The sequence below is a fragment of the Bemisia tabaci genome, chromosome 3 (genome assembly GCF_918797505.1).
Source record: "Bemisia tabaci chromosome 3, PGI_BMITA_v3".
NCBI classification, from domain to species: Eukaryota; Metazoa; Arthropoda; class Insecta; order Hemiptera; family Aleyrodidae; genus Bemisia; species Bemisia tabaci.
In genome coordinates, this window is record NC_092795.1 from 21,468,102 (window position 1) to 21,711,894 (window position 243,793).

The 243,793-nt window shown below is 39.7% G+C and overlaps 3 protein-coding genes across 7 annotated transcripts; 2 read left to right on the forward strand and 1 right to left on the reverse strand.

The window, feature by feature from the left end:
• Window positions 1–35,038: 35,038 nt before the first annotated feature.
• Window positions 35,039–203,933, forward strand: spri (Src homology 2 domain-containing protein sprint). The gene is made up of 21 exons (XM_019040616.2): window positions 35,039–35,625; window positions 67,727–68,000; window positions 123,472–123,672; window positions 138,073–138,260; window positions 139,409–139,671; window positions 140,220–140,372; window positions 140,868–140,993; window positions 141,531–141,724; window positions 143,058–143,247; window positions 144,070–144,413; window positions 145,277–145,495; window positions 146,022–146,208; window positions 146,621–146,756; window positions 147,684–147,888; window positions 148,657–148,780; window positions 196,314–196,591; window positions 198,246–198,437; window positions 198,918–199,049; window positions 199,523–199,780; window positions 200,570–200,768; window positions 201,252–203,933. The coding sequence occupies exons 1-21, from the start codon at window positions 35,054–35,056 to the stop codon at window positions 201,383–201,385; spliced, it is 4,569 nt and encodes a 1,522-aa protein (XP_018896161.2). The 5' UTR covers window positions 35,039–35,053; the 3' UTR covers window positions 201,386–203,933.
• On the forward strand, window positions 68,828–100,386 carry LOC140224137 (uncharacterized). Its single transcript, XM_072297539.1, has 3 exons — window positions 68,828–68,915; window positions 97,759–98,256; window positions 98,964–100,386. Exons 1-3 carry the CDS (start codon window positions 68,828–68,830, stop codon window positions 99,239–99,241), a joined length of 864 nt encoding a protein of 287 aa, XP_072153640.1. The 3' UTR covers window positions 99,242–100,386.
• Window positions 203,934–204,808: 875 nt separating the features above from the next.
• On the reverse strand, window positions 204,809–243,389 carry Mf (myofilin). 5 transcript variants are annotated; one of them, XM_072298011.1, is made up of 7 exons: window positions 243,231–243,389; window positions 242,206–242,292; window positions 228,513–228,636; window positions 222,381–222,641; window positions 209,297–209,659; window positions 206,140–206,382; window positions 204,809–205,157 (listed from the first exon to the last, which is right to left on the reverse strand). In XM_072298011.1, exons 3-7 carry the CDS (start codon window positions 228,604–228,606, stop codon window positions 205,135–205,137), a joined length of 984 nt encoding a protein of 327 aa, XP_072154112.1. In that variant the 5' UTR covers window positions 228,607–228,636; window positions 242,206–242,292; window positions 243,231–243,389; the 3' UTR covers window positions 204,809–205,134. The 5 variants fall into 5 exon arrangements, with proteins under 5 accessions (XP_072154112.1, XP_018896164.2, XP_072154113.1 ...); XM_019040619.2 differs by lacking the exons at window positions 242,206–242,292; window positions 243,231–243,389 and adding an exon at window positions 239,244–239,403; XM_072298012.1 differs by lacking the exons at window positions 209,297–209,659; window positions 242,206–242,292; window positions 243,231–243,389 and adding exons at window positions 212,859–213,071; window positions 239,244–239,403.
• Window positions 243,390–243,793: the final 404 nt, after the last annotated feature.

Genomic DNA, 243,793 nt, shown 5'->3' on the forward strand with positions numbered 1-243,793 from the left:
CATCAGCTCCGACTATTTTGCGTGCAAAGCATTGGCTGCTAGTGTATAGGGATCGATTCAAACAGTAAAAAAAACTCTTGTTTAATTTTTGCTAACTTCAACAGTATATTGACTACATAAGAATAATTTAAAGTTAACGCAACTTCCAACAACATAGACTGCACGGGATCACATGCAAACGTCCTCGAGTAGTCGATGCGGTGAGCTAGTTCACACCGCGACGGGCGACGCATACGCTGCCTCGGTTCATGCGCCTCGCTCAGAAATCGCCTTCAACTTTTTGCCCGCAACACGCACTACTCTCGTGCTGGTTTAGTTATCGCTTGAGGATTTGCACTCTCACGATGTCTTACCAAACCTGCTGAGCGATTTATTTCAATCGCCGTTTTCGACAGCAATACTGGCAGGCAAATACCGCGTCCTCATTTCATCCACAATGTTTACTTAGTCTTTTTTTTCCCTGTAACTATGCATTATTTCATCTATAAATTAATCGACTATGAAACATTCATTTTTGTTTTATAGACAACAATTATCTTCACCCCTCATTACTTTCTTTCACATTCATTTATTCTAATGTTTAGTAAAGCCTTGAATAATCAGCGGTAGGTAAATATTCCGAAAGAATCCTGAGCTTTTTTAGCTAAACATGCATTTTTTTCAGTGTAATAGTCAACGTTTGGCAAAAAGAATTTAATATATTCAGGACAGCAGTACTTAATGATTTTTGCGGGGAAATGTTCTCTATCCGTCTTGAAAATTTTCATGTATTTATTAGTTCCTCACATGTTCACGTTCCTTCGCAAGAAAATAAGTACGCTAGCATATAGTATAGTATAGTGCTATAGTTCGCTGCATTTTTGGGTTAAGAGGTGTTTTCCTCAGGAAATGTCCTTGTTTCAACTAAAGTGTTTATCAGGGATTCGAGGATCCACACGAGGCCCGAAGAGTGTAGTGTACAAGGTTGCACTTTGTGCCGGGTATGAAAAATCAATTTCGCCGCATGCTTTGGTAGTTCTCGTGTTCTGGTAAACGATTGAAGGCATCTCCTATTTTCCCTTCTTTGAAGTGTCACAATGGATACGTTCCCTTCAATAATACGCAAGTATTTCCATTTAATTTTTTTCTTCATTTTTCTTATAATAACCGCAGTTTTGAGCACCTCCGATCTTCAACGTCCAAAAGAAAGTAAGCGGGAGTCTCTACATTTATTGGCATTTCATGTGTGTCAAAACATAGCTAATAGAACCGATCTAAAGCTGTTTTACACGGTAGATTTGGATTCAGACCCATCATTTCAGCATCTCATTCAAGACTTGCATGGAACTTCCATTCAGACTATTTCAATAACTCACCACGGAGGAATGACTGATTCAATGGTCACTGATCAACGGAAAAATATTATCTTCAATTTTAACGACATCGATGAGCTGTTCAACTTTATTTTTCACACAATATCACCACCCGAATCTCTAAAAATGAATCGAGAAATGGAAACGGGTTTCGAAGGGAGCACAGAGAACACTGTAAATCAAACAAAGAAAACTCTTCCTCGTTATTGCATTAAAGTCGATGAATTTCACTACTTCTCGCAACGAGAAGGATGCAGTAAAGAAGTAAGGATAACGTCCTCCGAACTAGAAAATGGTTCTATTCTGAGTGATTCAGTTTATAATGCAACTAGCGGTTTCTACCTCAATAAAATTTGGAATTTCAGAAACCATCTAATATTCCTATTGAAAAATGTAGGACATTGTGCCAGAGAGTTTCCCTCAAAAATATTCCGCAATGTAACTTTTCCCACTTTTGAAACGAACAAGCGTTTTAATTTAATATTATGTTTCAAATTTTTTTGGCGTTTCTTCAAAGGCCAGAAAACTATTATATGCCACCCGGACGGTTGTGAGAAGTACGACCCTTTCACAGAAAGCCTTATCTTCTACCAGGGCTGGGCCCAGATTCATGAGGATTTCTTGGACTTCTCTTGGACAAACATGCATGAAAAATCAATCTTGGTAATAGAGGACTATTCCGAACCTGCAGGTTTGCGATCTTTTCGCATAGAAACTTGGATGAGCGGGAGTTTCTTTTTTGACGTCGTTCTTGAAAATCTGGTGGACGCGGTGAACTGCACGCTGAGGACCTTGGGGCCATATGAAATACATAAAGCTGAAGTGAGAAAAAACGCCCTTAAATACGATGTCAGTTTGCTTTTTTTCAATAATGAAATCATTTCAGAAGGAACTGATTATTCCGAACTCGATATTTCTGCTAGTGTTGACACGAGTGCTCTGTGTATCGCCACCCCTCACAGCGGTTACATGTCACAAGGTCTGGTAATTTTCAAGAGTTTTTCACCACTTGTTTGGATTTTCATTTCGGCAACTTTTGCCTCTCTTACCATAATGCAATATTTTTACCAGTATTCGCAGTACGCATTGTTTCCTCGACTCTACACAGAAACAGAAGTGGATTATTACAGAGACACATCCTCCCTGTTGATTGTGTACGCTTACTTCATTTGTGGGAGCTCCCCATCTCTACATCTCGGTCGCTTGTTTACAGGGAAAGTCCTATTTTTAATTTTTAGCTTCTCTACGATCATAATTTCCACTATATTCTTGAGCGGGATGACAACTTTACTCAGTGACAGAGTTTTGTATCCAGAGATCGACTCTATAAGAAGTTTAGAGGAGTCTAATATGCTCATTCAAACTCATAAAAAAGAAAATACTGAAACGAGTATTTTTGACCATTTGAACCTATCTGAATCACTAAGAGCAAGCCTGGCGGACAATTTTTATTATTATACCGATGTAGTAATCTTAGAGCTAATGGAAATACTTAGCACTTACGATCCCGTTCTTGTTAACTTTGCTGCTATTCATGACTTTTTTCTCAATCTCACCGACATCGGGAATTCAGTCGAAAAGATTGATCAGAATGTGCGTTCAATAACAGAAACTGACGCCTTGTTGTTGGGTGTCCCATCCTCATCAACGCCTCAAAAAAATCTTCGCATGAGAAGTTTCCTGAATGATCAATGGTATGATTATCATTTAATGGTTGAATGCCTCATGACGTATCCGGTGATTTTCACATTTGCAAAAAATTCGTTCCTCTTTGATAGAATGGACCGGATGATGGCTCAATACTTCGAAACTGGCCATGCCAGAAGAATTTTGGGCAATATTTCTGTAATGAGACAGGTGGAATTGGGCGTGTCCTACGCTGAGAACGATCCGGAGCCTCGCGCGTTTAATTTGGATGATTTACAATCGGGATTCATTGGTCTTGTCGTTGGCTTGTTCATGAGTTTCCTTGCTTTTGTAGGTGAACTTTTGTTCGATTACTTTCAATTCTCGGCGACTGTTAAAGTTTTCGTGAGATTTAAAGACTCTCTATTCAAGAAAATCCGAGGCAGCGTAAAAAATGCGTAATTTAAATGTGAGAACGAAACATCGAATCATCGATTGCCTGGCTGCCCATCCACTGAAGATTTTCGATGATTTAATAAGTAGATTGTATAGGAGGAAGTTAAAGCTTTACCAACAGTATTAGGTAGATGAAAAGTTTTTTCATCGTTGAGGAACATATTACAACTAACCTATATTGCTGTTTACGACTCACATTTTTTTTGGACCGGTGTATTTTTTTAATACTTTTTTTCATTATTTTAGCGGGAGCAAGTAACAGTAAGCAGGGTGTCTAGCATCAGGATTTTTACGATTTTCCCGATTCTATCAGGATTTAATCCCGATTTCATCAGGATTTAAGGAAAAATTGATCGTAAAATCAGGATTTAAGAAAAGTCGGCCGTCCGCTTATTTTCCGTTAATTATCCGCTATCCGTACGTTAATTTTTCTTTGCAAAACGTCAGGATTTGGAAAATATATGAAATCAGGATTTGAAAAATATATGAAATCAGGATTTAGCGTTCAAATATCAGGAAAAGTCAGGATTTCCCAATATGAAAAAAAAAAAAAAAAAAAAAAAAAAAAAAAAAAAAAAAAAACCAAACACCCTGGTAAGTCATTAGACTTACATTACTCAAATTTCGAAGGGGAAAGAATGGAACAATTAATCTACAGGGGAATTACATTGCTTTTTTGAAAGCTCGGCAGCACATTGCAATGTAACGTCTCTGTTTCCTTGATAGTATAATTATTTAGATGAAAATACTCAGTATGCTGACGCTTTTTAAAAAGTGCGTCATCATTGCGTCGACACCTCTAGCCTCCCCCAACCCACTTGGGGTGGGCGGGTGGGGGTTGATCACGGCAGTAAATTCCCTGCATACCCGTCAACAAGCAACCGCTTCATCGAGGGTATTTTCTACCCCCGGCTCGCAACCCTCATGTCCCCTATCAAACGTCAACCCTTTCTCTTCCCTCCCCCCTCGCGCCCATCTAACATGCGTGTGTTGTCGTAATGCACTGCTCGCCGTAAAATATACTCATAGTCTCTCCACAATTTCCCCAAATTCGGCATTTCAGGATTGGGCCAGGCTTGCCACTTTCTACGATAAAATTTGCGTAAGTTATATTAAAGTTCGTGGAGAAAAGTGCTGATTTTCAGCAAACTCTGGCAACAGACGGTCGGACCCTTCTGTTTTTGCTCCCTTGGCCTTCATCAAAGCTGCACTTTGCAAATGACACCTCTCGAGGCTGTATTTCATCTCAACACTAACCCCTTCTATTTCAAGCGTGCAGATGCTAGGTCAGGGTTAGGATTCCGAGGTGCGGATCAGACAGGGACGACTGGATGGATCATTATACATGGAAAACTTACTTTTTTGCGCATGACTTATTTCAAAGGATATCATCGACGGATAAGTTAATTAAAATTGTTTCAATTTCGGAAAAGCATGTTTAAAATTGAAAAATTACTTGGAAACAAATTAACTTTTAGTGTAAACAGTGAAGCCAAAAAATGAGGTCTACATGGAAGAAAATAATTGAGTGCCACTATAGACTTTCTAATTATACATACGCCATTTATTAGAAAATCTATTTATCAGTATACATTCCTGGTAGTGTTGAATAGGTGTCCAAGACGTTGCTTAACGTTGACGTTTGTTTAATTTGGAAATATTACATGGTAATTCTTCTGGCGCAAATGAATTTTAAAATCAAATATTGAAGCCAAACAATGATTTCTGTATGAAAAAAAAAGTTTGGTTGTATGGATTTTAGACTGCCTAGTTATTAACCGATCCGTAGGAAATTAATAGCTGCATCAATAGATTTCTAATAGTGTTACAATGTTTGTGCAACAATGCCAGGACTCCAACACTGGTGATTAGATTTTCTAGGAATGAGCATCAATAGAAGTTTTGTCAAGTCGGCAATACTATATTATATTCGTTTTTAAAATGTGTAATGTATAATATTCTTTAGAAGCTCACCATAAGGAGAGGTTTGATGGAAACAATTAATGTCTCATTTTGTAAAAAAAAAAAAAATTATAAAATGTTTAAATAATGTTTTAATAATGTTAAATGTTTATAATAAATCCTTTTATTTATGGTGTATAAAACCAAGTAATTACTCTTCCTTCTCGTCTATAAAATTAACAGCAAAAAACCTAAAGGAGGAGAAGAGGGACGTTGGATAGCCACCGATGCGACACGGCAAAAATGCACCGAAAGACATTATGAGCAAGAAAATCAGTGGCGTGGCGTGCTTTGCGATTTATCGACATTGATACGCCACTCAAACCTATGAAAAAAGATCGATTATCAGGGTGTTCGCAGCGAACACCTCAGTAATCGATTCTTTACCATAGCTTCAAATGGCGAATATCGATATATCGATCATTCACGCCACGCCACTGAAGGAAATTAGTTGAAAGTGAAAGGAGAATGAGAGCGAAGAACGCTTAGGAAGCAATAATAATTTTAATTACCTGTTACCGGCCGGCAAGTAGAAACTCACCCAGTATGGTATTGTCAATTACAGCAACCATTAAAGGTAATTACACGTTCAACCTCATGTCCCCGAAAATAGCGCTGAGGATAGGAGTTCGAATTTGGTTATTTCATCGCCCGGTCCACCCGCGGACGCGCGGACAAAGTAAAACTCTGGTGCCTCATTGGAGATACTATTAAATTAATTAATTAATTAATTCCTCTCTCTGCCGTCCGCAAAGTGCGTTATCTTTTCATGCAACCACTCTTTCAGCTATACGATTTTTTATCAACCAACCACATTTAAGTTCGGCCGAAAGTTTGCAGGATTGCGGATTCTCTCACATTTTAGTTGAATTTATTGTAATTTCTCGGCGCTCGCCATGAATCATGACTAAAAATTTTCGATCTAGAATCACGATTGCAGGATTATGAAGGTGTTTTTTTTTTTTTTTTTTTTTTTTTTTTTTTCATTAAAGTCAAATTCTCGGGGAGTACACTGTAATTGTTTTTTCTATGTACGTCTTTTTAAGTCAGAATGTTTCGAGATATTTTCCTTAATTCAGTAAGGGCAAAATATTTGCGAGCGCTTCTTACAAATCAATATCGATGGCTAAGGAACAACAACATCGCCTATCTGTAAACTGACGATTTTGCAGGACGAAGGAAAAACTTTGCCATTTTTGCAATTTTTAGATTTAACTTGTAACTTTTTTATACTCTACTACAACGTCATTACAGGGCTTTATTTGGAAATTGGAAAAAAACTAGAAACATCAGCTTGCGTGTTTCATACTGCAAAGTGCGACAGAATTGCTACACCAATTTCGTTAAAATTGTCAGATAAGTGGTATTGCTCCTCAGCCATCGATATTGGCTTTAACCTGGATTGATGGTGATATTTTAGGGTGAGGAAGAATCTGCATCTCTACAGGCGCTCACATACAACGTATTTACTGACACTCTCCTCGAGGGGGGGGGGGGGGGGTTTAATGTTTTGGGTATACCTTAATTTTTGACAAACTGGACCGGAGAATATGTTCGTACTTTTATAGACGCCCTGTTTTCATTTCGACAAAGTGCACTTGGAAATGCAAACTTTATCGGAAGGACTAAAGTCAGAAGCTTTTGAATTTTCTGCCGAGTATCTGTAGACAATGTGGTGTGCCTGGAGGGGGGGGGGGGGGGTGTTGGGGCACCATTCGCGGGGAATCGCTCATGGCAGAATTAGCCGCGACAGTCACAAAGTGATTACTAATAACGGAAGCCGTTAAGGGGACTTTTGCTGGCCCATTAAACATAATCTGGGCACCGCTAAAACGACACCCCGGTCTCGCACCCCTCATTAAATGATGATTTAACTGCCCCGCGCCGCCGCCGCCGACCGTCCGCCTTGATTTTTAACACCGCGCACAGTGGATCAAGGTGAAATTGTTGCAAATTGCAAGCACGCATGGTTTTTACCGACCACACGAGAAGAGACCATTAAAGTTACTGCCGAAACTTGCCGATAAATATCAACAAAACTAGAGATGACTTCTGAAGCTTGTTGGTCTAAGAACTATAGTTTCTCGGAACGAAAATTTGAAGTTTTAAGGCGGCACATTTTTGGGAGTGAAAGATTCAGATTAATTTACAAAATGTCACCACTTGTGAAGAGCGCGACGGAGACGTCCTATGAAGGGATGGCGAAGGGCGTCATTGAAGAGATGTTTTACGCTGTCAATCGCGAGATAACCGTTGGGAAGATATACATGAGGCGTTTGGGTGTCGCAGAGCGTCAAAGTGCGCTGTAGGAGCGATGTATGTGCGTATGCCTGAGTTTGTACGCCATTTTTTGGCCAAATGTGAACTTATTTGTACGGAACTTATTCATTCCATCACAAAAATAAATTAATGTTTAAGAACTGCATACCATGTGAGGGGGAATGACAAATAAACAAACATAATGTGTGCGCGATACGTTTCAGAGTCCTCGAAACATATTCCTCAACTTAGCTTTAAATTTCCGCTAGGTCTCTGGATCTTTTTCTAGCCACTCATTCTTATTTTTCCCAGTGTCGAATGTTATTAGTAAAATAAAGCTCAGTGCTTCAAGATCTTCATTTTTCCTGTCGCATTATGGATCCCTATATTCTCTGCAATGTAACGGCGCTGGTATTTAACTGACATGACGAGTTTTCTCCCTGGTTTAATTTAATAATATAACTCATCATCATCAATTACATTGTCCATCATCATTCATTAAAATTTCACAGAATGGAGTACTTGCGTGCAAATTTTTTATTACTTCTTCTGAAAGAGTTTAAAGAGCTGATTTCACAGTATTTTTTTAATTTTTTTCTGATAGGGGAAATAGTATTAAACTAGATTTAAAAAGTGAGAAAGTGCACCGCCTACTGACGTCATCTGGCAGAATTTCCCATTTAAACAAACGTATTTTAGCAGATTAGATAATTTCTTCATATCTTCTGCAATAATTGTTCAATTCATGAACCAAGGGTATCCTCGTGTTTAATTCACTCAGTAGTTTCCACTTAAACACGAAATCCATCAAATTTCAGACACCTGCAAATTCTCTACCGATGTGATATTTAAGTCTCAAACCAAATACAGTCATTAAACGTTATTTTTAGGACTAACTTTTTTTTCAGACTGACAAATTCTGTCGATACATTGTCAAGCTTGACCGACGTTTATGTCATTCGAGGAATATTTCCACATTTCCTCAGCAGGAATGCCTACCCTACTCCAAATTTGCAAAAAACACAATTTTAGGCCGAAAATCTAAAGTAAATTACTTGGCCACTTTTCTTACCTTTGTGCGAAAGCTGTGGTATCCCACCCTCGCAAGCCTCTACACGGGAGCAGGGTAGGAAAAGTGGAATTCTTTTGCATTGGTCCTGAAAGGGTTTTGGTTTTATGACCACCCTCAATGCATATTTTCACGGTTTACCGCTACCGCGGTATGACGTGCGTTTGTTTGCCCTTCGTTTTGATCCCCTTGATTTGTGGGAAATTTTTATCTAAAGGGTCATTTTTTTCAGAGTCGTATGTAGCTTTCTCCATTTTTATCTACTTATTTTTTTTTATTTCCCTGTATTTCACCCCGCAGATAAAAAGCCATTTCAGAATTACTTAATGCGTTTTTCCTGAATTTTAACTTGGCCTCCCTCTCATTTTAACGCAACGCCCTATCATTCCGCCCGCCCATGGGTCGACCGAGAGCAAAGGAGAGATCCCTCTCTCTCTCCCTTCTGCAGTTTGCCTGGAAAACAAGGAATACGGGATGACGCACCAAAATAGGGCCTCTTATTGATGGTGAGATCTGCATCCGGACCAGCGTCACCCAAAATTTTTAAAAAAAATATTAATCGGCAGATTTGATAGCAACAAAATGGTATTTTTCTAGCTCTTCCGAAATAGCAATGAATTGGATTTCCCCTTTGATTATTTTCGAATAGTCGCAGTAAGATGTGAAAATGAAGCAAAGGATAGCAAATAATGATGAATCATGCAATTTATAAGAATATTGGATTTTATCAAGTTTACTTCATGTGAAACAATCGACGTTTATTGAGTTTGATTTTTTTCTGCCTCACCGAGAATCGATAATTTACAGCAGATGTAGGTATAGAAGGAAAACAGTGTTACTAACTCGCGAGGATTGTTTCCGAAAAAAAGCAGCCAGTCGTTTCTTTTCTGTTACAATTATCCCCAAGGAAAGGGTGGAAAATCGATAAGGGGATTGAAATCCCGAGTAATCAGTTTAAAAATTTAAAAGGGATATTGCGGCAGACATCCTCGTCTAGTCTGACCAATTAGTATTCTGCAATGATGACAGGCGGCGAAATTAAATCCAACATTGCCAAATTGTGCACGAGTCATTTAATTTATGCGTCATCTCCAACCCATGTCGCATTGTGACCTTCTCTCATCAGTGACGAGTTTCATTAACCGCAGATGAGGAGTTTTAAATCGATGGCTAAAGTGGGAAAATGCAAATCTCCATTCCAACGTTTCAAAATTTCCGATCGTTCGTCTTACGTTCTTGTTGAAAGACTATCCGGAATATCTCCTTAAAATGTTCTGTTATCATTAAATATTGTGTGAATAATCTCAAAACAATTTTCAACACAAGAAGAACTGCAAGTCAGTTTTATTTAAAATGCATGAATAATGGTAAAATATACGTGGCGATTTGCAACTTCACACTTCACAGTCATACCAGCCATCGTAACATTGATTGCTTTAATTTTAGATGATAGGCCAGTCAACTACGTTTATCATAGAATTATGCACCAAAGTCAATAACCCACAGATTTGCAACATAAAATTATCAGATCCTTCCAAGGATCAAGTTTCCAAGTCCAATATCAATGGAGAAATTACCTTGCGAAAAAACGATGGTTAACGGCATCCATCCTGTCGTAGAGAACGCTACAGAGAAGAGCGAGCACAAGACAAAGATAATTACGTAATCTGTGGTTTTTCACCTCTGTCGTTCGGTGCAATATGGATGTCGCTAAATTCGACAACCAAGCAGTGACGCGTATGTACGGTATATGAGCAGTCATGATGGGTGCTTTGAATTGTTAAATTAAAGGGGTTCTTTGGGGGTAGAATGTTGATTACTTGATTGGTGAATGGTTAATGTGGAATCAGAAATGCTTTGAAAGAGGAGATAGACTTCGCTGATAAATGTCCATGGTAAAATGACGTAACGTATAATTCACCCCGAAAATATTAAATGGACACCATCATTGCAGATTAATTAAAAGTTTAATATCTGAATGACCTTAAATCGAATAGAAGAAGAAAGGAAGGAAACTCATTGAAGGCAATATTATTTCGACCTCAACTAAGGTAAAAAATGCAGTTGTTGCCCGAAAAATTTCAGAAGGTAATGTCTAAGAGATTTTAGAGTATTACCATAAATTCACTTTTTGATGACTCAGTTCAGGCTTAATCAGTCGTCTCGAAGTCCTGTGTAATGCTTTCACTTCAGTTACAAGAGTATAATGGGATTTGAAGAGAGGAGTTACATTAATCCTAAAGAAGTTCAAAATGTCTTACAAATTCCCAACTAGTTTGTTAACAACACTACAGAAAGCCCTAGAAAATATACTCATAATATGGGCGCAAAAAATATGAATCGACCACGAAAATCGCCAGTAAATCAAGTAGATTTCCTTGCTTTCAATCTTTGATATGATTATGTCATTTTGTCGGACTCGGATAAAAGTTTTTTTTTTTTTAACTGTCTAGTATAGCGATAGAAATCATAGATATTTGCGACCATCTAAATCTCAAGTCTTTGCCACCGTGCGCTGTGCAAGATTTAACGTTTGTTTACGTTCTTGAAATACCACCATGTGTTTGACAGAGCGTCATATTCGGTGAATAACCGTCAGACAGCCGAAGATCTACTTCAGGCCCATCAAATTCATCATCGGTTTTTAACGGGTTTCTAAAAAGTTTTTATCTGTGTTTAGATAACTTGTCTCTAATGAGGGCATGTTATGTAATGCGATTCATCAACAGTTTACAAAAACGTCATTTTGGGGCTCGTCAGGAGAGAAGTTGCTTATTGCTGCTCATTTTCCAGCATTAATTTGATCGGGTTTCGGACTTACGCGGCGAAGAGCATTGCGCACCACTTTTATACTTATTGCAGCAGCATTACATTGATAAAAATAAGATGATAGTGGATACTAACTAAATTTTCTAGTCGTATTATATCGACGGCTAAAGTGCAAAACTACGTATCTCCGTTTTCGACGTTGGTGATTTCCTGTCATACTTTATTCGTTCTTTGAAAAACCAGGCGATGCAATTTCTTGAAAACTACTTCGAGTTTTCTTCTCTGTAAGCAGAATATTTCGTATAAAGTCCAAGCTATTTAAATTAGGCTTTTTAATAAAACAATCGAAATTTTTGAAAAACAGTTAAAAAGCAGTATTACAACTTTTAATTTTTTTTTTTGTTGAAAAACTCACGCTTTCACTAATTTATGAAAGCGTTAGTTTTTCCAAAAAAGATTTGAAAGTTTCAAATTAGGCTTGTTCCTTTTCGAAAAATTAACATAGGAGCAGACATTTTGAAACACCGTAATGGCGATACGTGGTTTCGCTTTTTAGCCATCGATGTACTCCTCAGGACATCTGCAGTGCAGTAGACAGTACTGCCGTGCTGAGGAAGAACGCCGTATGAGCCTTCAGGCGTTGCCAAATTTCCTTCGACAAACCACGCGTTTTCAGGAAAATTTGTGAATGATTTTTCTCCAATTTTTAAGAGGATTTTGTTTGAGATTTTTTCTAAAAAGTCTGAAAATTTCAAGGAGAAATATGCATAACTTTCTTCAAAAATAAATGTTTTATCCGGGAAAATTTGGCAACACTCGAATGTTCATACGGCGTTCTTCCTTAGCACGGCAGAGTAGTACGTACCTATTGCTCTCTCACAGCATTTGCCCTTACGCCGTTTGAATTGGAAAGGACTCGAGCAATTTTGACGTCATTTTCAATGTCCGCTCATATAAACCTCTCGTAAAAATAAAAACAATTGAAAAGAAAAATTCTGATCTCCTAGGATATGTTGCCTTTAAAAGAAACTGAGTTTTAAAAATAGTGTGTTACGGATGGTCACGAAAAAGAAAGTAGTGCGTTAGTTACTACTTGACACCCCATGATATTAATCGCATGCACCGCGCGCCGTTAATAAGTACGGTGCAAGCTGATGTTTGATATCTCCTCCTCTTCATACTCGGTGTGAGCTGTGAAGTTAAGTATTCCTCCCCCACTTCTCTAAGAGGTGAGACTTTAAACCCCAAGGTATACCTTCAAGCACCTTGAGGGGAGAAAATGTGTGGGTGCTTCCGAAACTGCTGGTGAATACTTTCCGGCATGTCAAGTGCACGCAAGATTATCGAGGGTTTTGTCTGAAGAGGGCGGGCCCCTACGTTCGAAGTCTGCATTTAGTTTAGAATATCCAAATTTCCGGGTGTACGCAAAAAGAGGCCATTCTTCTGTTGATCCAACAATCTTTAAACGCGCACCTTCAAAGTCGAATTTACTGACGGTGTATCTGCGCGGCAGGTGTTAAATTATGGAATATTCTCTTCCTACGGAGAAAAGAGAAGCTCCCGAAAAGATTCCGGGAAAAAGTTTTATGACCTTATCGAGGATTTGGACGAAAATATTTTATTGCTTCACCCGAGAGTGCTCAATGAGCTGAGTTCGCAGTATTGTTCATAATTTTTTCTCTGATCTGGGAGATTGTAGAAAAATAGGTTTAAAAGTGAGAAAATGTAACACATTGTGACGTCATCTGGCGGCATTTCCTATTCAATCACATGTATTTTAGCAGGATCGGTTATTTTGTCATAATTCCTCCAACAATTGTTCAATTTAGAAACCAAGGATATTCTCGAGCTCATTTCTTTTAAACGTGAAATTCACCATTTATAAATTTCACACAAAATTTCAAATTTCCAAAGATGTAGTGAAGTACCAAATTTTGACAACCGCTTTGCTTTATCTCAAACTTTCCTATTAGGAAAAGGCAAGGTAGAATATGCGTCTCTGTTAGAAATTTGGGAGCGAAATAAATTCTGCGTCAGAGTTTACATAGCGCCCAAAAACCCCAAGTGATATGAATGCGAAGCGGAATCCATTCTCGTTACGGAGTGACTTACACAATTACAAAGCGGAATCTATTCCCTTTTTGTGTCGTACCATACGTTTTTATGGTGCGCTAATTTCACTTCGCGTTCATATCACCCGGGGTTTTTGGGTGCTATTCACACTCCGGCTTCGAATTCCACACCTCGATTTTTTGCAGTCAGGGTGTCCACAAGTCCGGACTTTCCGGAAAGTCCGGAAATAGCACTGATTTTTTTAGGGGGGGGGGGTAGTACTGAAAAAGTGCGAAAATTCCGCTGAAAGGTCCGGAATTTTCTTTTATTTTTTCATTTTTGTCGCAATTTCAAATTGTTGAAATTTTTCTAATTTCGTCAAATGGAGGCACTGAAAAAGTACAGAATTTTTCTCTTGGAGGAGGTACTGAATTTCTCGAGAATGCACTGAAAAAGTACTGTAAAAGTACTTATTTTCGACCAGCCTGTTTTAGTGGACACCCGGGCAGTTGTACACATCAGTAGTATAGTACTATCAGTAGTATACATGATTGATCGGTGGGACATTGTTTCGATGTGCCAGCAAACCTGGCAGATCGTTGTCTACGTCTAGGAGAATTTCGCAGTATGACTCTATCTTTCTGAATACATAATGCCATTTCGCATTTCGCAAACAAACGAGTCGTGAAAGAGGAAGACTCAGCGGGAAACCAAACGAGCGTGCGACGTCGACACCTCGGAGGAGGTAATGTTCTGCTCCGGCCTCCGCCTAGGCCCCAGGGTCGGCACTCCCCGGCTTCGTGACAGGATACGGATGAGCAGAATTGTGTGGGAGCCGCCAGCATTTGCCGAGATTTGTCGATTTAGTTCAGTCGGACGATTTCTAACTGCGAACCGTATGGCGAGCGCCGAGGATCCAGGGATATCTGAAAGCAGTTCAGACTCAAATTGAAGGACCGAGCACGTAAAAAAAGTACCACAATCCCAACATACTCCCAGCTGACTTTGGCGCCAGATATTAGAGTAGTTGCACAAGCCAGAGGTTTGCTTAAGTAAGCTGAAAGTGTGGTTGGATCAACCATACCGCAAGCTGGTGCCTTTACACTTCTAGCTGGTGCAACTACTCTTATGGCTGGCGCCAAAAGCAGCTGGAAGTATTGTTGAGATAGTGATACTTTTTTCAGTGAGTCCATGACCATGTCATATGACATTTTTTTAATTTTTGACCGTCCAGGTGCGAAAAATATAGAAGTTAGTGCCAAAAAACTTAGAAATGAGTTCATCCAGTGTGCGCAGGAGCATTCACGAGGATTTGAGTTTTGACTTAAAACGCCAAAAAATTGTCTCACCAATTCTTCGTTACGAATAATTTATTACAAGAAGAAATCTCGACAGGTGGATCTGTAACGCCCACTTCACTCACCCTCTCGAAAAAAGAAGAAAAACAATTAAAATAAATGTAGCGCTAAGGTGAAAAACAACGGTGAAATTCCCAAACCACGTTTCTCGTTTGCGATGTTTACAATCATCGCTCATGATTTTTCTTTTAAAGTAGAACAAACCAACATCTCTTTTTGAAGTTTTCTCAGGATATGTCTCGCACAAAGAAAAAAAAAATCACAGAAATTTCTAAGAATTGAAGTTGAGTAGTTCTTCATTCAGAAAATCAAGTATGACAGGAAGTCTGTGACGTCGCAAACCGAGATAAGTGGTTTGGTAGTTTCACCATCGATGAGCAAGATGTGATCCGCTGTAGGAAGAACGACAATTCCCGAAGAAAACTTTTCGGGAGCGGTTAAGTTGATCAGAGGGATTAGTGTTGAGTTTTCAGCGGTAAACGTTTGCAAGCGATTTGTTCATTTTGGCGTCACCAGAGAGTGAACAATTCATTTTCTTCCACCCTGTCTGACTTTGAAGCTTCAAAGCTCTAAAATGGCTTTTTCACAGGATCACATCTTTGAATTGAGCTTACAAACTTTCAACCAGTATAATTCCAAATTGTTTTACCACCTGCGGACGTTTTATTGCCAAGATTTTTTTCGGTATATCTTCCTGCAGCAGTACCAATAACTTAGATTTAAGCCAATTGTCACTTTTTTAAGCCTTTTCATCGTGAATGGTCACAAGTTAGCAGAGCTGAATCGTCGATAAAGTGGATTACATTTTGCAATCAAGAGCCACTATTTCTGGCCCATTTTAGAAGCAACATACATAACATTGGTTTCCCCATGTAGATATGTGCTTTTATGAGAGAACCAGTGGTAGTGGCTCCTTATTGCAAAATGTAATCCAAATATCTTCCTCCTCACAATTTTCTAATATTTTCAGGATACACGAGTCGGATTTTAGACTTTAATAAATCCGAAAGTCTCTAAGTATCGCTTGCTTGCCAAATAAAGTAAAAGCCCTTGTGGAGGGTCGTGGAAATGCTGGGGTGTAAGCTGTGGTCTTGTTTGCTTGTACTCGTCTTCTTGATCGAAGATTCGGAGGGGATGATCCCACACTTCGCCGCAAAATAATCAACTGGAGAGGATGCACTCAAGGCATCATTATCATCTACCAATGGCGAAACTCCCATAGTCTCCATGCCGGAAATAATTTCGACTTGAAAGTGTTCATCCAAGTTCCTCGGAGATGCTTCAGAGAGGACATATTTCGCTCGTCACGTTTCGCAGTAACGTGGAACTTCTCATAGATGTAACAGGAGCAAAATTGGATTGCCAGAAGGAACTTGCTTTCATGAAAATTTCTGCCACAAAAAGTGCTGTTTGTTTAAAGAATATTTGAGCTGTTTTCTTAAGTGAATGAACGAATGTCCAGTTGTTTCAAAAAGTTCTGTTGATTCGGAAGAAATTTCACGTCGGATAATTTTCATTATAGGTTCTTTATGACTCACATACTGCTGAAATGTTTCCGTCGTTCTTCTTGGCCTGGTGCAAACACAGCAACATGTTCGTTCAGGCAGAAATGTGTGTCGTGTTCATGATTTGATTTTTTTTCTGGAACATGCAGAAAACGAAATATTCAGCACGGATCAAACAACACTTAGCGCTGAGCCCCAATACTTTAGATTTAAATAGCGCCAACTGAAGGCAGTAAAGCTGACTTGCTGAGCCCTACAGCTTTAGGGTCCAGCCCTTAGTTAGTAAGCTTTATTTGGCGCTATTGTACCTAAAATGTCAAAGCTCAGCGCTAAGTTGTTTTTTCCGTGAGTGGAGATAATTCGGAGTATTTTTTTGCTGGTTTTTAGGCTTATATTACGTTAGGAAGCTGTACGCCATGTAGCTGCAACTACAGCCACAGCTATTTATTGTCCGTAGACAGCGCATCTACACTATATGCTTCTAAAATTCTTACGGATGAAGGCCGAGTAGAATCTGTTCCTGCAGAATAATCAATTCGAATTTTTTACTTGTTACCCCTATTTCATCCGCCTGGGAGTTATCAGAAAAGGTCAAATACTCCTCCACGACATCTGCCGCATTTTGGGTGTGTTCAATCCAAAAGTTTCACGTACTTTTTGTAAAAAGCATACCCCGCCTCCGCAGCGCAAATACTTTCAAATTTGTCGGCAGTTGGCAGCAGTTGCGATGTTTGCTGTTTGTTCCCCTCTCCCCCCTCCACGGGTGCGGTCGTCGGACAGGAGAGGGCCGGGGGCGGTTCTTCCGTTGGTTGTGACACGGGTGACCGAATCGTGGAAATTGAAGATCTTACGCTCGGCAGCACTCGAATGAGACCCGGCCGACAAATTAGTTTGCACGCAGCAGGCCGTGCCCACCGTGACGTCATTTTAACTTCAGCTGGATTTTTAGGCTGAGACCCATTTGGTAGAGTGACGGTTTCTGATATTCGTGAAATGTGAACCAGAGGATTACACAACAGTGACGAAAACATACCGAAAAATGTCAGACCAAACTAGAGCCGTGGGATTTGGGGTTGCAGTTTGAAAAACTTGTAGTTCGAGAAAAAGCTATGAAAATTTCTGAACTTCCATGTCCAGCAGCCGGATTGTTGAACCTTTAACTGGCTATGTCGGCACGATAAGACAAGACATAGCCCTATCTGCGCCGTGTAATATATCGATTTTCGATTCTTGTCGTGCCGACATAAATTTCAACAATCAGGCTGCAGGGTACGAAATTGCCGGATTATATAATGCACCTTTACCCTTTATTTTTAGCTGCTCGCAACTTGTTACAAAAATCAGTGTAAGACTGAAGGAGGACAATTGTCAGTTCAGGCAGATGAATTGGAACACCAGCAAAAAGTTGGTATTCTGATGCAATTGCCTGGTATCTCCTCAGTCTTGCACTGATGTTCGTTTGAGTTCAATTTTTTTATCTACTGAAATTTTTGGAAGTTTTAGCCTTTATTTCCTCGCAGAATAGTGTGGACCCGGCATTATGGCACCAGCCTGATATTTCGTAGTTTCCTTTGACGGAGGAACGCAACTCCATTCCACGGTTGCAAAATTGAATCAAACTTTTCTATATTTTACAAGAATGCACCTGTGCAGTTTTTGTCAAAAAAATTTCTGATTTTTTATCGAGATGAGAAGGAAAATCAGTGACATTTTCAGTTAGAAATGCCCAAGTTTCTTCCGGTAAAAATGCAGTCTGAGAGTAGAAATTTGGCAACATTGAAATGTAGTTACGTTCTTTCGAGAGTAGAGCACCGATTTGTCAAGATGTCTACAAGTCCGGAATTTCCGGAAAAACCGGAAATAGTACTGATTTTTTAAGGGCGGTCCGGAAGTACTGAAAAAGTGCGGAAATTTCGCAAGAAGGTCCGGAATTTTCTCATTTTTTTGTCATTTCAGTCGCAATTTGAGCGAGAAATTAAAATTTGCGAAATTTTTCAAAGTTTGTCAATTGAAGGCACTGAAAAAGTACTGAATTTTTCTGTTGAGGAGGTACCGAATTTCTCGGGAATGCGCTGAAAAAGTACTGTAAAAGTACCGATTTTCGGCCAGCCTGTTTTAGTAGACACCCTGTTTGTGCAAGTTTGATGTCAAAATGCGCCAATAAGCGCAAAATCTACAAAGTGGCCAGTGAGGAAGATCCTTGAACTCTAATTTTTGCATCCTCTAAGATGCCAAACGCCCAAGTTTCTCCTGATAAAAATGCAGTTTGCGAGTAGAAATTTGGCAACATTGAAATCTAGTTACGTTTTGTATGTCGGAAACGACGATTTGTGCAAGTTTGATGTCAAAATGCGCCAATAAGCGCGCGAAACCTGCGAAGTGACCAGCGAGCAAGATCCTTGAACTCTAATTTTTACATCCTCTGAGATGCTAAATGCCCAAGTTTCTCCTGATAAAAATGCAGTTTGCGAGTAGACGTTTGGCAACATTGAAATGTAGTTGCGTTCTTTTGCGACGGAAACGACGATTTGTGCAAGTTTGATGTTAAAATGCGCCAATAAGCACTCAAAACCTGCGAATTGGCCACCGAGAAAGATCCTTGAACTCTAATTTTTACATCCTCTGAGATGCCTAATGCCCAAGTTTCTCCTGATAACAATGCAGTTTTCGAGTAGAATTTTGGCAACATTGAAATCTAGTTACGTTTTTTTGTGACGGAAACGACGATTTGTGCAAGTTTGATGTCCAAATGCGCCAATAAGCGCGCTAAACCTGCGAAGTGGCCAGTGAGCAAGATCCTTGAACTCTAATTTTTACATCCTCCGGAGATGCCCCGCGTCTGGATCCATCGTTTGCACCGAAGATAATTGGGCCGTATTTTCACGCGGGGGTCATTCCCTCACGTGCAGTAATCCGCCGCATCGTGGCCCTCGGAGGTGTTTGCTTCACTTGCGCGTGCAACGGTTCGCAGTCACGCCACGTTATGATTCATCGGTGTTGCTTTTGATAACCGGTGATAACTCACCCCCGCCCCTTCGACGAATCCCGGGCGTAGCGTGCAAGTGCAAGGCGATATTTATGAAATCGCCAGGAAGTGATCGATTCAAGCGCGAGGCTCATCGAAATTTGCTTCGTGGATATGCCGTGGTGAAGGAAATACGCTTTTCCGCCATCGTAATTTCTTCGCGTCAGAATTTCTCTGATATGCACTTTATGAAAAAGAGCAAAGGGAAGGTGAAAATAAATTGTGTACACTCATTGAATAATAGAAATAATGTGGAAGGAAACATGGTATGTACTACCGCTGTGGTTGACGTCAAGTTTTTTGAAGTGCGCTGCCCCCCATTCATATCATATTGAATGCTGGAAAAAAACTTGGCTCCTCGGCCTTTGGGCAGTTCTTTCTTTTATATTTGCCCATGAGATTCAGTCACCAAAGCACGACTCTCTGGTCAGTGGTTCTGCTAGTTACAACACAAATCGTAGGATGGGAAACACAAATAGTGTCGTAAAATAGTATCAAGTCAAGTTCATGAGCAAAAATTATTTTACGAAAACTTACACGACGCTTATCATTTAATTGTTTGTTTTGCTTTAAATCTGTCTGTTTCTTGCCCTTGTGTTACTTTCTTTTTCTAAACTTGTGTTTCAATGTATGTTTCAGGTAAGTTGGACGAATGTCATGCCACACAATATTAATCAGCTGTACACACCCATCACATAATTGTAATACGAGGTGAGTGAAAATCAAATCGGCTTTGTAACCGGTTCTGCAAAGTTTTGTCAAGTATTTGACTGCGATTTATCTTACGATTCGGTAGTATTCGCGAACAAACGTTCGCTAAATCCTAAACGGTTCCACAAAATCTTGATAAATATGATCGATCAAGTCAATGAAAGAAGTGATGTTCCCCAAATCGTTTGAATTGTATGAGAAATTCGTAAAAACCCACGTACAACAGCTTTTTATAAAAGTTGTAAATCTCTTGAAAAATGTCGCAGAAATGCCGCGACTGCAACGTAACGGCGAGTTTCCACAACGTAGCGTGGGTGCTGTCCTGCAGGCTCGACGTGAAGGTGCCAGACGGCTCGCGGACATAACCGTAAACAACCCGGCCAGACGTCGTCCCTCAGCATCCCTGCCCGGCGTCCCTGGGAGGGTGGGCGGGGGCGGGGAACGGAGCATGCGTCCCGGCGCCCCCCATCCGCATGGCCGCCGCGCCGGGTACCGCGTCACCACACCGCGAGCGGATGCTGATTCAGTACCTCCAAGAAGCGCCTTCCGAGAAGTCGCATCGCGCGCGCATCGCGTCTTGAATTGCCGGCTCTCGCGTGTTTCCCGTCGGAGCGGAGTTGCGTCAACGCGGAGCTTTTTCGCGTGTTGTACGTTGTTTCCGTGGTAGATTTTCTGATTCAGTGGTACTGGGTACCCGCAATTGTGTACTGTGTTTTTCGAAGTGTTTACGTTACGGGAGTGGTGGTTCCGGTGTTTAATGGATTAACCGGATTCCGTCTCAACAGTGGTAATTTTTGCGCAGTTTGGATTTTGTATGGAGAAGAGAACTGCTGCTGATAGTGTTTGAACCGATTGTTTTTCAAATGGCGTAAGCGCTGTAAACAAGGCGTGGAAAAAAATGAGAAAAAACTGTATTTTTAGACTTTAACCCGGTCAGTAAAAATCGGATGTTCGAAAGTTTTTTTGAGGCCTTAGATTTTAATTTCCTTAACGTCGGTATGTTTTAAGTTAAATTTTAGTCTAGGTAATAATCATACATTCAAATACTGTTTTTTTTCGAAAAATTTGGCCTTTTACGTCATTTAGAAAATAATCGGTTCATTTTTTGCAGCCATAGATGAGAGTTCAAGAAGTTTAATTATTAATTTTATCACAATTGCATTTTTTTCATCCGTAATATGACCTAGACAGGTTCTGTACGCACTCCAAGAAACTCACTTTCATGTGGACGTTTTCATGTTAGAAGGAACTATGCTTAAATGAATGAACTTCATAGAGAATATGTCAAACGTTCTCATGCCAGCAAGTTGACCCATAACCATTGAACATTCAATTAAACCCTCCACTTGCTCACTGCAATGTTGTGCAGTTTGAATTCTGTTTTTTCAAGATCAACCAGATATTGTTCCAAAGCCGTACTATTTTTGCCGTAATTCGAAGTAACTGACGCTGTTTTCCCAAAAATTAGAGAGTAAAATTTAGAAAACAACAGAAATTATTCATGAGATCCAATTTCTTAAGTGCACGTTTATTATGCCGTTTATTCAATGCACTGTTCCATTAGGTGCAATGTGTATATTAATATCGAGACACCCCCATAACTGACGCACCGACGCCCTTATTCAGAATAAGGAGGATTTGCTAGGGAAAAAAGGAAGGAAAAAAAAGAAAATAGAAAGTAATAAAGTGGGCGGAATAATGTAGAATTTAGAAGTTGCTCCGGGGGCCATAAAGGTTGTCAAAAACAATAATCATTGCGACGAGCTAATTGTATTTGCAGTATACCAGGATTAAAACTTCGATTTATTAGTTTAATCTTAGTAATTTTTTGGTCCGGGCGCACCAATTATCCAAAAAAAAATAATCGCTAACAATAGAAATAAATAAACGAAAAAAAGAAGTTGGTATAATATCGAGAAATTCTTCCGTAAAAAAAGACAATGATAAGAATCTGACAAATGCTGGGAAATTGGAGTGGAAAAAAGAGGAATCCATAATTTATTCTAACACGAGAGTCGAGAGCTAGATAAATGGTTCTCGCCGTCCGAATGTGGTAATTAATTCTTTCGAAAACAGAAGCATTCGGCTTCTTCTTCTTCTTTCCTCTCAGGTTTTCTCCCCGGTCCTTTTTACCACGCGCAGCAACCGCAGACCTCTCTTCAGCGATCGGGGTGCCAGTAGCACTCTGGCTGTTCGTGTTTTGTCGATAAAAGCCCGATAAAAAATTGAAACTTTTTATTTTTTCTTGTATCACCGCCGCGCCGCACCATGTCGCCGAGGGAAGGAAGGATCTCCAAGACAAATTCTTTGCCGAAGATGCCAGATCTCTCCGATTAAAATGTTGTGATTTCTTTCCCCATTCGTATTTCCCTACCCCGAGAATAACACTTGAGAGAAAAAAGTATTTAGGGTCAGATGTCATTTCTTAGACGAAGGAATGTATCTATTTTCAAAAATTTTATTTATACACCTATTTTTTGCACAAAAATGGTAGTGTTATTTCTGTCCCAAAATTTGCTGATTTTTACAAATATCTGGAAATGTCTGAGAAATCCCCCCTATGAAAATCCTCACACACCCCCCCCCCCCCGCCCCCAAAAAGAAAAAAATAGTAAATAGTTCTCGAGTGAAAATACACAAAAAATTTGCAATGCTGATACGTCCTTACTTTCTTTTATCTTGAAACGACGAAGAGAAAATATATTCTGTGATCTTAATCAGACTTGTAGTGCACTACTATCCTAAGAAAAAGAGCAGTAAGCGCAAATGAACCGCACATGCTTAATATTCTGAAGCTGTAAGGTAACAGCACCAGTACCCGGAATGGTACCAGTATCCGGAACGTCGCTCAGTTTTTCGTAAAAAATAAGCTGTAGGTACATCAGTGCAAAAAGAGCATCAGGTTTTCACAAATTACACTCAGAGGGCGCCACCTTGCAATAAGTGTGATGGTCGTGCGCTCCTTTTATTATCTGTACCATGCTTCTATAGTGACGTATTCACACCCCTGTGAATACGTCACTATAGAAGCATGGTACAGATAATAAAAGGAGCGCACGACCATCACACTTATTGCAAGGTGGCGCCCTCTGAGTGTAATTTGTGAAACCCTGATGCCCTTTTTGCACTGATGTACCTACCGCTTATTTTTTACGAAAAACTGAGCGACGTTCCGGATACTGGTACCATTCCGGGTACTGGTGCAGTTACCTTAAATGTATTATTTTGAATATTCGAAGAACCGGATGCATGCAGTATAAAAGTTGGATTTGGGATAACGTGGATATCAAAAATTAAAATACAACCCACCCTCAGGAACACACCAATCGCTCGAACTACGTCAATAATCCTGGAACTTGGCAATATTCCTCACCTAAATTTCCTCTGCCGGCGCCACTGGATCCATCGTCTCCCATATCTTATCGTTTGTTGTCTAATCCTAAAGGATCAAGTGGAGAAAAAGGTGGAGGGCTCGATGATAAGTTGCCTTTAGGTTAATAATACTTTTAATTTTTCCATAAGAACGTAGTAAAAGCCGGGAAATTTTCACTTGAAAAGTGGCAACACGTTTAATGATCCCCTCCGATTTTTAAGATTTTATGTCCCCGTGTTTTCTTCTCCATCACTCGGATATTTTTATAGATTTTTCGAATCTTGCGGTTTTTCTCGTCGAACCGAAACCTGTTTTGGACTAGCAGCAAGCATATTAAGTTGGATTGATGGTTCAAGCTTCAGCGTCGTTGTATATATGCAACGAGCTGCATTTTACTGGAGAGAAGAGAGAATATGACGTTCACGTGGTGTAGGCTTTGTAATTTGGACTGATTTGGGTGGAAAAGAACAAAGCACATAGACATTTTAACGTAAAATGCGCGATACAAATATTTCAACCTCCGGGTAGCACAAATTGCATAGCTGACGATATGAAGGCGTATTCACTTTTCCTTGCGTATTTGCACTTATGCAGAGTGAGCGGTGGGTTTGCAATGGATGATGGATGCAAAAGAAGATCGATACAATTATTTCGACCTCCGATTATACCTGAGAATCGTGCTCCTATTGCGCGACAGGAATTCTCGTTGAATTAAAGGAAATTTTTTAAAGCAATTGTAAGTCTCTTTGAAATAATATGAATACTGTTTTAGACGAGGGATTTCCTGTTCCTTTTCATGAGAAATTCCTATTGCCGCATATTTAATTGGAGTTCATATGGATCCAACAGAAAATTCTCCTCCGTGAAGCTTTAAATATATTATTTCTGAGCGAGCTGCTGATGCGTATGAGAGTTCTAGAAGGCCCTCCTTTAACGCTTGCAGATTTCCTTGTTTTGTCTTTCCAAGTTCCGCGAGAATATGCAAATCCCTCCAAAGTTACTCCCGTATCCTCTCAACTCAATTTAAGGGCGCGACCTGGAGGTAGTCGTAGGCAGTGTTAGGAAACCGAACATCTGAAAGTTCCGAGTTCAAAACTGGGTGCGACTGTTAATTAGAGTATGGGGTAACACGCGCAGTGGAACTGAAGCAGTCTGGGGGCTTCAATGATGCTCTTGAAACGGAGGGAGTAGAGAGAGCTTACGAATGCACAGTGGAAGAGATATCGCTCGTTTTAGAAGTTCGTTTCAACGCCTTTGGAAATAGTGGTTCTTTTAATCAAAGTTATTTAAAATCATTCAGGTCCATCTTAGAAACAACATATCGACGGTGTAAGTCAGCAACCACATATCTTGGTTTGCGACGTTGCAGACTTCCTTTCATTCTTTATGTTTTCAATGGAAAACTATTCAACAGCAATTGTTGAAGATCGCCGTAATTTTTCTTTTCTGTGCGAAGAAAATTCTGCGAAAACTTTAAGAAATGATGCCGATTTGTTCTCTTTTAAGTAAACAAATAAAGTGGAAGCGGTAATTTTCAAACACCACAAACGAGATACGTGATTGCGAACTTACACCTTCGATATGCGCGAGTATATAATTTGATAGAGATGTGCAATTATTTAAAACTAATAGGCGTGCCATAGATGTTAATAGGCGTTTTGATTGATTGACCAGAAATAGCACTTCCTTATTGCGCAATGCAGTCTAATTTCCGATAGTTAAACGTAGCATTACGGACAGTTTGCTCCAGAACAATCAAAATAATTGTCACTGTAACTACTCGAACGCTCGCAAAAATGCTCGATGATGTCATCTCCTGACGGCTTGCTACGAGTTCATGAATTCATGAATGATTGTCTAGACAGGTCTGTTCTGTTGATCCAGAATTTAATGAGTCTTGGGGCTCTTGACAAGCCCGGAAGCCACGCCTGAAGAAAAATCGCCTTCAATTAAAGAGGTATGCAACGCGCGCTCCCAGAAGTTAAAATAGTGGTATTCTCATCACGCGCTAGGAATCGTGGCTCATAGGGCGTTTTACTTCGACTGTTGTCAGGTTGCTTGGGCCGAGACGGATCTGTTCTTTTTTTTGCTTTAGCCTGAACAAAAAGTAGAGTAGTTTTCCATAAAAAGATGCTCAAAAATCACACAGGGCACTTTGGAAAAGTCTATAATTCACTTCCAACTTCACAATCTCTCTCCGAGATGCGCACATTTATGATCTTTCCGATCTCTCGGATGCTATCACCATGCTTATGAAGCCTTTTTCCTTAAAAAAACAAGCACACAGAGATTTTATTCCGCCCTTGTAAATTTTTTTAACAGACACATCACCCTCGTGCAAACCAGATCTGGTTTGAGACAGGACCAGAATTTCTGTTTCTCCTACCGAAAAAAAAGTGAAGTTGATTTAACATTCTAGACGTGCAAAAAGTGTGCAAAAACTTATAAAAGGCTGAATTACGCGCTACAGCAGTTACTTTAGCAATGACAAGATGTAAAACTAACTGCTGTGGCAGGTAATTCAGCATTTCATGAGCTTTTGCACACTTTTTTTTACATCCGGAATGTTAAATCAACTTCACTCTTTTTTTTTGTACAGAGCATATCGTCTTTTCAACAGATCCAAAATTCGAATTAAAAATCGGTGATTAATTAAAATATGACATTTAAGTACGTTTTCTCAGTGCTCACGGTTCACATTTTGAAGTGAACCTGAACATGAGACGTGAGGTGAACTGTGCGGCAGCAAGGTTTACAGGAGGTTTGAATCAAATTAAAATCACTTAAGGGGGCTTCTCCGGGACCGTGCGCTGTGCCTCTAGACGCGGCTTTGAAAGTTGAAATTATTTATGTTTCCTCGCGCTGTTTCGCTGTTTGTGCCCTTCCCCGTCCCTCTCCGCCATTTCTGCCCCCCGGGGAGGGGAGGGGGCCATGGGCGTCGCGGCTCCCGCGGACCTCCCGCTAAGACGGTTTCTACAATTCGCCACTTGGTGGATTGACCTGTTTATTCTCTGCCTCCGTGTAGGCACCCCTTCTCATTGTGAGGAAATCTGAGATAAAGCAGATCAAATCCTAAAGCTGTCGATTGTCTAACGTTCATCCTAAATTAATCACGAACATTGGATATAACCTTATACTGCCGCGCTAAGGAAGAACGCCGTTTGAGAGTTGCCAAATCTCTCCTGAAAAAACAAGTATTCTTGACGGACGATATGCATATTTCTCCTTGAAATTCTAAATTTTTTCAGGTTCTGACACGTTCCAAGAAAAATATTCACAAGATTCCCTATAGATTCCTTTTTTATCGAAGAAAGTATGATAATTTCTGAAGGCGCCTATGGTGCTCTTTCTTAGAACGGCAGAAAAGCACAATGGCGCTAAAGAGATGTTTTCAAAACATCTGTAAGTAAAATGTTTTTTAGATGTTTCTCTAAAACGGATAAAAAGCAGAATATTTCAAAAACTATATAGGAAAGTGTAAGAACATAAGTTACGGTGACACACTTGTAATTTTAATATGTTTTAAAGCCATTTAAAATTATATTCAAATTATATTAAAGTCATAAAATGACTTGCAAAGTGGCTTCAAAATCTTCACTGCTTCCTATTCTTCTCAGTGAAAAATAATTGGGGTGGGGATCTCAAGAGGCTTTTAATGTCTGACATTAAAGTGCTAAATCCCAAGGAGGACTTTGAAATAATTAATTTGGCTTACCTTTAACTGTTCATATGGTTTGTGGCAGGCTGAAATCTATGTGAGGTTTTTCGTGAGCTTTCTGCAGATCGGCCGATTCAGCAGATTTCAAAGTTTAGTTTACATTATTTGTTGTCTTTTCCCGTTAACGGAAATTGAGCTCAAAGGCACTGATTTTCAAGCATGTGTGTAAGGCTCAGCGGTATGGGAAATCGAAGAAACAGACGTGAAATAAGTGTAAAAAGGCGTACACGCCTAATTGAATTCCTTGGTAGTGGATTGTTGTTGAGATTAATCCTAGATTGTGTCACTGGACGCCGCTCCTCTGACGTAATGACGTATCTCCACAACCGCATGAGCCCTGAAAAGCAAGGGTTGTACGTAGAACAGGGTTCACATGGAAATTGAGGTACGTTCTTACGTAGACGTGGAGAAGCAGACATGGCTTCTCGGCGAGGTGCGAGTGGAGAGGATTCGATAAAGCAGGCGTGACTAGCATCCGAATTAATCAAAACGGTTTTAGCGATAGTATGGGTGATAAAAATCTCCTTTTCCCTTGCCGCAGCGGGCACCGGGCATCGCTCTCCTCCAGGTCCAGGGCGCGGAGGCTGGGACACAAATAACGAGGCTAGTCAACCGCCCTGAGATGAGCCTTCCCTCCGCCTGGCTCGTGGGTCCAGGAGTCGCCGTGACCTTCCAGATAGCCTTGTTGTCGGAACGAAAATAGGACATTTATTTTATTTCCCTTAGTGTGATCGTTTGCGGGAGGAGGGCCCTTATTCGATCAGGGCTTGTTTTCAGTTGGAGTCAAAGGGGAAGGCCAAGTTTTTGGGGATGAGATTTTCCTGGTGGTATGGGGAGGTAAACTAAAAAACAATATAAAAAACTCTCTAATATGACCAATAGTTCTTTTTTGGTCAAATTTATATGAAGGGAGGAGGGGCCTTAAATTGCTTCCTCTACTCTTCCCCTTATAGGTCCTGACCTTAATACCGAAAGACTCAAAAGTAAGGAACTTAGACCATTACATAGAAAATTGTTTCACTCATTTCAAACGAATTTTTTGGCTTAAAATGACTCAAAAATAACATGCTAGACTGAAATGTTCCCAGTCCAGTGGGGTTTACAGTTCAAAAAAAAATTTATCGAAAAAGCTATCCATAATGTAATCTGCTTTGAGTTAATTTTACGCGCTCTTTTGACGGAAGGAGGAACTAGGAAGATCGCGACTTATTTCTTGAGATTGGGATTTTGAGAGTATTTGTCAATTTAAATATACAAAACGTTTACCCGACTTGACAAAATTTTCTTACATGGAAGGTTTGCTCAGGAGTTAGAAGAATCATTGAGAAGTCATCAAAAATTACTTAGAATCAATGTCAGGGAAATTTCAGAGAAGTCAAAGAATTTGAGTCCTTGAAGTAATGTATTAATTGCAGCAAGTTGGCAACATTATGCCTTGAACTTGTGTGGGAAGCTCGTGCCACCGGGGAGACTTCGGGTGACAGTAACGAACTTTCAGGTGAATGGGCCCCAGGATTTTCGGCCAACGCGTTCCCATGCTAATGTGGTAACCGGCAGGAATCCTGATCAAGCACTGATTATAATCCCAATCTGATGTTCGTCAGCATAGCTCACCGAGAAGCCATTTCATTGCTGTCGATGAGCGTAGCAGAACAAACTCCTATGTGTTGCAGATAGAGCCCTCAAGACGACTTGTCAGTGGCAGAAAGGTTGACGCACTGAATTTTATGTAATTCGAAGGGAATTTTCGATTTTCTATTCCCGGAAGAATTTTGAGATTCTTGTTGTCATTTTAACGGCATTACTTTGTACCAAAGTGATTGACCGTCGCTCAGCCGAGCATTTCCGAATTTCATAATGGACATAAACTGGGGTGAAGTTATAAATAAGGAACCCCAAAGCATTTTTACAAGAAAAGAAAAGAAAATAGATCAATGCTCTATTGATTTATCGCTCTAAATTTGTAAATCAGCAAAATTAGTGGGTTTTGAGTGTTTTAACAATGCGAAATAATAAAGGTTATAATTCTTAGTAAGAAATGATCATGCTCGTGAATGTTTGGCGAATTATTTTTTAGTTTGAGTTGCGGGGTAAGGAATAAAGCGCGGATCCGTATGCGCACAAGGGATAGTACACATCACACAGCCGTAGAGGTCCTGATAGCATCGAATAAATAAATTCCGTTTCATTAAACAAGCTTGCCACTTACAGTGTCTGGATCAAAATGTCAAGATCGTTCGTCGTTATGTCGCAGTTCAATCCGAGTGTTCGTTTAGAACTAACCCACAGTATAATTGTTGATTTGTTTTATCAACTGGACATGTGACACTTTTCATCTGATCGGAAACGGTGCACGTTGCAGACTTCAGTATTTGCTGAGGGAGGGTAGGGGGAACTCTTTAAGAATGCCTTAAGTGAGCAGTAAAACAATCACTATTTCTAAAAGCATTACATTAAAAAGGAAGGAAAAAGAGAATAAGGTACGGACCAACATAACGCCCATGCCTCTCCTGGAAAAACAGGCTCAAAAATTAAAATCAGTTCGAAACATCTAGGGCCCAATAAAAACATTAATATACGAGTCTGTAATTGACAGACCAAGAGTGGGAAGACACGGGACCAGTCTTGTTGTCAAATCGCCCCGGACAAGTACTAATTTTTGGGTTTCGCTTCGGTTAATTTACGTTTTTTGTGCGATGATCGACAGCGATGGACCGGGCTGCATTGTTCTTGAATCAGGGCAACAATCGCTTCTAAATTCCTGTCCGTTTTTTACTCCGCGCTTTTAGATTTTTTATTTAATTTATTGTTTTATTAACGTGCTTTTTTTCGATTTGACGAGGCAGACATCGGGTCTTGCACACAAATCATTCAAACCGTGGACCCATCTGTACTTCTTCAGAAGGTTCGTATGACAGCGAGTGGCCTCCGGCAAAATTATCGAGACAGCTCAGCGCTCAGCGTTGTCAGAATTAATTTCAATAATTGATAATCGAAATAATTCCTCCTCAAAAAAGTGGTCAATAGATTCATTATGCTGTATCAGCTCAGTAGCAGGGGGCTGATGGTTTTACAGCATGTTCCTTACATAGGCAATTGAAAATCGATGTAACACGTGGTACCTTCATGACCATACCTCGTCCAATATGTTGGATTCCAAGTAATAATTATTTACGTAGACTCCTTGCGTTTTTTATTTATTTTTTTTCTAATTAAAAATGTCAACGAAAATCCGCGCATTTTGTAAAATTCTTGATTTTTTTTTCCTTTACATCTCGTTTGTGTTAAATTTTTTATCTATTACCAAAACAGTGAAAATTGGAAATGTCTACACCATAAAACAACCTCGTGCTCTTTTTTTCTCTTCGGTCGTCAACTTGCAATTTTCAAATTTTGAATAAGTGCTTTAAAGGAGGAAGTAAAGAATTCTTGATTAAATTCGCTGGCGTTGCAACGGCGCCTCAAATCCATTTCTCTCACCTGTTATTATGAAATCTCAGGAGTGCAGGCTGCGTTTAATTCCCACCTTTCACGGGTCATTATTTATCCCGCGCTTTTTTAAATATTGTGCCAATTTAACATCCAGCTCACACTTGATTAATTGGTTCGGACCTCCACAATCCGACGCCATATCAGTGCGTAAAATCACTGAATTTTGCATATTTTTTATCAAGATTTACGGATGCTGTAAATCTGTCAGCCCTGCTTCAGCTACGCGCACAAAAATGTAAACCTGCAGCTCGAGATCGGTTCGAGTTGGGGTCAGCCTCTGCTGAAATTAGATTAGAAAAATTACGTCAGAGTTGATTGGTCGTTATTACTAAAACACCTAGGCATTTAAAATAGTTGATCACGCTAATTTACCGTCTTCCTTGCGTGACGCGTAAATTCTGCCTCCGCAACCTTGTGACGCAACGGTTCTTAAGAAATGTGACGTTTTAAAGTGCCTGGATTTACGTGTATCCTTACCTAAATTTTCTATTTTTGAAGACCTATGAGCTTCAACCCTCGTATATCACATAGTTACTAGTTCAATTCATTAATTTTTTCGGCTGTCTCAGACGGATGCCACCATTCAGTGGCGTGCCGTACTTTGCGGTAAATCGATTGATTTGTCATTTAAACCTATGGAATAGGATTGATAAACAGGGTGTTCGCAACGAACATCTGAATAATCGATTCTTTACGATAGCTTTAAATGGGGAAATATCGATAATCGATCATTCATGTCTCGTCACCGCCACCATCGTGCGTCTCTTGCTTTTGGATCATAACCTTTATATACTGATTTAGTGATTACGTCATTCGATACAATATCGAAATTTTTTTTCAAAACAAACTATCATAACCTCATGTACGAATTCTTCATGAGTTAATTGTGTAAAGTTATTAAAATTTAGTCATTGACCGGTCATAAATCAATTATAGACTCATTAAACACGAGAACTTTCGATTGTGAGGAACTTTTGGACGCATTTGAACACCATGCCGCGAATGGGCGCGAATCGAAACAAGGGTCTGTGTTTGTTTACATTTCGATATTATATCGAATGACGTAGCCACTAAATCAGTCTATTCATGAGCCCCTAGGCCCTAGGTATTAAATCTTTACATATTTTTATCGTCCACAAGGACCGTACTACCGGGATACTTAAGCTCACATTATTAAAGTTGTTACACACCATCTCCGCACATTTTGAGGCACTGCCTTATCCTCAGCACCGCGAGCTTAGCATACAAAAACCCTGTTTCCAGAGCTCCGAGCGATACTTCACCGGAATTAATCGCGGTCATTTGTTCCGGAGCTTTGTCCCTGAAACCCTGCCAAATTCGCACGATTACACCATGTTCCAGCTCGGAAAGTTTGCGCTCCCAAACCTAACTGCGACCGTTCATAAAACCCGATCCGTCATTTTTTTTCCCAGAGCCCCTCCGTCCGCGATTCCCGCGGGAGGCAGCTCGAAGCTGCACTTGACTTCGTATTCTGTCGTGCTAAGGAAAAACGCCGTATGAACATTTGAGCGTTGCCAAATTTCCTTCAATGAAATATTTATTTCGAACGAAAGATATTAATATTTTTCCTTGAAATTTTCAGGGACTTAAGGTGAAATTGCGAACACAATTATCTGAAAACCTGGAAGGGAAGTATTCATAAGTTTACCAGGAAATTCGTGTTTTATTAAAGGACATTTGGCAACGCCTGAAGGTTCATACGGCGTTTTGCCTTAGCACGGCAGTATTTGTTGCCGCACGCATGACTTGGCAAGTTGCGCGATAAATTCATAGCAAAAGCTCCCCGTTTACCCCGCCCCCTTCCCTTCCCTTCCCGCCGAAGAAATTCTAAATCCGTCACCAAGTGCAATTCGTCTTCTCCAGATGGATTTATGGGCTCGAATATATATCCGCGGCTTATTTCTTTGTTTTTCCTCGAATTTTGCCAAAAAGAGTTCCGATACTCGAAAGAAATTGCATTTGTTCGTGGTTGTGGTACTTATTTTTTCTTCAAGGTTCCCGGTCGCGGACAGGCGGTGGTTTCCGAGAAACTCGGTGGAAAAAATGTGATTTGATTTGATGGAGCGTAGATGAAAATGCAGCTTTGTTTTCCGACGAAATTTGGTTGGGCCTCGTTTTCTCCGTTTGTTGGTTTGGAATGATGCCACCTACAATTAGTTTAATGTGGCAAAGAAGGAAGAAAGAAGGAATACTTAATCACTAGAAACAGCAGCGATTTTTCGTCCATCATTAGAAATTGAGCGAAACATCAGAAAAATGGAGACAAAGGGAGAAAAATGTTTTTCTTTCTTTTTTTTTTAAAGAAAATTGTAACGGTGAGAGTTCTCATCCAAGTAATGTTTTCATGCTAATTTTAATACCAGCGTCCTTCAATCGTGAAAACTATGAATTGTATGTAATATTTAAAGAACTAAACAGAGTTAGAATTGCAAAACTTAAGCCCCCTCCCCCCCACCTCACTGAGGCATGTAAGAAATATGTAAACCGCGATCGTACGCCAACTGGACCAAGTTTAGCAGCAGACCGATTGCTCGCTGAAAATACATATTAACCCTCGAACAATTTAAAATCATTCACTTCTTTAAATGTTCGCGGTCGGTGAGCTAACCGACACATCAGTTTCCTCGAAAAAAAAAATGTCTCCTGTAAATCGTCTCATTATTTCTTAACTCGTATTTATTTCAAACATGAACGGACCCGTTCGGAACCGTTTATTAGTCGCCCTACACCCCACTCTTATTCGTGTTTGCATCCCGAGTGGCGACTCGCACAATCACACCGCACCAAATAAAGTGGACACGATCCGAATGGACTCGACGATTTCGTTCGGAAACCGGGCCTAAATTGTCCGATTTACGGGCTTGTCGACAAGGACGGTGCGGCGGCAATTAGGACCCCGATTTTGTATTCACGCGGCGGTGCGCTATCTGGCGGCTCATCAGAAAAACGGTGCGTCCAATTATATGAGTCACCGCTTGTTTCATCTGGTCGGTGACCGAGCTGGCCGGCCAGGGTCCCTTCGTCACTTTCAGTGATAAAGTTTGTACTTTGAATTGTGACTCACCATTTATGGGAGCATTTATCATAACGATATAAGGTACGTGGTCAGGAGGGCTTGGGGGCTCAAGTACCCCTGAAAACTATAAAAGAGGTATTTTTCAAATAAATTTGAGGGAGGACCCCTGGAGCCCTCTTATTCTGTGGGGGCAGCCCCCCTTTCGAAACAAAATCCTGGTTACGAGCCTGAACGATTGTCATAGCAAATGAACACGTATCTAAATTCTGGTAGTTGAACATTTTACTTTATCTTTATTTATTCACTACTTCTTACTTTGGTGAGGGCATAATTAGGTACTCTATTACTAACTGTTTAGACAATATTTTAAGCAGAAAAAACATAATATGCACCTGAAAAGTAACGATGATCGGCAATCTTTCGCAATGGTAAAATGTGACAAGAATCTGCAACTTTGCACATCGAGGTACATGATCTCGTAGTTTTATCATTGACATATCTTCTTCTTCAACACTTAGAAGTGAGAACTTGCAGTTAAATAAGAGAGAGGAGTTGCTAAACGCTTCTAAACTTCCCTCACAATCAGCCTGGAAGCACTTTCAAACTCTCTTGACTTGTAACTGCTTTGTCTTGGCGAACCTCATGAGATAATTTTAAGATTTGTCTTGAAACCAGTGGCGTGGCGTGAATGGTTGACTATCGATATTCCTCCATTTGAGCGTATGGTAAATAATCGATTATTAAGGTGTTTGCTACGAACACTCTGTTTATCGATACTTTTCCATAGGTTTAAATGGCAGATCATTCGATATATCGCAAAGCACGCCACGCCACTGCAAACCTCTTCGACGAAAGGAGGAGCTCTCCGACGACCAGCTAGTCAGGGGAGTTTGAAAGCATATACCTAACTGATAATCTCATGTGAATCTTAGTGACTACAGAATCCAAATTGACCTTGCAATCTGTTTTTCCTTCATATTTTAAGCCAAACTGCGCAAAAAATATCTTCCTAACCGTCTTCTTACTCTCCCCAATTCGTAGGTAACCAAAACCTTCTTCTAAAGGTGGAAAGGAAACCGAAATGTTTATGAAGTGTGTAAAGTTCCTCAGGAAATTAAGATTCCAGCGCTACAAAATATTTCCCCGCATCGTCGTGCAACAAATCGATTCATGACTGAAAATCCGAGGATTTCGGGGCAACGCCCATTGAGGATGCTGATCCAAAATCTAGTGCACGTTCAAGTCGAACCTTAGTTTCGATATCGCGAAGTTCCCCGTGTGACGTCATCATGTTCCCACCGAGTGACGAAGTCCGGGCGCCGAAGCTGTACTCGCCGAGCGACAGCTTCAAGTCGCCGACCTCCTTCATCAACGGCTTCCAGCCGTGCGTCAACCACTTCAACTTCCACAACGAGAGCGACGCCAACAACATCGACCGCAACGGAACGTACGTCGTCAAACATGTGAACGGCGACGCCAACGACGTTACCAACAAGAACGTGTTCTTCAGGAACGGACATGACGTCAATAAAAACGGTGATAAGAAGAATAAATCGGGGGAGACGACCCCTGATGTCTGCAACCGGAACGGGTTCTTCGGGAACCGGAACTGTGTTTTCGGGAGGAGCCCGGAGGTTAACAACAAGAACATCAAGTCACCGACGTCTAACTTCTCGTTGCGCTCGCCGATCTCCAACACGCTGTTTCTGAACCTCCTCAACCGGAACAATTCGGCCGGGATGAAGAACAAGGTGGTGGAAAAGAAGAACTGCAACAATATTAACAGGAGCGCCACTGTTGGCAGGCCTGTTAACTATAACTGCAGCAGGCGGTACGCTGAGGTCGGGCGCTGGAAAAACAGGTTAGTTTTCTTTTATTTCGTATTTTTTATTGGTTATTTCAGGGTACTGTACACAATATCGTGACCAAGCAATTGGTATGGTATGGGCATGCGCAGAGAATGGCTGAAACCAGGTTGCCGAAGAAGGTGTTGAAGTGGATCCCTCGCATGTAGGTGTATAGGGAGAGGGCGTCCCGCTGAACGGTGGGTAGAGTGCATCCGTCAAGAAATGGAGAGAGAGATGCCAGCTTCCGGAGGACCCCTACCATGACAGATTCCTGTGGCGGGTAGGCGTCGCAGAGCGCCCTAGCTCTCCATTAAAGCGACTTATTCATACATAGTTCAGGATGTCTGCTTGTCCAGAATTTCCGGAAAGTCCAGAAATAGTACCGAATTTTCAAGGGTGGCCCGGAATTATTGAAAAAGCACGGATTCAATCAGATTTTTGCCTAAATCAAAAGGAAATCCGCTCAAATTAAGAGGCTTGGTTCTTGATTTAAGCAAAAATCCGATTGAATCAAGAGTATTTTTTCTTGTCGATGTTTTTAAGAGTCTGGACTCTAGATCCAATGTGTTTTTTTTCCCAGTGAATCCCCTGTGCGTTGATTCTTAAAGTAGTACTTGACCGCAAGATCGCGATATTGTAGGTAGTCGGTTAGTCATCCAACCACCAATAAAATTTTGCATCTACCTATTCGTCATTTTTGTTACAATTTGAGCGAGAATTTCAAATTTTCGACATTATTCGACTTTTATCAAATTGAATGTAGGTAATGAAATTGTACTGAATTTTTCAGTCTGGCGCCGCATGTTAGTTGGAAAAAAGGCTGTCAAAAAAGATGCTTGATTCGGTCCCTCCTGGGGAAAAACGAAGGGGTCAGGTCACTTATTAATATCAGTAAAATCGAGGTGTATCTTCGATAATATAGCCGTTGAGAAACATCTCGTCATTTTTTCTGAAACGATTTTCCTCCTTACAACGTGGCAACCGCGTATGCTTTGCGAAGCTGGACGTGTTTTTCTCGAGCGTAAGGGGCTGAATAATGAATGAACCCATGTTTCAACCAGTAGTGTAAGGAGCTCAGCTGAAATTTCAGGCTGGTTAGTTCAGTTAACGGTCGCTCGAACCCCTTCATCGATGGCTCCGCCGAGGCGACTTGCGGAAGATTGTTGTATGATAAAACTCCTCTACACGTATTTTTACATGTTATACCATACACAGCACATGAATAATTCCGCAAAATATGACAACCTTGTTTCGTAGCAGTATTCCTCCCCCTCCTACCCGTTTCTTTTTACTCTGTCCGCGTCTGTGTACGCCTAGTTCCCTGGTAAGTCAACGTATTTTTAGTCTGTGCCGTAGCACTGTGAACTCTCATCTGTAACCAATTTCTGAGTGAAATTACGAGTATCGTGATTGATTTAGCGTAACAGGAAAAGCCTAAGTCTGTCAAATAATATGTAATACATGTTTACTACTAAATGGAAGGTTTTTCTGGCAGCACAGCACATTACGATAAAATTTTAGAAAAATGGAAAGTATCGTACCACAATAAGGCTCATCACTGATCGCTGATGTCCACTGATTAGCATCAACTTGCCGAAATGATTTGAAATTTTTTTGCAGAACGAAACTACTGATGCAATAGTTTTGAACTAGCCCCAGTAATTGATATAGGTTACAAAGATGAGTATTCTATGATGCTTCATATTTCTTTTTTTTTTGGTAAAATGTATTTCTCCTGGTTGGAACGTACTTGAAAATGATTCCAAATAAATGAGGAATAATTTTGTTTAAATTAAGCCGCGCTTTGCCCAGTTTTTTAGATCAGTTTTTGTTCATGCACACAATGAATTCACTTAAAAATTTAATTGAATATTCTTGCCTAAGTCTGGCAGTTCTTCAAGTGAGAAATGTTTTTTGCCCAGACCACCCATTTGATTTTCCCCAAATTCATCTCCTCCCACAACCTGTCTCAAGGTTCGCAACAAGCCCAGCCTCGCAAGCCTCTAAAACTTCGCCCCACGAAAATATCTCCGTGGAGTTTTGATGTTTAAAAGATTTGTGGTTGACCAATTGTATATTCGTTAAATTATGTGTGAAATGTAGGATGACTCCTTTACTTGAGTCAAAAATCAACTCCTGAACTCGAATAAAGCTCTTTGAGTTGTGGCCGCTCAATGGTAAGCTGAATCGTATTGAGCTTAATGGTACCTGCAATGTAAAAAAGTCCTTCTATTTCAGTCGAATACCATGCATGCAGAGGAAGGATTAAATACATTAGAAAGATTGCTACCCTAAATTATTCGAGTTAAGGTAGAAACCAAACACGCAATTTGGCTTGGAGTAGAGAGCAATGTTAACGAGGACTTTTGATGAATAGAAGCCCTCGGCGCGGCGCGCGGCGCGGCGGTCGGCATGAAACCTATGAAACGCTTATTAGCCCCTACAAGACTGCGTGAATACCTCTCGCATTGCATCGAACACTGCGTGGTCGGCGATCGGTGTGACACGCGTATTAGCGCCTACAGGACTGCATGAATACTTCACGCATTGCGCCAAACACAGTGAGGTCCGCGTGGCAGCGGCGGAAGCTATTCAAATTATTAAACCACACTTATGTTTGTTCTTTGTACTTTCACAATTGTTTCGTTTGTTTCTTATCAATGGAAGGCCTTGTCCACACAGAGGTAGGTTTACGGAACTTGACTTTTGCGCAAAGTTCCGTGAACTTATGCTAGTGTTGATAGGGATTTCACAAAAAATGTTCTGAACACTAGTAAACGCGTCGTATGTCCCTCCCCCCCTCCGGCACGTCCATTTGATGGTTCTAAGCAATTTTTCCAGACGAATGACAAAAGGGGCGGTAAAATACAGGCGGTTCATGGGCGGCAAGTATATGCGAATCTGTCCCTGGTAAGGCTATCGATTTAAGTGGCAAAAACTTTTGTCGCGAGTTTTTCATTGTCACTAAATAGTCGCATCCAGACATAGCTATTGAAAAGCCATCGATTAATACTGAGCGCTTTCAATTTTTTCCGCCTGTGATAACAAAATAAGTCACTCATGCATTTGTTAGTCGTCGTTGCACAGAAACAGGGTGCTTTGTGCAATTAATGAATTAATTGAGATTCCAAGTATCAAGGATGCAATTTTCAACCTACTTTCATGGTAACCCCACCAGTGTATTTAGCTCCTGCTCAGAGAATCTGACCAGATTCTCAGGTGGACCCGCTTTTGAAATGGACTTATCTCTGCCCGACGGAACTATGTGCATTATGATGTGAGCCCCGTTATGCACGTATATTCAAGGATTTCAGGATTCATGTCTTAATGCACATAGTTCCGTTTGGCAGAAATACGTCCAAATATAGTGGCACTCCATGACGATCGCGGTCGTAACTTGCATGGAGTTCATATAGAATTAGAACATTCAAGCTCGCAAAATTGTACGCAGAAACGCATTTTAAGTTCAACGGAAAATCCGCAACACATCTGGGAGCCCTTTTTTGTATTAGCCATGAGATCGTCCCATGCGAAATTGGCAATGCACGGTTTATTAAGCCTGAATTTGCTGATTGTCAGCGGTATCGACACATGGTCCTCGACCCCGCCGTCAATGTTTGCCTTCCGTCGTGCACTTGTGCGATGTTGTCAAGTTGAACCTTTTTCACGCCATTTAAACTCGCGATTGAGGGGAAATTCAACAAAATTGAACAGGCAACACGCCCACATCTACAGTGCTCGCTCAGTAGCTTGCTCGAGCTTTGGAGCTGTGCTGGAGCTCAACGAGACGAACACTGAGCTGTTTAAATATTGGTTAATATCGGACTCAGTACTCTGCTTGTCAAATTTATTGATTGTGATTGAAGTTTAAAGTTGATCTGGAGGTAAATTGACAGCTTTGCGGTGTTTCCAGCAACTGCGATTGCCCTCTCTCACCGACGAATGACGGACTGAGAAAAAGTGATCGAGCTTTGATTAGGACCCGTATACGGAATGTTTGCAGGTTAATGTTGAGTTTTGGCGGGAAAAACCAGTAAAGCATTGGATTTGAACCAGGGATCAAAGTCTCCCGAAAAATAGGTTGTTACCCCCGGGGAACAGGAATTTCTACGAATATGACCAAGGAATGCAAGTAGAGGAAGTGCACGTTTCATGATCAAAAGTCTTGCATTCTTTGCTTGCTTGCTTGGTTGCATGTAAAAAAAGTGGTAATCAATCATGATTTTTTGAAATCGGCAGTAAAACACTCCGATCAAAAAGAAGTGCCAGTAGACTCTCCACTCACTGAGAATTTGTTCACTTGCCGCTGTCTTGTCCAGACACTCAACGGGAAGGGATAGGGGGTCGGACTTGGGGCACAATAGTAAGAATGAAAAAGAATGCTCTCAGACCCTTTGTCCTCCTACTAGTCTTGAGGAACGGCTACGCTTACGTCCCGCTCTTTTCCCTTGTTTTTCGCGATATTTAATGGAAATTAATCAGGTTGAATTTCGGAACAATTCAAAGTCAAACGTTTGTTTATTTTTGCTTTTTTCGATTTCACGGTGGCGCTGCTTCCTTTTCATGAAATTGTATGGAAACTAGGCTTTAATAAACATGTAAAGTGTAAAGGTAATATAGTGCGACTGAAAGTTATTTTTTAGAAATGGGAGGTTTCATTCGAAGTTTAGATTGCAAATATTGGCACTGGAGTCGCTGTGAGATGACCAACGAATTCGTCGATCGATAATCTGGCCTCAAAAGCTAAAAACGCAGGACGAGACAATACTAATCGTGCTATTTGCTCTTGCGACTAAGGCCAGGGACGCAATAAATATCCTCTTACCAGCGTCCAATTAGACACGTCGTTAGGGATTAGAAACAAGGGTTCCTCCTGCCAAGACGCCAAACTTTCTGAAAAATCAAACTTTTTATGCGAACAGATTCAAGGCAGGTGATAACTGGACCACATTTTGCAATTAGAAACTGCTATTTCTGGCTCATTTCAGAAACGACTTACGTGCCATTAGTTTCCCTATGTAGATAGGTGTTTTTATCTGTGAGCCACTTATTGTAGGTGCTAATTGCAAAATGCAGTCCAACTATAAGCTATGATCTCAAACTAAGCTATTTGTTTTACATGAGCATTCATTTCATTCGACCTTGATTGTGAGATATTTTGTCACCCAGAGACGTTGATATTAAGGGCCTCTTATTTAAAAAAAAAGAACAAGGTAAATGTCCGATTATGCACGTCTTTTTGTCCAATTATAAAGGAGGTATTACCAACTACCCGATGAATCTACATCAATGACGCATTCTAAGATACCATTTTATTTCGCCGTTTTATCAGAGTTTGTCTGGTATTTTTCAGAAATAGAATTATCTGCTACACTGGAAAAAAACATATTGGATCTAGAATACAGACTCTTAAAAACATCGACAAGAAAAAATACTCTTGATTCAATCAGATTTAAGCTTAAATCAAGAACCAAGCCTCTTAATTTGAGCCGATTTCCTTTTGATTTAACCTTAAATCTGATTGAATCAAGAGTACTTTTTCTTGTTAATGTTTTCAAGAGTCTGGACTCTAGATCCAATGTGTTTTTTTTTCAGTGTATTTGTCATTTTAAGATTCCCTGACATCATCGGAAAGTAGCAAAACAAATATAGTATTTTTTGCGACCTGGAGTGCTTTGGCCACGATTTCTTTTCATGGTTTGTGTAATTTGTGTCAATGGCCTAAGTCGCTTAGAAATTCAACTAGAGGCTCTATGATTGGCCAATCCTGTCGATTCTTGAGTTATGCGCACTAGAATTTCCGTCAACTGCAATATCAAAGAAAAAAACAAAAATCGATCCCGAAACGTCACGCAGACATATTGAATCCTGTCCTAGACAAAATTCCGAGCATTTGGCAACTTGAGAATCTCACGATGGAGCTTTTGAGTTTGACCAAGACTAATCCACTCGTCTTGGTTCAACAAACGCGTCTCCCTGTTTTCCTTTTTCCTTCTTCTTCTTTTCTCTCATCCGCGGCGTCTCTCATTCGGCGAAAGGGAATGTTCCCTCCTCCTCGTCTAACGGCTTTTCCGGCTAGCACATGGTCAGTCTCCTCCAAGTAAGTAATTCGCGACGGTCATTTTATCGATCCCGTACCCTTTTGATGCACTCGCCGGGTGAAAAGGCGGCACAGTCTTTACTGTGCTGCCGTACTAAGGAAACACGCCGTATGAACATTCGTGAATTGCAAAATTTCCTCTGATGAAATGTTTATTTTTGGGAAGGGATATGAATATTTTCTCTTGAAATTTTTCTATTCGATAATTTAGATCTGTCAGCGAATAAAATGTTTTGAAAAATTAGAGAAAAAATATTCGTAGACTTCCCTGAAAATTCGCGTTTTAACAGAGGACATTTGGCTAAATCTGATGGCTCATACGGCGTTTTTCCTCAACCCATCAGTGTAGATCCGCCGTGTTACGGAAAAACGCCGTATAAACATTCCAGAGTTGCCAAATTTTCCTTGATAAAACATGCATTTTTGACAACATTCATGCATCTTTTTCATTGAAATTTTCGGATATTATAGATTAAATTGCCTACGAAATTGTCTGAAAATTTTGGAAGATATTATTCTCTATTTTCCCAGTAAATTTGGTTTTTATCGGAAGAGATTTGGCAACGTATAAAGGCTCATACGGCTTTTTCCTCAGCACGTCAATGTAGATATTCCGCCGTCCACGAGAAAGGGAACCTCAAAGCATGAAGGCAAATGTGCGTAAAGGCAAAACTGTTCCGATCCGTAATAATATCAGTGCTTGAAAATTATGTCGAAATATGCCCCACTCGCAATTATGTATGCGTATGCGAGTCAGTTCCGAGTGAACTATTTGACAAATGCATGCGCGACAGAAATCCCCAAATACGGCTTGCTGCGCAGAATTGGCAGAATGACAATCGACTGACTATTCCGAATTGTTTGTTGATTTTGAAATCGGAACCAATTTATGACAATGTCGATTGTTCTTCCGATCGATGATGCAACTGCACCACGATGTAAACAATCGTGACATGAAACAGGGAAAGCGTCGAATTTCTTCCTAGCTGGAACGGAACGATTCCAAGACTCACACCTACGAAGGGAAAACTTCAGTTCGACTGTTAACAGGAGAACTCGGAAAATTTTACGTCGAGAGCTTCGAGTTTTCCTCCTAAAATTATAATCTATCATAAATTCCTAATTATTCGTAGATTTACAATTTGTCCTCCTATCAGGGGAAGGTAGGACAGTGCCTCTACTTGTATCAATTTTTTCTTATAGGGGTGCGTGCCCTATACAACAAAAACATTAATTTTTTTTTACATCTTGTGAAGATAAATAAAGTAACAAACTAGGTTTGTAAATAAAACTGAACCAAAAATCAATTGTAGATCTTAGAATAATTAAATTAAGTAATCAAAATTAAAGTCACTGACTAATTTGACTACTTTTGGCAATCATCGGGAACTACAATTTCTGGCTCGTCCATAAAAGTACTTACGTGCATAGGAAAGTGAATGGTACATACGTTGTTTTAAAACTGAGCTCGCATTTATATGGTTCTTCATCGCAAAATGTAGTCCAATTGAAATTAATTTCGAACTTGAGTTGGAAACTTCATAACATGCAAGTTTGTGCACATGCTCACGAGGCAAAGTGGACTACCGCGGCGGGATGAGTCACCCCTGAAGAGTGAATAATACGTTGATCCGGTGAGGTAGTTGTGAGGTGTCAGGTGAAAGGGATGGCGAAGAGGAAGGGGTTGTTTTCTTTCCAAATCTTCCGCCTCAGTGAGCCGGGCAACCTTATGGCGAGCTAAATGACTATTTTATAGCTTCATCGAGTAAGCTCATTCCAAGCCCGCATCCCTTCCCCCGCTAGCTCATAAATGCCGCAATCTGAACCACTCCCTCCTTTCATCTGTTCGCACCGTCCATCAAACAAGCTATAATTAAATTCTCGATTGATATACATTCCTAGGTGAAACTATAGCGGGTGTATACACTGAAAAAAAAGAATCTTAAATTTGCCGCCAAGAAGTATTTATTCTTGCATCAAGAATTTTTCTGCTTAATATACGCTACTTTTTTGCTTAACCCGAACAATAATTTTCTTGTATCAAGAAAAAGTCAGCTTAAAGCGAGATAAAAATAATTCTTGGCGGCAAATTCAAGAATCATCATGCTTGACCCAAGCTACTTCATTTTTCAGTGCAACGTAAATGTTGAGCTATGAAATCAGTTTAGCGGAAATACGGGTTTCATCATGAGTTCCTAGCAAGAAATGGATCTATCACGCTTAGGAGCACATTTCAGCTTTTATTACTTATCAAAAAATGTCTGTTAGGTGTTATACTGTTGGCTTGTTTTGGGATTTTCAAAATAAATGTTTGGGGGAAAACAGCTGAAATGTTCCTCTATACAGGCAAGGTGGATCCGTTTTTTTGTCAAACATTTTACGCAAAACCCGTGTTAGCAGAACTTGTTCGATATCTTGATGTTTGTTTACCTCCTGCTTACTTTCACCTAAATAATTGGAAGTGGTTTTAACTATAATTAATTAATTAAAAGTCGAAGCTCTGCTTCACGATACACTGGGAAAAAACACATTGGATCTAGAGTCCAGACTCTTGAAAACATTGACAAGAAAAAGGACTCTTGATTCAAGCAGATTTAAGCTTAAATCAAAAGGAAATCCGCTTAAATTAAGAGGCTTGGTTCTTGATTTAAGCTTAAATCTGATTGAATCAAGAGTGTTTTTTCTTGTCGATGTTTTTAAGAGTCTGGACTCTAGATCCAATGTGTTTTCTTTTTCCAATGTATGATCAGAGAAAAAGGTACAATCCTGAAGAGGCTTTCTATCTAGAACTTTCGTTTTCCGGGATCAATGGCGAGCCAAATCTCGTCACAATTATTTTCTTTGAAGATTTTTACCTTTTTTTTCTTATTTCCTGGTCTTGGAGACGATGAAAAACTTTTACCTGGATCCTCACGTAATAGAATTCTGAGACGTTGGATTTCCGCAACGCTCAACGGATGTGCGAAGTCATCAGTTTTCGGGACCACATTCCGAGGGATTTCATGAGAGAATGTAATTGAAGCCCTGGGAATTGCGTTAAAATGCGCATTTAAAAGGAGTAAATATGATCCCATGATAGACGTTATGATCCTCATTTTTCTCGGCAAAATTTGCCCAGGAATTTGCATGTTTGCAATCGAAAAACAGCTTGAAACAAATTTAAGCTCATTTGCATCTTTACAGGGCTATTTTCCTCTATGTATGCTTAATTTAATCTGAATCGGATGGCATAGTAATTTACTGTGAACGTTCAAAAACGCTTGGAATGGGCTGTATTTTCTTTTTTAAAAGTCAGCTGCTGAGTTATTATATTAACTTTATAGGATAGGCAAACCTTTTTATCTTACGCATTTATTTTCTAACTTGGATCCGAAATAACCGAAGACGTTTTCTCTCGAACCTAATGATCGCACCACAATTATGTATGTTTACAAACTCCGTTCCTCTGGCCATTAGTGAAAATCGAAGACCTTTTTTTTATTTTTTTTTTAAAAAAAAAAAAACAACACTCCGCTTTACTGTCATGCAAAGGAAAAACACCATTTCAACGTTCGAGAGCTCCCAAATTTCCGCCAGTAAAATGCTTATTTTTAAGGAGAGGTATGAATATTTCCTCCTGAAATTTTCAGATAATTTAGATCTGTTCGCGTGAAAATTCTCTGAAAAGTTGAAGGAAAAACATTCACAGCTTGACTTGAAAATTCTTTATTTTATCAAAGGAAATTCGGCAACGTCTGAAAGTTCATACGGTGTTTTTCCTTAGCACGGCATAGCAGGACTCCGAGGCCTCGCTGGAATAAAAACACATCGGATCTAGAGTCCAGACTCTTAAAAACATCGACAAGAAAAATTACTCTTGATTCAATCGGATTTCTGCTTAAATCAAGAACCAAGCCCCTTAATTTGAGCGGATTCCCTTTTGCTTTAAGGAAAAATCTGATTGAATCAAGAGTATTTTCTCTTGTCAATGTTTTCAAGAGTCTGGACTCTAGATCCAATGTGTTTTTTTTTCCGCAGTGCTGTAGACGTTACTTTAGTAGCTTGCAGTTAATTAAAATGGCATCAGCAAACACGGGCCGATCCAAATATCGAGTCAGGGCTGAGGAAGTCAGAATCGGGGTACGAGACCGCGAAAGGCGCGGGGGTGGAGAGGGGGCTCTGAAAAGCCCGCGAGGGGCGCCAAAGGGGGAGGACGATATCCCTTTGAAGAATCAATCCCTACGAATAGCTCGCGGAATTGAATGCGCTTCTTTCCGTCCCGGGAGCAAATCTTAATCCTCCCCAGGAACCTGTCAACGGCCGTAGTGCCCATCTTCCCGCCGGGAGCCGGATACGGAAACGCCCCCCTCTCCTCGCGAAAAAGAGGGGGGCCGAAATCTGGAGCGTGGGAGATTTCGCGAACTGGGGAGTCCTCTCGGGTGAGTTTTGTTTTCTGGGTCTGTTTGGAGTGAGCCTGTCGAGGATCCTTTTCATCCCGTTGTTGTCGAGGCACCAACTCACAAAGGTGTGCGGGGTTGTAATACTACTTACGTAAGTGTTTAGGAAAAAAAAGGAGTACTTTGCCTCAACAGCGGCTGTCAAAACAACGACGAGTGTCATTGTCCGTTCAGCAACGCATTCTGTAAAATTGTTGTCAGTTCTTCGGTATAAGACAGAAGATTGGTGATTTTTTTTGGCAATAGGGGATAATGCTCTGAAAGAAGTTAGTATGATTCGTAAGGACGTCATTCTCCGTCCGGTTACCAATCCTCAGGATAAGTGAGGAGACCAATGATACTTTCACCATTTATTGGTACAATTGTCACAAATTTTTCGCTCTGCTTACAGAAAGGAACATCTAGAAAGGTGCCGCGCTGACAGGAATTTCCGGTAGTTTCAAAACCCGCAAAGTTTAGGAAATTTGTGGGAAAAGTCGCCAAATTTCGCAAGCAGTGCGTTGACACCTATTTATCGTCGGTAGCTTTTGATAAAATTGAGAGTTTTCTCATAATTTGAATCTTCAGAAGATGCATATTACGTCTTTAAGTCACACATTTAGAAAAAATCCAGTGGAATTGTTCAAGGGTCAGGAAAAGTGGGAAAACGTCACAGAAAATTTGGGAATTCGAAAATTTCTGAGTCAAGGAAAAGTCCTGAATGGAAGAAAATCAGGGTACATCAGAGAACTTGCAAATGAAAAACACTTTGAAATCCTGGCTGTGTAATCACAAGTGCATACATCAAAATCCCGACGTAATTGCGCATGTTACAGAATCTAGACTGTCTACAAATGGTCGTGAAGGGATCCTTAGTGTGAGGAGGGTTGATGCCCCTCAAATCAATCAACTTTTGAAAGGCTTTATTAAAAAGCAGGAGCCTTTGTTAAAAGCTTATAGTCGCAACCGAGAGGAATTGGCCTTCCAAAAGCTCCTGCACTGAGGCCTTCGTGAGGGCTGGAAAATGTCAGAAATTAATTTTTTGCCTCTTAAAGTCCCCTTTATGACTCTTGAATAATGGGGTAGTTATTTTCCGTCCTTTCATGTGCTTCAAACGGAGGTGGACCAGTGGCGTGGCGTGCTTTGCGATGTATCGATTGATCGGCCATTTAAACCTATGGAAAAATGATCGATAGACAGAGTGTTTGCAGCGAACACCTTAGTAATCGATTATTTACCACAGCTTCAAATGGGGACATATCGATAGATCGCAAAGCACGCCACGCCACTGAGGTGGTCGGCTGATTCAAACGTCACGTTTGCCGGATGGTAAGTAAAGTTCGAATAAAGTTCGGGCTTTGTGTAGCGTTTTGAATGTTCCAAAATTTTGTTAACTTTTAACAAAGCTTATCTTAGTTTTTTTTCCAGTGAATTTTTACCTGTTCAATGCTCCTGTGATACTCTTCGCCAAAAAATCGTATTTTGCTTGGACTCAAAATAGCCTAATTTCGCCAGCACAGCAGGAATTCTACACGCTAGTCTAAATTTCAGTATACTTTTTTCGGTAGCTAGTAGTAAATGGCAACTGTGCTCTGAAGGTGCACCCAAAGAGGGTTGCGGGGGAAGGGGTTTAAATATGATATTTCGGAGCGCTGGAGGTAAATTCTCACATCGGAATCATTTTCTTGGGGACGTCGTCGGCGCAAATTGATTTTAGCGCCCTTGTCTCGCCCCCCCCCCCCCCCCCCCCCCATCCATAGGATCCTGTAACAGGATCAGGAGCCCGGCAGAGGGGTGTCTTTTTCTCGGCGCAATTTGTATTTTGCTTTTAATTAATTCTAAGTGCCTTTCTGCCAGCATGTGATTAGACGCTGCAGAATTATTAATTGTGTTCCAATTAAATTGACGCGCAACCGATGACTCCCCCACGGTCCCACCCGCCCCCGCACGGCAGTTGCAAGACGCCGCGGCGTCGTCGCTTTTGAGGTTTCTGCCGCTTAGGTTGCCTCGATTTTTTTAACGATCTCAAAGGGAGCGTTCTGACATGGTGTTCACCCACAGTGCTCCCATTTCCCGGAACTGTAGTACCGAATTTCGGAACTTTCGAGATTTTCCTGAATTTTTCCCGGAGCTTTTGAAATTCCCGAACTGTTATTTCTTGATATTTTGCATTTTCCGGAACATTCTTGGAATTTTCGAAAAAATCTAAGAAGAATCCCGGAACTTTTGACGGACATGAATGGAATCACTAAAGGTGTATTATGGGCAGAGGGAGAGGAAGGGGTCGATTTGACGTCACGATATGCGTCATAAGGGCACAAAAAAGATCGAAACCTGGTGTTACTTTAAGATCTGCACTTTATGAAATTTCATATTTTTCGCCCTCATAATTTATTTGGTTTTTTTTCTTTCTGTTTCAGGTGAGAATTTTACATTTTACCGGTATCTTTGAGGTAACATTTGCTTCACTTTTCACGTATGTATATTTTGATTATACCGTCATGTATCATAATAAAAAAATGTCTGCACCATAAATCGAATGCTGCTCGGTAGCCTTTTGCTAAAGGATCAAAGGAAGGACTGGTAAAACTGGAGTATCTCCAGAACGACTCTTTTTTTTGCAGATTGTATATAAATGGTGAATATTATTCACAGAGTATACCTCTTGGAACATAGCCAATAGCCATGCAAGTGGCAACTTTGATCTTAAAGAATTTTAGAGTAACGTAGATGTAGAGATATGTGGCATTTCTAGAAACACCAAGATTTCTGCCGCTTTAAATGCGTATACAACTTCATTCAGATTACCTTCGTGAGAAAATTGAACATCGAAGCTTGTTTTTTCGTCTCTTTATTCGAATTTTAAGTTTTTAATGTGTCGTGAGTTTCCAATCATTTTTTCTCGAATCTTAAAAAGTTCAATAAATTCTTCCATCTCAATCCTCAATTCTCGCATTTCTCAAATAGCTCTTAAAACTAGCAAAAACTATTTATGTAATTAAAGCAAAACGTTCATGCTTTCTTTCAATGATGATTAGAAACTTTCAGAATTATACGGAGTCATTTAGCCTCAAAATATAACCTCTTTATTTTACAACCAGACATGAGAATTAAACAAGGGTATTTCATCATGGCGAGGGAATAGCGCCGAATATTCCTCGCTTCTTTCGAGCCAATCTTAATAAAATGTGAATTTACGGAGGGTTAACAGGGTTTATTTTCGTGCCTCCATGGCATGCGTCTTTTCCTCTCCCCCGGTTTCAAAAATTTCTCGTGGGCTATCGAAGTCTACTCATGATGTCGAAAGACGTACAACTTAAATTATTTCATATTTATGAGGCCGTAAATAAAGTTTCATGATAGAATATAATCAATCTGAAATTTTGTGTCTTTTCGAGCTTGTATAAATTTTGCGGAGGTTTTTAGGGTTTTCCTGGTTTCCATTCCGTTGGTCATCAATTAAACGAAACAGCGCACTTTAGGTCCTTTGCTAATTCCACTTCTAGTAGATCTCCCTAAAACTGTGGAAACATTTTCCCCAATCAAAAATTGATTGACCCACAAATGAGATGGAACCTCGCAGTTTACAGGACGCTCACACTGTAATCTTATAGCCTCAGTAAATGATAACGCAATTTTCCTCCTTTTCTTTGTAACCCTCTTCCAACGATGGTCTCATTGATGATGCTGTTTCTTACTTCGCGCAAAATCGCTCAGTTCAACCGCTACACGCGGGAAGATGCGTTCATAATCCACGACTTTGTCGTCATGAATTTTGACGCGTTTATTCAAAATAAGTATATTTTAATCAATAAGTTTTTATCACATTTTTCCTTTCCGCTCCCTCGTTATAAAAAAAGGACGCATAGTCAATAGTGTCGACATGATATGTTCGATGAGATGCTTGAAGTTTTTGTACATTACGGTCGTTAGAGTTTCATGAAAGCCCACTTTTTCTACGACCAGTCGAATAGAGCCTTATCATGTAGAGCGCCATACTCTTGCTATGTAGGTACTCTAATTGGACCGAGTTCATCAGAAAGGAACAAGCTCACATTTTCGACAAAAAATTGAGTTAAGAATGTTTTTGAGTTCCATTAGTCGTATATATTCCCCTGCCAAAAACTCAAAGTTGAGATAAAGAAGATTCGTCTGTTTTAAGAGGAGTTAAAGTTTATTTTCTACATTGAGCCTTATGGAGAGGTAAAACTTCAAACCTCTTTTTCTCAGTTTCAACTTAATGTGGGTGGTTCCTTTCTTTTGAACTCGGTCCAATTTTACCCTTTCTTGCCTCCAAACTCCGATCCTGAGACACAGTCTTCCCCTCACTAGGGGCGGTTCTTCTAAAAGTAAAACACTCAACGTCGATAGACTTTTTTCGCTTGCATTCATTTATGCTATTTCTTCAATATCATCTCCATACAGAAATCTCCCGTTCTCTCTTTGTTTATATCCATTTCATACGACTTAGGAGTGGCCGCACAGCACGATTCTCATTCCCATAGAGCTCTGAATCAGACGTGGATTAATTCTATCATAATTTCATCTATGCATCATACTAGTGTTGCATCATCGCGGACTTTCGGATCGAGCTGCGCCCTGCGACTGTGAGCACAACTCAATGGCGTGACGTTTCCAATTAGGTCCCACGTAGCTCAATGGGATTATCATTTTACGGCCAGGCTGAGCTTTCAAGCCCGCTCATTCTCGTGCCTCGGAGCTCGAGCCCTGCCTGGTTTCCACCCTTCCGTATTAAATTAGCCAGTGAAATTTGACCCCCTCTCCTCCTTCACCCAACCGACGAGCCGTGAAAATAAGCAGGGTGCCTTGTGTTTTCCAAGAAGTACAGTTCTTATAGGGCGATCAAAGTTGTTCCCCTAAAGTGCTTCGATATGTACCGGAATACTTCAGATGTGTGACCTGAACCCATACCAAAGTACCTCGGAATTTCGGAGATCCACATTACCTCAACTTCGGGTCCCACACACGAAGTTTTTTTCTCCGTGTTATTTCCCAACTGTTGGATGATATGAACATTTCCACTCATTTGTGGTAGTACCCCAAAAAATTAAGTTACTAACCCAAATGTTGCGGTACTCCCCAACTTAGACAGTTCTAAATAGTTTTTGCAAATGTATAAGCTTAAGCTACCGACACAACAATGACTACTGCAACTGACCAATTTTTCCAACACGATTGCGCTCGCAACAATTACTCAAATACCCTCGTAATATCTAAAACAATCGACCGGAAAGGCAGCACTGTTCAAGGCCCAATACGTTTTTTTCTCCGATCCAATCCATTTGCACGTCGATGATCGCGTTTGATTTCAGGGCTTGGAAACATTTCGACTAGGATCCGTTATTAATGTCGTGTAAGCAACAAATGTGATCAGAAGAACAAGCTCCGGCGTCATTACGGGGAAAACAAGGCGATAAAAAAGCGGAACTCGTCGGCCGTTCTCTCCTAACTGCGGTCCACACGGGTATCGCGATGAGTAAATAACTCGCGGCCTCGCTCGACTCCGATGCACTTCTCCCTGTTCGTTATCACTCGACCTGACGTCCACTAGTTTATTTCCACCCCCACTGCCATGCTGAGTAAAAACGTCCTATGAACCTTCAGGCGTTGCAAAATTTCTCTAGGCAAATCACTAATTTTCAGGGAAATTTGTGAATATTTTCCCTCCAATTTCATGGATAATTTTGGTTGTATCTTAAGTGTCTGAAAATTTCAAGGAAAAATATTCAAGACTTTTCTCAAAAATACGCATTTTATCGGAGGAAGTTTGGCAACTCTCGAATGTTCATACGGCGTTTTTCCTTAGCACGGCAGTATGCTGCTATGCTGAGTATAAACGCCCTATGACCATCGAAACGTTGCCAAAATTTCACTCAGAAAATATTTATTTTTGAAGGAAGTTATGCACAGTTCCTGTTAAAATGTTGATCAAATTACAAAAAAAATTCTCTGAAAAATCGATAGAGAAATATTCATAATTTTTCTTGAAAACTCATGTTCTTTCAAAGGAAATTTGGCAATATCTGAAGGCTCATGCGGCGTTCTTCCATAGCACGGCTAGAGTCCCTTTATACTGAGAGTAAAGACAATACGAATCCATTTCTGATTGGTTCTCGTATTTCAGGCCTCCGCAGTGTCACAAACGGGAATAAAGATTGCATTTTTACCGATTGCCAAGATTATAAACTGGTATGGACCGGGGAATTGGGGGCACGGCAAGGAACAAACGGAAGCACGGCAGTATAGCCTGCCGGGCGAAGGAAAAACAGCGCATGAGCATTCCAATGCTTCCAAATGTATTCCGTGAAAATATTTAAGGCCGAAGTCGGAAAATGTGAATTCACATTTTCCTGAAGATTTTGAAGTCGTGTATCTCCGCAGCTGTTGTATTTTTAAAAAGAAAACTAACCAATAGCTAGTTTTTCTCGAATTTTTCTGAGAACTTTCCGTGCCGGCTCAAATTTTTTCACAAATTTCCAAGAGATGTGTTTTTTGTTTCCTTCCAAGAAATAATATTGATTCGGATATTTTAAAATATTGCAATGAAGATACGCATTTTTCGTCTTCAGTCACGGTATCTGTATCTGGAAAGAACTATGAACTTTTTTCCCTGAAATTTTTAGGAACACCAGATGAGATCACTAATAGAATTCTCTTCTAAATTGATTTTAAGTAATTCATACGTCTTCCAGAAGATTTGTTCCTTGTCAGAAACAATTCGGCGTTTTCGCATATTTTTGTCCATATATAGCAGTTAAATTGTGTCCATTCGAAAGAAGATCTGTTCATTCATTCCAAATCCACCCTGAATATCAACGAATATATTTTCCTTTGAAAAGGCATTTTTAAAATATGAGAATATGCATAATTTTTATGGTGTTCAGGTTATTCTTTAATTCCTCAATCTCTCTGTCAGCTTCAATGCTTCATAAATATTGCAACGCTGTAAAGTGCGGAGGTTTTTTCGTTTCACTTGGAAATCTCTGTTTCATTCGATTACCATTTGTCGTCAATCGGCTAATTTCCAACACCGCACATTATGTTGGTTTTCACATACGGAGCACCCAGTTTTTTTATTCGTTGGCTTTCCATCTATCAATCCACTGGGGTTTATAATTTTTTGCTGGTTTAATTATAATCCCGCAGTTTTCCTTCATTATTTGTATAGTTTAAATATCTCGTTTGCGAATCTGTGTAAATGTTGCGTGCGTATTGTCCTCTGACGTGCAGTTTGTTTCGTTTCCATGTTTGAAAGTATAGCTTAATTTATTTTTTATTGGCGCTCAAAAGTGTTGACACTTTGAAATCCTTTTTCTGTCGCTATAGAAGGTATTAGTTGCGCGTCATGATAGGAACTCTCCATAATATCGAATTGGATCCAAACAATAACATTGGCATAACCTCTTTCAATGCTACAAATGCGAAAAAGTCGATATATATGTATCGCTTTTCTGTGACGTGACACTAATAGCGTCTATTAACACTGGGGGCAAAACCGATCCTAGAGAAAAATGCTACCCAGGGGTATACACAGGGGTAGACACAGTGTATCCAAGGGATCCCCCTCTATTTTCTCCCCAATGCATTCACTTCCCAGTATCACATATTCTAATTAAACTTGAAGACTGGCTGTTATAATCTAGATGCTCGGAAGACAAGGCGCATAAGTGCAGTTTTTGAAGAAATTGAGATATTAATGATTTTAAGTATAATTAGTCTTGATACATTTGCCGTAAAATATTCACTCCCAAATTCCAAAAGTCAGTTTGAGCTTTCTTTCCGCCTTAAGGATCTATGTAATCTCAAAACTTCAAACACGTATATCTCGAAATAGCAAAAACTGCACCTATACGTCTTGTTCTCCAAGCCCTCAAATTCAACTTTCTTCAAAAATAATTTTACCCGCATGATACATAAAAAATCTCTCTCGTTGCCTTCAACTCATGAGTTCCTTTGGAAACAATTCAGTCGCTCTGCGTCTACACGCTCCAATTTTTTTGTATAGGTATAAGCGTAAACAAAGATGCAGGCGCCACGCTTGGGCCTCGGGTAGGAGGAACCGGAGAAGCAGTTGGATGCAGTCGTAAATAAAACTGCTCGCATCGCACAATCCAAGTGGAAAATAGCCCGAGAAGGAGAAGGGCTACTGCGGAGTGCAGTTACGTCCGTATGTTGCCGCATCTCATTATTCCTTCAACGACGACCGCCTTAAAGAAAAACACCGTATGAACATCCGAACGTCCCGCAATTTCTGCCGATGAAATCAAATTTTTTGGAATCTTTTTGAATATTTTGTTCCAATTTTTAACATTTTATTCAAAAGTTAATGTAGTGGTTTTGGGAATTTTTAATAAAATTGTTCCGAACTTTCGTTGAAAGAAAATATGTCGTCAGAAAACATTTGAGATTTGACAACCTTCGACAACCTCTTAACCTATGTCGCTTTACGTTTAGAGTTTATCATGGCCTTCAGTCAGCTAAACTAAATACTTTGAAGGGAATTTTTTTACAATTCACCACCGTAATAATTTCATGTTTAGGCAAGTTCGATCCCCATATCATCCCACAACCCCTGCCGACCCCTCCCTCTTTTTTTCCTGCGTGCCTGTGTGTATCCGGTCAAGCCAAGAATTTTTACATTTTTATATAGAGAGGTTATTTCTTAATAGGCAGGGACACACGAAATTTTGCTGAAGTTTCTATCTTAATAGGCACCCTGATCTTGTATTTATAATAATATAATCGAACATCTAAAGCTAATGTTAAACTTAATGTCAGAATTCTCTGGTTGTCTTGCGCACGTATAATCATCAACCATCGATCAGTATTGCCAATGGCTTTGGAAAAAGAAAATCTGAAAAATTCAGGTTTCATATAATAATTACAAAAATAAAAGCTCGTCCATTCCAATTGCTGAAGCAATTGTAAAATCAGGGTCTAAAATCATCCTTTTTCTCATTCACGTTGGCAGGTTGCAGGTCAGACAAGTTAGTAGCTTCTTTTAAGACCATCAAGGAAATCCCAAAAAAGTTACGGATCTTTTTCATTCTCATAATGTCCGTAAGCACTAGACGGAGGGCTTTAAAATCACTAAAACTACGATTGCGGCGCCATAAGCTCCGCTTGGCAGCGGCCGCGGCCCGAAGCGAAAGCTCTCGAGTTGTCAAAGGCAGAAGCGTCGCGGGTTGCCAGGCAACGGGGAGGCCGCATCCGAGAATTGGCGGCGGGCCAAAGGGATGACTCACAGCCACCCCCGAGCCCCGGTCCCATCCGCGGGCGAGATCCGAGTTCAGGTTCACAGCCCGGCCGGCGCGGCGCGGCGGGGGAACTGAAGGGTGTATTTGAATGATAAACCCCTATGATGTAAGTTCGAGGGGTAATGAACAGATATGATGTTAAAACAAATCTTTACCCCCATTCCGGCGCCCCTGCCCCTGGCCTTCCCAGGAGCCCTTTTTTGTCCGCGTGGATTCCGCAACACTGTTGTCGGTTACCCTGCCGAAATATTCTTATTTTTACTGTTCCTCTTTTTGGGAATTGTTTGTTGTTCACTTGCAGAGTAAGAAATTCCTGTAGAGTCTCTGATAACTTTTACAGTTTCAACCCTTGAGAGTCGGGGAACAGTCAGTAGACTGATCTGCCCAGCCTTAAGGCCCTGTCCACACGAGCGCAGTTCGCGGAGCTTATTCCTCGAACTGCTGAGTTCTCGGAACTTATTCCTTGAAACGAGGCATGCTGTCCACACGAGTTCGCCCGAACTGGAACCGGAACTTCAAAAAAACTATACAATTACTGCTAAATAATAGATTATTACGGCCGTCAAAGTAACAAAAATAAATGTCAAGACATGTAAAGGACGTAAAAAACAAAAGCAAACAAATTCATTTCAAAAGAAACAATTGTAGAAGCTCGAAGTTCGGGGGAAATTCTGGGCTTTGGAGGAATAAGTTTCAGCTCAGCTAAAAACTTGTTCCGGGAACAAGTTCCTCGAAATAAGTTCCGCGAACCGCGCTCGTGCGGACAAGGCCTAAAGTTTGCCGAAGTAGCGGTTTCCAGCGGTTCCGGCGTGTCGCACCACAATTCAAGTTGAAAGTTAAATTATTTTTAGCCGTTGGGCTCCTATTATTTCTTTTTTTGTAAATTTCCATCAGCAAGAGCCAAACTGGCACTATGTAGTTGTGATTTGTTTCATGGCAGATCAGCAGAACATTCAAGGAAATGTGTCATTCACTAGTTTATTTCAGCTTTACTGATCTCTTCCAAATTAATTTTTGAATGATTTTTCATCCCCTCGTGTGTTTGATCGACATCGTTCAATTCTACATCTACACTTAGATTGTGAGGAAAATCGTCTTTCTCTCAGAAATTTTGAAAATTTGGAAACTGATGGTCCAAAATACTTGAAAAGTTGGATGAAAGTGGAAATTCGAAAATTAAAGGAAACTTGTCATCATGGGTAACGCACTCGGTTCCGCACTCCAACCCCCGCTGAGCTTTTGAGCCGCGTTATTTTGTGATTACTCTTCGGTATTAGTTATGCGCTCATGTGCTTATGTGAATGAGGATTATTCGATTTTGAATGGGGGCGCGAGGCCGGTGAAGTTATGCCCGGTGATAATTAACAGCAACGCAATTTTAATTAAAATAAGCCCATTTTTTCCGCGAATTTCCACCTTGCTCAAACCATCTCGTTTGTTTGTTAATGAAACTATAACCCGCACTCGTGCAAAATAATTTTGCAACAGCATGTGGCATTGGCATCTTTAAAACAGGGCTTATTTTATTCAGCTATGGTGCCTGCCTAGTCTAATGTCAAGCAACTATTCTAACTCCGCGGAGATCATATTGCATACCCAACTGAGTGAAGGAGTTTTGAGATCGTTAACTGATTTGTTGCTTAACCCTCTAGTCTACAAATGAAGATTTTAAGTCACACATGTCACATTAATGTGACATGTCGGGTGAGAATGTTTTAAAAACCAGAAGAGGAGAAAGACGAAGAGTAAGAAGGGGGAGGAGAAAGAAAAGAGAAAAGAGAAGAAGAAGACGACGAAGGAGAAGAATTTCTTCCTCTTCTCTTTCTTTATCTTTCTCTTCTTCCTTTCCCATTCTCTCGTTTTCCTTTCCCTCTTTCTCTTCCATCAGTTTACCCTTCCTGTTGCTTTTCCTCTTCTACCTTGAGTTCCAATTTTTAATGTGTTCCCTTCCAACATATGCCAAGAGTTCTAAGGTATTGCATATAGGTGTTTTTTTCTCGAACGCACCATTTTTTTAAGTGAAATCATATCGAAATTTTCGTAAGCCTATTCTAAAAGATCCAAGTTATTTAGATTAGAGAATTATCAATCTGATAATAAGGGCATCACTAGGTGTATTTAAGAACTCTATTTTGAAACCGTAACTCCTCTGGCAAAAAATTTTAAACCCCGAGATCAAAGCTCATTCTCATGCAATATCATAAGTTTTCAGATTTCCCTTATGAAACTGCACCTAACAAACACCCGCGAAATTTTACGCATGCACAGATGACTAATTCGAAAATCTTCGACACAAATCGAAATTCTACTTCGAGGATCCCCGTGACGAATTGACCGGGGAGCCGGGCGGAAAGCACGTCGCCGCCGAAAGTCGCGTCATCGTCGGTTGACGTCGCGTCGCGTCGCGTCCGTCGGGACGAGCTTTTGTCGCGGTCGAGCGGGTCTAATGAGTCAGCGACACGGCATGAGACTTGTGCGGCTTCCTTCGGTGCATCCGCGCTCCCATTTTCAGCAACAACCGCGTATATCCCCGGGGTTTCTATCCGGAGTTACGGTGTTTTTGCATTGGGGCCCCGATCCCCGATGCTGGAATTAATTCCGAGTGGGATTTCGGATTGGGACTGGCTGCCCACGTCGGTCGTCGGCGCTAACGGCGAATCGTTATCTGTTTACTCTGCGGCACCCGCACAACTCCATGCGCCGCCCCTTCCGTATTTTGCACCGAGCGGTCATCCTAGGTGCTCTGCTGCCATCGCATCCGCAAAAAATTGATTTTTAATCGGCTTGAACGCCGAAGTTCATCACATAATATGTAGGGTCATTGGGAGCAGTGTTCGAAACTCACCTTTGAGTTTTAGGTGCCATGTGGCGCATCAAGCCCGATTTTTAAGCGCCATTGAAGATTTTTTAGGGGCCAAATTGACTTTTTGCCTATACATTACAGCGCATTTAGTGAAAAGATGTTTCCGTAACAGAACTAGTAAGAAGCTGTGACTTGGGGAAGACAAAAGCACTAAGAATGAAATCGTGAAGAATAGGAAAAACTTTCACTTGTTGTGCTGAAATTCTGAGTTTTTTCAATTCAATAGATTTGTTTTTCTTTCTTTGTGTGACTTTCTATGAAAATTCAGGTTTTTAGGGGGCAATTTTTAGGGGCCACGTTGGCGCAGAGCCTTCATTTTTTAGGCGCCATGGCCTATTTTTTAGGCGCATTTGGCGCGTTGGCGCCTATGAGTTTCGAACACTGGTCGGGAGTTAGCGCGGGGGTGCTATTTTAGCTTGAGCTCAGGGGGAGGGACTTCAAAAACTCACCTGCGACGCCCTAAACTGATCGAATTTAAACGAATTACCCCCCCCCCCCCTCCCCGAAAAAGGTCAGCCTTATAATACGGAGGGAGGCACTGGCTTCCGACGTCCGCGGACTTGCTTTAGTGGAGCTAGAGATCTGAGCTCGTGACGGTTGTGGGCGAAAGAGGGTTGTCTGAAACATTGTGTGACGTCACGCAAAATTTTTTGTATGCTTGTGGGAACAAGTAGACATATTTATGCTGAAAGGAAGTATGTTGTTAGGGTTTGCATGCATCATAGATTTTTTTAACATAAAGATGTCCACGTATCGACAAAAAGCGCTGCTTTTTACGGGAAGTGGGAGGGGGTCAACAGCAAAGCGTGACGATATCATGTCTCCAGAAAGGCTATAGACTCGTGTGACGAGCAGGGTACAGGAAGATCTAAAATTTCAAATTTTAGGCCGAGGGAAGTGAAAATCGGAGGCTCCTTAAGCTGTTTTTTTTGGCAGCTTTTTTATGGCAAGTTTTTAAAATCCAATATTTTTAAGGTGATCATCCTCAAAATCAATGGGAGCCACATGAACAAGACTTGGCAACTCATTAGTTAATGTATTTACTCAGCAGTCACGTGGCTAAGTTACGTGATTCGTCGTCCATTAAAGTTCCGTGTCCTGTAAGTACATTGGTGCCAGTCATCTGTTTTTACTGCCACCATGCACAAGTCGTAAAATTACACATCTTTATTACGTTTACAAGGTTGAAAAATAACAGGGAACCCGGAAGTCCGTCGAAAATACTCGGCCAAAAATAACATACTGAATTTTCTTCCTCTTTTTTCATCTATCACAAGTTTTTTATCTATCACAAGTTTTTCATCCTTTGGAATGAACATTTCGAAAACACATAAATGTTGGAACGAGAAAACGGTAATAAATTACTTCTGGAAAACGTCGATTACGAAAACTGAAAATATCGAAAAATCACGGAATTTCGAGTTTTGGGCTTTTAGCTGTTTTCGAGCTAACCTTCGTACCCCTTCCTATCTTCTTTTGTAAATTGTTTTGGTGATTTATCGGAAGTTTTAAGAAATTTGCACTACCCAAACATGAGGCGCGCATGAGGGTGCAGAAAGGACATTTCTTGCTTGCAGTGTCTCAGAATTTTCGCTAACGTTTCATCCATTATGTTGTCGGAAGCAAATGTATGGAAATCGTTGAAACGTTTACTGAATTTTCATTATCATTTTACAATGCTGAAAATGAATGTTTATAGGAAATTCGCTCAATAATTTCCTCTCTACTATATAATTTAGCAGTGGAAATTCTGAAACAGTGCAACCAAGAAATGCCCTTTCTGTACCCAACGCCTCAAATGTAAAAATTGCTGTCCGGTAAAACTTTGAAAAGTTGCAATGCAATTAATCCCTTTCAGTTCTCACCCCTTCAGTATGCAACGACTATTGAATCAAAAGCAAGCGTCCTTGATTTAAGTGCTCGCGTCAACAAAACTCAAAAAGAAGAGAGAAAACTAAATGAAGAGCGGGCACTGAAGCGGAGCCGTGCGAATTTTCAGGGGCACTTTCCAATGCCAGGCGGCGGCCCGTTGACCCCGGCGCCAAGCGCCCGGAACCTTTCGCCGTCCGCGAAGCCTTTCGCGAAATTTTTAATTCCGTCCAATTAGTCACCCTTTTGATCACCGGGGGCCCGGATCACCGCGTAAAAACATCAGCGACCTCTCCACCTCTCGCTTCATTACCGAGACCTTGTAACTGTCCGTGCGCTTCTTTATAAATACGTCAGCGCTACAAAATCGCCCGCACCCCGCCCACCCCGCGGAGTACACGCGTAATGTGTTTTTTGTGTATTTCGAGCCGAGAGGAAATAAGGAGGAAAAATCTACCGAGGATTTTTGGGCATCGTCCAACACGGCGTCGGCGTCGGTCGGAGTGACGAGCCGGGCGGAGGGGGATGGGGTGGGAATGGAGGGATGAGGGAGACTTTGTCGGGTTTTGGAGTACTTATTTTCGGCATTTACCTACGCCGTAAGCCCACTAACCTCCTTCGCCGATTGACGCCACTCATTCATAGATAGAGCGTGTCTTGTAGGTTGTCAGATAGGACTTGGGCCCGATGTAGTACCAACAGAGCAACAGCCCCAATAGATGAAAGAACAGCGCTGCCTTTTTTAGTACGTTTGCATGAACATGAATCGAATCGTTCAAAACTGAAAATATTGGCGTAATGAAGAATTTGCAGGTGTCTGAAATTTGCTGAATTCCCTATTCAAGCGGAACCTACTCAACCTTTGGTTCATCAACTATTGCCCCTTTTTGCCCTGAAAATGAAAATCTTCACCCTACATTGGTTCGGAAATAAACTTAACTGCTCATAACTCAATCTTACAGATATCGGAGCTTAAAAACTACTTTTTTTCTCACAAAAACCCAAATCTCATTTTTTATCTAGCCTGGATACATTTTTTTCCTCTAATAGCTTTGTTCCGGGGAACTGAGGTCCCTTTTCCTGTGGTCGATCACAAATGAATTCATTTTGATTTCATGCGATCAGAATTTTCTAATCTTCAATCGACAATTGAACCAGTGAGAACAAAAACACACCAATTCGGAAAAATGAAAATAATCAAGACACACGCAAAACTGCACAGTAGGTGCGAAGAAGTTAGTTTCAGAAAAAGATTTTTGCTACCGAAAGACAAGTACTTTTGGACACTTCAAAGGTCCAAGTTGGAACAGACGCACTAACTTCAATGACCTTCGCGTAAATTAACTGTCTTAGATGGAAATTGAGCATTTTCGAGTAATCGAGTTGGTGCGTTTTCGTTCTCACTGATTCAATCGCAATTACGCATCAAATCACTCCAGAAGCCTTTTTTGAAGAGACCAGCTGTCTTTTTCCTCACACGCAAACAATATCTAAGAGCGCAAATGAACATATAGCATCACGACCATGACCAGCAATTGATCTCCCTCATTTCAATTAACGACTCTCAGCGTCTCAGCGCCGTCAAAGATATTGCAATTTTCCCGGATGTCTTAATTAATGCACCCCAATAAAGACTGCAAAGCGACAACTTCTAGGCTACGTCTTTCGCAAAAAACCGGCAACCCGTCTCGTGGCGGCTAAAACCGGTAGCGATGTCCGAGCTCTGTAGTATTAGTATCGACGTTTTGTTTTTTTTGCGGCGATTTGCACTCGACCAAAGCCGCTATTTATTCCTCCGCTGCTACTGTTGACCCTAATTTGTGCGCCACGATACATTCTGGTCGTTGTATAAGTCCATGTCCGGTCATCATTCACAAACGCGGAGAAATAAAAGTTCTGCTGCGCTGCGATTAGAGCGCCGTAAGAGCTTTTGCGCATTGCCAAATGATCACCGATAATTTTTTTATTTCTGCGAGGAAAGTTCTTTGTACACCTTATTGACAGTTTTTGGTGCTTGAGATTGAGGCACGCATGGAATTCTCCGAATAATTCCGGGAAATAAATTCTGAAATTTCCCAGAAAATCTGTGATTTGTCGGAGTGAATTTCGCAACGTTTGAGTGTTCATGCGACTTCTGTACTCTGCACTGAGGAGTGGTTTTGCCATTTTGTAGATTATCTGGAAAAAATTCTGGCGGCAGCATTCCACGCAGAATTTAGGATTTACGGATTTTGACATATATGGACTTCAACGCTCGTCTATCTTGTAAGTCCTATAGTTTTGAGATTTGTCCCTTTTTGGAATTTAAAGTCACCTCAAATGTGGATTTAAAAAAAAGCTACCTCAAAAATATTTGATAAAATTAACTGTTCATAATATGATGTGATATGATTGATGTTCATAATATGATTTTTCCGGGAAAATTTGATAGGGCAATCGACACACGCACACGCACATCTGTTTCAAGTAGTTTTCCTCACGCTGAAAATCCGAGCAAATGCGTGAGAATTTCCCGGGGATTCTCCTCTCCTTTCCTCGCACTTAAGTTTTACTCTCTATGACGACTGACCAGATTTTTCTTGAAACGTTCATGGGAATTTTCTCGGTAATTTTCTTGATTGTTTTTTGCTTTTAAGTTTGATCCCTGAAGGGGACCGACCAGATTTTCTTCGAAAGTTTCCTGAAAAAATCTGGGGAACTTTTCCCCGCACTGGAAAAAAAACACATTGGATCTAGAGTCCAGACTCTTAAAAGGTCCATTTCACCAGCCCCCCCACTTCCACAAAATAATATGAAAAATATGACATCGTTTTGTAAGTGTTTTGTAACGTTTTGTAAGTCTAAAAAAAAATTTTGTAAGTCACTCCGAATGGTTCAAATGGATAACTTCATTTTGGGGGGGGGGGGGGGGGGGCTGGAGAAATGGTATCCCCCCCACTTCGCGATCGATAAATTCTGACAACGCCAACGTTTTGTAAGTGTTTTGTAACGTTTTGTAAGTCCAAAAGAAAATTTTGTAACTCAATTTTTAGGGGGGATACGGCTACCCAAAATTTTGGGGCCAGCCCCCCCACTTCGCGATCGATAAATTCTGACAACGCCAACGATTTGTAAGTGTTTTGTAACGTTTTGTAAGTCCAAAAGAAAATTTTGTAACTCAATTTTTAGGGGGGATACGGCTACCCAAAATTTTGGGGCCAGCACCCCTACTTCGCGATCGATAAATTCTGACAACGCCAACGTTTTGCAAGTGTTTTGTAACGTTTTGTAAGTCCAAAAGAAAATTTTGTAACTCAATTTTTAGGGGGGATACGGCTACCCAAAATTTTGGGGCCAGCCCCCCCACTTCGCGATCGATAAAGTCTGACAACGCCAACGTTTTGTAAGTGTTTTGTAACGTTTTGTAAGTCCAAAAGAAAATTTTGTAACTCAATTTTTAGGGGGGATACGGCTACCCAAAATTTTGGGGCCAGCCCCCCCACTTCGCGATCGATAAATTCTGACAACGCTAACGTTTTGTAAGTGTTTTGTAACGTTTTGTAAGTCCAAAAGAAAATTTTGTAACTCAATTTTTAGGGGGGATACGGCTACCCAAAATTATCAGGGTCAATCGCACCGTTCAAATATCCCGCGCAAAGACCACCGGATCTCGCCCGGATCTTTCCCGCCTCCGTGCCATGTTGCCGCAGCCTTTCAACCTTTCCGACCGTTTCAGTGGGACAGAAATAAATCGTGTTCCTACGCTGCTTAGGGTTACATTAGGTCAGGTTATAGATTTTCTTCCCCGATTTTTGTTCTCGCTGTTTTAAGAGAAGCGTATATTATTCAGCTAAAATTAAGAGGGGTCAGGTTGTTTACATTTCATGGGCACTTGAAAATCCGGTTGTTTCGCTTTAGACAGGAGATGGACCAATGAACATGGTCTGCATTAAATAATTAACGGCACTTATTTTCTCATCAAAATTTATTGTAAAAAATGATGCACACAACGAGAGGTTCGGAAAGCAACCGCTGAACGGGATACTCTTTAGTTTTTTAAGTCAAATCGGATCGGTGCTCGTTCAACGGCACAAATGATGTCCTTTATATTTTTTCCCTGAAAATAATGTTAACTGTGAGCACTTATTTCTTCTTCAGTTGCTCATTTCTGGACTCCAAGTCGTGCGATTCGTTTTATACTTGAAATTTTGAAGTTGGAACGCGTTGCGTGGTGTTTCAATTTATACCGTGTATAGTGGTCTATTGTTTGACGGATCCGGGTCAGGGTTAGGTTTCCTTAACATTTTTTGAGGGTAGGTCGGTAGCTTCCTCCCAAGAGAAGAAAACCAATATTTAAAAAATCACTTTCGTCTAGAACCTTATTTTGTTACATTTTTAGTTTTATGAACTAAAACCACTCAGAGAAAACAATCACTGCCATTCGTAGGCGGAACCGGACACTTCAAATCGGGGATGGAAGCGGGAGGCCAGCGGAGCTTCCTTCAGAAAATTGTCGAAATTTAAAAGAATCTAATATACAGGGTGATCCAAATGGCCCTTCCACCCCCTGTAACTTTTTACCTTATAGAAGTAATGATTTGAAACTTAAAGGATGTGCCTAGGTAAAAATGAGCTACTTATCGGTCCCTTTCACCCTAGGGTTTTCAGGGGGACCCCTTTGGAAGGTGGGAGGGAGAGGGAGGGAACGGACCCCAACTTTTCGTTCAAGAGAGAAGACCATTTTCGCGATACCTCGTTCGAAAGAACATAATTAAAGAAAACTTTTTACACAAATCCGAAGTCATTTCCTCAGAATGTTTCAAAATGGCGGCCTGTTAAAGTTCAAAATGGCCGAAAATTGGCACCGGTTCTTCGTGCATGAATTTTCGCGAAAATCAGCGACAAAGAGTATTTTGCCACGAGAATAACGAATTTGACGTCAGATTTTTTTTTTTTTTTTTTTTTTTTTTTTTTTTTTTTTTTTTTTTTTTTTTTTTTTTTTAAAAACCAAAATTTTCGAAATGGCAGCTGCATTAATTTCAAAACGGCCGTAAATTGCCAACTCGGTTTTTTGCTGATGGATTTGCTTGAAACTTGTAGCCCAGAGGTATATTGGCACGAGATTAACAAATTTGGAATTTGATTTCTAAGGGAAAACGATCAAAAAAACCATACAATATTTTCTCACGGTTAAAAGGTAACGCCTTTACATATTTATTGTATCACAAGAAGCATCTAAAAAGCACCCAATGCTTCTTATGATACGGTGAGGATGTAAAGGGGTTACCTTATAGTTGTGAGAAATTATACCACGGTACTTTGACAGTATTCTCAGGCGGTATAATACCTCCATGACCGCTTCTCAGGTCAAACAACTACAGCCAAACCTCAGAGAAACCATTAAAAACTCGACAAGAAATTTTTTCCCACGTTTATCTTATAATTCACTTTAACAACCAAAATTTGCCTCAATACGGGCCTCGTAGGCCTCAATTAGTCATTCTAGGGGTAGACGCGAAACACAAATTGCAGTCTAAAAAAAAAATTTCGAATATTTTTTTTTTCGAGAATTATGTTTTTAAGCGTTTCTGTAGAGCTATTTGTGAAGGACAGACTTTTCGGTCAATTACAGCCAATGTGGTTCGAAAAATAAAAGGCCGTCGGGCCCCGTAGACCCGGTTAGTCATCTAAGGGTTAAAGAACCGGAGTTCTCCATTCTGCGGTTTGCGAGTTTTCCAGAAATATTACTCAAGAATAAGACGACCTTCGTTCCTACATGCCTAATTTTATTTTTCACCAATGATAAACTTAAATTGGACTACATTTTGCAATTTGAAACTATAAATTCCAGCCCGGTTCAAAAACAACGTATGTGCCATTAGTTTCCCTATGCATATGAGTGTTTTTTCAGATGAGACACAATTTATAATTCCAAATTGCAAAATGCAGTCTAATTACTCCTTGAAACAGTTCGTGGCTTCCCACCGCTTTTTCTCGTGAGCTACACATAGAAGAATATTGCTCGTCAATATTTATCAGTTTTAAAGTTGAGGAGAGGGTAGGTGTCCAAACTTTTGGGGGTCATATACCCAGCAATTTCTACCTTTCAATATTTGAGCGAATCGGGATCCGTCAAACAATAGACCTCTACACACGGTATAAATTGGTTATAATTAAATATTGGTTTTCTTCTCTTGGGAGGAAGCTACCGACCTACCCTCAAAAAATGTTAAGGAAACCTAACCCTGACCCGGATCCGTCAAACAATAGACCACTATACACGGTATAAATTGAAACACCACGCAACGCGTTCCAACTTCAAAATTTCAAGTATAAAACGAATCGCACGACTTGGAGTCCAGAAATGAGCAACTGAAGAAGAAATAAGTGCTCACAGTTAACATTATTTTCAGGGAAAAAATATAAAGGACATCATTTGTGCCGTTGAACGAGCACCGATCCGATTTGACTTAAAAAACTAAAGAGTATCCCGTTCAGCGGTTGCTTTCCGAACCTCTCGTTGTGTGCATCATTTTTTACAATAAATTTTGATGAGAAAATAAGTGCCGTTAATTATTTAATGCAGACCATGTTCATTGGTCCATCTCCTGTCTAAAGCGAAACAACCGGATTTTCAAGTGCCCATGAAATGTAAACAACCTGACCCCTCTTAATTTTAGCTGAATAATATACGCTTCTCTTAAAACAGCGAGAACAAAAATCGGGGAAGAAAATCTATAACCTGACCTAATGTAACCCTAAGCAGCGTAGGAACACGATTTATTTCTGTCCCACTGAAACGGTCGGAAAGGTTGAAAGGCTGCGGCAACATGGCACGGAGGCGGGAAAGATCCGGGCGAGATCCGGTGGTCTTTGCGCGGGATATTTGAACGGTGCGATTGACCCTGATAATTTTGGGTAGCCGTATCCCCCCTAAAAATTGAGTTACAAAATTTTCTTTTGGACTTACAAAACGTTACAAAACACTTACAAAACGTTGGCGTTGTCAGAATTTATCGATCGCGAAGTGGGGGGGCTGGCCCCAAAATTTTGGGTAGCCGTATCCCCCCTAAAAATTGAGTTACAAAATTTTCTTTTGGACTTACAAAACGTTACAAAACACTTACAAAACGTTGGCGTTGTCAGACTTTATCGATCGCGAAGTGGGGGGGATACCATTTCTCCAGCCCCCCCCCCCCAAAATGAAGTTATCCATTTGAACCATTCGGAGTGACTTACAAAATTTTTTTTTAGACTTACAAAACGTTACAAAACACTTACAAAACGATGTCATATTTTTCATATTATTTTGTGGAAGTGGGGGGCTGGTGAAATGGACCTACTCTTAAAAACATTGACAAGAAAAAATACTCTTGATTCAATCAGATTTTTGTTTAAATCAAAAGGAAATCCGCTCAAATTAAGATGCTTAGTTCTTGATTTAAGCAAAAATCCGATTGCATCAAGAGTATTGTTTCTTGTCGAATTTTTTAAGAGTCTGGACTCTAGATCCAATGTGGTTTTTTTTCCAGTGCGGAATTTTCTTCCTCGTTCCTGGCTCTCGAGTTTGATCCCTTACAGCGACTAACGATATTTTTCCGTGTGTTTCAGAGGCGATGCCTTTCTGGAGCCGTACATGCAGGGGCTGGGCATCAACGACATGCACGTCCCGGCGCCACTCCCGGGGCCGACGGCCATGGTGAAGCGCCGCTCCCTGGACAGGGACCCGGAGACCTCGTGCTCCGACGTGGAGCCCCCGCGGAGTCGCACCTCCTCCCTCGGGGCCGACCCCCTCGACTCCTCCGCCTCCGCCTCCGCCCGCACCCCGCCCGAGTTCCGCCTCATCCGCCTCCACAACAGCTCCAGCCAGAACACGCTCAATGAGGTCAGTTTACTTTCAGCTACTCTTTTTTTTCTACCCTTTCGATTCGGACCCAGTTTAACGGAAACGCAACAACTCGCATCGAGTTCGCAGAATCAAACGGAGAATCTAATGTCACAAATGTCGTGCCTCAAAAGAGTTAGAAATGGACGTATTTCTACCAAACAGACCTAGTGTAAGGTGAGAAATATGGGGTGTGCTCTAGAAAGCTGCATTAGAAGCAATGTAAAAGTGGGCGTGATTCCTTTTGAAGAATTGGAAAAGCGGGATTTTACATTCCATCAAACAGACTTATGTGCCAACTGAATGCGGAACTCATGAGCCGCGGGCATGGCAAGAGAGCGTTTTGGACAGGGCTCATGAGTTAAAGACACGGATCCGCAGCTCGGAGTCTCCGTCGTCTTTATTATTCTCATTCACTCTTACGGCCAGAGAACTAACGAGCACACCCTATATTTCTCACCTCCACACAGGTCTGTTTGGTAGAAATACGTCCAACTAATAGTTCTTTATTGTAAAATGTGGTCAAAATGTTGGCACGAGTAAACCTACAACTAATTGAATTTAAAGCTACCCCCAACTCACTTTCTTCAAAAATGCGACTTCGCGCGTTTCCCATGAACTCGATCCATTTTGCAAGTATCTATCCACTCCTTTCTCGTGGGTTTTGCCTACGTTCGTTTATATTTTACAAGTGTCTCAATGACTTTACAACATGAATCGCCGAGAAAACGGGAGAAAAAGTGTATAAATCAAGGAGAAATTAGGGAAAAAGTTCTCTGACCCGTGTCTTCAATTTTAAAATTTAAAAATACCGCAACTCCTAGATAATGTATGTATTATGCTCCCTCGTGGTCGGTCATTCAACATCCACCATCGATCTGTACACTCAGTTTCTCAGTCTTGCAGCCGATGGATGTATTCGTGTTCCATGGATGAGCGTGTTGTATCATAAAACTTGAAGGCGCCCTTACTTTTCTTGCCTGCACCGAAATGCGCGCAGTGCACTGTAAGCTACTTTTTTGCTTAACCCAAGCATTATTTTTCTTGAATCAAGAAAAAGTCAGCTTAAAGCAAGATAAAGAAAATTCTTGGCGGCAAATTCAAGAATTATCATGCTTGATCCAAGCTCCTTTTTTTTTCAGTGTGCGCTCCGCTCCGTGCCGCACCGATCATCAGATCGCAGGAATTCGATCGTGAATTTTTTTCTTGTGCACAAAAATGAACATTATAGACAGAGGCAGCATCATCTCAAATATGGTAAAATTCTTAACAGATTTATTGAGTCATCGACCAAAATTACGACATCACTGGAGCCTTACCCGTGCAGCGCCACCACATGATTTTAAGTATAACGTTCATTTTAACGTAAATAACAAGATATTTTGTTCCCCTGAATTTTTAATTTTGTGTAATGCCTCCTATAATCTCCTCCGAGCGCAAAAAGCCTGTGCAAGTTTCAAAAATACGAGCGTATATCCCATCGCGCCGTTCCTATGACTGCGGGTTAGGGCGTCAACGCGCCTCTCGTGGAAAGAGTATAATGCGCCGATTTGTCACATTCAGTCTAGCCCCTTGATTTATCCTCGTGTGCAAAACGCATGGCGCGCTGCCACTCGCCAAGCAGGAATCATAGCGCATCGCTGCCACATAGCGCCATCGTAGAGTATTATCAATGAAAGTTAGATTCCATTCATGCCTGCCTCTCACAAACTTACCATCTCAAATAATTTTTAAGCTGTGATTTCATAACGGACCAACACCATCATTCGGGTGGCAGGTTAAAACTTTCCATACCAACTTACCCATGGATCTCTTTCAATCAACTTTGAAAACCACTCTCTCGTTTACTGACGAGCTATTGTTTGACAAATAAGTTGCAGTTTGGTAAACATTTCGCTGAGTTCACTGTTCATCGTGTTCCGAAACGGTGAAAAACAGGAACCCCTGGTAAAAATTGGCAGTAGAATCTGTGTTCCAAAATACCATAGACCTACAGCCGGCTGTAAGATTTCCAATAGTTTCTATAGCCGGCTACACAATTTCTTATAACCTTTTATAACCTATGGCGATTAAGCAACAGCCAGGCGATAAAGTGTATGCTGAACGTTACTAATTACGGATGCTAGGACTTAGTGAGTTTTTGGAATACTGCTCTCTTTTTAGGCCGGAGTATCTTGATTTATTTTGCGAGGAAAGCTACGTACTTTGGATGGATGCCTTCCATTACTAATATATTAGAGCGCCTTCAGTTTCGTATGATACTGTGCAATACCTCTGGTGTGAAATAGTTGCTTCAAGCGCCGTGGCACGCTGCGGCGCGGCAGGCGGGCAGCCAGCGCGAAACGCGCATTGGCGCCTACAAACCTAACAAGGATACTTCACGCGTTGCGCAATGCGCGAAGTATCCCTGTTAGGTTTGTAGGCGCCAGTGCGTCGCCACTCCGCTTCGTGTTAGGCTCTAATATTTAATGTGGCGGAGTCAGCGTCATTCAACTCATGATTTTGAAATGTTTGCACATCCTGTACGGATTATTCTCATTTTAATTGATGAAAAAAATATGTATTAAAGGAAAATATACTGTGTGTTTTTTAAATATTAAGGTGGTTCCGTATCAAACTTAATGATTTCGTTCGCACAGCCCGGCCGTATGATTTTCTCCGCATTCTACAGCCAGCCATATGATTTTCTGTAGCTTTCTTTAGCCGGCTATAAGAATTCCTATGGTATTTTGAAACGCAGTTCTTACCGCCAATTTTTACCAGGGAAGGTATAAGGAGTGAAAGATTAGCAGCTTGAGGTACACTATGAAAAAGTATCGAGGCCCCCGTCCCCTCAAAGTTTAAGGGTCTCCGTTGGTCCCAAATGTTTATTCTTTCTCACCATATCCTCGATGGTGAAATCACCAAACCACGTATCTCAGTTTGCAAATCTCCTGCCACTTTTTACGTTCTTAAAGAAGGCCTGGTCATCGTTTTGTACAAAAATTTCATAGGAGTTGTTTTGTTTTTTTTTTTCTGTCACCAACACCTATTTTCTGAAAATTTCTCACAGAAATTTTAAGCAGTATACTCTCTGAAAAAATAAAGTATGGATCTAAATGATCAAACGCCGCGCCGCAATGGAGATCCATGGTTTGGTTAATTCACCATCGACATGAATCGAAATTTTGTCGTTCTGACCATTCTTACCTACCCATTATCTATTAATAATGTTCGAAGGGAAGGAAGTGAAATATTCGGTGAAATATTAACCTAGATTGAAGGCAATTATAGGCAACCCTGCAAACAGGAATGCGAGGTAGCAGGTAGCCTGCCTAACCGTTTTATTGCATTGTGCGTCTGCTGTTGGTAAATGAAAGCGCTCGCCGGTTGCCATGGATACAGGGTGCGATATCAAGAGGCACGCGGTCGCGTTTTTTTGGATTCTCTATTGTGAAAAGTGACAAGCGATATTTGATACGCACTCGTCTGTAAGGAGAACCACCGCTCCGCGCTGTCTTGGAGAGCGAGAGCGCGAGGTGGGTGGATGTGAAAGCAGTTTAACAAACGCACGCCGGAGTTACCAGTCCGACTCAGTATTGAGGCAATTGTGTTACACCCCCTCATCCCTTCCGCCTTGCCCCGCGAGTCGACGGAAAATCTTTTTTAACACAGGCTTGAGAAAAAAGAGGGAGCCGTTGAAGAGACTTTGTTACCGCTCCTCTCGTGATACGAGATCGGAAGAAAAGGTCAAAAATCGTCAACCTCCGGCCGAAGTATCACAAGTGCCATGCGACGTTTAAAAATTACAGCCGCCATTTTATTTTTTACAGAGTAATTGTTCAACGAAGCTGTCCGAAAATTTCACTAAATTTTCTTTGTGCTGCTGATATAATCCAGTGAAATTTTCAAACAGATTCAATCAACAATTTCTCCGTAGAAAAAGTAAGTAGCGACGGAAATTTTGAAATGTTGTATGGCGCTTGTGATACTTTGGCCGAAAGGTGACGAAATATCGAACAATTGGACTTTAATTTGCAATGAGGAACTACAATTTCTGACTTATTTGTAAAATCATTTATCTGTATATTGACAATGAGACTAATGAAACTTACGTTGTCTCTCAAATGAGCTGGAAAATGTAGTGTCTAATTGCAAAATGAAGTCCAATTTAAGCACGAATACACTGGGTCGGGCGAAGGTGTGAGTAAATCGTGGGAGATTCTCTTGCCGACCCCTATTCTGCCGTGCTAAGGAAAAACGCCGTGTGAACATTCGAGAGTTGCCAAATTTTCTGCGATAAAATGTTTATTTTTGAGGAAAGTTATGAATTTTTTTCCTCGAAGTTTTCAGGAACCATAGGTGAAACTGCGAACAAAATTATTTAAAAAATTCGATATAAAATATCAATCAATTTATCGGGAAATTCGTGTTTCATCAAAGGAAATTTGGCAACACTTGATGGTTCATACGGCGTTTTTCTCTAGCATGGCAGTATTACACAGACTATTTTCGGTGTAACTAACTGGAACAGCACGATCGCGAGATAAGTGCAGATCTGCATGTACTTTGACTTCGAGGAGCTCATCACTTAGCGTGGATCAGTGCGGATCACCCCCGTCAGTCATCACGGACATCGCGGGTGAGACTTCCGGAGCCATCCATAACTCAACGCTCCATCGGTCGAGCCATCGCTGACGTCATCGAGGACTCGGCGCTCTGGCGGTGCGGCGCCCGATTATCCGGCACCCGGGGGTTTTGGCTCCATTCCATTCAGCTCCCCAAACCTCCCCCCGCCCCCAGCTTTCTCTCGCCTCACTCGTTGCACTACTCCGAGGTTATTTTTTAATTCAGGTTCAAGGCGATGACACTGCCCCTGCCCCCGGCGCGGACGCTGCACTCATTATCCTGAAAAAGCGTCGAGTCAACGCGGAAAGTCGCGTTTGTGGTCCGCGATATGAACCGCCATGAAGATACGGACACTACATTACAGAAGCTTCGCATAATTACTGGAGGGTTGTAGATAATATATCCTGCGATGGAGACCACTTTTCGCTTAATTTGACCGCGTTTAGCAGATAGGAACCAAGCCGCATCAGCTTTTGCCAACTTTCACTGAGCATTTTAATTTTTTGCAAGAGAACTTTTATAGCTGATGTGGCTTGATTCCTTCCTGCTTAACGCGGTCCAATTATAAGTGAGCCACATGTCGAAGGATTTTCCTTGCAAGTTTTCCAATTCATAAGTCTGGTTCACCCGCTGAAAATGACAGCTGAAGATACATCGAGAGAAATTCGGATGTCGAATTAAATAACTATTGCTCGATAGAAAAATGTGCGCCCCTGCAGTTGAATTAACATCTTCAGGACGTGAAATTTACTGCAGGAGCAAATGTTTTTAGGTCGTACATCTTTAGGACGTGAAATTTACAGCAGGAGCAAATGTTTTTAGGTCGTTACGCACATTTTTAACAACCAGAATGTTATTCAATATCCTAATTTGTATCGTCGTGTACAGGTAGATCAGTGCGTTTTTGCATAGCTTTCTAAGATTTTCAGTTCCCATTTTCAGCGAATAAATTATTTTCTAGGCACTAGCCGTTCCTCCTGTCGCAAATCAGGGTTTGAAATAGGTTTATCAACCTTGCACTGCCGGTCAATCAAGGCATGCATTACATCAGTAGGATGATCAGAGATCTAAAGAACCTGCTGGGCGATCAAAGCGCTAGAAAAGGCATCGATTGCTCCAATAGGGCTATTATCGTTGGTTTGAACTTGTACTAACTACTGGTCAATCATGGCGCTGGAAGAGGCATTCATTGATCTTATTTGTAAAGCAATTAGCCGCTTGTAGCGAACGACGAGATTCGTTTGACAAACTTGTTTTACAAACCGCTGTCCAGAATACTCATCAGTCATCATTAGGCGAAGAAAGTGCTCAACACTTGCCTCTCGCATAATTTGCTCCACTGCGTGACTCCTCGTGACTCACATCCCCTTTTATCCCGCTTGCAACTCGGAGCCGTAATTCCTTATTATTATGTCAAAGAACCCCAACTTGATGGTTCTGAGAACTCGAGCGATGATGTGTTTATGATCTGGAATCTGCAATATTTACGCTTCATTATTACGTTCGTGTCACTGTCGTCTCATTTTCTCCCTCACCTCGTATTTTTTACTTTTTTCCTTTTCATCCGAAGAGTCATCGTAATTTTGTATGTTGGTGTCACACACTAATTGGCCTTAGTGATTCCATCTGATTCAGTGCCGTTCACCCAACGCAGCCACGGCGAAAATCCTATTGGCCATGGTTTAGAACATAGCTCGAAATTGGGATTGGAGTTCACAAAATCCCCATATATCCCGAAATTTAAATGTGACCACACTCAGGACATACTAAAAAAAAAAATCAGAAAAAGAGGAAAATAATCACAAAGACAGTGACAATACTTCCATAAGTTTTTTTTAATAATTTACGTTTCAGGGTCAATCAAGATAAAAAAGAGAAAGAAGTAAAACTTAGAAACAGCTGTGGAAGTGGCAACTTTTAGGGCAAAATTGTTTTTGAACACTCACACTGAGCTCGTTCCTCTTTTAATGCAATTTATCCTGTTTTTCAATCACAAGTGTTCCTTTTTCAACCTCTTCGCTACATCACGGGTACAACATTTCCAGTCCGCAAACTTAACTCGCACCTTGGACCGCGAATTTGTTTTCTTACAAATAAACAAATTGTATGAATGAGAAACATGCTCTTAAGTGGAGAAAATTCAGTTCCGATCACGAGGCAGTTTTCAGATCCAGAGATTTTCGGTCCCGTAAATGCTATCAGGCGAGGAAATTCAATACCGTTCAAGCTCAGTGGGATATTTTTTCCCCCCGGCGCACGATCTCGGAGCAAAGGGTGGGAGCGATAAATTCCGGGCAAGTCATCAAAAGCAATCGAAAACGCGTGTCGCGGTGACATTTCAAGTTACAAGTTATGACATTTGCACAAAGGACCGGGGGTGGCTCGGAAAAGGGCTCCCGAACGTGAAAGAAACAGGAGTGGAGGGGTGGAAGAAAAGAAAATGTATGCGGAGGGAAAGGGAAAGAAACGGCCGAGACTGGAGGAGAGTTGAACTTTCCCTGCGTGCGGCGCTTTGTGTTTTGTCGAAAGTTTGGATAGGTAGACTCTTGTCTAGCGTTTTGTGTGGGGGATTCTATGCTTTTTCTGCCGGAGAGAGAGCGAGGAAACGTGCGCTGAGGGTGGGGAATTATGGAGGTAGGGAACTTTTCTCCGAAAGTTGATCGTGTGAAGCTTTCACTAAAAGATCGGGCAAGCGAAAAACTTGAGACCAATTGAATTACCGGTCCTTTAACCGCGATAGCAGCGGCAACTCCCATCTTTGCCTCGGATCGGTGTTGTCAACGACAGCAAGATTTTGACTTATTGCTCTTGCCCTCTGACGAAGGGAAGCAGTTTGACGTATTCATAGTTGATCAATGAAGACCCCTGATGACTCCATCGATAGCAATCATAGTGTCGTGCGTCCCAGTAATTTTCGAGTCCATTCGAGGGTAGTTTACTTGGACGTGTTAATGCTAAAAGAAACTATGTGCATAGGGTTTGCATACAACATAGTTTGTTTTAGCAAAATACATCCACTTCTCTTACTCCCGTTTTGAACCCCGACAAAGCATTTATCTAGAATGACTGACTCGAGCTAGGATTCCGTAGCTCGTAAATGCATGTGGGTCAGGTTTACTTTGGTTAACCTTGCAGCTTGCTGTCCAGTCCATTTACCAAACTGGCGTTGGTATACTGGTAATTTGCGTTTTTGGAAATGAAAAAATGACTTCGAAAGCTTATTTTGCTAGGTTTCTCCATTGGACTAATGAGAGATTCTAAGACATTCTCGCAAATAATTTACAAAATAGTAATGTAAGATGTTAATATTTTACAAACATGACTTCCAGCGAGAAACCACAAAAACTGAGACTAAATTTTGGTTTCTTAAAGCAATTTTCAGCGTCAAAATGAGTTTGTTAGCATTATTTCATCGATCGTGGCTCAAAAATGCACGAGAAGTTCACTCCTATTGACGGACAGTCTGAGGAAAAAAAACCACCTACTTTCGGATTTTCAGCATTTAAGTAAGAAGTTAATTGAGCGTAAACAAGATAATCCCTCGATTGACTTGATCCTAGAAAGCAATGCTGGCATGACGTAACGTCTTTAAGGGTCCGTATGGTCCCTCTGGAAATCCAAGGCATGAAAGCTCTCAACGCGGCAATCCATCGGCAACAGGGTTTCTGGTTAGCAGCGACTGAAAATCAATCAACGTCAAGTGATCTTAAGAGCGGGAGACGGATTTAAAAGCCCATTTTTCAGATCGGGAATATCCGACAGAGGTAAACGGGGGTAATTACCGCGACGCCGGCGTCGCCGTCGCATCGGTCTTGCCGGATACGGAAGCCGTCCTCATGGGCGGATCTGATAGGGATAAGCGAGACACCGGCGCGGCGCAGGGTTATTCCGAGGTGTCGCCACGCCAGAGACTGCATATGATATGCTTCGATAGCTCATAAAGGCACGTATCACGTCAAGTGTCGAGAGGCCGGATCGATTCATCGCGGGCACTGGCTTCAAATCTGAATGGGATTCCCTTTCTTTTGTTCTGCGATCAGAATTCAGGTAGTCGGATGGGACGGGCCGGCAATGCGGTTGAAATCTTGACATTTGAGGGATCGATCCGGGGGTGATCATTAGATCCTGAGTTAAATACCATTGCCCGGCAATGATATACGAAATCCAGTCTTTGGAGTTAACTAGCCGGCCCCGGCAAGTTCGCTCAACCTATCCGATATTTGAATTTCCCGCGTAAATCAGACTACCGCTACCTCGCTGCGCGGCGCTTCCATTCCTACTGCGTTATCTATTCTAACTATTATTACAATCCTACTATTTTTCTCCTTCTTCTCCTTCTTCTTCTTCTTCCTCCTCCTTCTCTTCTTCTCAAATGATCTTCGCATCGAGAAACTCGTAAATTTTAAACAGACAATTACAAGAAAAATTGTTTAAAAGTAGTTCTAATAAAGCCCTTTTTAGTGTGCAATTTTGAACCATTATATCAATAATTGAAATTACATCAGTAAAGAAATTGAAACATGTGACTTTACTGTAACTTTTTACTTAATCTGGTTTTAACCAGAATTGAAAGAATTGAAAGAAAAAAATCATAATAATGCTTCAAACACGGGAGGCTTCTTTTTCAGAGATCTATTATGTAAAAGTCCTGAAGCATTTTTCCTTTAAAAATATACCAAAAGTGTTATTCTAATTAATACTTCTTGACAAATTTTTTAAGAGTTTGTGAAAAAAGCTTCACGTATTCGCTTTTACTAGGTCAAATCATCTTCATAGTGTTGTTTATACTTTTGATTGTAGAAGTGTAGAACCCTCCTCTCTACCCTGACCGCATTTCGGAATTATTGGTTTTAATTTATTGGGAAGAAAAGTCTCATCGATATTTCCTGCGAAAAATTTGACAGAGCCTAGGGGAAAAAAAATTCTTGTTTTAGAAAAGATACCGGTAGGTTTGCGTTTCTTCTTTCTCCCGACTTGTAGATTCACATACATGTGAAACAAAACTTTCGTTGCGAACACAGAAATTAAAAGTTTTCTTTTACAATGAAGTGCGCGGAGGAATAAAACCTTACACCTCCATCACTTAATCACCTTTCTCAATACGCTCCTTGTCACTGTTACCTCGCGTCATTTTCGGGTTATTTCCCCGGCCTAATTATACCCACAATAATAGTACTACTCCCTTTAATATATTAAGTACCATCCCCGAGATTTCAGCCACTTCCGAAAATGATGATTCATTGGAGCCTTTGAGTTAATAGATCACGATATTGCTTTTCAGTACCCACAGGTGCGGTGATTAATGTGTGTCAACGTGATGGGCCGTTGACAGCAAAGAGGGCAGTAAGTGCCAAAATGAAGTTTTGGTAAAACGGGCTCGGAGGCATGTTACCGGAAAATTTTATTACAGAAGCCTCCGTTTTTTCTCAAATTATCACGAATCGTCCGAAAGATTCCTAGAGATCGTTTGGATGATTAAAAATCGACTGATTTAATTTCCATTACATAAAAAGGGTATTTTTCATTTTCATGCTAGGTTATTGTTAGGCAAGACAGCCGTAAGTGCTATCTTCTGCATGCTTTCGTGGTTGCGTTTTGGACGCACAACAAACACATTTTCAGGTTAGAAATTGGCAGAAGAGGGCGGCACTTTACTGGAAAGCACTGTTCTCATTGGCTCTCATGCATCTACGGCTGTCTTGAAAAAAAACTGTGTCATTTTTTGTGCACTTACGGCTTTTACATACGTCTCGTTTTCATTAAATTAGGATGAATTTTGCTGTTTTAGCTGTCTCAGTAATTTCATCTAAAAGAATTTAGACGAATTTTGAAGAAAACTCGATTTCGAAAATGTTGCACTTACGGCTCTCTTCGCTATCACGGCAGAACTGCTACCTTGCCTGAAACTACGTCATTTTTTGCGCACTTGCGGCTTTCTCATATGTCTCGTTTCCATGAAAGTAAGATGAATTTTGCTATTTTAGCTATTTCTGTGATTTCATCTAAAATGGATTAGACGAATTTTTAAGGAGCCTTGATTTCGAAAATTTGACCCTTACTGCTCTCTACGCTATGACAGCAGTGAGGAGAGCGTTAGACAATTTTGTTTTTACATCTTAAAGGATTGGGGCCCACGTCACTAAAGCTAGGTAAGCGGGGAGGGGGAGGTTCGGAAACTCCGAGTTCAGCGTTACGTATTTTCTGAACAATCCCTAATCGCACAGTGATCAAATACACACAATTTTGGCGTTAATAGTACCACTGAGACTATTTCATGGCCCAAGAAATGTGCAAGAGAAACTGTAGACGCACTTCCCTCTCGACGGCGATACCATATTAAATAAATCAGCAAAAGCGTATTAAATCGTAGATTATGACATTTTCTCTTTATTTTCTCATGGTGTAGTATTTTGATCGAATTTTTCGCTTCACAAAAAATCTATCAGACGGGTCCTCCATCAGATCAGCCCTCCGCCCCCATTACCGGACGTGATGCACTTATCTCTGAAATATCGAGGCATATCATATCGACGGCTAAAGTGTGACAGCACGTATCTCCATCGCGGTGTCTTCGCTTATAATTTATTTTTTTAAGGAGGAACAAGTCAGCTTCATAGCTTGATATCCATACAGAATATCCAAACAACAGAGAAAAAAATTAAAGAAGTTTTGTTAAAATTACGTTGACTATAAGTTTACAAGAAAAAAATAATGTATGACTGAGAGTCTAGAATCTCGCAAACAGATATATGCGGTCTCGCACTTTAGGCATCGATATGTAGTCTCTGAGCAGGTGAACACAGAACAATAACAAATCTTAACTTAATTTATGTCTGGCAAACGACTAAAATATACAAAATTTGTGGTTGATCGCACAGCCAGTCCTTGGTTGATTTTTCTTAAACCATCGAGTTCAACGTGAGCTGCCTATTAGAAATTAGAATACACGTCAGCACATGACACAAATTCATGGATTTTCCTCTTTTTCGACAGTTTTTTTAAACAATAATTTGAGGCAACTCTTTTTTTCGAGAGCTTTTTCTGTTCATATTTTCTTCTTGCGCTTAATTTGAAGTTTTTGCCGGTACTGGATCACACAATTATTCAAATATTTTTTTCTTGTTATTTTACTCTATATTATAGCTTAAGAGCTTGAGGAGGCAGCATATTTTCTGCGACAGAAAGATTTTTAGGTATATTCCCCGACAGCTAAAACTAGGGGGCTACGCCCCCTGGCCGCTACGCGGCCCAACCCCCTGAAGGCGCTCCGCGCCATCAATGGGCCGCTTCGCGGCCCTATTTTTACCCTCCTATCAATGTTAGTTTTATTTTTCCCCTAAAAAATTACGATATGAGGTATACTTTAATTTTAAACTTTACTTAAAATTACTTTAAAATTAAAAGGACGCGTTTTGGAATGACTGATTGATGAAATATTGCAGTAAAACAATGAACAATGATAGTCAGGTAATAATTAAGATTTCATGAGTCGGGGATCGATCCCACATTGAGTTCATTGTGGACGCACTCGACGTCTTAGACGACTCGGCCACCGCTCTACGATGAGGATCACGGTGCGATTCTTGTGGAGATAAGTGTAGAGCTGATGCGCAGGCTACACAGCTACTGCGCAACCTCCTCGACCACTGCGCATCCTCCCGCGCATAGCGGTAGCAGCACCGGAGCATTCAGTAAACTCACTCACTTTTATAACGTGATTTTAAAAAAAACCTGGGTCCTTTTTCCAAAATCTGATTAGAGCGGGCTCATCTAGGGCCTATTACCTGTCGATTTACGCAAAAATCATGGAAATCGGCCCGGTAGAACGCTCAAACGAACTATGACAAAAAGTATAAATTTACATTGTTTAAATGGGAGAATTCGCAACTTTACCACGTAATATAAAAAAACCTGGTCCATATTTTGAAAATCTGAAAAGAGTTGGCTAATCTAGAGACAATTGCCCGTCGATAGCCGCAAAAATCATGAAAATCGGCCCGGTAGAACGGCTGGAACTAAGCGTCACCAGTTACGCAAAATTAGGAGGTCTCGGAGCTTATAGTATAGATAGATGGCAGTTCAAATTTGGATTAAAATGCACGATTTGGCTATGCAAGGACGATGCATCGCTTGGCTAACATAGGTGCGTAACTGCACATTGAAATGAGCCCGAAAAAGCTTTGAAATGTATGGAAGACAGGGTTCATTGTAGAGTGCAATTACGCCCATATGTCAGGTAGGTGACGATATGCATCCCTTCAACAAATGACAGTGGCCGGCTGCTCATGTGTCAGTTTGTGCATTTAATTCCGCATTCAACCGGCCAGTTTGGCCTTTTAATTCCAGGCGAACAGCCACCAGCCCTCGATTGCTGAACGAGAGCTAGACTTGGCCGAAATCTGGTCAGACGCCACCCTGGAAAACCCGTACGCGCGGTGGGCAATTGAGTCAAATGATCTTTGTCGCGACCCTTTCTCCGTGGCCCGTGGCACCGATCCCGCATACATTCCTCTTTCACTTTTAACTTTTCCTTTCCGTGTTTCCGTCGATCTTGATGAAATGACGGCCGCGAAGCAGTATGAAGTCCTGCCTCTCCTCTAATTGACGACGCGCTCGTGGACCATCCTCGATTTTATAGTATGTTCAATCTTTGGGCTCAATTTGGCGACTTGGTTGGTCAAGTCAAGGGGCCTGCGACAGAGCGACGGATTTTGCATCGCATGATCGAGAGATCAGGAATTCAGTTATCTAAGTTTAAAGAAATATTTTACTGATAATCATTTGCGACAGATCTTGGTTATTATAAAGATAGTTTATTTCATTTTAATAATTTTGACAACTTCTCAGGGAATGGAGGGGGCGCGGTGCGTGACTCATTTTATTAAATTACATCACGTGGAAGTATTAGTGACTCTCATTCACATGTTGTGTAAAATCTCATGGTATTACCCGCTGAATCGATGACTGATGATAAGTAATTTTCGGGAAGATGGTTTCATGGAGAAAAATGATTATTAGCGGTGTCTGAGGAGTATCTTACAAGCAATTTTTGTATTTTTCGTTTCCGCAAAGTATGTTTCTTGAGAATTTGCCATAGTCTGTTATATGAATCGAAGATTTGTTTTGGCTGTCGATTAATATGCAGATATGTTTTGGCTATTGTTTGGCTGTTAATTTTTGCTTAAAAAATCACTGGCTGATTCCTCAAAAATATACCGCAGTATTTTGTATGTATATGACAAGTATGCTAAATTGACAGGCAAGACTGCAACAAATTCTAAAAATTTTGAAAAGCCCGGCATCCGGCGGCGGGCAAAATGGGCCAAAGCCAAAACCCCTATGCGCCCAACTTGATTCGCGAAGAAAGCAGTTTTTCACTTTGATGCTTGCTGTAAGTGATGATCATTAATGCCTAAGGACAGGGATACGTAAGTTTCGGTACAGGTTTTGTGGACCCTAGCGCGATAACAGAAGGCAAATTCACAGATTATTGAGAAGCCCAATTTATGGCTCTTAAGCTGGCCAACTGATGAAGTATAACAAAACTCAAATCGATATGGAATCTGGCCCGAATATGGATCCCTCGGCGTGACCTTTGCTTTGTATTCCAATGTATCAGCCAGAGCTGAATATTCACCGTCTCAGTCGTACACTGATACTCATATTAAAGGTTCTCTTTAATGAAAATGTTGTCGAATATTTGGACTGCATTTTGCAATTTGGAACTATAAATTCTGCCTCTTCTGGAAAAACACGTATGTGCTTAGGGAAACTACTGGCACATACGTTATTTTTAAACCGGGCTAGAATTTATAGTTCCAAATTGCAAAATGTAGTCCATTTGACTTTGATATATATCCATGCAGAATAGTATGGGCCCAGTGCTAATCTACAATGCACTATTCTAGATTCCCGATACTAACAGATCAGGGCACTTTTTTAAGTGCTTTCTTTCCCATTTGAAAAAACCCAATGACGTTGCAAAACGAGGTGTTAAGGTCATTGAAGACTAAAAGTGAATTTCAAGTGAGGATGGTGGGTATTTTCAATGCAACCTGTTAAAGATTATGGAGAGAAGTTCCCCCACTACAAAAGTCAAAGTTGCTCTTGGTTCTCGAAAAAAAAGGGATTTTCAAAAATCATGAAGATATTTTGTAGCTTCCGTGTGCGTCAATGTACGTGAGAAAATGCTGAAAAAATTCCTCTCTTGAGGTGATGTTTATCATTACTGAAAGTAGGCACCGAATGACGGAAAATCATGAATGCTACCTAGCTTGTTGGGCTTACCTATTTTGTTGTGAGCCCAATTGAGAGATTATACACTAGGCTCGTTAAAAATCTGAGAAATTTTTCGTTGCCGTCACGTAAAAGTTCGTAAAGAAGTGCACCGGAACACAATTCTCTGTTTTCGTGGGAATTTTGAATCATCACTCAGAGTGAGCACCAAAAGCGAAAAATTGCTTAATTTTGCGAATCACGTTGAACGCATAGAATTTTCAGCCTACTTCATTGGTCGAGGTTTTGTCAACAATTTGAGAATTTTTTGGTCGCCTTCCAGTAAGATTAATCAAAAAAAGTTTTGCCCGAACACGCAATTGTGTCTGTCTAATCAGCGTCGTAGGCACATAACAGACGATAGCAAATCGTAAAGAAATCATAATTTGCGGAATCGCAATGAGCCAACATTCCCCCCCCCAAAAAAAAACCCTGAGACTCTCAAAAATGATGTTAAAACCATTCTTTTTCTGTGAGGTCCTCCGGAAAAGACATCAATTCAAGGGGAAAATTAGAAAATTTGAGTAAGTGGAAGATATTGCCGCTCCTCGGGCGGAAGGGCGTAACTCAATTTCCTCGTGAGCTGCGGTTCACATATAAGTTCATGCTTTCTGGGGCTCATATAGAAACCGAGGTACACCCTAACGTCAAAGAAGCGACGCTATAAACAACCCAAAAGTTGGTCAATACAACAGTGGTGAGACATTGTAAATGGAACTCATGCCTCTAAAGGACTTATCAATTGTCACTAGCCCAATATCAAAAAACAGCAACGGCAACGGTCTAGCCAGAGATTTGGAATTGGATGAAGATGGAGTTTCCAATCGACATCCTCTCATCAGTCATTAGGGGATGAAAGTAATGTGCGAACAATGTGAATGGCAACACGGCAGGCTCCTCGCCGATACCCTTCGCATTCGCACCGCGGCAAGGCTCCATTCAGCCTGCGTCGCTTCCCGTTCCCAGAACTGCTCCTTGCACCGGGGTAACTAAAGTATAAGCTCAAGGAAAATTTTTTGTTTCTCATTTTCTGGGATTAACTTTTCTCAATGTATTCGGATTCTGCATAAAATTTCAATCAAAGTGATATAAAAAAAAATCCAAAAAGTCAATTATTCACCCAGGAGAAAAATGTTTGGTATTCTGAATATTTATGAGGAGAGCAAATCAATTAATTATCAGAACTAAAGCTGCCATTTTTTTTTGTCCTGCCACCACAACGCCTAAAATGGATCCAAGTCTGGGAGATGATATGGCTTGAGGAAGTGAGTGTATTGTTGGGTTGGGAAAGGTACCAGCAAGGAGCTATTTTGGATCACCGGAGAGAGCAGTTAGTCCAAATGTTGAATGTTATCAAGGAAATGGGCCTAGTGCTGTTTAAACGGAACATTTCATTAATGAGCCCACCATTTTCGTAAAATTCGCAATGATGATCAGAAAGTCTATTATGTCTATGTATAGAAAAAATGAACCACGGTGAATAGCAATGGTTTACTAAAGGGTTTGTCATGTCGCAGTTTTTCAATTTTTCTCAGTTTTAAATGCAACTTTGACAGCTGGTCGAGTGTATTTCGTGATTATACTACGGTTTTAGGGGTGCACGTGTACCAGGAAATTGTTGAGCTATTTAATGTTTTTACCTCGGTGTTCCGCGGTTATCAACATCCATAATGTAGGGAGGAACCCGACTGGTTACCCAGTAGATGTTCAACGCTCCCGTGCGTGGGGAAAACACGGTTATTAATTCCGCATAGCACTTACGGCTTTCTTGCCTAAAACTAGCCGAACATGAAAATAAATAAAACCCTATTATTATGAATTTGAAATAAAATCGGTCAATTTTTAATCATCCAAACAATTTCTGGGAGTCTTTCGGACGATTAGTGATATTTGAGAAAGAACGGAGGCCTCTTTCAGTACAGTTTTCTGGTCAGACGCCTCTGAGCCCGTTCTATCAAAATTTCATGTTTGCAGTCACTATCTCTTCGCTATTAAGTACAGTAGAATACCAGAGGGTCCGCCTTTCGCCTGCTCTGCGGTCAAACGTACGGGGATTAGTGTCTAATGTGAAGTATCGAGAAATCATGAAGAAACGTAATGCAACAAACAAATCGAAAGCACAATGGTATGCGGTTAAGCGAAGAAGATTGAACAATTGGACTATATTTTCCGATTTTTACTTTCTCGCTCCCATAGGGTAGAGAGGAAGTATTGTCATCCTCCAAGAAAAAAAAAAAAAAAAGTTGAAATTTCATCATTTCTAGACGTTTTAAGGTCCCAGGAGTAAAAATAACCATACTTGAAAAAATGTGTGTCCGTCCGTGTGGCGTCCCCCAAATCTGTGTACAGCGATATCTCAGAATCTATCTGTTCGATTTCATTCAAAATTGGCACAGGACACCATATCTGTGGTCTCCTTATGCACGTCTAACGATTTTGAGGTACGATAAAATTTGGGGGGGCTACGCGCAATTGTCCATTTTTTTTTATTTCTTTTTTCTCTTTTGGAACTAACATTTTAGGCTCTCGTCATATCCAAGTGAAGTGGTCTAAGTATAATTCCAATCCCTCTCCACGTCAAAAAATTAATTAAAGTAACTCGATTTTCAGGGTTTTTTTTTTTTTTTTTTTTTTTCAAATTCATTTCCTTTACTCTCTTTGGATTGGAAATATCCGAGAACATCCCGTGTTCTAACTTCCTGACGGCTTTTCAGTTAATAAAGAAAACTCATCACAAATAAAATGACGGTACATAAACTAACTGAGATCCCTTTCCGAAATATACCCTCGTTATTTGAATATTGCGGGAGCATATCATAATCGATGAATATACTTATGTACAAAGTTGGGTTCAAACCAAATATGCAACTACTTTAACTCTGCGGAGTGCCGGGTTGCATACGCTTGATTTTGCGGGCGAAATCTAAGATCTGCCCAGGCTTTCGCGATAAAATTGCGAATGGGGGAAGTTGCATTTAATCTTTACACCCTCCTCTTTTAACTAAATTAGGGAAAATTTAAATTTTTAGTTCTTTTACGTGTAAAAAAATCAGGTTATCTGGTATGGTCATATTTAACAAATGGCGGATGAAAGACTGCCTGAGGAGGTACTGAAATGGTTTCCTCTTGGAAGGAAACGTATTGGAGACGCCCAGCAAAATCTTGGATTGGTGGCATTCAAAATGAAATTTCGAGGATCTATTTACCAGATGACCTATATTCCGATAGACAAGGATGGCGATTAGGTGTAGCAAAGCGCCCGCCGGGAGCACTGTAAAAGCGACGGGTAAATAACATAAAAAAATACGCCATGATCATTGATCATTGATATTATGGTCAAATCAATTGAAAGCAATTTTTTGTAGATTGACTAATTAGGAATCAAAACATTTGTTTAAAATAAAACAATGTAATGTTGTCTAATAATATTTAAGCATTTTTTTTTTTTTTTTTTTTTTTTTAAATTGAATAAGCCTCAAGATATTCAATATCCGTTCCCTGCGGTAAACCCGTTTCACGATCGTGAATTTTTATGACACATAATAATTGTAAGGAGCCTATTGTGTTAAATATATAAAGGAATGAGCGAGCATAAACAGTTAAGGAAATTTGAGAAGGAATGATGTAATGCCGTAGAAAAAGTAGATTTCATTGCACTCATGCATCATTTTGTCAGTCGGACGGACGAAAATGAAACACAAGAAGACGCGGCCGAATTAGAGCCACCATTCAAAGCCTGGACAAGACTTTGAAATCGAGGAGGTTGAGCGAATTGTCGCCGTCCGTTGAATCAACTCGAAATCGCTGATTCTGAGCGAACTATCCGGCCGTTGATAGTTAACTCAAGATTTCACTTTCATCGGAGAAGAGACCGATCCGAGGTCCTGATTTTAACCGCATGCGTTCCACATCCCCTCGCGCCTCCGAAGGGGTTGACAGCGCGGTACGCGTTCCGATCCCCGTCCAGATTTCAATACCGAGGGAATTCCCGGTACAGTTGCCTCTTGATACCTGAGGCCGAGGCAACTCGGATATGAGCTATTGCGGTCTCTGCGCCACGCGCCGTGTCGAAGGGGTAGCGCCTATCGGTTTATAAATACAGGCAGTGCGCGTGGTCTAATCAGGGCGCAGGAATAGTCGTCAAAAGGTGTGCAGAGAATCGTGTGAGTGAAAAGTCAACTATGATCTCTCTGGGGTAGGATAACCTGGAATTCAAGCGGGTTCTCGTCTTGCCACTATCCGCCCATCCTTATTTTTCAAGGTTTTCCTGTCAATCTGCTTTCCCATGAATTTTAGTCGGCTCTATTGATTTTATTAGCATTTTGTCGCTCTGATCTTCGGATTGTCAAAGATTCTACAACATCACATTGGTAGGTTTTCGAGAAATTTACCATGGACGTGTTTTCGCCGATCCGATCCCTGGACGTACTTCGTAGATAGTCGATTTTTTGAATGGTGGATCGCTGCTCCGCGTAATACGGGAATGCAGTTTTACGCTGCTTTATTTTCTGTAGTTTTATGTCATAAAATATGACAGCATACTACCTTGCCACTCCTCGCGAGTTCCCCAAGCATTGTGAAAAAACACATGGACAGTAAACCCTAAAGCAGGGCATTGCTTGGTTGCCCCTTAAGATGGTATAACATGGAAATACATCAGACGAAGTGTGATGTAGTAAGGCTGATTTTAGTCAAAGCCATCCAACTGGAAGCAGAGGAGCTGAGCTTAACTCTGAGCCTAACTGAGAGCTCAGTCACCCGGTCTTGGATTCCGACCGAATGTGTCTTACAATGAGCTGTCGAGTCATGAGCCGACCTCACGAAACAAGATCGCCAGTTTAGGCCGTAGCTGCAAATTCGATAATTAGAGCACTATTTTTTAATCTGACCCTGCATAGTTGCCACGCTGTCGATATTCATCCGAAAATCGAGCATCCAATTTTCATCAGTAGGTGAGAAGCAGATAGACCGAATTCGTTGGATAAAATATCAGGTTTACTTCTTTTTGCGGAAAAATCCATTTGAAACATTATTTTTCGACTTAAATCTTCGTTCAAAAGAACGAAAAAACCTCCAAAATACATGGTAAAAACAAAAAAAAAAAAAAAATCTTCAGTTTTGGGTAACGAGTCTCAGGAATTTTAGAAGAAAATAGCTTTTCCTTCGGGTAATAAGCTGTTGTAAAAAATGTCATGTAGCCTTGCTTTAACATTATCAATCTTAATTGCAAAGTTTCAAAAGTTTTTCGCAAACTTTATGTTTTAAGAGAATAACCTATTAGCATCATGACTTGAAATTTTCTCTGATTATTCATCATTATTCCATGTTAATCTTGTATACATTGCAAGCTATAATGTAATTATGTCTACTAACAATTAAGTATAGTAATGACATTTTTTGAAACGATTTGCAAGTAAAGCTTATGGCCTTAGACTTGAGCAGAGATATAGTTCCTTTCATTTCTATAACGTGTAAGATCTGTTGAATTATCGTATGATGACACATGCCCAAGCCTCTCGACTATTTTTACTTAAATTTTAAAAACAAAAATTGAAACATGGCATCCTTGGGCGCCTGCTTACGCAAGTCACGGTGGGAGGCGGACAGGACACCCAAAGACGGTGGGCAAATCCTGCTAAAGCCTCGCGTTGTTGTAGGCCCGAAGAGAAGTTTCCCTGTATTTTACGCCGTTGTATATAAAATGAACGCATTCCTACAAAAATTGGCACCACCTTCTAAACTGCTCCACAAACCTCGAAATGATGGACTGGTCAGGCCGCACGCCGGTTAATTGAAACGGAAAAAACAGTAAACTTTTTTAGCTCCTTGCATCCGCGCTGGATCAGAGCGGTGGAGCGATTACTTTTTGCTAGTTTAATGTTCTTTTTATAGAGCGAATCCACCGTTCTAGGCCTCCCTGTCGATCATGGTACCTGGTATCCTGCTGGTTTGAAAGAGAAAAGAAAAAAGTGAGGGAGTGATCATCGACTTTCCAGTGTTACATACGAATCACTGTAACTTTCCAGTTGATATTTTTTTTTTTTTTTTTTTTTTTTTTTTTTTTTGGGTAGACTTAGTTGACCTTCTGACGAATTCGCATCATATCCCGTCAGGTAACTGATTTACCGTAATTAGTATTTCCCGCCTACCGTAGGAAATCCGGAATCTTTTAACAACGACTCATTACAAATGGACTACTTTTTGCAATTAGGAATCATCATATCTGGCACATTTTAGAAACAACGTATGTACCGCGGTTAGTTTCCCTATGCTCATAAGCGTCTTTACGGATGATCCAGAAATTGCAGTTCCTAATTGCAAAATATAGTCCAAAGAGCAGATTTTGAGAATCAAAGCAGAAAAAAACCTGCGCACCCTGTTCCGACCATTTTCCGCTCATATGTCGAAAAACTGTTTCCATTTTGGAGGAAGATGGCAATTGATTCGCACCTCAAACTTTTCGGTTTTCAGTTTTCTTTTTCGGGAAAACTTTCATCGGTTTCATTCATTTTTGTCGCCGTTAGAAAGCAAAGAGTCCTCTTGCCGTTGGTAAGGAACCATAGTAGTATGCTTTCATGCAATTGTTATCCTACGAGAGTGAGCGGTAATTGGTCTCAACTTTCATTTTTTAAACGGCGAGGAAGGAACAATAAAAGCTCTGTTCATTTCTTTCAAATCTGGCCCCAAGTGCCCACGATGTTATTGTTAACCTGTTATTGACGGCGCCTTCAGCACCAGGGTTGCCTGATTGTAACAATACTGTATAGTTTGAGCCGACTTCAAACAGAGGTACTTCGTTGCACCAGCTTGACTACGCGGTCTTCCGCGGCTATCTTTTCGAAAGTGAAATTGCAAACGACCTAAACGCTGCCACCTCTTCATTTGCATAATAGACGATTCTGTGTGGTCTCTGCGAACTGTGAATTATAGTCTCGAGGCACTTGAACTCACAAATCAAAACGCAATCAAACAAATCAATGCGAGGATATGGACCGATTTCAAGAGACCGGCAAGCGATCGATATCGCGATGTTTTGGCGCCGCATTCGCAATCGTTCATTAAACTTAAAGGCTTTATCCAATGTATTTCTTATGATCTCACAAAGCCTCTTGGTGACAGGCGGAAGCTTTTACTTTCGGAGATTAAACAGATGCTTATGGACAACAGTCATCCCTCTTCTCTCGGCTGTTGACCTTCCTACGAATGGTGGATGATGAGCTTCGGATGCCGTCATGAGCCAAACAAGTTTCCCAAACTTCGGCCATTTTCGGCTTGTTTGCAAAACGAAACTGCCAACACGTAGTTTAAACATCAACCATGTAGGTGAGTCAACAGTAGAATGCTGAAGTCCCGAAAGTAAAAGCTTCCACCATTGCCAAGATACTAGTGGAAGGTCTCTTGTCTCTGACCCTCGTAGAAGTGTAGTTTCCGAAAGTAGGGTTTTTAGGAGATCTTCGGCAGCAAGTGACTTCTAAGTTGAGGGTACTTGAGCACAACTCAAAGAGGTCAGCTGAAACATACAAACTGATGATTAAAGGTTATTTCATAAAAAGTCGACCTTCATAACGGACCTCTCCCCTCCTGCTATACTATTTGTTGTTCGTAAAGTCTTACCTTTAAATCCTTTTCCTCATTATTCATTCGCCACACCGAAACCGAAGTCGTTATAAAACTTTGTATACACCCACTTGCGTTATGCTCAAAGTTATACGCACAATTTATACTTTCATTCGCCCATTAATTAAGAGGTCATAAATTTCTGACGACACTTCAACTTTCAACTTTTAAAAGAGATCCCGGCAAAGCTTCCTTTTTTCTAAAAAAAAAGAAAAAAACCGGAGTTTTTAAACAACCTGAGAGGCCATTTTAATGAGGGAAACATCAGTATAAAAAACCTGCAACCCTCGCGGAGCGTTTAGCTCAACCCTCTTTAAACTTGTTTACCTTTATTGGCTTTGATATATGCTCACATCGCATAAAGTCTTGAAATAAAGGGACCCCCGGGCAAAGTAGGGTACTCACATGTTATGATCTTTGATTTAATATGTAAGCGTGTTGCGGGCTCTTACCGCGCGCTTTTAATATAAATATTTTCAAGGAATTCTTCCACCCGGCCACATTTTTAATTTATTTCGCGGAGCTCCCCGTTTCATGAGCTGTGGTCGAATTTCGAGGGTCGGGCGAGGAGGTTTGAAAAAAGAAAAAAAAGAGAGTACTTCCGTTATTTTCTCTTGTTCGTGGGGATGAATCAAAGGAAGACTTCGGAAGAGCACCCTTCCATTCCTTTTTTTCAATTACTTTAATTTTAATCTCGCGATTCATTCGCCAAAAGCATCGCGCGAACAGTTTTCACGCTCTTCGGAGCCTGACCAATCCTCTGATGCCAAATTTGTCGGTTTATAGTCAATTTTTCCTCTCCACGAATGTTAAGATGGAACATTACGATTTTAAGGCGGTGAATTTTCAGGAAAACTCGTTATGCCTAGTCTGGTTATTTTCTCATTGTTTTTCGTTTTTGAGGGAGCTCCAGTTGAGGGTGGATCGGAATGGGCCAAAAAACTGCTTTTTTTCGAAAATAAAACGTTATTAACACCAAAAAATGCGCACGAACACTAGCACGAAGTGCATCGAAGTTGTCTTTCCTACCCCGCGCTTAGGAGTTTCTGCGACAAAACAACAAATGTAATGAAAAAACGAAAAATTGGAAACAATTTTCTTAAAAGTTTATTTCAAGGCGCAGTCATACCCAGGAGTAGAACAGAACAATGCGTTTACGTGCGATTAAGTATTTATGTTCCATAACGAAACTTGCATTGCGCTTCTCTTAGAAGATAGTCTTCTACAAACTTTCCACGTCATAGCGATCTTACCCAAATTACATTGCGGCTTCTCCCAGCTAAAACATCACAATCACCACGCGAAGTTTCAAAATTTCTGTCGTCACTTCATTTTTATACTGAGAAATTGTTCAACGAAGCTGTCTGAAAATTTCACTGTATTTTAGTGTCATTTCGATAAAATTCAGTTGAATTCCCAAACAGATTCACTCAACAATTCCTCTGTAAATTTTATTTTTTCATTTTGTTTTTTTGCAGAGAAATTTTTCAACGAAGCTGTCCGAAAATTTCACCGAATTTTTGTGTCATCGATAAAATTTAGTGAAATTTTCAAACTGATTCAACCAACGATTTCTCTGTAAAAAAATAAAATGGCGGCGGAACTTTTGAAACGTCGTATGAAGCTTGTGATGCTTTGGCCGGAAGCTCAAAGCGATGGTGCCCAGATCACATTTGGATTGCATTTTGCAAAAAGGAACCACTAGCATTGCAATGATGCTAAGATTGTGCAACTTCATCTTTTGCAATAAAATCGCGGAAATCGTGAAAAACTATGAAATTTAGATGGTAATTTTTGTCTTAAATTTACAGTTTTTAGCGAGTAAAATAGAAACTATTAATGGATAATGGGGTTTTTCCTCCAAGACAAAAGAAATTGCACAATCTTAGCAACATTGCAATGCTAGTGGTTCCTTTTCTCAAAATGCAATCCATTTATGCGCCAAATCTATGAGGATCTACCTCACGGGTTGAATTGGCATCAAGGGATTGGCGCGGCCTTTTTCAAGGCCTTTGTTCCTTTCCCCGCGATTTGAGCGAAACTTTTATCTTTGGGCGCTTTTGTTTCGTCCTCCCCTGGACCCGCGCCCGCGCGTCGTTCCGGAAAGCTTTCACATCTCAATAGTTCTCTCCCCTTTGCTCCTGCTCGGAATCGTCGTTCCCCGTTCGGGATTCCATCGGAAAACTTGCCCAACTCGCCCACCAAGTTCTCAAATAATAATTCACCCACATTGACAACCGACTATAGAGCCCAGCGTAAATATTTTCCCCAAGTTATGCCATCAATCTGCCATAAAAAGGGGGAACTCATTTCGGATCCCGCGCGCTGCCCGTCCATGGAATTGGAATAATGGGGTTTTGTTTTCTGCCCTTAAAACCCGGAAATAAATTTAGAAAGAAAAAAAGTAGTTGAGAGCTCGTCAAAAATGATCGGAGTCGGTCGTTTTTTTCTTCTTTGCTCCCCGAAAACATATGTTACCTGTTCATAATTGATTTTTCTCCAACTCATTATCAGCGCTTTAAAACAGCCGTCTCAACGATGATTTCAAAACAAAGGTGATTCTCGAAAGTTGGCAACATTGTTTTTCCTACATTTAAATGTATGTAAAAAAATCGATTCTTGCGGAGGCAGCTTGCCTCGCCTAATATCGATATTTTTAATGGATGTAAATGGAGGGAAAACAGTGTTGCCAACCTGCAAAATTGCCACTGCTTCAGAAGTAATTTTATTAAGAGTTTTTACAGGATTACATTGAAGGTTCTGAGCCTATAAAAGTTACTGAACAAGCCTTTTCAGGTTATCAAGTTTAACATCCATATTATTTTCTTGTTGAGGCTCGTGATAAGTTAAACATTTAAACTTCTCTAATCTCAGCTTCAAAACAACATAACTAATAAATTAAGAATTGAACTTAACAGTGTGACACCTTTGAAATATGCAATGAGGTCAATGTATGATCATGTGAACGGGACTCACGCTCACTTGCGTGTCATTTTAAGCTACTCCTGAGGATGAGAAACCAAGAATTCTATTCTTAAATCGTAAAAAAAATTACCCTGACAGCAAGATAGAGAAAGGTTAAATTTTTTTACTTTTTTTTCAGAGCGCGAACAGCACGCACACTTTTCTGTCACACGGCTTTCGCCGATGCCTGTCTCCAAGTCGATCACTGTCATGAAAAATCTACACGAGAAAAAGCGCATCGCGATGTGTTTTTTGAAAATGTTTAAAAGATTTGACATTTACGATTCAGAATAAGTGACTTTTTTCTCAACCTTGCCTATAGTTTGAATTTAAATGTCAGCATGGATGATTCCCTCTGTTTGTTTTTTCATAAGGCACGAATTAAAGGGCCGTCTCTAGATTGGATCTTACCACTATAAGAAGCAACTGAGATCTCTTAATGAAGTGTATGTCAAAAATCAACATACCCGAGTGCTCCAACAAGTGTGCTGTTTCTCTCAAGTTTCTGCACGTAGATTTCCTCAACATAATGACTTTCCGGAATAAAAACACGTGGAAGGGAGCAGGTGTACAAAAAATGCCCGATGATGTGGAAGGAGGGGAAATTTTGATATCCCGTTATTAGTCGAAAGTCAAAGAAAAACAGGGAAAAGGGCCATCTTTTTTTAAATGCGTGGGAAATTTTGTGGAAAACCGATGGAAAAAACGTTTAAAGCCCGCGGGCCGGCGCGTGAAAATGTGGAAACTATGGAAAATTCTGCACCCCTGGAAGGGCGGAAAGATTTGTTGTCTAAAAGAGAGAGATAGCTAAGCTCTGAAGCACTTTCCACAAAAATTGACGCAAATTTTCAGTAATCATGGAGGAAAAATTGGGAATTTCAAAAAACGAACTTCATTGAATACCTTGTACTTCTCTTTAGAATGGGCGGCGGGAGGGTTTATAACAAAGGAATGACATTTTTAAGGATTTTGAGACCGAATTGTACAGGAAAAGGAGGTCAAACATTACCTTTCATAATTTTGCTCACAGTGATTGCGCTTCTCTGTGTATGTAGCCTAAATGCAATTCTGAGATGAGCAGAGAAAGGGGGTACACTGAAAAAAAAATCTCGATGTATTTACTAAGAAAAGAGTAAAATTACCAAGAATTCAGGGTTCTATTTGATCTCAGTTTTTTCTTGGTAAAATTACCATTTATGGCATTGGTAATTTTACCGAGAAATCTCGGTAAAATTATTGACTCTCTCGGTAATGGGCCTGTTGCATGCAAGAGATACAGCCGCGCGAATAGACTTTTTAGAGGTTAATTGACACGAAAATTACGATGATCACATTAAAAAAGTCTGAAATACACTCCTTATTGCGCAATTTGCGTTGTTAGGAACGCGCTTCTTCAAATTTCCCGCGTCTGGGGGCAGTTTTCTAATCACCGGAAACGAGCAAACGGCTGACTCGGTGATTTCCGGAAGATGCCGAGTCGTTGTTGTTGTTGTTATTTTTTCCTTCAGTTTGTTTACAAACCTAACGTGATCTCTTATAGTGGTCCATATACGCTTTATGCGGTAACCAAATCGATCAACTTTTAAATATCGAATGCAATCTTTCTATATTTCATTTCACGATATCACGAGCTCCGATTTTTAGGTTATGTTGTCAGTTTTAGTTGACCGGAAATAGCCGCGAGTTGCCGTTAATTGTTTCCGTCAGAAAACTGCCCCCAGACGCGGGAAATTTGAAAAAGCGCGTTCCTAACAACGCAAATTGCGCAGTAAGGAATGTGTTTCAGACTTTTTTAATGTGACCATCGTAATTTTCGTGTCATTTAACCTGTTAAAAGTCTATTCGCACGGCTGTATCTCTTGCATGCTACAGGCCCATTGTACTGGACCCCGGTAAAAACGCCAATATTTTTTATCGACTGTGGTAGAATTACCGAGATAAAATGGAAAAGTTACCGGGGATTGATTACTAATAAAAGTGGTATTCTTACCTGAAAAAACAGTAAAAATACCAGTTTTTAGGTAAGCTTGCCAGTCTGTCTTGGTAAAATTACCAATAATTGGTAAAAAAAGTGAGATGGTAAAGGTACCAACGGACCTTGGTAAAAACGCCGAGAATTTTTTTTCAGTGTAAAAGGAGGAAAAGAACGAAATTCATACTTTTTGCACGCGATCATCGATCCTAAAAAAAAAACCCTTTTTCGGGAAAAATGCTAAGTGCTCAAAAAAAATGTCTACTCAAAATGGTTTCTCGAAAGTGCAGCTGATTGGACGGCAGGAAAGGTTCTCCGTATCTCTCTGGTTTTCTACCAAAAAAACACGAATATTTTTTCATTTGATTTTTTTCTCTTACGTTGTTCTCATGCGTGATGGTGGAAACATGTGCACTACTCCCTCTCTTGAAGCTGACGGCACTGAGATTGATTCTCGTTTTTTAACCTGCTGAACCCGCGGCAAAGTCAGTCAGTTTCATTCTTGTTTTCCATCGTCACGTCGCTTCACACCACTCTAAGTCCGAGTTTTAGAAATTTCGAAATGTCTCTCTCAGATTAAAGTATAGTTATTGACCTATATTGTTCTTTACCAAATTGTTCCCGTCAATCTTGAGAAAAGCATGTATTTCCAACGGTTGATCCTTACCTTCGTAATTCTGAGTTGTTCTCATACGATGAGGGTAAGTCTAATCTACTGTAATCAGAAAATATAGCAATTGCAAGTTTGTTCAGCTTTTTAGTGTACTGATGGATTTATTTTGGCTTTACAAGTTGGTTATATATACGTAAATCAGATCGCTCGCATGTAACTCCTATCAAATGTTTTACTCACATCGTATTTTTGAAGAAAAGAGTGAGTTATTCGGAAAAACGTAATCATGGATTGTTATAATCAATTATTTTTGTCTAATTTGTTTCTTGCCGTTCACCCAACTTCACAAACGAATATTTATGAGTATTAAATATCGATCATGAATGTAGGAAAAAATGTTCCCCTATTAAAGTTTCAAAATTTATGTTAAAGCTTATTTTTTATTTCCTGATATATGAGTGTAAATGTTTGAGGATTTTCCAAAATATTATTTTCATGATGGAAATAAATAATTTAATAATCCGAGGAATAATATTAAGTGTCATCCTATGATACCCAAAAAATGTGAAAAGAAATCTACATCCTAGCAAATCGATGTACAAGTTTTTGGACCTTACAACCACCAATCACCATTCACCTGCTGATTTAGACGTAAAATCATTTAATTCTGGGGAAGAATATCACTTCACTCTGATACTGAGCCTTCACTCTCACAATTAGAGATTAATCTGCGTTTTGAGGGTGGATGTAAAAACGCGTTTACTGTTAATATCAATCCAAAGCACCAGCTATCTCATGGCGTCGCATTTCCGAACATCTATTCACCTTATCTAAAACTCAAACTGGTTTTTTTTTTACCGTGCCTATAATCTACGACGACACCGGTAAATGAAGTTGAGACGCCCCGAACATACTTTAATAGTAAGAGTGATCATATTTTATTTTTGGGTACCAAGGTTCAGGTCAATCAGTGTACCAAGCCAACAGCAAAGCGTTCGAATTCTGAACGGATTGCTGAACAGTTTACGAAGGTTTTGATTTAAGGGTTGCCGGCCAGGTTGGCCTATAGCTGTCAGCGCGTCTGTCTCTAGACTAATAGGTCTGGGGTTCGAATCCCGGTGGAGGCGTCAAATTTTCACGGCACTGACGAGTGAATCTGCAGGAACAGAAACTACTCGCCCTTAATCCCTGAAAATTTGAAAGCCGGAGCACGGATGTCCCTAGCCCCCTGTTGTTCAAGGACATTAAATCTCTGTTTATAGTTGGCTGTAGTAGACCTCTGAGAAGAGGTATAAGCCATTAAACCTGCAAAAAAAAAGAAAGAAAGAAAAAAAAAATAAGAGTTAAGTGGTAGAGAGGTTGAGCTCCGAAAGTAAAAGTTCCTACCGTGTGTCAACGTCGTACGAGTCCTCGGACTTTGCCGTATTTCTCTCGATAAAACACAAAACTCGGAAAATTGTGTCTACGTGTCTAAACTTGTCGGAGAATTCTGTCAAACAAAACAAGGAAAACTATGCATAACTTTTCTCAAGAATACATGTTCTATCCGGGTGAATGTGGCAACTCTCAAATGTTCATACGGCGTTCTTCCTTAGCGCGGCAGTATAATGAGCTCAATCCTTCACACTGCACAACGTCCGGATGCAACTATTCTCGCCACCCGGATATCTGTGTAGCATACGTGAAAGAATGAAGGCTTTTCGCTCTAGTTTTGGTATTCTCTTTTCTTCAGCCACCTAGACCAGCTCCTCTACGTTCTGGGACTGCAGGCTATCGGGACTGGCAGCCCTCTGGTAACAGCGGCAGACGCCAACAGCCACAGGGCACTCTCCCGGCCCAACTTCCTAGTGACAGACGCCTACAGCCATCGGCGACTTTCCCGGCGCGCCCTCCTGTCAACGACAACAGACGCTTCCAGCAATCGGCGTCTTTCCCGGTCGGATCCAGAGCTTACACCGCATTGACATCAAGCAGTAGAATCGAATCGACAGCTGACTCTGCGAGGGCCTCGCCGACTTTTCTCGACGTGAATCGCGACGCCCATTTGGCCTTCCTCATCCAAAACAAAGACGCTGACCCTTGCAAAGTGCTTCTTGATCCTTCCCGCCGTGAAGATCCCAATTCTCGAGGATTTCAGGAAGCTACACGTGCATGCGCCGGCGCCTATACAGCGTACTATGACCTCGTTCAGGAAAAAAGGCTTGGAGGTACGTCATGCTGAGTTCCTAATGGCTTAAGTTGAAAAGAGACCCAGAACCCAAAAAACGCAGAGTTTTGTTGCCACCATCGTACACTCATTTCGTCTAATTTTTGTATCTATGTTCAAAGAACGAAAGGCGAAAGGGTTGTATTTTGACAACCCAAGAAACGCCCCTTAAAATTTTTAAAATTCAGCCCTGGGCCACTCTGTGCTGGACGTGCTAAAAGAAACTAAGTGCATAGGGTCCGTATGCAACATAGTCCCTCTTAGCATAAATACGACCTATTAAGCTGTTCTTACAAGAACCGTTTATAACGCCGTACTTTCACAAATGAAAATATTCACCTAATTTAATCTAACCTAATCGTAACTTATCTTACCGGAAATTCCCCTGGTTGGACCTGGGGCATTCTGTACACACCTCATCAGTGCTTCCATTTCCCGGAACTAGTTCCGAATTCCGGATCTTTTGAGATTTCCCTGAATTTTTCCCGGAACTTGTGATATTTCCAAAATGTTCCGGATCTTTTGAATTTTCCGGAACTTTCTCGGAACTTCTGAAAAAATCCAAAAGGAATCCCGGAACTTTCGACAGTCATAGAGTGGGAGAAATGGGAACAAAAAAATTCCGTATTCCGGAATTTTAGACGGGCATGGAATGGGAGCACTGCACCTCACCGCCACTGACTCACACTGCGTCTGTTTTGAGAGCAGGTCCTTGCCGAGAGCTGACGGACCCTGAATGCCGGCTGATCAAGAGACGAAGCACAAACCGAAAGGAATGGACCTGCACTGTTAAGGTGCGGAATCCGGTGTTTTTGGCCGTTATCATTTGCAAACCGTTCCGCGTCGAACACTTGGAGTGGTGCGTTCTCAATCTGAGACCTGCGATCACGTTGAAATCTTTACGCTACGACCGTACCACTAGCCTCGGCCGGACCGTTTCCAGCTCGGAGGGTGATTCAATCCCCAAACCGATTTACACACCCTAAAGTAAGATGGCCATCAAATAGGGTTGCAAGGGCAAGAAAAACCAAGGGACTTCCACTGTTTCGTGGCTGGAATCGCTGAACCAGACTCATCATAGAGGATTTGCACAAGAACATTTCTCTTACAGAATGTCTGGCCCCAGGATTTTCCAGATATTCCCGATTCTATCAGGATTTAATCCCGATTTTGTCAGGATTTTAGGAAAAATCGGTCGTAAAATCAGGATTTGAGAAAAGTCGGCCGTCCGATCGGATTTTCTTATCTAACTATTTTTGTGAAGTCACATTCGCCTCCGCAAAAAATAAGGATTTGGAAAAAATATGAAATCAGGATTTAGCGGTCAAAAATCAGGAAAAATCAAGATTTCAACAGGTTTTTCTAAAATGAAAAAAAAAAAAAAAAAAAAAAAAAACTAGACACCCTGCTTACTGAAAGTTGAACTAATCTGAGTTCACAGAGTTTTTCATAATTTGTATCTAAAGCGGGGAGTAAGAGAAAAGTAGACTTAAAAGAGGACCAGTTTTACACCATGTGATGTAAGGAAGCGGTTTCTCACATCTATCGAACACATGTATTTTAGTAGATCAGATTATTCTGTTGTAACTCTTACATTAATCGTTCAATTTCGAAACAGAGGATATTCTTGCGTGCTCAGTCCGTGCAGTAGTATAAATGAGATTCGGAGAATTTCAGACGCCTGTAATTTTTCCTTTTTTTTCTCTCTGGAAAGTCTTGGAAACTTAGCATACACCGCGCAGTTTTTTTGCAAGATTAGAGAACCGTAAAGGCTTTTTAACTCTTTCAGTCAAGTGCGATCTGCGTAAATTGAGAGAAGTAGATATGAGTCAGAAAATCATGGCAAACGTAATCACGAACTTTTTTCTAGGATTCTAGGATTCAGGACTTTCAAGGACTGGTCAAGAAAAACACAGTGCAGTGTAGACACATGGGCACTGCGCAGTGAGGCATCATTTGGTGATGTTGAAGAACTGCCGGTCAATTCAGCATACATATAACCAGGGAAGTGACAGGAATTTTGGGAATATTGCTGAATTTCAGGAGGCATCGACGGATCCAAGAGAGTTCGCAACGGCGAGTATTCCCATCTCCTCTCCTTTCCGTGTAAGAAGTGTGAAAATTCTTTACTTTTGTTATTGAGAGTGGTACTTCGAGATTAAAATTTGTGTTTTATAATGAGAATAAAAACTAATTGCTGGTTGTCAAATTTTTACTTGGTTAAGATCTTAATTTTTTCTTGTTGCCTTTTTAACGAATTCCCTATATTTTACAAATTGTCTCGTTCCACGCAGTCTGCTGAAAGCATGACCGAGCTCGTATCTACTCTAATCCACTCCGCAGAGCGTTGAGATTGTATATTAGGCCTGAGACTTGCCGTATTTTTTTCGCAGATGCGCAGGTGTGCGAAAAACGTAGGGTCGTAAAAAAAGCCGACCGTATGAATTGGTGATATTTTATGGGCAGTTCTGGACAATGCAAACCATTCCGAAAGCGAAATGAAACTCCGCGTCCTGAAAGTTGCGAGTATCCGCTGCTTTCAATGTTGCCTTTTTCATGGAATAAACAAACATTTCACCGAATGATTCGTCTTGAAACTTCCCTTTTCCCCAATTAAATGACAACAGATTTTCTCGACCGAACAACATGCTCGTAAAGTCTGAGCCGCACTGCGACCGGAACTAAAACAAGAAGGCGGAAGAGAGCGGAAAAAATGAACGATACTAAAGAGAGGAACAAATTTGTAACATCTGCGGATTTTTAAGGTTCATGAATGTACCGCAATGTCGTTGTAACTTTAGAGGTTAAGGTAAAGTGCTTAAAAGTTCCATTGATTTTCGTTTTTATTCAGTTTTATACACAGTGTCACTTAATCACTGTTTTACACCCTCTATTAAAAATATCTCCTCGCGGGGAGATAGAAAGGTGATGAAAGGGAAGAGGGGAAGGAGAGAGTTATCGACGGTGTAAGTCGGAAACCACGTATCTCGTTTGCGGAATTTGGAAATTGGACGTATTTTTGCTAAAAGGAACTATGTGCATAGGATTTACATGCAACTTAGTTCCTTTTAGCATAAATAAGTTCAATTGATGTACACACTGCTCTCTATAATGGTACGGCAGTCTATGACATCATAGAGAAAAAAAAGGAGCTGGGCGCATCTCGAGGATTTTTTACCCAATGGAGTAAGTCTCTACAATATGACGTCGATATTCCAGCAAAATCCGAAATTCTAAATACGAAAAACGGACCATGAAGTCCATTTTTTCATAGAAGAGCTCGAAATACAATTTCAAAGAACTCTCTATAGTATGAATTTTTCCATGAGCGACACCACTTCCAAGAAAGCCAATGATAAAAACCGTTCGCATACCGACCCACGTTATCGAAAAAATCTAAGATTCGCAGAATGCGCACACCTCCATTTTTTCCTATGCTATGACGCCTTGTCTGAATCGAGAAATAAAGTGTCACTGATTTCCATCGAATTTGCTGCTGCAGAGTCTAGCAGCACTAGAAGCGAATTTTATTTAGAGGTTCGGTACTACTTTTGTGTCCGAGCCTCCGAGCTGCCATTCTATTTGAGTTCGGAGCTTCCGATTCGGTGGCTAACAAATCGCCACGTTGGTGCGTGATTTTGGTACCATCTCACGAGGTGGTTCTAAAAAAGGTACTTAGGTATCAAAAACCAACGGATCTGATTGGTCGAATCTGGTCCCAACGGTGTCCACTAGTGTTGGTGATTGATGAGACAAACCGGGATAGAGCCTCCCAAAGAGGTTAGGAACTTTAAGGTAACTCGATAGACGCTTTATTTAGTGTCAGAGCGAAATGCGATATATCATAATTTGATTCCATTTTTTCAGTTACTCGTCATTTTTGTTGAATTTTGAGATCGCAATTCTGTTGTGAGGATACTAAAGAATTCACTTACCAATTTTGACAATCAAATTTCACGTAATAAAGGCGTGGTTTTTTGGGGGGAAAAATATCGCATTCGAGTGCAGTTTCGATGTCAGTATCGAAATTTCGTTGTTTGTCAAAATTGGTACGTGAAGTCTTTAGTCTCCTGACAACCGAATTGCGGTCTCAAAATTCGAGAAAAATGACAAGTAACTGAAAAAATGGAATCAAGCGATGCGATATATCGCATGTGGTTCTGACTTAATATATGGCGACCATCGAATCACCTTAAATAAAATTCGCTTTAGCAGTGCTGTGCAGTACTAACGCCCCTAGCGGAGAAAAGAACAATTTGAACTTGCTCCATTCCATCATCGCCCATTAAGCCCTCTGCTCTCTCCCTCATGCAATCCCGGTATTAGCCGCTTTCCGAGCGGCTCCAGGGTTTTCCTCTCCCAAGCTCATTCCAATCCAGGAAAGTGAGAGCTCGCAACGAAAGTCGATAAAAATTGAAATAGAAGGGGGAACGAGTGCTTACTGCACGTAATCACCCACCCCTCCTATCGCGCTTCCTTCTTGAAATCTTTTTACTGTCAATTATTGTCATTGTGTTTATCAGACGCTCGTGCTCGTTACGCGATGCGAAAGTAAGTGCTCTTACTCCTCACAACTTCGCCTCCTAAAATGCCGGTAGAGCATGCCTCTCTATTCACTTCTGTAATTTAGCTCTCCTCACATTTTTTCTCTTTTCTTAAGAAAGGACCTTTGTCTGAATTCTCTGTTCAAGAGGCAGTTGCGCACTCTGCCATGCTGCACTGAGAAAAAGCCATGGTTTTATGGATAATTACCATATAAGTGGTGTGCAGTATGCACTCTTAATCAGTAGTGGCCATAACCAATAATAGTGATATTTTTACTGGAGCAATCGTAATTTTACAAGTGTGCAGTAGTAAAATTACCATTTAATGGTAAAAATATCTGTATTATTGGTTATGGCAACTACTAATTAAGAGTCCATATTGAACACCACTAATATGGTAATTGTAACCATAATTTTTTCTCAGTGTGGGCAATAATGCCGTATGAGCCTTCAGGCCTCGACAATTTCCTTCGATTAAATACGAATTTTCAGGAGAATTTGCATATGTTTCTCTCCCTATTTTTCATTCGCAATTCAATCTACAGTATTTGAACATTTTAAGGAAAAATATTAATGAATTCCCTCCAAAATGAATGTCTCATACAGGGAAATTTGGCAAGGGGATCAAATCAACTCTTATTTTGGTAACCATAATTTTGCTTAGCGTAATGAGTTCTTTGAAGTAATGAGGATTTTCTTTTGCGCAATGGAAAGTGCTATAGGCACGGATCTCTTTGTCGCAAAGAATCCGATTTTGCCCAGTGTCTTTAAATTAATCATAGTATATAGTAACCATATATTTTGTAAATAGCTAGGGTAGGTCCTCCGACCCACCTTCTAATATATTGTAAATATTCTAAGTTAAGATGATTAGGATTAATACTTATCTGTAGTCACCTATTTTACTAGTAAACAAAAAAAAATGTATTCCAAAATTGTCGTTGAAGAAATACTGATTAACTTTTGTAATCCATCAATCTAGTTCACTAGCCTCGGGTGAAGTTTTTCTATAAACATGTCGATGCCTCTTATCCCGTCCAAGTCCAAAATCCATTTTCCAAAAATTCCCGCGTAATCACGTTAAATAATCAAAGCCTTGCATCACTTGGCAGTTGGTAAATGGATTTTCACCAATCAAGATAGACGCATTCAAAATTCAAGATCTTCCCAACCGAATTTTTTAAGTATCCCGTTTTATGTTTCCAATTGCTCGTTCAGTTTAAAACGCGTCAAGAGAACAGCTCTATCGATTGAGCCGTGAAATAACCCCACAATTTCTAATTATATACACGGCTTTGCTTGAATCTTTCGGAGGTATTTCTAAGTTCCCTTTCCGGTGTTAATAAGTGCCAATTAAGAGGGTGTGAGATAGTGGGAAGTTCGTGTTTCATTTCCTGCCCATCCGTCAGTGTTATAACCTCCTACCTACCTCCTCAGAATCCGCAGAAAACTTTACTGTAACTCTCTGCGGAATCTTTTAATTTTGAATTCGGCAGAGTTCCATGCATGTGTCACGAAATCGGCCTTGCCCAAACCTACTCGTCCCATTTTAAGGCGAAGAAGGAGATCGATTGCGAGCACATTTCAGTATAGTCTATTTTCAAAAAATTTTGGTCAAAGACTATTCATTTAAGTCAGAATTTTATTCAAAGTGTGGCATTTACCGTTCAATTTAATCGGTTCGTCGCAGAAATCCGCGCCGTACAATTTTGAATGTAGTAAAGGTTTTTTCTCTTTTTTTCTTGAATTAGTAAGCTAAAACAAAAACTTTAGTATCGAATTCTGCCAAAACGCTTTTTTGTTCTCAATCTACGGCGAAAAGTAGATTGATTGCGTATAGAATATTCATTCCATAAAAATCTCTTTCGATGGCTCACAATGAGGGACAAAAGTATAGGAGGTAATACTTTCGCATCGCGGTGGATTCTGCATTCTAAATAGAATTTTCGTCCATCGACACTTTTGATCTTTTGCGTTTGTTATTTTATTGTTATTTGTAGCAAACAAGGAGAAATTTTTCCGACCAAAATTAACCGCTCTGAATTTTTTTCTGTTACAGGTGAGAAAACTATATGCAGTTTGAACCAAGTAAATTTCTCTATTTTGGCAAGTACACTTTCCCATTTTATCCGAGAATGATTCACTTGAACGGGGGGGGGAACCACCATGCAATCACACTTCTCCCCCCCCCCCCATTAATTTACCGCAGACCACGGTAGAACATTTAACGGTTGTTTTTTTGAAACCCACATTAGAGATGACCTATTTTGATACTTTTCCTCTTATTTGCTATCGCGTGTAAAACAAGAGCTTTTAGTCACACGTCATTTTGTTCTCACGTATCAGAACACTTTGTAAGCTTTCCTACTCCCTTTTCATGTCCTGTTTTTATCAGTAAAAAATGTTGTCAGAAGATCCCCAGAGCAACTTCGAGCAACAAAAACCTTTGTCATCCGTAAAGTTTGGTCACAAACACCGTTTTGTTCCTTTTTTCTCCTCTCAGGTCGACCCAATAAAGGCGTCTCGAGAATGTGGTACGTGGTCTGCGGGGATATCGGACTTCGGCTAAATTAAGTGAAACCTCCCTCCATTCGAGCCACATCGTCTGAAAAAATAACGGTTTATTTGTTTTGCTATCTGATCAGTGGGGAAACATGTTTTGGACCGCCAATCAGAAGGCTCTAAAGTCATGTGACCAAAAAAGTAGGCTGCGACTCAATATAATTTTTTCTCCTGTAAAATAATGAAAAACAGGAGATGAATTCAAGAAAAAAGAGAAAGAAACAAATACAACAGCCTATTGGTAGGTATCGTCTCCTCATAGTACTCCGCCGTGCTAAGGAAAAATGCCGTATGACGGTATGAACATTCGAGAGTTGCCAAATTTCCTTCGATAAAATGTTCATTTGTGAGGAAAGTTATGAATGTTTTCCCTTAAAATTTTCAGACACTTTAGATTGAATTACAAACATTATTATCTGAGAAATCGGCGGAAAACTATTCAAAAATTTTCCTGAAAATTAGTGATTTGCCAAAAGAAATTTGGCAACGCCTGAAGGCTCATACGGCGTTCTTCCTTAGCACGGCAGTACTGACCATTTACTTGTGTTTTCACGAGTTTTCTGCGTGTCGGCAGAGCCTTAAAGAGGAGCTTTGTACTTGGAGAAAAAAACTTCGTGCGTGGGACCCGAAGTTTAGGTCATATGGATCTCTGAAGTTTTCGGATTGAGCATCTGAACACTTTAGGTCCAGCTGCTGAGGTTTGGATCACACATCTGCAACTTCAGTTCTTACATCTGAAGTACTTCGGTTCTCACATCTGAAGTACTTCAGATGTAAGAGCTGGAGTTTCAGATGTGTGATCCGAACCTCGACAGCTAGACCTAAAGTGCTCAGATGCTCAATCCGAAAACTTCAGAGATCCATATGACCTAAACTTCGGGTCCCACGCACGAGGTTTTTTTCTCCGTGAAAATGAAACTCGGAAGCTCACGTTTCTCTTCCGTGGGCGTATTTACCAGCTGCGAGGCGTAAATGATCGACAATCGATATCTCCCGATTGATTCTGTGTAAAGGATCGATTATTAAGATGTTCGTTGCGAACGGCCCGTTTATCGAACCTGCTCCATTATGATCCAAATGGCAGATCAATCAATATATCGCAAAGTATGCAACGCCACGGGTATTCACGAACACAGCCAGTTTCATTTTTTAAGAATCCTGAGTTCGTCTTAAGTTTTTTCACTATCGTGTTGTAAGTTTTCGGAATTTCTCAGTTTTTCAAATGAAGGACTAACCAACGTAGGGCCCTCGTAGCAGCTCAAGTGTCGCCGTTTTGTCATTTCCTTTGAACAATTTGGCGACATGTCGGTGTCGGACCCGGTCAACGAAAAAATAACAAATTGAGAGGCGTGAAGCGAGAGGAAGGAGAAAGGAGGGAGCTCCACTCTATCTTAAAGTTGAAGCTGTCTTCCCCTCGTAGGACCTTTGTCCGTGCATTTTCGACCATCGACCTTTGCCAAATGGAACTTCCGGCCGGCCGATAACTTATGGACGCCGTGGATCACAGGAACGTAGTCGGATTGTGCAAGATCCCAATGGTCGAAAAGCATTTGAGAAAATATATATTTGTAGGTTTGCACTGTACTGAGATGAGCAAAAGAAAACACACGCTACGCCATAATTTGATGTGTCACAATCAAGGAGCGGGGGTGTTCGGGTTATCCCCATTTAAAAAACGTGATAATTTTTCCATTCACTCATAAGGTTGCGAAGCTCTGAAAATAGTGTTGAATTTTTTTCGTGATTTAACGAAATTCTCTGGACTTTCTAACAAAACGTATTTGTGTGCATTTAATGGGCGAAAAAATGATTTATCTTGGAAACTTTGCAAGGTTGCAATGCAATTAAGCCCCTATATCTTTAATTTCGTCATCACTTTCCTCAAAAGCATGGCAGCATATCTTCCATGACTTTCTAGTTGGCCATTCTTCATTACGGAACGTACTGTAGCTGTTCGAGAGAATTACATTAAACTTTTTTCACATCGTGATTTTTTTACCCTTCGATTATTTTTCTGCTCGTCCATTTTCTAGGCCTTATTTTTTTGTTTCTTCGGTAATTTTTGGATTCTCTTTAACAGTTTCATTTTAGAGGGCACTCTTTTTCCGTAACAATAAATTGAAATGGCACCCATCCAATTTCCCGCAACAATCCCAGAAGATGACTCTTTGGCCTGATCTATCAATGCCAGGTTCAGGAGGAGGTGAATGGGTGGAGGAAGATCAACCGAGGGGCTGGAGGATGAAGGGGTGATTAGTTCATTACCACGTGGCTCGGGTCCAAACTCTAGCCTGTGGTTTCTGGTGCGCTAATAGAATTACTTCGTCGCGTATTCCATCATCCCCCGCACGTATTTTATCGCGCAGCGTCCAAGCCTGACCTCCAACAGGCTGGATAATACGACTAACATCCCTCCAACCCCCCCCCCCCCCTCTAGGACTGTTGCAAACTTCAGTTACTGCAAAAAGAATAATTATTTTTTATCGATAAGATTCAAAAATCACGGTGAGTGGGTCGGGAATGTCTGAAATGCTTGCATCCCTAACTTTACAATCTGCGCAAGGATTATGCGTTTTTCTAAGGGTCTCGCTTCAATAACGATACTACGGCACAGGTGAACGTTTCGTAAGAGGGGTCGTTCCATCCAACCTTTGTGTACTAGGATGCTACGCAATATTCAACATGTGAGACGCAATCTCACCAAAACACACGTGACTAGACCGGATTTTTATATTTACAAAAAAAAAAAGAAAAAGGAAAAAAAATGGTCCGAACTGTTGCATGTAACATTGTAACAAGGTAGAGGAACGGTGATGGGCCCACACCATTTCGCGAGGAAAACGGAACCAAGAAATTCCAAAAGTTTTTGACTCCAAATTGACAAATTTTTGGAATTTCTTGGCTTCGTTTTCCCCGCGAAATGGCGTGGACCCACCACCATTTCTCCATCTTGTTTATATTTACGTTTTCCTTGCGTTGATGAAGACCATCTTGGTGCCTCCTCAAGATTTGTGGAAGCGTCAGCCATGTTGAATGTTCTGTAGCCTCGTGTGCAAGGGTTGGATGGAACGACTCCTCTAACGAAATGTCCATCCGTTATTTAGTATCGTTTCTGAAGCTGGAAGTTTAAAAAAAAACGCAAATTTCTTACGCAGATTGTGTAGTTAGGAGTGCGTTTCGGGCTTTGCTAATGCGCTCATCGTAATGTTTGAGCCATTTTTTATGAAGGACAACTCTTCCTTCTGCTCTAGCAAAAGTTTGCAACAGGCCCATGCAAGATAAATTCTTCTTGGTCCGAATTCCAAAACTTTTTTTTCCCCAAGTGCAGGACCGGCCACCTCGACGCACACTGGATAGAGTCAATAAGAGAAATCGGACAAAATTTGGAAACTTTAAAAGCCTAAACTTCGTTTGTACAAAACTTTGAAGTTCTAAAAGTGTTTCCATTGGTTTCCTCATGAAATTTTCTTCTAGAGGCTCCTTTTACAATTTTAATTGTGACGATATAAACATAAAAATTTATAGTTTTAGTAAAACATTTAACGTCCGACCTCTTCGATTGACTCGATCCACTGTGCGACGCAGCGAATGAAGGTGGAGAGGCTCAAGATAAAATGAAGGATTGGCGCTGGGAAGAATGGATAGCCGCCCACCCTTTGAATCTGTAACCTCGTTTGAGGTGGCGCGGCGTAATGAATAGGCCCTGATTTACGGCCCGAATTCCGCGGGGTGGCTGCACGCGAACGGCGCCGCGAGAAGGTGTTAATCTAGGGGTGCGTCTTCGCGGATTAAGGGTTGATTGTTTCATTAAATGTTTAACATGATGTAGCATCGAGAACGCTCGGATATAACACCGAGAACAGGGATGGCTTTGACTAAGGCAGAGCTGCACAAACGCATATTAACAAACAAAAAGTCGCCAGGATTTCATGCGTTCTTTGGTTGATCAGCTGAGTCACCCATCTACCTCAGACCCCCCCCCCCCCCCCCACAATGTTATTTCTAAGCGAAACTATAGTCTGAAAATTGTCTAAATCGGAATGCTTTCATAAATTACGTAAACAATTTTTTCCGCATTTGTGACCCCCTCCCTCCCGTGCAACGCTACGTAACGCAATCCCGGACTCTCCCTTAATAATTACGTAAGGCTAGATGGATTCCCCTAAATATCTCAATAATTATGGCAAACTGTCGAAGACAGCTGGATAAAACTAATCGCCAGCAGGTCGATTGTTGAATCGTTACCGAATGACCTTAATCGATAAATAGCATTGTAAAGATAGGGATTTATCGATCAAGTCCATTCGATAACGATTCAACAATCGACCCGCAGGACTTTTCTAAGCTTTCGACTGTTTTTTTTACGAGGAGAGGGTGACGTAACACTGACTTCAACCCCCCTCCCCTTCGTAACGCAGGCTCACTCCCCCTTTTCCACCCTATAGCGTTACACAATTTATAAACGCGTCCGTATGGAAAAACGAAATTTTAAAAATTGCTGCCCCAGTGCTGAGTCTTTGGACAGGGTGTTTTGCTGTTCCATCTACCGCACCTCTGTGTACCATGAAGCTATGCCTGAACCGGAATGACGATTAGATGGTCAGGTTAGCTCAGACTGCGAGCTATCAATATGGAGGGAGTGGCGATTTGAACCATTTGTGAACACAGGTTTTCCTCCGTTTCAAACTATCATAAATAACCGATTCTGGGTGAGGCAGTCTGCTTCGGTACACATCGATTTTTTTATTTTACGTTAATGTAAATGGACGAATACCTGTGGTACATCGGTGCTACTGGAATACAATTAGTGCCGGAAGTGGATTCAGTTGGTCTCACCTCACTTCCGATGAATCTCGTAGCGCGACGAAATGCGAAGGCTCTACAGAGCCACGGGCAAGCAAAATTACATTAGCCTCTGCCTTAATGATTCCTCGTTTTAACTAGCTAACGAAAATATCGCATGAAAGGATCGAAGGATTGACTCAGAAAAATTTTAAGTCAATAACGTTTTTTTTCTTCACGAGGCAAAGTAACAAGGAAAATGGGAAACTGACGGAATATTTAGATTGCGGATGAGTTCAAAGGAAAAATTGTGGTCAAAAACTTTCGTACGTGCTGAAGAGTCACAGCACAGCAGGTTACTGTGAAAAAAATGTTTCAGGTGTAGGTATCATAAGAGGAAAGGTTCCGGTGTGGATCATATTCGTTACGTCGGTAAAAATATGTATTAGTCCCGTACTATTGTGTCAAAATCAAGAAAAGTTCATCGCGAGAAGAAACTCTCGTCGGTACATCTAAAATCTACTCGGCGTACTTGATATTGGCGTTGAAAGTATTTCCTTCCGCGCAGCCATGCAGAAGAGGTCAAGGAAAGCTGCTTACCTCGTAGCGACGGGCTCAAATCCTCCGATTGTTAGTTTAGGAAAAATTTATTTCGGTGATTGATATCTAGATCCATCTAATCGCCGATTGGACGTATTTATGCTAAAAAGAACTAAGTGAAAATGAATTTCATCAGAAGCGGTGGCGTAGCGTTGTTTGTGATATATCGATTGATCTGGCTTTTAAACCTATGGAAAAGGATAGATTAACAGGGTGTTCGCTGCGAACACCTTAATAATCGATTCTTTACCACGGATTCAAATGGGGAAATATCGATAATCGATTATCACGTCACGTCACTAATCAGAAGTAATAATGTGTAGGGTTTGCATACTATACATGGTTTCTTCTGATTTTACTCGTTTACACATTGTTCCTTATAGCATAACACAAGTACGTCCAATTACAAGTACCGAAACTTCCAAGGGTAGCTACACTCAGAGGCAAAAACTTCACCAAGTCTCGGCAGGATCGCGAAGGGGATGTCGCGCTTTCGAGATAACCATTAAAGTTCAAGAATGGACCGTATCCATACAAGAAATTCGCAAGCAGCGTTATTATTGCTCTTCCAAGATTCTTGGAGGCGCCAGTTCGTCGTGGTAAATCTTCTCTGCAACTCTTCACAATCGCTCTGTCCCCCTCCACCAATTCGGTCATTATCACAAGCATACAGACACTTGTCAGATGATCGTAACGAGGCACCAATTACTTTTGTTACAATGACGGAAGAACTAATTTACGTGCAAGATGCGGCAACGACGCCGCCGATCCCAACTTGGTTGATCGGCGGCCAATTCAATCAAACTTTTGGCCGTCGGAAAAACTCGAAACAATGCAATCGAAAGCTTAGAACTTTCGGGCGCTAATTGGACCAGCGTATTTAATTTGTCTCGTCCTGTTCTAATCCCTCTCCAAATTTCCGACGAGCCCCCTCTCCTCCTTCAGTCGCGACCCCAAATCTGTCTCACCTCGCCTCACCCCTGTGACCTTTTTAAAACCTCCCCCCGTCCTATTCTGGACTTATTTCCTCGTTTGTTGTCCAGCAGCGTTGTCACATTTTCGACAGACTATCTGTGAAAAAAAAGTCTAATTGAAAATACCCGCGGTAGTCCCTCGGATGGAAGCGTTTTTTTCACGACCAATGTGGCACTGCGAGTTTTTGGTGGGAGCTTCGGATGCAGAGAAAAGATATGTTATCGTCACGGAAACAGTCAAAATAATGCTGCCAGACCCTATAACTCGCACTTGACTGCGTTCGAAGTTTCAGATCGAAAAAAGTTCATGCTGCTCACCCCTGTCCTCTCTATACGCTGTTCTCGTTTCGGGGGAAGCCAATAAACACTTAATCTCTTTGACTTGTGACACGCTAACTGCATGCTACATGTTCGTCAACTATTTCATAACTTGCTTTAGTGGGGACAACATTGAAAACTTTTGGATTTACCTCCATTTTATTGAGTCTTGATGGGGCATGTCGAACAGTAGCTGTTCTGCAGATTGGCAACATTAAGTTTCGCTCTTTTGAATGCATATGAAATAATCGATGTTTATAGATACCTTTGGCTAACGTTGTCGATTAAGGTCTTTCGACGAAGGGCCATGAAGTTCTAATAATTAGCCTGTTCGTCCTGGGGCAAAATATCTTTTAGACCCTGCACAAGCCATAATGGGTCGCTTACATACACCCGTGCAACTCTCTGATATTCATCCTATGTTCTGGCTTTGAAAATCCTCTGAGAAAAATGAAACAGAGGTTTTAGATTTAGCCCGCAGGAATTGATTCGGAGGCAGTTGATTCGAAAGCCCATGAGAAATAACGAAGATGCCTCTGATTGTGAGCTCAGTTCGAGCAAGAATGCGTGACCAAAACTTGACCTTCCTTTTCTAAGCTCGGTAAATTAAATTTAGGACAGGTTTCAACCCTGACTTGCCTGAGTTTTAATCCCTTAAAAAGCCCGAATGTCAAGTTGCGTTTTTCTCGACTGACCCGAATCCATCCGCACATATCGTGCTGTATCCTGTGACCCGTTGCGTCGCGTCGTGACAAATTACCCGAAAGAGATGTCCTTCCGAAAGCCCTAAAATAGATTAATTAACGAACTAACGAATGAACGAAGCTACTATTCCGAAAAGCCGAGCTCACTCATTTGTTTCTCCCAAGCGAATTTTTGACATGGACTCTAAAATATTTACCACTAAAAACACCTCGCAAATTTAATTGCCTTACCGTCCTTTAAATACAACATAGATTACTCGAGCTCAGCTTTTGATTGAATATTGTTTCAAAATTTCGTGTCCCGGGAAAATTCCGAATGATCGGAAGTTGCCAAATTTCTTTGAGAAAACTTGAATTTTCTGGAAAATTTCTGCGTATTTTTCCCTCAAGATTTCAAGGTAATTCTATTTGAAAATCAACGGAGTTTTCTCTGTAAATTCGACAGAGACAATCCATCTCATTTCTGTAATATTAATATTTTGTCGGAGGATAATTGGACTACATTTTGCAATTCGGAACTATAAATTCTGGCCCGGTTTAAAAAACAACGTATATGCCACTAGTCTCCCTATGCACACAAGTGTTTTTCCAGAAGAGCCAGAATTTATAGTTCCAAATTGCAAAATGCAGTCCATTTGGCAACCTACGAATTTTCATAACTGGTTCATCCTCAGCATGAGCAGTAGCTCAGACTACCTCTCGAAGGATATATCTCGAATGTAATGAGATTCATCGTGTTTTGTAAGGATCGAGAATGGAGGTTTTATAGCCGTGGCCAAAAAAGCGCTTGACGACTGGATGTAAGCTCGTCTACTTAAGTGTTTTTCTATTTCTCAATCTCCGAGCGAGGCGTGAGGAATAACCGATCAAATGAGAGGTAATCGTTAAGTCGGACGTTAATTCCACAGGTCGTAAAAAACTCAACTTGATAAAATTCTGTGAGGGTGCCGTTCGCCAGCTTTTCAATTTTAGTAGAGCGCGTTATTGACACGGCGACCGTCCAATAAAATTATTAACTGCCTCTTTGCGCATGCATCTGCTCGATGGATTTTATGTCTAGTTTCCTCTGGATTTTATTCTCGCTCGTCTTTAGGAAAACGTTCCATAGAATTTACCGCCGCCGCTCATCTGTGCTATTCCAAAATTCCACGTTGCCAGATGAAAAACTAGACTATAAGATTAGAGACCAGAATTAAAATCTATGTTTTGTCATTCAGAGACTTTTATTAGAGAGACCTTTTTTCATAATTATAGTTAACAAATTTTTTTTTTGACATATATGAAACTTCGTTGTGTTATAGTTCTAGGAACCAAGATTATTATTTTTCTCCTTTTAATTCAGTTTAAATTCATTTTTCACCAATAAATTACTACAAATAAACCTCCAATCGAACTCATGAATTGAACATTTCTAAAATCGTTGTATTGGTGTGCCAAAGCGTTGATTTGCAAGTTCGCAAATTGCGTAACTGTTCGCTTACCTCGAAAACTAAACTACATTGAGTCTACATTACTATGCCATTCTTTCCTTAGGCCACCAAGTTTTTCTTTACAAGTCTACAATAATATGCTGTGCACCAGAGCGGTAGGAAATTTCAATGAAACCGCATTTAGTTGTTGCCGAACGATACGTTCGTTGTGGCCTACTAGACTTCCGTTGATTTTGGTTGCATTAACAAAATTTTAGACTTACTTGATCCAATGTAAAAAATAATCGCTTATCTGTTACGTCCGAGTTTGTTCCGGAAATTGTAAAAGTGTTCTAAGCGTTTTGCGTATTCCAATGACAGAATATCTCTTGCGATGCTTTAATTCTTACCATAGTCTATTGAACTTTCAAAAAGGAGAGGGAAATTGGTATATAGAAAAAATCTTCATCTGTTGTATCAAAATTTCCTATTATTTCTATCAATCTTGCAACGCTGTACGGTTCCTGATTCCACGTGCAAGAATTTTCTCATCTCTAGGCCAGGAAATCGTTAACGATTTTATTGCATCGTTGAAAAAAGAAAAAAAATTAGTGGCGTCAAACGGGTTCAGTTCAAGTTTTAAACTTTTCCGTCGCTCCCCTTTGATAGTGATTCGTTCTCATCTATCAACAGGAAACGAAAAACGAATACAAGAAAAATAATGTGCTCCTTAACGCACCCACTACCGGGCCCAAATTCATAAAAAGAAGAATGTCGTTTGGTATAGAGTTAAGTCTCAAAATCTTCTGAAGAAAATTCCGTCATCTCGCTATCAGAATCCACCGATCACTTAAGAATTTTTTTTAATGGTATATATATATGAGTCGCTTTTATAGCGCTCTTTGGCGCTGTGCGACGCCTAATCGCCACAAAGCTCGGTCTTCCCACAGGTCATCAGGGAGTTGACAATCTCTTATCTCATTTAACACCCCCTGTCGCCAACCTCTCACTGGGCGTCCCCTACGTCTCCTCCCAGGAGGAACCCAATCAAGCATCTTTTTTGGCAGCCTCTCTTCCGTCATCCTATTGACATGACCATACCAAACAAGTTGTTTGGTCATGACGTCGAACACGATGTCATTTTCGACTTCCATTATCTGACGCACTCTATCATTACGGACCCGATCTCTCCTAGAAATTCCTGCTGACCTTCTCCAAAAATCCATCTCCGTTGCTCTTAGCATATCCTGTGTCCGTTTCTTCAGCTGCCAAACTTCACATCCGTATGTTAATATACTTTTGACTACAGCGTTGTATATCCTCCTCTTGTTATCTTTGGAAATCCGCTGATCCCAGAGGATTCCATTTAAAATCGCTATAGCCTTCCTTGCTAAGGTGTTCCTTTCCCTGATAGCTTGATCCGTCCTTCCATCCTGGGTCAACCGCACTCCCAAGTACTTAAAGTGCTCGCAGCCTTTGATCTGCTGCCCATCCTCCAACTCAATGCTTTGCTGATCACCGCCAAAAGTCATCTTCTCAGATTTGGATATGCTGACTTCCAGACCCCACTTCCGATACTCTTCTACTAGCTTGCGCATCATGTATTCCGCGTCATCTTGATCTTGAGCAACCACCACCTGGTCATCAGCAAAGCACAGAGTAAACAGAGTTTCGAGATCACCCAAGGGGACACCCATACCAGAGCATTTCTTTTTCCATTCTTTTAGCACGCACTCGAGATAAATTTTAAATAATGTTGGCGACAAACAACATCCCTGTTTTAAACCCTTAGTCACATAAAATCCCGCTGACAACCCCCCATGGCACTTAACTTTGGTAAAACTCCCTTTATAAAATCGCTTAACAGCGTCAATCAACCCCCCGTTAAAATTCGATTTTTCCAAGGCCTCCCAAAGTTTCACCAACGGCACGCTGTCATACGCCTTCTGGAGATCCACAAAAATTAAATGCAGTTCCTGAGCTACGGCCATTTTCTTCTCAATGACCTGGACAATAACAAAGAGGTGATCTATCGTAGACCTGCCAGCTCTAAAACCAGCCTGCTCCTCTGCTTCGTGATCCTGCCATTCGTCCTCGATCTTCGCTTTCAGTATCTTCCCGTACACTTTGCTTATTGTCCCGGTCACTGAGAGCCCCCGGTAGTTGTTACAGTCGTCCTTCCTTCCCTTCTTTTTGTAGATGGCCTTGATCCAAGACTCCTTCCACTCCCTTGGTACCTCGTCACCCCTGATGCATTGTTGCATCAGTTTTCTGAGGCACTCAAAGAGCTTGGCAGTCCCGTACTTGACCAACTCGACAGGAATCCCACCAGGACCCGGTGCTTTGTCATTAATTAGCTCTTTAACCGCTTTAATTATGTCACAAGTGTGGATCTCCAAGTTGTTCATTCTTCCGTTGTCCGTGCTGTTGTCTCGAAACTCTGGGCGCCTTTCCGTCAAAAGATCTTTAAAATGATCCTCCAGTTTTTTAAGTGATATCGGAGAAACGATGTCGCGCTTCATGTCTCTACGTAAACCTTTAATTAACTTCCAGCTCTCAGCACTTTTTCTCCCCCCTAGGTAGGTGTTAATTCTAGAACAGTTGCTTTCCCAAGCTTCATTCTTCTTCCGTGTTATGAGGCTCCTAACTTTAGACTGAGCTTTCCTGTAAGCAACTTTATCTTCAGTCTTTTTAGACGACAGAAATATAAGGTGTTTTTGCCTCTTAAGATTTATCTCGTCTTCAATTTCTTCATCCCACCAGTAAGGATGCTGGTATTTATTACTGGTTTTGTGAACACCTAGGGCTTCTTTCGCTGCAGAGTGGATACAATCTTTGATGAACTGATACTGCTCTTCCGTGGTACCCGAGAGTCCATCCCCCAGCTTCTCATCTAAGCGTTTCCGATACAGAGCCTTGACACTAGGGTGCTCCAAACTTTCGATGTTATACCATACTTCATGATTTTGCGTTCCCTGACTCTGCTGTTGCTCAGGCATTGGCTCTTTATCTTTAATCCCTTTAACGGGAAACGCTATATCTGCTCGGAGGAAATGATGATCACTGCCGCAAGAGAGTCCCCTGCACACTCTAACTTGCTGCAATTTCAACTTAGTAGTGTGCTTTACAATTACATAATCGATGATGGATTTCAATCCTCGCGTTGGCTGGACCCAGGTATACTTATGGATGTCTTTGTGTTGAAAAAAGCCATTCAAAATTTTCATCTCAGTTTGAGAACAAATTGAGATGAGCCGATCACCGTTATCATTAACAGCATCCTCCCCAAACGGTCCAACAACTTTACAGTTTACTCGTCGTCCCGTTCTGCTGTTCAAATCACCCATAAGAATGGCTTCCCTGCCAGCACCAACGTTCAGTATTTCATCATTCAGATCTTCGAAGAATTGGTCCTTACATGCGACAGTGGCATCATCATTTACACCGTATACTCCGAGCAGCGTGATCTTATGTCCGTACAGGTTAAGGTTCATTTTGATAATGCGCTGGTTGACGGCCTCCCAAGTGCCCACGAACTTACGTAGGCTTCTCCGCAAAAGTATTGCTACTCCTTGCTGAGCACGCTGATCTTTGGCTACGCCGCTGTAGAATAGATCATAGTCACCGTAATTCTCTGACCCGTGCCCTTTTTTCTTGGTCTCAGTAAGAACAGCGACATCCACTCCAAGTTTCTGAATCTCCGATATCACTTCCGGTAACTTATTTGAAATGCCTTGGACATTCCACGTCCCAAATACCATTGTCCGTTTTCTCAATTTTTGTCGACGTGTCCGTTTAGTTCTAGTGGTACCGAGGCTTGTATTGTTAGGTCGTTTAACAGTAAAACTTTTTACAAGTACCGGGGAGTTAGCACGATGACTCAACCCCCAACCTGGAGGACCAGGGTTTGATTTCGGAGTTGCCTCTCCTAGACAGGTTGCTTTCACTTCAGCTCAGAGCCCTGTCTGCCCTTCTAGCAGGTGGTTCATACGCCCAGAGGCCGGTGACCATCTCCACTGCCCCCTTTGAGGCAGGGGCTACCAGCTGGGGTCCGCAGGATTGCTAAACCTGTGACAACAGTCCCCCATACGGGCAACCTATGGTACCTAGTCGTATTTATTTATTTTAAAGTGAGGAATATGTTAGAAAAAGAATACATTTTTTTAAAAACAAACTCAATCATTTTTAGAAATAAGACAATTATTCCTTAACAGTTTTTGGCGAATTGAAAATTTGCGATTTTCTAAGATTTGATGAATTGCATGATTGAAGGCAGTTTTTGAAGTTAGCTGAGAAGAAGATTTCTCAGTCCTCAGTTTCTTTAACAATTATTGAAGAAGTTATGACAACAGAATCAGTTCATCTTCCGTGATGCACGGATTTGAATGGGAAATGCGGTTCAATGACCTCTCGGGTGGTATGTGGTTGGTGGTAATGAGTGGCAAGGGATTTCACTTTCAAGGTAGTTTTTTCTCAGTCTACCTCATCAGAGAAAATTGAACAAAAAAGAGAGTTGAAAAAAGAAGAAGAAAAACGTTGAATTCAGCTCACAAGCACTTTCGTCTACACCGAAAAAGTAATGGTGCTTTGCGCGAACTGCGCGACTGATTCTGATCCAACTAGTTATGATGAAAAAATTGGTTTTGAAGCGTAAAGGCCTGTTGAATTAGAGCATCACACCATTTGCTCGCGGCGTTAAATACTAATATTCTTGGTTTATATCATCACTAGGATTACGTTGGCAGACACTATTTTTCCATTTTCTGTGAAGCATTCAAATTTTTTTGCACGAAGTCCTCATTCTTTACATGCAGTCAAGTCAAACATTGAATATATTTGTCGAATTGAATGGTGGCTCATTGCTCTCGGACACCTTCTACTTAAACCCGAGGTTTTTCAACGAGGTTGTTAGGAAACAGGTAGTTTAAATATGCATCAAGTCCTATGAACCGTATAAAGGACTGTAATGTCATAGATTTAGCCAGCTGGTAGCCCCTGCCTCACAGGGGGTTTTGGCAAATAGGGCTCAAAGCTGTGGCAAAAGCAGCCTGTCTAGGAGACGGTACTCCGAAATCAAATCCTGGTCCTCCAAGATGAGGTAAAGCATCGGGCTGACTCCCTGATACCCGTAAAAAATGTCTTGTTAAAAAGCCTAGCGTATTAGCTCTTTTATGCCAAATTTTAAAATAAAACAAGATTTGAGAGTTGACACTTCAGCGCCAAAATATAGGACACTCGTTAGCGAGCTGAAATTGCACCGCTGGCAAATCATAAACGTAAGTACGGGCTCAAGTGCAGTCGCGATGTATACAGGGTGATCCAGGGCTAAATGGCCAGATTGTATGAGCCGAAACAACCCCAAACTCCCTCTCTAATTTGAGATTTCGATTTGGAGCTCACATTTTTATGAGATTTGGTTTACAACCGTTGCCAAAATTCAGGAAAAACTATTCACTTTCCGAAATTTTGGGGGGCCATAGCTCCGACAGGTGGCACTTTTCGAAAATGCTTTATACAACGAAAAAGTCTTATTTTGACCCATAGAACACGCTCCTCTAGTCTGGCCGTTTAACCTTGGATCACCCTGCATAATTTAGTGCGCCCGTTTTCTCAACGAAATTCAGTGCTATTTTGTCGGAAAAATCCGCTACCAGCATGCTCGCTTACGGTCGTTGCAGATTCACCTTAATCGCGGAAGGCAACATCCTGAAATTACGGGGATTCCTGCGGCGCTGAAGCACCCAAATCTCATCACATTCTCCACACTCGGCGGAGGGGTGGGGGCGCCGAATTCAATAAGTTGAAGCATCTCCCCTCGTAATGTGAATACCATTAAGCCCCTGATAATGGAGTCCTCCGGAATATGTGTCGCCGATTGTCTCGGCCCGATCTCCGGGCTCATCTGTATGCGCCGCGCGCGCTCTGGTGCCCCGCAATGCAATTACCAGACAAACGCCCGCCCGGGCCGGGTCTTGCGAGTGTTTTTATGTGTTTCCGTCGCGAGACGCGGCGACGCCGACGCGCCGGGTCGTGTGACAGCTCATGCGACGACAGCGACGCTCAGGAGGCCGCGAGGTTCAGCCGTAACCCCCGGCTCGAGTTTCAACGCAAAGCTCACCGCGTGAAGTGAAGAACGGTGCGAGAGCTCCGATTCCAAAGCCGGTGAAAGCGGGGACACAATGGCCAGTCGGACAGTCGCAATCTGATTTTAATCGTATGCGTATATACACTGATAAAAAATTTACGGGCTATGTAGACGTACCGTCCGTTTCGGGCTCAGAAGCCGAAAGTTCCGGGTGCTGGAGCCATAGCTTAGATTTCTCCGGGTGCTGGAGCCATAGCTTAGATTGCTCCGGGTGCTGGAGTCGTAGCTTAGATTGCTCCGGGTGCTGCGCCCGGAACTCTCGGCTTCTGAGCCTGGAACGCGCACGGTACGTCTATATAGCCCGGAAGGACGGCTTCCACGGCCGGAGTTTGTTTTACAGCGCAGAGAGAAAAAACTTCCATCAATGGGGCATATCAGAGTTTTCCGTCATAGAAAGGGCACTTTGGTTTGGTTCATCAAATTCCATTATTAGACCTACCTAGGTAGGTTCATTTCATCGAATACATCCGTTTTCTGAGCCGAAGTTCCGTTTTTTTGACAGAAATTCGATCACCTGTGTCGGAAACTTTTTTGTGCGTATGAGTGGAAATTCGCTCAATATAATAGAGGTGTTTTCCCCCTCTATGATGCAATGGAGCCGAATTCTGTGATAAACATGAAAATTTTGCCGATTCCAAGAATTCACGGAAATGGAATGAGAGAGGAATTTTTATATGAATTGCAGTTCTGACGAACTGAGAGTTTTTTTACATACTGCATGGGGTAGGAAGGAAAGCCGATAAGTTCAGGTTTTTTTTCGGATAACATATATCCGGGAAAATGTGGAAAGTTAGAACTTTTCACACAGCTGGGGAACGGAACTTCGAAATTTTTTCAACCGCACTTACGAGCGTTTTTGACAGAATATTGCAGCTTGCCAATCAACATAAATGTTCAAGCTCTAACCTTTTAAATGCTGAGTGAAAAATCAGTGACGTTTTTTCCGGAAAATTTAAAAAACTCCGGGTAAGGTTAGAAAATTCAAAATTCCGAGAAAAAGCATCACTCTTAATTCCATGTCTCACTGAAGCCTCACCTGAGTGCATCAGTCTCTGAGCTCAGGCATGGGAACACTACTTGCGTGGTGCCCCATAAAAGTTGCCCGAAAAAGCTCATTTCAGCCTGGAATTCTCGGGAACGCAACCGGTTGCTCTCGGAAAGCAATAGCTACCTATTGTTTCGGTATCCACACCGCGTGCATGTTCTTGGAAATTTCCAGGGAAAATAAATTCCATCGGGGCATTCCAGAGATACCTCGTACCTCGATCCCTAGGAGAGTTATAGACATTCGAAAAGTGGCCCCTTGTGCGGTGCGATGCAGTATGCTATGCAGTGGCGTGTTCGGTAAGCCTCTGTGACACGACGCACGCCTTCTGCCGTTGCATTCTCCAAGGACCGAAGTCGTCGTTCCTCTGACGTAATAGCGTATCTCAATTCCCACGTGAGCTCTGTTCTCCGTATAACGCTATGCTTCCTGGGGCTCATGTTGAAATGGAGGTACGCGTTTACGTCAAAGGATCGACGAAGTGTGCCCGACGGATACATGCGACCTCTCCGTCCGTGTCGGGTCCGCTATTCCACGAGAATCCACGGAATTCGGGTCTGCCTCTTGCTGCCGGTCGAGTTCCAAGATCAACTCACATCGTTGGGACTTTTTTTTCGAAAAATGAACCTCGTCCCACCTAGCATTGCAGCTTGGGTTTAATTGAAGTGGTCGTACCTAAAGGGACGTAATTGAATCGCAGTATTGCGAAGTTTCACCTCGCTAATTTATAAAAGAATGCATGTTTCATACCAGAAATTCTGATTAATTTTTACAGGTTTTCAAGAAACTCGCAAAAAATTTGAAATGGAAATTTGTAACCGTTCAGGAATGAATACACACATTTCCGAGAAAACATTTTTAACGTTGAAATGCAATGAGAGCACCTTGATTTTAAACTCTTTAACTATTGCATTGAAAATGGATCATTTACTTACCTCAGCGAATTCTCACTTACCTAGGAACCAGAAAAAATGAAAACAATTGAGAATATTAAGTCCAATTGGAGGCCTTTGGGCTGTGTAAACCTCCTTCCCCTCAACTTAAAAATCCATCGAATGTGCTTCTTCGGTCAATAAAAGAGTCTAGAAAGACGTTGATTGCTCCAATTTCATCCCCTTCCTCGGAGTATTAGGAACTTTTCGTGCGGGAGGGCAGCCAGAAGGACACCTTATCAAGGGGGCTTTGAGGGGCATATTGAAACACCGAACTAAGAGGGAGGGTCTATGGGACTACCTTAGCTCAAAGGAAAATTTCAGGGACTTTCCTAGCTCAAAATTGGACGAAGAAGAGAAGGGGGGGGGGAGGAATCGTCATCAGATGAAAATTGTAACTTCGGTAGTGTTTATAGTTCGGTGCGCGTTGAATAACACAAACGGAAACAACACAGCATTGAAATAGAGCAAGGGATAGGATGCGCGATACTAACGGCGCAGAGATACAACTATTCGTACTCGATGGATATCCGTGTTGCGTCTGCAAAACTGAAGGCGCGATGTAGCGAGGCGTGAACTTGCAATGCTTCAGAAATTCAAGGGGAAATTGCTTCAGGGAAAATTCAAGAAAGGAGGCCCGATTACGTCTCTCCTGTCTTCGGCTGTGTTGCTCACATAGCCCTTGAAGCATCACGACAAATAACACAAACGGAAACACACAGCATTGAAATAGAGCAAGGGATAGGATGCGCGATGCTAACGGCGCAGAGATACAACTATTCGTACTCGATGGATGTCTGTGTTGCGTCCGCGAAACTGAAGGCGCGATGGCGCGCGGCGTGAACTCGAAGCGCTCCGTTCCACGCTGCCAAACAGGTGTCGTTCAGATTTGGGAGAAAAGTAAAAAACCCAGCCGAAAATGGGGGTCAGGGGAGTCGCCCCCGGAAAATTTTGAAAAATCGAGTCGTTTTAGGAGCAATTTTGAGCTGTTCTCGTCCAAAAAGTGATCCGATCTTTCCAAAATAAAAGATGTGTCCCACACCTACTTGGCATAAGCCTTCACATTTCTTGGGAGGGGCCAGGCCGGGCCCCCGGTTTCTCCCCTATATCCACCCATGCCCCTTATTGACCGGTACCCAGTCAATCATTTTAACTTCTGACCTCTTGCTCGTATTGAACGTTGTTTTTTGATTGTTCGCAGGTGACGAGTTGCGATTCATCGATCGTTAGCAGTGACGTAGATGACGAAGAAGCGGACGGAGAAGGCGACGGAGACAACGATGAGGAGACCCCGTGTGACATCACGCTCCTCGAGAGGCTCATCCGGAGTCACCCGGTCTGGTTTCTGCCCGGAATTCAAAGAGCCGGTGCCTTCCACCTCCTTCAGGGCAAAGAGGATGGGGTAAGCCCTTTTTTTCTTTTACTCTATGTATACGGAGGAGAAGTCTGGTTCATATTGAACACCGAATTTTATCGGCTCAAGTTACTGAAGTTGTTTTTCTTATTTTTCAAAAATTTTGCACCCTTGTGAAATTTCATGAAATATTTCACGGAAATTTCCAATATTTTCTAAGTTCATTTATTTCATGCCACCCTGGTTACGGTGCGGTGGCAAGAATATTCACTTAGAGTTTTTTAGCAACCTCTGACTGATCAAGAACAATTAAAAAAAGTAAAGGTAGTACCTTAGGGTTGCTTTTTCCAGAAAGCCGCTTTCAACTTTTCAAAATCAAGAACCTTTTTCGTCCAGTAGCATCATAGTTTTCTCTCCTCCGCTCGCAAGTTGTATCCTCGTTAAGATTCTTTTCATCTCGATATTCCATTATTTTTGTCTTTCCGCCCTTGTTTTCTCAATCCCTCTCTTTTGCGAAGTCGTATTCCCTTTATGTCTATAGTATATCTGCATCAATCAGCTTCCGCAACATTTTTTTTCTCCTGTCATGTTGCTGGCTTTCTCGAAAACTGGTATTCGAATTCCAGCCCTCGAGATGGCCATCTCGACTCGAAGCCTCGGCAATCTCGCTTGGGAGTCATTTTCAGTCTTCGGAGGTGGGTTTTTGTTGTCTGGCGTCGTTTTAATCCCGCCGGAAAACGGATAATCACGGAGTTAAAAGCTGCCTGCCGTAATGACAACCGGGAAAACGCGCATCTGGAGGAGCCCTCCGGTGCTGCTCGCTTTGTTCTCTCTCGCGTCTCGATTTGATCGGGAGCGACAGCCGAGCCTGATTGGTCGAGGAGGACCCTCAACCTTGTATGAAGAGGAAAGCTTTTCTCAGACATCTGATAGTCTTTTGTGATTCTTAAAATAGTCGCAAAAAAGAGAGGAAAATCCTCTGTAGCTTTTCTAGGTGGGAGAAAGTTGATCCAGACATGATTAACATTCCCTTTCCCTCCCTCTCGGGCCAAATGGGCGCATTAATGCAAAAAATGCTATATCTCGTCACCCTCCGGCCTAAGTATCACAAGCGCCATGTGACGTTTGATTTCCGCCGCCATTTTATTTTTTTTTTACAGAGAAATTGTTAAACGAAGTTGCTCGAAAAAGTTCACTGAATTTTCTTTGTGCTGCCGATAAAATTCAATTAAATTTTCAAACGAAATCAACCAACAATTTCTTTGTAAAAAATAAAAAATAGCATCGGAAATTTTAAAACGCTGCATGGCGTTTGTGATACTTTGGCCGAAGGGTAATCTCTATCAGGAACTTTTACGTTGAGTCTCAGCTTTGACGCATTAATGTTTTTTTGGTGCAATCTATGAATTTTAAATTTTCACTATTAAGCACCAGGGCTACCAGGGGGCGTCTTTTGAAATGAACAAAATGTCAGTCCCTCGGTTTATCATGTAGGAATGTTCGCACCTAAAATGAAGAGGTGAGAATCACAGGATTCTTAATGAATTCCGAAGTTCCAAAGTTTCCTCTAACAACTTGTTTCTTTTTTCATTAACATTTGCTTATTTTCTAGTAAAAAATTTAAGTAATTTTTCCAAATTATTAATACAAAATCACAAAATATTTAAAAACAATCACAACCGGTTTTAAATAAATGAATACATTTACACATGAAATTCTTAAACCTCGCAATACAATTTAGAGCCACTGATTCTCACCCCTTAAAATCATCCCTCGCAGACCGAATTCGCCGCAGATTGCAATTAATTTCATATGTCTCGATTCTCGACCTAAATTTTTGGGGAGGCCTCCGGTCTCGGTTCGTCTGTGTGTCATAACGCAGTTCTCTTCGGGTGTCGTGTAAATCGATAGCAGCCACTCACACCCACGCACACGCAAGTGAACAGACGGCTCGTTGTCGTTGTGTTGGTGAACGGGAAAGCAAACTGTGCACAGTTAACCCAGCGAAACGCGAAAGCCGAGACCGAAAACTCCTGCATGCGTTGGCAGTTCGTGGCAAAATTTCAGAATTTTTCTCCTTAGGTATCATAAGGGGCAGTGGCGTGGCGTGCTCTGTGATATATCGATTAATCAGCAATTTACTCCTATAGAAAAGTATCGATGAACATGGCGTTGGCAACTAACACCTTAATAATTGATAATTTACCATAGCGTCAAATGGGGGAAATATCGATGATAATCGATCATTCGTGCCACGCGAAGAAAACGAGAAAATTAAAGACTAAGTAAGAGTAAGGGATGAGAAAGAAAACAAAGCGAAAAAGAAAAGTAACCACCGTCAAAAATGGTGAAAGAAAATAAAAAGGCACAGACGGTGAGTTTTTTTTCCTGCTCGATTTTGGATTTTGTGAGATTTCGAGGTCTTCGGGAGAATGCTTTTTGAGATCATAACTAAAAAAAGTAAAGCTGAAAATTTTCACGCTAGTTTTACAAAGAAATCGAAATCGTCCATTTTTTCTTACTCTTGTCGGTAGGTCGTCTATCAAAAGTAATGTAGACATCGGAGTAAAATCACTTGTATTTAGCAGAAATGTATATCATTGAATTAAGTTAGGAGGGTTAGTCGGAAGAAAGCAACCTGAAATCAAGATTTGTTTGCAAGAGCTTTTAGGCCCGTAATGGAATGATTCCAGATGAATACCTGTAAGAAATGGAAAAATCGCCGTTCCCATTTGGTATCCTAATAATAATTTCATCAAGTTCCCCTCCAGTCTCCAGTTTACTATTTGCCTCTACATTAAGAGAGAGCTTTGATAATCTGGCAACAAAAGCTTTGCATAGGCCAACTACCGACAGTCTGAATTGCTAAGTAGAGCATGCCAGGATGAGAATAAAAGATCTCAGCTTTAAGAGATAGGACCAACCGTCAGGGACATTCTGTCACTGTGTTGTCTCCCCCTCCTAGCTGACTTGGTTTATGCATAGTCTTCGGAGATGGTTTATAAGTACCCAATTTTTGGAGTCATCAGTGAAATACTCTGGCTTTTTTAGGGGGGGGGGGATATAGGAGGATTGAGGATGTTTATATTTCGAGGATTGAGGTTCTTGCTGAGTATTCATTTTGGTATGAGGGTTGAGTTTGTGTTGCGGGGGTGTGGAATAAGTGGGGTTCAAGAAAATCAGGAAGAAATCGCAGGATTTCAATCTTTTAAAAAGTCTAAGAAAATCCGGAGAAATCGGCAAATGTTTCTCATTGTTAGAAATTAGGAGAAAGTCTTAAAGTATTTCTATGAAACCTTGAATTTTCTTATAATTCAATCCGGAACTCTTAAACGTCCCTGACTGCACGTATGCGCTCTATCGGCAAAGTTCCAACTTTCCACCAGGACCAGGCTAGTCTCGTTGAAAGTATGTTTCATGCTCGATAGCCGTGAAAAGTTCGAAAATCGTCTGGCCATAAATGTCACAACGCGATGGCATTTGAAACCATGACGTGTCAGATGAACTTACCTCAATATTTCGAAACGCACACGACACAAAAAAGCTTTCTAGAAACCATAATTTTGATTTCACTGGAAACTAAAAAGTTCAAGGCTTGGCAACGGACAGGTCTCGTCTGACGGCAGAGCTTTTCGCTTGACATTCGCCGCCCCACTGAGACTGGGGCAGGCAGGGGGAACTCCCCCCCCCCTCACCCCCGCGCCCCGCCACCTCCGATTGTGAAGGACGTGCATGCGTCTGAGGCCACCCGATATTTATTCAGTGCCGTCATGCCTTCGGGATCCTTGAATCCTGAGTTAGCGCTGTAAGTTAACACGCGGTTTCCGCTAAAGACCTCTTCACTCAAATGAAAAAGCTCGCGACGCGACGCGCCGCCCGAGTCTGAACAAACGCAGTCGAGGAGAAATCATCGCGAACCGAAAAGAGACGAATGATTCGAGGTTTGAATCCATTTGCGGCACCCTCCCCGTCTTCGAACAGTTTCTTTCTCACACGTCATTAAAGTTGTGAGGGATATTGATTTTGCAATCGGCTGCATAAGAAAAGATTGGAGTATTTTGGACCCGGAGAAACCGGGAAACTCATCATCAGGGAATCATAGAAATACGGGAAAATCAGGGAACTGGTCAGGAAGTTGATGCTCAAAGCCGGGCATTTTCTCCCTTTTCGCTGTGAGATAAAAATGTTGTTTTTTCGAAGATGGTCTGAGAGCAAAATGAAAGGAAATCCTGGGTTTCCATCAGAGGAGTTTCTTTGGTAATCAGGGAAATATCAGAAAATGAAAAAATCAAGACTTTTAGAGACGATGGATAAGAATAAATTAGACCTCTAAAAGACTGTTATCGCATCAAAATTTCACGCAAAACACGTTCAACACAACTGTTCATTTCCAAAATGAACTTATAAGTGAGAAATTAACGTTTGCAGTTTATAATACAAATGCAAATACAAATTTTTCGCTCGTCACAAATCATTTAGGTCAAATTAACCACTGGAGACATCCAATATATACGTTTGGCAAATAACTGGACTAAGTTTTCACTTATTTTCGTTTTCTCTGATACATGGCACCTTAATTTTGCCACGAAATTCATATTACAGGATAATTCAAACATTTAGTTTTTTACTTTCATGTTAAGTAATTTTCAACACAGTAAGGGTGAAAAGCTCAAACTATGTCGCGTGAATGTTTTTGAGCGGGTAATTCTGACAGGTCTCCAATTAGCACTTGAAGAGACGGCAATTGTAAACGAAAATAACTTTCCTTAAAAACGCAAAAGGCTCGAATGTTAAAGTCCATAAGACTAATTTGAATGGTGGACCAGCTTTTTGGCTGCCTACAAATTTAGATTCAAACCGCAGGCCGACAGCAAGGCTGCAATGGGGGAACAAATGATAAGGTACAAACTGGGGCCAAGAAAAAAAAATAAGAAATTATTCAGTGGTGGGAAGATAAAATGAGCCGAGGAGGGGGAGGGATGGTGAACATATCTTGAGTACCACTGCAGCCAACGCATCAAAGGGAGAAATTATGAAAGTGCGGTCGAAGTGAAGCTTTTGAAGGGAGGGATGGATGGGAAACGAAGTAGGGAGATGGAAGTGTTGCCAGTTTTATTTTTTCTCATTTTCATCAGAATCGTTTAATTGATAAGTTCATAAGCCTTGTAGAACGGTAAGGAAATCCAAGTTAGGAGAATTCGAAAATGTATAAAACTAGCATGAATTCTCAAGCGTATTTGATTCTGGTTGACAGATCTAGCAGAGGAGCTTTCAAAATTAACCAACCGTCAAACAGGATGAACCTAATTGAACTCATGAGCAAGAATTTAGTACGCTGGAACAGGAGAGAAATAAAATGAAATAGAGTCCACTGATTGGCCTTCCAAAATACGCGTATACACCATAAAAAATTCCTGAGCCATGCCTTCCCTTTCACCGCTGATGCCCTGTATTTGTTAACTATGCTTACGGCTTTGAACGCTGTCAAAACTATGTTTCGCCATGATGAAGTATGAGCAATACGTTGAGCATTTAATCGGCCTTGTGATAAGTATAATATGGACCACATTTTGCAGTAAGGAACCCTTATTTCTGGCTCATTTTAGGAACAGCATATATGAAATTGGTTTCCCTATGCAGAAAAGTGCTTTTATGGAAGAGCCAGAGATACTGGTTCCTTATTTCAAAATGTAATCCACGAATCGATGGCCAAATGCGAAAAATGCGAATCTCCATTGCAGCGTTTGAAAGTCTCCGCGCGATTATGTTTATTTCCCTCAAAGAAAACAGATTAAAAATTTGTTTCCCAATTTTTGTGAACTTTTTAGGATTCACAGAAAATTTAGATACTTATATTCTGTGGCACGAATTTTTCAACATCAGATTTTATCGATCTGTAGGATCGAGCAAGTTTGTCAAACTTGGTCTTTTATCCTAAGCAGATTGCAAAACACGTTGAGCACCCAGTAAATCTTAATGTTGGCTTCTGAAAACAACGTCCACCCTGGAGAAAAGATAGTGCGAGGTATTGTGGTGTCTGTGGTTCTAACCCTGCTAAGCGTCGCATTCTTTTGAAAGAACAATCCACCAGAAGCCGAGAGGGGTGGCCGGAAATGAACTTAAAGTCTGGCAACCCAAGGAAATGCGCCCAAGGTGGGGGAGGAAAGGAATGAGTGTATTTCTTATGCGCGAGCATGAATTCGGATTAGTATTCAAAAAAGGGGGCAAACATCAGTGACTTCCTCTCGGTAATATCTGTTCAAAGTCAGCCTCACCGGGCTCCGGGCTTTTGGCGCCGCCTCCTTTCCTTTCTCTCTCTCCAATTTTCGCCCGTAAATAACGGCATTGATTTGCTATTTGTATCCTTTAAGCTGGAATTGGATTAACGACGAGGTAATTTGATTTAGGGGCGAGGGACGTGTTTCCCCAGGAATACATTTTAATTCGTTCTGTCGCTTTTCGCTACCTTATTGCAGTCTGAAGAGTTACGGGTTGTTTGTTCTTCCTTTTGATCCCCGTGACTTTTACAGTCCGTTCCGAATGTTTTCGTTGCCAGAGAAGGGTTTATTTCTTCTTCTGTCTTTATTTTATCTCGAAAAATCAGCCACGGATAGTTTGATCTATGAGCTATTTCTCAAGACAAGGACTAAATTGGCCACAAATCAATTTTTTTAAAACAAACTTTCACATAAAACACGGTTAAACGGTGATCGCTTTTAAAAGTAGGTCTTAAAAGACATCTAAAGAAAATCCACCATTTCATTTCTCTTTAATGGAATATCATTTTTCAGATAATATAAAGGAAGTAAGGGGAAAGTAGTGGAAGTACGATGAAAGACATAAGCACCGACAGAACATCGTATTTTTTCATCACTTCGTTTTTGAATGGGTATCTGTCTCTCAATGACTCACTCTTCAATTTAACAACCCAGTCAAAAATATAACTAGATGCGGCCCACATTTCAGGAGGAAAAGAGCATAATGTAATTTTCACTATTACATTGCCACTTCTGGGTACTCGCAGTAAAGCCCGCCGTTGGTGCCGCGCACCGTGTGCGGGTGAAGCGCTAATCAGTGCTTGGACAATCAAAACGCCTTCAGCTCCGTGCGTATGCAACACGGACATCCATAGAGTTCGAATAGTTGCATCCAGGTGTTGAAATGGATTTTGTATTGTGTTTGTTGCATTTGACACTAACTAAAGCGATATTCTCGTATCTCTTACACTGTAACTGAATTCCAACGTTGTATTGTGCCGATGAAACTATTATTGATTTTCATTGTGACAAAGTCAATTTCCTGAATAATTGTTTGATTGTTTACATTATTACTCTATATAAAGCTGCTGTTCCCACTCACTATGCCCCCCCTAGATAAAAATTGGCCGAAGCGATTTCCTTTAAAATTGGTACACGCTCAGCTATTGTAATGAGGAGTTGATTAAAATTATTCCCACTCAAATCCGCTGCTTAGGACGCCCGCAAGAGCGAAAAGTTGTTTCTCCATATAGTATTACATTGGAGATACGCGGTTGTTTACGCGCATCGCGCCGAACAGGTTCAATCCTGTTGCGTGACGTCACTGCCTTATAGACGAAATATAAGGTTTTAGGCGGTATTTTTCAACGGATTTTTGAGGAAATTGGTAAGCGGGGGTATTTTTCAACGGGGATCTCGAATTTTTGGTCGGATTTTCAAAATCTCAAAATCCAAGATGGCGGCCGTGGCCTATAAATGCTAAGTCGGCTCCTGTTCGATCGATTTTCGTGAAACTCGGTATCCGGGGGTACTTTTCGACGGGAAACTCGAATTTTTGGTCAGATTTTCAAAATTTCAAAATCCAAGATGGCGGCCGTGGCCTAAAATGCTAAGTCGGCTCCTGTTCGATCGATTTTCGTGAAACTCGGTATCCGGGGTACTTTTCGACGGGGATCTCGAATTTTTGGTCGGATTTTCAAAATCTCAAAATCCAAGATGGCGGCCGTGGCCTAAAATGCTAAGTCGGCTCCTGTTCGATCGATTTTCGTGAAACTCGGTATCCGGGGGTATATTTCGACGGGAAACTCGAATGTTTGGTCAGATTTTCAAAATTCAAAAATTCAAGATGGCGGCCGTGGTCTAAAATGCTACATCGCTTCCTGATATCGATCGATTTTTGTGAAACTCGGTATTGGGAGGTGTATTTCGACGGGAAATTAGAATTTTAGGTCCGATTTTCAAAATTCAAAAATCAAAAATGGCGATCGTGGTCTAAAATGCTACATCGGCTTCCTGATATCGATCGATTTTTGTGAAACTCGGTATTAGGAGGTGTATTTCGACGGGAAATTAGAATTTTAGGTCCGATTTTCAAAATTCAATAATCAAAAATGGCGATCGTGGTCTAAAATGCTACATCGCTTCCTGATATCGATCGATTTTTGTGAAACTCGGTATTAGGAGGTGTATTTCGACGGGAAATTAGAATTTTAGGTCCGATTTTCAAAATTCAAAAATCAAAAATGGCGATCGTGGTCTAAGTTGTTATCTTGGCTTCCGATCCATCGATTTTTGTGAAATTCGGTATTAGGAGGTGTATTTTGACGGAAAACTCGCATTTTTGGTCAGATTTTCAACATTTCCAAATCCAAGATGGCGGCCCCGCACGAAAACGCGGTCCGGACTCCTAGAACATCAATTTCTGTAAAACTTGGTGAAAAAGAAGATTAAGACATAGATGTTGTCTCCTCATCAATGTTAAAAACTGTGCGGGGCGGTGGCGGCTCGCGGAGCGAGTCGCAAGTTCGTCGCGAAGCGTAGAACTGGGGTCCAGGGGCACTCCCCGGCTAGACGTGTCAGCTCGCAAAGCGAGCTAATCACGACTAGTTTATAATAACTTTGCCGTCCTGAAGTGTGGACTGCGACTCCGATACTTGCCCCTACCTTTTCAGAATTAAAAATCTTAGAGAAACAGACTTTAATGGAACTATAGAGAATGAAATTCTACCCTGCAAAATTAAATTTTGCATCTCTGTGCCTGATACTCTTCAGCGTGATGTGAAGTTCGGGGATGATCCAGAAATTATTAATTGACTAATCGACTATAGAATCCTTCTCCAAAGCGCATCATAATCATCCTCAGTCGAATAAATTGTGTCAGGGCCTCATAGTTTAATCTACCCCGAAATTTGAAAAAAAAGACTCTTGGTTACTGTTCTTTTCGGCATCATGACAGCTCGGCCCTCATCACGTAAGATCCGTCGACACGGATTGCCGGAAGTTGTGGCCCCGGTGCGGTGGTGGGCCCCGGCGGAGACGGGGGTTGAGATGGCCCACGGGCCCGGCAATTTGCAGGATTTCGACCGCAACCAGAAACCAGAACCTGATTGATCGTTCCGTTTCATTCACTCGCCGAACCGGCACCGGCACCGCGTACTCGCCTGCTATGCCCATTCATTCATGCCGCCGCCGCTGCGCTGCTGCTACGAGCAAGCTCATTCATGCGTCGGTAATGAGCTCCACCCTGGAAGTGAATGGAGCCAGGAGTGAATGCCCTCTCGTCGCTCGTCTTTGTTTTTCCGCCGTCTTACCTCATCATCTCCTTTGTTCCGCATCTCTAGATCCCAATGTGGCCTCGTGCAGTCGGATGGTGTTTTTGATTCGAGTCAGAAATATTTAACGGAAAAACCTTTTTCATCATGAGTGTCGGATTAATCATGTGTGAAAAGTTTTGTTCGTTGAATCCATTCGCTGGAAGCACTATCAGTCTCGCGCACAAAATGACGTTCGGCGAACCTGTTTGCTAAAAATGCTGAACTTGTCACGTATAGACTGTTCTTCGCCGAATCTGTTTGCCAAAAATTTAAGCATAAAACATAAAAACTTTTAAAACATAATGTACTGAATGAATTTTGCAATAAAGAACCACTATCCCTAGTTCATCAATTGGTGCACCTATCTGCTCAGGGAAAGTAATGCCATTGTGTATGTTGTTTCTAAAATGAGTTAGAAATAGTAGTTCCTTAATGAAAAATGTAGTTCAAATGGCGTTTGTCGAGCCTTTTCGTCGGAAGAGCCAATCACTGTGTATAAACTGAGAGCGTTGAAAGCACAACTTGCGATAGACTATCCAACATTTTTCAGACCGTAAATATTTTGTGTTTCTCCATTATTCTCGAAAGAAAGTGAACCGTAACTGATGAAAATTCAAAAAAAACCGAAGAAAAGTATTGAAAGCGTGTTTTTGGAAATTTGTTGACCTTTCTCGACCAAAGAGCGCCTGTCAGATGTTTCATCCTTCTATGAGGATCAAAGTTAGGTCTTTTAGTGCAAAACGGAATCCATAGCTTCTGAAACACATTACCTATCAATGAACGCCAGATACTACGCTTTTTTGTCAGAATGCGTACGAAACGCTCCCAGTATATTGAAACGAAGCTCCTGTAAAGTGAGACTACAATTTGCACTGGAAGACGATGAAGAAATGGTACCGATGCCGGAATACAATTAATTGAGCATCGCAAGGAACCCGGTGCAGGAGGTAGAAGAATTCAAATTACCCCCGGCTCTTTTTCTCTCTGTTTCTCTGTTTCCAAGTCTCTTTCGAGTTCCAATCAGAAGGATGCATTTTGTTTTGGTCGGGTCGGGGCCTCTGCACGGTATCAAAATCAGGGTTTAAATCACCTCGCACTCCCGTCTGTTCCTGCAGTTCTTTCCGGTGCGAATATTTCGCGAAAATTGGCGGTGTCGGATCTTGGCAGTCCGTCTGGCCGTCTGCTCAGAGCTTGCAGGAAACCCAATATTTACATAATTATGAAGCACATTCGCGTCTTGCGACCCTGCTCCACCACTTGCGGCGGTGTCAGATCGGATTCTGATCGTGAAAACCGCCGATTTGCTTGGATTCTCAGGTATGAACACGAGTGCCCACGAGGTGTAAGTTTTGACGAGAAGTTTTTCTTTCAGTTGTCTTTTCTGACTCTTAGGCGAGTTCAATGTGCAAAATGCGAAATATCCAACTATACCTTCGTGCATACAAATATGCACGCTATCCTCGAATTTCCACGCCAATACAAATCTAAGGAAATCTCAATATTTTCATCTTTACAAGCTACTAGATGTTTGATAAAAAAAGAAAGGTCCTTTGGGGGTTTAGATGTGCAGCGGCCAGGTGGCAGACCCTCAAGGAACTTTTTAAAGGATCTGTGGGCCTTGAACGCCCAATTAAGGTGACTGGGAAAAAGTTTAGTCCGTCAAGACTAACTAGTTCACAGTGAAACTTGCAAAGACAATTTCCATGCACAGCATTTTAATCTAATGAAATTCTGGAATCAAGAACATCGAATTTGACAGAAAAATTGTAAGGTTTTTTAAACATCTTAAGTGGAATGTTTTTTCTCTGGTAACTGTAATAGCGAGCCTTTGAAAACGAGAGATGAAATGACAAGGATGAATTAGTCATTAGCTCCTCTTCAAATTACTGAATAGTAGAATTTGATTTTTATGTACGATGATCTAGAGAACGTAGAATAACACTGACCCAGATGGAGAAGCATGTTGATGATATGAGCTATAGCTCCCTTTTCCCCCCAAAAAATTGGTTCCCTATTGCAAACCTAATCGCAGAAACATGCAATATGTTTAAGCAATGCAGTGATTATAATGTTTTAAGCGACAAATTGCATAAATTTTGCAAAACGTCCTGTAATTACGGCTGAGGCAGTTGAAGAATGTAAATTGAAATTTTGATCTCGGAGCATCCACTAGACCCAACCACCGCCTCTTTGACGGAGTGTTTACAAACCCACGAGAGGAGAAGCGTTCCGCGGTTAAATGAGAAGGAGGGAGCTGGGATACCCTGCAATTGAACGCGTATTTTACGTCTCTTTCCCTTTTACCTCTTACTTTTTATCTCTACCCACTGCACTGTAACCCCCCTTCTTCGGCCCCTCTCCGCGAGTACCGCAATTCTCTGTCGCCGTGAAGCGCTGCTAAATGTATTATTCAGCCGCCAGCGGTTACACAGTGCCAGATTTGGCCCTCGAAACCCCCAAGCAGGATTGCTAGCGACGCGACGCAGGGAAAACTGGAAAATCCGAGGTCAGGGAATCCTCAAAAACAGGGAGAGTTGGATCATTTCGATCGCGGTTAGGGCTGTGGCGATTCTTGAAAGTTCGCAACACTGTTCTGGTTCCGTTTCAATGTATGTAAAACAATCGACTCTTGGTGAGGCAGCAACTTGCCTCACATGAAATCGATTTTTTAATGGTTTAAATGGAGGAAAAAACGGGTTGCCAACTTGCAAAACTGCCACTGGGTTAGGGATGTTCTTGATTCCGATGTCGTGTGTGGAAATCGGACCATGGAAATTGAGGGTCCTCGTTATATGTTTCTATTTTTAGAAAATCAGGGAATTTTGTGCGCCATGCATTATCAGTTTTCGGTAAAACTAGGGAAACCTCAGCTGCATTCATACCATTTTTGAAAGGAACTAACAATTTGCCCTCATTAGTAAAATGAGGAGTTGAGTATAACTCCATCTAATTCTGGTATACATAATTTCAAAGATTTTTAAAAAATTGACTCTAAAGTTCAGAAACCACGAAAAGGAACTTTTTGAATTTGATAAAACCTGATAACTGTAAGATTAGTATTTACTGTGCATTTTTAATCTCGCAAGATAGTGAAGCAAAGTCGCATCCTTGAGAATACTCCTATTTTGATCTGTTTTGGCGTACCCGTTCAAATGAAGGAGAACTGTGCTCTGTCAACGACCTGTGTCCATTTTCTGCGGCACTAAGCGTCAGACCCCTTCATTTTAACACTTACGCAAGGACAGCTCCTTTAAGTTATAATAGTTGTATCCTTGGAGATTGAAGGGGTGCCAAGCGCGCCTTGGCTGGCTTCAAAGTGAAAGTGCGCATAGAGAGCTCCCAATAGCAATTTTCCCGCTACATATTAACCAAATTTTATCTGTTCTTTACTTGCTGCTCAGGCAAAATAAGAGAGCTGCTTCAACCAAGAACATCGGCATTTGAAAATCAGACGCGATGAAAAATAATGTTCAAAAATACAGCAGGGAAAGCGCAATTTCTAACCCGATTAGTATTTACATCTAAGTCGAGGAAAGTTCATTAAAATGAAAAAGGGGGAAGGAGCATCAGTATAAGAACGAAACCGACCCAGGCAAATTATAAATACCCAGATAGGCATGGGACTTGGAACATCGTTGCCGGAGAAATAAACGGGCAAAGTATTTAATTAAAGTGTTAATCAACACCGACTTTAACTTGTTTACTTCTTTGCAGCGCGTTTCTACCTCCTCTACAGCTCGCCTTACTGTAATTGCATTTTTCAAACTTAATTATCATCATTTTTTTCACCACTTAATTCTCTAAATTCGCTATCTTCCCCCCGCTCGTCTACAATTGGAATCGATACCCCTGGTTTAAGATCTATGTTACTTCAGCCACTAAGACAGAAATTAAAAAGTGAATAGCTAACGGTAATGTTGTATTGTAGATTATATTTGTATCACTCGGTCTTTTCTTCGGCTGTAGAGGCGTTGTTTTCCCTGAAAAATTAGATTTTTTAAGCAATAAGCATTCAAAGAAATTCAAGAAAATTGAAATTAAACTCTTTAGAACTGTTGCGATTGCACCTATTTTCCCAAATTCCATGTTTTTGAATATATCTCGAGAGAGGTCTCAACATTCTTTGATAGGTATATATCGTCGCTTGCAGGCTGACATAAAGGTGTAACTAAATATTGAGATAAGCCCGGAAAAGCATTGAATTGTATGGAGACAGGGTTCATTGCAGGGTGTCCTTACGCCATCCGTCAGACAAGCGACGATGTATAGGTATTTTAAATTGATGATTAGCACGAATGACTGAATCTCAGTGATGAAATTACATCTATGTTTAAAACGTTGCAGATTTCCTGTCGCTTAACGTCGCTAAATAGATTAATTTTATTTTTTTTCAAGGATGACTAATTTACGGTCTCGCATAAAATTACGTGATTTATTTTTAAATTTTCAAAAATTTCGCCCAAAAAGTTTGATGATGCGTTGTTTCCTGGACGAAGAAACTGAACTTTCCAAGGTTGCAAAATTGATTTGGATAATTGAATTTTTCCAAGAATATATCTGTGCAATTTTTGTCAAAAATTTGTCTGATTTTTGCATGAGATTAGAAGACATTACACAGAAATTTTCAGTTAGGAATTCCCAAGATTCTCCTGGTCAAAATGCAATTTTCAAGGGGAAGTTCGGCAACATTGAAATGTAGTTATGTTGTTTCGTAAGGGAACGCGACTCATTACATCCAATTGAAATATCGAATTTATAGGAACGGAAATTTTAAAATTTAGTCTAAGTAATCACGTATCATTTAGCTATAGTAACCATGTTTGAAAATTGCGGAGTGCTTTGTGGTTTGGTCTGATTTGTGTTTTGATCTGTTGCAGAACTTCGTGGTGCGGCAGTCGAGTCAAAGCGGGACGATGGCGATTTCGGTGAGGCTGCCGCCGGGCAAGGGGCCCTACATCGAGCACTACCTCATCCAATCCACCGAGGACGGAAAGATGGGCCTTGAAAGCTCGGACAACCGCTTCGAATCCATACCCGCTCTCATCGCCCACTACTCTCAGTGCTGGTCAGTGCCTTCAACTTTTTTCATCGAAAATTCTCTTTCCCGTCATCGAAAGTTCAAGTTTCAATTCCAAGTTGGCAATTTTCCGAATTTGAAAAGTCAGTTGCCATTTCAGGTAGCTTACCACACAGAATATCTTTTAAGTTACATTGCAGCAACGCAGCAAAATTGTAGCAGTGACTCAAATCGGCTTCTGAGAAGGTGTATCAACAGCGCAGCGCGTTCAAACGTTTATTCATCGTTGCGCTTGTTGCGTCGAGCGGATTTGAAGGCGTTTTATCACTGCACACCTACTGAGAAGTGAAGTGACGGATTTATCTTTGACGACTGACGAGCACCTGATCAAGTATCAATTCACAGTGGCAGCCTTCCTTTAAAAAAATAGCTAATTGAATTTGAGTCATATTTCAAAATAATCTTCTCACTGATGACATCATAATATTTCGAATCTATAGCTCATGGAATGGATCATAAAATAATAGTACCGTCAATTTTCTTGTTTTATGCATGCACCTGCATTAGAACTGGGAAAAGAAAAGATTGGACAAAATTTAAGTCACATCAAAAAATGGCACTACACAACAGAAATTTTTGTGCTAACCAATAGGCCGATTCATGATTGATGCATTTAGGTTGAGGTGACTTTAGTCGAATCTTTTCTTTCCTCAGTTCTATTATTAGTAGGTATAGGATCCCTTCATCAGAGGCTTAATCTTGAACTAGCGATGCTGAGTTTCACAAAGGCTTTTTTGGCATTCATGTCATTATGCAAATTCAAAATTAAAGATATGGCGACAGGTAACTTTTCAAACGCAAGGATCTATTTTTTTACCTCCCATCTTTTTTCAGTTTTCATTTTTCTTCGTCGATAAAGAACCTCAAATATTGCTATCATTCTATCAGAAAAGAATCACATCTAAAATATCATAATGTGAATCTTTTAAATTAAAATTTAGAATCTGATGAAGTGTCCACCAAAATCAGAATTTCACAACAATATATGTCCACCACCAGTACTCCAAAATAAAATTTCATATGCAAGGATTTTTTCTCTTCTTCTTTACTGCAGCGAAACTGAAAGTTTGTGTTTCAATAGATACTACTGTCACTTTTAGTCATCATGTTTTATTTTTATATTTTTATATTTTCAGTGATGAGTTACCAGTTCAACTTACCTTGCCACAGACCATCAGAGAGGCGAAAAATCGACAGCAGTTATCCTCTCTCGCTCTTCTAGGTCAGGAATTCTGGCGCTATCCCATGGCAAATCCTAAACCTGAAATTATGGCATCTCCGGAGCCTGTCTCATCAAAAAGTCCCCCTCCAAATTTGGAATTGGGTCCGCAGCACTCTATTACCAGCTGCGAATCCAATAGTCATAGTCATTCTAGTAGTTTAAGCAGTATCGGAAGCGGTAAGTATTTCTTCATTTATTACCAGTTAATAAGTTAGGCATCTCATGGATATGTTGTCCAATAAAAATAGGCTTGCTCAAGTGATCGTAAGAAGCTTGTATATGAACTCTCCCAAGGAATTGCTGGTTGCTCAACCATCGAAAGTATTAAAATATGGAGGGATGATATCTCTCTCAAAAGTATTCTAAAGTCATTCCAAGTCAAACATTAAAGTATGATCAGTTTATCAAGAATTTTAGGGGGGCCAAGTCAATTCAAACAATACATTCCTTCTTAATTTTAAGTACCTACACATTAATTCCATAAATTTCTGCGAAAACTTGGATGTGAAGTGTGATTCTTGATAATAATGCAGCTAAATAGAGATTATGTGTTCATAAGTGGACATAAATGCTAACCTGTTTTTGCTGTATGTTTTACTTTAAGTCAAAAAGATTTACCTATTACTAGTAAAAATCTCTGAACTCATTAAAATTACACATTTTTCTGTTAGATACCTCTAAGTCATAGGTATAAAAATTCTCACGTATCCTGTTCCTTTTTTCAGGCAACAATAATCATTTGAGTAGCAGCCCCACACTGGATCAACACCATGAATCAGTTGTACTTAACTTGTCGCCTCTATCTGATCAGTCGCAACCAAATAGTTTAATGTCGACATTCAAAGGTTCTCCACCTTCTTCTGAAAGAATGTTAGCTGGTATGTACTCAAACTGTCAAGCTCATTTAGGTACAACTATGTAATATGCCAGAAGAAAATTTATCTTGATATGTCTTTAAAAATTTTGAGAAGAAATCCAGCATGATTGAATGCTTATGTTAACAAATACTTTTTGTTTACTCATGGATAAAATTACATGCTAGGTATCCAAGGGTAAATTAAGTGCTCTATCCATTATTTTTCTTTGGGGAGTTTAGAGTAGATTGATGTTACAGTAAGTAATAACCATCTACAGGTGCAATATCCGTCACCCCTTTCCCACCCTCAAACTAATACTTTTCTTCTTTTTCTAAAAAAAAAAAAGGAGTGTTCGAATGCACTGGCCACTGATTTGGATGTAATCTGATCCATTAACGTTGCCACAATGTTAAATAAAACCTAATTATTTTCTTAAATTTTAGGGACTGTAACTCTCTTTCTCTTTAATCTGGCCTTTTCAACTGACTGAAATTGATTTTTTTCTTCTTTTTTCAGTAAGCGCCTCCTCTCCAGTATCATCATCACAAAACAGTATTGCCCTACCCCTACCATCGAGAGCTCCTCGACCTACTCCACCAAATACTCTAAACCTCATATCGTGTTCCAGTAGTATGTTTTCAGGTTTGTCTCTATCTTTTTATCCTTGTTTTTCTCATGTGTCAAAAAATTACTTATTTATAAACGCCCTGTCGATATCCCTTTGCCTCTAACGCAACAAATTTCATTTTGTTTATTCTTCTTCCCTCAGTTGCTCCATGATCTGATGGATCATAATTTTGGAGTTGCTCTTCAAACAGGGACTGATATCGAATCGGTCAGTATTTTTTGCCGATTTGTAAGTGCAATTTCTTGGAGCGACACATTGCAGAAAAACGTCCTGTGGAAACAATGCCTTTCAATTTTCATCATCTCCCAAACTTTTTAAAATGGACATGGTTCTTTTTAAATCATGTTAATGCTCTTAGCTATCTACCATACCTGATTGCACTTCAATGGTGTGTAAAGATTCTTAAATCGAAAGCAACTTATACCAGATACTTATAATTTAAAATTTTTTATCATCTTGACAAATCCATGTGTTTTCCTACACCTCCATGTAAATTCCCCCTCTAACTTCTCGAAATTAATTATATTTTCTTTCCTGTTTCTGTGTTATAGGTTCCAAGTCAATTAGCAATAATTTTTTAGCTCAAAGTACAAAAACACCACCTCCTCCACCGCCTAGATGGGCCAAGCCAACAATAACAACCCTCACTCAGCAAAGCTTTAGTGTTACCACAACTTTGACGTTCAATGTGAATAGTCAAACTTCACCAGCATCATCACCAAACAATGAAGTACACTCTTTGCAAGTAAGTTATCAGTCAAACATAGCTTTTGGAATGAAGTGTTAAAGATCTGAGGAAGCTCATGAAAAGTGAAATGACATGAAATATAAATATGAGCGGGAATACAACACAGGTATTATTGGACTTTAAATTCTAAACATTGAGCCATTTGTTGCTGGTAAACATAGAAATGTATGTATTTCAGTTTGGAACATAGCATATTTCCTGTAACATTTTATGCGTTTTTCAAAAGGATTTCCTATAACCACGGAAGGTTTATTTAAGTAAAATTATTTTCTGATCTTATGTGCAGTATTTTGTACCATCAATTTACTTAAAGAAGTTAATCAGTTATAATAAATTATTTACTATCTTCAAAGTATAAAAAATTGCCAATACCTAAATAAAATGATTAATGTAAGAAGTATTAATTCATTGACTGATCATTGTCACCGGAAGAAATTCTTCGTATTTTCTGTTTGATCTTTTAAACTTTTTTTCTCTGAAAATTTTTTGCAAAAGGGGAAAAATTTAATGCATTTTATTTTTTGGGTACTACCTATCCAGGAAATTAAAATATAAGCGGGAACTTTGGAGCGTCAAATGCAAGACACTTTTTTTGGGGGGATCTTGATTGATGTGGTCTTGGTCTGTACAAAAAAAGTAGCTCTCTAGAAAGAAGCATCAAACTGTATATAACAATTTTCAGTGGCGGAACGTAACTAATGCCCATGTACTCCAGTATAGGTACAACGAAAATATTAAATTAATTTCGCAACTTAAAGCAATCAAGTTGCAACTGTTTTACTATGAAATTGCATTATTTTTACATGATATGGTCAGTAAATGCCTCTTAAATCTTGAACGATCAATAAAATTTATTTTATGTGTCAGAAAGGTAGACAGTTTGCAAGGCAAAAAAAATTCAACTTATTTGATTTTATTGCAATAAACTTAAGAAGAGAAGCCCTTCAATCAGTGAATAGGCAACACACCCAACACCCCGATAAAATAGCAAAAATTTTACTATTTAATTGCAACCTATGCTACTTAGGTGGCACTATGATCGTTTTACCAAGCCAAGGGAATTTTTCACCTTGCAGTTAATCGATATCCTATTTATAGATATCGCCATTCAATATAATTAAGTAATTCTATTTTATAATTTGTGTCTGTTCAAAAGGTAGGAGTCAATAAATTTACTTGCATTTTAAGCATCAAGCTCTCTGAGAATGTTTCTTGTTAACTCTATTGTATCTTGATTTGATTTAGTAACTGATTGATGAGTACTCTAAAAACCAAAACTTTCTGGATAGATTTAAAATTATTAACTTGTTTGCCTATCCTTAATTTTCAGGCTGGACCACTTGATTGCGAAAGTTTACCTTCACTGCATTCTCTTCAAAGTACGCTAGGTCACAAGCCAGTGCACAAGCAGTCTCAAGACAACCAAATACTGTCTCCAATGTCAGACACAGGTGGTGCAAAGCACCATCATCATCGTCGCAGCAAGCGCCACAAGCAGTCTCGACATTATCAAGAATCAGGTTTGTATAAAAAGCAACACACTTTTCATTTACTCATGAATTTGTCATTCTCTTAACACCTATACTTTGAATTAGTCCGCCAACGTATAGAGTGCAGCAGAACAGCGTTTATTTTGATTCCTACGTTTACTCTCTATCAGGGAATGAAACGGTAAATCTTTTGTTCCTCTCCTCCAGTAGACCATTTTCATTGAGCTCAGCATGGACTCTATGGGATTTTGGATCCAGAAGAATAGAATTTAATCCTTAACTCCTCATTCACCCTTCATCGAACAATATTGAAGAAAAGCATATATTATTAAACATACTATTAACAATAATAAATAAAAATGAAATTAAGTTTTTACGCATGTTATAAGCAACGTTTCCTCTATTGAATACATAGAAAATTTTGGTTGTAAACTGAGGAACTTTTTATTTTCCAAAATTTCTGCCTGTTTTTAAAATTAATCAATAATTTTTAAATAAAATTGTAGAATTTTTTTAGAGAGTAAAAAAAAAAATTCTTTGAAAATATCATAAATCAAAAACAGTAAGTTTCTCATCATCAACATGCAATTTTTCAGGAACTATGCAACATCAAAAATTGAGTTCCAGGGTTTTCTTGTTTCACCATCAACTTATATTATTTGGGATCCATTAAGAACAAAATAGAATGAAACTTCTGAAATCAAAATTAAGAAAGATGAAAAATTTGCATGATAGGAACTAGAATTTATTTTGTTAATAAAGTCCAACCGCTGGCTTATTTTTCTGTGAAGTAAAATAATCGCGTTTTTCAGAGTGTATTTTATGTCTTATTGGTAACTTTGAATTTTTCAGACATCCTTGAATCTCCTACAGTTTATTACCGTAGCTCAGTTGCGGACAAGTCTAGCGACTATGAAGACATCTGGGGAGAAAAAGAAGGCGCTCTCTCTACGTTCAAACCTATGCCACCGATCAAATCTGGACCGTTCACGCCGATGAGTGAACCAACACCAGTGTTGGATCAGAAACTTATTTCGCCTCCTCCTGACATCATAGGAAATACTCAAGATGTGATTTCAGGCAGCTTAACACGAAATAAGCTGGGCCTTGTCATCAATACCTCCTCTGCAGCCTCCTCGCCTGTTAGCTCCCCGGTCACCAAGGAGCCACAAACGCCTGTTAGCGAAGAAGCAGCTGTAAGTACCTATCTTTAAAAAATGAGAACATGGTGTCACTCAAAAGCAAGGAATCAAATCGATTAAATTGAACAATAATCAAGATTTGCTATAGAAGTAATGTGAAACTAAATTGTGTAATCACGGTTTTACTTTTAAGACTCAATTTACTGATGACCTCTTGAATGATGTACTGAGCCACAGAACATCAGAATCATGGAAATTCCACTCAAAAAGTCTATCCAAAAAACAGGAATTCTATTGTAATTAAAAATGTGAATTAATATTTAAAAAAGTTGAAAACACTCACTTGCCTGTCAAAATTTTTAAAATCGGATGCGTCTTGTCCGTGCAAGATGGATATCATCAGCCTGTCCTGCATGATGAAAGTGTCCAATTAAAGATTTTGACTTGCATGTCAGTTGTTCTAACTTTTTTAAATTTTAATCAAGTTCATGTGCAGGCTTTCCTGATATATTCATTCACCTAAAAATTTTAATGTACACCAATTGGTGAGCCAAGAAAGGAAGAGGATCAATATTTTTGCTCTAAGTTGTAGAGTGGAGTGTAATTTATCTTCAGAGTAATGGAGGTTGTCGAAGGAAACTGCAGGTTGTCATCAGGAAATACTCCCCAGATTATCAGGGATTTTCAACTGATAATCAACTGATTGACAGATCGAAAAAGTTACGACTCTCGACATCATGCTCACTCAGCATGTAATTCTTATGGGAGAGTATAGAGATGTATTCTTAATTTTAGGTCACTTGAAATATAGCTCAAGAGTTGCAATTATAAATAATTACGCATCCATAATCGTTTTATTTGAAATGTTGGTAATTTTATCCATGGCAGTTTGATAATCAAGTCCCTTATTTTTTCAGACACCAGATCAGACTAATGCTGAAACTCCCAAGCAGGGAAGTCCCTTTTACATGGAGCCAGCTGACGCAATTAAGCAGGCAGCAATGCTTCGAAGGAGACCCAGGCCCCCTTCAAATCACCTTCCTTCATCAAAGCATCGTCACTCAGATCCTCCTGCACTTCACCAATGGCCTTCAGTCATTGCAGCCGGAGGGAATCTGGAAAGGATTGAGTCCAAGGTAAATACAGCCCCCAGAGAGAATCATTTTTAAAAAGGTTTTAATTTGTTTTAAGTATGAATGTATCTAGAAGTGGTTTTCATTTCAAATTCTGAAGGTAACGGGAAGATTTTGAATACCAAAGATTTTAAGTTCTACTGAAATATTATGGTACTACATTTGATGCAGAGCAAAAAATTATGCGGTGTTGAAAAAGTATAAACCACGTATATGTACTGTACAGGTAATATTGTAAGGATTCTGAAAATTTTCTCTAGTGAAAGACATAGAGAACTGTGGACATTTTGCCGAGAAAGTACCCAATTACTCATTTATTCTATCCCTACGGGTGTCAAAATTTAAAGTTATTTTCCAACTTACGAATTTTGCACACCGTATTATTTTATGATTTTTAACAAACATTGGCCTTGTAAGTATTTTCTCTAAAACACGCTCTGAAGCTGTAAAAAGTCTCCCGCAGGTATTTAGCGTCTTGTTATCTGCTGCCTCTGTGAGATTTTAAAATGGATTGTGCTTTCTTTTTCAGGAGGAAATCCCTAATCTCTCATCATCTGTTGATAATCTTGCTATGCTGAGACATTCTCGAAGGGGCGCCAACTGCGATAGAGCAAAACCAAAACCAGTACAGCCGCCTAGGGTTCTGTCTGGACCAGCTGCAAAGAAAAAAATGGGAGATACTTCCTGGACTGTGGACTCCAGCTGGGAATTTATCGGTAAGTTTGATAAATTTAACATCTCATATCTACAAAAGTCTCAAAGGCCCACTAATTTAAAAAAAAATTACTTCTCTTCTGTAATCAGACTCGTTTTGACCAATTTTAGATTTTATTCCATTATATTCTGCCCCTCGTTGCAGCCATTAAAGTTGATGTTCTTTCACCATATTGAGATGACGTTTCCTCCAGCTTAATTATTTATGAATGTTCATTGTTCCATTACATATTTCTGTCAGGGCCTTCCAGGTTAATTAAAAAAAAATAACAATGGTTTTAAACTACGCCCACTGAATTAGATGTCATGATACTTTTTCTAAACTTATTCCATGGGTTCAAGTGGGGAAAAATACAATTTCGCAGTCGATTACCTCTCTTACAAACCTATCATTTGCTTTTTGTATTTTTTCAGGTAATGACGATGAGGCAGCAGAAAAAGATGAAGCAAAGGAGGCAAAGTTCCCACCTGTAGATCAAGTGCCAAAAGAAGAGGAAGCGTTAAGTCCTAGTCCCCAAGGCCTAACTTTCCAAGAAATTATTGCTCAAAGGTAATACTTCTTGGCAACTGTAGGGAAGCCTTTATCTTTAGATTGTCATAATCATTAACATTTTTTACTTTTTTTTTCAAGTTTTTCGCTCCAAAAACAAATGTAATGCAGTTGAGAAAATATAACGGAAGTAGCGTTTGAAATTGAATTCTCAGTACTGTTGGATGGAGGAGTTCTCCACTTGTTGGTTTATCTACAACCATTACAAACAAAGTAACAAAATTTTGGATATGTTTGTACATAGCTCTCTGTACGAGAAGTGTATTTTCACTTCTTGGATCACCTTGTTGATAGACAATGAAAAAATACTGTCATCTTACATCTGTGTTGCAAAGCATAGCACTAGAATGCGATCCTTGAGCCATCTTTGGTCGCCGCTGATCAACTCTTGGGACAAAACAAGGAAAACTCGAAAAAATTAAGCATCAGAACGATGAAAAGGTATAATGAATGAGTGACCTAAATCCTCTGCAATGAGTGTCTGTAAAATCACAATGTTGTAAGGGGATCGTTTCAGAATCAAAATTTTTTTGAGAATCATTTCAAGTCGTTCAACATCAAGCAATATCATTTCAATTTTGATTTATCACATCGTATCATATGTTATTAGATCTTTATCACACTTTTTTTTAGTGATTCAAAACCCTCCTAAGTCTTAATACCCTTTCTTATGCTGCACATGATTTTATTTTTGAAATGTTGAACTTTCTTTCAACACATTACCCGAAGTAAATACATTCTGGAAATCATCAAAGTCAAACTAATTCATCAGTATATTTCATCATAATCTAGATGCATCATGTATCAAATACCTCAGTATAATCCTTGTTACGTTGATTAAGAAATGGCAAGCGGATCTGCAATTTAGAGAAAATCTTCAATCCCTCTCATCACACAACTTTTATTCTTGATTTAATCTGCTTTTAGGTTTCCAGAACTGCGGGTTCTATCCCAGTGTAAGTCTGGCCAGTCATCCTTAAGAAGTATCACGTCTCCCATTCGACCGCAGGATTCTTTTGAAAGTGTCAACTTGCGTGTATCGGCATATGATAACGTTGTCGGATGTATCAATGGACAGCAACCCAACGGTTCTTCTAATCAATCTCAAATTAGTGATAATGATGATGCACAAGTAAGTTCTATTGGCAGTAATTTGATCTCCTAGCCGTAGCCTCCTTATAATTGTCTCTCAATAAACTCTCAACATTACAAGGCGATTAGGCTCTTGCTGCTATTCAATTTTTTGCAAGAATAAATTTCTTAACTTGTGTTTACATTAGGATCCAAGAAAAAACGATCAAAGGAAATGGCTGTACATAACTGTCACTAGATATTGATGTAGGGTGGCCATTTTAATAGTACCTGTTATAGACCTGCAAATAGTGTTCTTAAGTCTCCTCGGCAGCACTATCAAAAAATATTATGAAAAAACTGGTCCTTATGACTGTTTTTACGAGAAAAAACAACAACAAACCTGGTCACCACAATCAACTTGGCAGAGAATGTTGGTAAAAAATATATACCTAAAAGTTTACCAAGAAGAAAATCCTCTTGCACGATTTTTATGGATAAGTTTTGCAAAATTGATAGAATCAACAAATTTAAGCTTAGACTTACTGAGGGCAAGATATTTAAAATTAATTACTTTCTTTCAACCTAGCATTTTTTCACAGATTTTTTTTTTTTTTTTTTTTTTTTGTAAGCAAGTATATTTTTTATTTTACTTTCTATCACTTAAAAGTTGGGGAAATTAATTGTAATTCTGGTTATGATAACTTTTCTCCGAAAGTGAGGGGATAGGAAAACAAGTCCCATTCATAAGCAATAAATGAAATAAAAGTCAAAGGAAATGTATGTTCCTGTCAAATTGTTGTCTAAATTTTGTATTCTTTAATTTCAGACTATTTTCTCTGAGCCATGGGACAGTTCAAGATGGGAAAATTTATTGCAGAAAGGTGCTCAGAATAATGCCAACACTATTTCTAGGAATAAGAGTTTCAAGGAACGGCTAGATCCTCTCCTATGTGAGTACCCTTTTTCCTCCTCTGTCTTGAGTCTGAATCTATTCTAAGTAAAATGGAAACTTTTATTTTTTTATCTCGCCTCTCATAGCTTTTTCTATGGAGTTGTAACCTCTTTCCTCGTGAATTTTTCCTCCATACTACACTCACATAAAGCAACACAAGAGGTGATTTTCAATTGATTGACAACTCAACTCTTATTGGATCTGTGGTTTCTTTTGATTCGGATTGAATGTCTCACAGTGCTTTCGTCACTGCTTATCGTTGACAATGTCCACCCACTATCAGTCTCCCAGGCATTGAAACCAATTATGCATTATTTTACTATATTGTCTAATTTTAACTTACTCTACGTAGGTATCTCGTCTATTTTATTTCTTATCTCTGGTCAAGAAGGAAAGGAGACAAGGGTCAAAGCTCAAAAGTTGTGCGTAGACTAGGTTCTATTCACCCAGTGCAGTAATGTATGTAGGTCAGTTTTGGAATCAACTTGTATTCCAGGTACTCCAGGGTTTTTCCATGTTGTAAATTTCGGGGTAGGTTTAAGAATTTTTTTTGCCTCCCAGCAAACTTGTCGTGGTGAGCTTTCATCTTTGGCCAGAGCATTAACATTCATAATGCTGCTGGGTAGAAATAGGAATTTTTTTTCGGAGGAGGTGAGAGGGGATAGCTACCCAATTGCTCTCTCCACCAAGAGAAAGCAACAATTCCATTTTTCTCAATTTGTTCAGTTTGAACCATAATTTTTATGACTTAACAAATCGGTAAAATAGCTGACTTAACTCTTCAGAAACACAACAGAAGTACAGAGCAATTTTGTCAGGGTGGAGTTCAACGATTTTCCCTTCCACAAAAGTGCTACTTCTTTCACGGACAGAAATATGAACAGATGTATTCTTCACATGCAGGAATTTTTTTTACCATTCAGAGAATTTTTAACTTAATTCACAACTTAAATTCAAAATCTTGCCTTAAGCAGTTAACGCAATCTTGCGCAATCTATCCCTACTTCGAGAGGTTACGTCTTTATGCCCATAAAAGGTTGTCTCTTGAACTATGGACATGAAAGTGATGTTTTTGCACAAAGAAAAATCTTTGATAATAAGTGCAAACCAGATGAGTTTCTCTTTCACTTCATTCATGTGCCATTAGAGGGACACGAGTTATTTTCAAAGAGAGAAGGAGATAAAAATGGAGAGATATTGATTAAATTTGTCTCATATCTAATTATGTACGTAATATGTCCGTACATATGTAGTTAATTTTTTCACTAGCAAGAGGTGTGTTATTGCTTCAAGTCGATTAAAGAACAGCTACTCCCCCTTTTTTACATTGATGTCAAGTCATTTTGATTAAAAGTAGAAGTAGCTTAGTATTCATTAAAGAAAAATCCTTTATCTTGTGTGCACAGTAAAATAATTAAAGTAGTAACGACTCTGTACCCAAGATTTGGGCTAAGATTTTTGCTTACTCTGATTTAAGGCAGGAAGGAACATTGACTTGGCAATCCTGCCTTCCCACCTTTCTTTCTGCACTCTTATCTCTTGTTATAAGAGTATTGTTTGCTCGGGAGGTTTTTACAGTGATGTTGCTTTCGAGCGTAGTGTAGCATGGGACTCTTCCGATCTCTTAACCGTGCATTCCCCTCCTCCTTGATGGTCCCCCTATTAATGGACCTCAGCATCTCCCGTTTCGTTTTGGTCAAGCTCTTCTTCATTGTCTGAGCTTGTCGAATGCTGGGTGCAAGGAGGGTTAAGGTGGTGTTGTGGCCGCGTAGAATGGGCATTGATGTAGGATTTTTTCACGCGTTGTAAAGTTTTGTCGCTATGTATTTTTGCGTGGGACTTGAGTTTGGTATCCCAGAGAGGCGCGGGGGCCTCAATGATTGGTGTCTGGGGCGCGCAATGCAAGAAGATGAAAAGAAAAGGAGGAGGCACCACAGAAATAAGGACAGGAAGGACAGGAAGGATAGGGGTGAAAGGAAACATCGCTCGCATAGAAGGCAGTCAACTGGTAAGAGTTAACTTTTTTTTTTTAGTACAAGCCGCATGAGAATATTTGCCTAAATTTATCCTTTAAAAAGTACCTTGTACCGGTCTTGGTTTTTTTTTTTTTTTTTTTTAAGAGAGGGCAGCACTCGGTTTTAGTATTGGGAAATAGTTGATGAACAAGGAACAGGGATGGGAGGAAATAATAAAATCCTCAGCATGAAGCGCTTCACACTTGAATCATGAGACGAAGATATTTCTTCGTACTCTTTAGCATGGGTTTCCCCATGTCAAAGAGTTATTCCATTTTTTGAAAAATTTTTATCCATATTTTTAATCTGTTAAAAATTTTCTTTCATCTGATCAAATGTTCTTTAAAAATTGTCTGTACTTAAAATAAGGAAGGGAAAAACGATGGCTCATTCATAGCAAACTGCTCTAAAGGTCGAAGATGTCTGAATTCATATATTCGAACCCATCTATTTGAGTAGTTCTTCATCTTCATAAAAAAGCCTTTAAGACAGAAACGAGTCTCTCTTCTAAAGTGCTTCTCAATCTTCTAAATTGCTGAAAATTCATAATTATGAGTTGCTTCAAAAGACATGAAATCATCTATCACAAGCATCAATACTTCTTTTCTTAAATAAAAATAGAGTAAAACTTCAGTCAATAGAACAAATGTTTGAAAGAGATGTAATTACAATTTCAAGTCCATGAAAATAATAAGATTTAACACTGACATTATCAAAAGAAAAAATTTGGATCCATTTAATTTTTTGAGTGTATATTCGTAACTGTATGGGAATTTTTTTTGAGCTGCCCAAAAATTTGTACCTATTTTAATGGATCCTTGATAGATATATGCTAAAACCACCTTCCAAAAAAGTTCTCAACTGTCCGAGGACAGATTTGAGTCACATACATATCCCTCTATAGCTGCCTCTGATAAACATCAAGGCTCCCCTTCATACTCATTTTCCTTGTAATTCTGAATTTTTAGGGAATTTAAAAATTCACATACCCACCTCTTAGATTTTCCACTTCACTCAGTAAAAGCAATTGATATATACCTAATATTGTTGGATGGTGTTGAGGGCGACTCATTTTTTTGTTGAATATTTCTCTCAAGTTTTCAAAATGTGATTTCTATGTTCAAGATTGAATGAGCTAAAGTTTTTGTTCAGTCAATTGATTTTATATTAGAAGAGTTATTATAGTTTTATTATGTAGCTACGTGTTTACCTCTGAAAAGAAAAAAATTCTAAAAATTATTTAAATTAAAATTAGGGATCTTTTTCTCCTCTTAATTATTTTTTTTGTTTTGTGCCGGTAGCTTTGAATTATTTTCTCCCTTCTTTCTGAATATTTTGAAGTAAAAAATCAAAAGTTCTTGGCGACCAAAATTCATTCACTGATTACTCGGTTCACATCCAAAAATTTCATGTAAAAAATTTCTTTCAGTCGCTGAATTTGGTTTGACCCTTGCCTCTTTAATTAAACAGAATAATTCATGTATGAGAATCCTATTCAATTAAGTTCATGACATTAGGTGTTTTTAATCACTAATATTTTGTTCACTTATCTATTTTTTCTCGTTCAAAATAACATTTTCTTTTGGGTCATATCTAATCAATTCAAATGAGCTAAAGCATTATTCCTCATGAGAAACTATCTCTTCATATCGTCTATGTAATTACTGTTAGTCATACCCCTTTTAATTTTTCCTCTAATACCAGTGCTGTAAATAGGTGATAATGTGAAGGAAGAGGCCTTTGGAGTTTTCGGTTCCCTGACCTCCCATGAATCCTGCCCTACGAGCACAAAACCTCCCAATGATATTTCAGTTTTCAAATCCTAAGCAAGAATGAAAAAAATGTTAAATTGAATTTTAACCATGAAGTGAAACACCACAGACTGAGTCCAAAATTATTGTAAAAAGACACCAAGGTGAAAAAACATAATTCTTGTTGATTACCTATACATTTTTATTACAAACCTTTTTCTCCTGTTTTCTAATTTTTAACATATCTTTTGCTCAATCTGGATTTCAAACCTTTTCTAAATCGTCCTCTCCTTCATTCAGTCCTAAATGCTTCAGTCAAACACTGGATTAAGCTTCAAGATAATTTTCTAGGTTTCATGACCTACCTGTCATTGTTATAATCCTACGTAACGATTATTAATAACTCCCATATTCTTCAAATTTTCCTCTCATTCTACTGAAACCTGTATTATCTTGTTTTGCGTGACCCAGACGGAAACTGTAATCCTCTGTACATAAATTTGAACAGATAACGTTAGAAAGATAGTGCCAAAAAGCGGGAACAGTAGGTAGGTGTAAAAACTGAGGATTATACTCAGAAGCGATAGCTTTTTGGATGAATGGATTAAAACAGCAATTTATTTAAACTGTTTACGAAGATGTCTACTGAGAACCCTGGATACGATTTCAAGTGGTATTCGTCATGAGATTATTGCATGTCATGCAGCACTTATCTCTGTTTTCACCAATTGAGCACTTTAAAGTGAAAATGTAGGCACCCTCTTACTGGCTCACTTCCGAGATAGCATGCAAAGACCAGGTTTTGAGTGGTTTATGCAGCAGTCTTAGGTGCATTTCTCCTTAAGATATTTCTTTCAAATCTAGTCCAGTGATTTTTCTATTTTTACCAAATTATTCCATTTTTTTATTTTTTGATAAAATTATAATTTTCTTCTAAATTTAAAAATGGAGCATTAATTTTATCCCCAATAACGTGAAGAAAGAACCATTAAAAATACGTGTTATAAGGCTAGAACTTAAATACCTACATGATGCTTTGAAAAATCGTATACCTAATCCAACTAATTCATTTGAAAAATAGCATATCAATATTGACACCGAAGAGAAGTTAGCTCGGTTTCTTACAAGAGAAAAATTTATTTTTAAAACTTGTTTGCAAACTGCAGTTTCGCTGTTATTTTGTGAAAGTTGGAGTGATTTTTTTACTGTCCATCCAGAGTGAAAAAGTGTCCTGTGTCCCTTAAAAATGCTAAAAAGAAAGTTAAGTTTCCGTTGAAAAAAAAAAAATAAATAAGAAACAGAAATTTTAAACTACCGCAATCATACATATTTTGTATGTTCATTTTTCCAGACATTTCCTTCCTTTAACCTGTCACTCATTGTCTCATTTCATTGTGAAGTCAATATTGACCGACGTACTTTTCAGCCCTCTTCAGATAAGGTTCAGAGAGCCTTTAATTGGTTCTCGGATATTACCTCATTCATGCATCCTTGACTTGGAAACGGGATTCGAATTGAGAGCGGCGGACTTCGGATCGAAAGATCGACGTGAAAACCACTTGACCATCATTTTATTCAAGACCTTCCTATTCTTCGAGAACATATTCTTATCTGGGTAGATATTTTCTCGCTAAAATTAGCCCCAAACGAATTCTATCCCCTTTTTTTGTCGGGAAATATCTCTCAGAAAGAAACTCCTAATGCACGACTTTTCTTTTCCCTCAAAATCGCAACTCTCGCCTTCAATTCAGCGATAGGCAATAAGTCAACCTAAATGTTCGAACATTTGTCTCCTTTATCTTATCCATCTACGGGACCGTTCCCGACCTGACTAGTGGGCTTTGAATTCCCTATCGCAGCGTATTTTGAGCGGCCTATGAAGTAATAAAGTTTCATTGGCAATTTGAATCGAAAATTTAATGGATAAAGCATTTTGACGAAGTCAGTGGGAAGATAAGTTCTCAGTTTTCATCTCCTTCACAAAGAGGTCTATTGTATGGCAAATTTTCCCTTAGATCTGGCGAAAAATGTGTGTCTAGGTGACAGCCAGAGTCAATAAACCTGGTCCGAATTAAAACGCGCGGGAAAATTTGAAATTGGCCGACGAGGTCGCTTCATTAGTTGGTAATCATGAAATTGACACAGATGTGCTAACTGCTACCTTCGCGAATTGCGCCGTATCGCGGGGGAGCCCATCTGTGCCTTCTAAGCACGTGCACCTAATTATAGACTCATCAAATCTGATCTATTCAAATCGCAAGTTTGCAGGGTTTGTTGTCGGATTAATTGATCTCTTTTTGCAACCTAAGGTCTCCTTGATCGTTTTGCGCTTAACCTCACCTACTCAATTATCCCGGATAATGAGATAGAAATATAGTATCGGAGGAACCTTCCGAATGTATCATGGTAAGAATTGTTCTTCTCGAGCAGGAAATATCCCGTTTTTCCTTCGATAAACTTACGGTATTTATTCTGTGAAAATTTTGAGAGAGTAAACTCATTTTTGGTGTTTTTTTCGTAAAAAATACTGCATCGTGTTTTGATATATTTTCTTCCTTTTCTTCCTTTTTTCTCCCTCTCTCCCACGCTTAAAATGATTTTTTGAATATTTTACATCGCGTGCTGCTAAAGTTTATTATTTCGTGGGAGATTATTACGCGTGTCCTAGATTTGTATTTCGAGGACTTAATCGTGAAGATCCGGAAAATATCAAATCCGTCAGTGCTTTTTGGAAAATTCTTTCCGGCTTCCAAAGTCTCAAGCATAGAAACGGTTGACTGGAATCATGATCTTTCACTCAAGTCAAATCGCGCCAGAATCTCCGACGAGGGAGTAGTAACGAGCCCATTAGCATGTAAAAGACTTACTCGGCAATTATGCCGTGGCTGATGGACTGGTTAGAAGTTCCCTCTCTTTTTTTCTCTTTTTTTTTTCTTCTCTTTTTTTTCTCCTCTGGAGAATTGCCTATAAACTGTCCCATAATAACTTGTAGAACAAGCAATTGTCTCCCTTAACTGATTTCAAAATGAGCCCGGCACCGATTTTAGAAAGAAAATGAGGCAGGAAGGTCAAAGAAAAAAAAAGTTAATTACGAAAAAAAGTGATCATACCCTCAGCTGGTGTGAACTTATACGTGGTCTCAAACTTCTGCCCTGTGAAATATGCACAGCACATTCTTTCGTCTCTTCTTTCCCTTTCCGCGTTTGATTTCGACTATGCTAAGAATGATCTATCTGCCTGGAAAACGTTTAATAGACACATTTAAGGAAGATTTTCTTGTGTTTAAACTAACGGACTTCACGGATCCAGCCCAATCTTCCATTGAGATACCCGGAGGCGGAATTTATCAAATTTTTGATGGAAAAAATAAAGGGAAATAAAAACCAAAATGTTGGTATATAGTCTGATGCGTCTTTTATAAGTCTTGTTAGCTCAAATACTCGAAATTTCAACCAAGAAAGTTCACTTCACGCTGTTTTCTAGATTTTTCAATCCAAAACCTTCCTATTAATGATAAATATCTCTCTCCCTTCCTCCAGTAAATTTTTTTTGGCTGCGCAACTCTGTCAGACTTGCTTTAGACGACCTAAGTGATGGTCAAAAATAATGTCAAAATAGTTACACCCAATAAGATAAAATAATTTGAATTATTCCTTAAAGCTCTAGAGGCCCTTAATAGGGGAGAGAAATTATGACCGTTAAAAATTTCAGAGGAAAATTTACAGCGTTTTTTTCCTCGCGCTGAAAAATCGGTCGTATCAGTATCGAGCAAAGAATCACGTTAAGCGATGGAATTAAACGCGTGAGAAGGGTTCGGGTGGAATGTCGTTGGAGGAGAGAATTACGTCTCACCTTCAAAATCTCAAGGCGTCGACAGGCAAGGGAGCTAAAGTTCAACGCTTATGCAAACGATTTTTGGCTTTGCCCGGAGTGATGTAATTTTCTTTCTCACCCGGCGTGCCCAAGTTTTATCTCACCTCGGCTTTTTCTAGTTTTCTGTGTTGATAAAGCGCAAGCCTTGCGTGCATGTTCTCTTCGTGCGCAGGAGGGTAGCTGATCAGGCTTTCATTTGGACGTATTTCTGCCGAACGGAACTATGTGCATTAAGACATGAGCCCTAAGACCCATGAGAGTACGTGCATAACAGGGCTCACGTCATAATACACATAGTTCCGTTTGGCAGAAATACGTCCATTTTGAATTCCTCGAAACAACAGCGTTGTCGTAAACGAAGGAAGTTTTTCTCGCTCACAGCTATCCACCCTTTCGACCGACAAGGCTACTCTACCAGCCACGTTCCTTTTTTCTAAATTAAAATAGCTGTACGCAATTCAAATTTCATTCATGTCGAACATTTTCAAAGCTGTAAACTTTAAAAACAGTAATACCAGTAATACACAGGTCAGGTGGGACGAAATCTCTGTATTTGGAAGTATTTTCTCCGCCAACTAATCTAATAACCCCTACACTCAGTCGCAAGCAACTATTTTAACGTTGAAGCATGTTTGTAGCATACATCCTCAATTGAAGGCGCTCTTCACTTTTTGTGGTGCACTTGTCGCTACTGCTCCTGCTCGTTTCCTGATAAAAAGAGGATGAATGAGCAATTTAATTTTTACAATGATGAAAGTTTGCTCGTTAACACATAGAGGACTGTTATTAGAATGAGTAAATAAAAAGTCAAGCAGCTAAATGAAAGTACTACATTGGACTTTAAATTGAAATAAAAATCCCTCTACGCTCCGTGGTTCCTCTCTCTCTCTCTTCGAGCGTTTGTCGCTTAATAATTTAGACCTGTCAAACTTTGAAAACAAGTTAAAGTAAGGCGATCTTTTTTACTTAAGACAAACATCTATCCACCTCTCTTTTGAATCCAGTAGCCCCTCGCCTTTTAATCCCTTTTAATCTGGCGTCTAATTGATTCAAAGTCAACTTTTTATCTTTAACCTTTAAAATCTCCCAAGTAACAATCCGCTGCGGTGTCATGGAGTTTTCTAACTGGCACCATAGCCCATGCCGACACATTGTAACCGAATTGCGCGGTAGTGTTTACAAACAATGACGGGTATGTGTGAGTGTGTATTTACACTCGATCTGATACCACGCTTCCCTGCCGTGAATCCAGGTCTGCGGGTTGTCTTTTTTTTGTTTGAGCAAATAGATCAGTCTCACCTCGTTGCCATTTTCAATACCCAGTGATTGATCCGGATGTGGAAATGAAAATATTGATTTTTTATCGAGAACCAGTGGTTGAGCATCAGCGTGGGAGTCGTCCAAGTCTGTTGCGTTTCATTCATGAGCTCGTGATCACCAGGTCAGAGGTGAAGGGTTTGTCCGACGAGTGCATATCTAGGGTGTGGGCAGCAGCGGAAAGCACTGTTGTATTTGGAATTGTTAATTGCGTGACTCATGGCTAGATTCAGTCGTGAAATTTTCCGCAGGGCGGGGCGGTATTTTATCGGAAAATTTGAGGTAGAGACAGCACGAAAACGCGTGATTATAAGTTTTGATAATATTAACTATGAGATTTAGGACCGTTTTCTGAGCAGCGATCCTCTAAAAAGATCTTTTCACGGGGAGACTTCCGGAAAGAAAATGGTTGAAAAGAAAATGTTTTTAATTAAAGAAAGAATTTTCTTAAAAAATTGTTGAAATTTTTTCGAATTGAAAGAAATTATTTTGGTTCCAAAATACATTTTTTCAACAGCAATCGTGTTTTATTTAGAGAGAAAATGATTTTGAGTGGAGGCTTTTTCTTAACTGAATGATTTTTTTTTAACTGCACGGAAAAGTAACTTTGTCATTGGATGAAAATTATCTTTAATCAAAGAAACAATTTCCTGAATTTTAAACATTCTGTTAAACCATATTTTCAGAGTTTTGCGGTTTGCATTACAATATAAGGTCGGTTTATATGTAATTTAACTGTGCTTATTTTTCTCAAGCAATCGTTGGTTACTTACGTAGGTATGTCTAGAGAGTCACTCCTCGCACCTGTAATAAATTCGATTAATTCATTTTTTTCTTCTCTTTTTCTTGACGAAGGTCAGATGTGAGCGAGCCAACTGATCTGTCTCAAAGTTTTCCCTTACCGTTTCAAAAGATTAAAAGAGCGAAGTACTTTTTTAAACCAATTAAGAAGATGAAAAATTCGAGCTTCGTGCCTTTCCTTTTAAGTTTATCGTAAAGTTCAACGTAGTAAGTGATTTTAACGTGTCGGATGTTAGAGAACACGATCATGCGTCTTCTAGAAGGACAGCCTCCTGCCATCCCATTAGTTCTAATCTTGAATGAACCTAGGTCAGAGAGTGTATTAATTATGTTCCCATGATCGTGTTGAAGATGATAACTCACCAATTATTAATAAATTATCACCCTCCGTATGCGTTATAAACTCATTGAACCCAAAACATTCAGCCTTGAATAGCTCCTGTAAAATGCCCCTTTCTATATTCAAATAATTTTATCATGAGTTTGCGTTATCGTTCATTCGAAATTTTTCCGATTACGCTTTTTAAACCCAGTCCTAGCAAGTGCCTCACGGCTTTCAAAAGTTGAGATTTTGAAAGTGTTCACTGAGGGCCTCAAATGAGAAGACTACTCACCAAACGTCATTGATGATGACACGTCAAACTGATGAATGCGCGCCAACATTTTTTACAATCAGTGAACTGAAAATGTGTGACTTATTTTATGCGCAAAATCGCCTGAGACTCACAAGTTTAAGCTGAAAATATCGTTCTCAAGTGACATTTGCAACGTTATCAGATTTTTTCGGGATAGCTCGTAGTTATTTTATGTTTACATTTTTTTATTTTTCATTCAAGATACTGTGCATATTTGGATGCAAATTTATCACTAATGTCTGAAAGATATCTCATGAATATAAGCAAATCGAGTTGAGTATGTCCTAGGAAAAAAGGAAATATCCGCCATTTCAAGAAAAAAACCGCGCCTTAAGATGAGATATCTTTCAAAGATGAGATGTTTGTGAAAAAATCGAAGCTGTGGAGCCCAATTTCCCTTCTTAATGTTCAATCTTCATTTTTATTTGTGTCATAATAATATCCCAACCTGGAACACGAACTTTTATGGAATCGTAAGATATCGCTCGATTCCTTAATGCCTCATATCTATTTATTATTCTTGAAAGCCATATTCTTCTTTAATGAATGCAGTGAAGGCATCCAATTTGTGAGTTTACCGCAACGTATAACTTTTGCTCTGAAGTATCTATCTTCAAAAAAAATTTGAGAAAAGAGAAGGAAGGGAGAAAAAGTGATGGAAAAATTGATAGAATCGATTTTTCTGACCCTAATCACCAGTAGTTAACAATGTATTGCCTTCAAACAAAGAGTATGCTTCGAGACATTTCTAAGTGGTTCAACCAACGAACGCCCAGAATTTCCGCTTTCTTCTCATATCATCTCGACCATCTTGAAAGATAAAGCCCCTTCAAGTCAAGACTTATGCAATTCCCATGACGCAGAATGTTGTGCTAATTTTAAGTGCGCAAATCAACAAAATCCTTTAAGCTCTCTCGAGTATGGTCGTCCGTTTGTAGGCGTGCTGTCAGTAGATAAAGGGTTTTAGGGTTTTTTCCATCTCTTTTCAAACTTGAGTTTCGTTTATTTCTAGCCAGGGACTCCACTTCGCGCAGGTCGCAATCCGTTGTCTCTCTGATCATTGTTGACTTAAAAATCCCGAATGAACTAATCCGTTCTGTTATATAATGTATTGCGAAGTAGGGTTAATATTAAAACATTACGATACATTTTTCGTCACTAAAATTTTACACTAAACTTGGCGGTTTTTTTAAAATTCAACGAACAACTCATGAGTGAGGAATGCAATAAACTACGGATACGGATATTTTTACCTCATTTTTAGAAGAAATGATTTTTTCACACTCGTTTCTCTAATTTTTTTTGCGGCTCTTTGCTAATTATGTAAGAAAACTTATCTTCAATGATATTTGGCAACAACTAAGGGTCACTTTGTTCCTTTTCCAGAGTATCGCCAATCCATGTCTATACGAATAGTAAAGGAAGCTATCATTTCTCCACCTAGTGATCGTACAATTTTTTTCCATACCTTCGAGATAATGTGTTATATCTTTGTATGTACATATTGCGCGTTTGTTTATTTATTTATTATTGCGTACTTTGAGCTCTATTTTTTTTTATTATTTTCTCAGAACTCCGTTCTAGTTTTTCAAGTAGGTCATAAATCATTTCCAATTTTTTAATTCGTTTTTAAATCTTAAGCGTGGCTATATTCTTGTGTTTGAATGGAATCAACTCACAATGCTGAGAGATGACGCAAACTAACATTACTATATCACCTGCAACCAGATCAAAAACTGATACCAACCTGTTATTTTACAAATTGAGTTGACTTATTTTTATTTCTTCCTTTGAGGAGCAAGGAGAAATTGTTTATATTTTGTGGGTATTCATGCAAAACGAAAGAAGTTTTCAAGAAAAATAATGCATAACAGTTGGATATTACTGGTAACTCGTGGATTTTTTTTTTAAATTTCATTTGCAATTTAATCTATCGCACCTGAATTTCAAAGAAAAATCCTCATAAACTTTTCCAAAGTAGAAATTTTACTACCGAAAGGCAACGGACAACTTGGTCCTCTATAGAATTTCTCTTCCCTAAAAGCTTATCTTCTCTGATAATGCCACCAATTTTACGTCTCTTTAGCTGATTTACGAATCAACGAAACTAAAGTCATCGGATCAGGTAAAAATCCTAGGAGAGGTCGGATTCATAGCTAAATGCTCTCTTTAGCATTATCGTCTGTCGAACACGCAATGCACCAGTGGCGTGGCGTGCTTTGCGATATATTGATTGATCGGTCATTTAAACCTATGTAAAAGTATCGATTCACAGGGTATTCGCAGCGAACACCTTAATAATCGATTCTTTACCACAGCTTCAAATGGGGAAATATCGATAGATCGCAAAGCACGCCACGCCACTGTAATATACAATATCAGAAAGAGGCAGTTTCCAGCGTGGTGTGTTTATAAACATTGCCATGCTGTCCGGCGTTGCCAAGTTGGCGCGATGAGGTCATCGATTAGGTCAGGATTCGGAATCGATGCGACGACAGGCCAAAGGTCCGGCTTTCTACGTCGTTTCGTTCCCCGTTATCAACACACCCGCTCCTTGATAGTGAGCCGTGACCGCGGGCTCCAAAATTTTGTCATTGTCAACGAGCGGTTTGCTCAGACCAGAAATCGTCTCTCCTCTAACGAAAGGGCGTATCTCGATTTCCACATGAGCCCTGAAAAGCATGGAGTTATACGACGAACAGGGCTCACGTGGAAATTCAGATACGCCCTTACGTCAGAAGGGGAGACAAAGTAAGACTGAATTTTTAAGCGCTCCGCATAGACGAACTCAACATTGAGTCTTTGTGTATGGCAACAGCCCTCGGAAATGACAAGAGCCATCGCCGCCGTGTTAGTGAACTTCTGCCCTCAATCCAAATAAAGTAGTAATTACTGCTCTAAGAATGTACTTTCTGCACGTACACTTCGTACACGTTGCTATAAAATCCTTTTTTTTAGCTCGAACTTCTAAAATTCACAACGTTATTATAATCTTTCCTGAGGAACCTCTCAATATTTCCAGTCGATTACCCATAATTTCTAGCGCAAGTACCTAAACGAAGAAAAAAGATCAGTTTTCGGACATGACTGATTGGCATAACTGATTATGAAGATAAAAATTTGGAGAGTCAGGAAGCTTTATATGATGATCAACTTAATGGAGAATCGGCAGGAGTACGACATTTTGTGAAAATGTTTAAGAAAAAACTACTGAGTGAACTGAGCATGAGAATATTCGATGGTTTCTAAAATGATCGATTAGTAGAAGCGATACGACCAAATTACCTAATCTGCTTAAATACCTACGTGTGTTTAAACGGGAAATGTCGCCTGATGGGTGACAGATTTTCTCACTTTAAAATCTATTTTTTCACCATTTCCCGTATCGGGAAAAATCCTGAGAACATACTGCGAACGCAGTTCATTAAGCACTTCCAGATGCAATAATAATAATTTTTCGTGCAAATTCTCCACTGGCGCAGAAAACTAACTAAGTTGGTGGTATGATGTGTGCAATACCAACTACTTGATGTAACCCAATTTTGTTGGTGTATAGTATCTACTAGGGTTTTTTTTTTTTTTTTTTTTTTTATTTTATCGGTCTACTAGGGTTAGCTGGGGGCAAAGAGCACTTTTTTCTCCTTAGTGCACCCTCAACTCGAGTTAGCAAGGAAATGGCGCAATTAGTGCATCGCGTCTGCGGACTTCATCGAGTCGAATCATCAAGGCTTTCAAGTTGCTCTTTGTTCGACTGCAACTCTCAAGTGTTTTACCAAGTGTGACATGTGTCACTTCAATTCTTGAAACTCTCTCGAGTGATTCACGTTGCACCTACTTTCATTAACCACGCGACACCGCGACAGCCGCAGTATCGAGTTGGTTAACTATATGCAGATAAAAAACTCGACACTTTCTTTAACTTTTTCGATCCTTCTAAAATTGGAGTCTGCGTGTTGGTGGGTTTGTCTGCCTTGTGTTTTTGAAACCTGTTGTGAGCGTTCAAGAGCAGATGAAGAAGAAAAATTTCCAATCTGAAATTTGCACATGCAAGAAAAGACGCAATTTTACGATTTTTAATATCCATCTGTCACGGACTATTCGTCAAATATGACATTTTGTCAAATGCCTAAGCAGATAGTCGATGATTCTATAACCTATCTTAAATTGAAATATTGAGATTTCACCTTATTTTTGAAAATAAGATTTTCCAGATACATCGATGTAAGTTTTTTCTCACGAGTTACTATTTGTATTGTCTCACCAGACTATTTCGCTTGAGATCTAGATTGTCCAGAGTAAAAAAATTGTCATTAGACCGAAAGTTTCACGCCATCGGGGATTTTTCTCTCTCTCACTTTCAAGAAATTTCCTCCCCTTTTTTTGCTCTTCACTTTTGAAAATTTCCTTGAGACATCTCCCAAAAAGTCGAAAAGATCGATGAATTGTCGGAATTTTTCAGGAAATATTTCTCGCGTCGTTTTGGACCAAAATTTCCTTATTCTCCTAAGTGTTTCCTCACCGATCAAGCGATTCGCAAGTCCATAATCGAGCAGATTTTGCACCCCTATCGAGCGAAAGTTTTTTCCCCTCCAAAAGTGTACATAATCTGAAATGCCAAATTTCGATTCATTCCGCGCCACATTTCTATACGTCTGGGACAAATATTCCGAATGCCGAATTGAATGAATCGCATAAGCTAGCAGCATTTCCTAGCCAGCTCGTTAACGTAACGGCTCCAAACTGATGCACACTCTCTGTGCGATTGCCACAGGCTGACAAAGGCCTCATCACGCCGAAGTCATAAATTCCATGCTGTAATTAGCTTGCGCTGAATCTCCAAAAGAATTCTCCCTGTTCCAGTTTAGTCAGATTCTTACCCGAGAAATGTCTTGTTTATTTTCTCCCACTTCCTCTCACTGGTTTTGCCTCTTGTGAAAGCTCTCACAATCAGTTAGATGAATCTCTGTTCTGGTCGGTGACTTGTAGTTCTTAATTTTGACTATATTTAAACTCAAGTAAACTTAGATCATTGTTTTTGTTGGCGGTCCAATAACTACTAAAGACTGAAGTGTTTGTGCGTTGTGCGGACTTTAATTTTAGTTTTGTAGTGTCGCGGTTCCCCTGAACGAGCTTAAGAAGTCAGATTTCACACGCGTTACGGTAGAAAGAAATGCAACTTATTCCATGTTGTATCTTTTTGCCTCTTGAGTCCGTTGTGAGAATTCAAAAATGAAAATAATTGCCTAGTGTAATATGTTTTGTCACTGTCCATAAACAATAATAAAATTCTGGAAAATTATATTCAGAGCGTCTTCTCATGTAACATTGCGATTGGTTGAATAGTGTTGGTGTTGGTTTTACCCAATTGCATTTCCGCTCGCATAGTGCACCTCTAACCTATCTTTTCCGCGTGGAAAAGATTGTAAAAAACTCGGAAAAATAGTGGAAATAAAGTTGTGGAGATGATGAGTGCATTTCCCAGTGAAAAAGTGACTTCAGATCCTTTAAAAATGTCACACCTCTCGGAATTTTTTCTCTCCATTTTGAACCTCTCCCGGTTCTCATAAGCGCTTCGGCATGTATTTTTTTGTGACTGCGAAACTGTTCAGTTTTCTATTATTCGGCGATGCAGACGAAAAAATAGCACCAAGCTCCTGGCATTCAGGTGAGGTCATATATATATGCACGTTAAATGTTTGGACACTCTTTCGATAGTGTCAAGGTAAAAAAATCAGAATTTTTCTCGAAAATGAATATTTTGTAAGAAGAAATTCGGCATCTTTTGAAAACTCTTACGACATTCCTCATTAGCAGGTTTGGCGAAAGATGAAAATTGGAGCGAAAAAAGTGCATTGCGGCGCGAGAATTTTGCTGATAAGAGCATTGCATTTGACGCATCTTCCCTCTGAAACGAGTGCAATATGCAATGGCTTTGCCCATCAAGAATTGCCAGATTTGCATCCTTCCGTATCGGGAAATCCGGAAAGCTCTGTGCAAAAGGCAACACTCGCTCACCGTGTTGTCAACTTTAGTGTTGCAACTATCTTTTTGAACGTAGGATTTTACGGTAATGATGTAGATCACTTGCGAGACGGCAACAAAGGTTGAAAACGTAACAACTCTATCTAATCGCGAGTAATTATGATAGAAAATTATCTCGATGCACCTGGGTCACTTTTTATCATTTTTCTTATTTTTTTGCATTTGCTGCTGGTCCAGTGCTCTGATGATGCATCCAAATACTATGTGAAGTGATAAGGACACTGTCATCGCGCAATCGAACTTAAAGTGGGCTACTTTTGATCAGAGCCGCTACAACAAAGATATTGCACCGCGGAGCTATTTTCGGAATGATCCAGGCGGTTCTTGTTAGAAAGTTCAACAGAAAATGCAAGATGCATAATGTAGTAGTCACCGGCTGCAAGTTTGATCAGCGTAACCGCCAAATTTAACTAAAAATTTCGTTAAGATATGTGTTTCAAACTCTAACCGTTCAGTTGGAACAGCTATAACGACATCAATTTGCGATAAAAATCCCTTATCAGAGCCTCGGTTGGTTTTTAAACTATTTGGAAAAAATTTAATAATCTCTTTTAAAAATAATACATCTTTACAGCATATTGCACGCAAATTCTACCATACCTAAATTTTGCTTACCATTTTGATCGTGAATCAAAGTCGTATTTCATGCAATTTCTTTTATCCGAGCAGATGAGTTATTTGACAGTTATAAAACAGCTCATTCTATTTCAGAATATTGCACAAACGTTTTTTAAATCCCCATTTTCTCCTCAAAAAGACCATAAAGTTTTAGTGTGAATATGGTAATCGGTCCTTTGGAGAAGGAATCCCTCTCAGACTGAGGTAATTGTTTAAGCGTGTTCGCATAGCTCATTTGAATACGTGATCCGATCGTGATCGTTTTCCCACTGCGGGACCGGTTTCAACTTTGGGTCAAGAAAAAAGGACATTAATTAGAAAGTCGGTCATAAAAAGAGTGGGGTAGAAGAGGCGGAAGGAATTGAGTGGGTAGGAAAAGACAAGAGACCGCTGCAGAATTTATCGCTTCTCAGGAGCCCCGATTGCCTCTTATTTGAATTTTATATGGAAAATGAGAAATTGCCGAAAACTTGGTGTGATTTCTTAGACTTGAATTGATCCGATCAAGTGATCTTCGTGTTTTCCAGAGAGAGGAGAGACTAGGCTAAAACTTCATGTTAAAAAATATTGGTAATTTATTACAATTGAGCACGGTGTTTCAACTCGTATCTGACTTTGAGAAAAATGAAAGTATGAGGAAAAACGGAATAACTCTCATTAGACCCACATTTTTCAGTATTTATAAAATATTATTTTACCCTATCTTGTCGACCTCTCATTGTGTGCGTATAAAGAACAGCTATGAGGCCGCTCATTTTTTTTTTTCAAATAGAAAAATCAAGGAAATGGAACTTCAGTAAACGGGTTGTTCTTGAAATAATTGAAATTCTGCAACATTTAAATGAAACATTCAAAATTTTTACTTGCTACGTCCGGCCTGAGAAATAATTTTTCCGTATATAGCTAATTTAATAAATTTGTCGATTACGGCTTTTAATTGCAAACTTGTACAAGTGTCTTGCAAAAACTGGGGTTAAAGTTGAAAAGTCAATTCGCGGTATGAAACATCAAGAGGAAAACTGAAATTTGCGAAAGGCGGATTATTTTCCAGAAAAATAGAATAATTAGACTTAATGCGTTTTTATTCTTTTTGTGGGAGGGGCGCATAACGGTTATGAATGTCAGTAGAGGGTGACCTTTTATCACTCTTTTGATGATTATGACGAGGGGTGTATCCTATAAGAAAAATTTCGTCCATAACGCTGACCGTCAAAGCTGATAACGCCGGAAGTCATTCTGACCTATCTTGCAGTTATCTTTTTTGCATTTAAATATTTTTCCTAATTACTGCTTTTACGAAAACGTAACTACATCTTGCTGACGGTATGTTTTTGCAAAATGCGCATTAACTTCTCTCCAGACTTCTTTAGGGTTCAAAGTGGTAAAGTTCAACTTTGAGTGTTTTTCAATTCACAATTTTTGCTGGGATGTATATTTTTGCGTCACGGTTATCTTCTGCGTTATGTAAAAGAGAAAATTTTCGAAAATTAATTTCCAGTGCCGATGAAGAGTTGCATTGAACTCTATTGCATCGAGTCCCTCGCCCTTCACACGTTACGTATGCAATTAACTGGCTAATAAAGTGCATTAAAAATAGGTCAGTTGTTTCACGCATTTTCAGGTGATTTCTTTTTATCTACGTTGTCGTGATCAAGCTATTAAATATGCGAGGGCGATTTCCAGCTGTTACATCTGTCACGCCTATTCTAATCAGTATACAAGTGCCTTTTTGTTGGCGGTAGTAAAAATTCAAATTGTAAATCATGAAGAAGAAGCTTCGACAACCATTCCAAGCGTTCTTTAATTCGCTTTTTTTGTATAGTTTTTTCTTTTCCTCTCTCTCTTTTCCTCTCCCCCGTTCTCTTTCTTTTCAGCACGAGTGTGAAGTGAGCCTAAAATGGATCTGCATCCATTTGCTTAGCACCATTTTTCCTCACCGCTTTCGAATCCTCTTCCTTCTCTTGCTCGATTCCTCGGTGCTGCAAGGTATCTCCCGGTTAAACCAGATTGGAAAAGTGTTTCCTTCAGGGTCACCTTGAGCTAAAACGACGAATTTCAATAAAAGAGGAATCAGCAATAAAACTGGCGGTTGGGCCAATAAGAGAACGGGTTTTGTTTGATTTTTGGAACCGATTATTCAAAGACATCAAATTGAAAACCGCACGATTTGCATAAGCACACGCGCGCGTGTGGTAGGCGGTCTGGGGCCGCTGAAATGTTTGAGTATGCTGGGGTTTTCACATCGCGAATATTGGATTCAAAATGTTTTTAAATCCAGTGCTGAAGAGAGCGATACATAAATTGACCTAGCTTATTCAAAAGAATCGATTTTTAAGGCATATTACGTGAGTGCACTACGTGTTCAAGGACATCCATATCAAATAAGTCATTCCTGAAACACGATGAAAAATGATGTTTTTGTGATCGAAATTCATTCATTCCTGCAAAATTTTCTCGAGAAACTAGTGTATTTTGACCTAGTCAAAACTCTATTTCCAATCTTGTAGGAGCCATTTCAAAGTCGATCATCAAAAGAACGAATGTTCGATTCTTTGTAATCAGTCTATCAACATTTCAGATTCGCGCCAGGTTGCCAATACGAAAAAATTCAGCAGCATAAATTCAGTTGAAAAACGGAGGTGGAAAATTGGCCTTTCCCAGCAAAAATTCAAAGAAATTTGAAATAGATCTAAATCAAACTCTGCTGTCCAAACAAAAACTTCATTTCAAATTTTTCACTTTGCCGCATGTATTGCTTTATAATAGGAAATCTTGATTTTCATCATGCCTTATTTTTTCAGTTTGAGTTTAAATGATTTCGAAATTATTCTTCATTTTGAAAATATATGATGGGTGAATGTTTGTTAATTTTTTTCGTGGTAGAACGTTTGTCCGAAAAGAACCGCGAGACTGAGGGGCACAAAGAGGTTGAAAAATTTGGAAATGAAGTCAACGACTTTTTTTCTTTGGACGGAAGAAAACGCAAGTCAGTATCTACGTTGCGCCTTCAGTTTGAAAGTTATACTATAAAATTGCCCGCGCGCTTGTAGCAATAGTTATTCAAATAAATAGGCGTTGCGTCGCGTGCATTGCTTTGCCTGGCATAGCGAACGCACTGATTAAACTCCGGCATCACGCCTCAAGATTACGTGTTTATTTACTCCAAGTCTCTGAGGAAGTTGATGTAATTTCGTAATTTTTCCGTCATGAAAATAATATCCACGAAATTTCTCAGAGGAAGGAGTGCGTTTTAAGCGTCTCCGCAGGTTATGCCGCAAATGAATAAAATGAGGATCCGACAATGTAAGCCCTCACTGGAAAAAAAAAAAAAAAAAAAAAAAAAAAAAAAAAAAAAAAAAAAAACCACACTGGATCGAGAGTCCAGACTCTTATACATAACATTGACAAGAAAAAGGACTCTGGATTCAATCAGATTTGAGCTTAAATCAAAGGACCAATCCTCTTAATTTGAGCGGATTTCCTTGATTTAAGCTTAAATCTGATTGAATCAAGAGTATTTTTTCTTGTCGATGTTTTTAAGAGTCTGGACTCTAGATCCAATGTGTTTTTCCCCCCGTGCTTTCCAGAATTCATAAGTATTCAAACAAATGAAGAATGGAAATTCAAGTGTAGTAAGCGTCCTCAGGTGTCGCTGTCACTACTGACGTGTATGGCGCTCCTCATTTTTTTTAAAATATCCCTCGCGTCAAGGACTTTTTGCGACACATTTTTTTTTTTTACAATTCAGTATCATTTTCATGACAAGAATCTTTATTCTCATGTCATTAGATACTCATCGAAACCGAGAGATAGTTGCACGATTCTAGCAAAACCTGATGGCGCCTGCCATGGTTTTCACTTCTCAAATATATCCCAGAACGAACTCGATGAAATACGAAACGCTGAGAGTTAAAAGCCGAGACGTAGAACTCCAGATTTGACGTCTTTCTTTGACAGGTGAATTTTGACGATCGAGTATATGCGTGCGAGAATAAATAATACACACGGCCAAAGGCGGAAAAAGAATTCTTAAATAGATTTCGGACGGGCGTTTGGCGATGCAAATCAAATAAACACGGCGATAAGACAGCCGTGTGACGATCAGAGCCGATTGAATCCACAGTCTACGGTGTTTTACAATGGTTACTGCGTCAAGTCTAAGGGAAATATCTCGAACGCTCTAGATTAGAATGGCGTTAGGTGTTCAGCACCTTTAGAGTGCCCAAAGGGCCTCGTGCTTATCAATTCTGTACGGATTCACTGTTTTTTTGTTTATTTAGTAAAGATTTCCAGACCATCGTTATCAGACTTCAACGTCAAAAACATTACCTGATGAAATTTAGAGCACCCAAGCGCTTTTTCCTTTAATTTTTCCTTCCAAAATGTTTGCCGTGGTCGCGAAGGAAATTGTGGCCAAAATTCACTGGATGAAGGAATTTTGGTCGTCATGGAAGAGAGCAATTGATCTCCTCAAAGAGGGCGAAGACTGATGGTGACCAAAAATGGGCAGAAATAATTGACGGGTCGATTTTGAATAATGCATGGAATTATGTGCTTCGGATGGATCAGGTTACTGATAAAATGGAAGGCACAACATTTTTGCTTTGATTATTTCAGTTACATCATAGCTATAATATTTTTGCAATGTAATTGAGTTGGTGAATCCATTTTTGTTAGCCTTGAAGTCAAAGTTTTAGTGGACCATTTTTAAAGAGGAAAAATTCTCAATTTTAAAATTGAAAATTCTTTGACTCTTATCATAAGATCTGCGTAATTTTTTGTCAGCTATTCGAAATTTAAGTAGGGCCCAGCTTGAAGATTATTTTCCGTTGATTTTCGGATTTTATAAGGCGGAAAATTTAAGATAGCCGACGTCGTTAAGAGGGAGAAACCTCTAAGGTGTAAGAACTGAGAAATTAAACAAGAGGCGGAGTTCGGTTATTTATGAACTCATAATCGCGTAAAAGAAAATCTATACACGTGAAAAATATTTGAAGTTGCATCAACCCACCCCTTGAAGCACTCGAATAATTTGGAGATAAACACAGCTTCTGGGTCTCAGATTATCTTCAAATCCAAAAGTCTCTCGAACAGATTGATGCAATATCTAATTATTCTTACATCGCTCATGCAATCGGAACATGCGTCTTGGTTTACTTTTCATGAGTTGGAGCTTAGTTCTCTTTGGTCTCCGTGAGTGCATTTCGGTTTGAGCTTTGAAGCGCACGAGAGTAAGTGCAAACCGTGGTTCACGTTGAAGTGCACTTACTTTTATCTCTCTTGACACGATATACCAGGAGCGGCCGTTAAATTGCAGGCAGTTTGGGCTCTATTCAGGGGGTCCAGTCGAAAATTGATGGTTCTCAGTTGAGAGAACCAGTTTTTCTTTACGACACGATGCACGCGAAAGCTTCAGTGTTCCACCTTATTATGTTAAATTTGTATTCAGTCTTTTAAAGCTTTGTTTTTTACTTCTCAAAGGGGGCGGTCAGTAAGTCACTGGCTACGCCCTGCCTCTGGTTATTGCGTCTCCCATTAATCTACTCACCGTTCAATCGAAAGCGAACGCCAATAGCTGAGAAGATATGCAGCCACATAAATGTTAACGTCGAAATTCTGTGTCCCAGCGATCAACTCTTTCATTTCAATAGAAGAAAACCCCCGTAATTTAATTACTCCATTCAATCCGATGGAATGTAAAGATTTCTTGGTACAAGTTAGGAGAATACGTGGCGCTGAAGTTAATTACTCATCTTCATGGGAATCTATCGTAACGCGATTGTCTGTGTTTTCACAATTTTGTCTACCGTACACTCATCAAAACTCCCCAATTTTCTATCCTTTTCGTGTATTTTGTTACATGAAATTTTGATCAAATTTTACGTTTGGCATTATAAAGACTTCTTATTCAATCATAATCATATTGCAGTGGCTTTTGGCATTCATGTGCCCTCCATTCATAGCTGAATCATTGCCACGCCGCGCCGGCCGTCGTGATAAGGAAGAGCTCCTTATGCTGTTGCAAATTTTACCTGATACAATATTAATTTTGAATAAAAGCCATTAATATTCCCCTTAAGATTTTCGTAATCTTTGGATCAGCTTCAATTTACCGATTTTTTTCTTTCGTTGTCTTGAAGCTGAGCCTAGGGGGTTTTCTTTCCACTCTAATCGTACATTCTATTTTAGACCAGGGGATCATATCAGTGGCAATGCGTGAATGATCGATTATCGATGTTTCTCCCATTTGAAGCTATGTTGAAGAATCGATTATTACGGTGTTAGTGCGAATTCCCCGTATATCGACAGATTTAAATGGCAAAGCAATCGATGTATCTCAGAACACGCCGCGCCACTGTATTTTACCATGGCTGCTACGCGTTCCAATATTAGAGAGGCGCGCGCGGCGCGACCTCCAAGAGCGGTTAGGTGGCAAAAAATAACCTGGTGGGTCATTATTCGAAAATTTTAAGATGATGGGCTCATCTAGATACGATTACTTGCTAATAGCCAAAAAATCCTGGAAATCGATATTGTGTATCTCTGCCCTGATAGCGAGGAGAGCAGCAAGTGCATTTCTGTATGAGCCACGGTTAACACATGCTTTTATGTGTCTCGGGGTTCATCCCAGAATGCACTTACTGCTCTCTTTGCTATCACGGTGGATCTGTCGACCAAAGTATAGTCTTTATGGATTCAGAAATAATAGGTAATAATTGATAAAAACTATTTCTGGAAAACTACATTTAGTCTCCACATCGGAGGTATACCGCAACGCGACGGTCCTAGCGAAGTCTAAAGAACCCTCGGATGTTATTTTTATAGGACCAGCATGCCATGGAGAGTGATACTGAGAAAGTGTAAAGTTATGTAATCCACCTGATCCATTGACCCATTTTCCAGAGTCACCATCTGGTAATCGGAAAACTGGTTTAACACTAATTGTGAGAAGAGCGAACCGTCCAAATGTAGGGAACGCCGGTTGGGTTCTTTGACCGTTACGCAAACAAACAATTTTTTTCACCGCAAGTCGCCCGCGAACATCTTGTTACGCAACTCACTTTACACGAATCGTCTTCCGTAGTGGACGGAGAGTCTACACGACCTTCCTCAACCCTCTGAGCCGTGCCTGTGGGCAATCAATACCAGAATACAATTTTTCAGGAAAAGTTTCTTTCACGATCATCTGCTGAAATTCAAAGACCACATACTCCAGGAGCCCTGCCTGCAGAGATTAATATGTATAATTGATCAATGGTTCTCCTGGTCAAGTGTGTATGACGCCCAGGAGTTCTAGTAGCCAGTACTAGATTCTTCGCAATGCTGACCTTACGTATTTTAGATCTATTGGATGTGTTCTTAACACTGACAAGAGTCTGGCACTGACTACTTAATTTTTGGGGATCACATATGTATTCATACTATTAGACTTTGTCCGGAGGTAGCTACCGCCACCCATGAAAAAGAAACTTTGTACAAATTCATGAAATCTAAAGGATTTATAATACGGAGCCGGACAGTCAAGTAGCACTGTCTTTATTCTTAAACTGAAAAAAAAATAAAACTCCGTACGTGGAAGCTGTACTTACGGGCTGTATAGACTATATAGTTCCGGGCTCTAAGGCCGAAAGTTCTGGGGTCTGAGGCCGAAAGTTCTGGGGTCTGAGGCCGAAAGTTCCGGGCGTAGCACCCAGAGCAATCGAAGGTACGGCTTCAGCACCCAAAAGTTTTGGCCTCTAAGCCCGGAACGGAGGTATGTCCATAGGAGGTAGGCCCGTAACTTTTTTTTTCAGTCCATCCGTGTACGCACCCTATCCGAGCCATGTAATCAAGTGAAGCCAAAAATATTCATGGTGATTAGCTCTTGGGTGCGCTGCATGGGGATATTTGAGCGATTCGTCGATAATTTTACAATGCAAGATTGTCAAAATCATTTTTTTTTGCTGAATAGATTTGTTAAAAAGTTGCTCATCGATTACTTTCAAGGGATGAGAATTGTAGTTGTTCGGGAATATCTCTTGCACAAGTGGAGTCTCCACCAACAGTGCTCGTTTACGATTAACGCATGGCTACCCAATCGAATTGCGAATAAATGTTCATCAAACCGGACGATGTTATGTGTAGTGCTCAACAAAGGCGCTCCAAGACGGATTCATAACGCGAAAGGATTGTTATGAGAATGTGTGTCGGTGTGTGTAAGAAGTTTTGCCGAAATATGGAAAGTTATTCAAGTGAAAGGCTCCAGTCTCTGGAACTCTCTAGACGTTGCACGGAGTTTTTCCGGGAATACGCGGTGGGCCCGTGGCAAATCCCGTCTTCGTCGCCGGACGAGAAGAGGATGGACCTGGCGGGACTGCGGAAGTCCGTTGTTGCCTCTCTCGAGGTCATTTAAAGCAATTTCTCATTTTAAATGTAATCCTCAAAGCACAGTTTATAATCGGACTTTCGGACAAACGAACACTGGAAAAAAAAAACACATTGGATCTAGAGTCCAGACTCTTAAAAACATCGACAAGAAAAAATACTCTTGATTCAGTCGAATTTTTGCCTAAATCAAGAACCCAGCCTCTTAATTTGAGCGGATTTCCTTTTGATTTAAGCAAAAATTGATTGAATCAAGAGTATTTTTTCTTGTCAATGTTTTCAAGAGTCTAGACTCTAGATCTAATGTGTTTTTTCCAGTGAAGGGTGGAAATGCAAAATCTGGTGAGGGTCATCAGGTGTCGCCAAAATCGTGACAATTTTGCTCGTAAATTTTAAAGGGAGTCCGGTGCCTTGAGGAAAAAAATTCTCATGAAGATAAGATTAAAATTTTGAAAATTTCCTGATTAACTATCATATGGTGAGGAATTTCGATTATTTTACAATGATGAAGACGATGCATTATCTTAGCAACACCTGATTGCGCCATTAGGATTTGAATTTCCTCTTTTCCAAAGATATCAATCGTCCGAACGCCATTTACAGGTCTAATCTAAAAGATCTATATATTTTTTACTAAAAAAGTACAATATAGAACAAAAAAAGCCCACTAAACACGAAATCTTTTTCAGTGTCGTGTCTAAAAAATTTTACCTACTTATTGTGAGTTTTAAGACTGGGGTGAAATAAATTATTTCATATACGAACGGGATTAATGAAGTCGTGCATTTGAAGGACTCGAATTTTAAAGGACGTTAAGCATTGCTATTTTGCGACCTATAAATTTTGGGTTCGAACAAGGTCTTTTTCTTTTAGCAGCTTCAATCGTTCCGACCGGTGAAACGCAATTTTGTAACACGTGTAAGAAGGAGTGGAGCTGTTTCAGAAACGACGTATCCGCTGTTGATTTTCCCATTCAATGAAGCGTTTTTTTAAACAAGTGCCCTTGCTCGTTCTTTTTTATGTACTTCATCCAAACGGTTATCGCCCATTTAAAGAGCAGGGGGCTGATTGAACAGCTGACCGCGGGAAAATAACCTCATCCGGTATTCTGCCCTCCAAGTTTGGTCACAAATTCACATTATTGATAATGTACAGGATGTGGGGCTCTCATGGGAGTAAATACTGTCTTGTCTAAGAAGACCGCTTGAGTATTTATATGTTGTCAAATTCTCGCGATAAAAGATTTATTCTTGTAGAAATTATCAAATAAGTTTCCCTCATTTCCAGATAAATCAGATTAAGTTAATAGAACCCCCCAAAGAGACTATCCTCGATTTTTTCGTGGATTCCGTATTTTCTGTCTAAGACATTTAGCAACGTCTGATCGCTCACCGTTAGCACGACAGAATAATCGGTCTTCTTTGGCTTTCATGCGAAACATAAAAATAATATTCCAAGGCATGGGCAACGCCGGACTGAGGTCAGTTGAAATGGCGAGAAATAGAACAAAGAGCGACAGATGGGAAGTGATGAATGAGAGAGAGAGAAAAACGATCCTAGATTTTGGCGCGCGAAAGTGACGGTTGCTTCGTGGATTTAGCTCGCCTGCGGCCTTGGCAAAAACCACCCGAATCCAGGCACAAGCCTTTGCCTTTGAAACTGATTTAAAAGGAGCATCCTCTGAGTCAGATCAGCAGGCCAGGTCAAGCGCAGGTCATCCCATCAGGAGGCACAAATGCAGTGCTTAGGTGCCAGATCAGCCTCATCCAGAAATTCGCAGTTAACTATCGCCCCGGAGCTCAAAATTCCCCCAATTCCACATTCCTGAGATTTTTCATCATCAATGGACGAGAGAGTCTTCAACTCTTCACTAAAGACCCACGGCACCTCCTTTGCTCGTATTGCTTAGTATTTCCCCAAGTCGAACGTCTCATTCTAAAAATTGAATACTAAATTGCATCACCGAAGATTTTTTTCTTCCTGCATGTGATGCTTTTCGCTGAGTAGAACCAATGGTACCTACATGATTTGAACGAAAAGCAAATGAAATTTTTTCTCCTCTCCAAGAGTAAACGCTTATTAGATTCCCTTAATAACCGCAACTGCCCTTAAAAATTTAGAGTCTGAAAGATCTCCTGATGTGTCCCATCACTTTTTTATTCAATGAATTCTCCAAGCTGACTTTTCATTATTCGTCTTTATTTGAACGTAGCCCTCCCCTCCCCACCCCGCCAGTAACAATCAACTTCACTTCAAGCTACGCATAGGGTACCATCAAGGGTATCTCTCATTGGACACCGAAAATCGCGTAGATTTGCATGCACAGCGTGACAACGCAGCATATATTCGCGCAGGTGCGAAACCTCAACCCCCACGCCGCGCTATCCTACCCCTAGGCATGCTTTTTTGCCAAATCGTAGCGTCCTATAATTTGCCTGCCGTCTCACGTGTCTTCTTACGTCTCAAGGCCCTCCTCACCAGAAAAGGAGAGGCTGAGCAGATGAAATGCTCCTTCAAAAAAAAAAACATTTCAGTTAGTTTTTGAGGTGTTAAATGCGAAAATATCGACGCCAGAAAAAATTGAATTAGGGGATTACGAAGTGATAAAGATACAACAAATAAATGTTTACACACATGCAGGTAGAACTAACGTTTTGGAATGAAGTCTCAAAAATTTTGCGCCCCTCACAATGTTACGCCCCTTGGTCAATAGCCGAAGTATCATACGGGCAAACGTAGCCCTGTAGGCGCGGTGATATAGAGCCGGAATTTTATTGGCTGCAAATTAAGTGAACATAACCTCCAAATCAGGCGGCTCAGCCAATCAGGAGCTTACGCACGGCCCGAGCTGGCTATAACTTTCGCACGACTATTTAAAAAAAACTTTTTTCGCGGCTTTTCTCACCAATTAGTGACTCAACCCCAAACTATTTTAATTCGAAACTATTAAGCGAACCGGGTTACGACCGGGAAACGTCACGGAATCCCGGCGAGAAAAACAAACAGTGCGTTATCAACACGAGCCGGCGGTTCGACGACCGAGCCATAATGCACCGGTTATCACCTACCTGCTATGCTCCAGACAACAGCCTCTTCCCCTACCCACCCCGCCCCACCCTCCCACGCGCCGTGGGCCCTCCCCTCCCGCGAAAACGCATCGGACTCGCGGTACTCGAACCACGCACCGAACCAGTCATTACAACCCGACCGTCTCATCACACCGCTGACCCACGTGCTCGCGTCTCCAAACCGTGTCCATGCCCAATTCCGAAATGCCTAGACAAGTTTTCCAATTTTTCGGATTTTCCGTGTCGGCCTGGGCCCTGCCCTTCACCCTCTTCCCCGCCAACGCGCATACTATCTAAGCTAAAAACACTCGCGAGTGTTACCAATTTTTTTTTCTGTACAGTTTCTTTTTTTTTTATGTTCGTATAACAAGTTCTTTTTAACGCGTGGATCTTCCCACTAGATAGGAAAACCGGTTTGTGGTTTTTTTTTCGCTTTTTTCGTTCGGTAGTGATGGGTTTAAGATCGAGTTCCCGCGGCGGGTGTCTCTTTCCGAGGCGGTAGCGCGCACGAGCGGATCCCTGCATCTGGCGCGATGACTGTGCGGAGCGCGGGTTCGAATCCCGGCGCGAGGGGAAAACCACGCAAGAAGCCCATCGAGATCAAGGTGTCCATCACCCCTCTGCTCCTGGTCAAGAGGGTGGTCAAGTGGTTTAAGGATGTCACCAAGCGAATAGCGCGCTTCCTCTGGAGTAAATTGAGAAGTGAGATTTTTTTGAAATTTTCACTTTTTTAGAAATTTTTCCTGCTTTTTAGTAGATTTTGTCGCCGCTTCTCCACACTGGGAAAAAAAACACATCATGGATCTAGAGTCCAGACTCTTGAAAACATTGACAAGAAAAAATACTCTTGATTCAATCAGATTTTAGCTTAAATCAAAAGGAAATCCGATCAAATTAAGAGGCTTGGTTCTTGATTTAAGCAAAAATTCGATTGAATCAAGAGTATTTTTTCTTGTCGATGTTTTTAAGAGTCTGGACTCTAGATCCAATGTGGTTTTTTTTTCCAGTGCAGATGAACCCATTTGGTTATTTACCTTCTCTCTATCCCTTGGACTATCCGTATGTAATGTCAGGAACTTTTTCAGATGTTTGACCCTTATTAGGCATTGAATTTTCCCGGGAAATTCAAGTGCCGGGAACAGGAATAGGAAAGTTATCGGGAAAATTTGCAGGAAATTTCCTGGTGGCTCTAAAAAGTGTGAGTAATAAGCGTGTATGTGTGTTTTTTGTCAAAGTTTCCCGCGAAAGTAGATATCAGCCGGGAATTTGTAGGAACAGAAAAGTTCCACTAAGATTCCTACCCCCGCCCTCTTGTAAGCGACCTACTTTCCCTCAAAAATTTAAGTCGGAAAACAAAAAAGGATGAAAGTAAAGAAAGACTGAGGAACGTTAAAATTTTGTTAGTTTGCTATTTTCCCCTTTTGTACCCCTTAAATTTTGAAAAGGGTTTTTATTCACCTAACATTCGGTCCCGCCTCACCCCCTCCCCTCTCTCCTCCTAGGTACCTGACGCAATGTTTGGACAGTCTTGGAACCCTTTTTGCGTAAGAATAGAAAAACCTACTATTTCTCCATTGGATGTTGATCACGTTTTTCTCACACAGTTCTTTCAATGGTTCTAACATTTTCGAAACTTTTTCTACCATAATACTATTCCCATTTTACTCTTGAATTAAAGGAAGTAGTGGAGGGGGAAAAAATGCACCTACCTTTACTAACTTTTCTCTTAATTTAAGTCTTGTAATTTTTTCCATTTGCCTTTAATTTTGAAAGTAGCTCTGTTGATGTATCATCCTATTCACTCCAGACGAATGTATTTTAAAGCTTGTTTAAAATATTGACTTCTTTGCATATTCTCTGAACTCTTCTCCTTCCTTAGTATTTTAACTCTCGTTAATTTTCAAGATTCATCCAAGCGCTAATTTATAATGTCTGCTCAAACTTCATGATCTTTGTCGAGGTACCTCTCTCTTGGTTTATGCTCTCGCCCTTTTGTTTTTTAAATGTTTTTTTCAAAATATCATTCTTGAGGAATATTTTCCTCCAATCGCTTGTCTCATTAGGAATCAAAAATTGCATTTTATCCGACAAATGAAGATATTTCTAAACGTTTCGGTATGTTTCGGATCGACGATAGAACCAGCCTCATTCCTGAGATCTGGCGGAGTTGCCAGCGATACGAAAAATTTAGAAATCACGAGAGAGTTGTGAATCTTTTAGATTCGCAAAAATCGAGGTTTTTTTCGAAAAAAAAAAATAAATAAAAACTGTTTGAAGTTAAGTGATTTCCAATTCTCTCCAACCCTACCTGAATCGAAACCAAACGTGCCTCATGAACAGTAATTTTTTTTGTCTCCGGGACCGGAAGAAATTCCAGGAGTTAGAGTAGGATAAGTCTATTTGTCTCTTATTATCCTAGTTGGCAACCCTGCGAACCACCCTCTGGACCTTTGGTTTCAAGAAAATGGAGATGAGACAGGCTGTGAGAGGAGCCAGGGGCATGACTGAGAACTAAAGGCTCCAATTCTGGAAAAGGACCATCCCCTCATCCAGCGCCGGCGGAAAAACGACTTTGGACCCATCGCGGCTCTAGTCATTCAGAAACGAGTCACGAGATTAAATAGATAGACATTTTTCTTTAATGTTAGAATACTCATAAACTGATCGGTATTTCAGATTGATTGCGTGGTCGCTTATCAGAGCAACAACTGGGTCTGTAAACTTCACGATTTCCGGCGAACGAAACGGCGCTTATCCATAGGTTTTGTAACCGGAAGATCGAGGACTTTAAAACCTTCTCGAATTTTGAGATTTCGTCATGGAGCGAAGCGAACCTGCGCGACATCCGAAAATCGATTGTTCAGGAATTCGCTTATCTTCGGGCCTTTGTTTGCATTACGATCGAGAGTATGGTCTGAGGATCGACCCCCTCCGACCGTGAAACAGACTTTGTCTTCTCTTTAAAATATTCATCGAATTACATCATAATTACTGCGATGAGAAGAGAATAATTTTTGTTTTTAACTTTGAGCTTTTGAAATGTGTGGATTCAGTTTCAGAACTTTCTGGGATCATAGTTAATTCTTATCGACGCAATTTTTTTCTCTTAGACCTTTGGCAAATAAGTTCATCCACAGGTATCTTGATCGATGTGCTTCTAAATCGACGCGTCTACTCTATTTCCTCCGATAAAAACACACCACTATATTAGCACCAGAAACTTTGTTAGAATACCATTCCTAAGGCACAGAAAAGTCACAAAAAATTTAATAAAACATGTTGGTCGGCTCTCCGTAGTTAAAATAATATATGTTCAGAAATTTGTATCGTCGCAATCCGAAAACATTTTTTTGAACTCTCACTGCCTATATTGCCAGGAGCTGCAGATTAGTTTAAATGCGAACGGAAGCTTCCCATTTTTTGTCGCGGGCTATGTATGAGCGCTTTACTTACTTAATTAGTTTTTAGCTCGAACGAGAATCACGTTAAATTGATCCAGTATCCCCCGAAGGAGATGAAATCACAGAGAACCTCTGAATATACGTGAGCACAAACAACATATTCCAAATTCCACCCTTACAACATATTATCACCTTAATTACAAGAGAAAGTAAACCAATCATAGTATTAATAATAACAAAAAAAAAAAAATAAGACTTTACTAAAACTGGATGAAAAAAAAGACTCCTCATACTGAATATATGTATCCAAAGTTACCATTAGTAAACGTAAAAAATGAGAGGAAAAATGGTTGTACGAAATATAAAAAATAATACTTCATAATCACCAATTATTAGGTGTCTCACTGTAGTGGAATTTTAATTTTTCCAGTTATGATAGTCCATAAATTTAATACCGACACGGGTATTTAGTTTACCAATGTTAAGGTATACTAAACCACAATAACGTTTTGTTTCATATTCTGGAAGGTTATTATAACGACTTTTGAATCATTTTAGCGTTTATTTTTAGATAAATCGAGTAATTGATTTTGTCTCTCTATCTTGTCGTTCCAACTTAATTTGGAAAAATACCCCTTTTTTCATTGCTTTTATGATTCTTACATCCTCCAGCCGGCTGCTTTTTGAGTTTCAGAAGTTTCAGTTAACATTCTAAAAATATTATCCTAGGCCTAAGTCGAGGGAAAATATTTTAGGTAACTGAAATTAAAAATTTCTATTTTCACTTCGTTAAGGCCGTCTCCTGGAGACCCTATTCCCTCACAGTGCATTGGTTCATTGTCTATCGGTGGTCGGTGAATATTATCACACTGGTGCCCACAAAGATTAAATGGCGTCAGAATCGTCACTGACTCATTGATATGTAGATCAGTCGATTTCAAAACCTCGTATGTACATTCTCTGCCTTAAGCCCTGAGATCCATATGAATGCTTACGTATCAGTGCTGACTAGAAAATGGACCTATTTGGTTTTCGTATCAACCGATTCAATTCTGATTGACCACCCTTTGCATCTATCACACATGCTACGGTACGATGTTGGTGACTCATTTTGTCAGTATCGGGACTTGCATACATTTATTTTTAATGTTGATAAATTTTTATCGGTCGGAAATACAGTCATTATTTTCGTAGAGTTCAACTATTTCCCTGAGGGAAATTCTCATATTTTTAATGACTAGCTATGACTATGCTCATTTTAGGTGATTTTTTTTATTCGTCGGTGAAAAAAATTTTAGTGCGTAGGAAAAATATTTATTGAAATTCACTCACTGATTTCAATGCAAGTTTAATATGCTTGAAAGGTTAAAACTTAAATGAAAAATGAATCTGGAAACACAATTTCAGGGTATTTTAAAATTTGCTGATAGGAATTCTACACGTTTTCTTTTTTCTTTCTAAAAAATAAGTCTTGAAATATATCAACGTCAAATCTCAAAGTTGACAAGTTTTATGAAAACATTTTATTATTTGTATTCATATATTATGTTTTCATTTTATTCTTCTCGTTTATTTTTTCACGTATTTTTTTTCATCATTTCTCTTTACATTTTTCCGAATTACTGCCGTGATGGTGATTTTCCTCTCATTGCCATTTATTCTTAGCGGGTTTTGAATGTATAAAGAAAATTAATCCAAAGTTTTGCTTTAAGTTTTGAATTTGTCAGAGCTTTTAGTTCAGTGCCACTAAATCGTCATTAAGCTCAGAGGGATAAGGGCAAATGACTGATTGACAGCTCACTTACCATTTTTGATGCACTCAATCTAATCGATTCGTTTCTTTTGCGGAATCTTTCATTTCGCCATTTCTTTTTCATCCACACCTCCGCGTATTCATCGTCTTCTCTTTTTTTCAATACCTCAAGAGAGAAATTTATCGCTCCTATATAGACTTGTCAAGTTAAGGGATTAGCAAGCCGCTAAATTTTTTCCATTCCTCCAAACCTGCTGGAAAAAAAACTGAAAAAAGGCAGTCGAAAAAAATGATAAAAAATCTCAGAACACGAAAGACTCGAGGATTAAGGAGAAAGAACATTTGTCTCTCTTAAATAACGCACGCAATTATAAATTATCCATTTTTTCTTTTCTAAGTGTCCTCTTCTTGCCTCATGTCTTCTTCTTCATTTCTTCTTATTCTTCATCCTCTCCCCTTGATTTAGGCTTTTAATTTTATCTTCTCACTCTTCACTCTCTTTCATCAGCTGACGCCAGTTCGCCTTGGCTTGGTGCCCCAAAGAGTCATCAGGAAAGGATTTAATTCAAACCAGTCCGGTATTCTTCTTCTTCCCTTCCTTCTTTTTCCTCCATTACCTCATCGCTCCCACGTTTCCTACTTTTATGGTCTTTCCCTTTCGCGAAATTTTCGCGAGTTCGACACATCAGAAGGAGTGCCTAACAGTTTTCTTTTCCCTCTCTCGCGAACCACTCGGCGGGACACACGTGCAGGCTTTTCAGCCACTCTAATTTAAAACAACTTAACTTCAACGGAGACCCTTGAGCACTTACGCTTTTTTTCCGGGTAAAGCAGATTTCATGAAGAAACGATCGCCCAAGAAATACAATCGGCACTCAGTGTTTGATGACACATTAACATACTCACTCCTCCTCTCTAAATATTGAGTAGGAGAGCTGCCTCTCTGAATTCAAACCGTGAATCTGGTTTTTATTAGAGTCACGAGTTTTTTGGTTAATAGGGCGGAGAATGAGATGAATATGAAAAGCCGCGTTGTTCCTTTTTGCAATAAATCCTAGACTTATGCCTTCGTTTTTTACGCAATTCCTGGCTATTCCATAGGCTATGACGTCGTTTCTGGTAGCCGTGCTAATATTTCTATCATAATGAGACGTATAGATGGTAATGCGCACTTTTTACGGACGTTTCTGGTCGATCTATTTCAACTAAATTTATGCCATTTTAATTCACATCGAATGCACATGGTAGATACTAGCTCATAGAAAAAATATACGTATTACTAACTTGATTTCTTCCCTCATTTAATCCCCAGAAAATCTTATTAATTCACAGCACACATGCCTATGAGTTAGCATACAGTCGGCACACAGTTCCCTTTGACAGAAAATCGTCCAATTTTTAATTTTATGATTATTTTAAGATTAACTGATAAACACAAATAAATGATATTTGATTCAAAATGAAGCTAATTTCTTACATACAATAAATCAATCACAATAATTAAACGGGTTTTTTCGTTGGTTTGAGTATACGGGTTGTCTCGTTGCGGTATACCATCTATAATCGTTGTTGCCATAGTAAAGAGCTATATTTGGTCCCGTCTAAAGCGAGTTTGTCCCTCCCTGACAAGTTATTCTAGCGGAAAAGGGGTAACAGAAACCACTAAGGCAGCCATCAAACAGGAAACGGTTCCTTTTATGAAAGATGACCTCTAAGGGGCAGATGGAAGTTGAGGGTGAAGAGCGTCCCTCGATAATAGTGGCGTGGCGTACTTTGCGATTTATCGATCGATATGCCATTTAAACCTATGGAAAAGTATCGATAAATAGAGCGTTCGCAACGAACACCTTAGCAATCGATTCTTCACCGTAGCTTCAAATGGGGATATATCGAAAATCGATCATTCACGCCTCGCCACTGCTCGATAATCATAGATATTGATTTCAATGCTCGAGTTCACCTTATAAAAACATCCTGCTGTCAGTAACTAATACTGTTTTTCCTAGATAAATGATATTTTTGAGTCGAAGTATCAATGTGATTGTGCTTTGCCGAGGTCTATATTGGACATTTTTTCAACGAAAGTTGAGCAAGTTTTGGGACAAAAGGACCTTCGTAATTAAGGTTTCAAGTCAGCGGGTCGATTATTGAAATTGATAGACAAAGCTATAGACAAAAAAGACAATAGGGATTTGGAGGGATCCTATTGGTGGAAGCGGGTGGTTGCAATGGACAAAGGACGTGGGTGATAGGCTAACTAACGGCAACCCACGAGAGACCCGATAATTAGTCCATCATTTTCTCCCTTAGTCTATAAGAGCCGCCCGTTTCCACCTATAGAATCGCTTCGTACTCTCTGTGTCTTATTTGCCTATAGCTTTGTCTATCAATTTCAATAATCAGCCCGCAGGTCGAAAAATCAGAGTATGAGCTTTCGATGGAGAACTTTCTGTAACGCCAAAAGAAGACTTTGGTCATGCCCGTATGTGCAGTGCCAGATGATACAAATATAGCAACACCGCACGTTTATCTTGAGACGGAGAGTATTTTTACAAGAAATTCTGCAGTTAACATGTACTACTTCATGCATCTTTTTTCATTTTTTTTTCTCGATGGCGTTCGATATAATTTCGATAGGAATTCGTACGATTTTGAGTCTCACACTGATAGGGTGTGCTTGGAATATTTGGCAACTATCTCCATCATGTTGAGAGGTTATTGACGCTCCGTCACGCAGTATAACGTCCTGCCTTATTCCCCGGGCTCGTTAATTGAAGGTCTACTGCGTGACCATGACCCTTCCTTCAACCTGAATGTATAGGAGCAAATGATTTTCTCCGACGTCCTTCCACGCGTGGATATTTACTCAAGCGTACTGTTGATTTTGGTATTTTTTACCAGTATCGATGGCTGAAGTCGAAAAGTGCGTATCTCCGATTGCAACGTTGCTTGCGCTTTAAAAAAAAAAAAAAAAAAAAAAAAAAAAACTGGAAATTTTTGTGTATCTCCTCACTCGTTTAACAAATGAAACCTAATCAGAGATTTTGAAACGTGACAATTAAGGTATGCATTCTGCGCTGTCTTTCTTCTGAGTCGAAATTCAGCCGGTAACATTAAGTTTATTGATGCATATAAGTGATGGTTATTTTTTAAAGTTGAACTTTCAGTTTAAACTTTTACTGTAGTTTGAGTTTTATTCAACCTACGGAAAATGTTCGGTGAATTTTGGCCATCTTTTTTAGGAGTCACACGATTTCTGCGGGGGAAAGCGTGTCTTTGGCTGGAAAATGCAAGCTCCACAGTTTTCCACCTCCATTCGTTTGAATTTTTTCCAAATCTATCTAACGGTTTTAATTGAGCCTACAAAAAGAGAAAACTAAATCATACTAGATCGAAATAAAAAAAGTAGGTAAAAAAAATCCCACCCACATCCTTAATTACTCACTCGTTTCCTTCTCTTTATTGCTACTTTTCTTTTCATGTCTAATGTAAATTTGGCCCATAATCGGCAGATTTACGAACGATTAAGCCGAGAAAAAAGTGTCAGCCGAAACGAACAAAAAACCAGTTTGATTTTTTTCTTCCCGCCCGATAGATTTAATCGAGTTTTTCAATCTCGGGCACTCTTAACATGTATCCACCTGATCCCATGCACATAGTTCGATTTTCTTTATATTTGCCTCGGAACTCCTCATCTTCTTTGCTCTCGTATAAGTGCAGTAAATCATTATCCACCTATTTAATAAATAAAAAAAATGAAAGCGAAAAAAAAAAAAAAAAATGTTGTAACAAAATTGTAAGGAAAACTCATTGTCAGCACTTTTCATGCGTTTCCTACTACCCACTTTGCAATCTGCAAACCTAACTAAACGCCTCTGCAGGCCTCAAACCGCACGTCAAAAGCTGTCAGATTAAGACCCCGGTCAACTCAATTCCAGGTCTTTTTAAATTGGTACGCATCTGAATTCGTTTAATATACGAGCCCACTTAACATGTGTTCCTCAACTCCTAGGTCCTAGAGTGTGGCTCCAAGGTTAGTGGCGATGTTGTCAATGTGGTCATTCTATGATCGGTCAAGCTCTGTATATCTGTGTCTTAAAACTTTAAGCTACCTTTTATCCTCACATAAAATGAACGACATATACTCTAAATCGACATAAAATTCTATTTGTCCATCATAAATGGTCCTAAACCTTTAAAAAAAGTATTGAGTCCATAGTCCTAAATGCAATGATAAGTGGTATTGCCCCAGAGGGCATTAATTCCATTGTCCGAGTATCCACTCTCAATTTTTTTTCCCACCCATTTTTCAGTCTTTCTCTCTCACACACAGTGAGATTATTAAATTATGATTTTTTGAGTTTCAAAAAAATTTTGGAGGAATCCTGTGGTGGTTTTTAACTTTGTTGAAATGCGATCCATTACAATCGCCCATGGTGGGAACTTAATGTCACTTTAACCCCTAGTTTAAAAAAAATAAAAATGAAAAATAAATTATTTCTACCTATACACGATACCTAGTAAAGTTCCCTATCATCTTCTAGTTCTAATCAGATTATTTTCACAGTGAAAAAATTTAGCCCCCTTTTCCGTCCTGGCCCGCAAATTATTTCGGTGCACATCTTGACAGCGAAGTTTTTTAGCTACCGAAAACCCCGAAATTTTGCGCGTGGTCTTTGAACTTGCTCCTTCGTGGCTATCTTCATCCGTTTCCAAGGTCAGCCCATCATATTGATGCTAATTGATAGCTTATTCTATGGTCAATGCGCTGTTGCCAACTCGTGTCATAAGAATTTCTGGCGAGCTAATAAGTCCAAGAAGCCGTGCGTCAAGATCGTAAATCATGGAAAGCCCCTCCTCGCCAGAATTTGTCTGGAATGTGTTGCGATGATTTATAGTTTCTGCCGTTTGATTTATATCTTCGGATTTTTTCTCTCTATTTCTTTTTTCTAGTTTCCCCTCCAGTCGCCTAGTCTATACAGGGAAATTATTCGGTAGAGAATTCAGGGGACACTCACCAATAAAATTCAATTACTTTCAGTGACTTCTTATTGATTTACGAATCGCAAAATCAGTCGATTTTTCCAGCTTCGTTTTTTATAGAGCAGCTTTCCTATTTCATACATTCTAAATGTTGCTTCTTATAGCACGATACGGCAACAATAAAAGGAAACTTGTAGAAAAATTAACGAACTGAGTAAACGAATGAAGTTTGTCTCGTTGAAACCACTCATATGCAATATTTATGGGAAATTTCAACTTGCTCAGAGCCTGTCCAGATAAATTTTCTTTATTCGCTGTAAGCGCGGGATACAGAATTCCGTATGTACCGACCCCGCGCATATCACAAAAAAGGAAAAGTTATCTGGAACATTGGCGCGACGTGATTGATCGGTTATCGATATTTCCCCATTTGAAGCTATGGTAAAGAATCGATCATTGAGATGTTTGAACACCCTGTTTATCGATCATTTTCCATAGGTTTAAATGGTAGATCGATCTATATATCGCAAAACACGCCACGGCACTGATCTGAAACGGGCTTTTAGGAGCTCAAGGAGTGCTCTAAAATCTCAGCTCTAAAGTTCATAAGCGTTCATGAAAATTTAAAATTTTATGAAGGCTTATGACCTGCACACTTCTGTCTCGGCTGATTACTTATCATTGTAACATTGTAGTTCGATATAATAGCTCGGATTGCTGATGAATCAGGTTTTTGAGTGAAACGCGCCTGACCATTCAGAGACGGTCACGTTCGCGCGTGGAAATTAAAACCATAACTTAATGACGTTCGGCTGAATGCCCTCCTTATCAATATTCGCTAGACATGAGCAAACTGCTCAGAAGCTGATTATAACCACTTTGAGTTAGAATATCTGAAATTCCTTTCAGCTAATTTTGGCATGACGACGACGGTCATCCGATGAACATACTAAATTTTCGAGTTAAGTGCCGCTGTAACTTTAGATTGCGAGGTAGAAATTTAAGTACAACTTATTCCAATTTTACCTTTTTTTTACTTAACTTGACTAGAAATACGCTTTGAGAAAGCGCGCTCGTGCGCAACAAGGTCCATTTTCGCGTTTAAGATTTTTCAAAAATGTTTTACTATTTCATCACGGAATTATACCAAATTGAGTCAGAAAAGTGAGCTTTGATTTTTCTGCCGTATCCTTTCTCTCTCAAATCTCCTTGTGGATATTAAGTTATTCCGGAATCCTTTGGGCAGTGCCGCGCTTTATCTCAGAATTTGAGTTTTTGTATAAAATTACCATTAAGTCCTGTGTGACAATGCTGAGGTTGTGCTCCATTAGGTGCCCAGTTGAGATAGGGCTTTGTCTTAGCTCATGCTTAAGCTAATTTCTGAAAAGAAGATGAGAGAACATAAAAATGGAGAAAGAATCGTGTAAAAAAGGAGATGAAATCAGTTTTCAACTGCCAGTTGGGTTCGCTAACCTCTTTTCGCAAAGTCCAAGGACACCCAGAACAAGATTTTCTCGCCTACCGACAGCATGCTGAGACGTGATTGGTCCTTTTTCATCTCTTTTCTAGTTCCTTTTCGCCTTTTCTCCTCTTTATCTCTCGGCCGTTTCACACTGGTTCTAAAACCTGTCCACCTATTTAAATTTTAAACTGACATTTAACCGCCCTCTTCATCAAGGACCAATTTCCTTAAAGGGGAAAGGATCGTAAAGATTAAGCCATGGTGCATCACATCACGAATTAGGCATGGTTTGTATAGGCACAGTTTTCCCGCTGATTTTTTTTTTTTTTCACCTGTAACCGATGTCGCGAAAAAAAAAAAAAAATCAACCTGTCGTGATTTCCCAGCCGCCCAATTCCCAATTAACCCGATTTTCCTGCCCCAGATCAATTCTTGGAAACTGAAGTATTTTATTAATTCTCCTAATTCATTTTCGATTTGAGTTCCCCCCACCTTTTTATTACACCACGCTAGAATTTATCTTGATTTATTTAAATGAGATATAGTACTTTCTGAATATATTATTTCATCATACGTGTAAACGCTTTGTGGCTTTCTCATCCTTAGTAGAACCATTCTCTTAAGGTCTTTCGAGGCGTTTTAGTTGTAATGTACATCATAAGATTATCTTTTCCCCTGGGGTTTTCTTTTGAGAAATTCACCCGTCAATTCAGGATGCTACATATCCGCCGCAATATTATTTCATGGCTCAATTATTTTTTACATTTTTTCTTTCATCGAACAATGCGAACCAATTGAAATTTCATTTCCATCTCACACTGTACTGTGAGCGAGTTCCGAAGGGAATCTATAAATAGATGCTAACAAATTAAGTAGTGTATCACATCAAACATAGTGCGAAGCAATGAAAATTTTCCTTTTTCGGATCTGTATTTGTTAATTTCAATATTTCTAGAAAAATTAACTGAACTTGTGAACTATTTTTTCTTCTTTCTTGGAGGGAAAAAGACCGAGATACACACGGATACCTTCTAATATTGATTTAAATGTACGTTTGGTTTTAAGAGTTACCATTCAGATGAAGGTGTGGAAATGGAAAAGTTTCGAGTGACGAGACAATGCAGTTGTCGCGATACGGACAGAGTAAATTGATAATGCGCTTGCCTGTTTGTGTAAATCCAAGAAAGTGAAGGGTTTCTATGCTGTGCCAGTTTTCAAATTTTATCACTCGCGGGCAATCAATTTCCTCTGAAGTTCTGTTATTATATCATTGCTAAAGCATCAGACACTTTTAATGATTGCATTTAAGTATAGGTACTCACTGATGATAATGATCGATTATTGATATTTCCCTATTCGAAGCTATGGTAAAGAATCGATTATTAAGGTGTTCGTTGCGAACACCCTGTTCATCGATCCTTTTCCATAGGTTTAAATGACAGATCAATCGATGTATCGCAAAGCACGCCACGCCAGTGGTTTGAACTCGGCTCGATAGAGCGAACCTACCCTCACATCGAGTTTTCGCGTGAGGCCAGGCTCGCAGTAAGCAAAATCTCAACTTCAGTTCTCCTGAAATAAAATTAATATATCCACACGAGACGATCGATTTTTTTCGTGAAGCTGGCACCGTTCGTCGCGCGTGAGAAATTATCGGAGCCGGCCTGGCACCAAACCTTGAACTCGGAGATGCAGCGGATGTCAAACGTGCGGTACTCCTAATTAAATTACGTAAGCGCAGCGATTGATTCGTACTCTGATTCCCGCCAACCGAGTTCATTCATACTCGTCTGGAGCCGGGCGGGGGCGACTCCAGACTCCAGTAAGTCCATTACGGCATGAGCTTTAAGTTACGTAAGCGTGCGTGCGAATCTGGATTCACGCCGGAACGCACTTACTGCTGTCTCTCTGAAGACGCGGAGCAGTGGTCCCGGTATTTCCGGGCACTCGGACAGGTGAAGGCTGAAACTGCGCGGATGACATAGGCAAGGACCCGAATTTGAGCGGCTCCTTCGCGCACTAGACCGTGCGTAAGGATATTAGCATTTATACTCAGTCAGGGTGTCCACGAGTCCGGAATTTCCGGAAAGTCCGGAAATAGCACTCATTTTTTAAGGGCGGCCCGGGAGTACTGAAAAAGTGCAAAAATACCTCAAGAAGGTCCGGAATTTTTGTCATTATTTTGTCATTTTTGTTGCAATTTGAGCGAGAAATTCAAATTTTTGAAATATTTCAAATTTCGTCATATGGAGGTACTGAATGTTTCTGTTAAAGAGGTATAGAATTCGAGGGAATGTACTGAAAAAGTACTGTATAAGTGCTGGTTTTTGGCCAGCCTGTTTCAGTAGACACCCTGGCAGTTCTGAGAGTGAGTTTGGGACTACCCTACCACACTGGGACTTGATTTCGCAGGGAAATTGGAAAGAAAATTCTGAGAATATGGGGAAGTTCGGCTCTTTCCGGCATTAGCAAGTGAAAATTTAAACGAATGAAATAAGGAAAATTAGGTCAGTCCCCCGAAATAGTTTTAATGTTGAATTGTATGTTTTCTCCCTTTTCACATAAAAAATTTAGGATAGACAGGAAATTTGATATTTGGAGAACGCCAAAAGCCTTGCACGTATTGACTGTCTTTATCCCAACATCGATTTTCCCAGAAACGTGTCCTCGTGTCATTTTAAATGAAGGTTTTAACTTTACTTCGAAATTTTTTTTGTTCTTTTTTTGAGCAGCGCATGACAGTGTTTCGGGGTATGAACTTTCCTTTTGAAAACCGACTTTCTCGTAGAGGTTTTCCCTTTTATCAAAGCTTTATTTTTTTGAAAATTTTAGGAACTACAATTTTTGAACCAACTCCGGGCTTTATTGTGTCAGTGTCTAACTAACAAAGTGCGTACAATTTTTTTTTAAATAGATGGAAATGAGAATAAAACCGGGCAGTTGGTGAAATTAATGACTGATTGCATAAGAGCGTACCTTGTCAGCACCTGTCAGGAGTTTGGCTTCGAAATTTTTGGGGAAATTCCGCTGCGTGGCGCCTTTGTAACGAGGTCAGGCCACGCAGAGGACGCTAAATTTGAAATATGGTGTGCACTCATTGCGGAGCGGGGGCGGCGGTACCCGTGCATTGAACCACATCTCAACGCTCCCAATGTAAACTCAGGTGACATGTTGCGTACATGTTGAGTAATGACTCACCCGATTTCACACGGGACTCGCGTGATCCGAGGGATCACGGTTGTCCCTCCATCCACGCAAGGATGTTGCCCGATTCTTGGAAATTTCACTTTTTGAATTTTCAGAGGAAAATTTTCCTCGACTACTGGAAAAAAAGTCGTTTGGATCTAGAGTCCAGACTCCTAAGAAACATCGATAAGAAAAAATACTCTTGCTTCAATCCGATTTTTTATTGATTCGAAGAGACGAGCTTTTGGATTTAGGCGGATTACCTTTTTATTAGAGCAAAAAGTCCGATTGAATCAAGCGTATTTTTTCTTGTCATTGTTTTTGAGAGTCCGGACTACAGATCCAATCGACTTTTTCTCCAGTGAGACTGAACGCTCCGGATAATGACTGTCGATCACGCTCGCTTTAAATGGAGGTATCTTAAAGATCCCGTTTTAATCTTAACTGGAATATATTTTGCAATTTAGGAACTAAAATTTCAGACTTATCCATAAAATCAACTACCTGCATAGGCAAATTTACGGCCCATCTGCTTCTGCTGTTTCCACCATGAGCTAGAAATTGTAGTTCATTATTGCAAAATGCAGCCCAATTGCATTTTTGGCTGATTTTTGTTCTCTGTCTGCAGTAAACACTATTCACTAGTACCCGAGGAGGAAAAGCTCGTGTTAAGTTGTAAAAAGTGACGCGCCTTCATTTTGTAAACTAGGCAAAAAGTTCTTCTCGTGAGTCAAAATAGTTGCTTGCTCACTGAGAATAGTCACGCGGTTAAAAAAGTTTGATTTTGAGTGGTGGGTAGGTGCTAAAAACGGAGAGGAGAGCGGAATAAGTAAAGGCGTTTGACAACTATTATCATGTTTTAAAATGTTTTCTTTTTGTCAAAATAAGATGATTTCTCTGGAGATGAAGACAAATACTTTCGAAATCATTTAGTTAAGAAACTAATGCTAACAGACAAGGAGGATTCTACCTGAGCAACTAGGGCTTTTTTTCACTTCGTCGGACGTCATTATTATGTGTTGACTTACTTTTTTGCTATGGTCCGATCTCTGTTCAAATTTATCCTGTGATTACACGATGGTCATTTCGAGTATTTAATAACTCATGTTCATGCGTAAAATTTTGCTATTATTATACACACGTCAAACGATAAAACGATAAAACTGTACAGTTTGCATTGTAAAAAAATAGAACTTTATGAGTGATTACCCGTACGTCATCACCTTGTTGGTGACGTCGACTCATCAACAAGGTGATGACCGGTAATCACTCTTAAAGTTCTATTTTTTTTTTACAATGCAAACCGTAGAGTTTTATCGTTTTATCGTTTGACGTGCGTATAATAAAAGCGAAATTCTACTCCTGATGATGAGTTATTGAACACTTGAAATGGCCATCGTGTAATCACTGGATAAATATGAACAAAAGATCAGACCATAACCAAAAATTGAGTCAACAAATAATAAAGTATTGTCCCTCTCCATTAAATCACCTGTGAGAAGAATTTTACTTCTGTTACTTTTTCCGTGAAAAAGTTGTCCTTATATCCTTCATTTTCTGAAAAAATTAATCCTGAGTTTTTCATAACATGGCAACCGGGATTGCACGCTAACGAGGAAATTGCGTCGTTACGAAAGCGATCGCTCCGCGTTTTCCGTTACAGAATTTTGACCTGCTCCCGTCAAATTTTTATTGCTTTGAGTCATTGTTGTATCAGCCTGCGACCCAATTCTCTCTCGGCCTGCAAGTAGGGAAGGGCGGGAAATTCGAATTACGCGTAAATAAAAACGCGTGCTGCCATGGTGTACATTTGACGCTGAGCAAAGGTTGCATTGTCTATTTGCTGTGCCACTATCACACGCGTCAAATTTCATTTACAAATCCGTACCTCACTCCCACTCTTTCTGGCCGAATTCATGCTTTGCGATTCAAGTACCGTATTTACTATCGTTCTCCAGTTTCTCTCTTTATTTCTAAGGACTCAAACGATGGTTCAAGATGGTCAATGATGGTCAATGATGGTCAATGTAAGGAGGAAACCTTGAGAACAGGACGCGAGAGATAAAATTAATTTTGTTTCAATAAAATTCCACAAATTAACTTTCAAATTGATTTTTATAGAAAACCTGAATGTTTTGCTGCTACAACAAGTAAAAATAACTACAATGGAGAAAACTTTACGATTCTATAAAATGTATGAATAGCAACACAAATTAACTCCGCATCTTTTGCCTCAAAGAACATCCAAAATTTGAGAACAGTTTTCATGTCTGTCTTTGAATTTTAGAGTTTTCTCAGCGGCAAACGATGCAAAACCAGTTTTTCTAGGATGGGAACCTCTTCATCTCAAGTTTAATATTCTCAGTGGCCAAATACTTCAACCATCGTCAATTCCGATCATGAGCCATTTACGCAATAATATTATTCTTGAATTTTACTTCAAGTTTTTTAAAGATGCCCTTTCGAGACACAGTGTCGAGAGCTTCCTCAAATTCTCAGAATCAATACTTTTTTTGGTGTAATAATAAACCAAAGAAATTCCGTATTAAACCAGTTTCAAGAAATTGTAGAGCCAATGGTAAAGAAGACAGCACCATTTTAGAACGTAAAATTGTCCAAATTGTCTTCCTACAATGTCCAAAGATGTCACTCACTTCTCAAAGCCGGCAACAGCGAAGTTACGCGAGCGATTGCTCTGTGGACGATATTTGTCTACTGCAATTTTGTGTTTGTTCTCGTCACCTCCAGTGGCGTGGCGTGAATAATCGATTATCGATATCTCGCCATTTGAAGCTATGGTAAAGAATCGATTACTGAGGTGTTCGCTGCGAACACCCTGATAATCGATCTTTTTTCATAGGTTTAAATGGCATAACGATCGATATATCGCAATTCACGCCACGCCACTCGTCACCTCCTCTGTTTTGCTCCCGTTTCTTTCGAATTCGTTAGAATATTCCGGCGGCTGGTCAATAATATATTTACTCTGTCACAGCTCTTGATCCAATATTTACCGATTCTTTACCTCCTTCCCCGTGCTTTCTCACGGTGGTGTATGATTTTCCAGTTTCTTCTAGTTTTCGTAGCGGTTGTATCACTTCACTTTCCAACCAAGGGAGTAACAGTCGATGTACCTAATATTTACTTTACCGTGGAAGTTTTCACAATCCTCTCGTTCATGTTTACTGCACAATATCTAATCTTCTTCTCGTTGTAACCTTCCTAGCTCTCCCCCCAGCCACTCATAATTACGCCCACAAGTAAGGCGTGCGGTATCATCTTATTTTGAAGGCATCTTTCTTGGCCTATTTTGCTATCCTTGCGTTGAAGTCTCTCGCTCTCTTCGTGTCACACCTGCCTAAGACTTGAATCAACCGATTTTTGATAACGCCTTTGGGTTGAACGTGTAGTATCCTTTAATTTTGAAGGCATTTGCCCTCATTGCTACCTTTTTGTCGAATCACCCTCTTACTCGCATCTTGCATCCACCTCGAACCGCAACCAATGGTTAAAGTTAGTTTATTCTGAAATTAATCCTATGTTGATTCATGATGAATTGGGTGTCATCAAGCAGCTCAAAATTATTTTTGCCAGGTATTTTTAAAATCTTTTAGTGGATTTAAAGGATGATGTGGCCTAACTTTAGCTGTGTGAGGGGTGAGTTTGCGGCAATTTAAAGCTCGCCCTTCGAAAAATTGAAAGTAACGTGTCGAATAGCTTAGAGGGTAGATGGAATGTTTTCCTCTAGTATCTTGCAGATAAAGTCGTTCGTTCCTGTAGATAGTATATGGGGAGGGGTGTTTTTACAGGCATATCCTATCAAACTTATTTAGAGGCATATCAAATCAGACTCATCCTCAGGAGGGTGAACAAAAACTTTGCTCAAGAGTTTGCCCCTCACACACACACAATAATCACACACTGGGAGGAGGTACTGGGGACTTTCTCAATCCTGGTACGTTACGTTCCCAAGAAAGTTTAATCTTTAGGATACCCTTTGACAAACTCTTGAGTATTGATTTAGCTAATTTTTTCTTTCGATTTTGTTTTCCTGTTTCTTGGTACTTGCGACGTTCCTAGGAAAGTTGAGTCTTTAGGATGCCCTTTAACAAACTCTTGATTGTTGATTTAGCTAATTTTGATTTTTTTGTTTTTCTGTTTTTTTGTACTTGACGTTCCCAGGAAAGTTTGATGTTTAGGATGCTCTTTGAAAACTCTTGATTATTGATTTAGCTAATTTGGTTTTTGTTTTTGTGTTTCAGCTCCACCACGGCTGCAAGCGCTGGTGAAAACTCGAGAGGCCGGCGGGCGAGGCTCCGGGGCGGCGATCCGCTCGTACGCGCTCCATCTGGCGGCGGACAAGAGCACGACGTTCGCGCAGAACATCGACAACTTCATCGCGTGCACGCGCGACTCCCGCGAGCAGCGCCCGCAGGTCGTCATGCGCAACATGAGACAGTTCATGTCCGGCATGAAGAACTACCTCGTCAAGCACGGCGAGCGCGAGTTCGAGAAGTGCGTCGAAAGAGAGCGCTCAAAGGTGAGGAACCCTCTAAGCAGTTCCCTTTTCTGCCTCATTTCATCCACCTGGGAACCTTTACTGTTATTCTAGAAGGCAGTAGGTACCTCACAGAATCCTTGAAAACTCCCCAAAAGAAGTGAAAGACGAGGGGTGGTTGCTGCCTATACACATTGGCTTAAGAGCCAAAAACACACAAGGGATGGGATGGGTCCATTGAAAACCTTTGCCGTGACGAAATGGAATCGGGAAACTCTGAAAACCCCTCACCCCCAACTTCACAACAGGCGTTAAAAATTTACATACCTATTTTTTAGCTTCCTGCTCCAAGAATTGACACAGATGAGTCACTACATCTCCACGTAAAGTCTAACATAATGATCATTCGTAGTATGCTCTTTAACAAACAGCATAACAAACACCATTTAAACAACATCCTCTCTTCCCTGCTTTTCAAAGCCTCTTCTTGCAAAATTTTGCACCAAACCCATCGGGCTAAATGAGACAGAAGGGGGAGGGGGGAGGAGCCACATTTTATTTCAAGAAAAAAGGGGGAAAAAAAAGAAGTGTAAGCTGAGTTTTAGTAACCGATCGCCGATCGCACACTTAGCACTTAGCAGAAGGAAGCCATAAACTCTTCAAATCGCCTTCAAATTCACCGGACGCAACAATGAATACCCTGAAATGACTTATACGGCTCTTCATGTAGAATCTCTGATAGTCCATGTATTAATGCATCTTTTGCTCTCAGAAACCATTTCTACCCTCTCGGATGTATGGCTTTTTGGATTCAAAGAAGAGCGTTTCCTCTTCATGAGCTCTTTTACTGACTTTTATCGACAGTATAGTGCAAATTTAGACAATTTTAATCAATCAGAGGTGTGGAATTGTGGGATTAATGTATGTATTGCGGAGCGATATACATTTGTATGAATGTAAAAGTTTTATCGAAATTGAGCAATGTTGCACTATTTATTTCTCTTTACTTCAGAGCATCTTAAGTGCTTTATCTCGAAATACATTATAAAGCATTGCAAAAATTCTAATTAATACCATGAAGTGCCAGCTTTCAATCAAGCCTGTTTACAGTCATATTCCAATCCTAAGAAACGGCTGTTTCTCTGTGTTCAATCATTCTAATCGATCATTTTAGACTGCCACTTAAACATCAAAATACAGAATAACACTTTTGATGGGTATTTATCTCCATAAATTATTTCTCGAACTTAATTTTTCCTCTAGACCTCTGAACATAATGACACCTCTTGTAAATTGAGAAGCAGTAAGGAACCAACGCAACGTCCCTTTGTACCTCCCGTTTTCTTTGAATACCTACTCACCTAGGTTTAACTTTTCCTCTTGCCAATAACAGATCAAGTGATATCTACTTCTCAAGATATTTACAAGTTGACAAATCTACGAGCTGTTAACCTGATATTCATTTTTAAAACTTTCCATTGGCAGATATTACACGGAAATTTCCAAGAATTAGAGACTCAGGGATCAGCATAGGTTTCCATTGTCATTCATTTTGTAATCATTTAGCGACTATCCTGATACTTTGTGATATTAGCTAGTGTCAGTTTATGATTCTACTATTTTCCTACTCATTTATAAAATTGTTCGCAATTTTATTTATCATAATTAATAATGATTTCTTAATTTCTGTTTGCAGTTGCGCCCAAACGAATTCCTCAATTTAGATGCAATTCTTGAAGGCGTTATGCATAGGCTAGTCGTACGACCTCTGAAAGAGCACCTGTATTATTTATTTGTCAATGAATATTCTGATAATGGAGCCATTCAACTACTTGCAGATAATATTCAATATGCTAGAACCAAATCGCTCAGTGATCTAGGAATAAGGGTAAGTAAACTGCAAATTAATACAAAGAAAATTATCAAGCTTTATAAAGAGTCGTCTAAATTTGTCTGTATACGACCCCCATAATATTTATATAGTTAGTTAGTTCATCAATGTCAATCAACGTGACATCATGTATGTGTGTATGTATAAAATAAATATTCATATCTAGAATTCACAAAAGTCACTTTTTAAGGAAAAAAACTTCCATCAAAATTGTGATCAATCGTCATGTCAAAAAAACTAATTTAAGTACTTTACTTACATAGCTTTTGTAAGTAAGTAATAGTAATTTGCTGCTCATAGATTTCAAGAGTGACCTCATTTTTGCTTTTGATTTTATTTTTCAATAATGGAAAACGAGATTGTTTCCATAAGGCTTTACTCCCTCGAGACCTTCCCCATCTCTGACCTTGTTATTGCCAAAGCACCCTAAGATTTTATTTCTACTTTTTAATTGAACAATTCTTTTCTTTCTTACAGGCAAAAATCATACCACCGTCTGATGCTGATTTAGAAACAATTTTCCAATACCTAAAAAGGCTCCAAGTTGTTGATTCACCTCTGGAAAAATTAGAAAATTTACTCTCTTGTATCTCAGCTATTTTCAACTCCGTAAGTAATATTTAAATGCCTTGTTACTCTCGGTAGAGAATTTATTTACAAACTCTTTAAAAATATTTTATCCTTATTGAGTCCAAAAAAAGAAAAAAGAAAAAATGTAGAATTTATTTAATTACTTCTTTTAGTAGCTAACTTAATATTTCTTATTTATCATGGCTTTATGATTGCTTATCCTCTAAAAAACGAACATTTTTTTTAAAAAAAGGGTTTCTTACCTATTTTATTCTCGTGTAAGTTAGCAAAGAAGAAAAAGTACCTTGTGAACAAAGAGAAGAATCTTACCTTTTTATCTGAAGTGATCCTCATCAATGCTTAGGTACTGTCCATATATGTAAATTGAGATTTTCTCTAAATTATTAAGTCTGAATTTTCAAAGTTTTTGCCAAAAGAGCCTCTACTTTCAATTGAAAGTTTACTTTGTTGTCTCTGTTATTCTCTACAATGACCATATATCGATTTTTCAGGTGAAATACTCCTCGCCAGAGAACGGTGAGCCAGTAGTTTTGGGAGCAGACGATTTCCTACCCCTGTTTGTCTGGGTACTAGTCCAGTCTGGAATGGTAGCAGCAGAGATAGAAGCAGAGTATATGTGGGGTTTGCTTCATCCCTCCCTTTTGTCTGGGGAAGGTGGATATTACCTCACAACTCTATCCAGTGCTGTTCATGTCCTTAAAAACTTCACAACTTGCTCAGAGGAAAAGCATTCTGGAGCACCTCTTGACGTAAGTTGTTTTTTTTAACTTCCCATTTTTATTCATTAATTGAAAAATTTTTAAAAGAGAATTCAACAGTGGTTAAAATAACATTTTGGTTTGCTCTCTAAACTGATCAAAAAAATATTGGCAAATATTGGCAAATTTGACATCAGAGCCATTTGATAATATTGATTCTGATCATGCATCTTGAGGCCCTCTATTTAAAATTCTACATTGATCTCTCTTCTTAGAATTTTGTTAACTTGCTCGTTGCTTCTTTTTTTTTTTCCACTTTTCCCCCCACATTTTTTACTGTAACGATGGTATAAAAAGTTATACACAAATTGATAACAGAAACATATGTAAGAGCATCCCTGAAATTAAGTGAGATGATAGCTGAGTCATGCATACTTTGCTTAGGTAATAATCAAAATTCTGGATGATTTCAGTTTCTTTTACCAATTTTTCTTATTTTTTTAAGTGGCTAACGTCTCTAATTGAGTTAGGCACTGAAAGTAAAGCCCTTACTTTCACCAAATTGTCTTCATTTCTCATTGCTTTTCATATGAATGGTCTCCAGCTAATCTTCTCAGCAATAATACATTGCGGATTATCCGCGCTTTTCATTATTTAAACTGTCAGACCAATATGTAGCGAGGGTAATCCGAATTCACAGTGTTTACTAAGAATACAAAACTGGAGGGAAAAAAATGCATTAGTGTAAAATTTTGTCAATAAAATCAGCTAGCTTAAAAAGTCTCTCAAATGTGCAATGCTTTATGCAACTAATAATGATTTTTTTTGTTTAACTTGCAGTGGGGTATCGGACCTCTTTCTGAATTCCGATCAGTGCTGAGGATAGTAGTTCCTGATGAGAGCAACGGATCGTTGTTGACAAAAACCTTGCCAGTGCGACCAAATATGACAACAAAAGATGTTTGTAAAATCATCGCTCACAAGGCGCGCATAACAAATCCTGAGGATTATGGCCTGTTCAAATTGGTCAATGGAGAAGGTGCGTATTTTAGTCTCTTTAGCATGAATTATAATCAGTCCTTTAGAAATTAGCTTGTATAATCCATGAAGAGTTATCATTTGTTGCAAAAAACTTGCTCTGAATTTATTACTGGGGAACCATCTTTAATTTCCTCATGGAATAGCACATTTTATCAGAAAGATCAAAAACATCGCATAAATTATGTCTATCTTATTGATTTGTATAGTAGCTCATTCATAGGTGTACGTACTGTTTGTTTTAGTAATGACTTCGAAACCATTGTGACCTGGCCTAAAATTTTGCCAATGATAGCTTAGTAAAAGTGTTATGAAATTTGCACACAAAGCATCTGCAATTGGCTGCATAATTCCTGAAATTAAATTTTATTTTGACCTTTTCGTAATTGTAAATAACCAATTATTTTAAAATTATATTTATAATTCTAATTTTAATGTTCTCTTGTGTTCATACTAATTTCTCTTTCCTTGTTGGTTTGTATAGAGACCTTACTGAAGGATGACGAGTGTCCACAAGATATCAAGGGAGCTGTGACTGCGTCAGGAAAACACTGCATGTTTGCTTACAAACGAATGGACGCCAAAATTGCCTGGCCAAAAGCAACACCATCCGAGTGAAAACATTCCATTTAATTTACGATAGTCACTCATACCCTGTTTTTTTTCTCTTTTTTTTCTTTTCCTTTTTTTCACTCCTCCGTTTTTCTCATGAGAGCATATACGTATATTTTTTGACTGTGTTAATTTATTTTTAAGTCTCTTGTTCCTTTTCAAAATCCTTTTTGGAAAACTATTTCATCTTATTTTGCATCCAATCTTACATCTTGAGTTAACTAAATCAGTCATAATATTGATTTTAACTATGACCTATAATGGAATCAATATTTAGCTGTAAATAAGTTGTAAATAGGCAAACTTTTATTAGTCAAAACTATGATCAAAAAGTACCTTGTGTAACGAGTTATTTTTTTTTTAAATTTTTTTTTTCTTGTAAAATTTTACAACTTCTTTCTGACTGAAAAATTGTTTTGTTTTTAATTCCTCATCTTTTACTGAAAATAAAAGTAACTTTCTTTCAAGTACTATTTATTTAATGTATGAATTTCATTGATCATCCACTCAAGTTTTACCAGTATAACTTATTTAAGTAAGAATTACGCATGAAATTTACTATTTTAAAACATTTTCAAGATTCCTCTTCTATGGCTGTTTCTTGTAGGCTGATCATAAATTTCTGCTCTGCTCAAGGCAGTCTCAATGGAACTTATAATCAAGTGACATAATTTGCTGTACCATGTCAAAACTTCAAGAATTATGAACTTTTGGATGAGTTTGTTGAAAGCTAAATTTTACACAGAGGCAATCAAAATTTTGTATCAACAAATCAAATGACAAGATACAAACATTAAATCGTACCTTTCACTTTCAGTCTAGTCTTGACTGAGTCTCATTTTAACGACAATATCTTAAAGATCAGCCTGCCTACAAAACTTTTTGTTCAGTCACTACTTGCCATGTTCAATCTTGATAATATAGTTCGAAATTATTTGATTAATGTGGTACCGAGTATATCTTCAACCACAAATTTTAGTAAATATAGTAAAAAAAAAAAGAAAAAATAAACAAATTTTAATTTTTTGCCATGATTCTAAGCATTGTGAGAAGGACAAGTTTGAAAAGAAGGTGAATTTTTTATCCTCTTATCCAACTCTGCAAGCATCTGTATTTTGTCGTTATTTATCATGGACATTCTTTTTAACTTTATTAGTTTCATTTCACAAAAATATTTCCAACTTCAAAAAAGTTCTCCCATTGTCAGAGAGACAATATTGAAAAAAATTACTGTTCTCATATGTCAGCCTTTGCCTCTTCAACATCTAAGGTCCCATTTGTACCGAACTAATTAAATCTAATTATCTCACTGTCATGTGTTGAATAGAAATATTCATGAAAAGTTCCATTTTTAAAGAAAAATTTTTTTGGAACCATTAAGATGGTAGTCTGTATTACTTTACTGGTATGGTAAAGAAAACCTATCCTGAATCTTATGTGAAACCCTGAACTACCAGATGTGACTTTAGGAAACTTGCAGAATCAAGGGAATAATTCATTTTAGAGTAGCTGCGGAAATGTCACTTGTCCATCCGTTTCAGTGCCAATGTATTTCAACAGTTCCTTTCTATATTGTTTTATGGCGCAAAAAGAAATGTTACTTTAGTGGATAAGTGGAGTCTGTGTTGCAGAGCTCTGCTTTCTCCTTGCCTTAGCTAACAGAAAAAATCATTTTCTGATTGCCTACTTAAAGTTGGACTTTTAAATGATAGGTATTTGTATCCAAAATAATAACAACCACATAGCAAGACCGTAAAAAATGATCCTTTTCTTAAGTCAGAGATAATTTCTATCCCTCTGATACAACAGCATGATCATAGAAACGCCAATGTGTTTTGTTTCAATTAGACACTTAGCAATCAAATCAACTAAGAGAAAAGTTCCAACACATCAATATGCAAAAATCTCAAAACTGATAATCTATAATGTTCTTACTGTCTTTTTTTCTCTACAACATTGAATACCTATCAAGAAGCTAATGAGGCATCCTACTCACACTCAGACTTGGTACTTTTTAGTTTGCCAGTCAGAGCGAAGGAAGTTCATAAAACTTAATTTTGGAGAAAAGGCAAAATTTTACTTTTCATTCGAGGAAAAATAATCACTTTTTGTCTAACTCAAAGCAACATCAAGTACCTACCAGGAAAAGTTAAATATACCTTCTTATAAAAAATCAAATACTTAAAGGATGCAGGTATTTGAGACAAACAATTTATGCACTAATTCAATCAATTTCTAATTGTTTTCCTCTCAAAATGTTTTGATTTAGTCCAAAGCAATGCCCCTTTGTGTGTTAAGCCACATTATAATTTGTAAGTACATACTATGTATTCATCATCAATGTAAAGTGATTTTTTGTTATTTTTATAACTCTACTACCTAGTCATTTCACTCACAATTTTATACTGATTTTGTCTCAAAAAAATTGTAAACATTGCTGTACCATTTTCTTGCTTCCAAAGTGGATTCCAAGTGGTTTTAATCAGTCTATTTTGCATCTGTATTAATTTTATACTCAAAATTAACAGATAAAAATTTGTTTTTAACCATTAAACTTTCTCTTTCTTTTTTCATACCTCTCCTCAGCTCATTATAGATTTTCCAAAATTGGCAACCAACTTTTTCACAAATTTTTTGGAGCATAAATAGTTCTTGTCCTTATTTCTCCCTCTCTTGAGGAATCTATGGTATCCTTTCATTTAATTTCTTTATTTTATGCAATATTGTGTTTGATTTAACTCCTTTATTTATTTCTGGCGAAATTCAAGAATCTAATATAGTGGATCTTGTTCTCTACTTGCCTTGCATCAATCGATGATAATCTACGTACATATATCACGCATATATCAATAGCTAAAGTGTGACACCTGGTATTTCCATTCACCATTACGGTGTTTCAAAATCTACGCTCCTAGAATATTTTTCTAAGAGGAGCAAGTCAACCTCATATCTTGAAATTTTTACAGAATATTCTACTAACGGAGAAAAATATTCAGCTGGAATTATGTCCGTAACTAAGACTGGGAAATGAGAGAGGTATAATGCTCTGTTCTCAATGTGGCCTACGTGCGTATTTGAAGGCGATTTATTCGCAGCTGTAACGAGTCGCACTCTGTCGCACTCCGGCATTCATTTCAAATCGCGTTTTTCGTCTAACGAAGTTACAGAAAAATAACAAATGTGTGACATCGAAGATCTAAAAATCTCTGGTGTGGTTCACCATTAGCAAATTTTCAAACAATACTGTCTCTATGCGTCAAACAACTCGTGTTTGTTGGTACGCCTACTTTTCTTACGCTGCGTTAAAGTCTCTGACCTATATTGAACACAATGCTTACGGATGTGACGGAACTTTTTTTCTCACTGAAAATTGAGTAGGTATAATTCAGTCTTCTTGCGGGAAGGGTGGAAAGCGTGTTGAAAAATAAGAACAATAATATTTTTTTATTTACAGAATGTATTCACAAGACGCTTAATTTTTAAGGTGCTTGGTCATTTAAAAAATAAATTAATTAGTCGGCACAAAGTTCTGCCCATACGAGTGGAATGGCAGCAAAATTAACAACGGTAACAGTAACAACTTCTTTGGTTTCGATTGAGAGAATAACGTCGAGGTATCGTCACAATCTCAGTAAGATGGACGGTCAGCAATGTGTCTCGTGTCGCGGTGAGTTTGGGCCGAAATCAGGAGACTCTTATTTGTACTTGTCTTTTATTAGCATTCATGCCAGAGGCGCCCTTGAGAATCTTGAAATTTAGTACCATACGCGGTGGGATGCTGAAAAACAGAGATACACGCAATTTATTATACCTTAAAATATTGTATTACTTTGCACTCGACATCATGATGCGATCGATTACAACAAAAGTACATTTATGCATGGATGCAAACAGAGCTGACTTATACCTTTCGTTTTGTAATTTATTATGTTAGGTCGAAAACTCGGGAGTTTTCATCGAAAATCGCTATGTCCAGTGCCTCAAAATAATAAGATGGGAGAGTTCGTTCAGTGCATTTTTTTGTGATAATGAAGATGCATTATACTAAAATTTTGAGCCTGCCTCGAATAACTCAAAAATGACAGCTAAAGTTCAAAACTTGAAGTAGTTTTTTCTCAAAATTGGCATTTTTTCTATTTGAAATCGTCATTCTTCTAGTTTGTTTTGACATCTTTGAGAATTAGTTGTGCCGAAATGTTCATTAGCCATCCATCGATAATAATTCAATCGATTTTTTTCATGAGGGGTGAGGGGTGAGGGGTGAGGGGGTTAATGCATTCTCCCGTTCAAAATTACCGATTACAGTTTATTTTACTATGCATAGATAATCGAGAAAATATCCTCAGAGAAAAAAGAAATTTTTCCTCTCACGACCAAGCACGTGCACTGGAAAAAAAAACACATTGTACCTATCTAGAGTCCAGATTCTTAAAAACATCGACAAGAAATAGTACTCTTGATTCAATCAGAATCTGGTTTAAATCAAGAACCAAGCCTCTTAAATTAAGCGGATTTCGTTTCGATTCAAGCAAAAATTTGATTGAACTAAGAGTATTTTTTCTTGTCAATGTTTTCAAGAGTCTGGACTCTAGATCCAATGTGTTTTTTCCCAGTGTGTGTTATTTCTAATGAGTATAAAACACTACTACTGTGGTGGAAAATTTGCAAACTTTTAAAGATGAAAATCCCATGTTTACACAGCTGGTCCCAAATCTTGCAATGCGACATTTTAGTTTGAAGGATGTGTTAGGTTTACTTACTGAATGGTCGGATGGGATGTTCCCTCCAGAGGTAGGTACGCTTGACGGGTGACAGGTAGCTGTTTCGGAGGTAGAATGGAGACTTGCAGGCGTAGGAGTAAGGCGAGTCGAAGGGTCGGAGCTCGGGGTACTCGTGCCACCAGGGATCCCTCGTGATCCGGGAAATGGGCATGGAGACTAGGGGCTCCAGTAGCTCAGACAGAGGTCGTCGAGAGAACCCTCCTCGGGTGTAGATAGGTTGACCTGTTCCGAAAATTAAAAAAATTGCTCACTAAAAGTCCGTATTGAAAAATATTGAGCACTCTGCAAGTGTCAACTAAGAGAATAGACCTCACTGGAAAAAAAAAAAAACACATTGGATCTAGAGTCCAGACTCTTGAAAACATTGAAAATAAAAAATACTCTTGACTCAATCGGATTTTTGCTTGAATCAAAACGAAATCCGCTTCAGACTCTTGAAAACATTGACAAGAAAAAATACTCTTGATTCAATCGGATTTTTGCTTGAATCAAAACGAAATCCGCTTCAGACTCTTGAAAACATTGACAAGAAAAAATACTCTTGATTCAATCGGATTTTTGCTTGAATCAAAACGAAATCCGCTTAAATTAAGAGGCTTGGTTCTTAATTGAAGCTAGATTCTGATTGAATCAAGAGTACTTTTTTTTGTCGATGTTTTTAAGAGTCTGGACTCTAGATCCGATGTGTTTTTTTTTTTTTTCCAGTGCTCATTTGCAACTAGAAGTCACTATTTGTTGCTTATCTATAAAATCACGTATCTGGATATGGTAACTGATGATTTAATAGTTTTTTAAAAAAGTTTTTTCGACTAAATACGAGACATTATACTTCATGAGCGCTCAAAAAGCGGAGAATTCTGCTCGACAATTTATGACAAAAATATTATAACTCTGGAGTGAGTGGTGAGGTATCGTGCGAATCTGAAGGCGTTTTCGACTGGCGACAACAGTGTCAACGGTCTGACTTTAAACTGACTGAAAAATCGAGATACGTGGTTGCGGACTCACACCGTCGTTTTGTGACTTCGGTGGCTAAAGTGCGAAACCACGTATCTCCGTTTGCGACGTTGTAGACTTCCGATCATACTTTATTTTATCCTCGGAGAACTAGTCAACGTAATTTCCTGAAAACTCTCATGATTTTTTTTCTCTGTCAGTAGAATATTCTGAGAAAATCTCAAGATCTTATAAGTTGACCTGTTCATCTTGGGAGAAATAAACTGGGAGCTCAGACTTTGAGACACCGCAATGGAGGTACGTGGCGCTTTGGGCATCAATGTGTATTGACCGAAGTTGTATTTTGCGTCGATTTCAGCGTTTATAGGAACTGACGTCTTGGTCAGATATTCTTAAAAGGCAAAACACTTTAAAGTGCATATTTTAATCAAAGTGTTTCCAAACACACGCTTCTACTTGTTTTTTGAAAAAAAATATCAAACCAGTATTAGTGTCCAAAGCTTTTGCACGCAATTCGTTATGAGGCGATTTGAGAACAAGACGTCTTGATAATCGTCTCTGATAGTCAATTTCCTCTATTAAAATCAAGATCTATTCCATTCAGTCCATTTTATCTAACTTTATTTCCATAAATTTTAAGATGAATCAGTTTCAAACATTTTGATGTCATCATATGAGTATTACAAACGTATGAAAATTTGAGCTTTTTTAACTTATCAAGCACGACTGGACTGCTCGTATATCATCGCCAGAAAAATTCAAGATTAGATTTGAAAGCCAAACACCAAAATATCATGTAAAAAGCTGACCCAAAACTCGTCCTTTCCGAGACGGAGAAACTTAACTTCATTCCAAAGTTGCAAAGTAGATTCTGACAATTACTTTAAGAAGAACATGCATAATTGCATTTTCTGTCCAAAATGTCATTAATTTTTGTAAGTAATCAGAAATAAAATATAAGTTAGATTATTTAGTCGAAACGCCCAACACTTTCCTAGTAAAAATGCAATGGGCCAATTGGACCATACATTTTGCAATTTGGAACTATAAAATCTGACCCTGTTTAAAATCAACGTATGCGCCATTAGTTTCCCTTTGCACATAAGTGTTTTTTCAGGTGAGCCAGGATTTATAGTTCCTAATTGCAAAATGCAGTCCAATTGCGCTGGTCCCAGCATCTTGCTTTGATGTTTAATACTTGTGGATCAGCTGGAACTAATAAGATCCGTCTAAAGCACAAACTGTCCACGTTCAGTATCGCACTTTGAAATATTCGGTTTATGACGTCATCCACCGCAGAGGTGACACTTTTAGTTTCTTCTACCATGGTCTCATCAGTCAAGGAGACCTGCATTTTCACTTGCTACTCAACGTTAAACTCGGATGATAGCAAGGTGCAAGGTGGAAGAAACCAAGGGTATCACTACCGCGGTGGATGACGTCATAAACCGAATTTTTCAAATCGCGGTATCTTCATTAACATTGAATGGAGATGCTGCATGTTTGAGGAATTTGCGATTTGACTGATGATTCTAGTGTAAAAGTTCGCGAGAAACACGATAGTGCCACTGGTTTTCTCTGAAATCAACTCCCAAGCTCGAAAAAAGCTCTCAAGTTGAGGCCAAAATGGAGGGGATATCCCACGCTATCCTGAGAGTCCACCTCCACATCAAGACAAACTCTCCATGCAAAGATAGGGAGCAAATACATTAACAGGTTTGCCGCGATTTCAGTTTCAGAGTCCCCAAATAAGGTGGCAGCCCTGTCAATGTATTTGCTCCTTATCTTTGCATGGAAAGTTTGTCTTCATGTAGAGGTGGACTTCCAGGATAGCGAGGGATATCCCCTCCATTTTGGCCTCAACTTGAGAGCGGTTTTTGAGCTTGGGAGTTGATTTCAGAGAAAACCAGTGGCACCATCGTGTTTCTCGCAAACTTTTACACTAGAATCAACAGTCAAATCGCAAATTCCTCACACATGCAACATCTTCATTTAGAAAGTTGCCGTTTGGACAGAGCTTACTATATTTAGCTGATCTACAAGAATCAAGCACCAAAACACGATTCTGTGACCAGCGCAACTGACTCATTGACGAGTAGATATTTTGCAACGTCGAAATGTAGTTAAGTTCTTTCGACCAGCAGAAAACTGACTGAGCCAAAGCTCTGTTTTTCCTTACCTGCTTTGTCATAATACCTAAAGGATCCCGGGAAGGGGTCTAGGAGGGACGTCTGCAAATAGCGTCTAGGGAAGAGGGCCTCCCTGGCGTCGAGGGTCTTGGGGCCGAAGAGGTGCTCGTATTCGAGCTTCCGTCGGAGGTGGTCGCTCCAGGCGCTGAGCGAGGGCCACGTCGTCGAGACGTGGGGGATGTAGTCGTCGCGCTCGGGGTAGATCCGTCGGACGAGCGGTTTCCGCGGGGCGTAGAACGTCGGCGTGTACTTCTTCGGGAACAGGTTCTCGAACTCGTCCAGCCGCTTCAGGTGGTCCGACCAGTCCTTCAGGGTCTTGAACGGCTCCAGCACCGGGTACGGGTTGTACACGTCTACGACAGACCATGCAGAGTCAGCCGCCGTGGTATTTGTTTTTGGCGCCGGGGTTTGGACTCGGACGGAACGGAACGGAATGTAACGTAAAGTAACGTAACGAGGCCCGAAGACATGATATATTAAAGACCCTGCACTGCAGGCTTAATGGCACTGCAGGCAATCCTGTTTCTTTTGAGATTTTGAGTTAGAATCTCTTTCACGACGCGTCGCGTATGTATGGGCTAAACGCGGAAACAAGTTTGGGACCATTTGGAACTGATTGCTCCAATGCCTCCAAGTTTCTAGCTTATGAATGCACTGACAATATGCTGTTGCAAAATTGCTTAGGTGTTCTCCGATCTGAGCCGCGGTTTTGTTACCTGGAACTATGTTAGAGCGAAAACAAACCAAACTGCATACAAAATGTGAAGCGAAACTATCTCTCTAAGAACTTTTGACGAGGCAAAGCCAAACGAGTGGTGAGCAAAAAAGCCCAATGTATTTACAATCCCTAATGCAAAATTGGATTATGCGCAGCGCTAAGAAGCGACTCGAACCTTTGAATCAAACCAAACAAAAAATTCCGCTCCGAGCACATAAACACGCGAGGTGCAACAGTCGAGACACCAAATAACGCAGATAAAAATAAGCACTAAAATTTATAAGGCCATGACGGAAGATGGGATAATAAATAATGGGAGAAGCGCTGAACACGTCTTTAAACGATTTGCGTTTTTTTAAAAATACATTTTCCCCTTAATTTAATTTTGTTTTTATTCATTATTCACTTATACGGTTTTTTTTCCAAGAAAAATTTCAAGGTCAATGAATCGAGGTGCTTGGAGGACAAGGCGCGGAAGTGCAGTTATTGAAGAAATTGAGATATCAATGATTTCAAGTAAAACGAGCCTCAATGCACATTCTTCGCTGCTTGCAAATTCGAATTTCTAAGCATCAAAAAGTCAGTTTGAACTTTCTTACCGCTATATGGATCCATGTAATCTCGAGACTTCAAACTCGTTTTTCTTGAAATAACAAAATCTGTACTTATGCGCCTTGTTTTCCAAGCCCCTCAGTAATTGAGACACGCTCAAGTATCATTTTTCAATGTAAAAGTTGCGACAAGTTGAAACAATGTTGGTATTAGTTGCAACATTGTTGCAACTTTCGGTCAACTTTTGGTCGATAAGTGCCGATTTTCGGCGATCTGATTGGAAGACAAAGTTGCAACCTGCTGAGATTGCAAAATTGCTGAACCAAAGTTGTTTAAAATCTAAAGATACAAAACCAGCAATACTTTGAAATTGAAACATGTTATAACTTAATTGCAACTAGTTCCAACAATGATAGCTCCTTCGGGGGAGAGAGTAGGCAATCTGCACATCAATCTATAAGTTGCAAGAATCAAACGATTTTGTTGCAAGTTGTTGCAACCTCTGCTACTTGGGCGGTAGGTTTGACCCGTTGCTAAAGTCAATCCCATTCCCCATGGCGGTACCATACCATATAACCTCCAAAAATTCTACGAAAACTAACGTCATACAGATTCACCTTTATATGACAAAGTAGGCAACCTGAGCTCCCAGATGGTGCAACAGTGGTATCTTGTGGTTATGCGAAAAGGTACGTGCTGGAAATGACGTCAGTTACCCATTTTAAGCGTCAATTTAAGCATTACGGCACGTTAAATATTACGTCATCTCTTAAAATTTACGATTTTCCGCCGATTCAGCAAGGATTCGTCATACGATACGGATCACCGAAATGAGGGGCCGGGGGACTCGACGAAGGGTGCTGAAAATAGCCGCTTGCTTTTCATTTTCGCACTGCGAGGGGCTCTACGTGAGATCAAGGCTTAAAAATAGACGCCGCGGTATCATTCACCGGACGCAGCGCTTTTCGATCGGTTATCATTCAACTTGAATTCGGCGGGAATACGGTGATGAATTCATCAGACGTCTTCGCTACATTGGTCCGCTACAGCGATATGAACTTTCTACGTTACGCAGACGTCATCCGTTACCAGTGGCGAGGCATGAATGATCGATTATCGATATTTCTCCATTTGAAGCTATGGTAAAGATGTTCGGTAAAGGTGTTCGCTGCGAACACCCTGTCTATCGATCCTTTCCCATAGGTTTAAATGGCAAATCGATCGATATATCGCAAAGCACGTCACGCCACTGTCCGTTACATAACTACAATATTCGTAACGTAGCTCGATGTTTTGCCGCATTTTCGGCGCACTAGTATGTATGCATCTTCACTGCTCGAGCAGTGTTCTGCCTTCCCCGGGCGCCATGCGCCAAATGCGCCTAAAAATCGGGCCTTGGCGCCTAAAAATCAGGGGGGCTGGGCCATCATGGCGCCTAAAAAATTTGACAGATTGAACTCGCAATCGGGAAGCAGCGGTAGTGAAGAAACGCTCTCTTTACGCGCAGTTCGCAGCATCGCCATGGCCCGTATGCAGAAAATTTAATTTGGCTCCTAAAAAGTAGTAGATAGCTCTTAAAAATTGGGCATTCTGGCCTAGGTGGCTTCTAAAATTTTAGGGGAAGGCAGAGCACTGTACTTGAGGAACCACTAGAAAACTCCAAAAGCTGCTGGCACGCAGTTCTGAGGGCTTGTACCAAAGAGAACAGACTGGAGTAGGAGGCATGGCAAGGAGGTTCAAAAAATAAACCTACTTGAAATAAACAAAAAGATCATAGTATTTTTCATGACCACTTCCTCCTTCACCCTTTGCACCATGCTATAATGCGGTGATCCTTACTCAAATTTCTGTTGAGGTGCGTTTGTTTGAAGTAATTAAAGTTGATTCGCACGCAGACAGCGCGACATGTCGCACACAAAACTGGCACCGAGCCTATAGTGGGGTGGATCTCGCAAAACTTTTCAAAATGAGAAGAAAGAAGGGAAAACACTGAATGTTAAAGTTCTATGCAACCAACCACTGGAAAAGTTATGAAATTTGCAAACATTGCAGAGATGAGATACACTTCCGTTCATTGAGTATTTTAGTAATATCACTCTGCGAGATAAAAGCCACAGCTTGATGAACGATAGGAAAGCTAGTAAAAGAAAATGAATGAAAAGAGGAGGAGATTAAAATAAATCCAAACCCATAATGTGTTCTTGAAAATTAATTTCGATTAGAGTTTTTCACTTCAAACGGCACTCAAAGTAGATGAAAGTCCGGAACATTTGAATGAATACCTGCATAATTGAAAGCTACGGCTTTTTCTGACGGAGCTTTTGGCGCTGGACTCCACGCCCGCTTGGGGAAGTGCGACTCAAGGGTCGGCGTTTTTGGTCGGTAGGTGGCGGGTGAGGGGTATTTTTCGGGATACAGGCTCTCGATCTGAGCCAGTCGGTCTAAGTGAGCATCCCATTCGTTTTGCGCGTGATACGGCCCTTTGGCAAAGACGTCTGTGAAAAAAAGGTTGACAAAGGTTGACAAAGCACAAGGTAAAGCTCTCCGACGAATGACAAAAATCGCCGTCCCGTCTGGAAGTAATACCATGATTGCAAGTGAGGGTGTGCGATGGGTGTGGGTAAAGGATCATTATGGCAAATGACGCCATCTATGTCATGTTAAACGTAAAAAATATGGTCATTAATTTTATGTCAGACCTAAACAGTAAAACAGTGACGTCATTAGTCCATTCTAACATGAAAAATTACGTAATAATTCAAGTAATTATGGTCTTCGGAAATAAATCTTACGTCAGACACAGCCGTTAAATTACCCCACTCCCCTCCTTTTGTTCTTTGAATCTTCGGATACAGTTGGAAATCAGAAAATTTATTCAGGGATGAAACGACTTACCACAAGTGGTAGCTATAAAAGAAGGGACAATATATACGGAAAAAAAAGCACGACGTTATTGGATGATATGGACATTTCCCAATTAATTGTGGTAGTATCCCCAATTAATTATGGTAGTGCCCCCAATTAATTATGGTAGCCCCCCAATTAATTATGGTAGTACCAAAATAAATTAGGTAACTAACTCACCCGTATGTTGCGGCACTACCCTGACTTGAGTTGCGGTACTAATTCAATTAATTAGAGCTGTCCGTATCATCCAACAAATTGGGGTAGTACCACAATTTTAGGGGATAACCCCTGGAAGTTTTTTTCCGTGTACACATACTCGTATTGTAGAAAGCGTTCGTTGCTATTTCTCTTAAAGCGTAAAAGCTATGTTCGAAAGTCAACACTCTGCATCGCCTTGAGTATAGGCAATCTGTTCAGCAAGTAAGACCTAGTCTGATGCTCTGATGAAGTCCTGCAAATTCCTCAATCCGGAATTCATTTTTCATTATTTGGTCAATTTAATACTATAGAAATCTACTGTCGATGTGGCTACTGAAATGCAAACTTTACTTAAAGTAAAATATTGAAGAGTACAATCCAGCGTCAATTTTTTGTCAACGTTTCACATGCCGTATAATCCGATCTGGCCTAATAAATTTCAGCTCGGCTGTTAAGCGCTTTTGAAAGCGAAGACACAAATAAGTTCTTCTTGCACTTCCACAGTCATCTTAAAACTAAAAAGCAAAAGCTTTGTTTGCGCAATTTCCTTCATTATTTTCATTCAGAGGCGTAAATCTGTCACCTAACGTATCTCATTTACATTATCAATGAATTATTTCGATAGCTTACTCCAGGAGCGCGAATCACAATAGGAATGTTTCACAACTGTGCCGTAATCAATATTTTCTCTCTAAAGGTAAAGCACATCAAAATTGATTTGCATTTTTCTCAATTTTTCCAAACCAGTCTTTGATAACTCTGTAAAACATTCGAGTTGTGTGTTTTCTCCTCGGGAGATAAAATACGAGCAAACAGTTTGAAACGTTGATCAATGTGCGTGGCTTTGGAGGTAAACTATCGAAATATTCCGCAAAATGAGCATGATTACCTAATGGCTGGCACATGATTGATGGCAATCTTTTTTCACAAATATCTGAAGAATTTGGATCAATCTAAAGAGATACCTCTAATTGAATATTAATCCAATATAAAATTTGATAAAAACAATGAAAAAGTTAAGAAATACACTTTAATTTTTGGAGGAATATTTTTCCGAGTACTGAGGAGCAAAATAGGAGTCATAAATTCATAATTCTGAGTAGCTTAAAAAATTAAAGCGCCATAAAAAAAAAGAATCTCCATTTTATTTTGATTGTCAACTATCGCACTACGAAGGTATATGAGCTCTTTTTGTTAACGGAAGGGTAAAGGAATAAGTGCATGTGACATTGCTCCTTATATATGTTACGGCTCATATTTGCATTGCATTTGTACGAATGCAGTTCTGCCGAAGATATTAGGTTCTTGTTGGATGGAATGGAATAATGATTTCCCATTAATGTGAGGCAAATGAAGCATTATGGATCTAAACTATGCGGGTGAATTGAAAGCTGGAAAAAGGCGTATTGCGGTTAAATAAAATTGAAGCAAAAGTACTTACCTTGCTGTTAAAAGGGGAGGAGATAGAATAACTTTGAGGAATCGAAGGAAGTCGCTTGAAAGTAAAAATAGAAAACTGGTGCTTCAGTCACTTGGCACTGATTGAGAAGATTTCTTGAAGTAATGCTGAAATTTCAGCAAAAGTTCCGGTTTTCGGAAAATAAGGAAAAAAAGTGTTTGAAACTGAACTTTGACGTTACTAAACTGTTCCTGATATTATTTTTCTGAACGGGCGAAGACACTGGCAGCTTGAAAAAAGTCTTCAGTATGAAAGAAAAGCCCAAGGGTTGTACGCAGGTTTGTGTTCAGTGTGAATGGATTTTGATCATTATTAATATGTCTCTTCTATAATTCCGAATCAAGCATCTCTGATTTAAATCAAGTTCATAAACTTTTTAAATCACATTTTTCAACTAAGATTTTACGAGTCAATAATAACCAATCACCAATCATTATCTTCGCCAGATTTTTACGAGAAATTTTCTTGATTACTGTTCGTTTCAGACAACTCTTCTTTTATTGACATTGAACGAGAAATATCTCGCTATAGGTATACGCAGATGCATTTTGTATAGAATCTTGCGGAACATATAATCAAAATGATCATCTCCCTCTCAAAAAGTTACTAATTTTCAAAAATTTGATCATTACGTGACGCGAAATGCTTTTTTCACAGGGAACTAGAACTGCCATTAGGTTTGCCTTGATCCCTCTCCCCTCCCACCTTAGACGAGCAAGTTTAGAATCTGATTCCTTTTCGAATACTTGATTCAATTCATTAGGTGTAAGAGGGAATTCTTAAAATCAACAAGGAACGGTTGTCTGAAATTTTTTTAAAACTTATCTACGAAAGTTCAAAAATTCGATTTTTCATCAACTGTTTTCATGCTCCAGAAAATTACATTGAGAATGTGAGAGATGCTCCCTAACTTTTCCTTCTTTTTTCCAACATTCTTTTCAAGAGAGACAGTCATATTTTGTTTTATTCTTCCTTCAGGGTAAAAGACCGGAATAAAAAGTATATGATATATCCACTCACAAATCTCATTTTGAAGCCAGTTTCAAACTTTTCATCATATGCTGCGTGGTTTTTTCCCCTAAAATGTTTGGAAATAAAGCACTTTCCGAGTTTCTCGCTCATGTGCCCATATTTACCGGTCTACTGAGCGGTCTTTTTCAATCCCATTGGCATATTTTTGGTTGCTGTGCAGTAGTTAACAATCAAGTTCCCTCATTGAATTTATCAGACGTACACTATAAATAACACTAACATTTGTATCTATAAGTCATCTCTTTTTGGTATCACGAGATACACAGTACTTTTGTAGCGTTTTTACAGTGAAAATTTTCATGCAAACAACTCGATAGGAACAAGAAGAATCGGCCTGCCATTTTGCAAAACAATTTCTAGATATACCCACTAAAAACTACAATTTAAGAGAGAGAGGTATGCTGACGAAAGTTAAGTGTTGCTATTTTCAGATGTTTGCCTTAGTTTATATTTTCTTGTTAGCGGATAATCGGAAAAGTATTAACTTTCATTTCTTTCTTTTTTTGCAAAATGGCAGAACTTTGAAGAATTCATAAATTATTCCCATAATTTAAGTCAGAATTAATGTAAAAATCACACGAAAACATAACTGAAGTGTGTTCATATTAATACGGAGACTGGCCGTTTATAATTGAATAAGAGATCTTCACATTAATTGTATAATCCAAAATTAGTTTCACTTTTAAAATATGACTTCCTAAACTTCCCTCAATAAAGCCCTACTTTTTACCGTTATTAAAAATGTCATTGCCCTTGATCAAATTTTAGATAGAAACATATATGCTTTCAGTTTAAAATCAGGCACCAAGAGTATGTGCCGCACCAGTGTCTTTAAAACTCACAAGTTTCATCGTTGCTTTGGCAAAATATTTATTCAAGGAAAGGATTTAAAAAATACGATAAACCAAAAAGAAACATGCGCACCAAGAAATTTAAGAGGGAGGGAAAAAGTCCTTCAAAACTCAACAGTACACTCTGAAAGTGATAGTATCAAAGTTCAGTGGCGTTTGCTTCTTCTTTGGTTCATCGCACAAGGGTAATAAGTTAGTCATAGCCAAAGTAAAACACATCAGCCATTCCATAGCATTATATTCTTGGTGAGGGCCTTAGTCAAATCAAACTATCAAATAAACTACAAAACCAGCCAGATGTGTGCTGAGTCATTGCCTTACTTCAATCAAATTTGGAGTGAGATGGAAAAATATTTTACAATAGAATAAAATTGAGTCAGAAGCAAAGCCGAAAATTTTGGGGAAATTTAGTAAAAAGGAGATGGCTTTAAGGGGCAGGGGCAAAGAAAATGATTCGTCTGTGAACGTTTATTTTCTTAGTACTGTCCATTTGACAGATAGTATACTGTTGTGCACGTTTGAAGGATCTTACGCGGTTTTGAGTTTCCACTAGGCGCTATGACATTGGATTCGATTTTTATCGGTGAATCTTGCATAGTTGAAAACTAAACGAATAAATCTATGTTCGTAAAATTATTTATTAATATCTTGGAATTGTCTATAAAATATCTGACGCCAATGCTTTCATAAAGAATGGCAATATGGACCTTTCGTGTCTGATTTTTTTTTTTTTTTCACACGGAGATTTTGTTGGAAATTTAAAACGTGAAGATTTATTTTTAATTTTTGTAGATAAATTATTTCTTGAAGAAGATTTCTATTTTGAAAAGCCCTATAGTTGTTTGGTTCAAATTTTTATAATAAAATCTATGACAGTATTTTTTGTATAAAAAGATAAGTTTAGTAATTAATTTTTTTTATATTATGGCTTAAAATTTAAAAAAATTAACATGAAATTAGACAAAAAATCCTAAATTTTAGAAATCAGCCGTGGAGCTGATTGGATTCCGTCCGATTGTTATTTTTTTTCGTGTGACTCACTTTTCATCGTTTAGTTGCCATGTTCATGCTTTAATTACGGGGTCTCCAATAACAATTTTTGCACGGCATATTTTCCTCGAGCTGTCGGGAAATCCCTGCATGATTCAATTAAATTATACATGGCTATTTGAAGCTAATTTTTGCTCTCAGCAGGACAAAATTACTCAATTTTACTATAAGTATACCGGGGTCTGCCCGCTCTTACCCAGGGCTGACTCAGAGAAAACTAGGTTGAACGGTGGAGAGGGGCAGTCAGCTGACTTAGGTGGGTGGGGCGACGCCGGTGGAAAAATGCTCAATGAATTTAAAATTTGTCGCGCGGGTCTTTGATAATGGTTCACACGAACGATAGAAATTTGTGGAAAAAAGAACTCGTGTCAGCCCATGGCGCCCTACCAATGTTTTGATGACCCACAATGTATTTATAGAGCAACCGACCCAGTTTATACAGCGTGACTACTCTTGTCTCTCTATACGACTCGTCTCTGCTTACAAACTCTCTTGGAATTCCTGCCTCAATTTAATGCCGTTATAATTTGTAATCGTATCAAGCCCCCCCCCCCCCCCAAAAAAAAAAAAAAAAAATTGCTCGCGCGAATTTATTTGGACAATATAATAATTCAAGGGGGATAATATATTTTATTCTGATATCTCGATCGTCCTCTCTTCCAGCTCCTCTCCTTATTACACACCCTATAAAAACTTGAATTGTCCCTGACACATTATCATACAACTCTGGGAAGACTTAACCCCCCCCCCCCCCCCTGTCCTTCTCAACACTTACCCTCTTCAGGTTTTCAAATTCCTTTTTGTCAAAATGAAGCCCAATTTTTTTTCACCTCATAATTATGCATTTTGTTAAGGTAAATTGTCTCGTAATGCTGCACTCCCCCCCCCCCCATTTTCGGTGAGTCACTATTTACTGACTATACTTCTTAGAAGCACGATCAGGATGAGAGGGTGCGAAAATAGGGATTTCCATGATCTAATATTATCTCTCCATAAATGTCTTCCGCAACAATGAATCAGACCTTGTTTTTTTTAAAAATGGATCCTCCCCCTTCAGAAAATTTTGATTTCAGGCCCTGATCCTTCCATTTAAAAGTTTTAGCCATGCAACTTAAAGTGTATAACTTAATTTTCAAATTTCAAAATTTTCAAAAATATCATTCGGAATTTGGAAATGTTTTCGCTCGCACATGAACCTAAATTTTTGATGAACGAACTAGTGCTTTCATTACAATAAAAAACCGCTGATGTATTATTTTTATTTTTTCTAGGAAGAGAAGGAAATAAGAGACGGTTTGCCTCTTGTAATATCAAAGTCCGTTCATCCGCCGCGTCACTTTTCATTTCGCCCTCGGTGTTAGATATCATAGCAACGTACTGCTCCGAAAAGAATAATGAACAAATGAGAAAATAAGACGACCACAATTAAATACTAGCGATAGAAGCCTACTCTACTAAAATTTATAAATTATTTTAATGTTAGGACACTTATTTAAAGACGCCGAAATATGCTTATGCATTAAACTAGGTCAGCAGGTATAAGACAACAATACATTTAATGCGTTTGTTATGCACAACGACGCTATTATTAAACTATTTACGCCAAGTTTAACTCAGAAATTTTTATTATTATTTTATTTATCTCGATAAAGAAAACTAGGTTTATGGAAGAGGGATGTTGGTAATTGAAAAATGTACTCAGTTTCATCTGTACTGTTGCGCGTTAGGCGCATCAAAAATTTTGAAAGTCGCCGAGCCATTTGGAAATCGCAAAATGTGTTTTACTTTTTCTTGTTCTTATTTTCTTTCATTTCTTTTCTTGAAATAAAAATAAGAAGATCATTAAAAAACAAATTTTTTATTGTTTTATTTCAAGAAGTATTATGAGATTTCGTCGAAAGTTTTCTTTAAATTAATGAAAATGAGTGGATCTAATTGATTTTTATGTATATATTTTTTCAAAACTGACTTATATAAATATTAACAATAATAAATAAAATAAATAAATAGAATAATGTACAAATAGATTAAAATTTAATAATAAAGTAAGAAATAAAATAATAATAAAGATGATAATGAAGGCTATAAGTAATAGTAGGTAAAAGTAATAAAAGTAGTAAATAGTAAAGGCATCCCTAACAATTAGCAGAGTTGTTTTTGAAGTCAAAGTTTTACAAATCCATGCCAAAAGAGAGATAGTGAATTTTAAAATTGCAAAAAGCTAGTTCCATCCCAGTTGAGGCTCTACTGGAAATAAATTCAAAGTAGCTTTACACGTTAAAGATCACAAAATTAATAATAAAAGAGAGGACGATAAATTTTTATTTCGAATTTTAGTTTTTAAATTCCATTCCGTTCCCTCTTTGGTCTAATTTACTGCAAGAAGAGAGGCTGCCTTGGTCTTATTGGCGGATAAAAAATTTCAAAAGTCCTATCAACTCTGAAAAGTCGGTGAAAATTTAATAAAGTAAACGTTATTATTTTTGAAGAGGCAATTTATAACGAGTTGGAAAAATTGCTCTTTTCGAATGCAAATTTATTGAAAAGAGGACATAAGCTTGTAGTGTCGGAAAACGAAAATAATTGAGACGATTAGGACTTTTGAATTAGATTTTACAGAAAAAAGGACAAAAACAAATACCAGAATACAGAACAAAAATAGGTATTTGCTCACAATGGCTCGTCCTTAACTCATAATACTTACCGTACAAAACAAAGATCTTAGACGAGTGCCCGTTTTAGTGGGGGCTTAAAGAGTAAAACTGTTTGAAATGCTCCGTCTGCGCGGTGTCCAATGAACGAGTTGGGTGTGTTTGGCCCTGCATGAGTCAAAAAACAACTTTAATTTCTTGTTCTCGATGTGTTACTAACGTCTCATGCCGCATTCAAGGGACAACTCAGGGATCACAAACGGAGGCAGCGCACAACGGAGGAGTTCCAAACTTCACGGGCGGTTCCATCCCGTCACAAACATGTATCAAACAGTTGGGCGACACAACAATTCAGTCATTAATGTTGAACATTTAAAACCATGACATCGGCCCATGCTCGAGGTTAGCGTTGAATCAACGGGCAAGTGGAGTATGTTTACGGAGGCATCCTCGCAGAATATAACATGAAACAAAGAGGTTTTTCAAGGGACCCTGAACATAAATTTCGTGGGCAGGGATGCGGCAACATATTGGGCGTCCTGGGGATCAATGAAGAATTGGCAGCCCGCCTTACACACGAAACGGGATAGCTCGATTTTCTGTGTCCGCACATTGAGAGGGTTGAGGGAGGTCACGAACATGGAATTCGGGTTGGACAAAAATGGTTTCAAAAATCACGGATGGATCTCAGGAACATAGAGAGGAGGTCGAATATATGCATCAAAAAACAAAAAAGTATGCATGACAGAACCGTCAGGGAAAACGAGTGAGGAGAATTACTTATTAACCTTATCATCCAAAAAACAAAAAAAGGAATATAATACTTATAAAAAAGGGAGGGTCGGTAACCAAGTTCACTTGTAGCAAAACAGAATTTTGCTACCGGAACTGGCACGGGACATTAAAAAAAAGTGCACGCTAAAATGTCAACGTTTAAACGTTCAACTTATAAAGATAGAGAGATATAATTCGAGTAAAATAACATGTGCAATCTTCGATCTGGTCGTCTATCTAACTTCGGGTTACAAAGGTCGTTAAAAATTGTATAAGTCGTGTAATGAAAAAAAAACATAGCTCAGTTGTATCCAAACTGATACAGGTGTGAAGGTGAAATTATTTACCTACAGACTCGCTTCGTAAATTGAGCTTTTTACATGTAGGGACTCGGTAGACTATTGAAAACGGTGTTGAAGTTGCGTTGCATCAATCAACGCAATTTTTTTGGAAGTCTGTTTGTGTTTTAGGTTGCACCAAGAAAAAATTCTTGTGCGTGGCTGAGATCTGTTTATCAGTGTGCTATTAGCTCTATAGTGCGGTTTAAATTGCTTTCTTTACATTTTCTTCCCTTGTTTCATTTTTATAAAGGGAATAAAGAGCTCATCCCACTTAGGAGGTTTCGTGTGATCAGTGTTGTTCTAAAGGAAAGGTGATTGAGGAAGGTCGGTGTTTCAATTAAAAATTGTACAGAGCATCTTATCAGAGTGCTTGATGGCTAGGTGTATGTGTGAGCGTGTGTGTCAGGAGTGATCTCTAACAAAACGCGTGGTTTGATTGTCGAGGTTACGTATCCGTGCGGTTGATGAGGTTGCTCCGCGGAGTTGGAGAGGTTACGACTAGATTACGGATACAGATGCGTTGGTAAGATTCAGTACGTACCAGTGGGGTTGCGGGGGTATCTGTTGTAGTCGACGTAGTTGTGTGGGTAGATGTTTCTGGGCGAGATGCCGTAGGTCTCCCTGGAGATGGGCAGGTAGCGGTAGCCGGGCACGCTGATGCGCTCGCTCGGGGCGATGGGGTCGTCGTAGATGGACTTTGATTTCGGCCAGGTCGGAATGTCGTCCAACAGAGGCTGGAAGATCCCCCGGGAGGGATACCGGGAGTAGTGTGTGTGTTCTGGAGCACGCATGTCGTCTGTTCCTGAAAGTAGTCACACCAGAAATGCATTAATAGAATGTTCACACGAGAGGGTAGATACATAGAGTACATACAGTCGTAATGCAAATGGGAGAGCTGGCGCCATGTTCTGCTCGACGAGTTCCGAGCCCGGTGTGCGGGGTCACTTTTTTGATACATATTCGATCCAAAGTGGCGGTGTGGAATATGGCCGGGTCCCCGTGTATCTCAAACAATCGATTATGTATCGAAAAAGGGACCAGGCGCCGCACAGGAATCTCGGAATTCGGGGCTTGGAAAATGCTTAAAAGTGGCGCCAGCTTTCCCACTTGCATTACGACTCTATGACTCTATGGGTAGATATAGCAGGAACCGAAAATGGCTACATTGACGTAGCTTTCGACACTTTGCAAAGTCGTAGATCGATGGTGAAACTGCGGAAGTGCACATTTCGGTTTGCGGTGTTGCAGACTACGTGTCACTTCATATTCTCTACGTGGTAAACTACTAAACGTATTTTATTTATTGATTTTTTTCCTCTACGTGAAAAATATTCTATGGCAATTTTAAGCCACGATGTTGGTTCGCTCGAATCTCTCTTGAAAAAATAAAATATGAGCGGAGATTTTGAAACACTGCAACCGTAATACGCATTTCTGTAGTTTCACCATCGAGTTGTATCTCTCACCAAAGAGTTATTTAAAAATACGAGTCTTTATACTGTGGAAAATTTTCTACCAAAACCTGCAACTTTCAAAGCGCTGTAACTGGTGAACTTGCGACATGCGCCCTACTATCATCATCTTTAACCGGTAGTCTGCCACAGCGAGCAAGTTCTCTTCGATACTAAATACGGCCAGTTTAGAAAACCGTTCTACCTTAATATTTACAAAACACACTTTATATTTTCCTTTAATACATATTTTTTTTCATCAATTAAAACGAGAATAATCCATACAGGATGTGCAAACATTTCAAAATCATGAGTTGAATAACGCTGGCTCCGCCAGATTAAATATTAGAGCCTAACACAAAGCGGAGCGGCGACGCACTGGCGCCTACAAACCTAACAGGGATACTTCACGCATTGCGCAACGCGTGAAGTATCCCTGTTAGGTTTGTAGGCGCCAATGCGCGTTTCGCGCTGGCTGCCCGCCTGCCGCACCGCAGCGTGCCACGGCGCTTGAAGCAACTATTTCACACCAGAGGTATTGCACAGTATCATACAAAACTGAAGGCGCTCTAATATATTAGGAATGGCAGGCATCCATCAAAAGTACGGAGCTTTCCTCGCAAAATAAATCAAGATACTACGGCCCAAAAAGAGAGCAGTGGTCCAAAAACTCACTAAGTCCTAACATCCGTAATTAGTGACGTTTAGCATACACTTTATCGCCTGACTGTGAGTTGCTTAATTCGGCTATAAAAAGCTATAAGAAATTGTGTAGCCAGCTATAGAAGCTATTGGAAATCTTACAGCCGGCCGTAGGTCTATGGTATTTTGGAACACAGATTCTACTGCCAATTTTCACCAGGGATTTCAACAGGAAATAATTCATGAAAAATTTTACTAATCCACCGACGTCATGTCAAAAAAGAGTTGGTAAAACTACTACTTCTAGACATCATTGCTGTTCTCAAAGCAATCACATTGCCTGATCAAGCTACGTAAACTGGTTAGAATAAACGAAATTAACCCTACTTAGAACGAAACTGGACTTAATTTTGTAGAAAGGCGCTATTTTTTTCTGGCTCATTGCAATATAACGTATGTCATTAAATTTCCCAAGGCACCAAGTGCTTTCATCGGTGAGTCAGAAATGGTGACTCCTTACTGCAAAATGCAATCCAATTTATTCGCTTATTATGTGCATGCCTAAACGAAGAATGATGAAACGTGACCAAACTGCTGGATGCAACTATTACTGCTCCCAGGCAGCTTAAATTGCCTATTCGAAATCCTGAAGGCAAACCGTTGAAAATGAGAGCGGAACACTATACTGTCGTGCCGAGGAAAAACGCCGTATGAACCTTCAGACGTTGCCAAATTTCCTTTGAGAAAACACGACTTTCCCGGTAAACTTATGAATGTTTTTCATCCAATTTTTCAGATTATTTTGTTCTCAATTTCATTCAAAGTTTCTGAAAATTTCAGGGGAAAATATTCATAAATTTCCTCAAAAATAAACATTTTAGTGAAGAAAATTTGGCAACTCTCGAATCGTCATGCAGCGTTTTTCCTTAGCACGGCAGTACACGCAGAGTTATATTAATCCGTCAATGCTATGATTAAACCGTCGAGATACAAAGAGCCACTTTGAGGAGACGAGCGAGACAGTATGCTGAATTTCCCTCGCTATTTGCTGAGCCACGCGAGAGTTGATGGCCAAGTTTTTCAGACTTATGGGACATAAAACTGGAAATTGACATCTTTCGGCAACAAACATTTTTCTCGGAGCTCGTTCATCATCTCGTCCAAAATTTATTCACGGATCGGTTATCAAATGTTTTGCGTTTCCTTCCATTGGAAGCATGCCTAAAACTCGTAAAAAAACCACGAAGATCTGAACTCTTGAAATTTTATTTTTATCAACTCGAGCCGATGTCTTTGAAGTCAGTATGGGCTAAGCAGTGAAAAACACAACTTAAGTTGGAAAAAAAGTACAATTTCAAAGCTCATCGTTATTTTTCTAGGAATGAAGGACGCACCAATATGTCCCATCGATGGAAATGCAAAATCCTCGGAAACTGATTCGTAACATACTTTGACGCAATTTCGAACTGGTTTGGAGAAAAATATAGAATTTTCGAAGTATGTCATATTTCCGTGTTTTTTCTACGAGGGTAAAACATTTGGCCATTGAACCTCTGATTGGCTGACCAGATTTGGCGGGAAACCCTGAAGTATTGCGTACCCAAAGTATTCAATACGGTTGCGAGTTCCTCTTATTTTTCTGTGGGTGAAGACCGAATTAACGTGGCCAAATTGGTGAACGTAACTGTCACTATTCTCAAGCAGCTCGCATTGTTTAATCAATGTATTAAGAGTAACGAATGTATCAGAGAAAACTAAAATCACGGAAGAAAGCGTTTAACAGGAATCCGTTAGTGATAAAATCAAACTGAAAGTATATCGGCCAAACTGCTGGAAGCAACTATTACGGCTCTCAAGTAGCTATAATTGCCTATCCAAGTCATTGAAGGCGAACTGGTTGCGGGACGAGCGCCAAGTACGTAAAATGAGTGCCAGAAACACCGCCAGGACTAGAATCAAGCGGAGTGACCTTCGCAAAACTACTTTAGGTACATTTGGAGATGCTCTAAAGCTGCTTCCACCACTTGATCGGGCTCAAAAATGTTGGGAACAAATTTAAATCTAGATCATTCAGGCACCTCGTTTCAGGTTATGTGAGAACTGCCCATTTCTTTCGGACAAGTTTGTGGGCTCTGAAAATAGTTTGGATTGTTTCTCCCAGTGCCTGCATAAACTTAGCACTTATCATTAGCACCACTCAAGGTCTTATCTTACAAAACTTAACTGTAAGTAAATAGGGGAAAAGGAAAATTGTTAATCTCAAGATCCAGGTCAAAAACATAGGTTTGGACCGAAGTTTTCCGTCTATTTTTTTCTTCTTATTTTCTCTTTTGAAAGTTCCAGGAGTTAGCGTTTTTTGTTTGGAAACAAGGACTGCAGTCGATATGGACATAGATTCTCTTGTCGAACAAAACCAACTAGCTGTTAAAGAGCGACGCCAAGAATGGCACAATTTGGGCCAGAAGGGATTTTTCTGAAACCGGGCCCAAACGATACCTTATGATACCCTAAAACTCTGGTAAAAATTTTAGCTTGAGTATACGCACGGTTTTTGAGAAATGAGGGGGCAAAGTTGCCAAATCGCCACCATTCTGGACAGCATTTCTACAGCAAAAAGACGGGAAAAATGGACGAAAAAGTTACACCTTCGATGGATTTCGGCTGTAAATGTTCTCATTGAGCCCCCAAGCATTTAACTGTGTTCAGTTTCAAGAATTTTGGTCGCACAGTGGTCCAAAATGGGGGGAAATCGTCGACAAATCAGGATTCTTTGTCAAATTTTTAGAAATGGAAGTAAAATTGTCGGTCTGCTGCAGTTTTCATGGCTAACAATGTTCGTATCGGTCATCAATGAATGAAATTGTGTTCAGCTTCACAAATTTACATCGCACAGTGGTCAAAAATGGGGGAATTAGTGGACAAATTAAGATCCTTGTCAAACTTTTTAAAAATGAAGTGAAACTGTTGGTCCCCAGTAGAGTTTAGATCCCGGAAAAATTCATGTTTTTAATTTTTTTGATTATTACTACATGCCAGACCGTATTGTTTATGGAACTTTGTTATAGAATAGACTTTGTAGCATTATCTCAATAAGATATGCAAACTTTCAGAAATTTAAAGAAAAGAAGGAAAAATGGAGAGAAAAAATTAAAAAAAGATTTAAATAGTCAAAAAAAGAATTTAAAGAATTTTTCCGGGATCTAAACTCTACCGGGGACCAACAGTTTCACTTCATTTTTAAAAAGTTTGACAAAGGATCTTAATTTGTCCACTAATTCCCCCATTTTTGACCACTGTGCGATGTAAATTTGTGAAGCTGAACACAATTTCATTCATTGATGACCGATACGAACATTGTTAGCCATGAAAACTGCAGCAGACCGACAATTTTACTTCCATTTCTAAAAATTTGACAAAGAATCCTGATTTGTCGACGATTTCCCCCCATTTTGGACCACTGTGCGACCAAAATTTTGAAACTGAACACAGTTAAATGCTTGGGGGCCCAATGAGAACATTTACAGCCGAAATCCATCGAAGGTGTAACTTTTTCGTCCATTTTTCCCGTCTTTTTGCTGTAGAAATGCTGTCCAGAATGGTGGCGATTTGGCAACTTTGCCCCCTCATTTCTCAAAAACCGTGCGTATACTCAAGCTAAAATTTTTACCAGAGTTTTAGGGTATCATAAGGTATCGTTTGGGCCCGGTTTCAGAAAAATCCCTTCTGGCCCAAATTGTGCCAAAAAACGGTCGTTTTTGGCGTCGCTCTTTGCGCCGTAATAACCGTCTCAGCTAGACAATGGACTTTCCTACCGTGGACATATGAATAGATATTTCCCTGCGATACCATTATTATAAAATGAAGGAACTAGTTTTGCCTGTGGCTAAATTGAAGGCGATTAATCCTCCAAGCCATCGAGCGTTGTTTCAAATGTAAGTTTTATTTGATCTATTAAGCAACAACATATCCTACCTATCAAAATAGTCGCAAGTTCCAGGATTGGAATGTGAGTTTAGTTGGTACAAGTCTAAATCCAACGATGCATCCAACAACAGGGCGAGAATTGTCCTGTATTGTTGAGAAGGAGAATACTGCCGTGCTAAGGAAGAACGCCGTATGAGCCTTGAGACGTTGCCAAATTCCCTTTGATAAAATATGAAGTTTCCGGGAAACCTGTGAATTTATTTCCTCCAATTTTTGAGAAAATTTTATTCGTAAGAAGATCTACATTATTGGAAAAAATTTTAGGAAAAATATTCACAACTCTCCTCAAAAATTGAAATTTTATTTCAGGAAATTTGGCAACTCTCGAATGAAATCCAACATGTTGCATCGTTGCATTCAACGAGCAAACCCTTATTCCGTCATAAAATCTGGTTCTGTTTTGCCAAATGCATGTCATCATTCCGATGATATTTATCACGGAAAACCCGCCCTTCCCTTTCGCTCATAAAAGAATCGATATTCTTGTAATCGATTTCTGCGTTCGAATGGGAGCTCTCGTAGATGTATCCACACCCGTAGTTCTATTTTGCCGAAAGCGGACATCTCCACGTACTAATTAAAAAAAGAAATCTTACCTTTTAATGCTCGGACGTATGACTGCCAGAATTTTGCTTTCCTCTGAATTGGCTCGTTCCTACCGATCATATCTAAGTGCTGCTTTAACAACATTTTGTCTATTCGTTATTTAACTCGAACTATCTGCAATATTCAAGAAATAGACATAGTTTTTTAATGATCGATGAAGAAAAAAGAAGGCCCAAAAACCAGAAAAGTGAGTAGACAGAAGCATGTCTTAGCGGTTTCATCGATGTGATAATAAAGGGAATAAAATCATTTGATAGAGCAGATTGAAGAGACACATTTTTCGATAAACTGCAAAGTCGCAAAACTCGGTTTGAGACGCTGCAAACTTTCTATCATTATTTTTTTTAATGCCGAAATATAGTACATCATTCTTTCAGAACTTCACTGATTTTTCCTTTCCAGGTGAGGAATATTTTGTGGGAGTCTCTAAAAGTAATGTCGATTCGTTTTCTTTAATCAAAATAAAGCTGGAGTAGAGATTTTGAGACGCCACAAATGAGACAAACGTTTTTGCAGTTAAGTCGTCAGTCCAGGGAACCTCAAAATTGAGATATTGACACCACTGATTTACAGCGTGTCTGAGTAAACATGTTTGCACAAAAAACACCCAAAAAGGGCAACTTCATCCACAGTAGAAATCCAATTAAACCATAAAAGTCTAAAGTTTATAAAGTCACAAAAACGCAGCTTTGAGGAAACGCCATGTCCATAAAAGTTGGTACTATTCTTGCAGTACAGCGAGTGTATGATCACTATTCGGTGAATGGACATCATATGTTGACCAAGCCAGTCGATAGGTTTAATTTATCGCCCTTTCAGAACTCTTTTTTCTTATCAAATGCAAGAATGGCCCGCCGACGTGTAGTGCGCATGTTAACGAAGAGGAAGGGAGAAACAAGGGGAAGAAATGTAAAAGCGGAAGAAGAGGAGGATAAAATGAAGCAAAAATGTGTGTTAAAAAAAGTTCTAACGTTATAAAATTGCTTAGGTTCACACGAAAAGCAATTTACTGGTAACGTCGGAAGATATTAATTTTTAAACTCTGTGGAAAGGTTGATTTATATGTACGCCTATAAAATAATTCAGTTCTTTTTTAAAGTTCGTCAGTTGAGCACGCGCCAAGAACACTGCTTTAATTGATTTTTCAATGGAAGATTTTTGATTAAACCAAAGTGGGTGCGCATGCTGGCTAATTGAAAGCGAAACGTGTTCGTAAGTTTTAGAACCCCGGTCTAAGTCTATTAACTGCGGCAACCATGGATGGTAATCATACAAAAGTGCTTCATTACCGAAAAAATTAGGTAGATTTTGTTTCAGATAAGTTCACTTTTGTTAAATCCTCGCGCAAGTACCATAATTTCTAACTACACAGGGGGATAAAAACGGTTAATCTACCCGAAATAGGCTTAGCGAAAAAAAGGAGGTATTTGCATGTCGGGCATCTTGGATTTTTTTGATGACGCAAGTCGGTACGGACCACTTTTATCATCAATTTTCGTGGAAACGGTGTAGTTTACCCAAAAAAGAAATTCTATATAAAGTGTTTGAAATATATCATGAGTTGATTCAAGCAAAAAAATCTGACGTTATGGTCAGTTTTTCATACTCCGAATTCCGGATTTTGCTGGCCATGCTGTACCGATCTACGTCACGAGGTAAACAAGATGCAAACACCTCTTTTTTCTCTGTGCGAAAGAGGGTTTAAAAACTGACATTTTTGTCGATGCTAAGCATGTGTCATGTGGCAACATCGCCTGAAAATAACATTCACGGGCGATCCGCGTGCCCTCTAAAAATAGCCCGCTTTCAGTGCAGCGCGGAGCTTCAATCGAGTTTCGTGGATTTATTGAGGAGGAACATCTGTAAATTTGCAAGTCTTGGCCGATGCCCAGCAACGTCCTGACCGGACGTGATGGGATTTTTGCGCAACTGTAGCAAAAAAAGATAGAGAAAAAAAAACCGGGGAAAATGAGCACTTATCCACGTGGAGTGCTCTTACGACGCTGTTATTATTTTGGATATCTCCATTTTCCCATAAAACGTCGAACCCCGAGTAAGAGGGGAACACGTTCACAACATTTAAGAGGTTTCCGATGATCTCATCAGACTTTTTAACGGCGCTAATGACTTAATGGCCGCGTGGTTTTATGGTCCCTCGCGCGCGGAAAATATGGCTTGCAGAAGCCCGGGACGAGTGAAATCTCATTCATGGGCTGTTAACTTGGGCTCTAGCCATCTTGCGTGCCGCTTGGTCAGAATCTACAAACTCTCTCGTAACTTTAAAGAGTATGGATCCCGTGTATTTTTCACGGAGAAATAAAACCATCAACACCCAAAGTTGGTTTAAAATAAACTACCAAATTTTGATTATTTTTAAAAGTAAAAAGGTCAAAAGTTAGGGACCGTCCCTAATATAAATTACGTAACGCTCTAGGGGAAAGTCGCGGAGAGCGTTCGCCATTTGTTTTTACTGTTTGAACTAATACACCGAAAAAAAAGTGAAGTTGATTAAATATTTTAGATGTAAGAAAAAAATGCGCGAGAACTTATAAAATGCTGAATTACCCGCCACAGTAGTTACTCGTACATCTCCACATTGCTAAAGTAACTGCTGTGGTGGGTAAATTCAACATTTTATAAGTTATCGCACACTTTTTTTCACATCGAGAATGTTAAATCAACTTCACGATTTTTCCGGTGTAGGCAATAACCATGAACCATTAGAACCAAAACGTAACCATTAGAGAGGTCTGAAGGTGCCTAAGTAGTTAAAACTCGGAAAATTCCCGACGAATAAATAGAAGAAGCTCTTCCGCGTCATAATATAGAATATATAAACATAGAGGCTAGCAGGTCGATTGTTGAATCGTTATCGAGTGATCTCGATCGATAAATCCCTATCTTCACAATGCAATATATCGATCAAGGTCATTCGATAACGATTCAACAATCGACCCGCAGGTGTAGAACGCAACTCATTGACACGAGTTACCTCGTCCTACTGGACATGGAAAAAGGCGTCCTTCTAGGAGAAAAGATATTTCCGGTATGCAAGAAAAATATTTTAAAAAAATAAACAATATGTTATTGTTGATGAACAGGCGGAAGAGTTATTGTTTAAGCTCGGTTTGCCAAGACAGCCTTGAGACTATTCTTTTAAATTTGATTTTCTTCGTTTTGGCACGTCGAAAGCTCTCCGCGAGCACAGTTGGCTCGCAAAGAACATGCAAAACATTCGATCTCAGCTTTCAGGTTCTGAAGAACTTCGCGATGCCAAGCGAACGAACTCGTGCAGTCACACGAGACACGACATATTCGGCAACTTGCGGAGTATATAAAGGCAGAAAAAATTGACCCATATAATCTCTGTTCATCGTCTGGAGAAGATATTCAGTAGCTACTGCAGACAGGCAGATATCATCGCTCGGCTGCCAGGGCAACCATATTGTCTAGGATGCTTTGTTCGCCCTCAGACCAATCGTTTAAATCATTGCGTAATCACTGTTCGTTTCAAAGTATGTATAGTGACGTGTCGGACACATTTGGCATTCAGACATTCCACCACATTTATGTTTAGAAAGTAATTTAATGAACTCAAAATTATTTCTCATAAAAACGAATACCTATAGTATCAATGTTGGAAAGTGGAAAAGCCCTCAAACTTGCCATAAAAATCAGTTTTAATGGAATAAAGTCGGAAGAATGCAAATATTAACGAGTAAAAGCTATAATGATCCGTCGTTAAGGTTATGGAATAACATAGATACGATCTACCTTAAAGTACAAAGATTTTAAAGTTAACTCGATTCCGGAAGAAACATTTATAGTGTGGTGTCATCGTTCAGAATAGACTGTTTTAATGACGGGATTTGCGGAAGTCCTGAGTAATAATTTCGTCATGTAGCAGCACAAATGTAAAAACACCAAGCAAATTTAGACAGTTGATGTAAAGCTTTAACGAATGCATCAAATCCATTAAACACCTCCCAAAAATGCCAATGTATTTCAGCATATAACCGCTTTGAAATGCTACTGACAATGGGAAACCTCAATTCGCCTTCAAACATATTGCATACCACCCGTCGGCATCAGTGCTCGAATAGTTGCGCGGGCGGATTTTCTCGAACCACCTGGCGCGTGGTGTACGAAGAAGCGTTCAATTAAAAGTTTTGGCGACCGAAATTTTTCAATTTTTCCATCTCTTTCATCTCTCTTTTATGTTCTGGAACCATATTTATGAGAAGCCCCCAACTTAATTTGAATTTGTTCGCTTATTGCTATGTCCACAAACTTGATAGCTTTTCACAAAACTACGGGTTTTTATTTTACCCGCGGCGTAGCTCTAATTTTGTGTTACACCTCTGAGAGTTTTATGCCAACCTTTTTCTAATGCATCCTTTTCATCAGTTGTAACCATATCTCAATTTAAACTTTTGTGTTTGGGCATTTAAGTCCTTTTTCCTGCTGACGGTCATATGTGTTTAAAGTCGTTGAAATGGTCAATGAATCGAAGTGGTTACAAAATTCCAAAAAATCCATTGTCAGCGGTGCCCATATGAGGCACATAGGCGGATTTACATACCTCGAACGGGGGAGGGGCGTAAGGTGGGTCCGGAGGCCTCCCCCAGAAACTTTTTGAAACATATAATGTGCAATTTGAGTCAATTCAACTTTCCTTTCTCTTTTCCTATGTTCCTTCCTTCTTTCTTAATTCTCTTTTTCCCCTAGTTTTTTCGGGCAAATGGGGGGGGGGGCAATCCCCTCCGCCCCCCTGGATCCGCCTATGATGAGACACAACTATGTGCACTGCCTTAAATGATGCACCCGAATCAGCCTGCAGTTTTGCAGTCAAGGTCTTACCCCTCGAAATATTAACCTAGCTCCGAAGTGTGTCACATGAGCCAATCGCTAATCCGCTGGCGGGGGCGGAGGTAGGCGATCTGAGTGCGAACCCGGGCTAAAACTGTGCAACTAGGTCAACGATACTGCTCAAGGTCGGAGCTCGGCGCGTCTGCGGTGTGTCACGCGTTACTGCCCCGCGGATCGGGTGGGCACCCTCTGGGGCACGCCCCGAAGTGGGTCAACGATTCGGCCAACAGTCATGCGGCGGCGAGAGTCAAAGATTTGTTTCAAGGTACCCTGTCGGTATCTGACCCGCGGCTGGCACACCACCTATATAGGTAAATGGCTACCTCTGTAACCTGTATCTTACAGTGGCGTAGCCGGGAATGGAGATGTTGCATGTGTGAGGGATTTGCGATTTGACCATGGATTCTTATGTAAAAGTTAGGGAGAAACACGATGGTGCCACTGGTTTTCTCTGAAATCATCTCCCAAGCTCAAATAAAGCTATCAAAGTGAGGCCAAAATGGAGGGAGGGGATATCCCACGCTATCCTGAGAGTCCACGTCTACATCAAGACAAACTCTCCATGCAAGGATAGGGAGCAAATACATTGACAGGGCTGCCACTCTGATTGGGGACTCCAAAACTGAAAACACGGCAACCCTACATTTGCTCCCTATCTTTGCATGTAGTGTTATTTGTCTTGATGTAGAGGTGGACTCTCAGGATAGCGTGGGATATTCCCTCCATTTTGGCCTCACTTCGAGAGCTTTTTTTGAGTTTCGGAGATGATTTCAGAGAAAACCAGTGGCACCATCGTGTTTCTCGCGAATTTTTACAGAAGAATCAACAGTCAAATCGCAAATCCCTCACACATGCAACATCTTCATTCGGGGGGGGGGGGGGGGGGGTCCATTCAAAAACGTGACGGTAAATTTACACTATTTTGTGTACGTCCCTGATAATATTTTGTGCCTGCCCTCCAAAAGTAAAACAAGTACAATTAACGAGGCTAAGGGGGGGGGGGGGGTACAGGCCCCCAGAACCCTCCCGCCTTGACTACGCCACTGGTATGTTACAGTATACGGGAGCTGTTTCGCTTTCTGATTGTTTAAACGCCTAGGTTAGCCCTCAGATTTTGCCAAAAAAATATGATGTTTTCACTCAAGAAGTGCCTATTTTGAGGAAAGCTTTTGAATATTTTCCCACCTATTCGTTCTGATCATTTCTTTTTTGTAGTTTAGTCTGTAATATCTAAAAAAGTAGAGAAAAATATTCGTAAATTTTCTCAAAACTAAATATACAATCGATAGAATTTTGGCTAAATTCAAATGTTCGTACGGCGTTTATCCTTAGCACGCCATTATTGTTGACAGTAAAGTACCTGAAGTGGGAAAGTATAGACTAGTATGGACTGATTCTGTGATTCGAAAAATCCATCAGCGGCCTGATTGTAGAAATTTATGTCAGCACGACAAGACATCGAGAATCGATAAATTACACGACATAGATAGGGCGCAGTCCAGATAAAGCTTCAATAATCAGGGTGCAGGAGTTTCCGATGCCTCCGCGAATGAAGTTAAATTAAAGTTTTGGTTAAAATTTGGTATAGTTTATTTTATCTCTCTTGACTAAAAATTCTCATGGGCTCGTCATTCTCAGAAATTGACAACAAGATAAATGCTTGAAACACTCAACCTAGTATTCGATTTGATGCGCGATCGACAGATTTTGTACATAGTTAGGAGCAGCTGATTTCCCATTGATTTTTAATTCAAAACTACGTAATTGAGAAACATTAACAACATGGATTACGTGATTTTCAAATTTCACCCAGAGTTACATTGAAATCCAAATTTGAAGTTTCATCTCGATTCCTAATGTTAGTAACCTTTTTGCAGATTAGTTACGATTGCGCGATGTTCGCAATTCTGTAGAGGTGAGGAGCATAAAGAAGCTACTCTCTGAAACACATAGTTCACAACGCACTCTGTTCAGATCTAAGAATAGACCCAGTCGCGCTCATGGGATGTTCGGATGGGATGGCAAGAGAAGGGGAGAGCACATTCCGTACACTTATCTTCCCCGCAGAAAATTAAGCGACTATTCCAATAAAACGCACACACCTATCTCCATTTTCACCCACTAAAATCGATGTGGGAACCTGTAATAGGGAGAAAAATCTTTTAAAATTGGGCCTTTTACGTTTTCGTCTAGTTTTTCTCTGTTTAAATATGGATTGTCGTTAGAGTAATTTGTATTCATCGTTTCTCCCATCACGAAAAGACGTAACTACATTTCGATGTTGCCAAATTCCTTCTGCTATATTGCATTCTTACGAGTGGAATCTCAGGCACCTCTGACCGAAGATTTCACTGATTTTTCCTTAGGCCTTACGCAAAAATCAAATAAACTTTAAGAAAAATTTACCCAAGTACATTTTTGTAAAAACAATCGAATTGTTTAAGTCAATTTTGCAACTTTGGAATGGAGTTATGTTACTTGATTAATTAACGTAATACGCTATTATAGATTTTAACCATACTGCCGTATCCACGTAAACAGTATCAGATATATCTGTAACTCTTGCGGTTCTTCATAATAGTAATGGATAGTACAATGAAAGTCATGACCGAAATCCCCCAATATTCTGAGCCTCCTGCAGAACAAAAGGGCGCTCTGAGCAAAGGCCCGATTAGCCTCATGGTTCCCTCTTGGATCTGGAATTGGGTGCTCAAGACTATGGGTATTTTTCTTTTTCGCTACCAAAGGCCTCGATTGCTTTACGATTTTCAAATCTTTCTTATCAAAATAGAGAAAAAAACCCATTGGGCGTCAGGGCCGGATTTAGGGGGTGGCCACATGGGCCGCGGCCCATGGCGGCAAATTTTGCAATTTTTTTAAATGTAGGTATAAAGAAAAATCGGATTTAGAAAAAAAAAGACAAACGGGAAAGGTGACAAAATCTCTCATTTCCTGAGAGTATATCTCTAATTTTGTCGTCTTTCTGTGATACAATAGACAGCACCTTTAATTAGTCGAGTTAAGACTAAGAGAGAAATCGAACACGGATTTTGGCCTGGAACGGCGCGGCGCAGAGAGCAATGATGACGCGAGAACTTGAGATGAAAAGGAGAAACCCCCGGCGCGGCGGTCGGCATGTAACACGTATTAGCGCCTACGAGACTGCATGAATACTTCACGCATTGCGTCAAAGACAGCGCGGTCGCTGCGGTCAGCAGCGGACGGCGTGAAACGCATAGCGCCTACATGACTGCATTAATACTTCACGCATTGCGTCAAACACGCATTGCGGTCAGCGTGGCGCGGCAGAGGAAGTTCGGTTTAATAATTTTATTAAACCAAATTTATGTTTGTTCTTTCATAATTTGTTCGTTCATTTCATATGAATGGAAGGCCTTGTCCACACAGAGATAGGCTTAAGGAACTTAACTTTCGCACCAAGTTTCGTGAACTTTCGCTCGTAGTGTTGACAGGGCTTTCGCAAAAAATGTGTCCAACACGAGTAAACGCGTCTTCTGCATCCCTCCCCTCTGGCACGTTCACTTGATGGTTTTTATCGATGTTTCAAAACGAATGAGAAGGGGGCGGCAAAATACAGGCGGCTCATGGGCGGCAAGTAAGTAGATCCGGGCCTGTTGGGCGCCAATGCACAAAAAACAATTGTTTTTACTGGGGAGTTTATTGACGTAAAATTAAAATGTATATAAACAAAGCAATGTCAACTCGCACTGAATGAGACGTGCATAAACCAGACGTGAAAGTGAAATGAACTGTCTGATTTTTGGCAGTGCAAAAAACACGTATTGCCATCGCAAATTCCAGCGGCCTTAGGAGGATTTGCAAATCATCATTCCGTTTTAAAATTTTGATGGAGTAACCATAAAAAGGCAGAGATGCTGGTTTGTTTTCCCTCTAAAAATAAAGTAAGGTGGAAATTTTGAAACGCTGCAAGGGAGGTACACGGTTTTGAAGTTTAGCCATTTGAGTTCCTCACTCGTTAAAATAGTGTTTACGAGGAGCGTTAATTACGACTCGAGAATCTGCCAAATACATCGGAAATTCTTGACAAGTTGCCCGTATTGTCAAGATTAACTTCGCCTCGGAGAAAACCACTAAATTCCTTGTATTATGTGAAGTTGGAACTTCGATCTAAAATTTCCTGAGCGAATGTCCCGTCCTCTCATTCAATATCCAAAGAAAGGAAGGTGAATACATGGTGTTCTTTAATTGCAGACTTTATAGCCTCTTAATTTTTAAAACTGTACCGGGTTATTTCTTGAGAATTCGTTTTATTACGTTTACACAAGTTAGTTTTCTGAAGGGGGTATTGTTGATAAAGCATACAAAATCCGAGGGGATTTAGCGTTTGACTCATACAGTCGTGAATTCGCACGACGGTAGGACTGCATTTTGCGATAAGGAACTAAAATTACTTATTCATCCGTATAAGCATCTGTCTGCATGAAAAAACCAATGACATATTTTGTCGTTCTGAAAATAGTTCAGAATAAATGGTTCCTTCTTGTAAAATGTAATCCAATGAATATCTTTGATGTATAGTTTTGATCCGACTCTGATCCCAACATAATTTCCATGATTACTTTTATTTTTCACACCGATTAATGAAAAGTGAGAGAGAGAAAGAGAGAACCGGGAGAGGGAGGCGAATTCATATAAGCTAAAGTTTCGATCATCTTAGACTCGATGGTCTTATCTTCCCTTGTATTTTAATCGGAATTTTCAACGGCTTGCCGTATCTTGCGCCAATATTATTTGTTACTGTAACCGTAATCCAAGTGTAATAGACGGAACATTAATATGTGAAAATGGTTTAAAAGTTAGCCTTGTTTAAAGTTAGATCCTCTATGCGCAAATCTGCATTGGAATCAGCATCAAATTGGTGCACTCGAGAGGTCAGCGTTATCGAAGTTAGTTCACCATTTGTGCACATGTCACTTGGCTGCGGAATTTAGCAGAGTTCAGAATGGATGTCTACCTAATTCTGTGTGAAAAAATAACGCATTCATTCTTTCTCTAAGAATATTGTGTGAAAGAAAAAATGCCATTTTGAATATGAAATTCACTGGTAGCGTTTAATCATTAAGGGTTTTAGCTGTTCTCAAAAATCAAAAGTCGTGTAGCATGCCAGGTTCGGTTGACCTCTAATGCGCGACTTTGGGATTAGCGAATGCTAAAAGCCTAGCTTACACGTCAGCTGATTTAGCATTCATCGGATTTTGACGGATGCTACCCGTCAAAGTCCGTCTTTCTAAACCTTTTTCGTTCCATTTTTAGTTTGCACAGCGCATTTTGACACGGAGAGAGGAAAAACTTTGATTTATTTTAAATTAATGTTCAAACGTAGCCTAGAGAAAGGTATCGCCACATTCACGCGAAAAAAAAATTGCAATCAGATTTATGTGACGGGTATCAATTTAAAATTTCCTAGAATTGAGCCTACTCGCTTAGTAACTTCAAAATTCTGCAGAAACATGGAGTTAAGGAACGAACGGTACGGTCGGCCCTGATCATTATAGGGTGGAATCACTTGACTTAATAAAGATCTCATCGTCGCAAAAAATCTGGAAAATTTATCGAATCACCTCCCAGTGAATATTCCAAAGGTCAGCATTCACTACCCACCCACTTGAATTCAAAAGACTTTCTGGAATTATGTTTGACGGAGAACGGTCGAAACTTTCCTCCGAGTCCGCGAGTTTTGATTTTGATATCGAAAAAGTCACATCAAACGAAGCCAAATGGACACTCAAGAACCCGGCCTTTTCGAAATCACGCACTGGTAACCGAACAAAAAGCAATCGGAGATTCTCAGATTTGGATTTGGAGCCTACCTGACAGTAAACTTCGTTAAGCTCTCGGGGCGGATGCAGCAGCTACACACACCACACTTGACCACTCTGTACCTCGAACTTCGAACAGTGGCCGAATATCGTCGTTTGAAAATAGTTTGCAATAAGAGTCGCCCCCGGGACCCTCCCCCCGCCATCGGCCCCGACGCCATTTTGGGTTTTCTTCTTCCTCGCCGCGCTCCACGTAGGTGTGCTTTCCCGCATCGTCATAACCCACTCCCCCTTCTAGTGTCGCTTCCCCCTCACCGTCAAAGCTCATCCTCTCTCCCCGGATCTTCTCTCTCTCTTCTCTTCTCTCTGTTCTCCTCCCTCTTCCCGAACACATAAACTGTTTCTCTCTTTTCCTCCTCTCCTCGCACAGTTTTTTTTTAAACAAACACACTGGGAAAAAAAAAAAAAAAAAAAAAAAAAAAAAAAAAAAAAAAACATTGGATCTAGAGTACAGACTCTTAAAAACATCGACAAGAAAAAACACTCTTGATTCAATCGGATTTTTGCTTAAATCAAGGATTTGAGCGGATTTCCTTTTGATTTAAGCTTAAAACTGATTGAATCAAGAGTATTTTTTCTTGTCAATGTTTTCAAGAGTCTGGACTCTAGATCCAATTTGGTTTTTTTTCCAGAGCAGTATTTTACACACAGTTTTAAACTCACAGATTTTTGTTTGTTTTTTTTTTTTAGCTTCTGATTAGGGAACAAAATTCCTGGGAAAAGTCAAAACTGGGAAACGAGGATCCTCGGAATCGTTCATTGAAATATTATCGGTCATGCACAGGGTTCGATGTTGCCACATTTCCGAAAACTACTGGAGAGTATAGACTGTTTCTCTTTTTCGAAGAGTGAATTATTCTTTTGTAAAAACTTAGAGCCATTAATCAGACTCTTTCCAGAATTCGACCCCTCTACGGTGTTAGAAAAAATTTTTAGCTCTTGAGATAGAAAAAAAAATTAGGTTACCTTAATTGGGAGCTTGGAGGACAAGGCGCGTATGTTCAGTTTTTGAAAAGATTGAGGCATTAATGATTTCAAGTAAAACTGGTCTCAATGCACATTCATCTCTCGCAAATTCCAGTTTTTAAGCATCGAAAAGTCGGTTTGAACTTTTTTTCCGCCATAAGGATCCATGCAAATTTGAAACTTCAAACACGTATTTCTCTAAAGAGCAAAAACTACATTTATGCGCCTTGTTCTCCAAGTCCCTATTCTACATATTTATTTTTTATTTTTTTTATTTTTTTTTAATTTTTTTTTTATTTTTTTTTTATTTTTTTATTTTTTATTTTTTATTTTTATTTATTTTTATTTTTATTTTATTTATTTTTATTTATTTTTTATTTTTTTTTATTTTTTTTTAAGTTCCCGTAAGCAGACGTTATTCATTTTGCCTCTAGATTATAACTTTCTTTTATGCTGCGCGCGTACAATAAGAGACAATACACGGCGGTATATGCGGTATCGACGGTGGAATTACAAGACCGTACTTTACCAGTCATACTTTATTTTTTAAAGGGAAAAATACTCAACCTCGATTCTTGAAAACTGTCGTATTTTTTCATCCCTGCGCTAAAAAAAAATTGTGAAAATTTCAAGAAATGGTATAGATTTGTTCTCCTTCAAAAATATATAATGGGAGCGGTGATTTTTAAACACCGCAAGCGAGGTACGTGGTCTGCTAGTTTCACCATCGATATATTCTATATTCTAGAGTGTTTAGTAAAAACTTTGGTGGTGTAACCAGAAAGTAATAATGGGGAAAACTAAGGATTCAAGACATCTACAAAGTCCCGGTTCAATGTTTTGTTTTTCACTTGATCTTGTCTACTGTCCGTCTATTCTGGGACTACACTTGCAACTTTGATGTCTCTGTTATCCCCCCTCCTCTTTTCTCCGTTCGTCCGATTTTAAAGAGATTCTCTTCGGACAATTAGTCGCATACACGAAATTTGAGAATATTTGCGGTTAATTAGGAATTTTATTGACTTTAACACTTCCACTCTCATTTCAAGGCGATTTCAGTTGAGTAATCAGTTTCATTAATAGATAATGTTCTCAGTACCGCGGCATTGGATGCCCTCTTTCCCTTCAACTGTATCCCTTTTAGGGGCTTTTCAAAAATTGCGTAATGCATTTTTTTCGATTTTCTGTGACACAGGCAGATGACGATACCATCGTAGTCATGGTGACATCATCTCTCTTGTATTTACGCAGAATATTCTCTCTAAAAAGGGAAAAATCTCACTAAGAGAACAGTTTCCCTATCAGAGTTACGCTGTTTGGCGCAATACTTTGCACAGCTTTTGAATGAATCTCTGCAGGTTTGCAACACAGTTTATTCATGGTTTCTCATTTTGATTGATAGCCGAAGCACTTAGGACTTTGCATGAAAGCTAACAGAATTTGATACTCTTGTGCGTGTTGTGACATCATATTGGACAGACATGCACAAATTCCACAACAAGTTATGATGAATGGAAAAGTGTCTCGACAGTTTTGCTATTTAAACGGAAATGACTCATTTTTTGCTTTTCCGTGAGGCCTCTTACAATCGAGGAATCTTATGAAAAACAGACCACTCTACCATGCACTGATATATTTCATGTCATTTCGGACCACTCGTTTTTCAGGAGTTATATTGCCTACGCAGGAATATTATGTTCATTTACAAAATAGATTCAACCATTCTCAGAATTGCATGAGATGGATGCTATTTTTGCATAAAACTCCACAGTTTCCAGTTTTGTTATTTTTTTTCTTTTTCCGTTTTTGAAAGTGATTAGATTTTTTCAAAGCTTTAATTTGGTTTCTTCATTATTATTTTACTTCATTTTTTAAAAATGTATAATTGCATTAAAAGAAACAAGAGCGCCAGAGCGGCAAAACCAAGATTTTGCTCGATAATATATTTTCCAAAAGACTTGATGTCAACAGTATCATTGAAATTTACCGTTTTTAGAAGTACACACTCTTTGTCCTGGGTTGTGGTTCTTTCGGGAACAGATGCTAGAACACCGTTGAAAATGACTGTAACAGACTGTAAAAAAAGGTTAAACAGATTTTAGAAACCAGTTGACAAAAAAAGTTTTCATGCTTCTGTCTGAATTGCGGAATACAAAGAGCTAAACATCATGAACAAATTTTAACATTATATTCCAGAAACCAATATTTCTAGCATATTTTAAGGCTTTCCGTTTAGTCCGTTTAGTTTGATGGATAAACCGCAGTGGGCGATTTCCGTTCCACAGCAAAGAGGGAACATTATTTTACATTATTATAAAATTATAATGCGTCAGTTGTAAGTTTTGGCAACTTAGGGTCTAGTTGAGCGCTTGAAACTTCTTGCCCAATATTTTCATCGTTTTCAAGTTGTTTTTGGCTGTTCTTTTGCCCATTCTGTTGACATAAACATGAGTGTTACCATAGCTTTTTCAAAATAGACAGCTTCAGACGAAGCCGTCGAAAAGAAAGTAGACATATAGGAATCAGCCATAAGTATCCTTATAGATATGCCCATTGGAACATTGTCGGTGCGTTGTTAAAGACGTAATCGGACGCACTGATAGAGAAACAGCGGTTGACATATCAATGAGAAAATGATATTGCATCCGTATAATGATATAAAAGAAATAAATTGAAATAATGTAATCGATGCAGCAATTCTTCAGAGGGTTCTAATAATAGCCTCCCCGATGGCTGTCCATAGCTCCACATCAGCGGACGCAAAAGTTACAACCAATTCCCAAAAGATGTCCACGTAATTGCTTCTGATGATCCCTGATAGACTTGATAGTCATTGCAACTAAATTTCTCCAAACTAAAATAACTATAAGTAACTGAATGCATGTACAATGTCACAACCATGGATCCGATCATTGAAAAAATAATTCTTAAAAAAGGTTAATACATTTCTGCCACAATTTTTTCGGATAGTAAATTTTAAGGCGAGTAATTTTTGAAAACTTTAGTACTCACCACCTATGGACGGATGCTGCTACCGTGGTCACACAACGGATCGCACTGCAATGGGAAGCCAGCGGCTCAATCAAAGGCTGTTGCCCACCATAAATAACCTGTCAATCGCTGGGCCCGATTAGATCGCACCAGGTGCCAACGAACGCCGCTCAGGGCTGCACACCTTATATAATACTCCAGGAATCAGCGAAAATCCAGTCGAATTGCCAAAACGCGGCTAATATTATCGCAATAACATTGACAGGTCGCGCGACAGAGGTGCGAACCCGCGACGGGCTCAAATATAGAAATCGAAATGCAAAAATAAGCCCGGCTGATTGAGACGGGACCGCACGGGGTTGCCAATTCTCTTGGGATAATACTCGACTTCCGTAGAGGGACTTCAAGCATTTTCCTAAATAGGCAACGATAGGTTTGTTTGTGCTCTGTCATCGCTGACTTAAGGGTACTCTTTGAATATTTTGAGTTCGAAGTGATGAGTTCCCTTGATCTTATGGGGAGTCTCAGTTAGAGTATTTTTTTATAGGGAGATTATGGCCACTTCGTCTCGTGGAGATCCCTAG

What these genes read in the sequence shown, in the direction of transcription:
- spri (XM_019040616.2), top strand. Translation starts at nt 35,054, where the DNA reads ATGTTCCCACCGAGTGACGAAGTCCGGGCGCCGAAGCTGTACTCGCCG. An exon ending in TTTAAGCAGTATCGGAAGCG is followed by an intron (nt 139,672 to 140,219) that starts GTAAGTATTTCT and finishes TCCTTTTTTCAG; the next exon opens with GCAACAATAATCATTTGAGT. An exon ending in CTCCAGCTGGGAATTTATCG is followed by an intron (nt 146,209 to 146,620) that starts GTAAGTTTGATA and finishes GTATTTTTTCAG; the next exon opens with GTAATGACGATGAGGCAGCA.
- LOC140224137 (XM_072297539.1), top strand. Translation starts at nt 68,828, where the DNA reads ATGTATGTATTATGCTCCCTCGTGGTCGGTCATTCAACATCCACCATC. An exon ending in CAGTCTTGCAGCCGATGGAT is followed by an intron (nt 68,916 to 97,758) that starts GTATTCGTGTTC and finishes TTTTCGCTCTAG; the next exon opens with TTTTGGTATTCTCTTTTCTT. An exon ending in TCAGGAAAAAAGGCTTGGAG is followed by an intron (nt 98,257 to 98,963) that starts GTACGTCATGCT and finishes TTTTGAGAGCAG; the next exon opens with GTCCTTGCCGAGAGCTGACG.
- Mf (XM_072298011.1), bottom strand. Translation starts at nt 228,606, where the DNA reads ATGTTGTTAAAGCAGCACTTAGATATGATCGGTAGGAACGAGCCAATT. An exon ending in TAGGTATTATGACAAAGCAG is followed by an intron (nt 206,383 to 209,296) that starts GTAAGGAAAAAC and finishes TTTTCGGAACAG; the next exon opens with GTCAACCTATCTACACCCGA. An exon ending in ACATCCCATCCGACCATTCA is followed by an intron (nt 205,158 to 206,139) that starts GTAAGTAAACCT and finishes TCTGTTTTTCAG; the next exon opens with CATCCCACCGCGTATGGTAC.